The 270,799-nt window shown below is 31.0% G+C and overlaps 26 protein-coding genes and 3 long non-coding RNA genes across 42 annotated transcripts; 21 read left to right on the forward strand and 8 right to left on the reverse strand.

The window, feature by feature from the left end:
• Window positions 1–15,263: 15,263 nt before the first annotated feature.
• LOC123267461 (ecdysone-induced protein 78C) lies at window positions 15,264–62,519 on the reverse strand. Of its 4 annotated transcripts, XM_044732090.1 has the most exons (8): window positions 62,224–62,519; window positions 60,993–61,072; window positions 23,006–23,130; window positions 22,018–22,159; window positions 18,566–18,752; window positions 18,160–18,457; window positions 16,400–16,699; window positions 15,264–15,752 (listed from the first exon to the last, which is right to left on the reverse strand). In XM_044732090.1, exons 1-8 carry the CDS (start codon window positions 62,310–62,312, stop codon window positions 15,360–15,362), a joined length of 1,614 nt encoding a protein of 537 aa, XP_044588025.1. In that variant the 5' UTR covers window positions 62,313–62,519; the 3' UTR covers window positions 15,264–15,359. The 4 variants fall into 4 exon arrangements, with proteins under 4 accessions (XP_044588025.1, XP_044588023.1, XP_044588024.1 ...); XM_044732088.1 differs by lacking the exons at window positions 60,993–61,072; window positions 62,224–62,519 and adding an exon at window positions 55,765–56,751; XM_044732089.1 differs by lacking the exons at window positions 60,993–61,072; window positions 62,224–62,519 and adding an exon at window positions 55,852–56,749.
• LOC123267459 (myb-like protein D) lies at window positions 57,267–69,646 on the forward strand. 2 transcript variants are annotated; one of them, XM_044732083.1, is made up of 4 exons: window positions 66,205–66,471; window positions 66,587–66,703; window positions 67,319–67,438; window positions 67,502–69,646. In XM_044732083.1, the coding sequence occupies exons 1-4, from the start codon at window positions 66,316–66,318 to the stop codon at window positions 69,611–69,613; spliced, it is 2,505 nt and encodes an 834-aa protein (XP_044588018.1). In that variant the 5' UTR covers window positions 66,205–66,315; the 3' UTR covers window positions 69,614–69,646. The 2 variants fall into 2 exon arrangements, with proteins under 2 accessions (XP_044588019.1, XP_044588018.1); XM_044732084.1 differs by lacking the exons at window positions 66,205–66,471; window positions 66,587–66,703; window positions 67,319–67,438 and adding an exon at window positions 57,267–57,437 and having other exon boundaries at window positions 67,533–69,646.
• LOC123267464 (probable deoxyhypusine synthase) lies at window positions 62,640–65,343 on the reverse strand. Its single transcript, XM_044732093.1, has 7 exons — window positions 64,979–65,343; window positions 64,125–64,399; window positions 63,808–64,026; window positions 63,533–63,725; window positions 63,364–63,467; window positions 63,159–63,284; window positions 62,640–63,096 (listed from the first exon to the last, which is right to left on the reverse strand). The coding sequence occupies exons 1-7, from the start codon at window positions 65,076–65,078 to the stop codon at window positions 62,980–62,982; spliced, it is 1,134 nt and encodes a 377-aa protein (XP_044588028.1). The 5' UTR covers window positions 65,079–65,343; the 3' UTR covers window positions 62,640–62,979.
• An 803-nt stretch (window positions 69,647–70,449) lies between the features above and the next one.
• LOC123267460 (glycosylphosphatidylinositol anchor attachment 1 protein) lies at window positions 70,450–73,362 on the forward strand. Its single transcript, XM_044732086.1, has 7 exons — window positions 70,450–70,709; window positions 70,848–71,222; window positions 71,526–71,734; window positions 71,818–72,035; window positions 72,101–72,288; window positions 72,364–72,706; window positions 72,846–73,362. The coding sequence occupies exons 1-7, from the start codon at window positions 70,568–70,570 to the stop codon at window positions 73,282–73,284; spliced, it is 1,914 nt and encodes a 637-aa protein (XP_044588021.1). The 5' UTR covers window positions 70,450–70,567; the 3' UTR covers window positions 73,285–73,362.
• Window positions 73,363–73,623: 261 nt separating this feature from the next.
• Window positions 73,624–81,531, forward strand: LOC123267458 (xanthine dehydrogenase). 2 transcript variants are annotated; one of them, XM_044732081.1, is made up of 8 exons: window positions 73,624–73,749; window positions 74,199–74,368; window positions 74,689–74,857; window positions 75,882–75,939; window positions 76,016–76,112; window positions 76,193–76,428; window positions 77,740–81,290; window positions 81,386–81,531. In XM_044732081.1, exons 3-8 carry the CDS (start codon window positions 74,729–74,731, stop codon window positions 81,428–81,430), a joined length of 4,116 nt encoding a protein of 1,371 aa, XP_044588016.1. In that variant the 5' UTR covers window positions 73,624–73,749; window positions 74,199–74,368; window positions 74,689–74,728; the 3' UTR covers window positions 81,431–81,531. The 2 variants fall into 2 exon arrangements, with proteins under 2 accessions (XP_044588016.1, XP_044588017.1); XM_044732082.1 differs by lacking the exon at window positions 73,624–73,749 and having other exon boundaries at window positions 73,850–74,364.
• LOC123267467 lies at window positions 76,800–77,773 on the reverse strand. The gene is made up of 2 exons (XR_006510043.1): window positions 77,686–77,773; window positions 76,800–77,097 (listed from the first exon to the last, which is right to left on the reverse strand). It is a non-coding gene; the product is annotated as an uncharacterized LOC123267467 (long non-coding RNA).
• On the reverse strand, window positions 81,443–83,316 carry LOC123267466 (trafficking protein particle complex subunit 4). Of its 3 annotated transcripts, none has more exons than XM_044732094.1 (3): window positions 83,204–83,316; window positions 82,863–83,108; window positions 81,443–82,007 (listed from the first exon to the last, which is right to left on the reverse strand). In XM_044732094.1, the coding sequence occupies exons 2-3, from the start codon at window positions 83,035–83,037 to the stop codon at window positions 81,529–81,531; spliced, it is 654 nt and encodes a 217-aa protein (XP_044588029.1). In that variant the 5' UTR covers window positions 83,038–83,108; window positions 83,204–83,316; the 3' UTR covers window positions 81,443–81,528. The 3 variants fall into 3 exon arrangements, with proteins under 3 accessions (XP_044588029.1, XP_044588031.1, XP_044588030.1); XM_044732096.1 differs by having other exon boundaries at window positions 83,226–83,282; XM_044732095.1 differs by having other exon boundaries at window positions 83,178–83,281.
• A 679-nt stretch (window positions 83,317–83,995) lies between these two features.
• LOC123267463 (poly [ADP-ribose] polymerase-like) lies at window positions 83,996–90,437 on the forward strand. Its single transcript, XM_044732092.1, has 2 exons — window positions 83,996–84,187; window positions 89,195–90,437. Exon 2 carries the CDS (start codon window positions 89,206–89,208, stop codon window positions 90,379–90,381), a length of 1,176 nt encoding a protein of 391 aa, XP_044588027.1. The 5' UTR covers window positions 83,996–84,187; window positions 89,195–89,205; the 3' UTR covers window positions 90,382–90,437.
• Window positions 90,438–91,344: 907 nt separating this feature from the next.
• On the forward strand, window positions 91,345–95,914 carry LOC123267874. The gene is made up of 2 exons (XM_044732760.1): window positions 91,345–91,493; window positions 95,361–95,914. Exon 2 carries the CDS (start codon window positions 95,402–95,404, stop codon window positions 95,912–95,914), a length of 513 nt encoding a protein of 170 aa, XP_044588695.1. The 5' UTR covers window positions 91,345–91,493; window positions 95,361–95,401.
• Window positions 95,915–95,925: 11 nt separating this feature from the next.
• LOC123267875 (poly [ADP-ribose] polymerase 1-like) lies at window positions 95,926–96,562 on the forward strand. The gene is made up of 2 exons (XM_044732761.1): window positions 95,926–95,963; window positions 96,037–96,562. The coding sequence occupies exons 1-2, from the start codon at window positions 95,926–95,928 to the stop codon at window positions 96,560–96,562; spliced, it is 564 nt and encodes a 187-aa protein (XP_044588696.1).
• Window positions 96,563–98,604: 2,042 nt separating this feature from the next.
• Window positions 98,605–103,467, forward strand: LOC123267462 (poly [ADP-ribose] polymerase 1-like). Its single transcript, XM_044732091.1, has 4 exons — window positions 98,605–98,684; window positions 98,909–99,055; window positions 102,197–102,313; window positions 102,408–103,467. The coding sequence occupies exons 1-4, from the start codon at window positions 98,622–98,624 to the stop codon at window positions 103,452–103,454; spliced, it is 1,374 nt and encodes a 457-aa protein (XP_044588026.1). The 5' UTR covers window positions 98,605–98,621; the 3' UTR covers window positions 103,455–103,467.
• A 1,333-nt stretch (window positions 103,468–104,800) lies between these two features.
• On the forward strand, window positions 104,801–106,519 carry LOC123267369 (poly [ADP-ribose] polymerase-like). Its single transcript, XM_044731949.1, has 2 exons — window positions 104,801–104,837; window positions 105,209–106,519. The coding sequence occupies exon 2, from the start codon at window positions 105,239–105,241 to the stop codon at window positions 106,484–106,486; it is 1,248 nt and encodes a 415-aa protein (XP_044587884.1). The 5' UTR covers window positions 104,801–104,837; window positions 105,209–105,238; the 3' UTR covers window positions 106,487–106,519.
• Window positions 106,520–107,888: 1,369 nt separating this feature from the next.
• Window positions 107,889–113,678, forward strand: LOC123267230 (poly [ADP-ribose] polymerase-like). The gene is made up of 2 exons (XM_044731783.1): window positions 107,889–108,069; window positions 112,410–113,678. The coding sequence occupies exon 2, from the start codon at window positions 112,410–112,412 to the stop codon at window positions 113,658–113,660; it is 1,251 nt and encodes a 416-aa protein (XP_044587718.1). The 5' UTR covers window positions 107,889–108,069; the 3' UTR covers window positions 113,661–113,678.
• A 1,883-nt stretch (window positions 113,679–115,561) lies between these two features.
• LOC123267525 (poly [ADP-ribose] polymerase-like) lies at window positions 115,562–117,268 on the forward strand. The gene is made up of 2 exons (XM_044732186.1): window positions 115,562–115,628; window positions 115,853–117,268. The coding sequence occupies exon 2, from the start codon at window positions 115,863–115,865 to the stop codon at window positions 117,120–117,122; it is 1,260 nt and encodes a 419-aa protein (XP_044588121.1). The 5' UTR covers window positions 115,562–115,628; window positions 115,853–115,862; the 3' UTR covers window positions 117,123–117,268.
• A 5,075-nt stretch (window positions 117,269–122,343) lies between these two features.
• On the forward strand, window positions 122,344–129,629 carry LOC123267160 (poly [ADP-ribose] polymerase 2-A-like). Its single transcript, XM_044731703.1, has 3 exons — window positions 122,344–123,064; window positions 128,653–128,784; window positions 129,005–129,629. The coding sequence occupies exons 1-3, from the start codon at window positions 122,381–122,383 to the stop codon at window positions 129,575–129,577; spliced, it is 1,389 nt and encodes a 462-aa protein (XP_044587638.1). The 5' UTR covers window positions 122,344–122,380; the 3' UTR covers window positions 129,578–129,629.
• Window positions 129,630–131,766: 2,137 nt separating this feature from the next.
• On the forward strand, window positions 131,767–133,748 carry LOC123267520 (poly [ADP-ribose] polymerase-like). The gene is made up of 2 exons (XM_044732182.1): window positions 131,767–131,895; window positions 132,342–133,748. Exon 2 carries the CDS (start codon window positions 132,417–132,419, stop codon window positions 133,731–133,733), a length of 1,317 nt encoding a protein of 438 aa, XP_044588117.1. The 5' UTR covers window positions 131,767–131,895; window positions 132,342–132,416; the 3' UTR covers window positions 133,734–133,748.
• Window positions 133,749–136,691: 2,943 nt separating this feature from the next.
• On the forward strand, window positions 136,692–150,036 carry LOC123267123 (poly [ADP-ribose] polymerase-like). 5 transcript variants are annotated; one of them, XM_044731649.1, is made up of 4 exons: window positions 136,692–136,918; window positions 146,140–146,393; window positions 148,557–149,328; window positions 149,404–150,036. In XM_044731649.1, exons 2-4 carry the CDS (start codon window positions 146,378–146,380, stop codon window positions 149,927–149,929), a joined length of 1,314 nt encoding a protein of 437 aa, XP_044587584.1. In that variant the 5' UTR covers window positions 136,692–136,918; window positions 146,140–146,377; the 3' UTR covers window positions 149,930–150,036. The 5 variants fall into 5 exon arrangements, with proteins under 5 accessions (XP_044587584.1, XP_044587581.1, XP_044587580.1 ...); XM_044731647.1 differs by having other exon boundaries at window positions 136,719–136,759; window positions 136,852–136,903; window positions 146,176–146,393; window positions 148,557–150,035; XM_044731648.1 differs by having other exon boundaries at window positions 136,720–136,759; window positions 136,836–136,918; window positions 148,557–150,035.
• A 905-nt stretch (window positions 150,037–150,941) lies between these two features.
• Window positions 150,942–153,001, forward strand: LOC123267127 (cytadherence high molecular weight protein 3-like). Of its 2 annotated transcripts, XM_044731654.1 has the most exons (4): window positions 150,948–151,263; window positions 151,347–151,613; window positions 151,644–151,908; window positions 152,891–153,001. In XM_044731654.1, the coding sequence occupies exons 2-3, from the start codon at window positions 151,415–151,417 to the stop codon at window positions 151,898–151,900; spliced, it is 456 nt and encodes a 151-aa protein (XP_044587589.1). In that variant the 5' UTR covers window positions 150,948–151,263; window positions 151,347–151,414; the 3' UTR covers window positions 151,901–151,908; window positions 152,891–153,001. The 2 variants fall into 2 exon arrangements, with proteins under 2 accessions (XP_044587588.1, XP_044587589.1); XM_044731653.1 differs by having other exon boundaries at window positions 150,942–151,263; window positions 151,347–151,908.
• Window positions 153,002–157,420: 4,419 nt separating this feature from the next.
• Window positions 157,421–158,211, forward strand: LOC123267130. Its single transcript, XM_044731656.1, has 2 exons — window positions 157,421–157,568; window positions 157,729–158,211. Exons 1-2 carry the CDS (start codon window positions 157,559–157,561, stop codon window positions 158,034–158,036), a joined length of 318 nt encoding a protein of 105 aa, XP_044587591.1. The 5' UTR covers window positions 157,421–157,558; the 3' UTR covers window positions 158,037–158,211.
• A 2,243-nt stretch (window positions 158,212–160,454) lies between these two features.
• LOC123267125 lies at window positions 160,455–161,649 on the reverse strand. Its single transcript, XM_044731651.1, has 2 exons — window positions 160,776–161,649; window positions 160,455–160,715 (listed from the first exon to the last, which is right to left on the reverse strand). The coding sequence occupies exon 1, from the start codon at window positions 161,482–161,484 to the stop codon at window positions 160,807–160,809; it is 678 nt and encodes a 225-aa protein (XP_044587586.1). The 5' UTR covers window positions 161,485–161,649; the 3' UTR covers window positions 160,455–160,715; window positions 160,776–160,806.
• A 1,145-nt stretch (window positions 161,650–162,794) lies between these two features.
• LOC123267134 lies at window positions 162,795–163,674 on the forward strand. The gene is made up of 2 exons (XR_006509977.1): window positions 162,795–162,881; window positions 163,153–163,674. It is a non-coding gene; the product is annotated as an uncharacterized LOC123267134 (long non-coding RNA).
• A 4,986-nt stretch (window positions 163,675–168,660) lies between these two features.
• Window positions 168,661–184,347, reverse strand: LOC123267876 (sporozoite surface protein 2-like). Its single transcript, XM_044732762.1, has 6 exons — window positions 184,342–184,347; window positions 181,768–181,774; window positions 179,412–180,291; window positions 179,284–179,375; window positions 168,800–168,896; window positions 168,661–168,729 (listed from the first exon to the last, which is right to left on the reverse strand). Exons 3-6 carry the CDS (start codon window positions 180,210–180,212, stop codon window positions 168,661–168,663), a joined length of 1,059 nt encoding a protein of 352 aa, XP_044588697.1. The 5' UTR covers window positions 180,213–180,291; window positions 181,768–181,774; window positions 184,342–184,347.
• Window positions 169,212–169,648, forward strand: LOC123267133. The gene is made up of 2 exons (XR_006509976.1): window positions 169,212–169,312; window positions 169,370–169,648. It is a non-coding gene; the product is annotated as an uncharacterized LOC123267133 (long non-coding RNA).
• LOC123267126 (secreted acidic protein 2-like) lies at window positions 175,771–176,529 on the reverse strand. Its single transcript, XM_044731652.1, has 2 exons — window positions 176,313–176,529; window positions 175,771–176,207 (listed from the first exon to the last, which is right to left on the reverse strand). The coding sequence occupies exons 1-2, from the start codon at window positions 176,512–176,514 to the stop codon at window positions 175,918–175,920; spliced, it is 492 nt and encodes a 163-aa protein (XP_044587587.1). The 5' UTR covers window positions 176,515–176,529; the 3' UTR covers window positions 175,771–175,917.
• Window positions 184,348–185,746: 1,399 nt separating the features above from the next.
• Window positions 185,747–186,818, forward strand: LOC123267129 (protein PFC0760c-like). Its single transcript, XM_044731655.1, has 2 exons — window positions 185,747–185,757; window positions 186,154–186,818. The coding sequence occupies exon 2, from the start codon at window positions 186,180–186,182 to the stop codon at window positions 186,570–186,572; it is 393 nt and encodes a 130-aa protein (XP_044587590.1). The 5' UTR covers window positions 185,747–185,757; window positions 186,154–186,179; the 3' UTR covers window positions 186,573–186,818.
• A 21,231-nt stretch (window positions 186,819–208,049) lies between these two features.
• On the forward strand, window positions 208,050–210,403 carry LOC123267877 (poly [ADP-ribose] polymerase 1-like). Its single transcript, XM_044732764.1, has 2 exons — window positions 208,050–208,192; window positions 209,422–210,403. The coding sequence occupies exon 2, from the start codon at window positions 209,447–209,449 to the stop codon at window positions 210,401–210,403; it is 957 nt and encodes a 318-aa protein (XP_044588699.1). The 5' UTR covers window positions 208,050–208,192; window positions 209,422–209,446.
• A 1,032-nt stretch (window positions 210,404–211,435) lies between these two features.
• LOC123267120 (gastrulation defective protein 1 homolog) lies at window positions 211,436–219,492 on the forward strand. Its single transcript, XM_044731640.1, has 2 exons — window positions 211,436–211,583; window positions 217,474–219,492. The coding sequence occupies exon 2, from the start codon at window positions 217,483–217,485 to the stop codon at window positions 219,367–219,369; it is 1,887 nt and encodes a 628-aa protein (XP_044587575.1). The 5' UTR covers window positions 211,436–211,583; window positions 217,474–217,482; the 3' UTR covers window positions 219,370–219,492.
• A 2,251-nt stretch (window positions 219,493–221,743) lies between these two features.
• LOC123267122 (fizzy-related protein homolog) lies at window positions 221,744–225,059 on the forward strand. 2 transcript variants are annotated; one of them, XM_044731643.1, is made up of 3 exons: window positions 221,744–221,971; window positions 222,227–222,520; window positions 223,682–225,059. In XM_044731643.1, exons 2-3 carry the CDS (start codon window positions 222,322–222,324, stop codon window positions 224,992–224,994), a joined length of 1,512 nt encoding a protein of 503 aa, XP_044587578.1. In that variant the 5' UTR covers window positions 221,744–221,971; window positions 222,227–222,321; the 3' UTR covers window positions 224,995–225,059. The 2 variants fall into 2 exon arrangements, with proteins under 2 accessions (XP_044587578.1, XP_044587577.1); XM_044731642.1 differs by having other exon boundaries at window positions 221,744–221,964.
• A 2,379-nt stretch (window positions 225,060–227,438) lies between these two features.
• LOC123267121 (nucleolar protein 58) lies at window positions 227,439–231,101 on the reverse strand. Its single transcript, XM_044731641.1, has 5 exons — window positions 230,922–231,101; window positions 230,674–230,750; window positions 228,190–229,622; window positions 228,020–228,097; window positions 227,439–227,790 (listed from the first exon to the last, which is right to left on the reverse strand). The coding sequence occupies exons 1-5, from the start codon at window positions 230,964–230,966 to the stop codon at window positions 227,648–227,650; spliced, it is 1,776 nt and encodes a 591-aa protein (XP_044587576.1). The 5' UTR covers window positions 230,967–231,101; the 3' UTR covers window positions 227,439–227,647.
• Between the last annotated feature and the right edge of the window lie 39,698 nt (window positions 231,102–270,799).

Here is a 270,799-nt window from a genome sequence, read left to right on the forward strand (position 1 = left end):
TTTAAATCGCTGGTCGGTCGATAGAAACTTATTTTAGATAAGCAATCTGGCATCAATCTGTTAATGTAACTACACTTACCGTTATCGATAAAAGCAGCTGGTTTGCATACTTGGTGAATTTTTTATAAATATTGAAGGCATTGAAACAAAATTTTAAATCGTGAGTATACGGTGCCCAGTTTAATGTTGTTAAGGACGATGCAGATTTGATTTTTCTTCATATTCAGGACGCGGTTGATATTTTGCGACGATTGTTTTGATTGAAATGTATTTTTCCAATCCACAATGATATTCGTTTACTGCGACCTGAGTATTCATTTTGCCCGCCCTGGTAAAGGGGCAAAACGGATAATGTTGAATTTTTTTTTTTTTAATTTCGAAGAAGAATTTCTTTGTTATTATTTTTATTTTTACTTTAATTATAAACTTCAATTGCCAAAAATTGGCCAGCCCAAAGTTATTAAGTTAAGAATGGATATGATTGTAATATATATTTAATTATTTCATTTTCAAATTAACATATCCGTTTGCCGTCCTTCCCCTATGTCGAACTTTGTCGCAGTGGTTGTGATAATTTCAGTAGGATCAATGCATTACAATGTATTCCTAGACAGTAGGTCCGCGACCTAAGTTCCAACATTGTTACTGTTCGTACCGAAACCAAAGTTCAGGGATCTTCGAGGATTTTTGAAACTTCATCTACTGCAGATTTCACTCTGAAAGAATAAGGAAGAAGAAAATCTTTCTTAGCGGGAGGTTAAAGTCCTTACCTAGCTACAGCATGTCAGGTTTACATAAACTATATTTTACTAGCATAGCTTCTATCAGTTGATTACTATGCTCTAAGTTTGTCTCAAATTGAATTAAGTTTAATTTTACGTGGGCGTTAGACAGTGACAAATGCTGTTTGAACATTTTTCTATTTGCTACATTTTCTATCACAGTCATTTATAGAACAACAAACACTGTTCACTGACGATTCAATAAACCATAATTCTGTCTGTGGCAGTCAGCCAAAAGTACGACTTCGGGAAAGGTTTGAATCCCAGCAACCTGGTGAGCCTTTGGCGCGTAACAAATGATCCGGGTTTCCGAGGTCCCGGTCTGGCGCTATTACGGAGTATTTTTTCGGTTACCAGCGAAGAACCTCCTACAGAGGCCACGGTCCTCTCCTCCACACTTATCCTTTATTTCCCCAGTTCCCAAATTTGTCTTTAATGACAAATTTAGCTATAAGTTATGATCTTACCGTAAGATGGACGGTGAGATTGATTTATTACTCGGTAGGTCTTATTAGGAGACGGAATGAGTAGTTACGGACAATGTCTCGGATGGCTTAGCTGGTGGAAGCGCTTTGGCGCGCCGTAACCAATGATCAGGTTCGAGTCCCGGTCTGGGCTGTCTGAATTATTTTTCGGTTACCGAAAAAATTCCTGTTGATTCCCCACTATCCTTTATTTCCCCAGTTACATTGTCTTTATTGTACGAATTTGGCCTTCTAAGTATGGCTAGAGTTATGCCATATTAAAACCAGAATTTTTTAAGGAGGAGTTGGGAAAGAACGGATGGGGAAAGGGGACCTACTCAGTGAGGATTTTTTCCATAATTGAACATCAGCTCAGGCAACAGACGGAATCGAACCAGATTCTCAGGTTACGCGCCAGAAGTCTACCAGTAATATAAGAACTGACTACTATATTCGGTCACTGTATAGACCCACCGAGGCAACAACAACTTGGTGAAGCCATATCCAAGGTTATATATCTGGTCAGATCTGACATCTCTGATCCAGATATGGGGATGGAGACATAATCGGGTGCTAGTCATATCTGATCCAGGTCCAAGCAGATATAACTATGTCTGAATTGGAAAATTCCTCAGACATGATCCAGATCTAAGTCATATCTGATCAGATTTAAACGAATATAACGCTATATCTGGAATGAAAGAAAACCCATCAGACATAAAAAGATTTTATTATATCTGGCCAGATATAACTATATTTGTGAACTATTAATAAATACTTATAAACTATTTTAATAAATATACTTTTCCTCCCAAATAAATATTTATTAAATGTTAAAAAAATATTTAATAGAATTTAATAAATTGAATAATTCTCTTTAGAATAGAATTAATTTTGTTAATAGTTCAATAAAATCTTTCTATCAGCATGTATTGATAATTAATAATTTGCAAGATTTGCATTAAAAAACTTTTTGTTCATTACGCATCGATCATGGACACGATTCACATTGCCGCGGTTATTACAAACTCTATAACTTCAAGTAGCCTCGTAGGTAAACAGGTAATGAATTAGTCTTTTCAAGCGTCGGGTCCCGGGTTCGATTCCCCACGCTCGCCGTTTTTTTTTTTACGGGAAATGATCTATATATATAGGGAAAGTGGGTTTCGTAGACCGTCAATCACGCAAAAACTACTGAACATATTGACATGGGACTAGGACCATTCGACGCGGAATGAATTGTAGATGGTTATAGGCTACTTATTTTTCGAATTCCATCAATCCTTCACCATTTTATTTCTATTTAACTTAGATAAACATTTTTCCCGCCCATAAAAACAAAAGACGAGCATTTTTCTTTAATTCATTTGTTTTTATCCGGAAGGGTATTACGTTTTTTTTTGAGAATTTAGTTCCATCTACCATCGCGTGGCCGGATGCGTAGGCAGATGCATGGGCGGATGCGTGGGTGGAAAATTTCACTAATTATTTCATTTAGGCATGAAAGGTATTACGGTTTTTTTTTTTTTGAGAATTTAGTTCCATCTACCATCGCGTGGCCGGATGCGTGGGCGGATGCGTGAGTGTAATATATATAAGCGAAATAGGGTTTCTTTGACTAAAGTTGACGTCAAAACTACTGAAGCTATCGGGATGGGACTGCTACCATTCGACGCAGAATTTTCCGTAGATGGTTATGGGTTACTTATTTTTGGATTTCATCAACCATTTGTCATTTTTTACGATTTACTTTTACATACATTTTTTCCCGCTAAGAAAAACAAAAAGACTCTCATTTTTTATTCATTTGTTTTTAATACGATTTTCTTTTGTTTTATTACATAACCTTGATATTTTGATTGATTTAACGTCATTTAAAAAAGTTTAAGAAAAGAAGCTTATTATTTTTGGTGAACTAAGTGTCGAAAATTTATGTTTATATGCTGATCGTATGTTTGGTTATGATAATTATCTGAAAATTAATTGGTTTCATGAAATAAAATAGTTAGATATCTATGAAATCTACTGAAAATGTTGTTGTTTATAAACTAGAACTTTGTGAAACATGAAACTTCAACCATATCTATTGAGATTTAATAACATTTACTAAAAATTTCCTTACAGCAAACGTCTCTTTAGCAGCGGGAAAAAAGTAATTGCTAGGTTTCCAAAACTTAACATTACATGTAGTAATTCGGTCAACGGATTAAGAATTTTATATACATATTATTTTTGCTGATTACATAACTTATAAATTGTTCTTATTGCCGGATCGCGGGAATGTATCTGATTAAAATGAATGCATTTTCCAAACACTGGGTATGTGAAAAATAGATTTGGCTACTTATTTAAATAGAATTAGTAAAAAACATGCTAAATTTATTTTCTATAAAATATTGATGTCACTGAGAAAATTCTAAATAACAAAAAAATTCTTTGCAATTGAAGCTAGACAGATTTCAACTTTACTTATGAGACTTGCAGTGACTTTAACTAAAATTTCAATACTCATTTGGAATCTGTACAAATCAAAACAATACTCTAATTAAATTTCAAGTCTAGATCTAAAAATGCAATTTTATAAAGCGCCCAGCGAAGCGGGCGGGTAACAGCTAGTTAGATATATACACATATATATATAAATTTTTCAACCAATGATATTTTTGGAACCTACTCGACTAATTATAACATATGATAGCAAAATCAGGTAAAAATTTCACCTTAAGGACTAATGCAATAGTTAGATTTCTAAAGAAATCTACCTAAAAATCAATTAGATATATATGGCATATAGTTTTTTTATATCTTTGATTGTATGTTCTCATAAACATTTTTTTCGTGGAAATAGCTAAATTTTAGACTTCTTCATTACATAATTTTTTTTGACGTAAAATCTTCGAATTATATTAAATTTTAGTTTTCCGAGTTCATAAAATGAATTTCCAATTGATCGAAATTTATTTATTGTTTCTATTGATATGTACAAAATATATTTAGATAAATAGCTTTAAGTAAGTAACTTAAAATCAAAGATCTATTATATTTAGTTGCATAGAGTTAATATAGTATTTCATGGATATAATTAGTAAACTAGCGAATCGTCAGTTATTAGCAGTAATTTATTATTTTTAAACTATGTTAAGTTATAACTGATAATTTAATATAAATAGTTTAATTATGAAGGGTCACACCAATCAAAATTATTATACAACACCGTCATTACATGTTTCTATATTATATTATAGTATTCATAGTTAATATAAGACATATTACATAATAAATAAAAAAAATTGACTCGAATATATTCTAAACTATTTAAACTTATAATTATATAAAGTATCAAATGTAAAATTCACTCATTTAAACAATTAGCTATTAAATTATTTTACATCTAAACAAGTACCGACGTATAAAATAAAATATGGTTAATTAACCACAATATATTAAATAAATTTTATCCACAAATTTATTTCTTAAAATTAAGCTTACATACTAAACTGATAATGATAATGATAACATACAGTTTAACAAATCAGTTAAATACAACTCTGCCGTTAGTTTTCTTAAAGTAACATTGATATGCATTATAAACTATCAGTTACAAAATTTTCAGTAATAATTAATAATAGATGATCATCAGTTAGATTGAAATAAAATATTACAATTTTTTTCTTTTTATATTGCTACTAGAATTCAAATGTGCGCGCCTTGACTATAGAGTTTGCATATATTTTCATACATATGATATATTCGACCAATCACATCACGAATAGATTGGTTTCACATACATTTCATCTCAATTTTATTATAGGATATGGGATTTTTAATTTACTACACTGCCGTGCTAAACACAAAGATTATAACTCACGACAAAAAACAAATAAAACATTATCTCCATTTTTATATTAATAAGAAAAGAAAACTAGATTCAAGAGAAATAATCTTTCCAAAGACTTTATTTGGAAGAAAATAGACTATCGCGCTTCGAGAATTTCTTACCTTGAATCTTGTTATGTTGTTTATTAGAAACCAATTTCTTCAATCGGTAACTATTGTCACCTAGAGTCAAGATTTATTATTTTCGATTGATACTATTAAATTTTTTGTCAAAGAACTATTTCCGAAAATTAACAATAATTTTTGTTTCTTTTAGATAAACTTTTTTCTCTTGATTTAAAAACTAGTATCTTTATTTAAAATAGCAAAATAAATCTTTTAAAAATACAAAAAGTCAGTAATGTCTTGAACCAATGTTACCGCATATCTTAATCCTCGAGAAAAAATTAGTAGGTGAAAAATATGTGTACTTTGTTTCAAAATAATGAAATGCTTCATTGAAGTAAACATTTTTTTTTTAATTTTAATTCATTCAAGAATTTTAATTTCTTGAATCTTGAATTAAGTTCTAGAATGAAGAAAAGTGAATATCTTTAAACAAGATTAATATTTTCAAAAAAATATTCTTTTTGAATCAAGTAATTTTTTATAATTATAGAGTATTTCTTCACCAATTTTACTACACAGTAAGCTATCTTAATCATTATCAAGCGTAATTTACATTTTTTAAAATAAAATTTTTGTCCTTAGTTACTACCTTTGTGCTGAGCATGGTAATTCCAATTAGAGTCGATTGAAATATCCCGTTAATTATCAATATTTGAGTTTCAATAGCTATTCGGATAATAGATTTTCCGAAACCGATAAGAATGTATCTAATTTCAAGCAATTTGAAACAATCAATTAAATTCCATTCAAATCTAATTGTGAGCTCCATCGACATTTACTCATACAATTATACAATTAAACTAATTTATTATTTGCTGAAATTATTAGCTCTATTACTTTAAATTTAATAATTATTACAATTGGCACCGAGTTTTTTCAATTTAATAAATTTATATTTATTTTTCCATACTATTTTTCATTCAGTGATGGTATTTCTGAATAGACATTTTCGTCTATACAATAAACCGATCTTCAAAATGAATTGTTCCGCAGTCTTAAATAGTTAAAATATATAACATATGTACCATTAATTACTTTAAATAACATTTTTTTATAAACAACAACCATGAAAAGTAATGTTATTGTTATTTAGGTATATTTATGAAATGTTCTGTTACATACTAGAAATGTATTAGTTTTGACGTTCGATTGTCTGCATAAATAGACACCTACCATAAAAGATTAATTTCAGAAAATCGCACTTCTTTTCCTCTCCCAAATAAAAATTAATTTTTATTTAATTATTCTGTTTGACAAATTATTTATCTTTATTTATTATATAGGAGCATGTGAAGAGCAATGCTTTAAATCTTTGTGCATCATACATAGATCTATCATTTTTTTTCACATTTTTTTATTTAGTTAATGTGATTTCTCATATTCATAAAAAAAAAATAATTATAATAATCGGATAATTAAAGTTTTATTACTGAAAAAAATATATATCACAATATATTGGTAATATACATGGGCATTTATAGGCAAGGAGGCGGGAGAAAGCAAAATGAGATATACTTGTATTCGCTCATAGAAAATAGCACTAGTGCGAAAAGTGACAATTTTTAGAAATTTGCTTCCGATAAATTACGTATATTTTTAACTTCCCGCTAAGAAAATCGAAGATTTTCAAAATTCGGGAAGTTATTGGTTTCACCCCGTTTTGCGAAAATTGAGTTTTCATAGGATCTCGACGTTTTAAGGTCACAGGAAGCTTTCCTAACTATTCTCGCGATGCCGTCCGTGCGGCTGTGTGTGTGTGTGTGTGTATGTATGCATGTAAACTTCTTATAACTTTTGAACGGCTTGACCGATCGGATCGAAATAGGTGGCGATCCAAAGAGTATCATTGCCATTAAATTTCGTGAAAATTTGAATCAATTCGGTTCGCTAGATTTTGAGAAATTTCAAAAGTAAAATTTTCAAAAAATCGTTTTTTTTGAATAATTTCTAAACGGTTGCATCGATCAATTCCAAAAACTATTCCGCTCTTGAGTTTAAAAAACCACGTCGATTGCCACCAGTCCCGTCAAAATCGGTTGATTCGTTCGAGAGTTATCGAAAACGAAAAATTTCAAAAAAAGTGTTTTTTTGGGATTACTTCGAAATTCCTCGTTCGATTGATTGAAACTTAAAAATCTGTTATGAGGTTTCAAAAACTGCGTCGAATGCCACCAACCGTGTAAAAATCGGTTCATTCATTCAAAAGTTATTGCGGTTCGAAAATTCAAAAAATAGTGTTTTATCAAACTTCCATCAGACTTTTGAGCTCGAAGAGCTCAAATGCATAAAGAAGCTATCTCTTCGAGCTCGGAGAACTCAAAATAACACAGATTTTGTACTTTTGAGCTCGAAGAGCTAAAAAACAAAATAAGTGAAATGTTGAGCGTTTAGGTATGGAGTTAGCGGGGAGTTGCAGGGATGGCCTTTAGGGTCAACCGTTTTCCTAATTTTTTTATAACACGTGATTATTGCTTTAAAGAATGAAATTTTATGAGCCACCACAATTGCTAAAAACATTCATGAAAAAATTTAATTGTTGGAGCTGAGCTTGGAGCGAATACTAGTGTTCTAAAATATTATTTAAAACATATTATTTTTCAGATTATATATTTATACACTTTCCAATTATAATTTCTTACGTCAATTATTTATAAATAATTTTGTTTCGGCAATTTCGTAGAAAATGTTTCATTCAGATTTCTTGTTACCTCATTTTGCTTGCAAATAAATTTTTAACTTCCCGCTCAGAAAATGGAAAATTTTCAAAAATCGGGAAGTTATTGGTTTTACCCTGTTTTTCGAAAATCGAGTTTTCATCGGATCTCGACGTTTCGAGGTCCTAGAAAGCTTTCCTGACTATTTTCACGATGATGTCCGTACGCGCGCGCGCGCGTGTGTGTGTGTGTGTGTGTGTGTAAACCTCTCGTAACTTTTGAACGGTTTGACCGATTTCATCGCGGTTGGTGTCATTCGAAAGGGCTTCGCAAAACTTAGATTTCCTGTAAGTTGGAACCGATTCGGACCAGTAGATTTCGAGAAATTGCAAAAAAAGTGAAAAAAAAGTTGTTTTTTTTTCACTTTTTTTAAATATCTCCGAATTGGCTGAACCGATCAACTTCAAAAACTAATCAGCTCTTAACCTTGAAACCCCGCATCGATCGCCACATAGAGCGTCAGAATCGGTTGATGCGTTCGTGAGATATCGTTGTCGAAAAAAATCGAAAAAAGTGTTTTATTGTAATATCTTCGAAATTTTTTATCAGATCAATTTTTTTGTTCTTAATTTTTTATAGAACTTAAAAAACCACATCGACCGCCGCCTACCGTGTGAAAGAGCTCAAAATAACACATAAATTGTATTTTTGATCTCGAAGAGCTCAAAAACGTCATAAGTGCAATTTTAAGCGCCTAGGTATGGAATTAGCGGGAAGTTGCAGGGATGGCCTTCAGGGTCAACCGTTTTTCTAATTTTTTTTTTGTACAAATAACTTAAAATTAATTTCAACTAGACAAATTTTCTAAAAATTTATCGTATTTAGTTTCTCAAAAAATTAATCTACTGCTCAGATATCTCTTCTTGCTTCTTCACCCCTTAAATATACGTAGACTGTATTTAAATTCATTTAGCTTCTAAGCCATTATGCAATTACATAGTCTAGTATTTTTTAAATTGACATAACAGTGTAACCTTTACTATATGCGAAAACCTAAGTTAGGTTTAATTAGTTTCGCTTAAAATGAGTTCGTACATTTGTTTAAATAGATCAATCGATTCTTAAAAGCTTTTAGAGACTAATGAACTATAAAGTTATTTCATTTAATATCAAATTAGTTAAAGCATTTTTATGTAGCTCTACATAAAATTAAATACAATTTTCTGTGCTGAACAATTCCGCGGCTTCTAATACTTCTAGTCAGAAAATCGAAATCACAATTTATAGTTTAAAAATTTTTCAATTGTTTTCTTTTTTTAAGATAGTTCTGTCGCATCTACAATAGCCTTCTTTTTACAATGTACTTTTTCGTAAGTTAGAATTTTCAAGTAGTGCAACGATCAAAAAATAATTGTACAAACAATATTCAATATTAACTTTTAGTAATTTAGAACAATTTTTTCTGGAATTTAAAACTTTTTATTATTGATTATTTTTTAATTTTTTCGTATTAATTCTTTTAAATTTAATTTAACAAGGTTAATTTCATCAAATTTTTATGGTAATTTTAGAACCGTCAGCACTACCTCAAATTTTCAATCTGAAAACTTCGTCCTATGCTCAATTTTCAAATTTTGTCAATTTGAATATGATAGAAATATCAAAAATTTTCAATAAAAAAATTAAAAAATCTCAATAGTTCAATAAAGTTAATCACAATCTGTGTCTAAACTTTTCTAATTATTAATAACGTGAATCGATCAATTACTGCATCACCAAGTTTGAAAGGTGTTTTATTTTGTAGTACATATTACTTTTTAAAAACACTTGCATTCGAATTCTACTATAGATCATCGAAATGAGATCATTTCAATTCTTTTTATTTTCATCGCGCTCATTTATATACAGTCTGAAATTGTTTAATCTAGCTAACTTAAACTAATAACTCGAAGTTTTGAACAAGATGATATGAAGCATAAGATAAATATTAACAACAAATAAACAAATATTAATATAGTATCTAATTTGAACTATTAAATATTTGAAATGAGCTTTATTTCATTGTTTTATTTGTGCTCTCTTTCGATATGTTTCATTAATTAATTGCTATATTTTAATTTTATTTTTTTTAATATACTCTTACATAATTATCTATTGAATATATTTTTCACACGAATATATTTAATCGGGTTAAATATTTTTAAGACCCATTTAATTGATAAAAATGAAAATTTCCAACTGCCTAGAATTTTTAGCTAGATTGTTCATTCAATAAATTTTTTACCTCTATAAGTTCATTATTTATGAAATAATGCTTAGCTTCTTATTTCAATATTTTAAAACTGTACAATTAACAATGTTATTAGTAGTAATTAGTCACTATAGTAACGAAAATAGTTATGAAAATGTAATTTGTTAGAAATATCCTCTTAAATTTTAAAGTTTAAGAATTTTTAACTTTTAATGACGGAAAAGTAAATTTATCACAAGACCTCACATTCATCTCATAATTTTAACCTAATAAAAACATTTTGTTTAACAATATAGATTGACGTTATTAAATCTTTAAGCCAAAACATGACAATACGTTAAATGTGTACTTTTTATACTAATACTCTAATTATAATAGTAATTAATCATAAATAATAGTAATACTTAGTTTTAATTTAAATATATTAGAGTATTAAATAATTATAATTAAATTAATTTATTACTGAATTTTAGTTTCCATATATACACGCGATGTACACTTACTAAAGTATCATATTATCGACGAGAGCACTGTTCGATTGATTGTCATCTTTATAAAACCACAGTCCAAAATATTCAATTAAAAAATATTAAATATTTTTAATCAATTAAGGCAATCATTTGGAAGTGGGTTCTACTCAATTTTTAGTAACTTTTTTTAAAATTATTATATTTCACAGCGCATTTATACATTTTTCAATTGCTAACAAAAATTTTATGTTTTAATTTCTTTATAATGCCTTAAAAATGTTTTTTTCAATCTAAAAACTGAAATTTTTGAAGTTCTGTATGTTAATTATTTTATTTATTCTGAGCTGTGAAAAAAAGTCATTATTCAATAACAATTTTTAATATTTTTATGAGTTGAAATATTGTGAACCCTACTTTCGAATAATTACCTTAATTAATAAGAGGTCAAATAAAAATGTTTATAAAGATATATATACTCGATTGAATACTTTGCAGGAAAACTTTATAAATCAAAAGTTAGTTTATATATTTATAGGCTAATTTTTATCAACATTTTTATTTAATTATCCTCGAAATGCGATAAAATTTCGTTTTTTAATTTTTGCAACATCTTTAAATGTTATTTCTACTGAAATCATAAAAATTATGTTATTGATCAAAACATAGAAATTTGGAAGAATTTATAGAAAAAAGTCAATAATCTATTTTTGATAAAAAAAATAATTTTAATTGAGAACACAATAATTAAAAAGTTTTTCATTCTTGTCAATAAAAATGAAGTTTTAAACTCGAAAAAGTTATAAAATATAGTTAATCTAACAAAATGCATGCATAAAGTTAAGTACAATTATTATATTATAAATAAAGTATTTTTCTTAATTATAAAAAATAATTAAATAAAACATTTGTACTTGCAGTATAGAGCAGTCATTTGTAGCATATATCATCAATATATATGTATATAGATTTTCTTAATGATTCTGCGATTCAAGTGTATTTCCTATCTATTATTATTCACTCCTATTTTTACAAATATAGTTATAAGTCATAATAATATGATTATTTATTTAAATAAACAAATGAAAATAAATTACTTTTCATTTTTTTATATAGAATGTTATTATAAAAATATTAATGCAACATATTTATATTCAAGTATTAGCAGCGCTATGATATGTTACAATATTGTGCCGAGCGTGAAGGCTGTAACTATAAAAGAAATGGTTACTTACTACCTTTGTGTTTAGCTTGTCAGTATAACAAATTATGATACCATAAAGATTAATAAATTAAAAAAAGAAATAGCCACTTTATAAATATAATATTTCATACAAAATGTAAATGCAAAAAAAATTTTGATAGTTTCTATACATGAAGAAATATAAAAAAGGCCAGAGGCGAAAATTTTAAGAACTTCACACCCAATAAATTACATATAATTTTATGTTGCACTTAATTATTTGCCTACTTAGTAACTAAAAACCCTGTTAAAATTGTAAAATTTTATAATTTTTAAAAATGAATTCATCTAACTTTTTAATTTCTTCCAAAAAAAATATTGTAAGACCGATTAAATTTAAACAAAAAGTAAAATCATCAAATACAGCAGCAAGGGTAAGGTATGTGCGAAAAATAGTCATTTTGCTATTGCTAGCTACATAGCTAAGAAATATTTTTTGGATCCCAAAAGTCCAAAATTTGATAATAGGGCTGAAAGGCTTGTGTGAATTTTGATAATTGAAATTTGGCGTGCCACAATTAGATCAACGATTCCTACCTGAAAAGTCCAACGCCAAGAAACATCTTTTATTGCGTATTTTTATGGGTGACCATTGCCTAGGAGATTTACTACTTGGAGAAAAATCTCCTGTTATAAAATTTACATGGAAGAAGAAATCTAAAAAAATTTAGGGTCAATCAAACTCGACATAATTCGCTTATACTTTTTAGCTTTGCAAAAGGCAAATTATAATTTTTAGATGCTTACTATACTTTTGACGGTAAGATTCGCATTCATCTAAACATTTGAGTCTAAATTTCTGATTTGATAATTTATTCGTGTATATATTGATGTAATTTTTTTAAATTAAACAAAAATAATTTATTAAACTTATTATAAAATACAAATTCATATTATTCAACAATTATAAATGAAGTGAAATTCTATAAAACACAAAAAAAATTTCTAAATTTTACTATAAAAAATTTTATGGTGAAATTAAATAACAAAAAATACTATTTTGAAGCCAACATTTTCTTCTCATTCGAATAGAATCATTAAAAATTAAAAATTATAATTGTTGTGGTTCACTTGTACCAAATATCTTTGTCAAGTAGTCGATAACTGTACAATTGTAATTTTCTGAGCAAATTTTATGATTTACATATGGTATTCTACCCTTTAATTCGATCATTAAGTTTAATAAATAAAAAATTATTATTATATTGATAGTTGATAATATTTATTATTTCTTACGTTTTATAGAAATAAAAACTTGAAAGATATGTATTTTCGTTTTATTCTCCCTAACATTCAGAATAATTTATTATTTTATTCTATTTCAAGTAGTAAAAATAGATTGCGTAGAATGTGATACGTAGCGCATGCATCTACAAAGATCCAGTATTAGATTTATACATATTTTATAAGCAAAGTCCTCAGACTGAGCATTGTTAATAATATCTGGGCAATTCCAATACTACCCACTGGCATTGAGCAAAGTTTACAGAAGAAATAAATTTGCAGACTTGGTATAATTTTACATGAGCGAAGTAATACCGTATTAATATAACGAAGAATAGAAAAGGCAACCTTTACGGTGATGTAGATTACCTATTAGAAGAAATTGAGGTGTTAATTTCGTTTAATAATTTATCACACTCGCATAACATACGTCTTGATTCATTAATTTTTATTAATAATAAAAAAAAGAGAACCTTTTGGAAGTAAAGTTGTAGAGTAGATTTATTTTATTTATAAGTTATTAAATAATTACTTTGGAAATTTATAAATATTTTGAAAATTAATTTATTTCTTCCCGGAAGATATAATGTGAATTGCCTAAAACGACTTTATTACCTACAAATGGAAAAAATATTGAAACTGGAAATAGAGTCCAAATATATTATTTATGAGCACACATTTAAGATCATATATGACCATACATGAGGATTAATTATATCCATGGTATATTCACTGATAGAAAAACTAGATTCAAGAGAAATAATCTCTCCGAAAAATTTGTTTAGAAGAAAACTGCTTGTCTTCAAAAATTTCTTCCCTTATAAATTTCTTCATCTTGGCTTAAAAGACCAATATCTTCGATCAGTGACTATTACCACCTGATTTAAGAGTTTATTGTCTTCGATTGATAGTCAAATTCTTCAACCAAAAATAATTCTCAAAAACTAAGAAAATATTTAACCGTTGCCATAGTAACTGTGGCTATGATAACCGTTGCCAAAGTGGTCACCATAGCAACGAAAAGCAACAACAATGAAAACTTCACATCAATTTTTTAATAAAGAATTGATTCAAGGACTAGTTTTTGGATTCAAAATATTAAATTAAATTTTTACTTTAACTTATCCTAGAACGTATTTAAGACTTTTCCGTATCGTTTGAAAACTGTAAAATTTTTTTTAGAAACTTTTCTACTTAACCAAGATTTATAATTTATTGATTGGTGATTTAAGCTCTTAAAAATATTTTTCTTGAATCAATTAGTTTTTTCTCTTCAGAAAATAATCAAACATAGTTTTTTCCCGGAAAATTATTATCATAGCATGTTAAAATCTAATACCATTTACATTATCTCAAATCAGATCAACAGGTCGACTCGATTCGTATGTTAATTTGATTAAACCTTGCAAATTTATTATTTCAGTTAGAAACTAACTTATAGGTGTGATTCAGAAACTTTATCTTGAAAGAAATTGCACTTTTGAAATGTATATACATGTGTGATAAAATAATTGGCTACAGATACTAGTGTAAACATAATAAAGTGTGCAGACTATTATCACCAGTTTGATTTTAGGGTAGCGTATGTAGTATCTCAATTGGTCAATTTCCACTATCCTAGTCGTATAATTACTCATATCATCCGTGACCTTAGTAAATGTATGCATGCATAAATTTCGAATCAACAAATAGTTTTACATATTCACTTTTTAAGATTATATAGATAATTTAACGGTGTACGTTTTGCCCAAGTCGGCGAGCAATATTAAGATTGCCCAGGTATTATTGAAAATTCCTATATCACGAATTTCCTTCGTATATTTATACATTATTTAAATACTCATTCTTTTTAAGAAGTTCTTGCAGTAAAAACTTGTTCATTTGCTATATACTTAGATCACACCTGGAAATGAGTTTCATAATTCATTTTTACTTGTCTTCATTAATTTTTAACATTAATATTATTAATCATTTAGTCTAATCATTAAAAAATTATTATAACAAGTTAAAATGAATTTTGAAATCTCTATTTATTTATCACGTTGAGCAGACGAAACATAAATAAGATAAAACTGTTAAATAAAATTTAAGCGGAAAAAATTATGCTCAAATAATATCAACTGATAATAAGAAATTTTTATAATTATTATACGAGTTTATATCAGTGATGATATTATTTTAGCATTAAAATTTTCTCCTATATAAAATAAAATACTTATGATAAAATAAAAAAAATACAATATTAACAATAACATAGATTCATACTCGTTCACTGTAGATCTTCTTCACATTTGGGAATGTCAAATATTTCAGCAAATAACGGTGGTAATTTGAGCTTTGTCCAGTTTCTTCGAAACCAATCAAGTAAGTTAGCGTGTCGTGAACCAAGTGCTCTTAGTTCCGGTATCCTTTGAGCTATACTAACCCCTGATAAAGAACCACTACCAGGAACAGTATCATTTGTAAGAGAATGATTTCTATCATTTTGAATTCGTAATCCTTCTAATAAGCGATCTTGCAACTTTTGCACCGCTTTAACATCGTTCAGACCTTGTCGTTCACTTAATAACACAGCACCGGAAAATAATCCCAACTCAGCGTCAGATAGCTGGTAAGAATTTAAAGATGTAGTGAACTGCAATAACGACATCACAAAATCTGGCTGAAATTAAAAAAAAAAAATTCAGTGTATTTTTGTGTATAAACGTGAAAAAATAACAACATTATAAATACAGTGAATTCTTGTTAAGTCGAAATCCTCAGTAACTCGAAAAAAATTTGAATTCCCTTCCGCTGAACTCTTAAATACGCGATACCTCGAATTATTTAGACTCTGTAACTCGAACTTAGTATCGTTTGCCTTCCAGTATCGATAAGGGATATTTATACTCTATAACTCGAATTTTAAAAGTAAAACTCTATAAATCAAAGTTAGTAAAATATAAAAACGTTTTTCTCCGAACTGTACAAGCTTATAGCAATCAAATCTGAATTCCTAGACGAATGTTCAATGCTTCTTATATTCTTGTTTGTAATGTATATTTTCTCTCCAAGTTATTTTCTTGCAAATCAAGTGTTTTCTTAATTTTTTTAGTCTACTTGCAAATTTTGAACATCTTGTTAAGTCAAAAACATGTTAACTCGAAGTTTTTATCACTTCCCTTGAAGTTCTAGTTATCGAGAGTCTACTGTATTAAAATTTTATTTTCAATTTAAACGTACTCGCTAAACACGAACAAAGTTCGATCGGAATTATTCGGTTAATTGAACTAGATTGAATTTTAATAGCAAATAAATTTGTTCTCTCACCTCGTACATCAATTCAATTTGTTGCCTTGTAATATATGTCCCATCTTCAAAAGTCATTGAAGTATCAGTAGTCATTTTCGAAATATGACACAGCCATACTTCGAAAAAGCCAACTTTAATGAGTATTAACTGATCGTCTTGAGTCAACTCACAAAAACCTGGCACTCGTTTCGCGAATTCCACAACCCTTTGAACTGAAGGCGTCACCTGGGCCGCGAATTGTTGCCATAACCAAATCCGTTGAGTTTCTACGGTCTCAGCAGTAGAAGATGCAGCTTCAGGATCTTCCGGACTTGTTGGCTGAAAACGAGTGAAAAAACAAAAGATACATGAGAAAAATCGCAAAATTAAAAATACTTGGATTTTTAAACTAAATTAGAGGAATCTCATAAGAATTTTTAAATTGTAAATCAATTTATTAAAAGATTTAACCAATCATCTTTATTTGCACACTATAAAAAAAACTACTTTATTCAAATGGAATATATTTTTAAATTTCAATCTTATTTTAAGATAATTAATTCTTTTTATTCAAAAAATTAACTTGATAATCATGAAATTAAAATTCTTGGATGAGTAACAAATTTACTAGAAGTATTTCACTGTGACTAAAGATTTTCGGACTTCTGCTACTTTTCATGAAAAAATCAAAAAACGATTGTTCCTGCAGGTCATCACTGATGGAATTTCTCGCTATTTCCAAGCTTAAAACGCTCGAACAATAATATATTACAAAGTTCTGAGCTCTTCAAACTTTCAAAAACACAATTGTTATTCATTTTCGAGCTCCTAAATTTAGTACTTGTTTTGGTAGAACACTTTTTTAAAAATTTTGAATCATAAATCTCAAATGAATCAACCGATTTTGATGCAGTTTGCGACATTCAATACAATTTTTCAAGCACAAAATGATAACTTATTTTTTGAGAAATAATTCGACGAGAAATTTCGAAGTAATGTATAAATAAAACTTTTAACATTTTTTTAACAACGAAATCTCTTAGAAGAATATACTGATTTTAAAGCGGGAAGTTAAAAAAGTCTCAAATGTCTTTTAGAGTGGGTTGAAGTAAAATTTCATTTCTTTTTAAAATTTTTTCTCTATTTTGAATAAAAAACTATCTCTTGAACCCAGAATATGAAGCTCTTAGAAGAAAACGAAATTATTCTTAATTTCTCGTGTAAAACAGTTGCGGAATTCTTCCGGTGATTCCGCTGCAAATTCTGAGAAATTCATATTTTGATACAAATACGAATTCCAAAGGAATCTGGATGAAATCATAGAAAATGATTTCATCAGATTAATTTAGTAATAATTGTATATATTTATATATTATATATTTTATATGAATTTACAAAATTATGGTACGTTGATTAATTCATAACGGACTTTTCAAAGTTTCTCAGGGAAATCCGGAAGAATCCCGTAGGAAAATTTGTGGAACTCTGCCAGTCTAGCTTCTAGTTTCAATTCCATAAGGATTCCAAAAGAATTCTGTAGAGTTTTGTCCGGGATTTCGTCAAAATTATAAGAGCTGTTCTTGGACAAAGATTTGAATTGTATCAATCAAATATAATATACTTATGAACCTAAAATACTAGTCTCTTAAGCCAAGATGACGAAATTCAAAGCAAGAAATTTTTGAACTGAGACAACCGGTCTTCAAAACATGCTTCTTGGATCAATTTCTTTTAAACCAAGATAGTTTTGCTATTAATACCCAAATAAATAGTTATTAAACAAAAGATAACTTACGTACCGGTATAACCATTGGTTTTCGTACGAGACTCTTGGTGGATTCATCAGTAAAAACACAGTGAGCATGATGAGCTTGTGAAACTTGAAGAATAACATCGTAAACAGCCAATTGCTTATTATCAGCGTCCGACTGATCAGCTTCAACCACAGTCGCCGCCGGTATCCGTACAATCACATTTTGATTACTATTAATACCATTGCAGTTGTTATGATTGTTTATTGCACTATTGTTATTATTATTTATATTAGTACTATTATTATTATTATTATTATTATTATTATTATTATTATTATTATTACTATTATTGTTATTATTGTTACTACTACTATTATTTAAATTATTATTATTATTACTATTGTTATTATTGGTAATATTGTTGTTGCTGCTGCTGTTGATGTTGTTGGTATTATTATTACTATTATTATTGTTCACACTACTGTTAACTGTGTTTGTCGAACTATTGTTGTTGTTGTTGTTGTTGTTGTTATTATTGACGCTGGAACTAAGTTGTTGATTTGAAATTGTTGTCGTTGAAATAGAGTCGTCGGATCCGCGTTCTCGAGATCGTTTCGGTACTCGACCATATCGGACCGCTGTAAAAAAATTTTATAGTAAAATAAATGAAACTCATCAATTACACTAATGAAAAAATTAAATTGATTCAAGAGAAGAAATCTTCAACTAAGAAAATTATTTCAAAGAATCTCGTAGACTTAAATCAAGCCGAAAAATCTTGAGCCAAGTAAAATTTATTTGAATCAAGAAATTTTTTGCTTGATTCAAGATAAACAAATTTTTAACTTCCCGCTAAGAAAATCGAAGATTTTCAAAAATCGGGAAGTTATTGTTTTCACCCCGTTTTTCGAAAATCGAGTTTTCATCGGATCTCGACGTTTCGAGCTCCTAGGAAGCTTCCCTGACTATTCCCGCGATGGTGTGTGTGTGTGTGTGTGTGTGTGTGTGTGTGTGTGTGTGTGTGTGTGTGTATGGATGTATGTAAACCTCTAATAACTATTGAACGGCTTGACCGATTTAATCGCGGTTGGTGCCATTCGAAAGGGCTTGACTTAACTTAGGTTTTGAATATACTTTGGACTGATTCGGATCAGTAGATTTTGAGAAATCTCAAAAAAACTAAAAAAAAAAATTTTTTCAAATGTGGTATTTTTGGAATAACTTTTAAACGGCTTGACCGATCAATTCTAAAAACTAATCAGCTCTTAACATCAAAAAACCACGTCGATCGCCGCCAGTCCGGTCAAAATCGGTTAATTCGTTCGTGAGTTATCGTTGACGAAAGAAAACCGAAAAAAGTGTTTTTTCGGAATTACTCCGAAATTTCTTGTTCTATCAATTCAACCTTAAAGATTTTCCATGAAGCTTAAAAAATTGCGTCGAATGCCCCCTACCGCGTGAAAATCGGTTCATTCATTCAAAAGTTATTGCGATTTGAAAATTTAAAAAATAGTGTTTTATCATACTTCTATGAGATTTTTGAGCTCGAAGAGCTCAAAAACGTCATAAGTGCAATTTCAAGCGTGTAGGTATAGAATGGGCGGGAAGTTGCAGGAATGGCCTTCAGGGTCAACCGTTTTCCTAATTTTTTAAAATAATTTTTTTAGTTCACGACTTTTTTTTTTTTAATCAAATTAATTTTTTTATTGGAATATTAATATATACTAGCAACCTGTAGTCACTATGCGACTGTTGAGATTTACGGATTATGAATAAGAAAACTTTGGTTTAATGATTTTTTTTAGTAGATTTCATAGAAATGTATTACATTTGTTTCTCATGGCGGAACTTTCGAAAAATTTTACTGTTTTCTGACTCAGTTTGTCGGGCTGATTCAGAAAATACATATGGTTCAAAAGTTTATATATGTATGTATATACGATATAACGCGGCTTGTCCGGACAATAGCGTCTCTAATTCATAGTGGATCTTCTCCAAACTCAACATACTTTTCAGATGAATACCAAGGTCAAGTTCAAAAATGAGCTTAATTGATCAAGTAGTTCAGAAATTACAGGCTTTCAAAACCCGGCTTAAGAATACTGATTGAAAACAATTGAAAAGCGGCCACTCCATGCAAACTGTATATCTATATATACAAATAAAAGAATTGAAATTATTGAAAAGAATTCAAATTTCATCATTTTTAATTTTTTTCAATCAATGTTTTTAAACAGGGAATTTTCAAAATCATAAAAATTCATATTTTGGCAGTTTCTTTAGTGAATAACTTTTTAATGAAATAACTTATCGAATTTTTGTGAATTAAATTTTGAAGCCCATTAAACGAACTTTAATTTTCATGTCTTTTTATTCTCCTAGACTGAAAATAACCTATTGGTCTGAAGATATTTCATGAAATTTTACTATTGCATTCGTTTCAACTTAGGGAGAAGGGATTCCATCAATGTGATTGAAGTATTTGTATTATTAGTGTTGTGATTTTATTTAAGTAGGAAATCTACTTCCATTTCGGCTGCCGAATGGCACTTTTTTTTTTAATATTTCAAATCAGATTATACATAATTTGGGTACGTTTTAAATAAATCTTGAAAATAATAGTACTACCTATGATAGGATCAATCACAAATAGTTTAATAGACAAATTTATAGAACCAGTAAACTATTTAAAACTGCTCCAAAAACTTATCATAAAAGTTGACTATCACTGGAAAATTTATAAAACCGTGAAAAGAAACAAATTCTTGTCAAGACTTGTTTGATGATACCGAATTCAACTATAAAAATTCCTTTTAAAATAATAATATTCTCGTCACAAAATGTTCCTTACTCTCACAATTATTCAAATCATAAATAACTATCGCTGAAAAAAATATCGAACCCAATTTACGATGAAGATATACCCGTTAAAAATTTTTCTTAATTTCTTAATTATATAAATAAATTTTTAACCTGTAACCTCATTCACGTGCACAAAATACAATAAATAGATTTAAAAAAAGCGCCATTTGGCCACACCCGACATGTATAGGTAGATTTCTTGTTTAAATATTGAAAAAAAAAAAGTTATTAAAACGCAATAATGTCCTAAAATTAATTTTTTTTTTATATTTATGCAAATAACGATATGAGACCGACGACAACAAATAGATATTCAAAGACATCTACCTAAAAAATAGGATTTGTAACAGATGAAAGTCATTTGATGATAAAAGCTAAAAATTAATTTATTCTTGATTTTTTTTTTAATTTTCCCAACTACGAAATAAATTGAAAGAAGTATCAAAAGTCGACGAATAATAGCTTAAATTAAAGATAATCATGTGAACTTTGAAAGAAATTTAATAGATTTAAGCTAACTTTTGCGGCTTAAAAATTATTTTAAAAAAAGGGCCGAAATACGATCATTGAAAAATTTTTTCAAATTTTCCAAATCACGGAATTAATTAAAACAAATCATTAAAACTAGACGAATAATAGCTGCAATTGAAAGTAATTAATTGAGGTTTGAGATAAATTTAATAGATTTCATCTATCTTTCGTATCTGGGAAATTATTTCCATAAAATATACGAAATTAAAAATTTTTTTAAATTAAAAAAAAAAAAATTTTCGAACACCTACAACTTCAAAATTAACTGGCCGATTTTGCTCACTTTCTAACTTGATCTCGGTATTGATCTATAGAATAAGCCCACAAAATTTCATAAAGATCCTTCAAATTTCGACCTGAAACCGGCTACAATAGCTAGATTTATAAATAAAACTACCTAAAAACTCTTTTATTCATATAAATACGCCAGAGATGAAAATTTCTTTATTCTTTTAATTATATAGATATGTTATTATAATAACATAGAATTAATAAATGAAATGTACTTACAATCCCGTGACATTCCGACTGCTAGACATTTTTTGAATCTGCAGTACTGACAGCGATTTCTGTTTAATCTTATCACTAAACATTTTCCATCTCGCAAACATCGATACTCGATCTGCTTTTGAATACTCCTTCGGAAGAAACCCTTCAAGAAAAATATAATTTTTATTAGTTGTTATAAAATTAAGGTAACTAAGTATGTCGTAAATTGCTTTGAAACTTAGTATTATATCAACCACTTATTGTACTGATTAAATTATAATCAACCAACCACACAGAAAGAATGGTTCACTTGAACCAAGAATATATTTTTCTTGCTAATTATTTTCTTGGGCGAAAAAAAAATTTTTTTTTGACACAAGAAATTTCACTTATTCCAACAAAATTAATTTTCTTGCTTCAAGAAATACGTATCTTGATCCAAGACAATTTATTTAAATCAAGAAAATTTTCTTGTTTTGAGAAAATTTTTCTCTTGCTCCAAAAAATTAAGTTCTTGACAGAAGTAAATTTTCTTGTCTTGAGAAAATTTTTCTCTTGCTCCAAAAAATTAAATATCTTGACAATAAATTTTCATTAATATTTTTATTGGCGAACACGTCAAATGGGAAGATCAAATAATATTGAACCATTTTCTTTCATTCAATATGTATAATTGCGTGCTAAAATAATCTAAAATAGGTATCAAATATTCAAGTGAAAATTTTTTTCTCAGCTGAAGTAGGTGGCGCTGCTTCCCTAAAGTATCTAAAAATCTTGATCCAATATAAAAATTTATTGTATCAAGTATTTATGATAATTTGAATTAAGAAAAATTACTTCCACCAAGAATAGAATTTCAAGAAAAATTTTTACTTCGGCCAAGACAACTTCGGTCTTCCTCCGGGCACCCAAAAATTTACTTGAGCCAAGAATTTTATTCTCCAGTCAAGAAATCTTTTTTTCTGTGCAGGTATAGTTAAAATTTGACAGAATTAGAAAAAAAAATTACCTTACAACCCTCGCAACTTGTAACACCGTAATGAAATCCACTGGCTTTGTCACCGCAAACCTTACAGGGTACGAAACTTTTGGCAGGAGTTGAACTATTTGAATCTGCTGCTACATAATGCTGCTCTGAAATTAGAAAAAAATTACTTAGCGCAAGTCTATGAATTTACGACTATCACGTATTTGGTAGGATAAAATGATTTTTTATCGTAATTATCGAACTCGGTATACAAAATTACAAATCTTATCAAAAGTATTCGAAAATTGAAAAACAAGTATTCCGAAAATATTTCTTCACAAAATTTTGAGTTGAAATGATATCTTACAGACTATACTGTTACAACTTATAATGTTTATAAATAAATGAATAATTGTACAATGGGAAATATACAAAAGTATAGAAGATTATTTTTATTGTTCATTCACACACATACATTGAATCATTTGTTAAAGTGTCAACAGATGTAATTACATTTTACCAATGGCTTAACGTAACTTTAACAAGCATTATAATATGCCTGCTTTATAGACCCAGGCACATCGATATTACTTTCACCGCCTCTCTTTCATATTATTCTGTTTGTCATCGGTACAAAACAGACAATACATCCTCTTTATTCTGATCAATCATCAATATATCCGTATATTTTTTTTTCGTTGCCAATTACCTAATTGTAACATGTATAAAACCAATTATTCAATGAATATTATTTAAAAAACATTACAAAAAAAATAATGATAATCATATGCATACCAATATTTCATGTAAGCAACCTGGAAAATTACGAATTATTAATAAAATACTTTGATTTAATGGCTCTGTTTAAGTTTACGCTTAGAAGATTTTGTACATAAGAAAATAATTTTGAAGAAATTGAGAAAAAATTCTTAAACTAAAAAATGTCCTCTGTTTGAGTAAATTTTACTTGATTCAAGACAATGAAACTCTTTAATAGTATATTACACACCTAGGGAAGTAAAATAAGAAATGTCTCAGATCACATGTCAACAAACATGTGATCTGAGGCTTTCTTATTTACTTCCCGTGGAGTGTATACTATTTTTTTGCTCGACGAAGGCAGGAAGCGGCAACTTCGCTTAGCGCAGCGGGCCAAAAGTTGACGCTTTCTGCCCGTCGAGCAAAATAGTATATTACACCCCTTGGGAAGGAAAATAAGAAAAGCCTCAGATCACATGTAATTGTTGGCCGAGGCGAAGCCGAGGTCAACAAACATGTGATCTGAGGTTTTCTTTTTTACTTCCCAAGGGCTGTATAATATTTTTTTGTCCGAGGAAGGAGGAAAGCGGCAACTTTGTTTAGCGCAGTGAGACCAAAGTTGCCACTTTCCGCCCAGAGGGCAAAAAAAATTATTTTCTTGGTTCCATAATTTTTCTCATGATCAAAGTTATTATTTTTTTTTTTTTTTTCAGTGTATCAAAAACTGAAAGTGACTATATTCTCTCTGAAGAATATATAATATATAAGAAAATAACGCAAGGTATACTAATCTAGGCTCAGTCCTACTTGATGCTTAGGAAATTTGAACCGGGCCAATGATATTTTGTGATATTTTTAATCCCAATATACATAGATTGGGTACTTTTGAAATAAATTCAAAAACTAACATTGCAATGACAGAATTAATTATTAATAATTTAATGAAAAATGTCCCATAACTAATTTATAGAACCAAAAAACTATTCAAAACTGCTCCAAAAACTTAACATAAAAAATTGACTATAATTGAAAAATATATATATATGGAATCATGAAAAGACACAAATCTAGGTCAGGACCTTCTTGATGGTAAGAAAAACCCGTCACAAAATCATCCTTATTCTCTTAATTATTTAGATGATAAATTGACTTTTGTCGAAAAAAATATCAAATCGTAAAAAAACACGAATTCAGGTTACGACTTTTTTCATGATATCTATTTCAACTATTAATACCCATTTTATAATAAAGATGTTCCCGTAACAAAATTTTGTTTATTCTTTTAATTATATAGATTAATATTTGACATAAAACCACATGCACATATATAAAACATAATAAATAAACAAATAAAAAATGAACAAATTTTAATCCAGAGCTAAATTCTAATCTATTAAGAGCTACTTCGAAAACTCATAATAAATTAACTATAGCTAAAAATCATATGAAGCCTTGAAACTGCATAAATTCAGGTCAAGCTGATTTTGATGAGACTAAATTTAACTAAAAATAAATAATTTTATCATATGAATACGCCAGAGATAAAATTTTCCTTATTCTCTTAATTATTTTGAAAACTAACTAGACATTTAGCGGCAAGTTTCTCTAATTTAATCTATGAATTAGAAAAGTCGCGGACGTATGTTAGTTTCGAACACAGAACCTCTCGGCTATCGATTCAATACGCCGCTAGTTGGTTCAAGTCACGTATATTCTTATGTAATGCTTGTTTGATTCATTTAGATTAAAACAACATTTTTTTTTCTATAAAAATGTTAATTAATTGATTTAAAAGTTTTTTTAATTGATTCAGTAATCATTTCTCTTTCTGAAAATTTTTCATTTCATTTATGTTTATTAAGGTAGTTCATTCATGAATGCAGAATTCCAAGAAGTTTTCGAGATTTGAAATAATCCTAATAAAATACACAACATATGTGCTGTTGAAATTTAAAATCAATTGACCGTATCAAATATGAGATAATTCTAATTAAATTAAAAGAATTTTATGATCATTTCAAAAAACTGATATCTGTAAGAATAATATGCTTAGAATAACTCAAAAAAAAATTTTAAGCTCCTGACCATGTAGTTTTTTTTTCATAAATTATCAATAAACTGGCTAGCTAAACAAAAATAACCATTTTTAAAAGTGAATACGAAAAAGTCTGTCAGAAAAGCAGCACTAACGAGTAAAAAGGAAAAAAATAGTTTAAAACTTTATTTTTAATTTTAAGTTGAGTTTTAATAACACTATTTTCAGATTGCTACAATGATTAACTTGTCAGCAATAATACTCACATGATTGAAATTTATAATCAATGATGTTATACCCATATCAAAAAACTTATGTATCAAGAATTATATTCTTCAGTTCTGCACAACTAGTAATAGACAATAATTTATGATAGCATTTATTCGACCGCTTTCTCAATGCACTTTCTACTGTTGATCTCGATGAGACATAGAGTTTCTATCTTTCGACCTTTTTGAATGTTTTCTAATATACTTTGCAGTATAACTCTGCATTTGATCGTCATATATAACCAATATAGAAGACGTATACACTAAATTCGCAAGTTGCATTGGAAATAATGAGATTATTTAGGATAAAATATGGTGAAATCGAACAAGTAAGCTTTAGGACTTGAAATAAAGATCGAACAGGTGTTATGAAATAAGAACCCGGAAATATGACCAAGCATAAACTTAAGACTTAATTAGTCTGGTCGATTTAGACGCTAATCTCAACTCTCTCGTTTTCTTTATTCCCTTCTCTTTTCTTATTTAATCGCGTAAAGAGTATACAGAAATACACTTATAATATTATGTCACGTATTCGCGGAGACGTTTGCACTTTAAATTCCTACAACTGCTTCAAGCCATCATTCTACGTGTTTTACTTCATTTTCTTCTTACATTCATATCATATTTTTTTTATTATTCATACTCAAAAATTTTTTAACTTCAAATTATTTTAATAGTTATCTAAAATTGCGGCTCTGCCTATTTTTGGTCGTTACAAAAATAAAATCGTGACTATTTGAGGTATATTCCCGAAATTTTCAAACTTTAAAAATTTTACAGATCAACAAATTTTTTGTTTTTGAAATTATTTAATTTTTCGATGCGCAACAGAAAATATCATAAGATTATTGAAAAAGTAATGTATCACTTTAAGTTTATTGATCAAAAATGAAAATTTCAATTTGTGAACTTTTCAAAGCTGAAAGTTGACCAACGTAAAATTTATTCACTTGTAGAAAACGTATATTGATTCAAGAAAAATGTTTTTTTAATTTATTTTAAAGACAACCGGTGGTCTGAAATTGAAAACAAAAACTACGTCTAGTAAGAAATTTTCTTATTACAAGAAAAATATGTTGTTGATATTTATTGAGAATATATTTTATTGTCTAAAAAATTGGTCAGATTGGTTGAAATAGATTTTATTTAATTCAAAAAATTAATTAATTAAAGGACTTAGTTCAATAAATTCTTGAGCCAAAAAATTCTTGTGAGGATACTATTTCTTCTTTTTGCTCGGTGTGCTTCAATAATTTCTTGCCTTGAATCTCGTCATCTTGGCTAAAGAGACTATTATTTTTAATCGATAACTATTGGCACTTGATTCAAGAGTATATCATCTTAAGTTTCTTCATTTACAATAGCAAAAAATCTTATAAAACTAAATTTTTACTTATTAGCATATTCTGAAACTTATTTTATGATATAGAAAGTATTAAAAATTCTAAAATTTTTAGTTTGGATTTTAATCTGGACCCATTTTGACGACCTGTTTTAATCCAAGGTAAAAAAATTTTGGAAAAAGAATATGAGTATATTTCTGAGTAATTTTCTGCTGATCTAAAAATTTTAATTTATGGATTCGCAAATTTATTTTTCAAACTAAGAAAACGGAATATTTTGAAACAATAGGGAAATTTTGAAGTAAAGATTTATTTTCTTCAAGTAGTTTTTTTTCAGCATTGAAGTTAACTTTTATCTAATAATAATACCAATCTGTTGTACAATTAATATACAGTATTTTCACATTACGTAATGGCCGTAATAGGTCGATGGATAAGGAGCGGTGAATGTTTTTTCTCTTGGAAATGGATTAGAAGTCAAAAGGTTGATGCCAGGAATAAATTGCTATGATAAGTTCAATCTGAGTATATACATCGAAGTACAAAAATAAAGCAAAAATAAAAAGAGACGTATATACATGTAAAGTATACACAGAAGAGTTTTACTTATAGCTACTAGCTATTTTTTTATCCAAATAGGCACTTGATCATCTATTGTAAAAGGTTACAGTTTTAGACAAGAGCCTTTCGGAAGAGCTTAATGAGCATTTACATACATCTTTGCCATATAGATTGCATTACATGATGAATTTATTCTTTTCCTTTTTCTTCTTTTTCTATGCAATCACATAGATTCAAGGAGAGAAACGAGAAAAAAATCACAAAAAGTCTGTGTTTTTAGATTGTATACATTATAAATATTAATTAATGGAGGCTTAATTGGTGATGATACTATATAAGCTACTTAAGATACTATCATGAAGAATATATAAGCAGCTAGAAGTAGTATAGAGGAATATTACTATTATATAGCAATAGGGAATGGAAGAAATAAAAGGAATAAGTCATAGAACGGTAGACTGAAGCGTGTTAGTGAACAAGGAGAGAAAAAAGATAAGCGGAAGAGAAATAGAATAAAGGAACAAAGTGGTAAAACATCGTGTTGTTTTTTTTGCTCTGCTGTATATAACTCTTCGCAACGGCCATCGACCTTCTCTTGTTATTCATTATTTTATAACTATTTTTATTATTCACGTACTTTATATTTAAAACGTTATTTATATTGCTTTTACATATTTTTGAGTATTGGTGCCTATGACATTACATTATTAAAATAATATGTATGCTATCTGTATATCCATTCCCCATTCATAAATATCATGTGCTTGGTGCAAATTCAATAAAATAATAATAAAACGAAACCTCCATCAACATTTCTAAAAAAATAAAATATGTGATTTCGACTAATTACCCTATCAAGATATTCAATCTCCGCTTAACTCAAGAAATATTTTTTTGAGCAAAAAATCCTGATAAATAGATGAATAAAACTGTAAATTTTTCTTATAGTTAGGATATAACACGAAGATCCCATGTTCGATTGTCCGGCATAGATAAGCATCCGTAAATAAGTACAACGACCCTGCCAGAGCAATTATTATCGTTAACGGAAAGTGGAAAATAAAGGGAACGAAAAAGTAAATAATGCAACTTTTCAAATCATAATAAAACACGTTAAACGGTGTTGTTTTTTTATTTTTCTATTGTAGTTGTTCCTTTCCTGGTTGTTGTTTCTTTTCCTTTTTTTTTTTTTCGTTTTCCTTGTCTATTTTAAAATTTTTACTTTTTATTTTTTAGTTTTCATTTTTCGTTTTTTAGTTTTCCTTTTCTATTTCATAGTTTCCCTTTTCATTTGTTAGTGCTCCTTTTTATATTATTGTCTCTTTTCCTATTGTTGTTGTCCCTTTTCCTTTTCCTATTTTTCGTTTTGCTTGTTCATTCTTTAACTTTAATTTTTCTTCTTTATGTTTCCCTTTTCATTTGTTAGTGCTCCTTTTTATATTATTGTTCCTTTTCCTATTGTTGATGTTCCTTTCCCTGTTGTTGTTTCTTCCCGAGTCGAAATTTAGAGCCTATATAGAACCCTTTAGTCCGAAATAAATCCGACTGAGAGCCCTGTAGTCCCATAGCTCCGATTTTGAACCCAGAGATCCGAACATTCACCGAGAGGTCCGATTTTGAACCCTCAAGTCCGTCAACATTAGCCTCTTCATAAATTTTTATTAACTACAATTAAATTATTCATGACATAAAAAATTAAAAATTAAAATAATATGAATTAACCCATGTACACAGAAAGAAATATTTCTTGACTGGAGAACAAAATTCTTGGCTCAAGAAAATTTTCGGGTGCCTGAAGGAAAGCCGAAGTTGTGTTGGCCGAAGTAAAAATTTTTCTTGAAATTCTATTCTTGGTGGAAGTCATTTGTTCTTAATTCAAATGATCATAAATACTTGTTACAATAAGTTTTTGTATTTGATCAAGATTTTTAGGTACTTTAGGGAAGCAGCGCCACTTACTTCAGCTGAGAAAAAAATTTTCTCACCTTGAGAAAATTTTTCTCTTGAATATTTGATACCCATTTTATATTATTTTAGCGTGCAATTATACATATTAAATGGAAACAAATGATGAAATATTATTTGATCTTCCCATTTGACATGTTAATCAATAAAAATGTAAATGAAAATTTACTTCTATCTTTATATTTCATTTTTTGGAGTAAGAGAGAAATTTTCTCAAGACTAGAAAATTTACTTCTATCAAGAACTAAATTTTTTGGAGCAAGAGGCCGAATTTTCTTAAAACAACAAGATTTTCTTGACTTAAATAAATTTTCTTGGATCAAGATACGTATTTCTTAAAGCAAGACAATGAATTTTGTTGGAATAAGTGAAATTTCTTGTGTTAAAAAAAAATTTTTTTTTTCGCTTAAGAAAATAATTAAGAAGAAATAGTATATTACACACCTAGGGAAGTAAAATAAGAAATGTCTCAGATCACATGTAAACATGTGATCTGAGGCTTTCTTATTTACTTCCCGTGGAGTGTATACTATTTTTTTGCTCGACGAAGGCAGGAAGCGGCAATTTCGTTTAGCGCAGCGGGCCGAAAGTTGACGCTTTCTGCCCGTCGAGCAAAATACATATTACACACCTAGGGAAGTAAAAGTAAATGTCTCAGATCACATGTAATTGTTGGCCGAGGCGAAGCCGAGGTCAACAAACATGTGATCTGAGGCTTATTTACTTCCCGTGGAGTGTATACTCTTTTTGTCCGACGAAGGCGGAAAGCGGCAACTTAGTTTAGCGCAGCGGGACGAAAGTTGTCACTTTCCGCCCGGAGGGCAAAATATTTTCTGCCCTCCAGGCGGAAAGTGGCAGCTTTCGGCCCGCTGCGCTAAACGAAATTGCCGCTTTCCGCCTCTGTCGGACAGAAAAATAGTATACAAACCTATGGCAGGAAAATAATAAATATCTCAGATCACATATATGTCGACCTCGGCTTCGCCTCGGGCAACATATATGTGTTCTGAGACATTTCTCATTTTCTTGCCACAGGTGTGTAATATACTATTTCTTGGCTCAAGTGAACCTTTTTTTCTGTGTAGGAGTCCCCAGAGTTGAGCGACGGGGCCAAGCTTGCGCCAAGACTGAACAACTCAGTCTCGGCCGTTCCTTTGGTGAACCAGACTTGAACCAAGACTGGCTCATCTAGCTCTGGCTATTTAATGGTGTGCTAGGCTTGGGTCAAGACTGAATAACTTAGTCTTGGCCATTTAATGGAAAATCTAAAGTTAATTTATCATTAAGTAAGCGGGGGAGGGGCCAAACGAACCTATTAAGACAAAAATGTTGAAATCCTTAATGTTTTTTCTCTGATTTTACGTTTTTTTTAGTCCTTTGCCAAGTATTTGACATTAATTTGTTCTGTTTATTGAAAATAAAAAATTGAAAATGTGGGGAAAAATGGGCCACCTTCAGAAAATATTATCATATGAGTTTTTCAACTTGTCTTACTTTTTTTGGCCTTTTACTGAGTTTATGGTATTAATTTTTTTGTGTCTATCGAAATTAAAAAATTGAGAAAAGTGAGAAATCTCAAAAAAATAAAAAAAAAAATTTTTCAAATGTGGTTCTTTTGGAATAACTTTTAAACGGATTTACCGATCGATTCTAAAAACTAATCAGCTCTTAATAAAAAAACCACGTTGATCGCAACCAGCCCGGTCAAAATCAGTTGATTCGTTAGTTAGTTATCGTTGTCGAAAGAAAACCAAAAAAAGTATTTTTTCGGAATTACTTCGAAATTCCTAGTTCGATCAATTTAAACTGAAAGATTCTTTGTGAGGCTTCAAAAACTGCGTCGAATGCCGCCAACCGTGTAGAAATCGGTTCATTCATTCAAAAGTTATTGCAGTTTAAAAATTCAAAACATAGTGTTTTATTAAACTTCTACCAGATTTTTGAGCTGGGAGAACTTAAAATTACACGAAAATTATATTTATTAAAAATTGATTTTTCTATCAATTATTTAATTAAAATTTCCATCAATAATTAAAAAATTCAATTTATTAACTAAAAAAATTTTTCTTCTTGATCTGAAGAGAAAAATTCTTAAACTAAGAAATTTATATTGGTTTAAGTGAATTTTATTTGATTCAAGAATTTTTCGTCTTGATTCAATACAATGAATTTCTTTAAAATTATTGTAAAAATTTATTGTTTAACATTTAAAATTTAATAATTTACAGTTAAATTTTTAATATTGATAATTTTAAATGTTAAAATTTATAATAAAATATTGAAAATTCATAGAATGGTGTACAAATTCTAGAGTAATATAAGGACTTGACTTTTGCATTTTTTTTAATTAATAACCATGTGTAAAAAATAGTTAATTTTCATCAAAACACAATATTAAATAACATAAAGTATATAAATATTAAACCGTCACACTTCATCATTATATAGATTTAGCTTATAAGAATGATGAGATGTGTAGTAGCTCATCGGTCGTATAGTGTAGGGGTTAGGTATCGGTCTAGCAAGCGCGCGGCTCGGGTTCGAATCTCGGATAGGACGGATGCGATTATCACTTTATTTCTATGATTAGCGAAAGTTAGGTTTAAATAAGAGTCAAACAGTCTGAATTTGCGTTAGCCTCTACATTTAAAATCAAATAGACAAAAAAATGATGCTTAAAAAATTAATTTTTTTATTATTTCTTATCAAATAGCATGAGGCAGACTTGAAAATTGACCAGGGCACAGTCCTGGTAACCAGGCATGGGCCAATCGTGGCAACTAAGGGAAATAAAAATTAATTAATAAAAAAATAATAATAAAAGAGGACTCAGGGGTTCAAAATTGGATCTAATTTTTATTTTCATCAAGTCCGATTTTGAGCCCTAAAGTGCCGAAAACGGAAATTTGTAGCGCTTGTGTGACCAAAACCGGACCTACTTAAACATGGAAACAGGCTCTAGTTTGAGCCCCTAAGTCCGAAATAGATCCGATTTTAGAAGGTTCTAAATGGTCTCTAAATTTCGACTCGGGTTCTCCTTTCAGTTTTGTTTTCGTTTCTCTTGTCTGTTTTTCGTTTAATTATTGTTTTTCGTTTTTTAATTTCTCTTTTCCGTTTTTTATTTTCCCGCTTCCTCTTCTTTTTTTTAATTTTCAAAACATTACTTTATTGTCCTTCGATTTTGCGTAAATTTAAACCATTTCAACCGGATTGATTGTAAGAAATCTCGAAAATAAATTTTTCGTTTCTATTCCTTACATTTCATTGTCTTTTTGTTAGCACTTCTTTACCATTTATTCTTAATTGTTGTTGTTCCTATTTCTAGTATTGCTCTTTTAGTAAATTTCTTTGAGCTAAATCGGTAGAATACCTCAAAAATGTCAGCATTTAAAATTTTTTAAAAATTCAAATTACTAAACTTTCGCTAGTTCTTCTTCAAATAAATTCTGAATACCATAATTTATCAAATTACGATAAAATGTATCTGAAAGCCCATTAAATTAGCTTCTATTTCTATATAGTTACGTAGTTTTCTAGACCAAAAATTGCCTATTTAATAAAATTTTATTTTTAACTTCCCGCTAAGAAAATTGAAAATTTTCAAAAATCGGGAAGTTATTGGTATTGATCCATTTTGCGAAAATCGAGTTTTCATCAGATCTCGACATTTTAAGGTCACAGGAAGCTTCCCTGACTATTCTTGCGATGGTGTCCATGCGGCTGTGTGTGTGTGTGTGTGTATGTAAACCTCTTATAATTTTTGAACGGCTCGGCCGATCGGATCGAAATAGGTGGCGATCCAAAGAGTATCATTGCCATTAAATTTCGTGAAAATTTGAATCGATTCAGTTTGCTAGATTTTGAGAAATCTCAAAAATAAAATTTTCAAAAAATCGTTTTTTTGGAATAACTTCTAAACGGCTCTACCAATCAATTCCAAAAAGTAATCTGCTTTTAAGTTTGAAAAACCACGTCGATCGCCATCAATAACGTGAAAATCGGTTGTTTGGTTCGTGAGTTATAGTTGTCGAAGAAATTTGGAAAAAATGAATTTTTCGAATTTCTCCTAGATTTACGGTTCGATCTGTTTGTGTTTAAAATTATATCATAGAATTTAAAAAACTGCGTGGAATACTGCCAACCTCGTAAAAATCGATTCATTCATTCCGAAATTATTGCAGTTTGAAAATTTAAAAAATACTGTTTTATTAAACTTCTATCAAACTTTTGAGCTCGCAGAGCTCAAAAGCTTAGAACAGCTAACTCTATGAGCTGAAACTCTATGAGCTCGGAGGGCTTGAAATAACATAGAAATTATATTTTTGAGGTCGAAGAGCTCAAAAACGTCATAAGTGTAATTTTAAGCGCTCAGATATGGAATTAGCGGGAAGTTGCAGAGATGGTCTTTAGGGTCAACCGTTTTCCAAATTTTTTTATTTGTTTTAACGATTTTGCAAGTTTTTGGTTGCTTTGTGAAATCTACTTCCATGCCAGCTGCCGACAGCCTTTTTTCTGTTTTTATTATGTTCTAATTAATTTATTAAGTTTGAAAAATATTATCAATTATAAAAAATGAATATATTTTGCTTTGAACGAAAAACAGTAATAAGCAAATATCGAATAAACTTTCAAATTGAATATTTATGAATCCATGTATATATTCCGATAAAAAAATTCGTATATAAGTTAGGTGAAGCAAGAAAATAAGCAAAAAGACTTGTTTCTCCCGCGCACTTTCACTAACTAAAAAGAATACTCACGACGAGAGTTCTCAATAATCCCCTTATCTAACTTTAACTTCGACGTAATTTACCGGTTTAATAAACAATTCGAGATAAAAATCTAAACTATCTATCGTAATTGCTTGAGAAACATACATCATTAATTATACATGCATATACTAATTCATTTTTGCGTATTTTCCCAATGTATGGACAAATAAAAATAATACGTGATGTAAAATTAACATTAAACAACATATTGATTTTGAATTATGACGTTTGATAATCTTAGACGTATCTTCCTAAATTCTCATGGATCACGCTTCATAAAAATTTGTCTAACATTATTCTAACGCTTCCGCTCTATGGGGTATAAAATAAAGGACGTAATATTTATAAAATCTCTTTGATCTCTTCTTAATGGTAAGCGTATTTGGGAAATAGAACAACAACAGATTAATAATAAAAACGTATGGCTTCTGAAACTTCAAAAGATTTTCAGTTACTGATATAAATTTTAAATTAATAATTTATTTGTTAACCTAACTCAATGCATGTTTAATTAATTCTGCAATGTTAAAACATTGACAAAATAATAAATAATAAATTAGAGTTAAATACCTAACAGTTTTTTGTGTTGATTTAAGAGAATTAACACAAAAATTAGTAAAACGGTTCACCCTAAAGGCCATCCCTGCAACTTCCCGCTAATTCCATACCTGCCCGAGTCGAAATTTAAATCGTAGATTCAACGTATTGAACGTTTAAATCGTAGGTTGAGCGTATTAGACGATGAAAACGTAAGATCACCGTATTGAACGTTGAAATCGTCATTTGAACGTAACGGACGTTAAAAACGTATATTGAACGTATCCAACGCATTATAAATGTGAAGAGAACCAATAATGGGTGAAAATAGTAATATTAATACTACTCAAATAACTACACATTTTTAATTTTCTTAGCGGGAAGTTGAAAATTTTATTTTTTTTTTTTTTTTGTAAAAATCCAGTGGTACAAAATTTTATAAAATTGGATAAAAAGTTATCATTTTATATACAGATTTATGAGGCCATTTTTGGTATAAAATCGTATGAATGATATTTTATAAAATTTTACATAATATTGGAAACCATTCCGAGGGTAAAAAATTTCGATAAAGCATTTCCATCAAAAAAAAAATGGTAAATTTAAGCTAAGAAATGTAAAATCTCCCTAACAAAACTAAAAAAAATTTTTTTTTGTTTATTTACGTTTCAAACATGTGTAGTTATTTGAGTAGTTTTAATATTACTTATTTTCACTCATTATTGGTTCTCTTCACATTTATAATACGTTGGATACGTTCAACATACGTTTTTAACGTCCATTACGTTCAAATGACGATTTCAACGTTCAATACGTTGATCCTACGTTTTCAACGTCTAATACGCTCAACCTACGATTTGAACGTTCAATACGTTGAATCTACGATTTAAATTTCGACTCGGGTGGGCGCTTAAAATTGTACTTATGACGTTTTTGAGATTTTTTAGCTCAAAATATAATTTATGTGATATTTTGAGCTCGCTGAGCTCAAAGAGATGGTATTTCTATGCATTTGAGCTCTTCGAGCTCAAAAGTCTGATAGAAGTTTCATAGAACACTACTTTTGGAATTTTCAAACCACAATAACTTTTGAATGGATCAACCGATTTTCACGCGGTTGGCGGCATTCGACGAAGTTTTATCAGCCCCATGAAAAATTTTTAGGTTTTAATTGATCGAACCAAAAATTTCGGAGTAATTTCGAAAAAACTCTTTTTTCGATTTTCTTTCGTTCACGATATCTCTCGAACGAATTAACCGATTTCGACCAGCTTGGTGGCGATTGACGTGGTTTTTTATTGTCTGAAGCTGATTAGTTTTTGGAATCGATCGGTAGAGCCGTTTAAAAGTTATCCAAAAAAAACCACATTTGAAAAAATTTTTTTTCTTAGTTTTTTTAAAATTTCTCAAAATCTACTGATCCGAATCGGTCCAAATTATACTCAAAATCTAAGTTTGGCCAAGCCCTTTCAAATGGCACCACCCGAAATAAAATCGGATGAGCTGTTCAAAAGTTATAAGCGGTTCACATACTTTCACACACACACACACACACACACACACACACACACACACACACACACACACACACACACATACACACACTCCCGTCGGAAGAAGCCAAACTCCCACCGGGCGCGTCCCCAGGTGGCGGATAGGGCGGTCCTAACCGGTCGTAAGATCGGTGGATTGGGGCGAAATAAAATAGCCCTCGCGGACTAAATCAGGCATCGGAGCTGAAGAGTAACAGCCACCGCCCGTGTATCCTTGTGGGTCGGAGAAAGCTCGCTGTTCTTCAGAGCAGAGGGTAAGAGCGAAATAAAATAGCTCTCGCGGTAAAAAACGAAAACTCCCCTTTCGGCAGGAAGGGTTGGTCACACCATCTGACCTAGGGTCACGTACGCAAGCGGATACGGTGACGCTGCTCGAAAGAGATGTGCGAAATGATCCTTATAGCGCGGTGTACGTAGTAACTCCCGGCATCTACGTGCCGTACCCACGGGAGCAAGAGGAAGCCGATGAAGGAAGCAGGTGCAGGGTCGAAGCGGTTGAGATTTCCCGCTTCAATGACCGAAAGCTCTTATAGCAATGGAGGTAGCTGTAAGAGTGATCACCCCTCCACTTCCGGAGGCATCGCGTTCGGAGACGACCTTTTGCTTTGGAGTATCACTCAAAATCATGGAAGAAACGAAAAAACAAGAAAAGGACAGGAGTATTAGTGGGCCTCACGCCCAAGAAGCAGCGATTACAGTAAGCGCTGAGATGAAGCGGACGCAAGCGCTGGAACGCCTCGAAAAGCTGACCAGCGAACTGCATGAGTTTGTCCAATCAAAGGTCAATATCCATAAAGAGATAAAGGCCAAGGCAACCGGGGTAGTTAACGCCCTTCGAAGGTTTAAAAAACTGGACGAAGAATGGCAGTCACCTCGACGACTCACTCCTCGTCTTACGCCGGAGAAGAGCAGTCAACTTACTGAGGAGATCGAAGAATCAATGGACACCGGAGGCGATGGTGACGGTGAATCTGATGCTAAAGACGAAGGTCATACTTCCAACAAGTCTAACAAGAGGAAGGACTCCCCAGATGGAATAGATGGGCGATTGACGAAGAGAAAGGACTTGAAACCAAGTCCTCCGAAAAACGTGATGAAGCAGAACGCCGAAAAAAAAGACGCGACTGAATGAAAAGATGTCCACACAAGGAAAGAGAAACGGAGGCTAGCCAAACAACAGCTCCCAAAGGAGCCTCCAAAGAAGCCCAGGCCGGAGCCTAAGCGCAAAAAACCGCTCAAATGGATCAGACCCGACGCACTGATCATCCGCCCGGTCGAGAAAGCAAAGTACGCCGAGATTTTGCGTCGTATAAAGAAGGACGTCCCTAATGAGCAGGTTCGCATAACGGTGGACAAGATCAACAAGACCAGAAGCGGGGACTTGCTGATTACGATTTCGCGGAAGAGCGTGGACAAAGGCCAAGGCCTGCAACAGACCATCGCAATCATTCTTAAGGAGGAGGCCAAAGTGATCTGCAAAGGGCCACAAGAAGACATCGAGATCCGAGACCTAGATGACACCACAACAAAGGAGGATATTCAGGCTGCCCTGCATACGGTAACCAAGGAGCTCTGCGAAATACTACCAGAGACAATCAAGATCCGCAAAGCCTACAGAGGTACCCAAACCGCTGTCGTGATACTACCGGCTGCAGCAGCTCAGAAGATATTAGAAGGAAGCGGTAAAATCCGAATTGGCTGGGTCAACTGCCGAATTAGAGCCACGAGGAAACCTACCCAATGTTACAAATGCTGACATTTCGAGCACCACGGATCCCAGTGCAGAAGCAAGACAGATCGATCCAAGCTATGCATCAGATGCGGCCAAGAAGGACACAAGATTCCGGACTGTAAAAACCCAGTGAAGTGTGTATTATGCGCGGAAAATAAGAGCGCAGAGAACGTTGCCCATCACGCCGGCACATACAGGTGCCCGGTATACAAAGAGGCACTCCAGAGAATGACAAGCAAGCAAACATGAGGATATTAAAAAAAAAAAAAAAAAAAAAAAAAACACACACACACATACATACATACATACATACATACACCGTGACAACCTCGGGGGAGTAGTCAGGGGAGCTTCCGATGACCTTCTCCCATTTCACTCCCATCACTCAGAGTTCCGGAGTGAAGTAATTAATCACTCCGCGTAGAGAGTGAATCCGGACTTTTTATTTGCGGAGTGATTTCAGAGTGATTTCGGAGTGATTTTGAATTTCACTCCGAAAAACATCCGCGTTCGGAGTTTTTAAAATAAATAAAATAAGGATGAATTTTCGTTCTACAAAAAAAAAATCCCAAAATTAATCTTTATATATATATATTTCTTCTGTGCGTGTGTTTGTCACTGAACTCCTCCTAAACGGCTGGACCGATTTTAATGAAATTTTTTGTGTCTTCCGGTGGATTCCAGAATGGTTTAGATTCACAATTCAGTCCACGAAAAAATGTTTATTTAATATTTTTTATTTATAAATTGTTTTTGACCTTGACTACCCACATGCACTTTTCATATATTTTATAAATATCATATATATAAGATATATGAAAAAATTCATGTGGGTACTCAAATGAAAAGTCTCGATGAGTATAAAATCATAATGGACTTATATTTATGAAAATGTTAATAATTAACGAATGATAATGTATTTTGTTAACTAATGATGTTTTTAACGATATAAGCTCATTCCGAAGTTACACTCATCAAGAGCTTTCATTTGAGTACCCACATGCATTTTTGATATATTTTTCATACATACATATATATAATATATATAAATATATAAAATATATGAAAAATTGATAGGGGTACTCAAATGAAAGGTCTTAATGAGTGTAACATCGGGATGAGCTTATATCTTTAAAAATATCATTAGTTGACAAGATACAATGTTATTTCTTAATTATTGAAGTTTTGAAAAATATAAGCTCATCCCGATGTTACACTCATCGAGTTCTTTCATTTGAGTACCCACATAACATTTTTTATATATTTTATATATATGGTATTTGTGAAATATATTAATATATAAAATATATCAAAAATGCATGTGGGTACTCAAATGAAAGCTTATGAGTATAAAATCAGAATGGGCTTATATTTACGAAAATGTTAATTATTGAAGAATGCCCATTGCATATTGTTAACTAATGATGTTTTCAACTATACAAGCTCATTCCTAAAATTTCTAAATTTAAGACGTGTGTGCATGACAACGTCTGTCGGGTCCGCTAGTATATATATATATATATATATATGAGATTCTCACCTATATATTGACTCATCACGATATCTCTGGAACCATAAGGCGTAGCGACTTGAAATTTGGTAGGAATATTCCTTTCGCCGAGTAGAGGTCAGCTAAGAACGGATTTTACGAAATTCCACCCACAAGGGGGGTTACGGGGGCGTTAACAATAGAAAATTCCCATTTTTAACCTATAGCTCCTATCGACTTCAAATTTGGTAGGAATCTCCTATATGTGATGTAGAAATGATCTAAGAGCGGATTTTACGACAATCTACTCCCAATATGGATTGCGGGGGTGGACGTTAGCAATGAAAATTAAAAATTTCCGACTTCTAGCTCCTACAGACTCCTAATTTTGTATGAATTTTGTGTAAGTGATGTAAAAATAATTTATAAACGAATTTTACGATATTCCACTCCACAGAGGAATGCGGGGGTGGGTCTTAACAATGAAAATTTTAAATTTTTTAGCTGTAGCTCCTAAAGGCTCAAAATTTGATAAGTATCTGCTATATGCGAGGTAGAAATGATCTAAGAGTAGATTTTATGACAATCTACTCCCAATATGGATTGCGGGGGTGGACGTTAACAATGAAAATTAAAAATTTTCGACTTTTAGCTCCTACAGACTCCTAATTTTGTATGAATTTAGTGTAAGTGATGTAAAAATAATTTATGAACGAATTTTACGATATCCCACTCCACAGAGGAGTGCGGGGGTAGGTCTTAACAATGAAAATTTTAAATTTCCGAGCTGTAGCTCCTATAGGCTCCAAATTTGGTAAGAATCTGTTCTATGGGATGTAGAAATGATTCAAGAGCGGATTTAATGACAGCCTACCCCCAATATGGATTGCGGGGGTGGGCGTTAACAATGAAAATTTTAAATTTCCGAGCTACAGCTCCGACAGACTCATAATTTTGTATGAATTTTCTGTAAGTAATGTAAAAATAATTTATGAACGAATTTTACGATATCCCTCCCCACAGGGGAGTGCGGGGGTGGGTTTTAACAATTAAAATTTTAAATTTTCGAGCTGTAGCTCCTATAAGCTCCAAATTTGAAAAGAATCTGCTATATGCGATAAACTGAAACTAAGAAAACGACCCAAAGTCGAAGAAAGTATTTACTAGCGTTATAGATTGAAATATAGATTAACTATCAAGTTGGAATACTAAAATAAAACAATAAATTAAAAAATTAGTGTAAGAAAATTAGATTTAAGCGAAAGATGTATCAGAGTTTGTTAGACAAGCTGTACATCTGGTGCCAATAAATCTATATATATATATGAGATTTCCACCTATATATTGACTCATCACGATATCTCTGGAACCATAAGGCGTAGAGATTTGAAATTTTGTAGGAATATTCCTTTCGCCGAGTAGAGGTCAGCTAAGAACGGATTTTACGAAATTCCACCCACAAGGGGGGTTGCGGGGGCGTTAACAATAGAAAATTTCCATTTTTAACCTATAGCTCCTATCTACTCCAAATTTAGTAGGAATCTCCTATATGTGATGTAGAAATTATCTATGAGCGGATTTTATGATAACTCATCCCCAATAAAGATTGCGGGGTAGGGGTTAACAATGAAAATAAAAAATTACTAAACTATAGCTCCTATAGGTTTCAAATTTGGTAGGAATCATTTATATGTGATCCAGAAATGATCTAATAGTGGATTTTATAACAACCTCCTCCAAATATGGATTGCGGGGGTGGGTGCTAACAATGAAAATTTTAAATTTCTAAGCTAAAGCTCCCATAGGCTCTAAATTTGGTAAGAATCTGCTATATTTGAGGTAGAAATGATCTAAGAGCGTATTTAATGATAACCTACTCCAAATATGGATTTCGGGGGTGGGTGTTAACAATTACAATTTTAAATTTCCGAGCTATAGCTCCTACAGACTCCAAATTCGGTGAGAGTCTTCTATGTGTGATGTAGAAGTGATCTAAATTAGGATTTCAATAAATTCTAACTTCAATAGCGATTGCGGGGGTGAGTGTTAGAATTTTCAATTTCAATTTCCAAACTGTAACTTTTATAGACTCTAAATTTGGTAGAAATCTTCCGGTATAATTTTCCTGTCAAGTTCAGCTAAGAATGGATTTTATTAAATTCCTCCCCCAAAGGGGTTTGCGACGGCGTTAACAATGAAAAATTCCCGTTCTTAAACTATAGTTTCTATCGACTCCAAATTTGGTAGGAATCTTCTGTAAGAGATATAGAAATAATCTATAAACGAATTTTACGATATCTCACCCCATAGGGGTTGCGGGGATGGGTATAAACAATGAAAATTTTGAATTTTAAAGTTGTAGCTCTTACAGACTCCAAATTTTGTAGGAACTTTCTGTAAGTGATGGAAAAATAATTTATGAACGAATTCTACGATATTCTACCTCAAAGAGAATTGCGGGGGCGTTAACAATAGAAAATTCCCGTTTGTAAACTACAGCTCCCATATATTCCAAATTGGGTAAGAATTTTTTGTAAGAGATGTAGAAATAATATACGAACGAATTTCACGATGGTTCACCTCACAGGGGTTTGTGGGGGTAGTTGTTAACAAATAAAATTTTTATTTTCCAAGCTATAGCTCCTACAGACCCCAAATTAAGTAAGAGTCTTCTACATATAATATAGAAATTATTTAAGAATGGACTTTACAACGAATTACCTCCAATAAGGATCGCAGGGGTGGGTGTTAACAATAAAAAATCTTAATTTCCAAAATATAGCTTCTAAAAACTCTAAATTTGGTCAAAATCTTTTATTTCTCATGTAGAGATCATCTCACAATGAACTTCAATAAAGACTATTTCCGATAGGAATTGCGGGGATGGGTGCTAAAATCTAAAATTTTAATTTCCAAACTGTAACTTCTACAGACTCTAAATTTGGTGAGAATCTTTGTGTATGATGTCAAGTTCAGCTAAGAATGGATTTTCTCGAATTCTAACCCTACAAGGGATTGCGGGGGTGTTAACAATGAAAATCTCTCATTTCAAAACAAAAGTTTCTATGGACTTGAAGTTTTGTTGAAACCTTTTGTTTATAATGTAGAAATTTTCTCGAATAGGATCTTATGAAATTCCTCTCCCATATAAGAGTGTGGGAGTGATAATTGTCAAAAAATTTATACTTTTCAAATACAGTTCCTACAGATATAGAATTTGATAGAATCTCAAGAGAAACAGGAACTTACGGGAATGGCCTCCAAGGCCAACGGATTTAAATATTTTCCTTTTTTAATAATTATATTTTCTCACAACAATCGTCTCTTTGGCAGCGGCAAAAAAAAGTCATTGTAAGGTTTCCAAAATTTAACTTAAAATGTAGCTATTCTCTCAACGGACTAAGAATTTTACATACATTTTATTTTTACTGATCACATAACCCATGAATTGTTCTTATTACCGGATCGCGGGAACGTAACAGATTGAAATGAATGCATTTTCTAAGCACTTGAGATGTGAAAAAGGAATTTGGCTATTTATTCTAAGAGAATTCGTTAAAAACATGTACAAATAAGTTTCTATGAAAAATTGATGTCACGGAGGAAATTTAAATTAACGGCAAAATTCGTCACGCTTTAAGCTAGCCAAATTTCAATTTCACTTATGAGACGCTCAATTACTTTAACTGAAACTTTCAATGATCATTTCAAATTTTTTTCTTCGTTTCAGTCATTATTCATTTTTGGAAAAAAACCACTGGAATGTCATAGTGATTGCACATTAAAATTTACAATGAATATTAGCTAGAATAATCACAGGGATAAAAGGTACGGGCCAATCTGATGAAATTTGAAATCTGTACAAATTTAAACAATACTCCCATTAAATTTCAAGTCTAGATCTCTAAAAATACAATTCTATGAAGTGTCCAGCGGAGCGGGCGGGTAACAGCTAGTATATATATATATATATATATATATATATATATATATATATATCTACGTATTTTTTTTTGACAATTTTTAATTATAATTAATTTATAAAAAAAAATAAATAAAAACATTATAATAATAATTAAAATAAAATATTATTAAAAATAATAAATTAAATTTTTAATAATTAAATATAAAAAGGGTTTATAAAAATATTTTCTTTACAAAAATTTATTTATTTCTAAATTCATTTATTTTGGGAGTGAATGCGGAGTGAATTTTATTATTAATAAAAATTAACTCCTTCCCGGAGTAAATATCACTCCCGCTGGGAGTGAATCAATTAAAAATCATTCACTCTTCATTCACTCGGCGTTCACTCCGCAAATTTTTTACAGTGTAGCTTATAAAAAATTGAAAACACAATTTTTTAAAATTAAAACTAATAATTATATTATGAATTATTGGTCATGGTATTCTTTGCACCAGGCAGAAACCTAATCTCAAAGTTTTATTTGAATTCCTCCAAGGATGTCTTACTCTACGCAATTCACATTTCTAATTTTGACTTGATAAAAATATAAAAAAAGGTCTGGTTCAAGATATTACGTAATATTACGTATTTAAAAAGCTCAATCTGAAAACTCAACCTGTGATTTCAATCAATGTAAACTAATGTTACCAATAACATCTCTGTATTTTTTCTTGTACGTAGGTTTAAAACCTCTGAGTGCAATGAAAGAAATTGATTATATTTTTAATTATTATCTATTTAAAACTAATTAACAGCTTAACAATAAAATTTATAATAATTCTTTAAGACGTTAACAAAAATTACACTTTGAATAAACCATGAAATATAAATGTTCAATGATTAGGAAATCACATCGAGATACGTCAGTGAATATACGATGCTCATATATTGGGGCTTTTACCTTATTACAATTATGACATGATTGAATCCATGACTCTGAGAACTCTGAGGAAAGTCCATTGCAATACAGACAATGGCAATCATAATTTTTATATTTAAAATGTTTTTTTTATTCACATTTTTTGATTTTTTTTTTTTTTTTTTTTTTTTTTTTAATTGAGGCCTTTTTTTGCTTCATGTTGATTTTTTTTTCTGTGAATTCTCGGCGATACTCAAGACTCGTAAGAATCGTGGTTTTTTCTCGATGATGTTTTCTGGGAGGAGAGTCTCTAGATTTTGATGGTACAGTCGACGCTCTCTGTATTGGACCTCTCTGTATTTGACCGCTCTCTGTATTTGACCACATTCTTCCTCTGTATTTGACGATTTTACACAGCTCTTATGGACAAGGACGAGTCAAATACAGAGAATGGTCCTGTACGGGCGAGTCAAATACAGAGAGCGTTGACTGTAATAGCTTTAGTAAAAAAAAATTTTTTTTTTAATTATTTTTTGGGGAGGGGGCCGTTGTGCCCCAGAAAAAAAAAATTTTTTTTCGATTTTTTTCAAAATTTCGACTGATTCGTTCGAAGTAGATGGAAAATAAATGAATTTGATGGTTAAAAGCCACAAAAAGGAAAAATCGGCTCAAGGGGTCCGTCGTGCCCCAGGCTCCCCTATTCAAAAAAAAATAATCTTACCGAGAAATTTTTTTTGAAGACAACCGGTTGTTTCTTTTCAAGAACGAATTCGGGGAAAGTTAGATTTTTATTACAATTGGGAAATTTTTTTTTGTGTTTACTTATAAGAGCTCTAACTTCGACAAAATTTTTTTTTCACTATTTCTAACAATATGTATTTTCGATATAATTAAGAAACATAAAATTTTTCGCTTTTGTGAAACTATCTAATTTTTACATGTATATTTAATGTAATCAAAGATAAAATAAATGATTAATATAATAATTAAATATAATAATTTAATAATTCAATCAGTTCTATTCATGTGTGTTTTGTATTGTACAGTGAACAATGCCAACAAAACGCAAAGGGGCCAATTTGAGCCGTGATACAAATAAATCTAGAAGCATTCGAAATAGAAGAGCCCAAAGAATGGAAGAACAAGTTCAGGAAGAAAATACTGGAGCGCGTGTGAGAATGGCGCAATTGCGTCAAAAACAATCAGAAGATACACGAGCTGAACGCAATGAAGTCATGAGATTAGAACAACGACAATCACACCGTTTTACTGTCAATAGACGCAGAGCGAATGACCAACAACGCCAACAGGCACATTGAGCATTTGTAGCTACATCATTTCTGCGTCTAGCATTCCAATATGAGCCCGATATTGAATATTATGTTCTTATTGAATATTATGCTATTATTCAAAAGTAGTAATTGGTGCTATGGACAAAGAATGCCCGTATTGTAATGCTTTGAAATTCAAAAATGAACCAGCCGGGATGTGTTGCGCGTCAGGGAAGGTACAACTACCTATAATTGAAACACCACCGGAACCATTGAACGGTTTGCTTATCGGCACAGATCCAGATTCTAACGTGTTCCTGAAGTCCATTCGAACATTTAACTCATGCTTTCAAATGACATCGTTCGGAGCAACAGAAATAGTTCAAAATACTAATGCAAATGGTCAACAATACAATTCTACATTTAAAATCAGAGGCCAAGTTTATCATAAAATAGGCTCATTGCTGCCAATGCCAAACGAACCACATAAATTTTTACAAATCTACTTTATGGGCGGCGAGGACTCCGGAAGCGCACTAGCCAATCGGGTGGATGCACGTTGTGGCTACAATAACCTTGATTCATTCTTTGCTAGACGCATCGTCAGCGAGCTGGATGCACTATTGAATGAGCATAATGAATTGTTGAAAATATTCAAATCCCACATGCACAAATTAGAAAGCGATAATCACGCTATTGTTATTAATCCTGATAAAACACCAGCTGGAGAACACATTCGTAGATTCAATGCACCTGTTGCTGACGACGTTGCTGGAATCATGGTTGGCAATCGTACAGGTGCACGAGAAATTGTGATTCGTAGGAGAAATAATAATCTTCAGTTCATTGCTGATACACACCGTTCATATGACGCTCTCCAATATCCGCTAATCTTCTGGAAGGGACAAAACGGATATAGCATAAATATTAAACAACGAGATCCCGTATCAGGTACTTCATTTATTATGAATTTGATTATTACACATTTAACAAAACAATTAAATTATTAAACGCAATTAACTTAAATTAATATTTATGAATATATTATTACAGGAGCCGAAACAAACAAGAACGTTAGTTCGAAGGATAATTATGCGTATAGATTGATGATTAGACGCGGACTGGATAACGTCATTCTACGATTTCGAGAGCTTTGTCAACAATTCATGGTCGATATGTACGCGAAGATAGAAGGCGAACGACTACGATACTTACGATATAATCAGCTCAAGCTACGTGTGGAAGATTACATTCACTTGCGAGACGCTATTGTCAACAACGCCGACGCCGCCGAAATTAGTAACTCTGTCATTCTACCATCATCGTACATAGGCAGTCCACGTCATATGCAAGAGTATATACAGGATGCTCTGACTTTCGTGCGCGAATATGGGCGACCGTGTTTATTTATCACGTTCACATGTAATCCAAAATGGCCAGAGATTACATCTTTGCTGTTGCCTGGCCAAAATGCAATACATCGTCATGACATTACAGCACGTGTGTTTAGACAAAAGCTGAAGTCGTTAATAAATTTTATTACTAAATCACATGTATTCGGTCCCACACGTTGCTGGCTGTATTCGGTTGAGTGGCAAAAGTGAGGATTACCTCATGCCTACATTTTGGTATGGTTAATCGACAAAATCCGTCCTGAAGAAATAGATAATATAATTTCTGCAGAAATTTCCGATCCGTCTACTGATCAATTGCTGTTTGATATTGTTACAGCAAACATGATTCATGGCCCATGCGGTACTTTTAATCGTTCATCGCCTTGCATGTCAGATGGAAAATGTACAAAAATTTTCCCTAAAGATTTCACTAACGATAAAATCACAAATGTCGACGGATATCCAATATATCGTCGGAGGAATCCAGATAATGGCGGACAATCATTTATTAAAAACATCAGCAACACAGACATTGATATTAACAATCGTTGGGTCGTGTTATATTCGCCCCTGCTGAGCAAAACATACAATGCTCATATTAATGTTGAGTTCTGCAGTTCTGTGAAGAGCATCAAATACATTTGCAAGTATGTCCATAAAGGCAGTGACATGGCGGTGTTTAGAGTGGAAAATACCAATGTGAATGCTCCTCCAGTAAATAAAAACGATGAAATAACGCTCTACCAAATAGGTCGGTACATCAGCTCCAATGAAGCTGTTTGGCGTATCTTTGGTTTTCCAATTCATGAACGGGATCCAGCAGTTGTTCAGTTAGCCGTTCATCTTGAAAATGGTCAGCGTGTATATTTCACGAACGAGACAGCGATTGATCGCGCTATAAATCCACCAAAAACTACACTCACTGAATTTTTTAAATTGTGTAATCGTGCGGATGATTTTGGTGCCTTTGCACGTACTTTACTCTATTCACAAGTACCACGCTATTTCACATGGGCTCAAACAAAACAATGGATACCCCGCAAGCAAGGCTCACCAGTTGATGCATGCCCCAAATTATTCAAATCAAACGCCTTGGGGCGAGTATTTACAGTGAATCTAAGACAGACTGAGTGCTTTTATCTTCGACTATTGTTGGTTAATGTTACTGGCCCATTATCATTTCAAGATATACGTAAAGTGAATGGGCAACAGTATACAATGTATAAAGATGCATGCCTTGCACTCGGCTTGCTAGAAGATGACAATCAGTGGGAATGTATGCTTGCTGAAGCAGCATTGAACTGTACAGCAATACAAATTCGTCTACTATTCGCTATAGTGTTGACTACATGTTTTCCAGCCCGAGCAGAGATATTGTGGGATAATCACAAAGATTCAATGACTGATGATATATTGCATCAACATCGTACACGGTGTAACGATCTAGCGATAACATTCAGCGACGATATGTACAATGAAGCATTGATTGCTATTGAGGATCTTTGCATTATCATTGCCAACTTACCACTCAGTCATTTCGGTATGAATTCGCCAAATCGAGGTGCAACTGATTTAATGAACACTGAAATGAATCGTGAAATGCAGTACAACACTGTAGAAACGGCGGCGATTGTTACTCGCAATGTCTCACTAATGAATGAGGAACAACGGACCATTTACGACCGCATTATGCTCGAAGTTTCAGCAGGACAAGGTGGGTTTTTCTTTTTAGATGCACCAGGTGGAACTGGCAAGACATTCCTTATTTCGCTAATTCTCGCCAAAATACGACCCAATAATGGCATCGCATTGGCCGTTGCATCATCGGGCATTGCGGCAACTTTATTGGATGGAGGCAGAACAGCTCATTCAGTATTTAGCTACCACTAAATATTTAAAATAACCCTGACGCAGTGTGCAACATAAAAAAACAATCGTCCATAGCCACAGTGCTGAAACAGTGTAAAATTATCATCTGGGATGAATGTACCATGGCACACAAACATTCGCTTGAGGCGTTGAACAGGACATTGAAAAATATTAAAAACAACGATAAACTATTTGGTGGCGCTCTGTTAGTCCTTTCAGGTGACTTCAGACAAACACTTCCCGTCATTCCACGTTCAACATACGCTGATGAAATCAACGCCTGCTTAAAATCATCGACATTGTGGCGTAATGTTGAAATAGTACAGCTGAAAGTAAATATGCGCGTTCAAATGCTTCAAGATCCATCCGCTGAAACATTCTCAAAACAACTCTTAGATATCGGCGATGGAAAAGTCACTATAGCTGAAACTGGATACATAAAATTAGTGAATGATTTCTGCACAATCATTAATTCGCAAGATGCTCTCATTGAACAAATATTTCCCGATGTACACACGAATTACATAAATCTCGAGTAGCTTGCAGAAAGAGCAATGTTAGCTGCAAAAAATGTGGACGTTGACATTTTAAATCTGAAGATACAACAGTTATTGCCAGGGGACTTGGTATCATATAAATCTATTGATACAGTTTGCGATTACACTGAAGCTGTAAATTTTCCAACAGAGTTTTTGAACTCACTAGATTTGCCAGGCATGCTACCACATAACTTACAATTGAAGGTTGGATCTTCAATTATTTTGCTTCGTAATTTGAACCCGCCACGGCTATGCAACGGTACGCGATTAGTCATTAAAAAATTAATGAAAAACGTTATCGAAGGCACCATTTTAAATGGCAAGTTTCGAGGTGAAAATATATTGATACCACGAATACCTATTATACCCACAGATGTGCCAATTCAATTTAAGCGTATTCAATTTCCGATGAGATTGGCATTTGCAATGACTATTAATAAATCCCAAGGCCAAACAATGTCTGTTTGTGGCTTAGATTTCAGCACACCATGTTTTTCACACGGACAATTATACGTTGCATGCTCTCGAGTGGGTAAACCATCAAGTTTGTTTGTATTAGCTAAAGACGGGCTAACAAAAAATATTGTTCACGCTGCAGCATTAAGAGATTAATATTATGTAATTAATTAATTATATAAATAATTATTACTTTTAATAACTTAAAACAATTAATGTTTGGTGTTTTGTTATTTTTAAACAACATTCCCTCATCGTTCACAGCGCTTCAGGCTTTTTTCACTCATATTCCACATCCTTATACACTTCCAATAAGTTAGTAATTTTTTTTCTACACTAGAAATTCTCTAGAAATTATTCACATGGCAAAACAACGTTTGCCGGGTCAGCTAGTATATATATATATATATAGGGAAAGTGGGTTTCGTAGACCGTCAATCACGCAAAAACTACTGAACATATTGACATGGGACTAGGACCATTCGACGCGGAATGAATTGTAGATGGTTATAGGCTACTTATTTTTCGAATTCCATCAATCCTTCACCATTTTATTTCTATTTAACTTAGATAAACATTTTTCCCGCCCATAAAAACAAAAGACGAGCATTTTTCTTTAATTCATTTGTTTTTTTATCGGAAGGGTATTACGTTTTTTTTTTTTTTTTTTTTTTTTTTGAGAATTTAGTTCCATCTACCATCGCGTGGCCGGATGCGTGGGCGGATGCGTGAGTGTAATATATATAAGCGAAATAGGGTTTCTTTGACTAAAGTTGACGTCAAAACTACTGAAGCTATCGGGATGGGACTGCTACCATTCGACGCAGAATTTTCCGTAGATGGTTATGGGTTACTTATTTTTTGGATTTCATCAACCATTTGTCATTTTTTTTACGATTTACTTTTACATACATTTTTTCCCGCTAAGAAAAACAAAAGACTCTCATTTTTTATTCATTTGTTTTTAATACGATTTTCTTTTGTTTTTATTACATAACCTTGATATTTGATTGATTTAACGTCATTTAAAAAAAGTTTAAGAAAAAGAAGCTTATTATTTTTGGTGAACTAAGTGTCGAAAATTTATGTTTATATGCTGATCGTATGTTTGGTTATGATAATTATCTGAAAATTAATTGGTTTCATGAAATAAAATAGTTAGATATCTATGAAATCTACTGAAAATGTTGTTGTTTATAAACTAGAACTTTTTGAAACATGAAACTTCAACCATATCTATTGAGATTTAATAACATTTACTAAAAATTTCCTTACAGCAAACGTCTCTTTAGCAGCGGGAAAAAAGTAATTGCTAGGTTTCCAAAACTTAACATTACATGTAGTAATTCGGTCAACGGATTAAGAATTTTATATACATATTATTTTTGCTGATTACATAACTTATAAATTGTTCTTATTGCCGGATCGCGGGAATGTATCTGATTAAAATGAATGCATTTTCCAAACACTGGGTATGTGAAAAATAGATTTGGCTACTTATTTAAATAGAATTAGTAAAAAACATGCTAAATTTATTTTCTATAAAATATTGATGTCACTGAGAAAATTTTAAATAACAAAAAAATTCTTTGCAATTGAAGCTAGACAGATTTCAACTTTACTTATGAGACTTGCAGTGACTTTAACTAAAATTTCAATACTCATTTGGAATCTGTACAAATCAAAACAATACTCTAATTAAATTTCAAGTCTAGATCTAAAAATGCAATTTTATAAAGCGCCCAGCGAAGCGGGCGGGTAACAGCTAGTATATATATATATATATATATATATATTAGGGTGTGCCAAAATGTAACTTTCGTGAAGAACCTTTTAAAATTGGAATTTTGAGTTCTGCTTTTGAAAGCAGCTGTGTTTAGGCATTTCCTAAGATATTTTGGGGTGAGACGATAAATTTGATTTTCATAGAATTTTTTAGCAAGAGATTTAATTGGGCACTTCCGGCCAAATTTTGAATTTTCAGCGGAAGTGCCCAAACTAAGCTCCTGTTAAAAAATTCTACGAAAATCAAATTTATCGTCTCACCCTAAAATATCTTAGAAAATGCCTAAACACAGCTGCTTTTAAAAGCGGAACTCAAAATTCCAATTTTAAAAGGTTCTTCACGGAAGTTACATTTTGACATACCCTAATATATATATAATTAAATTCTGTTTCAACCTAGCTAGACTAAAGTCAGAGTGTGCTAGGTTGAAATAGAATTTAAGATATAGCGATCTACGTTGAAATTCATTTCTGTTTCAACCTAGTAGCGCCTACTTAACTGCATTTTCAGGCGAGTTAAGGTCGAGGAAGGTTATTAATAAAACCCTGTTTCATTCTTTTAGACCCTAGCTGGGCTTGCGCAATCTATAGGATTTTTGTACCTCAGACGAAAAAGTGTCAGGCATGGTTTTATTAAAATCTATTTCAACCTTATATAGCTTAAATTGGTTTATATTCATGGTAAAAAAAAAAAAAAAAAAAAAAAAGATAAAAATTATTAACCAATTGTTAGTTACTTCAAGTTATTATTCGCTTGACGGTCAAGGTAATTATATCTATCAGTAGTGTTTATTTATAATTATACATGAATAATGATATCGAAATGGAGACACAAGAAATAACGATGAAAACACAAATATCCGTTGAAAAAACTCAGCTTTACTGGGATTCGAAACCACGACATCTCGATTACGAAGCTAGACTGGATCCCCCTCTGCTACTCGAAGACTTGTCACTTGGCAAGAAAATTTTTTTCTATTTAAGGTAAAAGCCTTAATATATGATCATATACTGGTACATGATCATATATTGGGGCTTTTACCTTAAGCTACAGCTGACAAAATTAAAATTACCTTATGTGATTAAATATTATTATTATTTTTTTTGTCATGGTAATTGTTTTTGTCATTATTATTATCAATTTTACAACACTTAAGTGCTTAAAAAATTTTGTCGCGAAAATTGCCTAAATTTTTTGATTCTTGAAACTACATGAATACTCACTTTTTAGAATAAGTTGTTGTAAATACGTTCAAATATCTTTTGATCATTTTTGTGTGTTGTTTTATAAAAGCTGAAAGGGTAACTCTAAAATTGTATATCTTTTTAGTTTTGCAAAAATAAAAAGACATGTAAAGAAAATTTGTTTTTAACAATCAGCTTAAAAATATTTACGATAAAAATTTCTATTGATAAGAAAATTATCTCAATTCAAGAAAAGAAAAAATTTAGATCACAAAAAAACTACTTTTAAGTTTACTACATTACATTAATTTTAGCAAGCGCAAATACACAATGATATATTCTAACTATGTATTGGCGTTTGAATGCGAATAAAAACAATTGTTTTTTAAATGATATCGTTTATTAAACAATTGATTTTATCTAATTCTGATGAATCCTAGAAAAAAAATTAGATGATGAGTTAAATTATTTTTCTTTACCTTTGCGTCGTAACTTATGTTGGTATTTTTATACACTTTAGCTCATCAATTTACGAATCTAAGTTAAAAGTGTTTTTTTTGTGTAAAGATTTTTTTTTAAACCAAAAGAACATATATCAAAAACATTAATATATCATAGACTTTAGATTTTACAATTATGTTTATTTTTCAGTCAATCGAAGAAATAGAACTTAAATTGTTATCTCGGCCTTTTCCCTCTTAAACAGAACCATAAGAACTTATATAACTTTTAGCTTTTTTTAACGTACGTACATGGAAAGGTGAAGTATGACGGCCCTCTTCAAGAATTTTGCCAACAAATTTTTAATTAATTTAAACTTCTTCAAGCTAAAAACAATTTCTTAGCTTAAGAATTTTTGTTCATGACTAAAGATAATTTCATTCTTATTAATTATCTTGTTGCTTTAATGCTCGCCAATCAATTTAATTTAATAGTTAATTTTATATTTTGTTGATGGCAAAAGTCTTTAAGAAAAAAAAAAAAAAAAAAAAAAACGAATTAAATCACTGAAATAATTGAATTTTTTCAATTGTATTTGTCTTTTTGCCATTAATATTCATCAATTGATACATTTTCGAAATTATGATAATAATTTTTATTACTATTATTAACTTCGAAAAATTTATAAAGTTTAAGTCTCTGTTTCACCCTAGAAGGCCTACGTGATAAAATTCTCATTAAACCCCAGCTCATTCTTCTACAACCTGATTTTAGACGTATAAGGTTTAAACAGAATCTTAAAATTTAAACTAAACCCCGACTCAATACTCCTCACCCTGATCGCAAGACGAGTTAGGTTGAAAAAGGTACTTAAATCAGAGCGGCATATGTCTACATCAAAGGAATCAGGCTCTACTAGGTTGAACTAGAGTTTTAAAATTTCGACTCGGGGCGAACCAAGTAAAAATGTTATCGGTCGGAGTGATTAGACCTCTCAATCCAAGAAACATGAATTCAAAACAAGAATTTCTTGAAGTAAGACAACTAATTCTCTTCAAAATTATTTTCTTGGATCAAGAATATTTTTCTTGAATGAAGATAGTTCTTTATCAGTGTAGAATTTTATGTTTTATCAATTCAAAATAATCAAGTCAGGATAAACCAGAATGCCAAACTGATGATAGCTATTTGGATGCATACTGACAGCAGATTCTGATGACCGCAGAACTTTTATAGTCAGTTTGCCATCAATCGGCGTCTTACACTGACATCAAACTGCATTAAGAGATTGGCGTTAATCTAACAAGAATATTTGAAAAGTCAAGATTCGTAGTCAACATGACATCCAATTGGCAACAATCATTAGATAGCAACTTTTGCACTGCAATTTTGGTTATTGGGAAGTATAGCAGAAATTATAGTTTTTGGTTCTAATAGTATCATTTTTGAAACGCCGTTAATATCTTGAACCACGTAAACCTCCGGAAAGAAATTGTTTGACAAAGAATATGTGTGTTTTATTTCAAAAGAGTATATTGCTTTGTTTCTGTAAAATTCTTCTGGAGAACTTTTTGCCGAGGATTAATTTCTTGAATTAAGATTGAAAATTTTTTTTCTCGAAAGTAATAGTTTTAAACGTGAAATTAAAGTCTTAAAATTTGATCTTTAATCACATTAAAACTTTATTTTTATAAAAATTCAAAGCTAATTTTTTTTCGTAATTGAGATTATATAAGTATATGTATGTTTTATTTGAAATTTACATCTATAAAGAGCATTATATATTCCATGTATAAGTTTTCAGTGTATAAGCCTGAACAAAGCAGTGGTATAATGTTGCAAAAGCCTAAAGTGAGAGTGAAATGTCAAATCGCAATAGAAACCCGTAGTAAGAAGAGGTAAAAGGCCATCAGAGTGAAAGTACCCCAGTATTGAAAAAATCAAAGGAATATAATAAATAAAAAAAGCTAAAATATATTATCTTACAATTGGTAATAAATAAACAAAATAAGCAAACCTTGTGCAACTGTGATACCTGAAGGTACTTGAACTATGGGTAAAGTTACAGAATTAGTCAAATTAACAGTAATATTAGCTGGTGTACCAGGTGGAGATGATGCACTGGTGCTCCCAACAGATCCAGGATCACTGAAGCCTTGAGCACTGTTATCCTCAGGACCATCGAAGAAACTGAGATTAAACTCGCTTCCGGCATCAAATGACACTTCCGGTGTGAGAGTGTCCGGCGTCGGAGTAGTTCCTAAACCCGCTGTTAATGATTGATCAATTTTAAAAACATCCATCGTACGGACTCTAGTTTTCCAAGTAATTGCAGAAGAAATAAAAATTCCTTGTCTTCATCTATTAAAAATCTCTATTAAAGATTTTTCCCATTGTTTATATTGTTAGTATCATTATCATCATTAATAATAACAAAAAAAGTCCCCGAAATTACCGAGAGAAGAGTGAGAAAAAGTGAATGTCATTGCCGTAATCTTCGGACATTGACTTCACAATGTTGTCTCTTTTATTTCTTCTTTCTGTTTACTTAAATTCCTTTTATTTTTTCTTTTGATTTCAAACTTTACATGCAAACATTTCTTTTTTCTTCTCATATTTTCATACTCCAACACTTTTCCAATTACATAGTCAACGTAACTTTGTTATCAAAGTATGAATATATGTACTTGATCAGATTTCAAAAAAGATCTTCATTAAAAATAGCCTTTTTTGAAATTTCATTAGAAGAAACTAGTCAAAGGTACACTATAAAAACAGAGCATCCTGAGAAGCTGTTTCGCAGTAAGTAAACGGTAATTTGTCTCTCATGCAATGTTTCACCACGGTTCCGCGTTCCATTTATACGTCACTAGTACAGTGCATTCACCTTGGCTACGAGCATTGTCAAAATCCTTTCATAACTCTACGTGCAGTGGATATTTATTAATAAAATGTTATTTATTTATCGCAACAAAACAATATATTTATTTTAAATCAATAAATTTTTTTTTTAATTTTAAACCAGAAGAAAACAAATTTTTTTAGCCAAGTAATGCACTTAGAAGTAATGCATGTGGAAAAGTTTTTTTAAAATAATAATCTTCAAGCAGTTCTTATCTTCATTATTTGTTATTATTAAAACCATCACTTATATTAAATGTCAGTTGATTAATTTTATAACATTTGGAAACTTAAACAATTCACTTGAACCACGTGTTGCACATTGTAATAAATTGTAATAAAAAAAAAAAATAATTTTTTTAATGTTATTATTTCTTCGAAAAGAAATAGTTTAGTTGAATAATTATTGAGTGAAAAATAATATTTATATAAATATTAATAATTAATAACATGCGTATGTAAAAGCCATGTGTTTACGTTTGTCGCGAATGTTAGCGAATTTAAGTTAAGTTTAGTAAGTATTCCTTTCATATATGATACTCGCACGGAAAACGTAAGTTGGTTGAGCTTGGCTTACCTGTGAGGTAAGTAAAACCCGGCAAGTTACGGCATTGCAACTCGCGTGAGCGATTCGAGAGGTAATTCGGGGCGTGGGGATACCACCGGCTCATGTACACGAGGGAGAATGATGACGACAATGACGACGACGAAAACGATAACAACGAGTGTAAGAAGGAATAGTAGATGATGAAGAAGAAGAAGAGTAAGCAGAAGAAGAAGAAGAAAAAGGTAACTATGAGTTTGAGAATTGTGGAGTTGAGAGAAAGAGAAAGAATTATAAAGATGAGGTTGAGAGTTAGGGATGGAATGGAAGGGGAAATAAATGAACGAAGTAAACGAGTGGTAAAGAGGGAGAGGGTTAGTGGGGAACATTCGAGTTAAGATACCAGGCTCCACTGGCTCTTCAAGAGGAAGAGAAGGTATTGAGACGTAAAGAGGGAAAAACGAGTGGACCAACTGGGTTCACCAGCTACGATAGTTCATTGACCGAGAAGTCCCGAGCTAGCCCGAGCGAATGTTTTATCCCGATCTCATGCTAAAACTGAATTGTCGTATCAACTAACTCATCAAGATTGTTGTATATGTTTTCAGAATCTTCGCCATTCGCACCTTTAATATCTTTTAACATCTCGGGATAAATTTTGTATTTTTAGATTTTTAACGTGATATCTAAACAAGTTTTGAAAATTTTAAGATTTTGTGACATTACTGTTGGCTAAAATAATTTTATGTACTATTTATACTATGGAAATCTAAATCAGCGTTCTTGGTAGAAATCTGCCAAACTCTATTTTGGTAAATTTTACAGAACAGACTTAAAATTGGGAAATTAATAGTTGTTTTTTTTTTTACTAGTTGTTTAGAATTTCTCACTCAAAATTGAGAAATCATTATGATTAAGTTTTTCCGATTAAAGTTTATTAAAAAAAAAAATAAGTATTCTTAAAAAAGTTTCGCAATTTTTTTTACAAGTGGAGCCCGACCTATTTTTGGTCATACAACTAACATAGTTAAATTTTTTTTTTCTTAAACTTTATCAAAAATAGAATATTTTTAAAAGAACAATTTTGATAAAATGTTAATTTTTCGACTTTAAAAAATTTTTGTAAAAATCGTAAAAGTTGACATTTTAAAAATTCTTTCTTACAATTTTGTTTTGTCATATAAAACGCAAAAAATAATAAAAATCGCTGTACTTGTTTAGAAAAATTTTATTAAAAATTTTTGGTAAGTTTAGTTTCAAATGCATTTAAAAAATTTATTGTTTTTTATTTTTATGATCCTTATCTCAAATGTGACGTAAAAAAAATAATTAAAAATAAAGAACTACCATAAAGCGATCCCCGCTTCCAAAAGATTGGAAAACAAATTTTTCTTCTATTATAAAAATTTCAAGTCGACATTCTCGAATGGTGCCATTGTAATGTAAAAAAAAAAAAAACTCTGATTGTGAGAAAAAAATTTAATCATAAAAATGTGAAGCAAAAATATCGAAAATATAAAATCTTTAAATTGATAAATTTATAATTTACATCGAGGAATTCTAATCTTGATTAATTAAGTCTACTGACAAGCAAAATATTTTTCAAAAATAAAATTTGTTAGTTAACTTAAAATTTTTTTTTTAAATATAAAATAATTGAGGTGAAAATAAAATATTAATTCAATTTAAATGTGACAACTTCTTCATAAAAGTATAAGAAAAATATGTTTTATTTTAATCTTTAAAGAAATATCAGTTCTTGAGTATTTCTTTATTTATTCTTTCATCAAAAAAGTTTTTCTATAAAAGATTTTAAAACTATTGCTAACAAAAAGTGTAAAAAAATCGTTTTCTAAAAAGTGTGGGTGAAGCAGTTTTCAATTGAAAAAAATACTCAACATTTTTTTTTAATGTAAACTGCGTTTAAACTTTTCAGCTTGCTAAATTCCTAAAAATTTTTAATTGTAATTTCACTCCTAAAATTTTCAAAATAGTTATAAATTATTAACATAATTAATTTTTTAATTTTTCAGTGCACCTAAGATCTTGCTAATAACGAGATTCTGATAAAAATATTTTTTTTTCAAACACTTAGTGTTTTCATACAGCAAGATTCTATTCCCAATAACTCGATTTGATTGAAAATGTTATTTGTTTTTTTTTTTTAACTTTAAAAGGGGATGAAGTTTCACATGTAGCATCATAAACATGAAGATCTTAGTATATACACCTATTCAGGAAAGGAGATGCACCAAGGCAGAGTAATGAACCTGAGAAACCGGTTACATCCTTGCATACTCTTAGTTAACTTTCGCATCTATACTTACGGTACATAAACTATTGATAGTTTAAACCAATGTAAAATTACTTGCACATAATTACAAACTTTTTATATTTATAATCAATTAGACAAATAAATAAACAAAATATCGATAGTAAATCAGAGTCTTCAAACTTCCTGTATATATCATCAGAAAAAAAGTTTTGAATATACTTTAATGACTATGCTGAAGTAAAAATTTTTTAAAGATTTTGTTGGTATTTTGAATGAAGAAGCTTGTTCTTAACCGAAACATATAAAGCTGTTAAAAGAAAACAAAATGATTGTTAGTTGAGAATTTTTTTTGAATGAAGAACTTGATTGTATCGATCGCAGATAATAAACTCTGGAATTAAGAGACAATGGTTCTTGACCGAAGATATTAGTCTCTCAAGTCAAGATTATGAGATTCAAGGTAAGAAATTCTTGAATATACAATTGCTTGTCTTCAGAATGAGTTTCTTGGATCAAGATAATTTTTCTATCAAACTGAGAAAAAAAATTTCTTTCTGTTGTGACAATTTTAATTCAAAATTTATTCAAAGATTTATAATTCAAGATTTATATTATTCATTTATAGACCTATGAATAACTTAGCTATTCATCACTTTTAAACTCAAAACTGAATTTAAATCGTTCGGAGTTTATTTATTTTTTCTAAAACTATTCAAAAATGTTTATATTCTTTTAACTTTTTTAATTATTGCATTAATAATTCCCTTGATAAATTCTAAATAATTTATACGTTTGAATTAATTAAAATTTTATGATATTTTTGATTTTTAATTAACACTCCATTATATATTTAAATATTTATAATTTCATAATTTAAATATTATTATTCGAAAAAAGCTACACTTAGACCTTATTCATTTAAAATTAGTCCTACATTTTTAAACACCGTGATATGTAAGCTCCACTTGCATTATTAATCAGGAAGATAAAATTCAAATGGATATTTTATAAATAAATTAACAATAAACTGTTGTTAAAAATTAATATTTCTAACAGGGATATTATTAATCTCCATAATTGTAAAGAGAGTGAAGTTAATTAAATTAAGAGAAAACTCATTTTCAATACCTTGACACAGATTGTCAGAATTGAATAACAAAAGAAGGGATGACGAAAGTAAAATAAAAAAAATACAGCAAGCGCATTTCCGGTTCTCTTCTTCGTAAACGGTTGCAGGCTCAGAGCAGACACAATAAAGGAGATACCAATACAAGGAAGATAGGAAAAAAATAAAAGCCCCAGAGGCTGTGGATGCTCTCTGGGTAAGAAGAAAACATAATAGGGTGGGGCGCTATGCTGCCGTTTTTGAATCGATCGCGAGAGACTACAGCTGGGAAACTCATTCTACCTCCCGCACACATTAACAGAGGTTCTCACTTATCAATTGCTTGTATCAATGGCAATACGAATAATGTAATTAATCATGTTTTAATCTTGGTACATGTGTTTTGAGAAGAAAACCTACCGCTATTACGGAGAATCGATCCAGGACTGTTTGCTTCCAATGGACTATTTGGTTCTTCTGTACTAGGTTCTCTCTTTATACTAAAAATAAATAAAAAATCATTATTTTTAATTATTCAGTATTAATTAACAATTAAAAAATTGAAATTCAATTGCTTGCAGAATTACTGAGAATAAATTTTTATTTTTTATTAATATCTCCATAAAAACTTAAGCTCAGTAATACCGAAGCTTATTATCAAGCAAAAAATAAAATTGGAGCAATAGTGTGAAAGGTCCTGTGATAAAGAAGAACTGACCTACTTTCCAATTAAACTACCTTTTTTACCTTGGCTACATACGCGACAAGGTTGTACATATAATAGTAATGAAATTGAGAAAAAAAAATAGATCAGTTAAATAAACAAAATGATATACGTCCTTGAGTTTACTTTTAAGAAGAAATTTTAAAATTTTTTGTTAAATAAACTTTTTTAAATAATTTGATTGTTTATAATTAAAATTTTCTTTACATGCTATATTTCAAGCCCTATTATCAACGGCAAATTGTGCAATTACATCAATTTAACATTTCATCTATAGACATATTGAAAATTGATTATTAAAAGTCGTTTTATAGCAGGAACAAAAAAACGGAAATTACTCACGTTATGAATATCTTACACGTGTTGAAATCAAAATTAATAATTTAAATTAACAGAAAATTTAAAGGACTTTTATCGGAAAATTTTTAATCTGTATTTTGTAAGTTTTTTATTTTTAATTAAGTATGAAAAGTAAAATGAGTTAGTTGAAAAATAAAATTATGTAAAGAAATTGTTTTTAAATAAATATTGTATATGTAAGTGGATTTATTGATTTACTGTTAAAAATACAACGAATAATAGCTAGCTTAATTTTATATAAATTTCAATAAAAATTTCTTATCTCTACTAAACAGGTACGTAGAAAAGCTCAATAATAAAAATTAAATATAATTGAAGGGTTTGTTTGGTAAAAAAAATTGAAACTTTAAAACTTTGAATAATTTATTAAGTTACAGCAGTGTAATTTAATCTGCAAAAAAATTTCGTCAACTCAAGGTTACTCAATCGGATCGACTTGTACTCGAGCTTTATAATATTCTATCGAATAACAAATGGTTTTAAAGGGGAATCAGGTGAAAGGAAATCACCCAATTGATTAAGCTTTAAAAGAAACTTGACAGAAGAATTGAAATATGAAATATAAACCTGATAAAAGTTGAATCCACAGCTGGACTAGACGGTCTCGGTGATGAGCTTGCGTTAGAGACAATGTTAGTTTCCTCAACGTCCATCATATTTCATGTCGAAGAAGGTTGAATTTTAAAAGGAAAAAAAAAGTAACAACCACCTATTAGATAATTACACTAATAAACAAAATAAAACTGAGTGTATGAGTGGATAAAAAAAAATAAAAATAATTAATGTAGCCTTCACAAAGGAGCTTAAACCAAGTGGGGGGGTGAACTTCACACGCCCGTCCGCGTGCGCGGGCTCACAAGTAACAACTGACAAACGATATTTCCCCCTCTTGCAATGATAATCAACCCCTTGAACAACCCTGCGCTCTTGCTTGCTAGCAGGTACACCTGCTGATTCAATGTTTTAATGATACGCCGGCGCAATTCAAGACGATATTAATATTTATTTCCAATTTTTTCAATTTCACCTTACACATTTCTGTGAAATTCAATACAGAAGTCGCCTTAAAAATAAGAAAATTTCAAAACATTATCATTCTTTTTTTTTAACAAGAATTATTTATTTTTAATTTTCGACAAATATTTACATTGATTAATTATTATTTCAATTGAAAATTTAACTATAGATTAGATTTTCAAATAAACATTTCGTGGTCTTAGCTCTGAGATAAATTCATGATAATAAAATTGATAAGATTATTGTTAATGTACAATAACTTAGAAAAATATAGCTATTTTATTATTTGTCTAATTGATATCTTAGTTATTTTTTTGTGATTTCTTCAGTGTTAGAAGTTGATGAATTTTTAGCTAAATGGAATTCTCGAGCAAATGTTTCGCCGACTAGTAACGGGAAAATAAGAGAAGCTTCGGCGTATATCTATAAATAAAATAAATCAAATTGAATTGAAGAAAATATAAATATAAATATATGTAAATTACCTTAACAGGAGTTGCAGTTTTACGAATTTTTCCCCATGATACAGCTTCATCTGGTCGTGCACCACTATCACTACCATCAAATTCAGATGCAGTATTTAAAAATACAGCAAAGTCTGCACCGTTTCTCTAAAGAATAATTTTTTTAAATAAAACAATTCAATAGATTTAGTGTGTAATACTTTAGTAAATTTTTTATTAAAATTACCATTAAATTGGCGTTACAGATATGGTGTTTAATAACTCCACCTCCAACTATTATTATTCCGGTATTTATTGCTTTAACGGCAATCGTATTAAGTCGTTTTAAATCTGTAATGATAATTCAATATTTGTAATTCAACCTTAAAATTATTAAGGAAAACAAATAACTATACCAGAAAGAATGTCAACGACAAGTCCTGGGTTTTTAAACGAATGAAAATACATCATATCTCCAAGACTACCATCGGTTAAAGCTGGACTGAAAATAGGGATTTTATTTTTCGCTGCCCAATAACAAATTGATTCTTCGTTATTTATTTCTTCACCAAGCCGTGTTATTATTTTTGACGGACTCCACAACATACCCTAAAATATAATCATAAAATGATCACGATCACAAAATAAAGTCGCAACTAAAAAATTAGAATTAGTGATAAAAAATATTTACCTTTTCCTCTTGATCTTCGAGCATTTTATCTAATTTAGGCATCAACCAGTCTTCAAATAGACAATAATTGCTATTTGGAACAATCATATTTCCTATTCTATTTAATCCTTTATCACGAAGATTTTTACCATCATATTCAAATTTACCCAAGTAAGTCGGTGCTAAACATTTTATCAGATCCTCTTCTACACCACCAGCTGTTGTCACAATACAATCAACCTTTAAAGTGGATTTATTAAACAATAGTACTTGGGATAATTTTAAAAAATTTCGTCTAGTCAAAAATTAATTTGAAAAATGTAAAAAATAATAAATACCATTTTATGCTGTACTAAAAATCGTATAGATTCTCGTACACCACATGATACCATATTTGACGTATATCCTAAAAAAATGGTGCAAGAACTTTTTCTTTTTATAAATTCATCTTGTTCAAAACTATCGATTTGATCTACGTTTAATGGTATCTTCTTACAGTCTATCATTTTTTTTATTTCGTCTACTCCCAATCCAAAATTAGTAGCTTGAAAACCAGACAGTCTGTAGCTTTCAAATAAATTGTGATAGTCGATACCTTTATTCCAGTCATATCCTAAAAATTATTAAAATTTATAGCTTGAGAATTTTAAATCTACTATACCCAAAAGAAATCGTAATACTAAAATTTTTTTATTTTTATAACAAATCAATTAAATGATACTAAAATTAGACGACATTCAACAATTTTTTTTTTTTTTATTAATTAAATTAGAACTAAGAAAATATTTTTAAAAAATTGCACGTATAATTTTCTAAATTTTCTACATGTGAAATTTTTCTTTTTTAATTTTTTTAAAATAATTTGTCAAAAAAACAAATTATAAAAATTTTTAAATGTCGACTAATTTAATTTTCACATCAATTACATTAAAAAAATGCTTTAAAAAAGTTTCAATAATAAATTTTTTTAATTTTCACATGTGGAATTTTTTTATTAAATTTTTTTCAGTGTCATAAATTTGCTAATTAAAAAATTTTTTTCAACAAATAATTATTACAAAAAAATTTTTTTTGAAATTAACTTGCAAAAACATAAAAAAATTATTAATGCAATTTAAAAAAATATTTGCAAATTTTCAAAAAGACTTGTAAAAAAAAATATTTGTAAATTTTAGTTTTACAATTAAATTACCTTGAATTTGTAGGATGTCACTGGGTAAAGGGACACTCGACATCAAAACGGCATTCTTAGAACTAGTTAGAACGTCATCATTAATAACTTGGCTATCCATAATTTTATTGTTGATAAAATTAAGCAAAATTTACTTGAATTTTGATTTCGTTCTTTCTGTTGTGACTTTTTCAGCTAACCTCATACAACATATTTTATATGAGTTTTCATGCATAAATTGTCAAGTGTAAATATACACAATGTCAAATAAATTTTAAAAGAATTAGAACATTAAATCAAAAGTTAAATAGAATCATTAATAATTAATCATGATTGCTTAATAAAAAAAAAAAAAGTAATAAATTTAAAATTTACAATGCACATCCACGTTTTGACGTGAGTTTGTTTATTAATTTACAAAGCAGTCACCACTAGTGTCCACTTGCGGATATGGGCATCAACCCTGATAGCCACCTTACCTATAACTTACTGTCAATCTACGTCCGCAATTTGAAGCAAACTTGACGGAAAGAGTTGGCAAAGCGAGCGATTACCTATTAGTTACCCTGATAGCCAGTTTCAGACCAACCAAGTTGGTGTCAGATAGTTGCCACCAACTTAGCGACAACTTGCGGTCAACTTCCGAATTTGTAACTGTTGGCGTCAAGTTGGCTACAAGTTTCTGGGAAAAACAAGACCAATCTACTGCCGCAATATGTCGCCAAATTTCTTGAGAAACTTGTCGTCAACTTGGTGCGAAAGAGTTTCGAAAGCAATTTTTGCCGACAACTTGGTGAACAACCGAGTTCATTTCCAAGACTTGCTGCCAACTTGGTGACAAGTTGCGGCAGTAAATCGACGGAAAGTTGCGACCGACTTGGCTATCAGGGTACCTATAACTTACTCTGCAAATAGACGTCAAAACTTGCTGTACAAGTATTTCCGTCAAATTGTAGTAAAGTTGAAAGGAAATTTAACTACAAGTTTGATTGTTAACTTGTATTCAAGTTGCGGCCGTAGATTTCCGTCAATTTGCTTACAACTGTTGTTGAGTGAAGAATTACCGCCAACTTGATATATAAATTAACCGTAACTGCTGGAAGTCAACACTTACTGAGAAAACGCTGGCTATCAGGGAATACTTTTTAAACTAACTTACCGTTGGACTAAGACTTACCATAGGCGAATAAAAAATGTATTATCAACTATTTTATTAAGATTTGAGTGCCATCTATAAGCCATTGGGAGCTTAAAGTTGAGTGTCAGCCGTGATAATAACTAGTCGTTAGTAGGCATACATAACATAAAGTTCGTTGGAAAAATTAAATTTATAAATAGTAAACAGAATAAAATATAAAATGACCGGCTGTTCAGTTCGTGGGTGTTATAATTCAACGAAAAATGGATGTGCTATGAAGATATTACCTCGCAAAAACGTGCCTAGAGAAAAATGGATAAAAAGTATTAGCCGTTCCAAGTGGTCACCAGATGAATATACATATTGTGTTTGTGAGGTATAATACCACATTATTTCAATATTGACTAATATTTATTTCTAATAAATCAATTTATTTAATGTTATATAATTGACAGTTTGATATAAGTACTCATGACAATGAATTTTTGCAGGAACATTATTCAGCTTATAAGGCTGTAACGCTTTGTTGTGATGGTAAGCAAGATTTTGACTCATGTGCTGTGTCTACAATAGAACCACAACCGAATTCTCCAACCACGAATAATAAGGTGTATATTTTTACGATTTTTTATCTTTATATATTAATGGTATCTGATCAAAATTTCGTTACTTTTGGTACTCAGCTCAATTTTTAGTCTTAGTTCTAACCTTTAAACGGTAATATATCACACAGCGATCGCTGTTATAACACTTTTTAATTTAAAAAATTTTGATTTGCATTTTTTAGTAGCTCCCTAACTAATAAATTTTAATTAATTTCTTATATTTTATAATTTCTTTTAAATATTGAATAATTTTGTTTTTATGAAATAGTTTAAAATATAGCGGTCTAACAGACCGACGACCACTATAAGCGTAATTTTTTTCTACGCGTATAATGCGCAGTTGATTTAAAATTGTTTAATGTTTATAAAAAAAAAAAAAAAAAAAAAAAAAAACAATTATTAGTTTGAGTTATATAATTTGGAGACGTTAAGGTAATAAAGTAATAAATTATAAACTTTAAAGATTACTATTTATAAGTTGATGCATTCAAATTTCAAATTAAATTTTCATTTTTTTGAAAAATTAGTAGTTTTTTATATGAGTTTATTTATTATTATTATTGTTATTGTTATTATTATTATTTAAACTAATGAAACTATTTTTTTTTTAATTTTAAGATGGAGTCAACCAATTCAAATGCCTCCGATTCTTCGACTCAACTTCAAAATGTTCGAATAAAACATCTAAAAAATAATGAAGCGTCATTATCAGATAGTGAATCAACAGAATTTGAAGTAGTAAGTACAAAGAAAACTTTCGTCCATCTTTAAAATTACTAATGAATTTTTTATTAATTTCAGATTGAAGAAATAGAATACGAAGTTATGGAAGAAGAAGAAGAAGATGATGATTGTGCTCAAAGTTCTGATAAAGACTCGGAAAAAATAATGATAGCCGAAATTAAAGAAGAACTAATCCAAGTGAAAGAAGAAAAACTAGCCGAAGTAGGGGACGAAGATAATAGTAGTGATCAGGAAATAAAAGAAGAATCAATGAATAATTGTGAACTAAATTTTAACAAGGATCAAGAAAAAATAAGGGACGTTTGTAATAGCTTGTCTAAACATTCGAAAAATGTAACTAACAGCACAGAAAAGCTGTTAAAAAATCAAGAAAATTTAACATTAAATACAGATGACTCGTCTCAGAGTGATAGAGATTGCAGTCGATTGCTAGAATATTTTTCTGACAGTTCACAAAATTCAAATTACAATGAAAAAAAACTATTTGAAAGTCAAAGGCTTTTAAATTTTAAGAATGAAAATTCATCGGTTACTTATACAAATTCGAATAAAAATAAGACAAAATTGATTAAGAGTCAAGGAAGTGATAAAAATATTAAACTACATAGTAATAAGATATTATTAATTAAAAAAGAAAGTAAAATTACACAAAAACAAGAAAGTTCAATTAACCCTGATGATGAAGAATCTCTTCAGAGTACAAATAAATTTCATCTGAGTGGAGGCAATTTAATTTATGATTCGAAAGAAAAATTACATCAGGAGCTTGAAAATACAATTAAACAAAACATTAAATCAATACAAAGTCTTAAAAAAGACTTAACATTGTACCAGTCCGAAAAAAAATGTGAAGAAAACGTGAATGAAAAACAAGGAAATTCAATTAAAAATCAAGAATCAACTCGGATTGTTCCAAACTCGGTTGCTAATCTTCAAAATAAGTTGTTTTTAGTAGTTAAGCCAGAAAAGCTACCACAAAATCAAGAAACTCTACCCCAGAATTATGCCAGGTTAAACAAAAATCAACCTAATTGTAATATGAGTAGTGACAAAATACTTAAAAACCAAGTAATTCTAATTAAAAATGAAAATAACACACAGGAAGCACCAGTGATATCAAAGGTAAATGGAACTAACCCGGTAAAAAATCAAGTATTTTTAATTAAAAATCCTCCTAAAGTTCCGGAAGCACAAGAAAATTTGAAACAGACTGGAGTAAATCTCGTAAACAATCAATTATTTTTAATTCTTAAACAAAATGCGCCACTGCAAAATGAGCAAACTTCTGATAAAATTAGACAAGAAAAACCACAAATACAAAATTACACTGTTCAAAGCCAAGATAATCCAGATGGTAACAAACGAAAGTTACGATCAATGACAAAGAAGGAGACTGAAAGTAATAAAAGGGTTTGTACAGATGATGATAAAGAAAAATTACCTACCCGTTCAGAAAAATTAATTGAAAATCGTAGAAAGTTGAGTCAATATTTGCAGTATTTAAATGAAGCTAGTAAAACTGTGGCTGAATATAAAAAAAGTATGATAAAACAAACTGCTTCGGTAGAAACTGTCAAAAATGATAAAAATACTGTGGAAGAAAAAACAAATGAAATTGATGATGATCCATTCAGTACCAACGATCCAGAGCAATTTTCAATGGTTAATACATCAGTGTCAACATCAATGTCCACCTGTAATAATGGCACTATTAATGATAATAATTGCAGTAATAATGATCATAGCAGTAGCAGTAGCAGCAACAACAACAATGATATTAATATTAATAATAATAATAAAAATAGTAATGATAAAGATAAAATAACTTACATGAATCAACTAATAGAAAAGCAACAACAACTTCTTCGAGTGTACAGGAATAAACTTGGTTTTGCAAGGTATAAAATAAAAGATCAAGAAGCTAAGTTGGAGTTGTGGCGAACAATGATGGAAACAATTTTCAATGAAGATCAAATCAGCTATTTGGAAGCAATACAATCTCAAAAAAAGCGCTGTAAATGTTGGTCAGCTGCTACAATTAAAGATGCTATTGATATTAAAAATATTGTAGGTACAGTTGGTTACGAAGAACTTTTAAGGCGAAAATACCCTTTTCCCGCATTAAGAACATTGAGAGAAAAAACACAAAAATCAAAAGAAGATGAATAAATTGTATTTTAATAAAAGCCTCGAATAAAATTATTTTATATTGTGATAGATAATTGCCATTGTTAATTGTGTAATTTTTCATAAGTTTAGTTTCTGTGGGTTTTGTAATTCATATGGAGTAAAAAGTATAAAATATGATACTGAAGTTGACAGGCATTAGAAATATTTTTATAATTTTATAGCAATGAAATTATTATGAAAAAAATTCTACTTGTGAAAATTAAAAAAAAATTTTAGTGGAAAATTTTAAAAGCATTTTTATTACTGTAATTGATTTGTTATAAGAACTTAAAAATTGACGGCTGTCAGTTAACTTTAGTATCATTGTAAAATAGTTTTTAAATAAAATTATTTTGTTTAGGGCCAGTTTTTCAATCCAAGATAAAATTTTATCCAGCATAAAATTATTATTGTCAGTATATTTATATATATGAAATGTATAGATATATTTTATCATTGGATAAAATTTTATCCTGGATCGAAAAACTGGCCCTTAATGATGATATCTTCTTTTAAGTTCTTTTTAAAAATTATAAATAAAAGCGTGTTAAAAATGAATGATATTGAGTTTAGCAAACATCTAACAATTCTTAGAATTTTTATAATCAGTCAATTATTATCAAAAAAAGCATTTTTTATTCGCACTTGGAATTTTTTTTAATTTCTACACGTGGAATTTTTTTGTTGAATTATTTTCATTATAATTTTATTGTTTAATATTTAATTTATTCAGAATCAATTTAAAAAAAAAATTGTCAGCGACATTTATGTCATAATTAAACGTTTCATCGTTTTTTCTCACGGAGCGCTACTGTCAAAATTCTATACACACCTCCTATGTATGTGTGTACAACAATCTAACCGCTGATGTTGTTGATAATGGCAGAATTCTATATAAAACTTAGGTTACATATTATTAGTTGTCAACAAAAATATTAATAAAAAATTCTAAAAATGGGTTTGTTAACAGACCCTCGAGCAGGGAATATGAAAATAATAAAATTTATTTTACAATGGCAAAAACTAATATGTTTTTTAATGTATATTGCGGGTGTAACGTGGATTTCAGTTTTAGCCCTGCCTGTTTTTAATGACAGTAAGTATTTTTCTAATAAAAATTCAAATATTTATAATAAAATTTATTTTTTAATTTTACTTAAAATTAATTTTTAAAAAAATTTTATTGTAAAAAAGTAGACATCAATTAACAAAAATTGTGATTTTAATTTTTCAGATACATATTTTTCTGAGAATGCATTATTACCTGGCTTAGTAACTAAACAAAGTAATTTAGATGCAAGTGCAAAACAATTTCACCAGGAATTACTTCATGAAATGAAAAGATATCCTGATAGGATGCCTTATTCCTGGATTTTAGCTAAGATGAATCAATTACATTTAGATGTCTATACTCACAATTTCACATTGAATTATCCATTCAAAAAACAACAGTTTCTGGGACAAAATGTTTATGGAATTGTTCGAGCACCTAGGGCCGCCAGTACTGAAGCAATTATTGTCAGTGTACCTTACAGGCCGATTAGCAGTGCACATTTAACGACAGCACCTTCAATAGCGCTGTTACTTGCTTTTGCTAAATTTTGTAGGAGTAAGTATTTGCTGAAATAACCGAGATTTAAACAACACTGAAATTAGCAGACCCTTGAAAATTTTTTAATTTTTCTTGATGAATAAACTAGATCTAAAAAGTGTTTTTAAAAAATGGCATTTATAATTTTTTAAAGTTTCTAAAGATGGAATTTTTTAAATAAATTGTTCTTGCTATAATTTATTTATTAAAAAAATTTTTAAAATTATTAGATGTCTCTCAATTTCAGTATCGTGATCTAGAGTATTTAAAATTATATATGTAAATTAAATTAAATGTTAATTTATAGTTTTAATTTGTTAGAGCAAAAATATTGGGCAAAAGACATAGTATTCCTTGTAACGGAACATGAGCAATTGGGTATGCAAGCTTGGTTAGATGCTTACCATGGAGTTGTAAGTGGACAAGAGGATGTGTTAATACCAGGAGATTTATCAGGGCGAGCTGGTTCCATTCAAGCTGCAATAAATCTTGAATTACACGCTATGAAAATTTCATACATTGATGTTAAAGTACACTATTTTTTACATTATTTATAATCACTGAATTTTAATGTATGAAAAATTAAAAAATTGATTTACTTTGTTTTTTACAGGTTGAAGGCTTGAACGGTCAATTACCAAATTTAGATCTATTTAATCTCGCTCAAAATATGATTAAAAAAGAAGAAATACGTCGATCATTTCAACAAAAGTTTGATATTTATCATAGAGATAAATTCAAAAGATGGTGGTATTATTTCAATACTTTATCATCAATGATTTTAACTCAAGCAACTGGAGTACCAACTGGAAATCATGGTTTATTTCATAGGTATGATTTTCTTTTGCAAAAAATTTTTTGATTACAAGTTATATTTTTTTTTCTCTTTTTTCAAGGTATGGTATTGAAGCAATTACTCTTGAGGGTTTTGAAAGAACTCACGAGAGAGGAAATGAGGCAAACTTTAATCAACTAGGAAGAGTGGTTGAAAGTATTATCAGATCGTTGAATAACTTACTGGAGCGTTTTCATCAGTCATTTTTCTTTTATTTATTGCCATCAACTGATCGATACATTTCTATTGGTAAAGATAGCTTACTTAGAAATACATTTTCCCAATTATTCCGCTTTCGTTAACTTAAAAAAAATTATTTTTTAGGACTATATATGCCATCTTTGGTATTAATTGTCGGTAGTTTATTTATAAAAGCATTTTCTATGTGGTTAAAATTACAAGATTTACCAGCAAATTCTGAAAAGGATAAAAGTAGCAAAGCTAAATCCACAAACAATCAAGAAAAACCAGCAGAAGATTTTCAAGTGGGAAATTTAGCATCAGAATTATTATGGTGTCATTTATTTGGTATAGCAGTGATGTCTTCGCCTAAACTAATAACGTCATTAGGACTGCAGTTATTTAATTTAAAAACTGAAGATTCTATTTATTATGGATTTGCTACTATGACACTTGTCATGTTGATGTGGTTCTTTTTTACAAAAAGGTATAGAAACAAAATGGAAATTATTGAATTATAGTTTTTAGTAAATCAACTTGAAAGTATAAAAAAATTTTTTCTATGAATTTTTAAAAGACTATGCCATTATAATATTGATAAATAATAATTTTTTCATTAATTCCAGGTCATCAAGGTACGAAAATACGTCACTTATATGCGTCGTCGTGCTTGTAGAATTGGCAACAACTTTGATGTGTATTGGGATGCATAATTTTTCACTAGCCTTACTCATAAGTATTATTTTCGTACCAATTATTCTTTTTATCAATCCAAGAAAAAAAGAATCAAAATCAAATTTTAGGAAGTTGTTGTATTTTTTTTGGACATTACTCCATCCATTCGTAATTGTATCTTTAATTGTGATGGGTTATACGTTTGTACATTTTTCTGAAGACCCAATTATAGAAATATTGAAGAAAGGAATAGATGCTTCAAAAAAATCATTTGTATTTAGTATTATTGATTCTATGATTTATGGAAATTGGCTGTATAATGTAGCAGCAAGTGTATTATTTCCAATTTGGCTTATATTATCTAATGTAATTGCGTCTAAAACTGATTAATTCTTCCAAAAATTTAATTTTAAGAAACCGATTCTAGTTTTATTTCAGTCATAATAAATTTATTAATACATTATTAAATTATGACTTGTAATTATTAAATTTAGTATCCATATAAAAGAATAAACATTTTTTATTACTCATTAAAAAATAATTTTGTTACCATTAAGTTTATTTTTTATTGTAATATTTATTTGCACGTAAAATATGAGTAATTTAAATTACACAACATTTCTTATCTGATGGATACAAAACAAATTTAATGAACTACTTCACATATTTTTATTTTTTAGTAGCATCACCAAGATAAGTCATTTAGTAATAATAATACAAATAGTAAACAATCTTATGATTGATATTTTTTAACTTGATGTAAGATATCTATATCGTCATCATTTGTGTCATTTGATCATTTTATTCAATACAAAAATATACCAACGGAAAACATTCCAATTTATTTTACTAGTGGTAGTATAAAATTTTAAAATAATTAGTATTAAATTATTAATAGAAAGATAATTTTTAAAACATATTTTAATAGTTTTAGAAAGTTACTAAAAATTATTTGATAGTTTACTTTAATATTCTTATTGAATTATTTCTCAAGTTTCAATATGATTGTAAATAATACGTCATACTGTAGAGTGTATCTGAATATTGATAACCTGAATGATTAATTTACACAATTGTGTAAAATATCTTGGAAAAATCCAATTGAAAATCTAATTACTTTATAAGTGTGCATAGTGTATCATTATGAAATTATTATAAAATAAATTTTTCAGCAATTCAATAAAAAATATCTGATATATTTCTACTATATTATGAATTTTATCATATAGTTCTTATAATAAGTAAATTTTATTAATATAATTTTACCGCAATAAACAAGTTTAACTGAAATTAATCCGTATCAGTTGTCAGATGCATGTATGCACACACAATACGGATTTGAAAGGATTTGAATGTATTACGGTCAAAGACTTTCACCAATAACGTATTGTAATATTAAAATTTATATACTTATACAGTCATTCCAAGCTTGTCAGTCTACCAAAATCTTCAGTAGATATCATTAAAAAAGTATGTAAGTAGTACTTTATTATACTTTCAGTTTATTTTTAAATATTATTACTGATGCAATAAAAAAAATTGTTTCAATATCCAAAAATAATAAAGAATAATTATATGTAAATTGTTTTAACGAAATAATGAATAATCTCATTAATTTTTTTTGTCAACTATTCAAAATTTTTTTCACAAAAGCTTAAAAAATTTTTCGATTTAGCGCAATCTAGTGATTGTACTGTTTATAAGTAAGACGAAAAATATATTTGTTTTTTCTTCCTTTTATATTTTTTCCTATAATTTTTGGGAGGAATAATTTTATAATAATTTTTTTTCCAGTTATCCGCAGAATTTTGAAGAATATATTTTATTACACAAAATGGGTAAACCTGAAGATGATAAAAACAAAGAATCTTCAGCGGTAGATTCTTCTTCGTTTGACCATGACTTAGAAGTTACGAAAAGTAAAATGTCTAGCACATTAATATTTTATGTCAATGGTAAAGAGGTGAGATTTATCAATAACTCAATATTAAAATAAAAATTATATATAATAACCTAAGTGAAATAATTTGGTTTTTAAAAATTTTAATTTTAATAATTTATACAAGCAACGTGTAGTCACTATGCGACTGTCGAGATTTACGAATTATGAATAAGAAAACTTTGGCTTAATGATTTTTTTTTATACTTATAATATTCATACTAACCATAGTTATGGTAAGGTAAAAGCCCCAATAGATGATCACGTACCAGTATATGATCACTCCATGTATTTGTATATCTATATTCACAAATATAGGTATACAAATACATGGAGTGATCATATACTGGTACATGATCATCTATTGGGGCTTTTACCTTACTATGACAGGATCAATTACAAATAATTTAATGGACTAATGTAACGGTACAAATTTTACAGAACCAACAAGTTATTCAAAACTTCTTCAAAAACTTAACATAAAAGATTGACTATCACTGAAAAAATATCAAAACCAATTTACGGTAAAAGATATACCTGTTTCAAAATTTTTCTCAGTCTCTTAATTATATCAATTAATTTCTTACTTAACCACATTCACATGTACAAAACAAAATAAATAAATGAATAATTGAAGTTTATCACGATATTCGTACCTATTTAGAATTACTTCTAAAACTTATTATAATAAACTAACTATTGCTAAAAAGTATGTGAAACATTGAAAAGGCACGAATTCAGGTCTTGACCTTTCCAATGATCCTAAATTTAATTTTTAAAAACTCATTTTGTCATGTAAATACGCCAAAAACAAAATTTTCCTTATTCTCTTAATTATATAAATTTCAAATAATAATTATTATCACCTGATTACATTATTTAAACTTGATTACAGACGGTATTAGATAACTCATATGCAATCTTTTTTTGATAAAGAAGATAAATTTTTATGTAATTAAGATCTATATATTATTTTTATTTACATAGATCATTTAATAATAACTTATATTGTTTTAAATATAAACGTATAAATTTCTTTTTATTTTAGATAAAAGATAGTGATCTAAATCCTGAATGGACCCTTCTGCATTATCTTCGTAACAAATGTATGTCAATTTATTTTCAAAATAACAGCTCTTAACAAAAAGTTTATTAATAATTTTTTTTTTATTTCCTACAAAGTAAAATTAAGCGGAACCAAATTAGGATGTGCAGAAGGTGGTTGTGGCGCTTGTACTGTAATGGTATCAAGAATTGACCGAAAAAAAAGAAAAATAATGTATCCTTTTATTTAAAAATTGTATTTATTCTCTATTAATAATTTCATTATATTAAATTATTTCTTTAATAATAAATCAGTCATTTAGCTGTGAATGCATGTCTTGCTCCAGTGTGTAGCATGCATGGAATGGCCGTAACTACAGTAGAAGGTATTGGAAGTACAAGAACAAAGCTCCATCCAGTTCAAGAACGAATTGCTAAAGCTCATGGATCACAATGCGGTTTTTGCACTCCTGGAATAGTAATGTCAATGTATGCTCTTTTAAGGACAGTACCTAAACTATCAATGCATGATTTAGAGGTCGCGTTTCAAGGTAAAATGTTATAATTCGTAATTTGGATGTCACTAAGAGTGTAATCTAGTTCGTCGACTAAAAAAATAGGCGATTTTTGGCAATTTCTCGTGAATAAAAATTTTTTTATTAATGTCTTCGAGTTATTTTTATAAAAAAATTCGTATTTAAACGGAACGAAATAATTCGGTGGCAGATCAGCTCTTACACGATATCTCGGTAACGGCTCATGTGAAACAAAAAAACCGAAGTGTTAAAACATTTAAAAATTCGGTTTGACAGTGGCTATAAAATAGACTATTGATATTAATTTTTAATAATTATTGTTAATTTTAAGTAATAAAAACCAAAAAAAATTGAGAAAAATTTTGTTTGCTGTTATTTGTTGAAAAAAAAAAAAAAAAAAAAAAAAAAAAAAAATGATAAAAATCAATATTTTAATATGATGGTAGTCTATTTTGTGAGTATTTATGTGTAGAATATGTGGTTGAAATTTCAGAAGGATCGGCCGACAAGTTCCGAAGAAATTGTGTCGCCCATTCTTTAAATAAAAAATCTTACCAAAATTCAATCTACGAGCCTTCGCCCGAAACAGTTAACACATCCCCGAGAATTCTTAGATACATATATATTCGAAAAATGTAAAAAATAAAAAATTGAATTTTCGAAAGTGATCAACTAGACTACACTCTTAAGGTAGTTCCAGCATGAAACCACTTTTCGACAGATTTGGCTGAAATTTTTTTTACGGGTTCAGAAGAGCTTTATTTATAAATTCCTAAAATTCCATAATTTTTTACCGTTTAGATCGCGAGATATTTAAAGTCAAAGTTGGCGATTTTGAGGGTCATGTTCCATTTAAAGTATGTAAAATGTCCGGTCTCTCCAATTATTTTTTATTATATTAAAAAATTCTCTCGACAGAATTGGAAAAAAAATTAGGAGAGTGTTGTAAAATGTTTTTAGAATAAGTTAAAAAAATGAAAGTAGCACCTCACCGTTTCGTTATCGAGATATAATTAAAAAAAATAATTTTCGATCCATTTCTAACTTGCTCATTGAACAATTTATAGTGATCCGGCAACGCCGTGCGCAACGCTCCCTGTAATAGTGTAGCATAAAAAGCAGGAAATTAAAATTTTTCACGGTTTTCCAGAGCAACGCCAGATAACTAGAACTAACAATATGTAATTGTATATGTGGACGTCTGTGTGCAGAGGCTTTTAAATTTTTGTCTATAGTAAATGCTCTGACTATACTATACCACGCTGGAACTACGTTAATAATTTTTAACTACATATATGTATAATGATAATTAAATAAATATTTCAGGTAATCTTTGTCGTTGTACTGGATATCGACCTATCATCGAAGGTTTCCGGACCTTCACAGAAGAATGGGAACAGTCTCAACTGAATAACAAAATAAATAAAACCGAAAATTCGTGTGGACAAGTATGTGCAATGGGAGAAGCTTGTTGTAAAAAAGCCTTCACTTCAGAAGTATCACCAGAAATATTCAGTGCAAGTGAATTTAAACCATATGATGAGACACAAGAAGTAATATTTCCACCAAAATTAAAACTATATGATGATTTAGATAAAGAGTATCTTGTTATTAAAGGTAAAGAAGTAACATGGTATCGGCCAACAAAATTGAAAGAACTTCTTCTTTTGAAACAAAAATATCCGAATGCTAAAATAATAGTAGGAAATACTGAAGTTGGCGTTGAAGTTAAGTTCAAACATTGCATCTATCCAGTTTTGATCCAATCTACACAAATAAAAGAGTTACGAGAGATAACAGTGACTGGAAATTCATTGAAAGTTGGTTCCAGTGTAACTTTGATGGAACTCGAAGAAGCTATGAGAGATCATATATCAATACATCCAGAGTACAAAACTCGAATATTTTCTGAAGCGATTAAAATGTTGCACTGGTTTGCAGGTAAACAAATTCGTAACGTTGCAGCTCTTGGGGGAAACATTATGACCGGAAGCCCAATATCGGACATGGTACCAGTATTAATGGCCGCTGGAACTAAGCTAAATGTTTGCAGCTTAAATGGTTTTCGTCAAATTCTGCTGGACCACACATTCTTCACAGGATACCGTCGAAATGTTATCAAGCCTGAAGAAATTTTAGTATCAGTGGAAATTCCATTTACTGAAAAATCTCAATACTTCATAGCTTATAAGCAAGCTAAACGAAGAGATGATGATATTGCAATTGTAAACATGGCGCTTAATGTCATTTTCAAAACAAATTCCAATGAAATTCTGGAGATTCATTTAGCCTATGGAGGTATGGCGCCTACAACAAAATTAGCTATAAAAACAACCAAAAATATGATAGGAAAAAAATGGAACACTGAATTATTGGAATCAACTTACCAGTCTCTAGTTGATGAATTTCCACTACCTGACGACGTTCCCGGTGGAATGGTAAATTATCGTCGTTCTTTGACATTGAGTTTATTCTTCAAAGGATTTATTCACATTTTAAAACAATTACAAATTGATTTACCACATATCAATCGAATTCCTCTCCCAAAAAAACTACAATCTGCTTCTGATACGTTCGACTACAAGCCACCTAAAAGTTCACAGTATTTCCAAGTTGTCCCTAAAGATCAAAGTGACAAAGATTTAATTGGTCGACCAATTGTTCATGCAAGTGCATTTAAGCAAGTAACTGGAGAAGCTGTTTATTGTGACGATATTCCTCACACCGACGGTGAATTATACTTGGCATTAGTGATGGCAACAAAAGCTCATGCTAAAATAGTTCACGTTGATGCGTCTAAAGCACTAGCTATTGATGGAGTGGTTGCTTTTTTCAGCGCTAAAGACATTCCAGAGCACAATCGCTGGGTTGGACCGGTTTATCATGATGAAGAAGTGTTTGTTTCAGAAAAAGTAACCAGCCAAGGCCAGAGTATCGGAGCTGTTGTTGCTGTAGATCAAATTACTGCTCAAAAAGCTGCACGAGCCGTAATTATTGAGTACGAAGAATTGGAACCGATTCTTGTAAGCATTGAAGATGCTATTGAAGTTAAATCATTCTTACCTACCACACCAAAGAGTATCAAGCAGGGAGATGCTAATCGAGCTTTCAGTGAATCAGACCACATATTGGAAGGTGAAGTAAAAATGGGTGGACAAGAACATTTTTACTTAGAAACGCATGCAACTCTTGCAGTTCCAAAGGACACTGAGGAACTAGAAGTTTATTGCTCAACTCAGCATCCATCAGAAGTTCAAAAACTTATTTCTCATGTTTTAGGTATTTCTATGAGTCATGTTAATGTAAGAGTTAAACGTTTAGGCGGTGGTTTCGGTGGTAAAGAATCACGAGGCATGCTTGTTGCATTACCAGTGGCATTAGCTGCTTACAATCTACGCAAGCCTGTACGCTGTATGTTAGATCGTGATGAAGATATGATGATCAGTGGTCAAAGACATCCGTTTATGTTTCAATATAAAGTTGGTTTCACCAAAGAAGGATTAATAAAAGTCGTTGAAATAAATATTTATAACAATGGCGGATATTCCGCGGATCTTTCGATATCTGTATTGGAAAGATCAATGTTTCATTGTGAAAACGCCTATAAATTTCCGGTAACTCACGTTACTGGTTATGCTTGCAGAACAAATTTGCCATCAAATACTGCTTTTCGTGGATTTGGTGGTCCTCAAGGTATGTTCGTAGCTGAAAATGTCGTATGGGATGTTGCTAATTATCTTGGAATAGAACCAGAAAAAGTGTCAGAAATTAATTTGTACAAAGAAAATGACGTGACTCATTACAATCAACCATTGATACGGTGTCCATTGCAAAAATGTTGGCAGCAATGTATCGAGTCGTCGAATTATCACGAACGTTATGCAACTGTAGAAAAATTCAATCAAGAAAATCGGTATCGGAAGAGAGGAATATCAGTTATACCTACTAAATTTGGTATAGCATTTACAGCATTGTTCTTGAACCAAACAGGTGCTCTGGTTCATATTTACAATGATGGTTCTGTTTTAATAAGCCACGGCGGAACTGAAATGGGTCAGGGGCTTCACACAAAAATGATCCAAGTTGCTAGTCGCTTGCTTAAAATAGATCCAAATAAAATTCACATTTCTGAAACAGCTACTGATAAAGTGCCAAATACATCAGCAACTGCAGCTAGTGCTGGATCCGATTTAAATGGAATGGCTATTATTGATGCCTGTAACAAAATAATATCACGTATTAAACATATTATGGATGCTAATCCATCAGACACTTGGGAACAATGGATATCAAAAGCTTACTTTGAACGAATTAGTCTCTCAGCTACTGGATTCTATCGTACTCCTGACATTGGATTTTCATTTGATACTATGTCGGGAATACCATTCAATTATTTTACTTACGGAGTCGCTTGCAGTGAAGTTGAAATTGATTGTTTGACGGGTGATCATCAAGTTTTACGTACCGACATAGTTATGGATTTGGGTGATAGTTTAAATCCGGCGATAGACATCGGTCAAGTTGAAGGAGGCTTTATTCAAGGGCTCGGTTTGTTTACTCTGGAAGAGCTTATTTATTCTCCAACCGGAACACTGTACAGCAGAGGTCCTGGAGCTTATAAAATCCCTGGATTCACAGACATTCCACAGGAATTTAATGTCTCTCTTTTGAGAGATGCGCCTAACCCAAGAGCTGTATTTTCATCAAAAGCTGTCGGAGAACCTCCATTATTTTTAGCTTCTTCTGTATTTTTTGCTATTAAAAATGCTATACAATCAGCTCGGAAAGAAACAAATAACAGTAGTTTGTTTAGACTGGATTCACCTGCTACAGCTGCGCGTATTCGAGTCGCTTGCGTTGATGACTTAACTGAAAAGGTAAGCATTTCATACTCTTTATACTTAAACAATAAAAATTAATCTAATCCTCGAGGTTGATCAATCAATTGATTTACTTTTATTTTCTGTTGCAGTTTCCTACAGCAGACATTACAAAAGCTTGGAATAAAATTCCATAAATTAAAAAACTATTCAATGTTAATTAATTATATTTGTAATTATAATCAAAGTATATACATTACTTACAAATTATTGAATAAATTTATTATAAATATTTCTACATACTGCTTATCCCAGACTTTTCAACAGTTTCTAATAAATTTATCAAATTTGTTTCAAATAATTCACATCTTATCGGCATATCCAAAGAATAAAATGGATTCTTTAATGCGTAATCTGCATAGAGTTCATAAACACGCTTTGTGAGAATTTCCATACCGGGTTGAGACGGTTCTGCGACCACCATAAATTTAACGCCAGTCAGTGTTTGAAAACAGTAGAGTCTAAATGTGTCAGCTTCTAATATTTCAATACCAGAGCAACGAGGCTCTGGACTCAATTGACTAGCTATTGCAAATAATGGATAAAACATTGATGCTAAGAAAATCTTCTCATTCGTTGTCATTTTTGCTCGACCGAACTTCAATGTTAATGGAAAGTTTTCAGGCTGTTCAAACAAATTAAATACATCTCGGCCGTCTTCGAGTTCTTTTCCTGCCACAGGACTTCCATTTACTGATATCAAGACGTGTCCCACTGAAATAAAAAAAAAAATATATATTAATGACATCGCTGATAGAAGGATTTGTCTATAGTTAAAAATATTTGTTAATAAGTATTTAACAAATCATTTATTAGAGACCACTTTTTAGTCCTTAACAAATATTTCTTAGTATTTAAAAAGATTTATTAATATTTAATAAATGAATATCAGATTTATTAAATACAAACATAATCATTTTAAATACTAAGAAATATTTGTTTAATACTAAAAAGTGGTCTCTAATAAATGATTCGTTTACTAAAATTAACTGACTAGAAAATTTTTTTTAAAAATTGTATTTATAATTTTTAAAGATGGAAATTCGTAAATAAACTTTTCTTTTTATAATTTATTTGTTAAAAAAATTATAAAATTTATCAGATGTCTCTCAATTATAGTACTATAAATTAATATTTTAAATTATAAAAAATTAAAAAAACAAATAAAAAGTATTATACCAAGCGTCACAAAAAAATGACTTTTTGATCAATTTTACTCAACGAGAAATAAAAAATTAATAATCATCAACTCCAATTCAACATAACATCAACAAAAAAAAGTTTGTGCCGCTTGAGATTATATAAAAAAAAATGACACTAAAGTTGACAGATACTAGAAATTTTTTAAGAATTTTATAGCAGTGAAATTATTATGAAAAAAATTTCGTATGTGAAAATTAAAAAAATTATAGGTAGAAATTTTTTAAAGCATTTTTTAACTGTGATTGATTTGTTATAATAATTATAAAAATTGACAGCTGTCAGCTAATTTCAGTATCATAAAAAAAGATATGTAATTATACAAATAAATAAAATGTAAGAGTAAAATAAAAACAAGTAAATTTTTACCATTAATTCCATCTCGTTGACTAAAAGCAACAACAACTTTTTTATTTTCATATGTTAATTTTAAATCTAATGGATAAGAAAAACTTTGTTCGTTTTCAATTTTCGGAACATTGTGGTCATGGTTAAAAATTAAACCACCGGACTTGGAGACGATGTAAACACCATATATAACCATGATTGTTGTTTTCTCATTAAGTTCGAATCATAGAAACGTATGAAACAATTATGTTTAAGCTTAATGATTATCTATAAAAAAAAAATAATGTTTATTTCAAATAAATAAAGTCAATCAAATATTAACCAGAAATAACTGACACAAAACAAAATATTATTTCCCTTACTCAATAACTATTCAATACACACAATAAATATTTGACATCTGGCAGATGCCTATGTCAGTATAGGTAGAAACACTCGTCAACTATAGTGATGTGAAGAGAAATATGCTAAGAGATGGCGTTAGATGGTCAATTGAAAAAAAAATTCTTGTAAGATTGTAATACACAACACCCGAATAACAAATAGAAAAATTAATATAAAACCACAGGAAAACAAGATTGAATACAATAATTGAGACCCGTAGAATTAAAATTTTAGAGTTGACTCGCAGAAATGCACCTAATACTAGAAAAGTTACATCCTGTAACTTAATGATTAATTTTCTCAACAATTAGTATTTATCAGTAGTCTATATATATTAACTTAAAGATCAGATAGATAATAATTAGTCTAATATAAAAATTTAACTAGAATATATATTTTTACAAAAATAACTTAAAACAAAAAGATTTTTACTCTATAAAATATAACAGGAAATAAGTCTACTGAAGAAATATGACCAAAAAATATTCGTATATTAACAGTCGAATGTTATTTATCAATTATTGTGTGTACAGTAAATAATAAAATGTTAAAAAAATCTAATGCCTCATTTTGATTAATTATTTTCTTTGCAAATAACTTTACGCCACAAATTATATCGGAAAATTGGCCTATAAAAAAATTGTTGTCACGCAATTAATACATAAACTGTTGTTTTCTGTGTCAGCCATTTTGTATTCTACAATAGTAGCCTGAACTTGGAATAAAAAAACAAAAAGTCACTAATCACTTACTAAGTATAAAACAATTCTAACAATTCTTTTTTTTACATGAAAATTTACTCATATGGAATGTGAAGCCATTTGTGAACATTACCGTCAACTAACAACAAGACGCCTATGGTGTAATTTGAGTCATAATTTTTACAATTTACAATTAATAAAAATTATAAATTACTAAAAGTAATATTTACTATAACAATACAAATTGAAGAAAGACAAAAGGTAACATTCTATTTTTTAAGTTAACAATGCACAAAAAACAAAAGATTATCTTAAGCTAATTATTTACTCCAAAAAAATTGTTGTGCGAATATAACCAACTTTTATTTTTAGTACAATAATTTATAATTTTTTTTTCTTAAAAATACAGTTGAGCAGTAGGGTAAAAGCTCCAAATATTGTCTAGTCTAAATTAAGTGAACATAAATAGATTATTTGTAAATTTCTTGAAAGAATTTATGAGCTGAAAAGAGTGTTATGCTTTTTTTTAAGCAATGATAGTAAGAAGAACTAGTACATTTTAATTTCAAGTATCCAATAAAGACAAATAGATTTTTTTATTTTTAAATTGAAGCTTGAATAATTCTACCCAAGATAGATATGATTTTGAAATAATTTAATAATGTAAAAATAACATTTTCCTTATGAACAAAGTCTGCAAAATTCCAATGAAATTAAATTTTAGTGGTGGGTACTTTTTACTCAGTTTGCCTTTCAGGGGTTAACTTACAAACTCTGATACTTTTCATTATAAAATACATAATAATAAACAATAAATTGTAATAATCAACAGACTCGATAGAGTCTGGCGCCAAGTTCCGTTCTCAAGCCAGATTACCGAGTGTTTACCGAGTGTGTATATACCGTAAGCAGAACAGTTTTTTGAGGTTACAAATTTTTTTTCAAATTTATTTTGATTTTTTTTTTATATGATATTTTATAATAGTAGTTCATGCTTTTTATTACGCGTATTACTTGATTATTATCAATTATCTTTATAATTTCTATTTAAAATTACTAAAAATAATAAGCACAAACTATAGCGACCCAGATTTTTAGATTTTAACTTTTTTCTTATGTAAAAAGCGGACGGCCAGAGACTAAATAATATAAGAATGCATGCTAATCTTATAATAGATGGGAAACTACAGTAAAAAAAAGATATTTGACAGCTTGCAATTACACACGCCAGGCGGTGCAAGAATAACTTTTACATGAACTATAGCTTAAAGGGGATAGTTTGCCACCGGAAATGTATTAAATTAAAATTGTCAATTTTTATTATAATTACAAAAAATACTGAAATCCGAGCAAAAAACAGTTTCACTGTAAAAAAATCGCGCCAAGTCCACGTTCAAAAGACTATTAAGAAAAAAAAATTTTATTTCTTTACAAAAAGATATAAAATAAAAAATTAAAAAATCCAAGATACCGATATGGTTGTATATGATTTTTGGAAATTAAAAAAAATTTTTTTGTAAATTTAAAAATTAAAAGAAACCAATTTTGGAACGTACTTGGTGTGCATGATTGTGTACTTTAATTTTTTTTTAAATTCCTAGTAGATAGATTTTAGGAATTTCATAAAAAGTGAAATATTTTGTAACCACGCACACTAAATACGTTCCAAAATTGTTTCTTTTAATTTTTAAATTTACAAAAAAATTTTTTTTAATTTCCGAAAATCATATACAACCATATCGGTATCTTGGATTTTTTAATTTTTTATTTTATATCTTTTTGTAAAGAAATAAAATTTTTTTTTCTTAATAGTCTTATGAACGTGGACTTGGCGCGATTTTTTTACAGTGAAACTGTTTTTTGCTCGGATTAACGTTACAGCCGATTGCTTCGAATATTGGCCATTATTTACTACATCAATACTACTAAACTTGTGAATAACTTTATTTTTTTATCTATAATAGTTTCGACATTAGATAATCTATTCAGTACTCATATTGAAATCAATGGCTGAAACCACACTAATATTAGATACATTGGATAATTTACAATATCGGGAATTGTTGACTAGAGTAATATTTCAATTATTAACGTACCCTGTTTAGAAATATTCAATGAAAAAAATTCACTATCATGAGATTTGAATTTTTTTTAATAATTTCAACTGATTTCAATTTTTTAGTATATATCTATAGATATTATTTGCATATAACGAATTTTTTTCAATAAATATTTTTAAACAGAGATAATTTTTCTAACAAAAATCGTTGATAATCTTCAATATTCAATTGTCTTGACAAATACTTATTTATTGATTATGAAGTATTTAATTTTATATAATGTTATGTCTCTGTAAATTTTTATTATTATCTTTTAAAATTGCTGACGGTGATGTTCATACGCCAGCGTCTAGGCAGAGTACACCATATCATCAGTTTATTCTCGTGGCGTAATGATACTTAAAATTGCAATGTATCTTCTTTAATTTAACACCTTTTTAATCAGTTAAAGAATGGTACTCACAGAATACAGGACGGATTGTTATGTACTTATTCTTCGTTACAGAAAACATTTAAGGTAGTACTACCGTTACCACAAGAGTCAAATCCCAAAACCTAACCTTATTTGATTAACGTAGTAGATTTCCCTATACTAAATCACGTTGGAGAAAGAGAGACAGAGATAAATTTTGAATGTTTTTTATTAATAAATATTCTCATATTTTTGGAAACCATACTGATTGTTATTAAATATGTTCTAGATGTTATTTTCCCTCGTTGTCTTGATTTTTATAAGAATCTGAACGTCCAGTTTTGTGAAATAAAATAAAGTCTGTGATTTTCCATAAGGATCAATGGTAAAAGCGAAAATATGTAGATATTAATATCTTTTTTTCAGGACTTGCTAGGTTTCCAAAAATTTTACTGCTTAATTATGATATTATAAAGTACCAATATGCCAAATTTCATTAAATTCTGAACGTCAATTCTAAAACCGGTAGTACTACCTTAAGAATAAATTATAGAATTATAATTAACGATTTTATTTTAATTTTATGTTATAAAATTAACTCCAGAATAAATTCTAATGATTAATTTTCATAACTTTCTGACATATACACAAACTTATTTTCTTTTTTATTATAACAACGGCATATATTTATGTGTATGTGCAAATTTTTATTTCAAATATAATTAAAAATTAATAGTTACGTGCTGAATATAAAATTAAATTACTAGATATTTTAAAATCAAGTTGTCATGCTGTCTAGTCAATATTTGGTTCTTTTACCCCAGTCTAACATCTAATTCCATCATCAATATTAAAAATTTAATTAAATATTGATAGATTTGGACATTAAAAGTTTTTTAAAAATTAATAAACATCAATTTTGTACTTTAAAGGGGAACACCACTGTGACGATCGAAAAAAAGAGGTAATTTTCGGGAATTTTTTTGATAGGGAAAATGAAGGAATTTGGAAATCGGATTTTTTTATTTTATTAAGGGTACATTAAAGATCATTACCCTAAATTTTTATTTAAATATATTTAATTATTACAAAGTGATTAACAATCTCGTAGAGCACTAGAAAAAATTTCCCCCTCCATGGTCGGTTCGACAACTCAAAAACGGATCATCTGAAAATAAAAACCCAAATTGCTTTTTAATCAGTAAGAATTTAGTTATCGTCGCACGTACGGAATTTTGAAAATTTTAATTTTTTAAAAAATGGTGACTGATTGAAAATTTTCTCACTATTCTTATTGTTTTTTTTTGTTTTAACCCGGCTAAAAAAATCTTTAAAATAAAAATTTTTCAAATTCCGTACGTGCGACGATAATTACATCCTTACTGATTAAAAAGCAATTTGGGTTTCTATTTTCAGATGATCTGTTTTTGAGTTATCGAACCGATCGTGGAGGGGGGAGGGGAAATTTTCTCCAGTGCTCGACGAGATTGTTAATAACTTTGGAACAATTAATATTTTTTAATATATTTAAAATATTTAAAATCCGAACAAAAACAGTTTCACTGTAAAAAATCGCGCCAAGTCCACGTTCATAAGACTATTAAGAAATAAAAATTTGTTTTTTTCTTTACAAAAATATATAAAATAAAAAAATTAAAAAATCCAAGTACCGATATGATTGTTTATGATTTTCGGAAATTAAAAAAAATTTTGTTACAAATTTAAAAATAAAAAAAAAAATTTGGAACGTATTTAGTGTGCGCGGTTGCAAAATATTTTACTTTTAATGAAATTCGTAAAATCTATTTACTAGGACTTAAAAAAAATTGAAATACACAATGACGCACACCAAGTACGTTCCAAAATTTTTTTCTTAATTTTTAAATTTATAACACAATTTTTTAATTTCCGAAAATCTTAAACAATCAAATCGGTTACGTGGAGATTTTAATTCTTTTATTTTATATATTTTTGTAAAGAAAAAAACAAATTTTTTTTTCTTAATAGTCTTATGAACGTGGACTTGGCGCGATTTTTTACAGTGAAACTGTTTTTGTTCGGATTTTAGTATTTTTTGTAATTATAATAAAAATTTACAATTGGTACCAACTTAAATCTCGCGTTGGTTGCATTTTTTATAGCAAACTATCCCCTTGAAACTACAGTTTATGTAAAAATAATTCCAGCGCACCCTGGCGGGTATAGATGCAAGCTGTGAAATATCTTTTTTTAACTGTAGTTTCCCATCTAATGAAGGATTACTATGCATTCTCAAATTATTTAGTCTGTGGCAGATCACTTAGCCCATCGAAAAAAAGTCAGGATCGAAATTTTTGCGTTGCTATAGTTTGTGCTGATTAAATTTAATAATTTCAATTAGATTAATTGTTATAAGTGAATATAATTAATTAATAACAGTCAAATAAAGTATGAATTACTGTTATAATATACAATTTAAGAAAAAAAAGTACGGTAGAATTAAATAAAATTTTGCAACCTCAAAATACCGTTCTGCTTACAGTAAACATAGTCGGTAGTCTGGCGCTCCGTTTACAGCAGATTTGAACGGAACTTGGCGCCAGATTCTACCGAATCTGTGGATATTTTTTAATAAAAATTCAGGGTAATAATCTTTAATGTACCCTTAATAAAATAAAAAAAAACCCGATTCCCATATTCCTTTATTTTCCCTGTCAAAAAAGTTCCCGAAAATCGCCTCTTTTTTTCGATCGTCACAGTGATGTTCCCCCTTAAATTTCCAATTAAAATATTTATTTATTTTTTTTTTTTTTATAGAAAATTAAAAAATGGAAATGAATACAGAAAATGCGAACAACCTACGACGTATTTATGAAAATGGAAATCAACACTATTCCATGATAACCTTTACAAAAAGTAACCACGACAGAAATGCTATGCATTACTATCAAGTTGAAATTTGGCACGGTAAACAAAAAAACAAGTACATACTGTATCGTAATTGGGGTACTTATAAATCTCGTATCAACTACGAAAAGAAAAAACACTGGAGTTTAAAGACTTGTTTGGTTAAATTTAAGTTATTTGTGTCGGCAAAAATAAAGAAACTAATTTTTGCAGCTCTTGACGCCAATTATCAGCCATCTCAAGTACAACTACCGATAACATGTCTATTAAAAGATATTTTGGATGTAAATATTATTAAGAAAATTTTAAAGATTTATGATATTGATCAAGAATTGTCAGCCCCAGAAGATATCAAAATTAAATTAGTAATGGACTTCTTGAATGAGGATGTTGAGTTTCAGCTTGTCAACAAGACCGACCAAAATTTATTACGTAATCCAATGAACGTTTATTACAAAAATTTGCATACCACGATTGAAATTTTAGATAAAAAAGGCCCACGGTTTAAAATAATTGAGAAGTATGTCAACAATACACATGCGATCACGCATGACCACTATTCAATTAAGATTGACAATGTTTTTCTCGTTCAATCTCATGACATCAAGAAATACAAAAAAAATTTGCACAACAAAAAATTACTGTGGCATGGTACAATAAAGACAAAAATTTCCTCTATTTTGGCCAACGGCTTGCAATTACCCGACCCATCAGAACGCGACTTAATGTTCGGACCAGGGATCTATTTTAGTAATTGCGTATCAAAGGCTGCTAATTACTGCAACACTGATGCTAAAGTTCCTAATGGAGTGTTGTTGCTCTGTGAAGTAGCTCTTGGAACTATGTTAGAGTTCAGAGCAGAAAATGATCTGATAAAATTGCCTGATGACAAACATTCAGTTTTTGGCAGAGGAGTTCTGACGCCGGAGCCAACTGAAGTGACAACCATCCCTCAGAATGTTCAAGTTCCCTATGGAAAGTTGGTTACAGTAGATCTGGGTCGTTCTGCTAAATTACGTCATGATGAGTTCATTGTTTATGATCCTAATCAAATTAAAATTCGTTACTTACTAACGGTTCATTTTGAGTACGCTTAGAAAATGAATTATTTTTTTTATTTAAACAATATGAGATCTGCTAAATTTTTGTTTCTTTTTTCTATGATTAAATATATATATTATTTTTATTTTGTATTATTAAACATACTCAAAACTTCTAATTTGTGAAGTAAATGATGTTATCCACTAATAGAAGGATTTATTTGTACCAAAAAATATTTGTTAATAGTAAACAAATCATTTATTAGAGACCACTTTTTAGTATTAAACAAATATTTCTTAGTATTTGAAATGATTTGTTTGTATTTAATAAATCTGATATTAAATTATTAAATATTAATAAATCTTTTTAAATACTAAGAAATATTTATTAAGGACTAAAAAGTGGTCTCTGATAAATGATTTGTTAAATATTAACAAATATTTTTAACTATAAACAAATCCTTCTATCAGTGTGAACAGTGAAACAATTTTTTGACGTGTTCATGAATTTTTTAAATTTGTTATCTTAATAAATTAATTAAAAATTGAAGTAAAATTTATGATTCTGAAATCAGCAGACATCTGACAATTTTTTTAATTTTTATAACAAATTAATTATTATAAAAAAAATATTTTTGGAAATTCACATTTACAATATTTTTAAATTTTTATACGTGAAATTTTTTTGATTATTATTTGATTGTTATAAAAATCTAAAAAAATTGCAAGATATCTGTTGATTTCAGTGTCATAAGTAAATTTCTATGGTAAAATAATAATTTGATGATGATCATGTAAATTTTTTTTTTATAATGATTTTTGCAAAAACAATCAATTAAAAAAAAATTAAAGTAAATAATTTGATTTTGTAATAAAAATAAAATAAAATTATTATTTTCAAATTTATATCGGCCATTTTTTATCTGATCAGCGTTCTCTGGCGGGTAACCACAAATAGAAAATAAGAGTCCCATTCTCATTGTATATTTTCAAATATACTTTCTTTTTCGTCTTGGTCTTCGCGATGTCCATTTCGGTCCTATGAACTATTTGAGATGTAATAATAAGTAGTATAAATTATAAATCATAGCCAAACAACGTTAACAGGTAGTTAAACCTCCAGAGTTGTTTATTCATCAATAGTTAGATACACTACAAACAAATATAAGGTAATTGTTATTTGTCATGAAAGTAAGGTTAAGTTTTATGATTCCGAATCGGTACAGACATTTGAATTGAAAAAAAAATTAGTATTATATTAATAAAACATTTAAAACAAATTTTTCATAATTTTTGAAAATTTCAATGAGTAAAATAAAAATTTTTTTCCTTTAAAATTTCACCTGTTAAAAAAAATTACTAAAATTTTTAGATGTGTTAAATTTCATGATGCTGAAGTTAGCTGACAAAGAATGATTCATAGGATTTTTTTCAACAAATGAATTATTATAAAAAAAAATGTTATGAAAAATTCCATTCAAAGATGTTTCAAAAAAGTATTGTTTTAATTTATAAGAAAAATTTTTTTTCTTAGTAATTGATTTATTGTGAAAGTCTAAAAAATGATAAGACTCTGAAGTTCACTGACATGAGAAATTTTTTTATAATTTTATGTCAGTGACATTGTTATGAAGAAAATTCAATTTAAAAATTCCACATATGAAAATTCACAAAAATTATAATCCTCGTTGCACTCATGATTATAAATCACTTGCAAATTTGTTTTTTTTTTTTTTAACAAATGAAAATTTTGAAAAAAAAAAACGCTCTGTTATAAAATATATAATTAAAAAATCTATTACGTAGTAGGACGTTTTTTTCAAAATTATTTTTTGTCTAAGAGAGAAATATAAAGCTGTCGCAGAGACCAGCTATTTTAAGAAAAAAAATTTACGTTTAAGAAACATAATAAAAATGTAACCTGGAAAGAATTAATTTTCAACTGTTCGTTTCGTTAAGGAAGTCCTTTCGCTCCAGTTGAGTCATAACAACTGTAGTAGTAAATTTTCAATAAATTAAAATACAAAACCCATAAAAATTCCTAAAATTAAAAAATAAATAGTATATGAGGCATTAATCGTTGAAATTTTGAAAATTAAAAAAAAAAATAGTTAAATACAAAAATTAATTTGACTGTTGTAAATCAGCTGTTAGTAACCTGTCCGTGATTTCATTTGCTAAACAAGCCTGGACGGGTCATCATCAGTGCCGTCCAGTATGCATAATGATGACGTTTGACGTCAAAAATGCATTTAATTCGGCAAGATGGCCGGATATAATGAGGGCGCTTCGGAAATTAGGTCTATCGGAGTATCTCATTCGCATCGTAAATGATTACTTAAGTGATCGTTACTTGATGTATGAGACTACTGTAGGACAGGTCATGAAGGAGCTGAGTGGAGGAGCAGCGCAGGGTTCAATCCTCGGACCAGAACTCTGGGTTATCCTTTATGATGCACTTCTGCGCCTAGATCTACCGCAGGAGGTAAAGCTGGAGGGTTTTGCTGACGACGTGGCAGCACTAATACTTGCGCGGAACGAAGGCGAAGCGCAGGGATTGGTGAAGCTTGTTGCGGCCTCCATCAACGCATGGCTTAACGATCATGGGTTGATGCTGGCCACCGCGAAGACGGAGGTGGTGGTACTCACAGCTCAGAGGTGGTTTCCGAACCCCTTCCAGACTCAAGTTGTGGATCAACACATCGAGAGTCGGGGGGCTCTGAAATACCTCGGAGTGACAATAGACTCGAAATTGACGTTTCGAGACCAGATTGTCAGTGTGGCCACAAGAGCAGCAACGACGGTGGCAAATCTTTCCCGGCTTATGCCAAATGTCGGGGGACCAAGGAGCAGCCGCAGACGAGCTCTCATGGGTGTCGCTAACTCGATTATGCTCTACGGAGTAGAGATATGGGGAGAGGCACTCAAAGTAGAGAAATATCGGAAGCAACTGGCATCGGTACAACGAAGAGGTGCGCTGAGGATAGCCTGCGCCTATCGAACGGTCTCAGAGGCAGCTGTGTTGGTCATCTCGGGGTAATTCCAATCGACCTACTGGGTCTCGAAAGGAAGCGGATCTGGGATGCCCGGCGGGCTGGCGAAGGACTCATGAAAGACGTGAGAACCCGCGAACGTGAGGAGACCTTTGAGCTCTGGCAAGAGCGCTGGGAAACCGGGGAGACAGGGCGTTGGACGTATAGACTTATTGGGCAGATCCGTGACTGGGTACTGAGGGACTGCGGGGGGGTAGACTACTATTTCACACAGTTCCTTGCTGGTCATGGACAGTTCAATGCCTACCTACATCGTATGGGGATCCGAAACGATCCTTACTGTGTTTACTGTCCGGGAGTTGCTGACACTGCTGAGCACACCTTTTTTGACTGCCAACGTTGGTCTGAAATACGACTGCGTTGGCGGGAAGAGAAGGAAGTGCCTCAAAGGCCCGAAGACGTCGTCCCTTGGATGCTGACGTCGACAGACAACTGGACAGCAATGACGGGATATGTAAGAGAGGTCCTGCTGGAGAAGAGAAAAGAGGAGGAAGAAGAAGAAGAAGAAGAAGCGGAGAAATAAGATGAAACGGAGAAATAAGCTGCAGGAGCAGCGTGGAGGGGGCCTGGTGCTGCGAAGTAATGCTAACGCGGTCCCGCAGTATCAGGTACAAGAGAGGGGAGGGTTTTAGTGAGTAAGAATCTCACACTACCGGCAACCAACATCACCAACATCTAGCCGGTGTCTATGAAGATTTCCCTCCTCTCGCCCAAAAAAAAAAAAAAAAAAAAAAAAAAAACCTGTCCGTGATTTGGCAACGCTTTATTTCGGTTGTTTACATTTTTATTTGCACAATATAACCTTAACCGTGTTTAACTTTTTGCAGTCAGTGTAAATAAATAAATTAATTAAAAATGTTTAGTCACAAAACCATAACATTCTAATGTCTCATGGCAGGAATGCTAGTATTTTTTAATTATTGTTTTATTTTTCAATTATGAATTATGAAAATTTGTTAACAATAAATTAACTAATAAGTATGCATGAAAAACATAAGCGCGTTAAAGTTTAGTTTGAATTTATTGAATGGTCTGAAGCTCGCGCGCTACGCAACGTTGCCAAATCTTTTGACTTCATTTTATTGTAGGTAACTTGAGAATTTTTTGTGATTTTTAAATATTAATTTCTCAATAAATATCTCGGTAACTGATATATTTTATTGCAAAAAAAGAAACCTGAATATTTCGAAAATCTGATTTTTAGTTTTTTTTTACTTCATCTAATCTATGACTGATAGTATAATTCGAGAAATGCTGCAAACGTCTGATTTTCTCGTAAGACTCTGAACAAATACTAACAGTTAAAAATTTTATTTTTTCAAAAATTTGTCCGGTAAAGTATAATTTAAACCTCACTATAAGATAAATAAGGACCTTAACTATTAGAAAAAAATTAAATTTACTCATAATCTAATATTTTTTATTTTACATTGGCGGCGAAAGGACCTCCTTAAAATAAAAAAAAAAAGTTTATTTTGAAAAAATGCTCTTTTAATTTATGAAAAAAATAAACAAAAGCAAAGTGTATTTTTTTATTTATGTATAGTGCTCGCATGCTTGTAGATGGAAATTTAAATTTGGTGGATGTAAAAAAAATTATAAATATTTTGAATTTATAAAATAAATAAAAGAAAAGCATCTTTTTTTCGTTTAGAACATCTTCTGACAAGTTATAGATAACTTGTCAGAAGATTCGTGAAAAGAAAAAAAATGCTCATAAAAATTAAGAAAAAAATGTAATATTACTAGAACTTCATTCATTTTCGTCGATATATGTTTCCAAATGAAATTTTATTTTGAAAATTACAGCTTAGAAAATCACTTGAATAATCATTTTAAAACAATGCTCGTGAAGAAAATTCTAATACGCGCCATTAACACTTTTCAAAACTAAAGTATTTTTTTTTTTATTGTAATTGATTTGTTTCATTAAATTCTACTTAAATAATGACAATGTTATTTTGAACTTTTTTTTTTCAACAGCTGCTTATTCAATCAACGATTAATTTGATCGCGCAAAAAACATGGCCAAATTATCGTTGAAAAATTGTATCGACGAGTCCATAAAATTTTACAACAAATCTTCATACGAAAATGAAACATTTGTGTACGATAGTCGGAAGCGCCGATATTCGATGACTTTTTGGAAGTATGATCCCGACTGCGTGAACAGAATCCGTTACTACAGACAACAGATTCTGGCTTATTACTTTGGATACGGTGGAAACAATCACTACGATGAAGACGAGTACGTCTATGTTCAATATGGCGGAGTGCTGGGAACTTCGAACCATTTCACAGTGTCTGAACGGATGCCGCTCGAGTATTGTCTCGAAAGATTTGACAATTCTGTTGTAGGAAAAAGATATGAAAATTTCAAGTCTCTGGATTCGTTTGAAGGAAAAGAAACTGACGTGGAGATGCCGTACGCTACTCAGTTGTTGATCCAATGTATTTTTCAAATAAAAATTGGTGAAATTTACAACAATGGATGGTACAAACATTTGTTCAATAATTATAACATTTACTACGCATAGACATTGAGGTGATGTGGAAGAACAGCTCGACGTTTGATTTAATTAGGCAGTACATCGAAAACACACATTGAAAATCATTATTTCTTCAAAATAAAAATTAACGATGTCTACATTATTAAAAGACATGGCGAAGAAAATGGATACAAGGGAAATTTACTTCCAAAGAAATTGCTGTGGCACGGAACGAAGACAGAAAATGTTGCGTCCATCTTGTCGAGAGGTCTGGAAGTTGCACCTCCGAGCTCTGAGTCAACTGGTGCTCACTTTGGCCAGGGAATTTACTTTACCAACTCGTCTTCAAAAGCTGCAAGTTACTGCGGTGCTAGACGGAAGCAGAGGACTTATGAAGGAATAATGCTTCTCTGTGAAGTTGCTCTGGGTCATATGGCACAATTTTATACTGCACAAAATATGTGTCCGCTTCCGACGCAGTTTAACTCTGTGTGGGGAGTTGGACACTTTGCACCTGATCAAAATGTAAAGACAATTCTTTGGAACGATGTGGAAGTACCTTACGGACCAATTATTAATCGCGCAAATACCGATACTGATTTGGCTCACGATGAGTTTGTTGTTTATGATTCTAAACAAATTAAGATCAGATATCTCGTTCATGTTAATTTTGAGTACAACGACTATTATGATTAGGGTGGTAATGACGATTGTGATTGTGATAACTGTGATTGTGATGATGATTATGATGATGATTATGATTATGATGATGATGATGATGATGATGAGGATGATGATTATTACAATTAATGTTACTATTAAGTTATCATTTTACTTCACGCAAGATGATATGGCAGTATATTTTTAATATTGCTGAGTATTTTAAAATATTATAGAGTTATTTTTTAAGAATTGTTCTTAAATTTAAAGAATTATAAATGGTTATAAACAGACTTAGTTCTTTAATTTGCTTAAATTGTTAAGATTATTGTACTTGATATCATTTCTAGTTTGATGAATCGCAAAAATTATTTTTCAACTAGATTTTAAAGTTTATTGCGCGCTTGTTTTTGAAACTAATTTTTAACTTATAAATTCTTATAAGGATGTATTATTAAAATATTGAAATTCAATATTTTAAATTCCATCGATAAGTATTATTTAAGCAAAGATTAAACTTGATTTTATTCTAATTTAGGTTCAGTTTTTACCAAAATGTTTTAATTTAAATTACTGTTTTTTATTATTTCTAAGATACTGACGAATCAGACAGAATGTGTGGGTACATTACAGATATGTGATATCAATGTTTATAATTAAGGTGTATAAAATACATATTTGTGTTTTGACAATATAAAAATATATTCATTTTGTTCTTTAATATTTAAGTACATGATATTTTAATAAAAATATTATTGAATTTTTTTACTTTAGCAAATAATTTAACTAAAGTAAAATATTTTTTAAAAATGCATAATATTTAATTTTAATCATTAATTTTTACTTTAAAAATGAATTAAGGGTTAAAAAAAAATATTGACTAATACACGAATACAAATAAATCAAAAGAATTAAAATTTTGTCATGATTTTGTTCAAACTTTTTTTTTAAATTAATAATAATCTTTAAGTGTAAAGCTATAAAAAATTATAATTCTGTCATCCTTTAACTCAAGCACCAGTCTACCTAAGTCTTTCGCAGTAATAAAACTAAGGTCGAGTTACTATCAGAGTATTTATCATTGTCCGCATAAAAAAAAAAATAAAATCTCTGCGCAATATCGAGTAAGCAGTATACAATAAATACAAGCATAAACTTATTAAGAAGGTCCTTTCGCCGCCAATGTAAAATAAAAAATATTAGATTATGAGTAAATTTAATTTTTTTCTAATAGTTAAGGTCCTTATTTATCTTATAGTGAGGTTTAAATTATACTTTACCGGACAAATTTTTGAAAAAATAAAATTTTTAAATGTTAGTATTTGTTCAGAGTCTTACGAGAAAATCAGACGTTTGCAGTATTTCTCGAATTATATTATCAGTCATGGATTAGATGAAGTAAAAAAAAACTAAAAATCAGATTTTCGAAATATTCAGGTTTCTTTTTTTGCAATAAAATATATCAGTTACCGAGATATTTATTGAGAGATTAATATTTAAAAATCACAAAAAATTCTCAAGTTACCTACAATAAAATGAAGTCAAAAGATTTGGCAACGTTGCGTAGCGCGCGAGCTTCAGACCATTCAATAAATTCAAACTAAACTTTAACGCGCTTATGTTTTTCATGCATACTTATTAGTTAATTTATTGTTAACAAATTTTCATAATTCATAATTGAAAAATAAAACAATACTTAAAAAATACTAGCATTCCTGCCATGAGACATTAGAATGTTATGGTTTTGTGACTAAACATTTTTAATTAATTTATTTATTTACACTGACTGCAAAAAGTTAAACACGGTTAAGGTTATATTGTGCAAATAAAAATGTAAACAACCGAAATAAAGCGTTGCCAAATCACGGACAGGTTACTAACAGCTGATTTACAACAGTCAAATTAATTTTTGTATTTAACTATTTTTTTTTTTAATTTTCAAAATTTCAACGATTAATGCCTCATATACTATTTATTTTTTAATTTTAGGAATTTTTATGGGTTTTGTATTTTAATTTATTGAAAATTTACTACTACAGTTGTTACGACTCAACTGGAGCGAAAGGACTTCCTTAAGTTACCATTTCTCATAAATATGATGATCGGTAATGTACTGTGCTTAGTTGGGTTTTACACATTATATCAATTTTTGAAAAAGGTAATCTAATTTTAATTAAATATTTTTTAAAAATTTAAGTAATTGTAAATTTATATAATTCACTTGTAATTTATTGGAGATAAATATGTGTCTTTTATTAAATACAAGCTACAATTATAAGGAGCATATAAATACACTAACTTAATTTTAATCATTTAAATAATAAAAATAATTTGTATTTTAAATGAAAAACTAATGTATATATTTTTTTTTATTTTTAATAGATTTTTGAAGATCAAGAACCTACGGTATCGAATAACAATGATGGATATTCAAGAAGAATACCAAGTGAGCCTGATAAAAAAGCATATTTTACGGCGTCACAGACTACAGTTGATTCATCGACGTCTTATTTTCAAAGCATTTACTCTGTAAGTTTATTAAACTTTTAAAAAATAATTTTATATTTTTCCGTAATCTATAATTAAAAAAATAAGGAGAATTTTATTTCCGGCGTATTTATATAATAAAATGAGTTTTTTTTTAAATTAAATTTAGGATCATTAGAAAGGTCGAAGCCTGAATTTGTGCCTTTTCAATGTTTCATATACTTTTCAACAATAGTTAATTTATTATAATACGTTTTCGAAGTAATTCTAAATAGAAACGAATATCGTGATAAACTTCAATTATTTATTTATTTATTTTGTTTTGTACATGTGAATGTAGTTAAGGAAGTCCTTTCGCTCCAGTTGAGTCGTAACAACTGTAGTAGTAAATTTTCAATAAATTAAAATACAAAACCCATAAAAATTCCTAAAATTAAAAAATAAATAGTATATGAGGCATTAATCGTTGAAATTTTGAAAATTAAAAAAAAAAATAGTTAAATACAAAAATTAATTTGACTGTTGTAAATCAGCTGTTAGTAACCTGTCCGTGATTTGGCAACGCTTTATTTCGGTTGTTTACATTTTTATTTGCACAATATAACCTTAACCGTGTTTAACTTTTTGCAGTCAGTGTAAATAAATAAATTAATTAAAAATGTTTAGTCACAAAACCATAACATTCTAATGTCTCATGGCAGGAATGCTAGTATTTTTTAATTATTGTTTTATTTTTCAATTATGAATTATGAAAATTTGTTAACAATAAATTAACTAATAAGTATGCATGAAAAACATAAGCGCGTTAAAGTTTAGTTTGAATTTATTGAATGGTCTGAAGCTCGCGCGCTACGCAACGTTGCCAAATCTTTTGACTTCATTTTATTGTAGGTAACTTGAGAATTTTTTGTGATTTTTAAATATTAATTTCTCAATAAATATCTCGGTAACTGATATATTTTATTGCAAAAAAAAGAAACCTGAATATTTCGAAAATCTGATTTTTAGTTTTTTTTTACTTCATCTAATCTATGACTGATAGTATAATTCGAGAAATGCTGCAAACGTCTGATTTTCTCGTAAGACTCTGAACAAATACTAACAGTTAAAAATTTTATTTTTTCAAAAATTTGTCCGGTAAAGTATAATTTAAACCTCACTATAAGATAAATAAGGACCTTAACTATTAGAAAAAAATTAAATTTACTCATAATCTAATATTTTTTATTTTACATTGGCGGCGAAAGGACCTCCTTAAGTAAGAAATTAATTTATATAATTAAGAGATTAAGGGCCAGCTTTTAAATCCGAGTTAAGATTTTATCCAGAATAAAATTATTGTTGCCAGTATATCTATATACATGAAGTATATAGATATATCCCGGGAAAAAATGATCAGGCCTGATCAGACATGAACAGACATGAGTCTTCAGGCCTGATCAGACATGAAAAATGACCATGTCTGATCAGGCATAAATTGACCTGATCAGGCCTGATCAGATATGGTCAGGTCTGAAAGCCCGTTGTTACTTTTAATTAATTATTTTGCTTAATTTTATGGATATAATACTTGATAGAGTCATACGAAATTCTTTATAATGAATTAAAATTAAAAAAATAAATGATTACATATAATTGTACGGCCGTAACACCAGCAGTCACCCATACAACTACTAACCACGCTCAATGCTGCTTAACTTTTGTGATATCCGTGCGCCTTGAAGTTCCCGCTTGCTGTACTGCTATATTATGTGGCAACAATTCTATGAAGTACATAACGTATCAAATAAGTTTATCATAAATATAATATAAAAATTGATTTTATAATATATTTTGATAGTCTTAATTTATTTATTTAACCGAATCTCATAACATCACATTTATTTAAATAATAAGATAAGTAATGATTTTAATATTAGGCAGGAGCAGAGCAGAGCAAAACATCCCATAGGAAATGTAACAAATTTTTTATTTCAAAATTATTTAAACGTAATGATAAAAATAATTTTGCACATTTTGTGATGTCCAAAAAAATTTTTTTCATCAAAGAAAAAATTTTTTCACATCTCTGACTATGCAAGTCTGATCAGATCTACTCGGAAAAAAATGATCAGACCTGACCATGCCTGTTTATGTATGATCAGGCCTGAAATTAGACCTGCTCATGCCTGTTCATGTATGATCAGGCCTGAAATTAGACATAGTCATGTCTGAAGTGTGAAATACGCTCAGGCCTGATCATGCCTGTTTATGTCTGTTCATGCCTGAAGTGTTATGCTAAGGACCAAATATGCTAAAAAAAAATTTTTTAATATGTTCAGTGTGTGTACATTAATTTCGATTGATAAATTTGTAAATTATCAATAAACGGTATATTTTATTATTTAATAAATAAAAGTATTTTGGTTATCATTAAAAACCTACCGTAGGGTAAATTCAATTAACTTTTCTAGGCATAGACAGGTATGAACAGGCCTGAGCGTATTTTACACTTCAGACATGAACAGGCATGGACAGGCCTGATCAGACATGAACAGACATAAGCGTATTTAACCCTTCAGACATGAACAAGTATGGACAGGCATGATGATGTCTAATTTCAGGCCTGATCATACATGAACAGGCATGGTCAGGTCTGATAATTTTTTCCCGGGATATTAGCATCGAATAAAATTTTATCTCGGATTGAAAAACTGGCTCTAAGAAAAATTTTGTAACAGGTATGTCTTTTATTGTGAATTGGTTTTGATATTTTTTCAGTGATAATCATTTATGATTTAAATAATTGAGAGAGTATTGAAAATTTTGTGACGAGGATATTATGACTTTAAAAGGAATTTCTATAGTTCAATTCGATTTCATCAAAAAAGTCTTGACAAGAATTTGTTCCTTTTCAGGTTTTATATATTTTTCAGTGATAGTCAATTTTTTAGGTCAATTTTTTAAGTTTTTGGAGGAGTTTTAAATAGTTTATTGGTTCTACAAAATTTGTTCCATCAAATTTGTCCATTAAATTATTTGTAATTGATTCTGTCACAACATTATTATTTTTAAAATTTATTTAAAATTAAGCCAAAGTTTTCTTTTTTCATTATCCGTAAATATCGACAGTGGCATAGTGACTGCTGGTTTCTAGTTTTTTAAATTAAGATATCAATTTATAATATTTTTTTTTGTCGATAGGTTTCAAGAAGAGAACCAACGGAGCCTGAGAGAAAAATATATTCTTCTCAATCACAAAATGGAACTCTAAAAAAAATTAATCCACCGAAGCCTGAAAAAAATCTAAGAATTAACCCGGTAAATTTATAAAAGCTATAAAAAAAAAGTATTTTTCAATCTTTTGTAATTTTTAAATTAAAATATCAATTAACTACATTTTTTTGTTCGATAGGTTTCAAGAAGAAAACAAACAGAGCCGGAAAGAAAAATATATTCTTCCGTACCAGGGAATTCTATCGTATCGAAAATAAATCCACCAATTTATAAAGAAGACGAAGGGCCAAAAGTTAATAATTTTTTAGCGTGGATGATAGACTTGACTACTGTCAAAAATGAATTATCACTTCGTAATATTCATAATAGATCAATGTGTCTATCACAAAAAGATTTTCTTAAAAATATCGATATGATACCAAATTTATCTGTTGACATTAAATACGATATAGTTCGTATATTACTTAAAAGTAGTCGACGTCAATTTAGTAATAAAAAATACAATAGTAATGATAATAACAACAAAGTACAAAAAAAATTTTTGGATATTTTTTATGAACAGTTGAAAGCAAAAATGGTTTTACTCGATAAATATTCTAAAAGATATGAATTAATTAAAATGTACGTTGTAAACACTCATTCTCGATATCATTACCAATATGAAATTCAAGTGAATTATATATTTGACGTATATAGATATGAAGATCGTAAAAAATTCAATAATAACATCGGTAACAAAAAATTGCTTTGGCACGGGACGAAAACTAATAATGTAATTTCTATTTTGCACAACGGGTTACAATTGAATCCTGATATTCCATCAGTTCATAGTACTCTTATGTTTGGTCGTGGGATCTATTTTACGAACAGCGTATCCAAAGCTGCTAATTATTGTGGTACTTGCAGTAGTACTCGAAATAAATATGGAGTTTTATTTCTGTGCGAAGTCGCTTTGGGCAAGATGAAGATATGTAATGAAGCTGAGCCTGATATAAGATTAACACATCATATGAACTCTGTGTATGCCATAGGACAATTAACATCGAATAGTAAATATGTTAAGACAATTTGTCCTGATGTCCAAGTACCCTGCGGCAAAATAATTGAAGAACCATCTAATAGAAACAATTTATTACGACACGATGAGTTTGTTGTTTATAATCAAGAGCAGATCAAAATCCGATATGTTGTATCTGTTAGCTTTAAGTATAATGCAAACCAATGAGTATTTTTTTTTTTCATTTTTTTATTTCTATTTGATTAAATAATCAAGCTTATATATAATAATATTTATTTGACAGTTTGTGATAATTTTAACCGAAAAATATCCTACTTTTGGTGATGGTACACGGAAAAAAGAAAAAGAGAAAATTTACATCACATAATATAACGTGGCGCTTCATATAGAAAAATGGAAAAATTACAGTTTCGGATTGTAATTTTCACAGATTTTGTAAAAATTACATTGTAAAATGTAAATTTTCCATTTAAAGCTGTGAAAATTAACATTCATAGTTGGAACTTATAAAAATGTTATTTCAAACTGCAATTAATTGAAAAATTTTTCTAGTTTCAAATTTGAAGCGACACTCATTACTATTTATAATGTAATTTTTTAATTTTTCTATTTTGTATGTAAAATCAACAGGCGACCGGTTTTGTAATTTCGCTGAAATACTTAATTAATAATAAGAAAAAATTGCGTCTATTAATGTTCATATTTTTTTCTATTCATTATTTCTTCTATTCAATTTCAATTGTAAATTTTTTGATTTTTTTTTTTTTTTTAATAAACTAGCTCTAGAAAATTATTTGTAAAAGATTGCATTTAGAATCTTTTAGAGCTCCTAATTATGAAATTTTTTAAATAAATTTTCCTTACTGTAGTTTATTGGTTAAGAAATTTTAAAAATTTTTAAATTTATCAGATATTTCTCAATTTCAATATCATTCATGTGGAATTTTTTTTATGATTATTTTCTAATAAAATTTTTAAATATCTAACTTGAGTGTAATAATTTTCGCTCAATTCATAATAAGAAGCATTGAAGATTAATACATGTTTTATTAAAAATTCATCAAGTATTGAGTCGTACATTTTTGGATTTTCCATAACACTAAAATTTACAGATATTTATTGATTATTTGGATATTTATAAAAACTAAATATTATGAAAAAACATTTTTAAAAAAATTTGACATTTATAAATTCAAAAGAATTACAAGTGCAATTTTTTTTTCTTGATATTTTTTCTTTAGAACCAATTTGTTATAAAAATATAAAAAATTTGTGAGATGTTTACTGATTTATGAAAATTAATTTAACAGATATTTGATAAACTTTAGAATTTTTTTAACTATTTTTAAAATAATTTGTCAATATTTATATTTTGTAACAGCAAAATTTTTCCCGCGCACATGGAAATAAACCTTAATTCACTAGAAGTTATTCCCATAAAGTCATTAAAAAATTTCATTCTGAACCCAAGCTTCAAGGATGATTAATTTAATAAGTTGCTAATATTATATATTTTCCAACGATTAATTAACTGACTCATTTTCATAAATATAATAATTATTATATTTAATACAGATTAAATCTTGATAAGGTAAATTCATTTATATAATTTTAAATTTTATTTAAAGGTTATGCTCAATAATTGTACCGGCTTATTGTAATCCATTTTTACATTAATAATCATTTATTTTTTCAATTATTTCATTTCTCTGTTATAAATTATTATTAAACATTAATTATTAATTTATTTTAACTTAACAAATTCTATAAGAAAAATTTGATCTCAAAATCAGCCGACACCTAGTCATTTTTTTTTTACTAAAATTAACAAATAACAATTGCATTGTTAATTTAAAAAATTTTTTTGATAATAACTTGTTGAAGAAGTATCAAAAATTATCAGCTGTCAAAATTAAGTATCAACGAAATTACCCACTAACATGATTTTTATTTTCTTCCTCAGATTCCAGTAACTAACGACAACTACAAAAATGAGCCTCGAAGAAAAAATAAACAATTATTTGGACTTTCGGCCCCATCCGGATACCAAAAACTCATATATCTACAGCAAAGATCAGAAAAAATACTCTATGCTTTTTATTCGCGATTCATCTGACGGACTAGTAGTTCATTACTACCGAGTCCAAGTACTCTTTAATGCGCAAACATACGACTTGATGTTGCAACGTGACTCAGGTACATTTGAAGCTCCAAACAATTTCAAGGAATTAAAAAGCCTAGGAGAAAAGTGCATCTCGATGTTCGACATTGAAGTTTCACTAGAGAAAGTTAACTTGAAATTTGCATGCCTGGAGGAGAGGTACTGCAAACACAAGCAACGATTACCAGTCAGATTTCTTCTAAAGATAATCTTCGACTTAGATATTATTGAAAAGGTCCTAGAATTTTATGATGTTGATTCGAGTAATTCTTTACTGCTAGGCGTTCCGCAGGGAGCGATTTTATCAGTAGCGACAAAGAGTAATCTAATTAAAACTTCGCTTCAAAAGAGTGTCTACAACCGGCTTGTAGACAGAAAAACCAACCAGGTCGTGAGCATGATTGAAATTTTTTATCAGCAATTGAAGACTAAAATCGACGTGCTGGATAAAAACACCGAAAGGTTCGAGTTAATCCGCAGTTGCATCCAGAACACTCATTCGGTGTATCACAGCCATTATGAAATCGAAGTCCGGGATGTTTTTGTAGTTAAGAGATTCGCCGACAGAGAAAAATTCAAACGGGACCTTGGGAACAAGAAATTACTCTGGCATGGAACGAGATCGAGCAACATCGCTTCCATTTTAAAGAATGGTTTTGAACTTAATCCACCTGTTGCAGGGAAAAGCGCGACCCCGATGTTCGGAACTGGGATCTATTTTACCAATGTAGTGTCGAAAGCTGCTAATTATTGCGATGCAGGCGATCAAACTCGGGTCCAGCGGGGAGTTCTTCTGCTGTGCGAAGTTGCTCTTGGTAACATGATGGTCTGTAACAGAGGCCAGAATTATTTGAAACTGCCGCAGGGAAAAGATTCAGTGTATGCCAAAGGACAACTGGCACCGCATAAAAATTACAAGCAGAAGATTTTGTATAATGTTGAATTCGCTTATGGGCCGCTTGTTGAAGTCCCACTTCGAAAAAGGACTAGTTTGAAGCATGATGAGTACGTTGTCTTTGATCCAACACAAGTTAAAATTAGATATCTTGTTTTGGTTAATTTTAAGTATAATTATTAATAATCGAGACACTTTTTGCAAGAATATTTTTATGGGCTATACTGAAAAATCAGCAGATATTTTTAGAGTTTTTTCAAGTTTTCAGTGGCAGGATTTATTTATTTATTTTTTTTTTCTTTTTAGAAGTGTCTCTTCACACGTAAAAAAATCCTGATAAATCCACGCTGCGTGAATGTAAAGGCCTTACATTCACGCAGCGTGGACTTAAGGCCCTTATATTCACGCGGAATGGATTTAAGGCCCTTATATTCGCGTGGCGTGGATTTATCAGGACTTTTTTTACGTACGAATAGACATCCTTTTTTTATAAAAAAAATCCTAAATAATTTTTAGATTAATGCTGATTTAATTTTTTTTTATAATTATTTGATAACTAGAAAAGTGATTATGATCAAAGATTTTTTGCTAGAATAATTTCTCAGAGAAATTATCATATGATATATATTGAAGAGATATAAAGTACTAAAGTATTTAGTAGTCAAATTTTTTTATTGAGCTTAATAATAGTTTTTCTTATTCTAGATTACTCTTATTAGAAAGATATGTTTTGTAATCCAGTGAAGAAAGAAATACAATATAATTGTACACTAAATATTTGTTAATAAAAAAACAAATGTATTTTTTTAATGTAAAGAATAATTCTATTTTTTAATAGGAATCTACGACAAACTTTGTACTGAAAATATATCATAATAAAATTATGCATTTCAGAATTTTATTGTTTAATTAATTATTTAATTATATTGTATTTAAATTTTTTGCAGAAAAGTTTTTAAATATCAAACTATATTTGAAAAAAAAAAATGAATATTTTCTAACAAGTATTTTATTAACAAATCCTAGTAGATAAAAAATACTTTAATTTGCTTAATTAAATTTTTTGCATAAATTCAAAATTTAATTAAAAAAAATTTTTTTTTCTCTGATGAATAGGTACATCGAAAATTAAAACATCATTACAATTATGTAAATTAAATTTATTTGATTTATCAATTTAATTAAAGTGAACCAAAGATAATTGTTTAGTTTTATGGCCACTTGGATAAAGAAAACAAAATTAAAATTCTTTAATATTTATTTTTCAAAAATTTAATGACCAACAAAAATTGTTAAAATGTGTCCAGATATCACTCTGGCGATTTTTGTGTTTAACATGTAAAAAAAAAAAAAACACTAGAAAAAAAAATAAATTTCAATTTTTTGATTTTTTAATTATTAAAAAAAAAAAATTTTTTTTCAATTGACATTTTTGAAAATTTTTTTTTCAATTATATTTTCTACATTTATAATTTTTATGGAACTAATTTTTTTTTATCAATTAATATTATTATTTCTTTATTTTACACCATGAAAATACTGTATTACGCAACATAAGAATGACTCCAAAGTAACTAGGTAGTAAAAAAAATCCCAAAAAAAATTATAAAAAAACCAAGAAAAACTTGCAGCTTTATGATTTATAAAGTGAACGAAAATCAATCAAATAAACAATCAAAAATTGACTTTTATTCACAATTGATAAATACATAAATAAATTTATCACATTAAATAAAACAATATTAATCTGAAGAATTCTTTATAAGGTAATTATTCAAGTTCTGTATACTTTGATGTACAGGTTATGGTATATATTACACCGGCACACAAAAAAAAAAAAGTTGTCTGTACTTGGGACGCGCCACATATATTCCCATGTAATTTGACCCGCTGAACCCGAATTTGAGGTCCGTTTGGCCCCTACACCCTAGGATTTTGAGAAAACTGTAAAAAACCGAAAAAAAACGGGAAAATTGGGGGTTTTGGTGATTGAAAAATTTTTTTAGATTCTAACTATGCATGATTTTCATGTATTTCGATCTGCTTTATACTTATCTGAAGTGTACTCAGACCAGCAGCCATTAAAAGTCTAAGTAAATCCCGAAAAACCCATGAAAATTGCGAAAAAACAAAAATTACCAATATTGTGATAAAAAAAAATGTATTGAGCTAAATATATGATGATTTTCATGTAGGTTTATCGACGACATATAAATCTCCAACTTTTATAACTCAGACGTCTCGAAAACATCAAACAAATGTGCAAAAAACCCCGAAAATTAGAAAAAAATCAAATGTAATATAATAAAAATCGAGTTATTATTCAAAATAAATAAAAAAAATCATATCATTCGATCTGTGGTGCATAAAAAAAAGTATTTCGTCCTAAGACTTAAAAATTAATTTTTTCGGAAAATATCATCAAAACCCTTTGGATTTGAATTTTAATTCGTTCTCCGCTTATATCTCACCCTTTATCTTCAAACGTCCTGCATAAAGGGTTTCTCTTTCGTTTCCTCTCTTCTTCGGGTAAATCTCTTCAGAGTCCAACAATGATCTGCCATCATATTTACATCCCACGTTCCTTGATATCGTTTTTCCATCACACTAATGTCTTGATGGAATCTCTCACCTTGCTCTTCACTAAAATCACCAAGATTTTCAGGAAAGTGTGAAAGATGAGAATGTAAATAGTGCAATTTTGTATTCATTAAGCAACCTAAAGTATTATAGTTGTATAACAACTCGTCAACTAAAGTTGCGTAGTTATCACTTTTCGTATTCCCTAAAAATTGCTGTGATACTTCCTTAAAACTTCCCCAAGCTGCTCTCTCAATCTCGTTCATCTCATATTCAAGATTAGCATCCTGGAATAGAGTCCGAATTTGGGGTCCATCAAAAATTCCTTTCTTTAATTTAGTGTCACTTATAGCTGGAAATTTTTCGCCCAAGTACTTAAAACAGTTTCCATCTTTATCCAGAGCTTTGACAAATTGCTTCATAAGGCCAAGCTTGATATGAAGTGGGGCAGCAAGTACTTGGAAGGATCAATTAGAGATTGTCGCGTAACATTGTGAGAACCAGGATTCAAATTTGTTCTTGTTGGCCATGCTGTTTGAATGTAATGATTCTTTCGGTCTCGGCTATCCCACAAACATAAGAAGCAGGGGTACTTTGTGAACCCTGATTGTTGGCCTAGCAATATTGTTGCAATTTTCAGATCACCACAAACCTTCCATTGATGTTCTGAATAGTTTATTTTATCTAATACAACCTGTAAATTGTCATAAGTCTCCTTTAGTTTAGTCGAATGAGCTACTGGAATCGGTGCCAATAAGTTTCCATTATGAAGAAGCACAGCTTTAAGACTTCGCCTAGAGGAGTCAATAAAAAGCCTCCATTCTTCGTCTTTGTAAGTGTTTGGCTTCAACTCATCGATCAGTCCTTTTACATCTGAACAGTACACAAATGAATTTTCGCTGTCTTTTGTAAAATACTTCCGGAACTCTTTTTCCCTATCACGATAAAAATAAGCTGTTGTATTTTTAGCTAATAAATTTTTTTTCCTTAAAGCTGAGGCTAAATGTTCAGCTTTTACCTTAGATAGTCCTAAGTCTCGTACAAGGTCATTCAATTCAAGTTGATCGAAGACTTCAGGGTCTTTACTTCTAGGAACACCACTCGGGATGTATTCTTCATCCTCAGAATGGATCTCTTCGGGTTCAGGATCGATTTCTTCAAAGTTATCTTCAACTTCCATCTCTTCATGTTCATTCACTGGTTCAGGAGCTGCAGGTTCTTCGACATTCAAAACTTTTTCTGCTGGCACAACTGATGTTACGTTGGCATATTGAATTTTATGTTTGGTTGTCGAAGAAAAACCTGAAACTTCCGTCGTGCAAAAATAACAGTTTTTGACTCGTTGGTGCAGACCAAATCACAGGTTTTGAAAATTTCAAGCACTGTTTACTTTTCGTCTGCTCCCAACGAGTAAGCATCGTGTGACACCGATTGCAAAGTGAATGTGGTACCCAAGTTGCTTCCCAGTTCGTAATCTGGATACCGAAGCAGGTTTCGTAGACATTTTTCAATTTGTTTGAAAAAGATCTACGACTTTTCGTTACTTCAAATTCTCCACATATGTAACAGAAGCAATTGGGGTATTTGTTCCCTATGTGAGAGGCTCTTGTCATATTAAACGCTTCAGAAGCCAAGTCACCCACTAATGAAGAGCTGCAGTCACTTGATGACGACGCCTGCGAGCCTGCTTTCTCACTCTGACCAGACGCCGATACTGGGATTCCGGGTCCCTGCATCGTAAAACACTTATTACTTGTGCCTGCCATGACGGCATTCAAGCCGTTAACCCAGGGACTATGCCAGACGGTCCTGTTGCCCGCCGTCACCACGTGGAGGTGCCCTGGTTACAGGCACAAGCATTTAAGCAAGAAATCGATTCTGAGCCCAAAAGTTCCTAGAAGTGAAAACCCTGAAACATCAGCTTAAAGAAAAAAAATTTATTAACTAAAAATACAACAGCTTATTTTTATCGTCATCGCGAAAAAACAATCTGATAACATTTTTAAAACGGCGAAAATTCATTAGTGGACTGTTCAGATGTAAGAAGTTTGATTGATGAGTTAAAGCCGAACACTTTCAGGACGAGGAGTGAAAGTTTTCATTGCTTTGTCTAAGCGAAGTCTCAAAGCACCGACTCCAGTAGCTCATTTGACCAAAAATCATTGAAAAGTTTGTGGTGATCTGAAAATTGCTACACTAGTTAAGCCAACAATCTGGTTCACAATATATCCCTTCTTGTATGTTTGTAGGATAGTCACGATCGGAAAATCTCCTACCCTAGAAAAGAACGGCCAATAAGGAAGAATTTGAATCATGGTTCTCACAACGTTATGCGAGAATCTCTCATTAATCACTTACAAGTACTTGCTGCCACCACTTTATATCAAGCTTGACCTTATGAAGCATTTTGTCAAAGCTCTCGATAAAAATGGCAACTGTGTTAAGTACTTGGACGAAAAATTTCCAGCTATAAGTGACAATAAATTGAAAGAAGGAATTTTTATGTACCCCAAATTCGGACTCAATTCCAGGATGCTAATCTTGAGTATGAGATGAACAAGATTGAGAGAGCAGCTTGGGAAGTTTTAAGGAAGTATCTCGAAATTTTTTAGGGAATGTGAATACAAAATTGCACTATTTACAATCTCATCTTTCACACTTTCCTGAAAATCTTGGTAATTTCAGTGAAGAAAGAGAAGAAACATTCCATCAAAACATGAGTGGATGTCAATATGATGGTAGATCATTGTTGGACTCTGAAGAGAGATTTACCCGAAGAAGAGAGGAAACGAAAGAAACCCTTTATGCAGGACGTTTGAAGATAAAGGGTGAGATATAAGCGGAGAACGAATTAAAATTCAAATCAAAGGGTTTTGATGATATTTTCCGAAAAATTAATTTTTAAGTCTTAAGACGAAATACTTTTTATGCACCACAGATCGAATGATATGATTTTTTTATTTATTTTGAATAATAACTCGATTTTATTATATTACATTTTGATTTTTTCCAATTTTCGGGGTTTTGCACATTTGTTTGATGTTTTCGAGACGTCTGAGTTATAAAAGTTGGAGATTTATATGTCGTCGATAAACCTACATGAAAATCATCATATATTTAGCTCAATACATTTTTTATCACAATATTGGGAATTTTTGTTTTTTCGCAATTTTCATGGGTTTTTCGGGATTTACTTAGACTTTTAATGGCTGCTGGTCTGAGTACACTTCAGATAAGTATAAAGCAGATCGAAATACATGAAAATCATGCATAGTTAGAATCTAAAAAAATTTTTCAATCACCAAAACCCCCAATTTTCCCGTTTTTTTTCGGTTTTTTACAGTTTTCTCAAAATCCTAGGGTGTAGGGGCCAAACGGACCTCAAATTCGGGTTCAGCGGGTCAAATTACATGGGAATATATGTGGCGCGTCCCAAGTACAGACAACTTTTTTTTTTTTGTGTGCCGGTGTTATTTATAATTATCTATTGGACATGTTTAAAAAAAATTATTTCTTTAATTTTTAGATGTGCCTCGAAATAAAAGCAATTAACGACTATCTTGATTGTTATCAAGATGAAAGCTTAAAATTTTCTACTATTTATGTAGATAAAAAAACCGGCAAAAAATATACAAGAACTTTTTTTAAAAATTTATCGGATGGAAAAAAATTTTACTATAGAGTACAATTATTATCAAAAAAAAACAATGAGTTTGTTCTCCAACGAGACTCTGGGACTTTAAATGTTCCCAATAATTTTAAAGAATTGAAGCAAAATTTACCATTTCATACATGTGTAAAAATTTTCAACATCTCAGTTTTTAGAAAAAATGTCGACTTGAAATTTTTTTGCTTGGAAAAAAGAGATGACAGATATAAGAAAAGATTGCCGGTGCGACACTTGCTGCGCAATATTCTGGATATGACAATTGTTAAAAAGGTATTGCAATTGTATAATATTGATAAGATAAAAATGAATTCGCTTCAAGGAATCAATGACAGTTCAGTTGAAGCTAAGTTTCAAATAATCGATTCCTTGCTAAAAAAGAATACCTATTGTCAATTGGTGAGCTGTAAAAATAATCAGGCGATAAGTCTTCTTGATGTGTTTTACAAGAAGTTGAATACCAAAATTGACGTTTTGGATAAAAGTACTGAAAGGTGGAAACTAATTGAAACCTGTGTGAAAAATACTCATTCAAATCATCACAATGATTATTCTATAAAAATTAATGAAATCTTTGTTGTAAAAAGGTGGGAAGACCGGAAAGGATTCTTGGGAAAGTTGGGAAACAAAAAACTTTTGTGGCACGGAACGAGAATAAGCAATGTAGCTTCAATTCTAGAAAAAGGTTTTGAACTTGATCCCAATATTGCTCATAAAGCTTTTAGTCTTATGTTTGGGAAAGGAATTTATTTCACAAACACGGTATCTAAAGCCGCTAATTATTGCGGCACGGGTACGGCAAGTCGAAACAAAATAGGAGTTTTATTTTTGGCTGAAGTAGCCTTAGGCAAAATGAAAGTGACGTTGGAAGCACTTCCTAACTTGACACAGTTGCCTGAAGGGCATCATTCTGTATTTGCAAAAGGTTTGCTGACTCCGCATAGGAATTTTAAGCAGAAAGTATTGTATAATGTTGAACTCGCTTATGGAGAGTTGCTTCAAATACCGAGTCGGAACTCACAATTGAAGCATGACGAGTTTGTGGTATATGATCCTAAACAAATTAAGATAAGGTACATGGTCTTGGTTGATTTTAAGTATAAGAAATGAAAATAATTTTTTTTTCTTGTCAATATTTTTGCACTCCCAAGTATCACAAATCTTTTTTTTTAATTTTTTGTTAAATTTAAGTTAACAATTATTAATTTTACTTTGTTTTTTTTTTGTGACACATTGGAGTTCTAAGAATTACTTTGATTTAAAGTAATTAGTTTTTAGTTATTGTAAAAGTTAGTTTTTAATAAAACTTTTTATAAATGTTATCAGTTCTTTAGTAACTGTTTACTAATAATTGGTTTGAAAAAATTTGAGATTAAGTTTATTGATTATGAATTTTTTAATTCGTTGATATAATTGTAATGTTTTATATTTTTAATGTACATCTTTCAGAGATGAATTAGTTTTTAAGAAATTTGAGATTTTTTTTATTTGAAAGAAAAATTTGTCAGAAGAAATAGAAGTGAAATTTTTTTATTAAACATTTTAATATATTTGAATTAAATTTAAACTATTCTTCTTTTTACATTAATTAAAGATCTTAAAGATTTTTTTTTTTTTTTTTTTTTTTTTATTTGAAACAATTTGTCAGAAAAAATTATTGAGAAAAAATAAAAATGAAATTTTTTGACTAAATGTTTGAATAAATTTGAGTTGAATTTCGAATTGTAAGTAATTATGAAAAAAAAAAAAATACTAGAAATATTTGAATAAAAATTAATTATTCATTTAGATTAAATTTAAAATATTAATATATCTTATGTTAATTAAAATTAATTCACGTTTTTAAATAGTTGAATGAATAAAGCTAGTTTTTAAATTGTAAAAAATCGATTTAATTAAAAAATAATTTTGAAGAAATGAACAATTTTTCAACAAGGAGTATTGATTAATGAAAGAATTTGAAAAAAGTAATAATGTAAAACATAATTAAAAAAAAGTAAACAATATAAGTATCTTAATTTTATGCTAAATAAGAATTAATAATTTTTAAACTAGAGTTAAAAATTAACACTACATAAGTATTAAAATAATTTAAGATTAAAAGAAATAATTTTTCTAATGTTTTTCATTATGTTTCTTAGAAAATATTTGAGTAAGTTAAGATGTATACATTATTTATAAAATATAACATTTGTAAAAGTCATATAATACATACCATTAAATATGTTTTTAATAAATTTATTTTTGAATGTTTGTAAATGTGAATTACACTAGTTATTTTTTATACAAATTTTTAATGTTGCTTGGAAATTATTTTGTAACTATTTATTAATTAGTACAGGTTGTTTTTTTTTTTTAATAATTGAAAAATTTAATTATAGATATAAACGTATTTTATTTTTTAAATAAAAATTTTGGATGGAAAAAAAAAGACTATGAATTTGACATTAAAAAATGATCAAGTTAATAGACTGAGTTTTTAATAGGAACCGTACTAGATATTAATCTAAAAAAAACTATACTTTGATCTTATCTTTTTCCTTTTTTTTATCTGTTTAAAAATCGATATAAACTTATATTCTATAAATTGCATGTAACACACACAGTCTCACTGGTGCTGTAAAAGCAACAGCTCTTTCTATCATCATTAATTAAATAAATAAAAAAATTATAATAATAATATTAAATATTTATAAATAAACATATAATTTTTTTTTTATAATTTTAATTATATTTTTATTTTAATTAAAATTTATTTTACTGATAGTTTTTTGAAAATATTTTGTCATATATCAGATTTGAATTTAGTTTTTTCCTTACGCGCCTTTACTTTTTTTTTTTTTCGTAACATAGAAACGAGTCAAAAAACAATAGTATACAAAAATTTCTAACCACAACAACAAAATAAAAAATGTTAAGAGTTTCAAGATGCGAAGATTATGATAAAATTATTCTTTAAGTCAATAATATTTATATACTTCGCTAAGTCAATAATAAATAATTGACTGAATAATTGTAACTAAAAAATATATTAATTATATTGAATTAATTGAATTAAAGTAAAGGAATATTTAAAAGGTAACTTGTTTATACTTTCATGTATAGGTTATGATACATTATCCCAAGCGACATGAGAATTGTTTGGTGATGTTTTGTTGACTTTAAGTTGACAGTTATTAATTTTTGACTTTTTGTAGAATAAAATCTTTTCTAAAGTCAAAATTTTTTATTTGTGACGCTAGGGATTAATTATTTCATTTCTTTTTGAATACATATTAAAAATAATGTTTTTAAAATTTCAGAACAGTAAAAATGTCAACCGACGTCAGTGACATAGAAAAGTATTTAAGTTCTTATCAAGACAACGATTTAAAATTTGCAACTCTTTATGAAAATCCCAAAACTCAGTGTAAGTACACTCAAACATTTATTAAAAATTCATCAGAACGAAAGAAATTTTACTATAGAGTCCAAATACTCTGTAAGAAAAATACAAATGAATTTTTCCTTGAGAAAGACTTTGGTACGCTGGAAGTCCCGAATAACGTCAAAGAGGTGAATAATTTACCACTAGATGTATGTATGAAAGTGTACAAAGTATATTTATTGAAGAGCAATGTCGACCTGAAATTTTCTTGTCTGGAAGCAAAAGATGAAATGTATAAAAAAAGACTGCCAGTACGACATTTGTTAAGAACGATAATGGATTTGAAGATGATGAAAAAGGTTCTGCGGTCTTACTACATTGACAAGAAAAAATTAAACGGTTTCAGTTTATCGCACATGGGCGATATGATGTCAGTTGATACAAGGTTCCAAATTATTGAATCTTTTTGGAAGCAAAAAATTTCTTGTCAATTGATAGACCGTGAAACTAATCAAGCGATAAGTCTTCTTGATGTTTTTTACAAGCAGTTGCATACTAAAATTGATATTCTGGATAAAAACACTGAAAGGTGGAAGCTAATTGAAACCTGTGTAAAAAATACGCACTCGACACATCACAGCGAGTACACAATTAAAGTAAACGAAATCTTTGTTCTAAAAAGGTGGGAAGACAGTAAAAGATTCAAGGATAATCTAGGAAATAAAAAACTTTTATGGCATGGAACTAGAATGGATTATGTCGCTTCTATTTTGGAAAGAGGTTTTGAGATAGAACCCAATAATGTTTTGCAGACAACGATCCCAATGTTTGGAAAAGGAATTTACTTTACAAACGCGGTGTCAAAAGCTGCCAATTACTGCAGCAAAGGATCCAATACACGATGTGAGCAAGGAGTTTTGTTCTTGTGTGAAGTCGCTTTAGGCAACATGGAGATTACTTTTAATGCACTACCCAAGTTTGTGGATCTACCAGAGGGCGTCCATTCCGTCTTTGGAAAAGGTTTAATGAGCCCGCAAAAAAATATTCAAGAAACTGTCCTGTACAATGTCCAGCTAGCCTATGGGAAGCTGCTTGAGATACCAGGGATTAAATCCCAGTTGATACATGATGAATATGTTGTGTATGATCCGAGACAAGTTAAGATGCGGTATTTGGTTTTTATTGATTTTGAGGATAAGGAGTAAAAAAAAGTAGTATTATTGTTGGGATTATTTATTGTTTTCATGTACTTCTAGGCTAAGAACAACTGAGAGTCTACTGAGTAGATTACTTGTACTTTGGTAAAAGAATTCAATTGATTCAAGAAAAAAATCTTGAATCCGAAAGTTTATTTAAAAGAGTTTGATTATTTGAATCAAATAGAAAAATTATTCAAGAAATTTTTATTGATTTAAGTCAATTTTACTTGATTCAAAAAATTTTCTGCTTGATTCAATACTGAGAAATTCTTTAAATTAATTTTCTTAATTTGAGATTTTTTTTTCTCTAATCAAGTTAATTTTTCATTAGTGTATTTTAAGTAATTGCTTTTAAGCTATTAATAAGTTAGCTCTAATTTGTGTTGTAAGTTTTTAAAAATTATTTAATTATTAGTGAAAAAATAAATTTAAAAATAGTTCATTAATTTAAAAGTTTAATATTATTGCGATATTAAATATTTTTTAACGTATTAAATGAACAATTAGGTTTTTAAATTCGTTTTTATCTTAATGACAGATTTGTGCGAAAATTGTCAGTAGCTGAGAAAAAATTTTTAAAAAATTGAATGAACCAAGCTCGTTTTTATATTATAACAAAATTTTTTAATTAAAAAATAAAGTAGGAAGCGTAAATTATTTCTAACAAAACTTGTATTGATTTATTAATAGAACAATTTTAAGTGAAAATGTACAACAAACGTAAACAAAAGTAAAGATAATATTTTAAGTGTAATTTTATATGAAATAAAAATTAATACCTTTTAAGGTAGTTGTAGCGTGATAGACATTTTAACAGAAAATTATAAAATTTTTTTTATCGAAAGATAAATATATTAATAATTCACTACCAAAATTTCAGATCAATTGACCGCACCGTTTTTAAGTAATTAATTTTCGAAATTGCATCTCTCTATACCTCTACGTGTAAAAGATGCAATTTCGAAAATTAATTACTCAAAAACGGTGCGGTCAATTGATCTGAAATTTTGGTAGTGAATTATTAATATATTTCTTTCAATAAAAAAAATTTCTTAATTTTCTGTTGAAAATAAGATTATTATTATTAAGATAATTTCTTAATTTTCTGTTGAAAAAACCTATCACGCTACAACTACCTTAAAGTAAAGTTAAAAATATAATACTAAGTATAAAAATATAAAAAATAATTTTAATTTCAGGATGTATTTTTTATTAATTCCTTTGAATATTTTCGAGTAACTTAAAATAAATATAATGTTTACATTTTAATTTTGTGTTTGGCACAATAGTAAAAGTTTGAAATAAATTATGATACTGAAAGTTAGAGACAATTAATAATTTATGGTATTTTTTCAACATATTATTTACGATAAAAAAAATCCTATTTGCAAAAATTACTAAAAACTATAAATGCAATTATTTTAAATAATTTTTTAGAGCTAATTTATTTTTTAAACATAAAATCCAAAAATATCCAAGTGTCTTTTATTTTCAGTGTCATAAAAAATTTGCAATTTATGGAAAAATTTTTTTTTTTTATTTTTCATTACATTAATAAAGAATATTTGAGTAATTAAAAAAAAAAACCATAATATTAAAAATTTCAAATTTATGTATATCTGTACAACAATACAAATTTTACGCTATGTACTATAGTAAGATGTTATTTTACTGTAGTCTAAACTACATCTGCAACTAAAGAATGATTCATCACAAATTACAAATTTACCTGAATTTTCTCGACCGGACTAATCATTAATAAACCGACAGCAGTCGGGAAAACTCTAAGGTAATATTTAGTCCCGGTAAGGTGTGAGATAGTACATACACTGTTAAATTGCAATTAATAAATTTAGTTTATTTAAAAAACAAAACACGACTCAGTGACTAATACACGATTTTATGTCAATTAAATATTTATTTATTTCAATTTACTTAAAAATTGTGAAGTATAATTTTCAACAAATTTAAAAAAAATTGACTTGGTAAGTTTTTAATTTTTTTACTAAAATTTTATTGATAATTAGAATATTCTTCTAAAATGTGTATAATAATTTTTAGAGTATAAGCATTGGTTCAATTAGGCACAAGGCACGGGTTTAGGCATGCCATACACTATACCCGTGCTCGTGTGTTTACATATTAAAAAAATTTGTAAAATCCAAAAATTCATAACTCATAATGCTCATTTAATTATAAAATTATAATAAAATGAAGCGAATGTGGAAAAAAATATAAAGCAGCTGAGATAGGACGATAATGCGCAAGCGCTCCTAGTGAAATAATTAAATGTACACAATATATATGTAGGTCCTATTTGGCATGGAATACCCTATATAGTAGATACACAGTCTTTTGGTTTTTTTTTTTTTTTTTTAATTTTATTAATTGCATATAAACGTCTCGGAGTTACCTAGCAATTTGCATTCGGTGACCTACAATTCTTTCAAAGAATTAAAAAAAAAAAAATTTGACTCAATCAATGAATTTTTTCGCAAGCTTAAGTGTTTTCAAAGTTTCATACTTGACGGACAAGAAAATTTTTTTGACTATTTTTTTGTCGAATGTTTTTTTTCGTTTCTGTTGCACTAAATCAATTTTTGAAAAGTATCAAATTAACCTCCATTAAATTATCTTGACAATAGTATGCAAAATATCTTGATTTCGTGAACTATCAAGGCTATAATAATAAAAATAGTTGCCGAAATGAAGCGAAAAAAATTTTTCGATCGTAACGCACTCTCTGACGCTTATTTGCAAGCTTTTTGCATCATGAGTCGTGCAATGTCAGCATGGATATAATGATGCACGTGTAGACATTGAAATTAGCAGACACTTGACAATTTTTCAATTTTTCTTGGAAAAATTTAAGTCTAAAAAATTATTTTTAAAAAATTGCAATTATAATTTTTTATACTTTTTAAAATGTTACTGAAATTAAGAGACATCTGATAATTTAAAAAATTTTCTTAACAAATTAATTATAGCAAGAAAAATTTATTAAAATAATTTCATTTATAGAAGCTCTAAAAAATAATAAATGCAATTTTTTTAAATAATTTTCTTGACCTAGAGTAAATGTTCCAGTAGTTGACCGCTTGCATAAGAAATTCTAAAAATTGTTATCAACTGCATTTTTTATGACCTCAAAATTTATTTTTAACTATTGTTGAACTTTGATCATTACAATGAATAGGTATTGCAAATATTATTTAATTTTTGGAACATCGAAAATAATTCATGAAAATTTCTCACAGCATGATCTGTCTAAAATCGGTCAGTTACTATAGTAGAGTATCCGAGAGATTACATCTCTTTAGTTAACAAAAATCCCCATTAGGTTAATCTTGTCGAATTAAATCCTGAAGTAGTCTTTAATAGTTTCTTAACAAATCTTTTAATACGTTTTTACAAAAATAATCAAATAAATACCAATTTAATCACCGGTTAGACAATAGTACAGTAAAAACACTATTGTACCATCAATAAATGACTTCGGTCATCTCTATTGGAACCCGCTATTTTTCAAAATACCAGTAGTTGACCGCATACACAGTTGTAAGTTTTAACTTATATAAAATAAAAGTATAAATATATTTACGTGATAATTTAATGTTTATATGAATTTTATTATTTCAAATAATTTATAATTATTAAATTAATAATAATAAAGAAGTATTTATATTTAGTGTTTAATGTGTTTCAAATAAGATGACTGCTGAGTCAAGTTTACATTTCTGATAAATTTAAATATGAATTTTTTTGTTGAAATTGGAAATAATAGACATAAATTTACAGTAATTAATGGTTTATTTTAAACAATAGCCATTTTTTATATTAATATTTATTTATTTATTATGAGTTTTACTTGTATACCGTTTTCTGGTTTTTACAAGGTTACCATCCGCTCTATATTATCAACACAATTTTTCAACCCTTTTTTATTATCAACATGTTCTCCACTTTTTATAATCAACATATAATTTTCGGACATATAATTTCATTCCAATGCCCTGATAGCCAAGTTGGCCGCAACTTTCTGTCAATCTACTGCCGCAACTTGTCACCAACTTGGCGGCAACTCTTGGAAAGTAACTCGGTTGGTGTCAACTTGTTCACCAAGTTGTCACCAAGTTGTCGGCAAAAGTTGCTCTGAAACTTTTCACACCAAGTTGACGATAAGTTTCTCAAGAAATTTGGCGACATATTGCGGCAGTAGATTGGTCTCTTTTTTCTCAGAAACTTGTAGCCAACTTGGCGCCAACAGTTACAAATTCGGAAGTTGACCGCAAGTTGTCGCTAAGTTGGTGGCAACTATCTGACACCAACTTGGTTGGTCTGAAACTGTGGCTATCAGGGTGCGGCTGTGGACCGACTTGTGCTTTCTGTACTGCATTTACCCTATTCCTCACTCCTTTCTATCGGTTGTTGGAATAGTGGCGATGGGGAAACCACAGAGAAAACCCATGCCAGTACAGTTCGGCTACCGAGCGACCCCCGACGGTTGGTGTTGAAACTATTCGAACAACCGTCGGGGCTCGAACCCTCTCCTCACGACATGATGCACGAACGAACTATGAGGATAATGACAGTCCGCTCGGCCATCATGCCGCTTCTATTTTTATTAATAATTGCATGCATGCACCTCAACGAAATGTCTGCCTTGTCATTATTGAATCTAAGTTTAATTTACTAATCTGTTACGTTTTTACTATTATTAGTTTTGTTCTAAACTAAAAGAATTTTGTTTACTAATAATACAAATCTAATTTAAATAAATAAGTATAAAGACATTATACATTATACATAAAAAACTAATTAAAGTTTAAAAAATAACCAATATTCTATAATCGGTCAACTACTGGTGTTTTTATTTTACCTGCATTTACATGTGAATTTATATGTAATTTAATTAATAATTTAAATAAATAACATCACATATCAGAAAGTCAAATATTTAAAGCTTAAATAAACTTTGAATTATTTTCTTTTAACTTTTAATAATTAAATTACGATCAATTGAAATGCCAAAAGTCCTTAATCGGCCAATCACTGGTACATTTACCCTAGTTTATTTTTAGAGAAAAATTCAAAAATTATCAAGTGTCTGCTAATTTCAGTGTCATCTTTTAAGGATGGCATTTTTTTCATAAATTTTTTTTTTATATTCTAAAAATTACCACATGTCTCAATTTCAATATCAATTCTCATATTCAATAATTTTTTTAGGTTAAGTATTCTCAGAATTTCTTATTTATGCAAGAATGGACTGCCCAAAAAAAATCACATTAGAAGAATGGGAGAGACAATTACTACCTAGCGAAAAAGTACAGAAGTTGATCGATAATTGCACGGCGTTAAAAATGGAACCGGACCTAGTGCAAACTGGCTGGTCAAAGGCTTACGTGTACACCACAGCTGAACGCAAGTATTCCCAGATCTGGACCAAGGAAGATGTCCATGACAATGAGCCTATCTATTATTACTACAGGATTCAAATCCTTGGACTGAACAAAGACGGATACAATGAAGAAGGTAACTACTTATTTGTCCAAAATTGGGGAGCGTTTGATACAATTAATCACCGCAAGCGCTCTGATTACTTACCTCTCAGACAATGTCTCCAAAAATTCATGATTCAGTCAGGTGAGCGAAGTAGAAATTATATTTTCGCTAAAATAAAAGAAAATGACATCAGTAAAAACGATCTGCCGGAGCTTGTTCAAGAGCTGATTGCAAAATACATTTTTGACGTTGGTTTTCTCAAGAAAATGATCGGCGAGTATACGTTTGATGTAAAAAATACAATATCCGCATTTCTTGAAGTTACCTCAAATGTCCAGGAAGTTGCATCTCAATTGGTTAGTTATCCACCAGGTTTCATGACCCATGTCCCACCCCGAGTAGTATTGTCTTATCAGAAAGTGCGTGAATTATTGAAGAAGCAAATAACTTGTGAGCCAACTGATAAAATTAACGACAGGAGCAGAACATTCAGCCTGATGAATTTTTATTACAAACAATTGCATACGACAATTAACGTTCTTGATAGCAGCTCTGAGCGCTACAAAATAATTCAAAAATACTTTACCAATACCCATTCGACCCAGCATTCTTATGCCATTAACATGACGTTGAAGAATGTGTTTGAAATTGAGAGGCCGTGTGACAATCATAGATACACCAAGGATTTGGGAAACAAGAAGCTGCTTTGGCATGGAACAAATATGGCCAACATCCCGCCGATTTTGTACGAAGGTTTCAGAACTAGCAAAGCTAATAGTCGTGGCATGTTTGGTGCCGGAATTTACTTTGCTAATGCGGTGTCCAAGTCTGTTGGGTACTGCAGAACTTCGAAAGAAGCAGTTCTTTTGCTTTGTGAAGTTGCGCTGGGTGAAATCAAGCAATGTACTAGCGCTTGTCAGCCTCTAGGTGAGAACGGGCTTTTACCTGATGGTAAAAATTCAATACATGGATCAGGACAAATATCGCCAAATGTAGACGACTCGGTTGTAATTGATGGTGATGTCTTGGTGCCTTATGGAAAGCTGAAAAATTCGAATATTAGATGCGGATTACTTCACGATGAATTTATTGTTTATAATCCTGCGCAAATTAAGATGAGGTATCTTATCACCATGAGCTTTGGCTATTAATGAAGAGATTTTTTATATTTATTTAAAATAATTACTGTTCGACTAATGTGAAGTCTTCTTTTTTATAAAGAATGAGTGCTATTTAGTGATTATTTTACTACATGGTTTTTAAATAAAAAATTAATAACTTAAAAATAATGGCAATTTATTTTTTATTTAAATTTAAAAGTTTATTGAGTTGATTTTTAAATTTTTTATTTTGGTCATTTATCAAATAATTTTTTTTTTTCAAAAATTTTTATCATTTCTTTTATTTTATACCAAAATAAGAAGAATAGATTTTTGTAATAATATAATTTTTATGTTATTAATTCTCTTTACTTAGTTTGAAAATAATAATTTTATGTCAATTATTTTTTATTCTTATAAAAATTTGAGCAGAGTGAGTCAATTTTCAAAAATAACTAAAAAAAAAAAAATATTTAAATAAATACTTCAATATCTTTTTAATCATTAATTTGAACCCATTATATTATGTTACTAATTTTCAAATTAGCACAAAAAATTTAGTTGAAAAATTTTTTATTTTATTTTCACAAAATATTTAAGAATAAAAGAATTTGAATAAGATTGTAAATTTATAAATAAATATTGAGAATCATCAAAAAAATGTGATTCTGAAAAATTATGAAATTGAGGAAGGTTTGAATTCTCTTCTAACTCTTATTAATCAAGATCAATCGCCTAGCAGTAAAAATTCAGTACATGGACAAGAACTTTCATCGCCAGATTCTGAACACTTTAAGATCATTGATGATGATGTTTTGGTCCCTTTCAGGCGGCTTCAACTGGAAAATGGTGATTTAACGCGCAGCTTAGACACCCATGAATTTATTGCTTATGATCTGACTCAGATAACAATTTTTAAGATGGATCGTGACGGTGCTCCGTGGATTTGGGAGAGATTTTAACGCGTAATTAAAAGATGTGAATTCAAAATGGTCTTTTCAAATAAAAAAAAAATGATTAATGTCTGACTGGTATAAAGTTACATTTTGTACTACTGAAATACGTAAATGAATAAATAAATTAATTATGAGTCTAAAAATGTTAACTAAAATAAGTATTGTATAAAAAATAAAAAACTAATAATTATAGTTTTTTTTTTTTTTATTAATTTTAATTTCCATATAAAATTTGGACACGTCTATTCATACGTAAAAAAAGTCCTGATAAATCGACGCTGCATGAATGTAAAGACATTTACATTCACGCGGCGTGGATTTATCAGGACTTTTTTGTGTGTGAATAGACACTTCTGTAAAATTTACTGATTTAATTTTCAGATTTTCATTTTGACTTTTACTCCTTCTGGTTCTTCTTGATAAGAATAAATTTTCATTAAAAAAAATTTCATTTGTAAATTCATAAATTTATTAATTAAATATTTTCAGATCTATTATATATATTTTATAGAAATTTTGCAAGTTGGTACAAAAAAAAAAATTTGATTTTTTGCTGTCAGTTTATATACGCCGCCACTATACAATTATTTATATATTAAGTGTAGAGAAACGACGCAAAATGTACATGCTGAGTTCTAAAAAGTGAGGTTAACAAAGTTGTATAAGAAATAGGTGAAGTAAAGATGACAAAATTCTTGCCAGGCTGATTTTTCGCTAAATTAAATTAATTCTTAACATTTTATTGTCATATCCAGATCAAGTACGACTGTTTGCTTAGAATTAGTAGCGCTTTAATGAAAAATAATGTCTAAATATTCCAGTTGTTAAGTTTTAAATAATACTGAAATAAGCTGAGGTTTGTCAATTTTTATTACGAATAAATTTTAATAGAAAACTATCTTTAAGAATTCGCTTTCATAATTTTTTTTTGTAATTTCTACAAGTGAAATTTTTTCATTATAATTTTATTGGTACAAAATTCTAAAAACTTTTTAAGTGTCTACCAATTTCAGTATCACGTTTTTGACATTTTTGCTAATTTTTTTTAATACTGAAATTAACAGACTCCTGACAATTTTTATAATCTTATAACAATTAAATTATTGCACGCCTCATAAGGGAAGCGTTAAGGTAGTGCTCTACTCTCGAAATTTCAAAAAAAGCAGTCCCTAGCGGATCCATATACACCGTGTAAACTTAGTGTAAACTCGATGTATACTTAGTGTCAGTGTAAATTAGGGGTTTATTTGGTGTATACTCAGTGCATATTGAGTATTCACCAAATACACTTCAAGTTTACACTGAATTTACACGGTGTATATGCGCACGATATACACTGAGTTTACACCGAGGATATACTAAAAAATTTTTCTAAGTCCTCAGAACAAAAGTTGTGAAGAAAATTTTTTTTGAAAAAAATTGAAATTAAAAAAAATCAAATTTTGAAAAAAAATTAATATTTTCAAAAAAATTAAATTTTTCAGGAAAATTGAAAAAAAAAACACACATACATACATACATACATACAGATACCATCATAAAAACCGTCGGGGAAGTTTCCTGGGGCCTCAAAACGTCGAGATCAGATTAAAACTCGATTTTCGAAAAACGGATTAAAATCAATAATTTCCCGATTTTCGAATATTTTCAATTTTCTCAGCGAAAAGTTCATGAAAAATAAAATTTTGCAAATAAACTCGAGAAATAATTTTTTTTTTATTCAATAAAAAAAAATTCACTCAGTGGGGACTAAATCAACTGAAAATCATTCACCTCGCATTCACTCCGCAAATTTTTAAGTTTTTCTCCAAATAATATATATTGAAGTGTTTCTGAAGTTCTATTCTTAATTTTTAAAAATTAAGAAATTTTTTCGCATGCTAAAATAGAACATTAGTTAACGACGCGGCACCTCTATTAATTTATGTTAATGAGGTAAAGTACCCAGTACTTGAACGATTTTAAAAATGGCCCTAGTACTTGAACAGTTTGGAAATTCTTATATTATTAAAAAGCTCCGGCCATAAACATTAATATTTAATGTATATTAAGATAACTTGATGTCTTAGTTATATCTAAATATATACTTAGTGTATAGCGATCCGCTAGGGGTTTTCTCAAAACTGAAATTGATTTTTTTTTATTTATATCACACTTACAGGTTTTCTAAGTGAAAATTTATAAAACTATGTACAAACCTTTGCCATTCGGCTAATTGCCTTGGCATATTAAATAAATACATACATACACTTACAGGTTAATATGAGTGTACTAATATCAAGTCAAATAATTTGTCAGGCACATAAAATATGATTCAACAACAATTATTTTATTTAACATAGTAAATAATAACATTAAATAGTATATTACACACCTAGGGAAGTAAAGTAAGAAATGTCTCAGATCACATGTAATTGTTGGCCGAGGCGAAGCCGAGGTCAACAAACATGTGATCTGAGACATTTCTTACTTTACTTCCCTAGGTGTGTAATATACTATTTTCTGGGCGTCCGTGTGCCTGTGTTTATGGATTGGCGTATGTGGCAGGGAAATTGGTCGAAAAAATGATCGTATCGGAATAATTTTTTTTTTATTATCTAAAGTAACACACGACAGACTTTCTCAATTAATATGAGCGTTCAATTCACTGTCGTTAAATTTTTATTTATAAAAAAATAATATGTGACTGTGTATTTTTTTGTATATCTATCTATACATTTTATTATAGTATTTCTTTCCTCACTTTAGAATTATGACGCGACTAAACCATAGCAAAGTTTTCTGTTTTTTATTATTTTGCTTTTTATATTTTATTTTAATCAATTTTATTGTGAAAAATGAGATTATGAGGCATGCACTTTTGGATTTTCCAAACTTTTCTTAGAAAATTATAAGTACAAATTTTTAAAAATAATTTTTTATCACAATTGATTTGTAACGAAAATTAAAAAATTTATCAGATGTTTCCTGATTTTAGTATCATAATTTTTACTAAAAAACTGATAAAAATATTTAACTAATAAGTGATATTTTTTTATAGATTATACGTAAATATTGATTGAAGTGGTTAATCTGTCTTGTATTGGTAATTGAATTACCAAAAAAAAAAACAAAGATGGACGATTGGGAAGAAACATCAATACCCAATAGCAAAATCCAAACGTTGATCAGCAGTTGCTCAGCATTGAAGCCGGAACCAGACTTACTACACAAGGCATCCTTATTCACAGAAGGCGGCAAGTATTCCAGGATCTGGATCAAAGAAGATGTTTACGATGGCGAGCCTATTTACTACTACTATAAAATCAAAATACTTGTAATAGAAAAAGATGAAAACGAGAAGAATAGTATATTACACACCTAGGGAAGTAAAGTAAGAAATGTCTCAGATCACATGTAATTGTTGGCCGAGGCGAAGCCGAGGTCAACAAACATGTGATCTGAGGCTTTCTTATTTACTTCCCGAGGAGTGTATACTATTTTTTTGTCCGACGAAGGCGGAAAGCGGCAACTTAGTTTAGCGCAGCGGGACGAAAGTTGCCACTTTCCGCCCGGAGGGCAAAAAAAATACATTTTTATTTGTCCAAAACTGGGGAGCTTTTGACACAATCAATCATCGCAAGCGCTCTGATAACTTATTTTTCAGGCAATGTCTTCAAAAATTTATGATCCAGTCGTCTGAGCGTAGCAGAAATTTCATTTTCTCTAAAGTTAAAGAAAATAACATTAGTAACAATCCTCTGCCGGAGCCTGTTCCGAGAGCTGATTGCAAAATATATTTTCGACATGAGTTTTCTCAAGAAAATGATTGACGACTACACATTAAATGTAAAGGATACAATATTTACATTTCTTGGAGTTACCTCGGAGGTCCAACGTACTACATCTGAATTGGCTGATTATCGACAAGAATTCGCGACCCAGATCCGATCATCATTGTCTTATGGTACAATACGTGAATTATTGGAGAAGCAAATAACTTGTGAGCCAACTGATAAAATTAACGGCGGGAGCAGGACTTTCAGCCTGATGAATTTTTATTACAAGCAATTGCCCATGACAATTAACTTCCTTGATAGAAACTCTGAACGCTACAAAATAATTGAAATAGTATATTACACCCCTAGGGAAGTAAAGTAAGAAAGGTCTCAGATCACATGCAATCGTTGGCCGAGGCGAAGCCGAGGTCAACAAACATGTGATCTGAGGCTTTCATATTTACTTCCCGAGGAGTGTATACTATTTTTTTCCCCGAGGAAGGCGGAAAGCGGCAACTTCGTTTAGCGTAGCGGGGCTAAAGTTGCCGCTTTACGCCCAGAGGGGAAAAAAATACTTTACTAATTCGCAGTCAATGACTTCTGTTGATTCCTATATTTTAAATGGCAATCCTCTCAAGTTAAAGTATATATTTGAAATTGAAAGGCCATATGACAATGACAGATACACCAAAGATTTCAAGAACAAGCAACTACTTTGGCACGGAACAAAGAGATTTAACATCCCGTCCATTTTGTACGAGGGTTTTAAAATAAGTAAAGCAAAACGAGGTTTGTTTGGCGCCGGTACTTACTTTACTAATGCAGTGACTAAGTCTTGGAGATATTGCGGATCTTACCTTGAAGGAGTTCTTTTTCTTTGTGAGGTTGCCTTGGGCGAAATTTCGACTGGGAATAATGGCTTTGGGAATGGACACCAGGAAAATCCATTACCTGTTGGTAAAAATTCAGTACATGGAGTTGGAAACTATTTTCCGAATATCAATGACTTTGATATTATTGATGATGATGTCTTGGTACCTTATGGAAGACTTGAATTTAAATATAACGGTGGATTGGAATTTGATGAGTTTATTGTTTACAATACCTCTCAAATAAAAAGAAGGTACCTCGTTACCTTTTAGTTGGGAATAATGTTAGTTTCTTGCTTTAGATTTTAATTTTACTTCTATTCATTTACGATTTTGTTTATTGAAAAATTATTTAAAAAAAAAATAAATTATGATAAAAATTTTAGATTTAAATTAAATTTTTTAATTATAATTTAATTAATGAAAAAATTTTTAAATTGTCTTAGACTTAGTTAATTTTATTTTAATGAAAATTCTAAATAAATTTTATTTACAAAAATTATTATGTTAACGCATTAATAATAGAGTTCTCTATTCTTTTTATTGATAGGAATAAGTTATGATTGTAACGACATTTTTACAAGTAATTTTATTTATTCCATTTGTAAACCATCTCATAAATACAGAATTTTTTATTCTGGATGGAAATACTTTTTGTCAGGAAGAAATGAGCAAAGGATTCTTTTTCTTACCATAAATTTTAATCAGATAATATCAAATTATAATTGTAATTTTTCTTACCTGAAATTTTTGGACTGTGATTATCCAAAAGAAGTTTCCAGATAGTAAATTTAAGCTTCCTGTAGGATTTTACAATTATCAGAATATTAAATGTACTTTCATAAATCTTATTTACCTATAATCGTTTTTGAATGAGGAAAAAAAATGTAATTTGTAATTTTTTAATACATTAATTTAAAAATATTCCTTACCATTATAATTAAAAAAAGTTTGGAAAATTCAAAAGTGCACGACTCATAATGCTCATTTAATTATGAAATATAAAAAAAAAAAAAAAAAAAAAAAAAAACTTACGTCGTTTAAAATTAATTGCCGAAAAAACAGCTGTAGTAGGAAGGTACTGCACAAGCGCCCCTGGTAGAATAAAATGTACATAATATCTATAGATATATCACCATCCATGTTAATTTTACATGGATCTATATAGATATACAGTCTGGTAGTTTTCGTTTTTTATTAATTGTAATCAAACGACAGTGAATTAATTAACCATTCGCATTCAGTGACCTACAATCGTCGATTAGAATTTAAAAAAAAAAAATTTAACTCAAATAATTGATTTTTACACAAGTTACAGTGTTTCCGGGGTTTCATACATGACGGACAGGAAAATTTTTTGACCTATTTTGATGTTTTTTTCCGTTTCTATTGCAGTAAATCAATTTTTAGAAAATATGAAATTAATCTCCATTAAATTATCTCGACAATAGTATGCAAAATATCTTGATTCCGTGAACTAACAAGGCTATAATACTAAAAATAGTTGCTAAAATGAGGCGAAAAAAATTTTTCGATCGTAAAGCACTCTCTGATGCTTTGCATCATGAGTCGTGCAAAATCAACCTTCTTTTTATGAATACACTGAATAAATAAAAATTTTTTTCACCCAGATAATTTACTTATTCAAAGCAAAAAATTTCATAGAAATTCACAGTAGTAAATTCGTATCAAATTTGAAATCAGCTGATATCTCAATTTTTTATATGATATTAAAGTTAGCTGTCACTTGACCATTTTTTAATTTTAGTTAACAATAAAATTTGTTCCGAAAAATTATTTTTAAAAAATTGCATTTTTAATTTTAAAAATTTTCTAAATGTCATTTTTTTTTTCTTTTTTTTTTATGCAGCAATTTATTAATTAGAAAAATTCTTAAAATTACTAAATATCTGCTGAATTAGTTTTTATATTTTTTATTCTTTTGCATTATTTTGATAGATTAAAAAATTTTTGAAATTATCATGTTTGTTAATTTCAATATCAAAAAATAATTAATTTCTTATTGTTAAAAATTTATTTTTAAATTAGTACTAAAAAAAATATATTTTTTTTCAATGAAAATGAGTTTATCAGACATTTGAAAATTTTAAGAGTTTTTATAACAAATAAATTTTTGCAAAAAAAATTAAACATGCAATTTTTCAAAAATAATTTTTCGGTACATATCGTTTTGTTAAAAGAAATTATAAAATGGTCAAGTGACTGCTAACTTTAATGTCATTAATTTTCTTAACTTTTCCTTTAAAAATTATCGTTAACTTTTTTTTCAATTATTCTTACCAAAAATTAAAATGTAGAAATTTGAATTTAGCGCCATTCCTTAACTTGCAACCTATCGATCTATCGATACTTTTTTCTTGTCACTGACTTTTCGCTTGCCAATCCTTTTTTTCTGAGTAGAGATGAAACTTTGCTTGCTTTACTCATTTAACAGAATATATAGTAAAAGATTGCAAGAATCAAGACCGAACCAACGGATAGCAGGTAGCTGGTATGACATATAAATTAATACAGGAGCTTCATTGAGTATTTTGAAGATTAATTATTGCAGATTTACAATCATTGACTCGGTAAGTTGCTGCACTTCTCTTATTTTACTTAAATTCTCATAATAATTACATGACTATGCATGATACTGAAATGAGCAGACATCATAGGTACAATTTTTGGAATTTTTATAACCAGTCAATTATTAAAAAAAAAAAATATTTCAAAAAATTCCTTCATTTAATTTTTAAAAATTTTTTCATGTGAATTTTGTTTTGATAATATTTTTTATTATAATTTTTTATAAGGAGTAGTGTCTATTTATACCTGAAAAAGTCCTGATAAATCGACGCCGCGTGAATTTAAGGACCTTTACATTTACGCAGCGTGGATTTAAGGCCTTTGCATTCACGCGGCGTGGATTTATCAGAACTTTTTTACGTGTGAATAGAAATGTCCTTTTTTGTATAAATCTAAAAAATTCTTAGATGTCTGTAAAATCATTTCAATACTTACTATTTTGCAAAAGTGTTTCAGGATACAAAAAATTCTTTGAAGAACCTTTTGATACTTCATCGGTCTGGTTGAAAAATCAAAAACAAAGATGGAGGAATGGGAACTGGCATTTTTACCCGACGAAAGAATGCTAAAGTTAATCGACAATTGTGTAGCATTGAAGATGGAACCTGAGTTGGTGAACAGAGCATTTGTGTACACGACAGAAGAGCGTGAGTACTCCCAGATCTGGACCAAGGAAGATGTCCATGACAACGAGCCTATTTATTACTACTACAGAATCCAAATCCTTAAATTGCGCAAGGATTGCCGCGAGGAAGAAAGTAGTTTTTATTTCGTACAGAATTGGGGAGCTTTCGATACCATAAATCATCGGAAGCGCTCTGAATCCTTACCACTCAAGCAATGTCAACGAAAATTTATGATACAGTCCGTTGAGCGAAGCAGAAATTATGTTTTTGCTAGAATAAAAGAAAATAACATAAGCAAAAAACCTCTGCCGGTGTCTACTCAAAACTTGATAATCAACTACATTTTTGAGATAAATTTTTTGAAAAAAATGATAGATGAGTACACATTTGATATCAAGAACACAATATCCGAGTTTTTGGAAATTAATCAGAATATTAAAAGCGCACAGAACTCGCTGTCAGGGTATTTAGAAAAATCAAAATCCATAGCTGACCTCACTCAAAAACTTGGGATAATTCGTGTTTTGTTGCAGAAACAAATAGCTGTGAACAGCCAGATCTTCTGTCTGATGAATTTCTATTACAAGCAATTACACACGACGATTGAGCCGCTTGACAAAAACATCGAGCGTTACAAAACTATAGAGAAGTATTTTTACAATACCCAATCTTCGGTTCATACTTTTAAAATCAAGATGGTGGACTTGTTTGTGATAGACAGACCTTGTGACAGTCAAAGATACACTCAAGATTTGGAAAACAAGCAGCTGCTTTGGCACGGAACCAGTCCAACCAATGTTCCATATATTTTGTATGAAGGATTTAGAACAACAAAAGCCAATTCCACTGGCATGTTTGGCTCCGGGATTTACTTTGCCAATTCAGTGACCAAGTCTGTTCTGTATTGCAAAACTCGGATCCATGGCGTTCTTTTGCTCTGTGAAGTCGCGCTGGGTAATACCGAGGTGTTGTATAATTCTAAAAATTTTAAAAACGACCTGGATCTCTCTCCTGGTAAAAATTCTGTCCACGGAATAGGAATAAACAGACCGAATCCATCGGAAACGGTGATGATCGATGAAAATGTCTTGGTACCTTTCGGTCAGCTATGTAAAAATCAAGGGTCTACTGCTATATTGCAACACGATGAGTTCATTGTATATAATCCCTCTCAGATTAAAATGCGATACCTCGTTACTTTCAGTTTTGTATAGTAGAAATTTTATGCCTAATCAGCAAAGGATCTAATACACGATGTGAGCAAGGAGTTTTGTTCCTGTGTGAAGTCGCCTAGGGCAACATGGAGATTACTTTTAATGCACTACCCAAGTTCGTGGATCTACCAGAAAGCGTCCATTCCGTCTTTGGAAAATGTTTAATGAGCCAACAAAAAAATATTCAAGAAAATGTCCTGTACAATGTCCAGTTAGCCAATGGGAAGCTGCTTGAGATACCAGGGATTAAACCCCAGTTGATAAATGATGAATATGTTGTATATGATCCGAAACAAGTTAAGATGCGGTATTTGGTTTTTATTGATTTTGAGGATAAGAAGTAAAAATATGTAGTATTATTGTTGGGATTATTTATTGTTTTCATGTACTTCTAGGCTAAGAACAACTGAGAGTCTACTGAGTAGATTACTTGTACTTTGGTAAAAGAATTCAATTGATTCAAGAAAAAAATCTTGAATCCGAAAGTTTATTTAAAAGAGTTTGATTATTTGAATCAAATAGAAAAATTATTCAAGAAATTTCTATTGATTTAAGTCAATTTCACTTGATTCAAAAAATTTTCTGCTTGATTCAATACTGAGAAATTCTTTAAATTAATTTTCTTAATTTGAGATTTTTTTTTCTCTAATCAAGTTAATTTTTCATTAGTGTATTTTAAGTCATTGCTTTTAAGCTATTAATAAGTTAGCTCTAATTTGTGTTGTAAGTTTTTAAAAATTATTTAATTATTAGTGAAAAAATAAATTTAAAAATAGTTCATTAATTTAAAAGTTTAATATTATTGCAATATTCAATATTTTTTAACGTATTAAATGAACAATTAGGTTTTTAAATTCGTTTTTATCTTAATGACAGATTTGTGCGAAAATTGTCAGTAGTTGAAAAAAAAAGATAGATGTACAAAGTTAATTTTTATATTCTTTAATAAAATAAGTTTAAAGGGCAAATTATTTTTAAGAAGACATGTATTGGTTAATAGAATAATTTTCGGTGAAAATGTAAAACGTACGTAAACAAAAATAAAGATAATATTTTAAGTGTAACTTTGTACGAAATAAAAATTAATAACTTATCAAGTAAAGATAAAAATTCAACATTGTAAAAGTATAAAATAATTATAATTTAAAAAGCATTTTTATTATTTTGTTGAAATATATATTTTTAAGTAAATAAAGATGAATATAATATGTTTAAATTTTTACTTTGTGATTGACAAAAATTAACAATTTTTATAGTAAAAGTTTAAAAGAAATTATGATACTGAAATTGAGAAACACTTGATACTTAAATTTATACTATTTTTTTGACAAATTTATTTCCTATAACTAGAGAAAAAAAAATACTGCTGATGTAATGCACCTAGTGCATCCAGCAGGTGACGCTACCTGTTATTAGAGCGCTATCTATTATGAGAGCGCGAATTCAAATGAAATATTCAAATTAATAAATATTAAATGATTAAAATTAGTTAAATTTTATATTCGAAGTAAATATTCAAATCATTTATTTAATGCTTTTACTCTTACCAGTTGTAATGAACATCTTTTAGTTAACTCTGTTTTATTTACAAAAGAAAATAAAATAAAATAAAAAAACATATTTCGGTACAAAAGGACATTGTAACCGAATTCTCAGAACCCATAAAAAGTATTTGAATAATTCAAGGACTATTTCTCGCCACATGGAACTTAAAACCCTATGAGGAAAAGTCGTAAAAGACACGTGTGAAATTCAATAGACTCTTGTTCTAAAGTAACAAAAAATAATACAAAACCATATGTAACTAAACAAAAATAAGATTGTTAAATAACATTTACTGTTAAAATATAACTTTATATAATATTGTAGTTAAGCAAAATTAAGTTAAAATAATTAATAATTATTATCTTGTATTTAATTTATAATTAATAATTATTATTTAATTAATTTACTATTAGTTTATTATTGAATTATTATTTGATTATTATTTAATTTATAATTAAACGATAATGTCTATTCTTTTATACATGATAATGATTAAATTGACTTATAATTTTATTAGAAATTCCGATTGTAAAATGATAGAAATAATATTTAATTCAAGTTATTAATTAGTCAAACTCAAACATTAATCCAACATATTATAAATAATATAATATATATATTTTCATGTTATAGTTTATTATAATTTTATTGTAATTTAATTTCAAGTTAATTATAAGTTAATTTTTATTATAAATAGATTTTAAAAGGGTCTGTTAAATTAATAAAAATAGTTAAATAAACATAATGACTGTACTGCTAAAAGTGTATATTAGTGAAGTCTAACTTTCAGGCCAATAGGCTGAAATAAATATATATAGATATAGAGAAAATACATGTTAGTATATAAGGATCATTTATATGTAGTAGAAAATGTGTGTGCTTATGTATTCCTTAGAGTGGATGTATGTATGGAAGTTATGGTGGGAGAAGAACGGAGTTTGAAGCTCTTCGGAAAAACTATGTAACGACACTTCTCACCGAGAGCTTAGATTGCTAAGATCACGTCATTGTAAACCTCAATTTTATATTTTGAAGCTTTTTAATATTTTGTCAACTTGAATAATAAATTGAAACCAACTAAATAATTTTGATCAAAATTAAATAACGTCTAAATAGAATTCTTTTATTTAAAATGATTCCTTTCCCGCGCTGAAACCGAGTATTTTAATACTCCCGGGCGAAAGAACTACAGTAAGTAAAGTTTTCAATAAATAAAAATAACATCCACTAGATGGAAGCATAACACTGGTAAAAATTACTGCGGTAGATATAGCAGAAATAATCTTACCGACTATTTCAATGCTATAATCAAAACACATCAAGAGCGTGAAAAGCGTGGTCATGTTACATGTGCATAAGGTAAAAGCCCCAATATATGATCATGTATTATATTGTATCATGTATGATCATGTATTATATATTGGGGCTTTTACCTTACATAGAAAGTGTTAAGTGTTCAATGTTTTTGTTTACATTTGCACGTGAGTCTGTGAAAAGTTTAATAATTTTCAACAATTATTATTTATTACACTGATTTTAATTTTGACTTCACCAAAGGATTTTTATACTAAAGAGACCGACGAGAGTTAAAATAATCGATCTCGTTCTAATAAAATAATTTTGACGTACGGGTGAACTTGGTAAGGTTAATTTACTTTTTGTTTCTATTTATTGCAATTTTTATTTCCAAGAATTCAATTTTGAATCATTTAAATCTTTTAAAAAATGAATACTTATCTGTATTAATTTATAACATCGAAATTAACAGACGTCTGAAATTTTTTTTTAATAAACTTAACAAAATTCCATACAGTCGACGCTCTCTGTATTGGACCTCTCTGTATTTGACCGCTCTCTGTATTTGACCACATTCTTCCTCTGTATTTGACGATTTTACACAGCTCTTATGGACAAGGACGAGTCAAATACAGAGAATGGTCCTGTACGGGCGAGTCAAATACAAAGAGCGTTGACTGTATGTTAAAATTTCGATGTCCAAATTGAATTTTATAAAAATTTTTCTTAGTAAGGTAAAAGCCCCAATTATTGACGGGGGTCTAAATATTGACACCCTAAATTATCTTTAAATATATTAAATTAGCTGTAATAAGAATAACGATCAAATAAATTTTTATTAAATTCTAATTAATTAAAAAATTGAAAAAAAAATCACTTTTAGTTCAACATATTAAATATTAATTATTAAAAAAAAGGCTGAGGATAATCGGACACTAGCGTGTATTTAGCGGGTACTTAGCGTGAGTTATAATCTAAGATAATTTGGAGTAGACATTTAGCGTGAATATAATATTATCTGAACTGTGAGCTTTTATCTGATGGACTTTAGCGTGAATGGAAGCTTTTATTTGGATTTCAGCTGGAAATTTTCTTTTAATAATCAATATGATTTGTTTTTTACAATTATTTGCATAAATTTTACTGAGGACGTAATTGTATATGTAATTGTATATAATAATTATAAAATCCACCGTAACATATATTTTTAACCCTTCGTTGGTCGCGCTATGAGCGAATCGCCGCCTAACAACTACTCAACCTATAGAGACTCGCTATAGTGCGAGCGAGAAACTAAAAAAAGCGCGACCAACGAAGGGTTAATTTTCACTACAAATAACCTTATAATAACATTGCATGATTTTTTGTTATGTTACACCAGACGAAAAATATACAACGTCGTTTGCTCGGTGTAAATAATGAAGTGACACAACAGTATGTCACATCAAGCGATCACTCTCGGACGCAACCGCCATCTTTTTCTTTTACCCGGGAAAATTCAAATTCAAAATTAATATTAAAAGTAAAGAGGATTGAAATTAAGATAGATCAAATTTTTAAACAATACAGTGGAAAGCTAAATTTTTAATGTGTTATTAATATCAAATGACATTAATTATACCCAAGCGTAACAAAAAAAATGTTAACTTTCTAATAGATTTTACTCAACAAAAAATTAGAAATAAATAATCCTCAACTTAAATTATCAAAACATGCATAAAAAAAAAATTTGTGCCGCTTGGGCATGTGAAAAAAAATCGAAAAAAAAATTTTGAGCAATTAATTATTGAAAACCGGACTTTGAATCTTTTTTTTTTTATCTTAAAATAATCTGTGAGAAATGATTTATACAGATGAAAGTTTTTCGTTTCCTTATATTTCGTGTGTTCGATGAGATTATAAAAAATAAATATATTCGGCTAATATTAACTATTTATTACACGTTGAGAGTCTTATTTTTTAAAAGTAATTTTTCAAAACCTTTGTCAAAAAAAAAATTTTATGATTGTTATTTCATACAGAATTAATTTCGATTAATAACACACTAAAAATTCAGCTCGTTGTGTCTAAATTGTTTCTATATTCTATATTTCTTAATGTGAATTCTCCTTATTTTTATTAACAGGAATATTTTTATTTGAATTTTTCAGGATAATAAGTTATTATTGGTTTATATTTTCAAGTGTTAAGAAATTTTGTTAAATGGTTTATTTTACGGTAGGTATATTTAAAAATTTAGTTTTTAACTTGAAGCAAAGTTAATTAGTAAAAACTAAAAACTATATATGAATCAGAATAAAAGTTGTTTCATATTTTTTGAATGAAAAATTAAATATTGGCTCTAAGAACTTTTTCAAGTTATTTATATTCTTTTAGTTTTTATTCTGTTAAATAATGGTCAATGATTTTTTATTTAAACGAATCATAATTTTTTTCTGATGACATATTTGACGAACACCTTTAATTTAAATAAAAAATTTTCAATGGTAATGTAGAACGCAATACCATTAGAGCACAAATTAAGTTTCTAGTAAGAAGTAAATTTTCCATAGTAACTTTTTATTTATTCTGTTATATATGTTTTCTGGTATATGCTTGATATATTCCTACATCAAATGTAAAAATTTTACAACTATTGCAAAAAAAAAAAATACAATTTTATCATTAATTAAATTAATTGATGCCTCAGTCCCTGGATGATTATGTGCAAGATTTAAAGTGCTAATCCGAAGTACCTGCGCATTCAGAGGTTTATTAATTTGAATAAAAAATGGACAGTTACGCTTGAAAGAGCTAAAAAAACAAACAGTTATTAATTTGGTCTTATAAATCATCGTGAAAAACGGATAACTGTTTATAAATATTGATTGAAAAGGATTAAAAATCATAAAATTTGAATTGTTTTCACACAAGTGTGTTCAACTCGTCATAACTATTAAATATTTGTTTTTTAAAAAAATACTCACTCATGGAACTTGCCATTGTTGATAAATGGTATTCAATTTAATTATTTATTCGCTTGCTGCTGTAAATACTTCATTCACGCTGGAGTTGTGTGGCTCACGCTAGAGCTAAATAGATTCACGCGGTTCACGCCAGAGCCCCGCCGATTCACGCGGCTAACGCTAGAGCTACGCAGATTCACGCGGCTAACGCTAGAGCCACGCAGATTCACGCGGCTAACGCTAGAACTACGGAGATTTACGCGGTTCACGCCAGAGCCCCGGATGTTCAACCAGACTTAGATAATAATAATGATGATGATAATAATAATAACAAATAAAATTGTTAAATGAAAATTATATTTATCACTTTGGACGTTAATAATTAAGATAAAAATATCATGAATATCCATCAGTCCTACGCGTAGTAGGCAAATCATTAGTTATTATAGTTACTTTGAAGCTAATATCAATGATGCTGAAGTTAGTTAACAATTTTTGCAATTTTTATAACAAATAAATTACACTAAAAAAATACTTCTAAAAATTTTCACTAATAATTTTTTGTTAATTTTTACATGTGAAATTTTTTTATTAAATTTTTTTCATAATAATTTTATTGGTATAAATTTGTTAAAAAATTTCTAATAATTGTTAATTTTAGTTTCATTAATATTAAGATTCGATTAATCTACACGTGAATCGCAACTTGAATAAATTTAATTTAATGTTGAATAATATATCGACATTAAATTATCAATTTATCTATTGGTGTAGTGCTACATGAGTGAAACTATAAGAATGTTGTCTTTTATATCACTACCATAACATCAGTTATTACTTCCATAACAAATTTTTTCTAAAACAAATTTTTCTCACATAAATAGATAACTGTTAAAAATGTATACCACAGTAAAATTTTATCGCGTTAAAAATTTCATAAGGGAGTATAAAAATTATATATCCTTATGACACCCGGGAACCATAAGGGCATATAATAAAAAAAAATCTGTTTTTTTCTCTAGCTCCAAAAAAAATTTGTTGTTCGGAGAAAATTTTTTTTTTGCAATTCTGCACGTTATATTCAAAAATATGTTGATTTCTGAAAAAAAAAAATTTTTTTTTATACGCCCTTATGGTTCCCAGGACCCACTTCGGATGCCATAAGGGCGTATGAAAAAATTTTTTTTTGGTAACCAACGTATTTTTTTATGCAATGTGCAAAAATACAAAAAAAATTTTTTTTCTAAACTAAAAATTTTTTTTGGACTTAAAGAAAAAAACAGAATTTTTATTATACGCCCATATGGCTTTTCACTGGTACCTTTTGCCGGTATATACCTTTATGGCATCTGAAACGCGTTATATTACTATTATAATATTATTATTGAAGTAGTTATTAATGTGACAATGTTTATTTTTAAAAAAAATTTATCAAATTATAAATAACTCATGTTATTGATGATATAGACAATTCAACATTAATATAGCTTCATATGTGGTGAATTTTTATTATACACCTTTTAATATCAGCATTTTTATTTTAAATAATTACTAATTATTGTATTTTGTAAGTTTTAGGTCCTATACAATGCTATAAAAATAATCTGGATATATTTTCACTACATAAATCGATGGTCGAATTATAAATAAAAATTATCACTATATGACTTATGACACCCAACATCAGAGAGCATTTCATATTAAAAAACCTAGCTTACGGAATACGCACAGATAGAAGGATTTGTTTATAGTTAAAAATATTTGTTAATATTTAACAAATCATTTATTAGAGACCACTTTTTACTCCTTAACAAATATTTGTTAGTATTTAAAAAGATTTATTAATACTTAATAAATGAATATTATAGATTTATTAAACACAAAATAATCAGTTTAAATAGTAAGAAATATTTGTTTAATACTAAAAAGTGCTCTATAATAAATGATTTGTTAACTATTAACAAATATTTTTTAATACAAATAAATCCTTCTATCAGTGCGGGTGGCTAAGAAAATTCATAATAAAAGTAAACAAAAAGTTATTTTACAAAATTTAAGGTATTATTATTATTTTGAGAAAGCAAAAAAATTATTCCATGTTTTTGCTGATTTCATAATTTTCGTAATTTGAATTTTTACTGTAAAAAAGTGGGCAAACGGGTTCAGTCCTTTACAATTAATAACGCATTAAAAATTCAGATTTGAATCTTCAAATCGGCAGTAACACAGCTGTCCTCCAGATTACTCAACTCTGTGACATCCTGTACTCCACCAAAATAATTTAATAACTTAAAAAAAAAAAACTTTACAAACTTCTTTCACTACTCGATACTAACTTTATTCAACGTTAAGTTCACTTAGTATCAAGTGTACTCGATGATATCTCGACTCAATAATATATTAGAAGTGATAGCGGGCTTTTAAGAATCTCTATTCAATATTTTTTTAATTAATAATATGTTTATTTTGAACTCAGGTACTTAAATTAGAAAAAAAACTTTAAATCAATAATTTCATTTTTAAAGAATAAAACTATATTGTTTTACAAACATTATTCGATGTCACTTTACTCAATTAAATATAATTTGTAAATAATAAATAATAAATAAAAATTTTTTTTTAATTTATTAAATTATTTTATTGGAGTACAGATGGCACACAGCCGAGAAATTTTAAGTACAGGTTTTGTTTTTGCCGAATAAAATATTAAATAAAAAAATATTGAATAGAGATTTTTAAAAGCGCACCATCACTTCTAATTAAATATATCATTGAGTCGAGATATCATCGAGTACACTTGGTACTGAGTGAACAACGTTGATTAAAGTGATTAAAGTTTTTTTTTAAGTTAAATTATTTTAGTAGAGTACAGGAAGTCGCAGAGTAATCTGGAGGACAGCTGTGTTACTACCTTCAAATCAATTTTATTTATGCTCTAATGTTTGACCCATCTTAATATGAATTCTAATATTTATTAAAATGAACTTTCTATTTGAATTTTCCCGGATGAAAAAAATGGCGGTACATTCTGGGGGAAAAAGTGATTTGAAATTTAAACACACTATAGGTGGATATTAAATGTCATGTAGGTCATGCAACAACAATCAACATAACCTAGGATGAATTGACTGTTTCTTTTTTTAATTAAAAAGTTTGATATTTATCTATGGTTAAAGACATATTCTATGTTTAAAATAATGTAAAAGCTTCTGTTCACGCTAAAAGCTCAGATAATTTAATACTAACGCTAATCCTTCAGATAATTTATCTCAAGTGCCAGTCACGCTAAATTACCGCTGTAGTCACGATAGTGTCCGAATAGCCTTACCGAATAAAAATATAACCAAATGATTCGACGCATGCGCAGTAGGGGCGTCAATAATTGGGGTTACGGTACGTCAATATTTAGATCAATCAGTTTTTCAACCCGTCAATAATTGGTGTGTCCAGATTATCTATTTAATTATTTAAAATTAATTAGTAAATATCACTGATTATCATTTTAAAAAAAGAAATTGATTAGTTAAAACATTACTTAAGACATTACCACAAACAAAATTCAACGATATTTATATTTGATTGCTTAAAAAAAATCAAATCATAACTTTGTCTCTTATAGCGTCAATAATTGGGGCTTTTACCTTATATACATATATAATCTTCATTTGTTAAATTATATCAAAAACTTTCAGGTATCAGCCGATAACCGTGTCATCATATTTTACATTTTTACTATATTGCAAATTTAAATTAAATATTAAATTATAATTTTATTACTTTTAACGACAAACGATTAAAAATTGAATATTTTAATAAAAATTATTTAACTACTTAAATTTAATTCCAAAAAATAAGACATTTTCTATTGCAGGAAAAGCTCAAACCGTCAAGCATTTTTTTACCACCAGCACACTTATTTCACATACTTACTAAGCCTGTTTAGCTCGTCAAGATCAGGAGCCGTTCACTTAATGCTTTTAGCAGGAGCCGTTCACTCAATGCTTTTAGATAGGACCGAATTTCGGCAGGCAGCAGGACTGTTCATTACTAACATAATTCCGGAGAATTGATAGTTTCTAGATTTCATTGGTTATTTTTTATTATTATAGTGAAAATGTCAGCATTGTAAGATGATTGGAGCGTTCTCTATTGAGCATTGCGATTGGAGGAAATAAAAGCGAGGAAATTTGAAAGTAATAAAAATTAAAATTAATTAAAAAACAATAACAATGATAATTATCAAAGCAACTATTTGAACGAATTTCGGAAAAAATTATATTTTAAAAAAGGTAATAAAAAAATTTAACAAATCTTGAAGCAAACTTTTAAGCAAAGTTTAAAATTTACCTCATACTTAGACTTCGGAGTGCTGACAGTAGCCGAACAGGCTACGACGCGGTTTTCAACGTAACGATACCGAGTTTGAGTCCTGTGCTAGGATGGGATTATTATTTTTTTTTTTTTTTCAACGACAATCGCGCAATTTTAGAACAGAATTTTGTTATTTTTCAAATAAAAATGAAAATAATGATTAGCGAGTTTTAATAAACGATAATGGAAATACAATTATCCAGGTAATGGAAAAGTGAATGCAGTTAAATGGATTTAAAAATTTTATTGAAAATTGAAAAAAGTAAATAAATTAATTACAGTCCATAAATAATTCAAATTATATAAGTCTTTTTCACCTAGGAACAAACTGCTATAGGAAGTAACTAACAGTAAAAGCTTAAGATACAAATTGAGACAACATTGACAATAAATTAATATCGATACTTAAATTCTACAATACAAAAATAAAATAGATATACATTCATAGATACATTTATATTTATAGATAGATAGATATTTATTATTTATGCTAAAGGCGATAATGGCCAGATGGCAAATACAAAAATTTAAACTATTTATTTTAATATTAATTGATTCAATTTCAATTTGTTATTTTTTAATATAGATTATGATTTTGATTTAATTGAAAAGATAACTTGATTTAAATTTTGTAAATAAGCTAAGACGTTATTTCAAGTTATCTGTTCAGTTAAATCAAAATCATAATCTATATTAAAAAATAACAAATTGAAATTGAATCAATTAATATTAAAATAAATAGTTTAAATTTTTGTATTTGCCATCTGGCCATTATCGCCTTTAGCATAAATAATAAATATCTATCTATCTATAAATATAAATGTATCTATGAATGTATATCTATTTTATTTTTGTATTGTAGAATTTAAGTATCGATATTAATTTATTGTCAATGTTGTCTATTTGTATCTAAATAAAGCTTTTACTGTTAGTTACTTCCCTATAGCAGTTTGTTCCTAAGGTGAAAAAAGTTTATATAATTTGATTTTATTATTTATGGACTGTAATTAATTTATTTACTTTTTCAATTTTCAATAAAATTTTTTTAAATCCATTTAACTGCATTCAATTTCCTTCCATTACCTGATAATTGTATTTCCACATCGTTTATTAAAACTCGCTAATCATTATTTTCATTTTTATTTGAAAAATAACAAAATTCTGTTCTAAAATTGCGCGATTGTCGTTGAAAAAAAAAAAAAAAATAATAATCCCATCCTAGCACAGGACTCAAACTCGGTATCGTTACGTTGAAAACCGCGTCGTAGCCTGTTCGACTACTGTCAGCACTCCGAAGTCTAAGTATGAGGTAAATTTTAAACTTTGCTTAAAAGTTTGCTTCAAGATTTGTTAAATTTTTTTATTACCTTTTTTAAAATATAATTTTTTCCGAAATTCGTTCAAATAGTTGCTTTGATAATTATCATTGTTATTGTTTTTTAATTAATTTTAATTTTTATTACTTTCAAATTTCCTCGCTTTTATTTCCTCCAATCGCAATGCTCAATAGAGAACGCTCCTAATCATCTTACAATGCTGACATTTTCACTATAATAATAAAAAATAACCAATGAAATCTAGAAACTATCAATTCTCCGGAATTATGTTAGTAATGAACAGTCCTGCTGCCTGCCGAAATTCGGTCCTATCTAAAAGCATTGAGTGAACGGCTCCTGCAATTATTTAGCAAAAATAAAAAAGCAAAAGATAATCACCGACTTATTCTGAAAAGAAATGAAAGCTATTCGAGAGAATAATAAGAACAAAATTGACGAAAAAAAAAAAAAAAGGAAATATGAGATGATAACGAATTTGAATATAATATTTAATATTAATTAATAAATTATAAACAGAAATATCGAAATTTGAATTTAAGGTTATAAAATTGGAAAAGAAAAAAAATGTTTAAAAAATCTCGAGAATATTATAAAAAATTCGAGATAACCAAATTTATCACATGTATTCGCAGTAAACGTGGTTACAAGAATGGCGGAATATTTTTTTTTCATTATTATTATTATTTTCAGTACTACCACTGTATCGGCTTGAAACTTTCGAGACTTTCATTTTATAAGGTTGTCGTCCATTAGTCCTGCAGCTTGGACAAAATTGGGTATGGTGGGGGTAACGAGTGAACGGCCCCTGAGCGAAACTATTCATTTACGTGAATGATGTCATAAATTTTTTTCACAAATCAGCACGTACAGAGATTACTTATTCAGTCTTGTCGGTGCATTTAAATATTTCAGTTCTTGATATCTTCGATTTTGCTTTATTTCTAATAGTCAATTTGAAGTGAATCGATTTCTTCACTTAATTTTTATATATTAATAATGGATGAGTTTATATTTATTAAATATTTTATGGCTAAGTAAAAACATTAAGCAACAATGAGCCATGTGAAGTTTAAAAAGTGTGTTTGGTTTATTAGATGACTGATGAAAGGAATAAATTTTATGGAATTCTTAATAGGTAGAAACAAGAAACATGTCTTCTCTAAAAGGTTTTTATTTATTGTTTTTTACAATTCTTAAGGGGGTATTCTGGTCTAGAAAATTGAAAAAATCAATTTTTTTTGGCATATTTTCAAAGCTTAGACTTTCAAAAATATGCACTTGAAAGGATTTTTCAAAATTCGAATTATTTTGAGAGATACAGTGGATTTTGTGACGCGGCACTTAAACCGGCCGAGCGGAGTGATCACACAATGAATGGCAGATGTTTTCCAGGAATTCTTTTGTATCCGACTTGAGCTCGTTATATACCCTTTTTTAAGTTTTTACACGCTTTATATTAGCTTCACTTGTATGTCAGTTTGTCAGTATGTCAGTATGTAACTCTCCGTGGGTAATCTGCGCGCCTGCGGCCTTCCTTGGTTCTGGTAGCCGTTTCTCAGGCTCGCTCTCCGAAATCGAACTCTGATTCCCCGTATTTATAATATTTATAAATAATTATTTTTTATTAGCTTCACTTGTATGTCAGTATGTCAGTATGTCAGTATGTAACTCTCCGTGGGTAATTTGCGCGCCTGAATATTTTTGATAATCAACAAATAATAGTTTAAAAAATCTAAAAAATCACGCTTTTATAAATAAACCAAACTAAAAAGTAAAAAATAAATAATAGTTTAAAAACTAAAAACACGCTTTTTATAGAAAACCAAACTAAAAATATAAAATAAATTTAAATTAAGAATACTGCTCATAATTTCAATTAATATAAATTAATAATAGTTTAAATACAAAATTGTGTTTTATTTTAAAAAAGCGTGGGGTGCTTTTTAAGATATTATCAAAATGATAATCACTCTACTCATATCTGTCAATAAAATATTTATAACTATTGACACCATGCACCTCACGCTTTTTTTAAAATAAAATACATTTTTTTTATTTACACTATTATTAATTTATATTTATTGAAATTTTTAACACTATTCTTAATTTAAATTTATTTTCTATTTTTTAGTTTGGTTTTCTATAAAAAGCGTGTTTTTAGTTTTTTTAATTTATATATACCTGACTACCAGTACGTATCCAATATACCTGGAACTGTCCACACAAAATATACCTGGCAGTGTCTATCTCTATAGTATAATTTACAAATTATTACTTATATAATCAAATTCTCAGATTATCAAATTATAAGCAAATCATTAAGCCGTTGCTATTTTTAATGAAGGCTTTTTAAAGATTTTAAATATAATGGCACTTATGGGCATCATCGTTGGTACTGAAGCTCACACATTTGCTGTTAGACGTAACGAGCTGAGGATTGATCGCTCTGAACTACGAGCTTCTGCTGCTTCAAAAGCAGGCAGAACAGCTCGTTTAGAAGAAAGAAGTTCACAAAATCTCGATTTTGATTTCTCAACTTTCGAAGAAGGTCCAATGTATGGATATGGAATCGCCGATTAATCCAAAGTGGGTATTAAACATAATTATCTGAGTTATTTAACTGGAAATCTTTCTCAAACTTCAAACGCGTTTTTCTCAAAACTCCTTTTGTTGAGGTGGTTGACACGATATCTCAAGTTCTATCTGACCGATTCCTTTGAAATTTTGTGAGAATCTTCTTCATACATCTCTTTATCACTGGAGCTAAGGATTTTGAAAAATTTTAATTTGAAGTATTTTTAAAAAATTTGTAAAGGTCGAAAAACAGGGGTAAAAAAAAATTTTTTTTTTCAAGTAGACGCCATTTTGTGAATTTTTTTTTTTTTTTTCGGCCAAAGTTCAAGATGTAGCGACATCTTTTCTAATTAAGATTTTTTTTTGTTTGTTCGATTTAGATCACTACAAGGGTTAGAATCATGTCAACCAGGGAGCACTGTTTGACTAGCAACCCCCACTTCACCGACCTGTCACTGGATGAATTTTTGACTTTTTTTTTTTTTTAATTTTTTTTATATACTTTAAAAATCAATAAATATTATATCAAAAAATGGATGGTAAAAATGTTTTTAATTTTTTTTTTTTATCCTAGTTTGAAAAATACCCAAAAAGTAGGGCTCTAGACCAGAATACCCCCTTAAAGATAAACACGTATAAAATATAATCGAAAATTTTAAATATTTCTGTTAAATTAGTCTAGTTGAAATGAATTATTTTCTTCAGATTTAAAATTTTAAAAATATTTTATACTAATTTTTCATTTACTTTTCTAGTGAACAATGAAAATATCTGGCAATTATCTGACAACATAGATCAACAGCACTTGAGACTTTTAATCGCCAATTGTGCAGTTTTTCAGGAACAAAAATTTATATACACAGATCACAGAAGAAATTTTTCCGTAACATTTATAAAGTCCAGCGTTCAGTGCAAAAAGCTATTTTATCATTATTACAGAGTGCAAATACTAGAGCCTGGTTTCAGAGGAAGAGAAGTTAAAAAATATGACGTGGAAGAAAGTTGGGGAACTTTTGAATCTTCAGATCACAGAAGACATTCGGAAAAGTATGATCGCGACACTGCTGTTAGTGTATTTCAGCTTTACACCTCAGAATTTTACGTAAATGATAAATTTTCCATGATTATCAGTGTGGTTGAAAAAAAAATTTTGCTTGATTTCGCGTTGAAAAATTTGTTAAAAGATATAATTAATTACAACTTTATAATAAAAGTAATTAAAGAGCATGAGTTGGTTATGAAGAACATCAAAGAAGCTTTCTTGAGGATTCGTGCTAGAACTCACAAAGGCAGTCAACCAGTGGTGCTGGCTGATGAGAAGCTAGCCAAGATAATGACTGATGAAGACCCTGCATTAGTGACCAAGATAATTAAAACAATATTAGATGGAATAGATGAGTTCTATTCGACTACAAACTCTGAGATTATAAATGAAGCTGCCAATTTCTGGAATGCTTTTTATAAAAAATTGGGAGCCAAAATAGAAGTTCTTGACCTAAGTACTGATTTCATAAAAATAGTTCAAAAGTATGTTAAAAACACTCACTCTCCACGCCACGGGAATTATGTTCTGCATGTGTTGAATGTTTTCAACATCCACAGATCCGACGACATAGGACTGTTCATGGATCAAATTGGCAACAAAAAATTACTTTGGCATGGAACGAAGACAGAAAACATCGCATCTATATTATCTGAAGGTTTCAAAGTTCCGCATAAACCTAGTCATGGTAGAATGTTCGGCCACGGAATTTACTTCAGCAATTCAGTGTCAAAAGCAGCCAATTATTGTGGCTGCAACAGGGAAAATTCTGAAGGTTATTTGCTGCTGTGTGAAGTCGCTCTGGGTAACACGATGGAATTGTATGAAGCTGAGACAGATACGTGGATGCTACCTTTGGGAATACATTCGATTGTTGGCAAAGGACTCTTTTCACCCTACTCAAACGATAAGGCCATTGTTTATCAAGATGTTGAAGTTCCTTATGGGGAAATAGTTAAGAATGTCTTTTCTCCTAACACTACTCTGCTTCACGATGAATTTATTGTTTTTAATACCTCGCAAATTCGCATTCGACATCTTGTAGCTGTGAAATTTTATTTTAAAAAATTGAAGAAAGCTGATTGATGTACAAAGCTTATTATTGAGTGACGAAAGTTTTAAGATTGAAATAATTTAAGTATTTTTTTAAATTACCAACTTTTATTAAATATCGTTCAACTAGTTTTAATTATTTATTCATTTTTTACACAAAAGAACAATTTAAATTAAGATTTTACTTTTGCAAATTTTTCTGCTTATACGTTCTACAAAAGCATGAAATTTTAATATGTTTTATTAAATTAATTACAAATTTATCTTTGTAGGAGATAATTTTATTGAAGTTCTATGAAATTTGTTTTTTAAGATTGAATTATTGAGACATACTTCTATTTAAAAGTTATACAAATAATAAGTCTTACAAATATATTTGAATAAAAAAAAATAAAATTAGTTATAAAAAATTAAAAAATATATGTTTTATATTGTTCAAGAATAAATATATAATGTTTAACAAAATTTGTTGTTTTATTATGTATGTTATTTATTTGAAGCAGTAAAATTTTAATAAAAAAATGTCTAACATGTAAATTACAATTAAATTTAAAATTGAAAAATTTTGTCAAACTATGAAAGTTTTAATGACACTGAAGTTGACAGACATCTGCCAATTTTTTTGATTTTTAGAACAACTAAATTTATATGAAAAAATTTTAATAAAAAAGAATTCCACATTTAGAAATTAAAAAAAATTGTAAGTGTAAACTTTAAAAAAATTTTTTTTTTTATGATTGATTTTTTATAAAAATAAAAAAATTTTCAAATAGTTGATTTCAATGTTAGGTATAAGTTTTAGTAATAATTAATAACCTGTGAAAATTTCAAATGCTATTTTTGGAGTTTTCTAAAAAACATCGAATGTTGTCCATTTAATTCTATATATAACCTGGCTTTTTTTTTCTTTTCAAAATTAAAATTCAACCGTAGTAATTCGATAAACACTTTAGCTTTTTTTGTCTATCATGTTTGGAATTATTTAAATTTTTATATTTTTATAACGTTTTTTTTTTTTTTTTTTTTTTTTTAATTAAATTAAAAAATTAAAAATAACTTTACTATAGCATCTTATTAAATAATTTTCCGTAGTGTGGTAGCGCTGGGAGGAGAGAAGCTTAGTTTATTCTAGAGACAACTTCACGAATATACCTTACTTCGTACTTCTATAATTCTAACCCAGCAAAAAGTTGCTATAATTTAAAATATAAATTTAAATAAAAAATTATCCTATATTTTATAGAACTATTTTGTAAAGTTAAAAAATTGAAATTCAATTTTCATTATTTTAAATCAATCACATCTTACATGTTTATATCACTAAGTAATATATCAGTACTTCACATCACAATTTATGAAATCATTTTGTAAGTTACATTTTTTCTAAAATTTAATATTTAATAATCAATATTTATTAATTATTCATTAATTTTATAATTTTACTCCGTAGGTTTTCGAAAATATTAAATATTTACGCTAAAAAGTTATTTTGCAATTTCTATTAAGTACACTCACAAGATGGGCGACTTTGGCTATAATCCTGCTCACATATATTATTACAATCATCACGGTTTTTTGGTTGAATTTTACGATAATGATTCTGAAGAAGATTATTATGACTCAGAAGAAGAAGTCTATTTCGATCAGCTGGATGATGCTGCTGAGCCAAATGGAATAATAATTGAAGATATTTTTGATCAACCAGATTACGATGAAGATGTTTATGATCAACCATATTACGTTGAAGATGTTTACGATCAACTTCCTGTTGAAGAAAATGGTGGAAGTGATTATGAAGATAGTTATGATACCCAAGATGATGTGGAGAATGTCGATCTTCCAAACGATTATGTTGAAGACTTAAGTTACCATGATGCTAATGATGTTCCGGAATATTATGATGATTATATTTCTGATAATGAAGCTGATTATTGGGAGAATTACCAAAATGATTACGAAAGCTCAAGTTATTATGTCGATTCTGATGATTACTTCAGTGATTAGGACCAAAGGTTTGTTTTCCATAAATCATTTATTTTCTACACAATTAAGACAAGAAGAGAATTTTTTTTCCGACTTATTTATATGATAAAATTAGTTTTTTAAATTAAATTTAGTGTCATTGAAAAGGTCTTGACCTGAATTTGTACCTTTTCAATTTTTCATATTACTTAATTAATTAATTGGTTTTGTATATGTGAACCTGGTTATATGTCAAAAATTAATTTATGTGATTAAGGGCCAGTTTTTCAATCCAGGATAAAATTTTATTCAATGATAAAATATATCTACATATTTCATATATATAAATATACTGGCAATAATAATTTTATCCTGGATAAAATTTTATCTTGGATTGAAAAACTGGCCCTAAGAGACTAAGAAAAATTTTGTAACGTGTATATCTTTATCGTAAATTTGTTTTGATAAGAATCAGAGCCTTTTTACGGTTTTATACATATGATTTTCAGTCATAGTCAATTATTTGTGTTAAGTTTTTGGAGGAGTTTTGAATAGTTTGTTGGTTCTATAAAATTTGTTCCGTTATATTCCTCCATTGAATCATTTATAATTGATCCTGTGATAGCACTATTATTTTCAAAATTACCTAAACTATGTAAGGTAAAAGACCCCACTAGTGGCACCTTTAACCCCTGTTAGTGGCACTTTTTCTTTCAATGAAAAAATGTTCTACTTGGAATAAAAATTAAAAATTTTTTTGATCTAAAGGTTTTAAAGATTAGAAATAATATATTCATTATTGAAATTAATGATTTCATTAATTGAATAAGTACCAAAATCAAAGAAAGTGTCAGTAATGAGGTGTTTTACCCCATAGTATGATTATAAATATCAATAAATCATTAACTCAAAGTTTTGTTATTCATAATCCGTAAATCTCGGTAGTCGCACAATGACTGCAGGTTGCTAGTTACTATTAATTTAACATGACATCGAAGTAAAACTTTTTAATATATCTTTTCTTCTTTCCAGATGCGCCCTGGATGTTTGGTTTTTTCTGAAGTTCGTTTTTCTTCGTTCAAATGTATATACCTAATGTTAAGTATCATTTTTTTGAATATCCCGTTATATTTAATTAATATTGTATTAAAAAAAAAATTTTATAAGAGTTTAAATTATGTTAATTTGTTTTGATGTAATTCCAGTTAATAAACTAAAATTATCTTGAAGAATATAAAATCCAGTGTTTCTTCATTTGATAAACCAAATCGTTCAAATATCATAAAAATACTTATAAAGAAGAAACTTGAGAATCATTTCAAGTTTGCGTTTCAATTAATTGACAATAATTAAATTCATTAAAAAAAAAATGTACAGATTGCTTTTATAAAATATAACATAATTAATGAATCGAATTATTGATATGAAATTTTACAGTTAAGTATCAATTATTTCTTTAAATTTGCTTTTATTTTTATCAAATAACCGGATGTTATCAAAAACAATAAAAATATATATAGACATATTTTTCGAAAACGAAGCAATTATAACGTACTTTTATTGTAATAAATTTTTTAATCTGTAGTGAAATTGAAAAATTATTTAAACAGTTTAAACTTTTCATTTATTTAACTAACAAGTGGAATATCAACTATTTACAATGTCACTTAAATTGATAATTGTGTTTTCTTTAACTCTCTCATACAGTTTTGTAGAAACGTGTTTTTCATCATGCACCTCACACTACCGTACACACAAAACTTATATGGAACGTATTAAATATTTATCAAGACTACCGAATTCTAAAAAATTGAATGATTTTGCGCTTATTGGCACGCTCAAATCATTATCCTACATTGCTAACATGGATCGTTTACGTACGCAAGATTTTGATATTGTCCGTCAACTTAAATATGGAATTCGTGTTTTGCACGTTGAAGTTCACCAAAAGTCAAATTGGTTTGACATTACCTTATTTGATTTCAAGATCAAGATTAAATTTTCGGATTTGTTGAAGATAATCGACAATTTTCTGAGTGAAAATCCTTGGGAATTTGTAATTATGTTCCTGGAAATAAAATTGGAGTTAAAATCTGATATACTTAAAAGGTACTCATATTATTGATCATTACATTAAAACTGCTAAAGGTGGAAGACGTCTAGTCAAGAATTGGCATCCCAATGATACCATTGGAGAGCATCGAGGTAAAATTCTTCTAGCAAGTAATGACAAATCACTAGCTAGATGTATTTTCGACATTACTCTTCATTGTCAAATTGAAAAAGTAAATTTGATTTCGTTTGGTAATATATTCTCATATGCAGTACCTGGTGTTACTCGAGCTCTTTTCAGACTTAGCTGATCCTTCGAGTGTTTTATTGATGATATTTCTTATGATGATGGGATAGTCGTGTTATCGCAAGAGATGGAGGAGTCTATCGTGGTTCTAAGTGTATGCCGCCGATTAATCAGTTGATGATAGATGTATTCGAAAAGCCATATAAATCTTTGTCTGTCACAATTGCTGATTTTGTGACTCAAGAATTGATGGATAAAATTAATGATTGTAATTTCGATAATTCATCCTGGCGATCTGGATAGGATTGATGGTTTATTTTTTTTTAATTATTAAGTTATCATTTTATGATACTATTATAACCTGCAATTAGTAAATTCGAAATAAAAAGTGACAAAACTTGATGTGTTATTTTTATTTTATGTAGAGATAGACAACTAATGTAAAAAAAATTATATAACTTAATAAAAAAAAATGATGGTACTAAATTTAACAGGCATTAAAAAATTTTGTAGATTTTTAGAACAATTAAGTTATAATGAAAAATATTTAACAAAAAAATTCACTTATTGAAATTAAAAAAAATAAAAAATGCGAATTTTTTAAAATATTTTTATTCTATAATAATTAATTGGTTATAAGAATTCCAAAAACTATCAGATGTTTGCTAATTTAAGTATCATAAAAAATGTTCTATTGATATATATTTATTTTTTGTACAATACTTGTGACCAATATAATAAATATTAGAAGCCGTAATTTTAGCGGTAGATATTTTAGGTGGTACAAAATTCAGCACCTCTTTTAAACGATCTAATTTAATTATTTCTTGAAAAATATTCTAGAAATCATTATATTAGCTAACTTCGGCATCACTGAAAAAAATTCTACACATAAAAATTAAAAAAATAAGTGCGAATTTTCGATATATTTTTCTATCATAATTGATTTGTTATAAAAATTAAAAAACTGCCAAATGTTTGTTGATTTCAGAGTTATTTTTAACAATATTTGAAAAAATTACTTTGACAGCTGGTACTAGTATTAGCTAGTTATTCATGATACTGAAATCAGCAGACGTATAAAAATTTTTTTAATTTTTAACATTAATTATATTGTAACTAAAAAAATATTTTAAGAAAATTACACTTTTAGTTTTTTAAATTTTCTGCATCTGAAATTTTTTTTTTTTTGTAATAATTTTTTTAATAAAAAAATCCTAAAAATTTTTATTTTCATCCCGGGAAAAAATGAGCAGACCTGACCATGCCTGTTCATGTATGATCAGGCCTGAAATTAGACATGATCATGCCTGTCCATTATTTTTATGATTACGTTTAAATAATTTTGAAATAAAAAATTTGTTATTTTTCCTATGGGATGTTTTGGTCTGCTCTACTTCTGCCTAATATTAAAATCATTACTTATTTTATTATTTAAATAAATGTGATGTTATGAGATTCGGTTAAATAAATAAATTAGGACTATCAAAATATATTATAAAATCAATTTTTATATTATATTTATGATAAACTTATTCGATACGTTATCTACTTCATAGAATTGTTGTCACGTAAGATAGCAGCACAGCAGACGGGAACTTCAAGGCGCACGGATATCACTAAACTTAAACAGCATTGAGCGTGTTTAGTAGTTGGATGGGTGACTGCTGGTGTTACAGCCGTGTACAATTATATGTAATCATTTTTTTTTTTATTTTAATTCATTATAAAGAATTGCGTATGTCTCTATCAAGTATTATATCCATAAAATTAAGCAAAATAATTAATTAAAAAAAACAAAGGGCTTTCTGACCTGACCATGTCTGATCAGGCCTGATCAGGTCAATTCATGCCTGATCAGACATGGTCATTTTTCATGTCTGATCAGGCATGAAGACTCATGCCTGTTCATGTCTGATCAGGTCTGATCATTTTTTCCCGGGATAGTTATTCACGTAAGACGAGAAAAATTTCGACAAAATATTCGAAAACATAATTTTTTTGAAACTTTTCATCTAAGATTTTCCGAAAAAAATCGCATTAAAATTAAAAAATTTGTAATGAAAAATGTAAATTTTAACTAAAATTTTTAATTAACCTTATTAAAGCATATTTATTAGTATTTTATTTTCTACAGAATTTTTTTAAAGTACGTTTAAGTTATAATCCGAACAAAAACAGTTTCACTGTAAAAAAGTCGCGCCAAGTCCACGTTCATAAGACTATTAGGAAAAAAAAATTTTTTTTTTTCTTTACAAAAAGATACAAAATAAAAAAATTAAAAAATCTAAGTAACCGATATGATTGTTTATGATTTTCGGAAATTAAAAAAAATTTTATTGTAAATTTAAAAATAAAAAAAAAATTTTAGAACGTATTTAGTGTGCGTGGTTGCAAAATATTTTACTTTTAATGAAATTCGTAAAATCTATTTACTAGGACTTTAAAAAAATTGAAATACACAATGACGCACACCAAGTACGTTCTAAAAATTTTTTTTTAATTTTTAAATTTACAATAAAATTTTTTTTAATTTCCGAAAATCATAAACAATCATATCGGTTACTTAGATTTTTTTATTTTTTTATTTTGTATCTTTTTGTAAAGAAAAAAAAAAATTTTTTTTTCCTAATAGTCTTATGAACGTGGACTTGGCGTGACTTTTTTACAGTGAAACTGTTTTTGTTCGGATTTTAGTATTTTTTGTAATTATAATGAAAATTTACAATTGATAACAACTTAAATCTCGTGTTGACTGCATTTTTTACTGCAAACTATCCCCTTGAAGCTACAGTTTATGTAGATGTAATTCCAGTGCACCCTGGCGGCCATAGATGCAAGCTACGAATCACTTTTTTTTACTGTAGTTGCGTGTCTATAGGAAGGATTACTACACATATTCATTTTATCTAGTCTGTGGCGCTGATATTCCCCATCGAAAAAAAGTCAGGATCGAAATTTCTGGGCTTACTATAGTTTGTGCTGATAAAATTTAATAATTTTAAGTGAATTAAGTGTTATAATTGATTATAATTAATTAATATCAGTAAAATAAAGTATAAATTACTTTTATAATATATCATTTTGGAAAAAGGAGAACCATATAATTAAATAAAATTTTGCAACCTCGAAATACCGTTCTGCTTACAGTAAACACAGTCGGTAGTCTGGCGCTCCGTTTACAACGGGATTTTTGAACGGAACTTGGCGCCAGATTCTACCGAATCTGTGGAACTATGGCAACGCCCTCTTCTCATAAAAATTATCTGGCAAAGTTCATCCAATATGGCTGTCACATTTAGCTGTCATTGATAGTGACGTATTTACTGCTATCATTGTTATAAACAATCAAACATTATTGATAAAAATCAATTATTCAATTTAAAGTGTTAAATATCAAAATGTCTACAGGTAATTAAATAAAAACTAAATGACAATCCACGAAATAATTTATATAAATTTTTTAACCTCACCTGTTTGATTGAAAATTTTTTATTACTTTATTTTTATTATTATTATTATTATTGTGTTCGATTAAACTTAATTAATAAAAGCGAAAAAATAATTTTAGTTGGTCGTTCCCAGTCTCTGCTAACTAAAGCAAAAGAACCCGCTGTAGAAGAATCTCATCAAAATGGAGGTGCTGACGGTGAACAACTGAAACGGCATCAATCTCTTCCTTCAATGGCGCTAGAAGCTTCACCTGATTCAACGACTCCCAGCCAGGCGAGTAGCCCTGACATGTTTGATGATTCTGATCAGGAGCCATCTGTGCAAGTATTGACTTCACAGTCAAGTTTTGCATCCAGCAGCCAGGAATCTGAGTCTGGTAACAGCAGCGAGGACGGAATTGTCATCGACATCGCGTACCTCCGATAAAATTTATTATAAATTTGAGTAATGATTCCTGCGACAAGTCTAGTTATTGGAATAATTTGTTTTTTAATTCATATTAATTTTAATATTAATCAATACTTATGATAAATAAGTAGTAATATGAGTATTATTGAACGTACTTTAAATTAAAAAAATTTTAGTAACGATTAAACAAATAAATAGCAATATTAATATCTCACTTTAGTTATTTATGTTTATTATCAATGTTTGTAATTGATAAACACGTTCTATTAATTAAAACAATTTTATGGAGATAAATTTTGTCTAGCACTCTTAATTAATCAAAAAATTTAAATACTATTAATAGCTAACTTAATAAAATTTGATTAAACTTGAATTTCTTCTTTAAAATGTTGACACAATGTTAAGAATTATTTATATCCAATTAAAACTATTTTATTTTATTACTAACAATTAAAATTAATAATAAGTACTTTAACCTCAAAAATATTTTTAGACAAATTTTGTTGATGATTCTGAATTTATTATCAAATTAAAAAAATTAATAGTTATAATACAAATTAAATAATACAATTTGACATTACAATTTAATTACATTAACATTTCTTCTTTAAAATATAGACAATTTCTGGAATTATAAACTTCTAAAAAATTAATTAATTACATTCATTATCAAAAATAATTAATTAATAAACACATAACATAGACTAAAAAATATTCTTAGATAAATTTTGTCTACAATTATGAATTTATTAACAAATTTTACAAACTATTGCCAGCAATAAAATTAGTCAATACAATTTGATTTCTTCTTTAAAATTACACATAAAATTCTTAATATTTAACCAAAACTACTTAAAAAATGTCTTCACATAAAAGAAACAGTACAATTATTCGGATAAAAAAAAATCATAAATTCAGTAATCAAGTTCCAGTTAATCCAGATTGTCGAGATAACCAGTGGTATCGAAGAAATGCCATTCTTCCTCGCGAAGCTTCTTAAGAATATTCAAGGGCAAGTCATTTGTATTTAACCGCCGAAAGAGATCATTCAACCACATAGAGAAAATATTCTCAGCCTTCTTCATCAGATTCTGCATTTCTTCTATAGCTTGCTGATAATAAGTGCGAGAAAAGTATTTAATCTTAGGTCCTTTCTTGGTGGCAGATTTTTCGGGCTCAGGCTTGGCGACGGACACAGTGAATTTTTTAGAAATATTCTTGTTCATCGTTCCCATTTTCACTTTAATAGCGACTCTTGTCAGGTTGTCCCCTTCCAGTCTGTATCTATCTATCATGTCATGGTATTCTCTATTCAGATCTTCCAACTTTTTATGGTAATAAGATCTGCTTCGTCGTCGTGATGTCATTACTTTACAAACTTTTTATCAATAAACTGAACACAAAATATTAACTTGCAAGTTATTATTATTTTAGTCAAAATTTATCAAATAAAATTCAATGAAGTTTGTTTTAGGACTCGTCTAAGCGATCGTACAAGCGATCTTGCTCTGGGAAGATATTTGTCAGCTATGACTCATGGTATGTAATTATAATTATAATTATAATTAGTATATATACTATAAATACAATATTATTATTTGATTTGGGTAGTACACTACAAATTAAAATTTAGTATATTCAGTATAAATATTGAATGTACTGAAATAAAATTTTACATTGCATTTATTTCCATTCAAGTAAAGTATGAATTCCTGGAAATATTTTTGACTAAGCATTCGGATTATAAGTTTTAAGTTTTCTATAGAAATATTCAAAATCTTACTCAAAATTTTATGATTAGAAAAATTTCTATTATTAATTATTTCTTCTCTTATTATATAATAATTTTTATTTTGAACTACTTTGACAAAAAAAGTTTTCAAATTACTGGTAGATAATTCAATTTAGATCTAATTTTTACATAAAAAGTCAATTAATCGTCTTTTGCATCTTAATAATTGTACATAAAATTATCATAACACTGTTATCATTTTTATTTCTTCTTGTAATTACCAATACCACTAAAGATCAACAAATGAATATAAAAATGTTCGCATCTATACAATTTAATCCAAATAAATATTCCTAATTACAACAATACAATTAAAAATCATAATTTACAGTATTAAAATTCATTAATTCAGAAAACCGTTCATTATCAATATAAAAAAATTAACCCAGTTAATCAGTTATAAAAACATTCTATTCACGCAGGCGTTACCTATCGTACTCAACTAATATGAATTTTATAGTATTATGTAAGATTCCAATTATTAAAATTTTTTCAACAGTAGCTATAATACGTTTAATAAATAAGTAGTAATAATGTTGAGTGACTTTTGAGAGATAAGTTTTTGTGTTAAAATTTTAAATATACTGAGCCAAATTATAATTGAGCAAATTAATAGACTTATATAATATTATTATTATTAGCGTTAAATAAATAAATACATTATAATTATATTTTACGATTACAGTCAATTATTTTATCTTCAAAATCCCGGAATGCAAGACAAACAAAAATATACCTGATCAGCTTAATAACATCGTCTAATTGAAAAATCATGTCCAAACAATGTAAACGTAGAACTGATCCGCATCTTCTAGCTGCCTCAAATCAATAAAATATGAATAAATAATTTGTATCCTCTCACAGAATTCAAACTGCATGCTGGCTAGTATGTTGTTTAAAATTTCCTGCAATTAGCAATTAAATATTAATAAAAACAACTAAACTTGATAATTATAAATTCTTACCTTGATAAATATTCTAATTTGCAGTAATATGTTAAGAAGAAGAAGATGAAGGGCCTGGTGAATTGTATCTAAATTGATCATCAACTTGAGGAAAAATATCAGGAGTTACCGGTCGACTTTCAACCCCTAAAATTTCGCTATAACCTTCTCTATTATAATCCAGTGAGTTCAAATTTTTCTCAATTATAGAGTCTAAATCTGTTTGATTATTTTGATTTTCTGAACCAGATTCGATATTAAGACGTTTTAACCAGGGTTCAATTAGATCACACTTATCAAACATTGCATTATCCTCAGTAGCTTCTTCATCATCTAAAATGTCTTTTTGATCGACACTGATAGTTTTTTGAATGTAATTAATCATGAATTTTTGTCTATAAGTATCTTTGGGTGAACCATCACCATCATCATCAGCTGCTTCTCTATCACTTCTTTTATCTCTTTGAGAATTATCAGTGTTTTCTTCGCGAAATGCCTTATTTTGATATTGATAAGCAGCTTCATCATCACCACCGTCTGGTGAGTCACGAGTAGCTTCTGTACCTTCTGGAGAATCACGAGTATCTTCTTCACCTTCTGGAGGATCACGAGTATCTTTTTCACTTTCTGGAGATTCACGACTAGCTTCTTCATTATTATTACTACCTTCTGGTGATTCACGAGTAGCTTCCTCGTCGCTACCATCTTCTAACAAATAACGCGATATCATTTTGTCAATTAAAACTGTAGTATATTTCTTCTTTAAAAAATTTATAAATATAAATATGTAAAAGACACTAGGAATTAATTAGCTCGTGGCGCAAGACCCTGCAATTTCGATTTGTACTTATAGATCCAATGTTTGACTGTCAACTAGTAATGATCTCGCATGACTTATCATCAAAATATGAGAATTGTAGTTGTAATTTATTTCTATTCTAATTACAATTTCTATGAATTTGGATCTGAGCTTTCTATAGCTTAAAGACTATAATTATTAAGTATTCATTTATTTTATTAGTTATTTTATCATATTAAAACCAGCAAATATCTGACAATTTTTTCAATTTTTATAACAAATCAATTGTGATAAAAAAAATTTTTTGTAAATTCGCATTTATAATTTTTTTTAATTTATACATGTGGAATTTTTACTAAATTTCTTTCATAACAATTTAACTGAGCATTATAATTCATTATTCTATCATCTGTACATAATCAATTAAACATAACTAGCATATTTAAGTCATGATACTTAAATTAACAATCATCTAAAAATTGTTTAGATTTTTATAATAAAATTATATAATGAAAAAAATGTAGTAAAAAAATTTCACATTCCAGTCTGCTGAATTCAGTATTATTTTGATTATTATTAAAAATTTATACATTATTTAAATTCATTATCATCCATAGATTTTAAAGATTTTTGTTGTTTGAAATAATATTATAACAATATTTGTTTAAAAAAAAAAAATATCATTGTTTTAGTTTTAAAATTTGCGCTCAACTATTGATTTATGATAGCAGTTGAATTAAGATCAATTTTAAGAATTACATTATTATTATTATCATATAAATATAAATATAAACAATTTTAAATTATGAAAACAGGTAGTGTGATGGAATAAAATGCACGAAAATAAAGATAAAAGTAAAATTAGTAGACATTAGATAATTTCTTAGGTTTTTCTAATTAAAAGCATGATTACAACAAAATAAAAAATTTCACAAGTAAAAATTTTCGAAAAACTATGAGAGCAATTTTTAGAAAAATTTTTTTTTCAGTTCTACTTAGTCTACTCCATAAAAAAAATTAAAAAGTTGTTGACTATTGGCTGGTTTCAGTATCATAAATATAGTTATTAATAATAAACATTTTGAGTGGGTAGAATTATGTGAATTTTCTGCATGACATTAAATTTTTTCATAAATAAATTATCTGCTAGAAGAAATTGAATAATTAATGTATATCAATTATTCCTAAAAAGTTTTTTTACAAATATTGCTTTTAAAAAATCAAAAATTGAATTTTTTCAGAAGCTTGAAGAAAAAAAAGTAACAATAGGATATAATCAACTACAAACAATTTCACGCTTTTAGAAAGATATTAGTTATCTTACTTGAGTAAGTAATAGTAAAGTATATTTTACATTACAAATTAAAGCTTAGAACTATTCTTGAATAAATCTTGAATATAATTTTCGAGACCTCATTTACACTCAGGTAAAATAAAAATTTCTGAAAATGTGTTAGGCTAATCCTAATCCTTATAAGTATCTACAGTCTAAATTTTAAGTTTTCTTTAAAATTATTCGAAATCATACTTAAATTTTTATTCAATAAATAAAAATTCTTTTATTAATTATTTCGTCCATTGTTACATGATTATTTTTAGGTCTATCAAGTTAGCTTGGACTCGTCCATCAGGCATTGACTTATTATTCAAGCAACAAAATAAAAAAAAATTCTTTTATTAATTATTTTGTCTATTATTATATGATTATTTTTAACTAATAATTTATCAGTCAATTTAACTTCTTTTAAATTTCAAAAATTGTACATAAAGTTTACCAAACTACTAAATTCCAAAACATGCATACAAAAATGATCGCTTTTGTACAATTTAATCCAATTTAATATTCCTAATTACAATTATATTTAAAAATTCTAATTTAAAGTATTACAGTACAATTCATTAATTCAAAAAATCATTCATCATAAATATAAAAAAATTAACTTAGTGTTAAAATAAAATCGTTCTTGAAATTGGATCTACAATCAGCAATAAAGTCATTCACTCATTCACACATGCATTATCTATCATATCTAACTAATAAATTCAATAGTATTATAATTTAAGATTAAAATTGTAATTCACGATTATAGACAATTAATTTAGCTTTAAAATTTCAAAATGGAAAGGAAGAAAAACAAAAATATACCTAATCAGTTTAGTAACTTTGTCTAATTAAAAAATCAACTAGTTGCCTCAAACCATTTAGTTGAAATGATGAATGAATTGTTTGTTTCTCCTTCTAGACTTCAAACTGCACATTACCGGTATCTTCTGTAAAATTTTTTGTAATTATTAATTAAATATTAATAAAAATAACTAAATTTAATGACTATTATTTCTTACCGTGATAATTATTTTATTTCGGAGCAATATGTTAAGAAGAAGAAGAAGATCAAGAATGAGTTGAATCGTCTTTTAAACTAAAACATCAGATTGAAGATCCTCAGAAGTTCTTGGTCGCTCACTATCATCAATATCACGTTTTGTCATAATAGCTCTTTCATCCATATTTTCTTGACCGACATCAATCATCTCATCACTACTTTCTTCAAAATTAATATTATCACGATCACTGGGATCAGAGGGACCAGGAACTTTGCCAGGTGTAAAATATAATCTATATATATATATATATATATATATATGCATATATATATATAGCATAGCAACTATATATATATATATATATCTATATATATATATATATATATATATATATATATATATATATATATATATATATATAGGAGATCAAGTTTTTGAACTCACTGATCACGATATCTCTGAAGCTATAAGGCCGATTGACTTGAAATTTGGTAGGAATATTCCTTTCGCCGAGTAGAGGTCAGCTAAGAACGGATTTTACGAAATTCCACCCACAAGGGGGGTTGCGGGGGCGTTAACAATAGAAAATTCCCATTTTTAACCTATATCTCCTATCGACTTCAAATTTGGTAGGAATCTCCTATATGTGATGTAGAAATGATCTAAGAGCGGATTTTACGACAATCTACTACCAATATGGATTGCGGGGGTGGACGTTAACAATGAAAATTAAAAATTTCCGACTTCTAGCTCCTACAGACTCCTAATTTTGTATGAATTTTGTGTAAGTGATGTAAAAATAATTTATGAACGAATTTTACGATATCCCACTCCACAGAGGAATGCGGGGGTGGGTCTTAACAATGAAAATTTTAAATTTCCAAGCTATAGGGCCTACAATCTCTAAATTTGATAAGTATCTGCTATATGCGAGGTAGAAATGATTCAAGAGTGGATTTAATGACAGTCTACTCCCAATATGGATTGCGGGGGTGGACGTTAACAATGAAAATTAAAAATTTTCGACTTTTAGCTCCCACAGACTCCTAATTTTGTATGAATTTTTTGTAAGTGATGTAAAAATAATTTATGAACGAATTTTACGATATCCTACTTCACAGAGGAGTGCGGGGGTGGGTCTTAACAATGAAAATTTTAAATTTCCGAGCTGTAGCTCCTATAGGCTCCAAATTTGGTAAGAATCTGCTCTATGTGATGTAGAAATGATTCAAGAGTGGATTTAATGACAGCCTACTACCAATACGGATTGCGGGGGTGGGTATTAACGATGAAAATTTTTAATTTTCAAGCTATAGCTCCTACAGACTCCAATTAGGTAGGAATTTTCTCTAAGAGATGTAGAAATAATATACGAACGAATTTTAAGATACCTTACAGGAGTTTGCGGGGGTGGATGTTAACAATTAAAATTTTTAATTTCCAAGCTATAGCTCTTATAGACTCCAAATTTGGTAAGAATCTTCTATGTGATGTAGAAATAATCTAAGAGCGGATTTTACGACGAATCACCCCCAATAAGGATTGCGGGGGTGGGTGTTGACAAAAAAAAATCTTAATTTCCAAAATATAGCTTCTAAAAGGCGTAAATTTGGTAGGAATCTTTTATTTGTCATGTAGAGATCATCTCAAAACGGATTTCAATAAATTCTACTTCCGACAGGGATTGCGGGGGTGGGTGTTAGAATTTCAAATTTCCATTTCCAAACTGTAACTTCTACAAACTTGAAATTAGGTAGGAATCTTTAATTTGTCATGAGATTATCTCAAAACGGATTCCAAAAAATTCTACTTCCGATAGGGATTGCGGGGGTGGGTGTTAAAATCTAAAATTTTAATTTCCAAACTGTAACTCCTGCAGATTCTAAATTTGGTAGGAATCTTCGTGTACGATGTCAAGTTCAGCTGAGAATGGATTTTCTCGAATTCTTACCCTTAAAGGGATGGTGGGGGCGTTAACAATGAAAATTTCTCATTTCCAATCGATAGTTTTTATAGACTCGAAGTTTTTTTGAAATCTTTTATTTATAATGTAGAAATTATCTCGAATAGGTTCTTACGAAATTCCTCCCCCACATAGAAGTGCGGGAGTAATAATTGTCAAAAAATTCATATTCTTTAAATACAGTTCCTACAAATATAAAATTTGATAGAATCTGAAGAGAAACAGGCAAATACCGGGATGGCCTCCAAGGTCAACGGATTTAAATATTTTTCTTTCTTAATAGTGATATTTTCTTACAACAATCGTCTCTTTGGCAGCGTCAAAAAAGTCATTGTAACGTTTCCAAAATTTAACATTACATGTAGCTATTCAGTCAACGGACTAAGAATTTTACATACATTTTTTTTTTTTGCTGATCACATAACCGATGAACTGTTCTTATTACGGGATCGCGAAAATGTAACAGATTAAAAGCATTGCATTTTCTAAACACATGAGATATAGAAAAAAAATTTGGCTACTCATTTTAAGAAAATTCGTAAAAAAAAAGTACAAATAATTTTCTACGTATAATTGATGTTACGGAAGAAATTTTAATTAACAGCGAAATTCGTCACAATTTAAGCTAGGCAGATTTCAACTTCACTTATGAGACCTGCAATTACTTTAACTAAAACTATCGATGCTCATTTAAAATTTTTTTTCTTCGTGTCAATTAATATTCATTTTTGGAAGAAAGCCACGGGAATGTTATAGTGATTGTACATTGAAAGTTACAATGAATTTTAGCTAGAATAATCATGTGGACAAAATATACAGACCAATTTGATGGAATTTGGAATCTGTGCAAGTAAAAACAATCTTCCAATTAAATTTCAAATCTAGATCTAAAAATACAATTCTATAAAGCGCCCAGCGGAGCGGGCGGGTAACAGCTATCTATATATATATGATTTCCACGTATATAGTCACTCATCACGATATCTCTTGAACCATAAGACCTAGAGACTTGAAATTTGGTAGGAATATTTTTTTTATCGAGTAGAAGTCAGCTAAGAACGAATTTAACGAAATTCCACCCACTATAAACTATAGCTCCCCGGGAAAAAATGATCAGACCTGATCAGGCATGAGTCTTCAGGCCTGATCAGACATGAAAAATGACCATGCCTGACCATGCCTGATCAGGCCTGGACAGGCATGGTCAGGTCTGGGCAGGCATGGTCATTTTTCATGCATGATCAGATCTGAAAGCCCATGCCTGTTCATGCATGATCAGGTCTGAAGGCTCATGTTCAAACGGATTGGATTTAATTATTCTATCTGGATCTAAAACAATAGATGCTTCTTATTTTCACCTATATTTAAAGTTGTGAATGTAAAAATTAGTATATTTAAATGAAAATTAATGATTATACAAATTTAAATCAGAATCTTATATAAAATTTTAGTTAACCTTTGGTTTATTTATTTACGAACTTGAAATTTATTAATAGTTATCTTATTATCCAATTACAAATATATTGATGTCTATCAACTGTTATTAGTATCACTAATCTTTTATTAAAAAATATTAAATATTATCTGTAACATTTGGTTAACCTTTGGTTCATTGATTTTAGAACTACAAACTTTTCAATATTTATTTAATCACGCATATATTAATGTTTATGAATTATTATTAATATCAATTAATTATTATTAAACGTTATTCACTATCAACTAATCCGGTTAACCTTTGGTTCATTTTTCTAAATTAACTTAAGAACTCACGTAAATATATAAAATTAAATAAACGTAATAAATATTGTTAATGTTTATCATCATTATTGTTGTGTCGGATTTTTTTTATTGTGATCACGTTTGTACTCGGTTAATTTTTGACTCATTTCCTTGAATATAGTACCACGGTTTTGACTTGGCCAGTTTTTTTCAGTAGCTATACGCATTGAAAAGTCTGAAAAAAAAAAAAAAAAAAAAAAAAAGTAAATCAACTATAAAGATGTAATTAATGAAATTAATAAATAAAAAAGAACACTCACCAACAATTGCATCCTTCGCACGCTGATCTAATGGCTTAACTATTAATTTTTTACTTGTACCTCGTGGGGCCTGCCCTGTTAAAGTACAACCCATCAAGGCTTCGTACTTAAACACACCTTCTAGCAACCTTCTTGCCAAGTGCGTTGCCTTGTGCGAAGCTCCCAACGCTGAACTATAGATTACTTCTCTGCAGTAAACATCATTTCCAAGATGTTTCATCTATAAGATGAAATTATTTTTAAATTAATGGTTATTATTTATCATAAGTAAGCTTATTTTTTAATATTCATTTTAATAGATCATTGATTATGAATTTAGAAGATATAAGTTAAGTTTTATAAATAAAATGACAACGAATTAAGTATAAAAAAGGATCCTATCGACTCCAAATTTAGTAAGAATCTTTTGTAAGAGATCTAGAAATAATCTATGAACGAACTTTACGATATTACACCCCACAGAGGGTTGCGGGGGTGGGTATTAACAATGAAAATTTTTAATTTTCAAGCTATAGCTCCTACAGATTCCAAATTTTAGAGGAAATTTCTGTACGTGATGTAAAAATAATTTATGAACGAATTGTTCTTATTACGGGATTGCGGGAATGTAACAGATCAAAATGAAAACATTTTCTAAACACTTGAGATGTGGAAAAGAAATTTGGCTATTCATTTTAAGAGATTTCGTAAAATCAAAAATTAAAATCGTAAATCCAAAAATGATTATTCATTTTTGGAGAAAGCCACGGGAATGTTATAGTGATTGCACATTGAAAGTTACAATGGATATTCGCTAGAATTATGACATGGATAAACGGTACAGGCCAATCCAATAGAATTTTGAATCTGTGCAAGTCAGAACAATACTCCAATTGAATTTCAAGTCTAGATCTCAAAATACAATTCTATAAAGTGCCCAGCGGAGCGGGCGGATAACAGCTAGTCCACTATAATCAAGTGTTCTACGTTTACGAGGTGATAATGGATAAGGACTGTCAGAGCTCTCAGAAGTTGTAAGAACCTTTAGATCTTTTAGATAAGAGCCTTTAGAAATCTTAGAAGGTCCTGGTCGATCTCCATCATCATCTTTTTGAGCGACATTAGTCATCTCATTACTGCTTTCTTGAGTATCAATATTATCACTATCACTGTAATTAAAGGGAACAGAAATTTTATCAGATCTAGAGCGTAATTTACGTTTTACGAGGTGATAATACTTGATAAGGACCTTCAGAGCTCTCAGAATTTTCTAGTTGATCACTATCATCAACACGTTCTTTTTTTGTAACCTTTTCATCCGAATGCTCTTGACTGAAACTATCATCTTCAGTATTAGAAGTTTTTGGAGTCCCTGGAATTACTAAAGACTCGGGAGTCTCTGGGGGCTCAGAAATTACTGAAGTTTCTGAAGTCTCAGGAGCCTCTGAGGGTTCAGAAGTTACTGAAGCTTCTGAATAAATCTTAGGAGTCTCTGGGAGCTCAGGAGTTATTGAAGTCTCAGAAGTTCCTGGAACCTCAAGATTTGGCTATCATTATCCCGTTTTCTTGTAGCAACTGTTTCATCCCAACTTTTTTGACTGGTATCGTCATCTTGAGCGACATTAATCGTCTCTCTATTGCTCAGTTGAAAATCAATAAAATCACTATCATTCTGAATGGAGAAACCAGAAACGTTGTAATTAGAGCTAGTAGAGGGTCCAATACATGAAGTCGGAGCGTGCTCAGGAGTTATCGGATTACTAATATCATAGTCGTCAGATTTTCTAAAAAGATCGCTGACAAAATCTCTGACTCGATCTCCATTATTATAACGTTTTCTTGAAGTACCTCTTTCATCCCAACTTCCTTGAACGGAATTATCATCTTCAGTGGTGTGGAGTATATCATTTTTTCTTTCTTGAAAATTAGTATTATTATGATCAATGGGATCAGAAGAATCAGAAACTATATCAAGATTTATTGGAGTCTCTGGAGTTACTGGAGATTTGGGAGTCTCTAGGGGCTCAGGAGTCTTTTTCCTTCCATTCACAATATCTATTATCAGTTTCTCTGCATGCCTAAGATCTTTGGATAATAAGACATCTCGATTACCACGTTGCATAAGTAGTTTTCCAAGCTAAAAATAAAATATTTTTATTCGTTATAATTACATTTTAATACAGCTTAGCAGATAGCTGCCAATATTAATAATTTTTAAATTAATATATACCGTAATTTCTTCATTAAGTTGATTAGCAACATATTCAGTAAGTTTTTCGATAACTCCATCCGTTGTCCTTTTGATTCCGGTATTCCCCTGATAGCAACCTTACCTATAACTTACTGTCAATCTACGTCCGCAATTTGAAGCAAACTTGACGGAAAGAGTTGGCAAAGCGAGCGATTACCTATTAGTTACCTATAACTTACTCTGCAAATAGACGTCAAAACTTGCTGTACAAGTATTTCCGTCAAATTGTAGTAAAGTTGAAAGGAAATTTAACTACAAGTTTGATTGTTAACTTGTATTCAAGTTGCGGCCGTACATTTCCGTCAATTTGCTTACAACTGTTGTTGAGTGAAGAATTACCGCCAACTTGATGTATAAATTAACCGTAACTGCTGGAAGTCAATACTTACTGAGAAAGCGCTGGCTATCAGGGTCCTTATCATAATCTTGATTGATTTTTCAAGTAATTTTCTCTCAACAGAAAGATTAGAACTCCCTGTTGGTAAATCTTCAGTATCACTGCGATTGGAGGGTCCCGCAACGTTCTCAGGCCTATTAGAACGTAATTCACGATGATTCAAAATTCTAGCACTCTGAGATAGATGTTCAGGATGAGGTTCTGAAACAATATTTACATGACCGTTAGTCTTTTCTTCTAGAATATCATAAATTGCGCGCTTACCTTCGCTAGAAGTCACTTCTCCTGAGTTCTGAATTTCTTCTTCATTACTTTTATTATCATTTTGAGAAAGATGAGATTTTTCTTCACGAGATTTAGTATCTTCATTAAATTCAAGAGTAGCTTCTTCAGTACTACAACCTTCTGGAAATTCACGAGTAGCTTCTTCATTAATACTACCTTCTTGAGATTCACGAGTAGCTTCTTCATCGCTACTACCTTCTAACAAATAACGTGAAACCATTTTGTCAATTAAAGCTGTAGAATATTTCTTCTTTAAAAAATTTATGAATAAAAATATATAGAAGGTACTAGCAAATTAATAACACAAATTCCCAAGAATTGTTACTCAGAAAATTGTCGATTATTTTAAACAAATCCAAAAATGTAATCTGGATCTTGAAACCAATTTGACTTTTGATGAACTTTAACGTGCAAAACACGAATTCCATATTTAAGTTGACGGACAATGTCAAAATCTTGCGTACGTAAACGATCCATGTTAGCAATGTAGGATAATGATTTTTGCGTGCAAATGAGCGCAAGATCATTCAATTTTCTAGAATTCGGTAGTATTGATAAATATTTAATATGTTCCATATAAGTTTTGTGTGTACGGTAGTGTGAGGTGCATGATGAAAAACACGTTTCTACAAAACTGTATGAGATAGTAAAAGAAAACATAATTATCAATCGAAGTGACATTGTAAATAATTGACATTCCATTTATTGATTAAATAAATGAAAAACTTGAACTGTTTAAATAATTTTTCAATTTCACTATACAGATTAAATAATTTTTTACAACAAAATTTAAGTACGTTATAATTGCTTCGTTTTCGAAAAATATGTCTCTATATTTTTTTTTATTGTTTTTGATAATATCCGGTGAATTGATAAAAATATAAGAAAATTTAAAGAAATAATTGATACTTAACTGTAAAATTCCATATCAATAATTCGATTCATTAATTATGTTATCTATACTTCTATACTAATATTATAAAGAGGAAAGATTTGAGATTTGATTGTTTGAGATCCTAGATAGCTACGACGTTTCGAGAACTATTCCCGCGATGGTGTGTGTGTGTGTGTGTGTGTGTGTGTGTGTGTGTGTGTGTGTGTGTGTGTGTGTGTGTGTGTGTGTGTGTGTGTGTGTGTGTGAACGTATGTAAACCTCATAACTTTTGAACGGCTTGACCGATTTGATCGTGGTTGGTGCCATTCGAAAGGGCTTGACCAAACTTAGATTTTAAATATACTTTGGAACGTTTCAGACCGGTAGATTTTGGGAAATCGTAAAAAAACTACAAAAAAAAATTTTTTCAAATGAGGTTTTTTAAGAATAACTTTTAAACGGCTGTACGGATCAATTCCAAAAACTAATCAGCTCTTATCATAAAAAAACCACGTCGATCGCCGCCAGTCCGGTCAAAATTGGTTGATTCGTTCTTGAGTTATCGTTGACAAAAAAAAAAAAACGGAAGAAAGTGTTTTTTCGGAATTACTCCGAAATTTTTGGTTCTATCAATTTAAACTTGAAGATTCTTCATGAAGCTTGAAAAACTGCGTCGAATGCCACCAATCGCGTGAAAATCGGTTCATTCATTCAAAAGTTATTGCGATTTGAAAATTCAAAAAATAGTGTTTTATCAAACTTCTATCAAACTTTTTGAGCTCGAAGAGCTTAAAAACGTCATGAGTACAATTTCAAGCGTTTAGGTATTAAAATATTTCACACTATTATTAATTTAAGTTTATTAAAATTTATTTTCTATTTTTTAGTTTTTTTTAACTATTATATATTCTCTGTATGGTGATTATGTCTTTGTCACTTTCTAGAAACATCTGCTCTTGATTTCAAAGAATCTGGTCCCTAGATTTTATACCTGGCAACGTGCAAAAAGAAAAGTGCAAAAACAAATCCAGTAATAACGAAAAAATATAAAAATTGTATATTTATCGATGTAAAAATGTTATAATTCGATAAAATAAATAAATTTGAAATTATATCTTGATTATTTTTAGCTTTTAGAAAAATTGGATTAATAAATCGAAAAAAATTTTCTTTTATTTTACATTTATTCATAATTCCTAAGATTATAAAGTTACAGCCTCAGCTAGGAGCTCAATTTGTTTATTAACTATAGCAGAATGAAAAAGATATGAGTAACTTTTATCGTATCTGTTATAGTTAATGAGATATTTCGATTTTAAAAGTAAAAAAAAATTTTTCTTCTTTAATTTTTATAAAGAATTGCAAAAAAATTATACAGAGTGTCCCAGAAGTAACGGACGCCATTGTAGCATCTGATAAACAAAATAATCCTGAGACGAAAAGTCCTTAGCCATTTTTTAATCAGACGCATAGATAATTAATTATTAATTAAAATAACGTCTTTTTATGCGTTATTATATAACAATGATTAAAAAAAAAATGATTCCTTAAGGATTCATTAATTTTCATAACAAGTGGTAAAAAAAATTGTTAATTCACAAATGCGTTTTAAGCAATAAAGAAAATTTTTTTAAGAAACTGTTTTTTTTTTTTTTTTTTTAAGCAATAATTTTCATCAAAGATTATACCCATATAGCAATCTTTTTCAAGGCTTGAGCAAGTCTGGTCTCAATTACGATAGTTGTTAGTGTCTTTTTCCACCTATGGGTCTTCCTCCAGATACTTGTATATAGCAAATTCAATTGACAAGTCTTGAACAAGCCTTGTACAAGAACTTTGGGCCAGATTATAGCTCAAGAATTGTGTAAGAAAATTAAGAAAATCTGAAGATGCTTATCGATAAATTAATTTTATCAATTCTTGAGAAAGACTGACAGCAGAAACATGCTGAATATACTTGTGCAAGACTTGTTCAAGATCAAATGTTTTCGAATGACCGTTCGCATCATTCTATCCCTCCTATATTTACTATAGGATCAGTGGATCTTTTTCAGCTTAACCTTTTAGAGTACAGACCTACTGTTTTATCGATCAAGACAAAATTATTTTGAAATGAGCCTTTGCTGTTAGTTTTTAGTTCGCAAATGCTTTAGAAATGAAAAAATTACTGATAATGACGGATCTTGAGCAAGTCATGGTTAATTGTCTGTTGTGAGTTTCTGATTCAAAAAATGCGTCAGAAAGTTTTTCAATGTACCTTGCATTAGACTTGTCACATATTTCTTGCACAAGATGTCTTGAGCTAGTTATATATAAATCTTGAACCAGTTCTTTTTACATGAACTTGAGCAAGACCCATATGTAGAAAAAGACATTAACAACTATAGCGTTTTTACTCAAGACACTGGCAGGTAAATCTTGCTCAAGTACATGTTACCTGGGATTAGCATTTCCACAGGTAAACAAAATACTGCCCCTGCAGAAAAGTTTGCTAAGCACAAATCAGATGAACATTCTGCTCTCATTTGTGATCTTCTAGGAAGTAGTAACAAGAATTCTCATGAAGAAATGAAACAAGAAGATGATGATGTTAAACCAAGTTCTGTTGGAGATAAAGTTGTTACTTTTAAAGAGAAAAATGGTAGTGTAGAAGAAGGATTAAACAACGACGACAAAAACCAAAAGGAAGAATGTAGATGAAAATCCTCCAACTTTTTATGGTAATAAGATCTGCTTCGTCGTCGTGATTTCATTACTTCACAAACTTTTTATCAATAAACTGAACCCAAAATATTCACTTGCAAGTTATTATTATTTTAGTCAAAATTTATCAAATAAAATTCAATGGGGTTTGTTTTAGGTCTCGTCCAAGCGATCTTGCTCTGAGAAGATATTTGTCGGCTATGACTTATGGTATGTAATTATGCTATAGATACAACATTATTATTTTATTTACTAGTACACATATTTCAGTATAAATATTGAATGTACTGAAATAAAATTTTACATTGAATTTATTTCCATTCAAGTAAAGTATAAATTCCTGGAAATATTTTTGACTATAAGTATTCGGATTATAAGTTTTAAGTTTTCTATAGAAATATTCAAAATCTTACTCAAAATTTTATGATTAGAAAAATTTCTTTTATTAATTATTTCTTCTCTTATTATATAATAATTTTTAACAATTTTTATTCCTAACTAATTTGACAAAAAAAGTTTTCAAATTACTGGTAGATAATTCAATTTAGATCTAATTTTTACATAAAAAGTCAATTTATCGTCTTTTACATCTTAATAATTGTACATAAAATTATCACAACACTGTTATTATTTTTATTTCTTCTTATAATTACCAATACCACTAAAGATAAAAAAATGAATATAAAAATGTTCGCATCTATACAATTTAATCCAAATAAATATTCCTAATTACAACAATACAATTAAAAATCATAATTTACAGTATTAAAATTCATTAATTCAGAAAACCGTTCATTATCAATATAAAAAAATTAACCCAGTTAATCAGTTATAAAAACATTCTATTCACGCAGGCGTTACCTATCGTACTCAACTAATATGAATTTTATAGTATTATGTAAGATTCCAATTATTAAAATTTTTTCAACAGTAGCTATAATACGTTTAATAAAGAAGTAGTAATAATGTTGAGTGACTTTTAAGAGATAAGTTTTTGTGTTAAAATTTTAAATATACTGAGCCAAATTATAATTGAGCAAATTAATAGACTTATATAATATTATTATTATTAGCGTTAAATAAATGAATACATTATAATTATATTTTACGATTACAGTCAATTATTTTATCTTCAAAATCCCGGAATGCAAGATAAACAAAAATATACCTGATCAGCTTAATAACATCGTCTAATTGAAAAATCATGTCCAAACAATGTATACGTAGAACTGATCCGCATCTTCTAGCTGCCTCAAATCAATAAAATATGAATAAATAATTTGTATCCCCAGAATTTAAACTGCATACTGGCTAGTATATTGTTTAAAATTTCCTGCAATTAACAATTAAATATTAATAAAAACAACTAAACTTGATGATTATGAATTCTTACCTTGATAAATATTCTAATTTGCAGTAATATGTTAAGAAGAAGAAGATGAAGGGCCTGGTGAATTGTATCTAAATTGACCATTAATTTGAGGAACAATATCAGGAGTTACCGGTCGACTTTCAACCCCTAAAATTTCGCTATAACCTTCTCTATTATAATCCAGAGTCCAAATTTTTCTCAATTATAGAGTCTAAATCCGTTTGATTATTTTGATTTTCTGAACCAGATTCGATATTAAGACGTTTTAACCAGGGTTCAATCAAATCAGACTCATCAAACATTTTATTATCATCAGTAGCTTCTTCATCATCTACAATGTCTTTTTGACCGATCCTGATAGTTTTTTGTTCTTCTTGGCTATAAGTATCTTCGGGTGAACCATCACCATCATCATCAGTTGCTTCTTCATCACTTCTTTTATCACTTTGAGAATTATCAGTATTTTCGTCACGAAATGCATTATTTTGATATTGATAAGCAGCTTCATCATCACCACCGTCTGGTGAGTCACGAGTAGCTTCTATACCTTCTGGAGAATCACGAGTATCATCTTCACCTTCTGGGGGATCACGAGTATCTTCTTCTCCTTCTGGAGGATCACGAGTATAATCTTCACCATCTGGAGGATCGCGAGTATCTTCTGCACCTTCTGGAGATTCACGACTAGCTTCTTCATTATTACTACCTTCTGGTGATTCACGAGTAGCTTCCTCGTCACTACCACTTTTTAACCAAAAAAGCGTTATCATTTTGTCAATTAAAACTGTAGTATATTTCTTCTTTAAAAAATTTATAAATATGTGGAAGACACTAGCAATTAATTAGCTCGTGGCAAGACCTTGCAATTTCGATTTGTACTTATAGATCCAATGTTTGACTGTCAACTAGTCAATGATTTCGTATGACTTATCATCAAAATATGAGAATTGTACTTGTAATTTATGACTATTCTAACTACAATTTCTGTGGATTTGAATCTAAGCTTTCTATAGCTTAAGGACTATAAGTACCTATTTATTTTATTATTTATTTTATCATACTAAAATCAGCAAATATCTGACAATTTTTTCAAATTTTATAACAAATTAATTGTGATAAAAAAATTTTTTTGGAAATTCGCATTTATTTTTTTTTTTTAATTTATACTCGAGGAATTTTTACTAAATTTTTTTATAATAATTTAACTGTTATAAAAATCTAAAAAAAATAAATTTTTTTCACTTCTTAGGAATTTGTTTCAGTCTTTGGTTGATTAAATTTAAAAATTTGAGCATTATAATTCGTTATTCTATTATCTATACATAATAAATTGAACATAACTAGCATATTTAAGTCATGATACTTAAATTAACAATCATCTAACAATTGTTTAGATTTTTATAATAAAATTATATAATGAAAAAATTTCACATTCCAGTCTGCTGAATTCAGTATTATTTTGATTATTATTAAAAATGTATGCATTATTTAAATTCATTATCATCCATAGATTTTAAAGATTTTTGGTGTTTGAAATAATATTATAACAATATTTGTTTAAAAAAAAAAAACAAAACAAAAAAATATCATTGTTTTAGTTTTAAAATTTGCGCTCAACTAGTGATTTATGATAGCAGTTGAATCAAGATCAATTTTAAGAATTACATTACTATTATCATATAAATATAAATATCAACAATTTTAAATTATAAAAATAGGTAGTGCTATGAAATAAAATCCAATGAAAATAAAGATAAAAGTAAAAATAGTCGACATCTCATAATTTCTTAGGTTTTTCTAATTAAAAACATGATGACAAAAAAATAAAAAATTTCATTTAAAATAAACATTTTGAGTTGATAGAATTATGTGAATTTTCTGCATGGCATTAAGTTTTCTTTATAAATAAATTATCAGCTAGAAAAAATTGAATAGTTAATGTACAGTACCGACGGAAAATTTCCGGACAACCTTCTTGTTTACTTTTTAATTTAAATATGATATATAAACAAATTAACTTGATCTATAAAGAAAATGCTATTTAACTTTACAAAGTGTGTACGATCATGTCATTGACTTTCTTCTTGATTTATTTTATTTTTAATGATCGTTTATCGTTTAATAAATTTTCATCTTGTCCGGAAACTTTCTGTCGGTAGTGTATATCAATTACTCCTAAAAAATTTTTTTACAAATATTGCTTTAAAATAATTGAAAATTGAATTTTTTCAGAAGCTTGAAGAAAAAAAAGTAACATTAACAGATAATCAACTACAAATAATTTCAAGGTTTTAGGAAGATATTCGTTATTCTACTTGAGTAAGTAATAGTAAAGGATATTTTACATTACAAATTAAAGCTTAACTATCCTTGAATAAATCTTGAATATAATTTTCGAGAACTCGTTTACACTCAGGTAAAATAAAAATTTCTGAAAATGTGTTAGGCTAATCCTAATCCTTATAAGTATCTACAGTCTAAATTTTAAGTTTTCTTTAAAATTATTCGAAATCATATTCAAATTTTTATTCAATAAATAAAAATTCTTTTATTAATTATTTCGTCCATTGTTACATGATTATTTTTAGGTCTATCAAGTTAGCTTGGACTCGTCCATCAGGCATTGACTTATTATTCAAGCAACAAAATTTATTTTTGGTGCTAAATTTGTTGCTTTTTTGTTGCTCTATTTAGAATATTGTTGCTTGTTTAGATTCCAAGAAATCAATAATAATGACCGTCCAAGATGGGCTCTGCCACTGCTAGCTTGATATGCCTATTATTTTTAACTAATAATTTATCAGTCAATTTAACTTCTTTTAAATTTCAAAAATTGTACATAAAGTTTACCAAACTACTAAATTTCAAAACATGCATACAAAAATGATCGCTTTTGTACAATTTAATCCAATTTAATATTCCTAATTACAATTATATTTAAAAATTCTAATTTAAAGTATTACATTACAATTCATTAATTCAAAAAATCATTCATCATAAATATAAAAAAATTAACTTAGTGTTAAAATAAAATCGTTCTTGAAATTTGACCTACAATCAGTAATAAAGTCATTCACTCATTCACCGCAGATATACAGTAAATATGCGGTACATTTACGGTTTAAATGCTGTTAATATACCGTAATTTTTCTATTGTTTTGCCGTAAATATTCTGAATTTATTTCGTAATTTTTTCGTAATAATTCGACAAAAAAACTGGCTAAAATAACTGAAGTATTACGGTAAAAATACAGCACTCATATCGTATAAATACCGAATCTTTACGGCATTTTCAAAACCGCGAGGGATAAATTGTTTGTTTCTTCTTCTAGACTTCAGACTGCACATGACCGGTATCTTCTATAAAATTTTTTGTAATTATTAATTAAATATCAATAAAAATAACTAAATTTAATGATTATTATTTCTTACCTTGATAATTATTTTATTTCGCAGCAATATGTTAAGAAGAAGATGAAGATGAAGATTGAGTTGAATCGTCTTGAACTTAAACATCAGATTGAAGATCCTCAGTCGAAGTTCCTGGTCGATCACTATCATCAGTATCACGTTTTGTCATAATAGCTCTTTCATCAATATTTTCTTGACCGACATCAATCATCTCATCACTACTTTCTTGAAAATTAATATTATCATGATCACTGGGATCAGAGGGACCAGGAACGTTGCCAGGTGTAAAATGTAATCCACTATTATCAAGTGTTCTACGTTTACGAGGTGATAATGGATAAGGACTGTCAGAGCTCTCAGAAGTTGTTAGTCGATCACTATCAACAGTATCACTTTCTCTTATAGTAGATCTGTCATCAATATTTTCTTCACCGACATTATCATCTTCTTGAGCGAAATTAAACATTGCATTAATAATTTCTTGAAAATTAATATTTCCATATTCACTGTGACCAGAGGGACCAGGAACGTTTTCAGGTTCAGAACGTAATCCAGAATTATCACCTATTTTACGTTTACGAATAAGTGATAATTGCGCACGTGTGAATAAAGATTCATCGTATTTAAAATTTTTTTGTCGATGATCACTATTATCGTTATCACGTTCCCTTGTCGTAGCTGTTTCATTCCAATTTTTTTCACTGGTACTATCGTCTTGAGCGACATTAATCATCTTACTATTGCTCTCTTGAAAATCAATAAAATCACTATTACTGAAATCAGAGGGACCAGAAACTATATTAGGATTTATTGGAGTGTTAGGAGTTTTTGGAGTCTCCAAAGTTGCTGGAGAATCGGGAGTCTCTGGGGGCTCAGGAATTACTGAAGTTTCTGAAGTCTCAGGCGTCTCTGGGAACCCAGGAGTTACAGAAGTCTCAGGAGTGTCTGGAACCTCAGGATTTGCTGGTCGATCACTATCAGTATCACGTTCTCTTGTAGCAGCTATTTCATTCCAACTTTCTTGACTGGTACTATCATCTTGAGCGACATTAATCATCTCACTATTGCTCTCTTGATTATCAATAAAATCACTATGATTCTGATCGGAGGGATCAGAAACGTTGTCATGAGAGCTACTATGGTGTTCAATATTATCAAACGTTTCAATTTTAGAAGTCGGAGCGTGCTCAGGATTTACCAAAATACGAATAGTATCATAGTCGTTAGATTTTCCGACATGTCTTGCAAGATTAACAAAATTTCTGAGATTGGGAGCGTAATTATTAGGGAATGATTCAATTTTTGTTGCAGGGTATGGATCGTATTTTATTAGAAAAGGAGCTTCAATGACCTGAAGAGTTTCTGGTCGATCTCCATTATCATGTTCTCTTGAAGAAGCTCTTTCATCCCAACTTCCTTGAACGGCATTATCATCTTCAGCGGCGTTGATTATATCATTTCTTCTCTCAGTATGAGGTCGTTGTTCAAAAAGAGATTCTTGATCACTTTTTTCTAGACCGTCATTACTAGTTGCTTGAGAGAATAAACTAATGGATTCATCAAAAAACAAGTCTTGAGATGAGTCTCGATTATCATTCCTATTGGAAGGACCAGCATGTGAGTCCCGACGATTTTCATAAGTACTAGTAGATTTAAGGTCTTCAAGCCTAGAGTGTAATTGAAAACCAAGTGAATCTTCAAAGTCATCAGAATTACCATTAGTATGTGCGTGCCCATTGATTACGCTTTCTGGAGTGTCAGGAACCATGATTTCTTCTTGATCAAAACTCCCTGTTGCTGAATCCATAGTATCTCTGCGATTGGAGGGTCCAGCAACATTCTCAGGCCTAGAGCGTGATTCACGAGGGTTGGAAATTCTGGCACTTTGAGGTGGATGTTCAGGATGAGATTCTGAAACAATATTTACATGATCGTTAGTCTTTTCTTTTAGAATATCACAAATTGCGTGCTTACCTTCACTAGAAGTCACTTCTCCTGAGTTCTGAATTTCTTCTTCATTACTTGTATCATCATTTTGAGAAAAATGAGGTTTTTCAAGAGTAGCTTCTTCAGTACTACAACCTTCTGGAGATTCACGAGTAGCTTCTTCATTAATACTACCTTCTGGAGATTCACGAGTAGCTTCTTCATCGCTACTACCTTCTAACAAATAACGCGAAACCATTTTGTCAATTAAAGCTGTACAATATTTCTATTTTAAAAAATTTATGAATAAAAATATATAGAAGGTACTAGCAAATTAATAAACACGTGGCAAATGCTTGAAATTCCGAATAGTACGTAAAAATGCAACGTATGATGCTCAACTAGTTGATGATCTCATATGACTCATCTACTAAATATGAGAAATAGTATCTATTTTTCGTTAAGCTACGTTTTCCAAGAATTTGGGTCTCAATTTTAGAGAGTTTGCGCACTACGAGTTTATTTATATTTTTGTTTTTAATATAGAAAAATGATTGATAAAAGTTATTAAATTAAAAATGCAATTTTTTTAATTTTTTAGAGAATTTCTTGGTCTTTCGTTGATTAAATTTAATATATTTAAGCAATTATTCATTATTATATTACATTGACGCCATCTTGTTGACGCAAGAGCTTATGAACAAGATGGTGAGAGACTTAAAACATTAAAAACCTATTTTTTTTTTTTTTTTTTTTTTTTATGATTATTGTATAAAAAAATTTTAGAAAATTTTTTATGGTTGAAATGAAATAAATAAAATTGCATAAATATTTATTGAAAAATAAAATAAAAATAATTTTTCTTTTTATTTTAAAAACTAATGCTCAAACTATAGATTATTTTGCAAATCTTTGTAGTTGCATATTGTAACAGGGTAAATTACCCTTAATCGATAAGTCGCCAGAGATCGATAACTTTTCGACTAGCATTTGAGCGCATCGATCTTCGGGCCTAGAGAGAGAGCAGGAGGGGGTATTTTTGGGGTCGTTATATAGACGAGCCATGCGTGGTGTCCGGAGAAGTAGTAAAGTGTTGGAACGAGTAACATCAAGAAGTCCAAAGAAGGAAGCGAGTATCAACCATAGAGTTTCTTCAACCAAATTTACACCAGGTATTGGACTTTGGTAATGATGAGCCTTGGGGCCATATACCCGGCTCATCAAATACACTACTTCTCATTTTATTTATTCAAGTTTGGATAATTCAATTGTTTAATAATTTTGCTCAATAATAATTAATTATTTAATTGAATTGATTCGTTAATTGCTGGGAGCGTTCCTCCTGGGGGTTTATACCCGAGGAATGTTCTAGACCTCTTGGGTTTGCAAGTCGTGAATAATTAATTTTATTAATACAGTTGGTTAATAATTATTAACATCTTGAGATTGGTTTAAATAAATCTATTTTATATTAATTAAATTCTGAACACCGAGAAGGTTCCAATCGACACGACATAGTATTCGGTACCCGAGGTCAAAACGTGCTACGCGGTAACGAACGCCGGTATCCATTTTGAGCGCGCAAATTCCTTGTGAATTTTATTACGCAATAAATCGTAAAATTAACAACTGGATTATTATTACTATTTACAACAATTGAATTATCTTTTATTAAGACTATTTATTGTCTTGAATTAAATATTGATATCGTATTAATTTTGGAAACTATTTTATTATTTGGAAAATTAAGTATTGAGAATCGGCTACTGAGTTTCGACGCAATTGAGATCGAATTAACCGTGGATAATTTTTCGTGAATTTATTTTATATTGAGACAAATTGCTTTATTAATTATTTATAAATCGAAAAATTCCACGTGGTCATTTATATATTGAACTATGGAAGACTAAAATTATTATTGGAATTATTTATAAAAACTATTTATCAGTGTGGATTACGTCCGAGAAAATTTAGTTAGAATTTTACAAAGAATTATTCTTAAGAATTTATTCAAAATTTAAGAAATAAAATTACGAGTTGAAATTGGAGTAAAATTTTACGTCAATATTGTTCCTAAAATTTTATTTAATGTACTGAGTATTAAACTCGTGGATAATTTGGAATAAATTCAAGCGTCGGTTTTTAGTGTAGATTTTTTTGAGAATTAAATTATTAGTTGTGAAAATTGTTTATGATTTTAATCTCGAGCTAATGACTGAATAATTTTAGTAAGAATTGAACGTTGACTTTTTTGGAGTAATTTTGTAATCCAGGAAATAAAAGTAAAGTAGAGTCAGTGTGTGTGTGAGACGCGTGGGTTATGTGTGTGTGAATGCTACCAGCGTTCCTTTGCAAGCGAGCAGTCCGTTTGCGAGGTGTTTCGCTGGTATAGAGCGTGAGGGTCCGGTGGACAGCGCGACTTAGTTAGAAACTGCGGTATAGACGCTCCATAAGAGGGTACCGTCAGGATTAAGAATTTTGATAGAGCGTGAGGGTCCGGTGGACAGCGCGACGTAAGGATACAGTCGACGCTCTCTGTATTGGACCTCTCTGTATTTGACCGCTCTCTGTATTTGACCACATTCTTCCTCTGTACTTGACGATTTTACATAGCTCTTATGGACAAGGACGAGTCAAATACAGAGAATGGTCCTGTACGGGCGAGTCAAATACAGAGAGCGTTGACTGTAGTGTGGAGTGTGTGCGTGAGCTGCAGAGGCTTCTTGGCTTACGTTGCAGTCACTAGGCTGTTGCTTCTGTAGCCAGGCGTTGTTGATAAGCCCTCGTACACTGATGTCTCTGTACGAGGTGTCTTGTTGATAAGTCGGAGTCGCCGGTTTTAGCCCGAAATCCTCCGTTAGATATAAGTTGTAGTAGCGACTTTCCGGGGGAAAGCGTGAAGTAAGTTTAGTTGTAAGTAAATTAGTCGTAAGTGAGCGGTGTACGTGCAAGGGCACGAGTTGTTATCATATTTTGTTGTTAAATAAATACCGGTCATTTTTGTTAAATAAAAATTTATTTCTTTCAGACCACCTTCCTCCACTCTCTCTCCCTATAGATTATAAGCTCAGCTCTGGTTTCCGGTTCCAGGAACCGAGATACAAAATCCTGGTGGCGCCCTTGTTAATTTAGAATCATTTTTGCTAGGTATTGTTTTATTTCTATTAAATTAATTAAGGGGCCAATGAGCGGAAAACCACCCGTTACAATATATTATACTAATTTTTAAGTTACATGAAAACAATAACTGAAATAATAACATTTAATATATTACTGTTATATATAACCTAAATTTCGAGAGTTATATTGTTGAACTATAAATAAATTTATAAACAACCCGAGAAAAAATGTTTCTATATAATCATATATAATCATATATGACTATATATGATTATATATGGAATCACATATATAATTATATACAATTATATATAATCATATATAATTATATATAATCATACATGATTATATATGGAATTGTATATAAGATTATATATAATTATATGACTATATATGGAGCAATATACAGCCATGCAGGATTATATATAGTTCCATATACAATTATATATAAGTATATATAATTATATATAATCATACATGATTATATACCGAATTGTATATGAGGTTATATATAATCATATATAATTATGTATGACTATATATGGAGCAATATAAAACCAAGCAAGATTATATAGTTCCATATACAATTCCATATATAACCATACATGATTATATATGAAATTGTATATGAGGTCATATATAATCATATATAATTATAAATGACTATATATGGAGCAATATACAGCCATCCAAGATTATATATAATCCTATATATAATTATATATAATTATATATGCTTATATATAATTAACATATATAAAAATTTTTTCTTTGAAAAAAAATTTTTTTTTGGTAATCACGAAAAGTGTAAAATGATGTTTATAATTACGTTTAAATAATTCTGAAATACAAAATTTGTTACATTTCCTATGAGATGTTTTGGTCTGCTCTGCTACTACCTAATAGCAAAATCATTATTTATTTTATTATTTAAATAAGTGTTATATTATAATGAGATTCGGTCAAATAAATAAATTATGAATTATGACTATCCAAATATATTATAAAATTAATTTTTATATTATATTTATGATAAACTCATATGATACATTATGTAGATCATAGAATCATTGTCATCTAAGACAGTAGCACAGCAGACAGAAACTTCAAGACGCACGGAGATCACTAAAGTTAAGCAGCGTTGAGCAGGGTTAATAGTTGGATGGGTGACCGCTGGTGTTATAGCCGTAAAATTATAGCTAGATATTTTATTTTGCATTATAATTGGTTACAGAGAATCGCGTAGGACCATATTAAATACTATATCCATAAAATTAACCCAATAATTAATTAGATGTAATAAATATATAATTAAATATTGTTATATATAATTATATATGATTAGATATGATTATATTTGGCCATTTTTCATATATAATCATATATAACCAATTTATATATAAATATATATAATTATATATGAATATTTTTTCTCGGGAATAACATCATTAATAACAGAAACAAGTAATGTGATGTTATAAAAAAACATCAGCAATGTAAAAGAATAAAGTTATAAATAAATTTATAAACAATAACATCATTAATAACAGAAACAGGTAATGTGATGTTACAAAAAAAATATCAACAAAATGTAAAATAATAAAGTTAACAAATATAAAAGTACGTAAATTATATGACACTTAAATTAGCAGATACTTTTTAAAATTTTTAATTATTCATTTTAATTAAAAAATGCCGTTTATAATTTTTTATATCTTTTAAAGATGGACTTTTTAAAATAAATTATTTTTGTTATAATTTATTTTTTATAAAAATTCTAAAAATCATTAAAAGTCTGTTAATTTCAGTATCATTAAATTTTTTCTATTATATTAAAAAAAATAATTTATTTATTAGAAAAAATCAAAAAATTTTTATGTATTAATTATTTATAAAAATATTATCTACAAATATTGTTGTCTGCAAATTTTTACTAATTGGTTTGTTTTCAGATACGAAAATAAAAAAAGTAACGGTAATGGATCAAGCTTCAGAAAAAAATACTAGCATCAGCATTTCTACCGGTGAACAAAATACTGTCCCTGCAGAAAAGTTTGCTAAGCACAAATCAGATGAACATTCTGCGGTCAGTTGTGATCTTCGAGGAAGTAGTAATAAGGATTCTCGTGAAGAAATGAAACAAGAAGATGATGATGTTAAACCAAGTTCTGCTAGAGATGAAGTTGATACTTCTAAACAAAAAAATGATAGTGTAGAAAAAGAAGGATCAAACAACGACGACAAAAACCAAGAGGAAAAATATGATGTAGATGAAGAACACGGAGTAGGACTATATTGTGATGAAGAGGATAATCCCTTTGAAGATGTTTACGAAGAGTTAGACTCAGATAGAGATGATGATTATTATTAAGGCTGCGTAACAAAATACCCGCAAAGATAAAATATCCGAACGTCCATATCTCAGTAACTAATTATCACACAGAAAAAGAAAGAGTAGTTTCAATAATTACAAAAAATGGTTTTTTGAACAAAAAAAATTCTTTTTCTTCTGTTAAGATAAACACGGGTATTTTATCTCCGGCTTTTTTGTCGTGTTACCATTACACATATAGAAAGGTTTGTTTGAATCGAAAGAAAAAAATTTTATAATAAGGAAAAACAATAAATTTCTCAAGTCAAGAGAAAAAATTCTTGTGTTAAAATAAAACTCTTGGATTAAAAAAAAATTTTTTGACTCAAGAATTTTTTCTCTCGTCCCAAAAAATTTATTGTTTTCCTTATGTTGATCTTGATTCAAGAATTTTTGTCTTGAGTTCATTTAACCTTTCTACCAATGTATTAAACATCGATCTTATATGAATTCATCTTTGGATTTAACGTCAATCCAAATAGAGTTCTCCCACTTTAACCGTCTCACACTATCGCCCTCTTGCGCCTAGACCAGCGTATTATTGCACATTAAATATTAAAAAAATTAATTAAAAATTGAGTTTAAGTTAAACAAATTAACATTTATATTTAAAAAATTCTAAAAAAATCAGTGAATTTTTTGATTACAAATTTATTACTGCGTTAATGATAAAAAAATCATAATAAGCTTACCAAAAATAAACAAAGCCGCCATGTTTATTTCCATATTTATTTTTCAATAATTAATATAAAATTAACAAAAGGTTTAAAAAAGAAACCACATAGTAAACACCAAGTAGTTCTAAATTAAATATTTATAAAAACTTTTCTTTTCTTGATAATCACTAAAATAGATTTTTAATTTGGAGAAAACTATTCACTCTAATTAGTCGTACACCAGCACCGTATAAATATTCGACAGTCTTACGGGTGCAACTGGGGCACTCGTGACGTCACAAAAATTCTTACTCAGGACGCGGCAAAATTTGAATGAGTAAAATATATTCAGGCGCTTAATTTATAATTATAATTAACATAATATAACATTAAATAATTTATTATTTATCAACTACAAAGCACATGCATTTCTCTATCATTTATAGGATAAATTTTATTATTATTAGGGTCATTCCACGTCAAATCGACCAATAGTTGGACTCGACCCCTTTCGATTTGGATAAATTTTGGTCAGAAGTTTTCTTTTATCCTATAACGAAGTTCTGCCAAAGGAAAAAAATTAAAAAAATTTTTTTCAAAAGTTATGCAAAATCCAAAATTTCACTATTTTCCATATTTTTTAAATTTATGTTTCAAAAATCTCGAAAACTATTGCAATTAAAAAAATCGCTTATGGTAAACTTCAAAGGGGACACTTGGGGCTATTAAAAAAAAAAAATTTCCAAAAAAAAATTTTGAAAAATCTCCAATTTGTGAAATTTTGAATTTTTGAAAATTGTCAAAATTGACCGTCGACAATAAATTTTTGGCTCAAATTTTTTTGTGTACTACCTTGTACCAATCTTAAAAGATCCTGAAATTTTTGGAACTGTGTTTTTTGTTTTTTCAAAAATATGAATTTTTGAAATTTGTTAAAAAAAAATTTTTTCTTAATTTTTTTTTTTTTTTTTTAATCAGTTTGGCAAATCGCGTAATTTTGATATTTTGAACAGTTGAAATTTCATTTAGTGGCATAATGATGAGAAAAAAAACATTAATGATATTTGTTTATTATTGGTTATTAATTTATTTAATAGGGCTTTTTACGTGTAAGTTTACTTGACATTCTGTTACGAAAATTTTTTTTTCTTCAATTCTTCAGTTACTGTTGTTGCTCCTTTTCTTTTTCTTAACCTGAAAAATGTTAATATGACTTAAATCTTTAAACCCAAACTTAAAATAGATAAAGTACTAACACAGAAATTTCAGATTTTTACCTGCTTTTAATATCTGGTTCTTCAACGAACTCGTAGATATCTGTATTTTTTAACCGGAAATCCTTTCCTTCCTCAGATGAGGATGAGGTTTTTACTCTCATCACATCACTTGAAATGGGAATAGCGGCATGACAATTTCGGATTCCTTGTACTGGCAGAGCATTTTTAAATCTCTGGTTAAGTTTTTTTTGAGTACGCTGAATCTGCTCATTTGAAACAAAGTCACAATTGATTCCGTGAACATTTTCTTTTGCCCATTGGAATAGCTCATCAGGTGTTTGAATTTGGTCGTCAGCTTTAGATTGGAGGTTGGCTCTGTCAACCTTCCGTTTTAATGTTCCGCCTAAACCATCACTTGGACCTTTTCCATGTGAAGTTGCAAAATAATGCCATTCCGCTGGTATTTGAAAATCTTCCTCATGATGCAGCAAGTTCAACAAATTGTACCGATTTTTATATTGAGATGCTGCACCATCCGAAAAATAAATTATTTTAGAAATGTCTGGGATTTTATTTTTCAGAAACGATGTCAGTACTTCCTGGAAACTATAAACTGCTGTTGTATTATGCGTCAAGTTGTCTGAAATGATTATCAAATTTAGAGGTACTATATTGTCGACATTTTCATCAATGGATCTATAATAGCAAGCAAATGGATGGATTGTCGCTTGACTATTATTCCAATAAGCTCCTTGGACACTGTTTTGAATTAAAACGAGTAATTTTCTGAGAAGTCAGCAACAACAAGTACTTGTCCAACTTCGAGATTCTTTTTCGTAGTTTGAAAAAATTCAGCCTGTTGACGAGCAATAAAATCATGCTGAAGGAATTTTGGAATAGATTCTACCAAATTATCAACGAAATCATCAGTTGATTTCACAATCGTTTCCAAAGAACATCGATCTACTTGAGTCCATTGTTTATACGTTATTTCATCTACAAAGTTATCATTGAAAATATTTTCGATCGTTCTTCTTAATTTTGTCGAGCCAGGACAGTTACTACAGGTTCCCAAATAGCAGTCACTCGTAGGCCGAGGACAAATAACCATTTTCAAGCAATCTCGATATGAAGAAAACGGTTGACTTTCATCGCTACATTTTAATTTGTCAAGTTTTGCACCATGAAATGACAGTTTAAAATTTTCGTGAATGAGACAGACACAAACTACGTGAGTGCCAGATGAACCTGCTAGAACACATTCAGGGGCTCTCAGACTAGCAAATTTTGAAAAACTGACTTTTTCAAATGGGTATTTCTGCTTGAACAATTGATAAATTTCATTTAAATTACCCAAAATCAGCCGTTTTTGTTTTGGAACCCGTTGACCATTCTCATGAACAGATTTAAATTCTTTTTTACCTGGTAACTCTCTACTTACATCTTGATTTCGATAAAATTGTTGAATTTTCTCTTCAGTAGTTTTAATAATGAATGACCTTTTGTTTCTTTGTGGAGTGAATAGAATGCCATCTTCACTGACTTTTTGTTTTACTTTTTTCACCATGTATGTAGATGCTTCAAAAACATCAACAATTTTTTCTGTTGACCAACTTAAAGGCAAAACAGATAAAATCTGTAATTTTTCACTCACTTTGCTGCAGTTATTAAATTTTTCTTTTAGCTGATTTATTATTTCTTTTCCGGTTAATTCAGGAGTATCTTCAATGTTCAATTGTTTATTTTTAATTGTGTCAGAATCATTTTCCATAAGATGTTCAAAGCATGATTGCAGTTTCGATGTCATCTCATGATATTTCCGTTGAGCGTATGTTTTTGATCGATCTAAATCTTTTTTTTTTACAGGAGATAAATTAAAAATTTTGGCAATAGAATTAAGGCGATCTAGATGTATTTCAGTAGGTGTAAAAGTTTCACCGGTTGAGCTGCACATTTCAGATGTTGAAGTTGTCACATTTGACAACTGCAAGTTCTCAGATAAATTAGAGGACATTTTTTCGTCCACCAGGCTTTGAATTAATATTGGAGTTCCTACTTGGTCAGGTGTTTCGGATGGTTTTGATGATTTGGAAACGGAATCTTCAGAGACACTCTCAACTAGTTGACTTTCTTCGACATTCACAGTTTTTTCAAATATTTCAACTTCATTTTGATGTTCTGGTAATTCACTATAGACTCTTTTAGTACACGAAATGCATAGTTTACTTCCCGGTATAATGGAAGGTAACCTAATCTTACACTGTTCGAACAATTTTAAACTGACTGGTCTCAAAGATTTACGAACTATACTGTCATGAAGTTTAAAGGGATCAGCACAAGATTTTTGATTTGAAGTATATTTGATACGATACTGTTTGTCATGTTGAGAGCAAATAAAACTAACATCTGTACCACTTCTAGAATTCAGAGTAATCTGATCTTCGTCAGAAAAATCTTTGCAGTTAATAAATTTTTCTTCAGAGCATATTTCATTCTTAAATAATCCAATCGAACACTTTTTATTTTCCATCACTAATCTCTTATTTTTTCTGCACTCAAAATTTTAACTAGATAATGTCCTCAAATTAAACATTTGATAAGATAATTGTTATAAGTTATTTAGAATTTGAAGAAAGAGTTATTTCTAGACACTTACTTAGAATGATGACTGTCTTCGAAATAAAAATCAGAAAGGTTAACTTTATCTTACACGTAAAGATTCAAACGTCACGCCACAGATGTCACCACTTCTTCTACTTTAACATCAAATGATAATACAGGTGTCAGTATCATTTTTTTTACGAGTTTTATTTTGAAAATGATCCCAAAAAATGTCATTAATGTTTTTTTTCTCATCATTATGCCACTAAATGAAATTTCAACTGTTCAAAATATCAAAATTACGCGATTTGCCAAACTGAATAAAAAAAAAAAAAAATTTAAGAAAAAATTTTTTTTTAACAAATTTCAAAAATTCATATTTTTGAAAAAACAAAAAACACAATTCCAAAAATTTCAGGATCTTTTAAGATTGGTACAAGGTAGTACACAAAAAAATTTGAGCCAAAAATTTATTGTCGACGGTCAATTTTGACAATTTTCAAAAATTCAAAATTTCACAAATTGGAGATTTTTCAAAATTTTTTTTTTTTAATAGCCCCAAGTGTCCCCTTTGAAGTTTACCATAAGCGATTTTTTTAATTGCAATAGTTTTCGAGATTTTTGAAACATAAATTTAAAAAATATGGAAAATAGTGAAATTTTGGATTTTGCATAACTTTTGAAAAAAATTTTTTTAATTTTTTTCCTTTGGCAGAACTTCGTTATAGGATAAAAGAAAACTTCTGACCAAAATTTATCCAAATCGAAAGGGGTCGAGTCCAACTATTGGTCGATTTGACGTGGAATGACCCATTAATATTATAAATATTTCTTGAAATTTTTAGTTTTTTTATCATAATAAATGCGACGATTATCATCCAAGATTAAATATTAAAGTTAAAAATTTTTTCCATTATTAGTATTACTTACATAAGCAATGTATGAGGCATTCCATACCAAATTGTACAACTCAAAAAAAGTTTTTTTTTCATTTCGTAATTTGTGGATATTATTTAGTATCCATCAAAAAAATTTTTCCGATAAATTTTGGGATTTTTTTTTATCACCAGTTCTAAAGATATCGAATTTTGACGAATAAAAAACCTTATTCTCTTTTGGTTTTTCGCTCATAACTTCTACAAAAATGGTTCAAATCCGAACTTTTTTTTTTCAAAATTCTTATTGTTCTTTACATAATTTAATATCTCTTAAATTGGTGATAAAAAATCTCAAAATTCATCTAAAGAAATTATTTGATGGACACTAAAAAATATTCTAAAATTACGAAAATCAAAAATAAATTTTTTAAACTGTACAATGTGGCATGGAATGTCCCATACATTTTTTTTTTTTTTAAATTAAATATTTGTCTTATAAACAATAATCGGTGTATTTATCATGTTCAAAAATCTGGAAAAACGGTTAACCCTAAAGGCCATCCCTGGAACTTCCCGCTATGCACTAGTTCAAAACAATCGAAAAATGATCTATTCCAAAGTTTTAAGCTTTCGAGCTCAAAAACACAACTCTTATAATTATTATAGCTCGTAAAAAGATATGAAAAAATAATTTATGAACAAATTTTACGATAGCTCACCCCAAAGGAGGTTACGGGGGTGTTAACAATGAAAATATTCAATTTTCAAACTATAGTTCCTACAGACTCCCAATCTAATTAGAATCTAGCGTTAACAATGAAAAATTCTTGCTTCCAAACAATAGTTTCTATGGACTCAGCGTTTTGTAGGAATCTTTTTAACTTCCCGCTAAGAAAATTGAAAATTTTCAAAAGTTGGGAAATTATTGGTTTTACCTAATAGTTTTCCGAAAATCGAGTTTTCAACGGATGTTGACGTTTTAAGATACCAGGAAGCTTCCCCGAATGTTTCCGCGATGATTTCTGTACGTCTGTATGTATGTGTGTGTGTGTGTGTGTTTTTTTTTTTTTTTCCCTAAGGGGGGGAATTCTTTTTACGGATTCTAGGCATAGTTGTTTGGCCTGGATATGTGGCGACTCGACGCAGCGTCATACTAAAACTCGACACTAACGCCCCTACTCACTAAACCCTAAACCCCTTTTCCTTCCTTCCTCTAATCCCTCATGGAAACCGCCGTCAGGCATTACTTCGTGAAGGGAGGATCTAGCTACTGCTCTTCCTTCTGGTGGCTAAGGTGTTAACTACCTTCCTTCTATCTTCTGCTATTTGCTCTTCTTCTTTCGGTGGAACGCAAGTCTTTAAGGACTTCTGTTGCAAACGTGTTGGTAGCGTTCTAGGCAGCTTCTGATGACAACATTGCTTCCACTAGTGAATCTGGTTGCATTCTCTGGTTCAGGATCCTCTCCAGTTCTTCACGCTGTGGATCGAAACGAGGACATACAAAGAAGACGTGCTCCGCGTCTTCAGCAGCTCCTGGGCAGGACGGGCACTCCGAAGAGTCATCGTGCTTAAAGCGGTGTAGATACTCTCGAAAACACCCATGTCCCGACAACATCTGCGTAAGATAGTAATTGACCTTACCGTGATTCCGGTTAAGCCAAATGTCGATCCGAAATATGAGACGGTGCGTCCACCTACCCTTCTCCGCAGCATCCCATTGTAGTTGCCATCGGCCTATGCTCTTCTGCCGTTCTTCAATTCTAAGTTCTTCAGGGATCAGTGCAGTTGACCTTTTTCGTTGGTAAAGGGCCCGTCTTTCCTCTGCTAGAACTCTAAGAGGTAGGGTTCCAGCAATGACGCACACTGCTTCTTCTGATATAGTGCGGAAGGCACTAGCTACTCGTAGGGCACTCAGTCGATATACTGGTCCAGCCTTTCTCCATGATTCTTGTGTCTTTAATGCGTCGGCCCAAATGGATATTCCGTAAGTGAGCACCGATATGACTACTGATGACAATAATAGCCTCCTGCTCTGTTTTGGGCCTCCGACGTTCGGCATCAGTCGTGCGAGACTAGCCCTCACTACTGACGCTTTGGCACTGACATGTTCCACTTGCTGCTTGAAGTTGAGTCGGGCATCAAGCATCACTCCCAAATATCGGATATAAGGTTGTGATGTGATTTCTTGTTCGCCGACTTTCAGCTTAATGGTCTCTATCACTTTTCTGCTGGTAATAAGTACTGCCTCAGTCTTGTATTGCACCAGTTGCAGGTTCACTGCGTCCATCCACCGGTTAACGTGCTCAAAAGTGAGATCGAACATATGATTTATCTCGTCAAGGTGTTTGGCAACGATCACTACGGCTACGTCATCTGCATATGCTACGAGTTTGACGTTTCTTGGCAGAGTTAGTCTTAATAGACCGTCATACATAATGTTCCACAGGAGCGGGCCTAGAACTGAACCTTGTGGTACCCCTCCAGTAATATCATACTCCCTCGGACCGTTCTTCGTGTCATACTTCAGGACCCTGTTTTCAAAGTAGCTTGCTACGATCTTAAGCAGGTATTCTGGTACATTCTTCTCTTGGAGGGCCTGCATGATGCATTTCCAATTGGCGGAGTTGAAGGCGTTTCTGATGTCTAGTGTCGCCACCAGGCAATACTTCTTCGTTCCACCTTTCCATCTGGTTCCTGCGATTGCTTCCTTGGCCGTATCAACAACCTGTTTGATTGCGTCCAGGGTTGATCGTCCTTTCCGGAATCCATACTGATTGTCTGCCAGGAGTGGGTCGACTACTGCTTCAATTCTCTGGTGAATTATGCGCTCAAATATCTTACCCGCCGTATCTAACATGCAAAGTGGTCGGTAAGATGACGGTTCTTCTGGTGGTTTCTTCCCTTTGGGTAACAGTACCAATCGTTGCTGTTTCCACTTACGAGGAAAAGTCCCCTCCTTGAGGCATGCATTATAAGCGTCGAGGAATAATGTTGGAGCTGCCTTTATGATGGTTTTCAAGGCTTTATTAGGGATTCCGTCCAATCCCGGCGCTTTATTATTCCCTACACGGTTACAGGCCTCCAATAGTTCTTCTTCAGTGACAGGTGGAATGTCGTCCAGTTCGCCTAGCGCCAACTGGTAATCGAAGTTGCGTTGCTGTGGGAACAGTGCAGTGACGATTTTCTGAAGAAGTTGAGGACACGTAGGTGATGGCATTTGTTGTTTTTTCAGGTGGGTCATAACCACCTTATAAGGCCTACCCCACACGTCTTTATCCACCTCGTATATAAGCTCTTTCCAGCATCTTCTTTTGCTCTCTTTGATGGCTTTATTCAGTTCACGACGCGCCTTTTTGTACTCTGCGATCAGCTCCACTGAGTTGAGCCGTTGATAGCCGCGCTGGGAGATTCTTCTCTTTCTATGACACTCTTTACGGAGGACGCTGATGTGGTCGTTCCACCAATGCACCGAAGGTCTCGAATTTATGCCACGTTTACGAGGCATACTGGCATCACAAGCATGTGTTACTCTTCTCATCAGGTCCTTAGTATGTTGTTCTGCACATCCAGTGTTGATCGGATCACCATCGAGGGCTGTTAGCAATGCTTCTGGGTCAAAAGATTTCACCTTCCAACCAACGATGTTAGACTGCTTGATTGGTCTCTTGAGGTTCTGGTCGTTTGATATTTCCCAGAATATCGCATGATGGTCGCTGGAAGTGTAGATGTCCAACACTTTCCAGTTGTAGTCACCTCTAGCAAGGCTATTACTGACAAAAGTGAGGTCTACAATTGAGCTTGCGTCACCTTCGGTGTAGGTCGGCGTATCACCACTGTTGAGCGAAACTACATCTAGTGTAGTAAAGGCCTCTAGTAGTGCTTTCCCTCGTGCGTTGGTATGTTTGCCCCCCCCCAGTCAACTGCCCAGGAGTTGAAATCCCCGGCTATCGCTACTGGATGGTATTGCTTCGCATCTTCAGTTAGTCGATCCAAGAAATCAGTGAAGTCAACAATGGAGAGGCTAGGTGGTGCGTAGCAGCTATAGAAGCGGATGCCCTCTACTGATACTGCTACAAAGCCGGCATTGCTGTTGTCGACTGCATTTTGGAAAGGGAGCTTGCCACATGACCAGATGACAGCTTTGGATGTGCTATCAGCTTCCCAGGGTTGGGTACTCAGGTGTTTATATGGCTCTGCTATTAGTACCAAGTCAAGCTCTAATTCTCGCACGGTCTGCATGAGCAGGTCATGCGCGGCCTCACAGTGATTGAGGTTAAGCTGTAATATCCTCATGTTTGCTTGCTTGTCAATCTTTGGAGTGCCTCTTTGTATACCGGGCACCTGTATGTGCCAGCGTGATAGGCAGCGTTCTCTGCGCTCTTATTTTCCGCGCATAATACACACTTCGCTGGGTTTTTACAGTCCGCAATCTTGTGTCCTTCTTGGCCGCATCTAATGCATAGCTTGGATCGATCTGTCTTGCTTCTGCACTGGGATCTGTGGTGCCCGAAATGCCAGCATTTGTAACATTGGGTAGGTTTCCTCGTGGCTCTAATTCGGCAGTTGACCCAGCCAATTCGGATTTTACCGCTTCCTTCTAATATCTTCTGAGCTGCTGCAGACGGTAGTGTCACGACAGCGGTTTGGGTACCTCTGTAGGCTTTGCGGATCTTGATTGTCTCTGGTTGTATTTCGCAGAGCTCCTTGGTTACCGTATGCAGGGCAGCCTGAATATCCTCCTTTGTTGTGGTGTCATCTAGGTCTCGGATCTCGATGTCTTCTTGTGACCCTTTGCAGATCACTTTGGCCTCCTCCTTAAGAATGTTTGCGATGGTCTGTTGCAGGCCTTGGCCTTTGTCCACGCTCTTCCGCGAAATCGTAATCAGCAAGTCCCCGCTTCTGGTCTTGTTGATCTTGTCCACTGTTGTGCGAACTTGCTCATCAGGGACGTCCTTCTTTATGCGACGCAAAATCTCGGCGTACTTTGCTTTCTCGGCCGGGCGGATGATCAGTGCGTCGGGTCTGATCTATTTGAGCGGTTTTTTGCGCTTAGGCTCCGGCCTGGGCTTCTTTGGAGGCTCCTTTGGGAGCTGTTCTTTGGCTAGCCTCCGTTTCTCTTTCCTTGTGTGGACATCTTTCCAATCAGTCGCGTCTTTTTTTTCGGCGTTCTGCTTCATCACGTTTTTCGGAGGACTTGGTTTCAAGTCTTTTCTCTTCGTCAATCGCCCATCTATTCCATCTGGGGAGTTTCGGTCCTTCCTCTTGTTAGACTTGTTGGAAGTATGACCTTCGTCTTTAGCATCAGATTCACCGTCAGCATCGCCTCCGGTGTCCATTGATTCTTCGATCTCCACAGTAAGTTGACTGCTCTTCTCCGGCGTAAAACGAGGAGTGAGTCGTCGAGGTGACTGCCATTCTTCGTACAGTTTTTTAAACCTTCGAAGGGCGTTAACTACCCCGGTTGCCTTGGTCTTTATCTCTTTATGGATATTGACCTTTGATTGGACAAACTCATGCAGTTCGCTGGTCAGCTTTTCGAGGCGTTCCAGCGCTTGCGTCCGCTTCATCTCAGCGCTTACGGTAATCGCTGCTTCTTGGGCGTGAGGCCCACTAATACTCCTGTCCTTTTCTTGATTTTTCGTTTCTTCCATGGTTTTGAGTGATACTCCAAAGCAAAAGGTCGTCTCCGAACGCGATGCCTCCGGAAGTGGAGGGGTGATCACTCTTACAGCTACCTCCATTGCTATGAGAGCTTTCGGTCATTGAAGCGGGAAATCTCAACCGCTTCGACCCTGCACCTGCTTCCTTCATCGGCTTCCTCTTGCTCCCGTGGGTGCGGCACGTAGATGCCGGGAGTTACCACGTACACCGCGCTATAAGGATCATTTCGCACATCTCTTTCGAGCAGCGTCACCTTATCCGCTTGCGTACGTGACCCTAGGTCAGATGGTGTGACCAACCCTTCCTGCCGAAAGGGGAGTTTTCGTTTTTTACCGCGAGAACTATTTTATTTCGCTCTTACCCTCTGCTCCGAAGAACAGCGAGCTTTCTCCGACCCACAAGGATACACGGGCGGTGGCTGTTACTCTTCAGCTCCGATGACTGATTTGGTCCGCGAGGGCTATTTTATTTCGCCCCAATCCGCCGATCTTACGACCGGTTAGGACCCCCCTATCCGCCACCTGGGGACGCGCCCGGTGGGAGTTTGGCTTCTTCCGACGGGTGTGTGTATGTGTGTGTGTGTGTGTGTGTGTGTGTGTGTGTGTGTGTGTGTGTGTGTGTGTGTGTGTGTGTGTGTGTGTGTACGGCCGTATGTAAACCTCTCATAAATTTTGAACAGCTTGACCGATTTCATCACGGTTGGCATCATTCGAAAGGGCTACACTAAACTTAGATTTTGACTATAATTTGGACCGATTCAAACCAGTAGATTTTGAGAAATCTCAAAAAAACTGCAAAAAAAAATTTTTTCAAGTTTTTTTGGAATAACTTTTAACGGGTTTACCGATCGATTCCAAAAACTAATCAGCTCTTAACATAAAAAAAACACGTCGATTGCCGTCAGCCTGGTCGAAATCGGTTAATTCGTTCGTGAGTTCCCATACAGGAAGCCCCAGAGTTGAACGACGGAGCCTAACTTGGGCCAAGTTTGTGTAACCTAACCTCGCCTGTTGAATAGTAACCCTAACATGGGCCTCGACTGAATAACCCAGTTTTGGCCAAACCTAGAGACACCTTAACTTGGGTTTTGAAGTCTTTATATTCACGTAACATTGTGATATGGCGACTCAGACTTGGGCCAGGACTGGGAAACCTATCTTTGGCCGACGTAATGATCACCCGAGCGTTAGCCAAGACTGGGAAGCCTAGCCTTGGCTTTCGAATGGAAACCCAGACTTGATCCAGAATTTAGCAACCTAACTTTGGTCATTTAATAGAAAATCCAAACTTAATTAATCATTAAGTAACAGAATTTGGAACAGTAAATATTTATTGCTTAACGAATATTTGATAGCAAATGCTGAAATTTAAAATTTATTTTTTAAACAAAACAATTGTGTATCGTCCAAATTGATGTAGTCTTAAAAAAAATTAAAATATAATAATTTACAGTTGAATTTTTAATATTAATAATTTTAAACATTAAAATTTATAATATGATATTAAAAATATACAGAATGATTTACAAAGTCTACAGTAATATAAGAACTTGACTTTTGCTTTTTTTTAATTACTAAACATTTGTAAAAAATATATAATTTTCATTAAAACACAATGTTAAATAACATAAATTATATAAATAATAAACCGTCACATTCCGTCACCATATAGATTTAGTTCATATGAATGATGAGATGTATATCAACTCATCGGTCGTACGGCATAGGGGTTAGTTATCGGTCTGGCAAGCGCGCGGCTCGGGTTCGAATCTCGGTTAGGACAAATGCGAATTTCACTTTATTTCTCTAATTAGCGAAAGTTAGGTCTAAATTAAGAGTTAAGTCGTCTAAACTTGCGTTAGCTCTACATCAAAATTGAAATAAATCAATGACAATTAAAAATTTCCTTTTTTATCATTTCAACTAAAAACTACTCATTTTATACAAAATAATTTAACCGTTTCGTAGAATTTTACTATTTTATTTCAGAAAATTTAATTTATTCGAAATTGGGTTCTTAATACTAATTTGGTTTAACATTAAACAATTAAATTCTAAATATATTTTATAATCTACTTCTTTTAGTAAATTCTATAGTGGTAAATAAGCCTGGGCTTGCTTTGGCTTAAAAACTTGGGCCAGTCTTGGTTAACAAACTTGGGCCAGTCTTGGTTAACAAACTTGGGCCAGTCTTGGTTAACAATCTTGGGCCAGTCTTGGTTATCATGCTTGAGCCAGTCTTGGCAACCAAGCTTGGCACCCTGTTATCACTCTAGACTTCTACCAAGGCTGGGCCAAAGCGGGTTTACAAGCATGGGCCAGAGATAGACAGCATTGCGCCAAGCGTGGCCCATATCTGGCCCCGTCGTATTTTCCTGTATGGGTTATCGTTAACGAAAAAAATTGAAAAAATCGTTTTTTGGGAATTCCCATAGAGGAAAGTACCACGGGGCCTAGCTTGGCCCAGCCTTGGCTCAACTATGTAAAACTCTGGGCCAAGCTTGTAAGCCAGGCTTGGCCCAGTCCTGGTTGAAGTCTGGGATGATAACGATGGGCCAAGCCTGGTTACCAGGGCTGAGCCATAGTTAATTTTCAATTCTGGCCCATGCCATTTGATAAAAAATGATAAAAAAGAATTATTGGAATGTTATTTTTTTATTTTATTTTGTAAGTAAAGTAAATTCAAACCTAACTGATGCTAATTATAAGAAATAAAGTGTGAAAATCGTATCCGTTCTTCTAATCGAGATTCGAACCCGAGCCGCGCGCTTGCCAGACCGATAACTAATCCCTACACCGTACGACCGATAAGTTGATGCACATCTTATTATTCTGATAAGCTAAATCTATATAGTGACGAAGTGTGACGGTTTATTATTTATATAATTTATGTTATTTAATATTGTGTTTCGATGAAAATTAACTATTTTTTACAAATGTTTATTATAGTTAAAAAAAATGAAAGAGTCAAGTTGTTATATTACTTTAAATTTTGTACATCGTTCTGTATATTTTTAATATCTTATGATAAATTTTCATGTTTAAAATTATCAATATTAAAAATTCAACTGTAAATTATTATATTTTAATTTTTTTAAGACTACATCAATTTTGACGATATGCAATTGTCTTGGTTAAATAATAAATTTTAAATTTTAGAATTTGTTAGCAAATATTCGTTAAACAATAAATGTTTACTGTTTAAAATTCTATTACTTAATGATTTATTAAGTTTGAATTTCCCATTGAATGGCTAAGGCTCGGTTACCCAATTCTGGCTCAAGTCTTGGTTGCCATTGAACGCCCATGGCTACAAAGAAAAAAAAATTTACTTAAATCAAGTAAATAATTTTTAAGAATTTCATCTTCTTGATTTGAGTAGAAAAATTCTTAAACTAAGAAATTTTTCTCGATTTAAGTAAATTTTATTTAATTTGTAACGGGTGGTTTAATTCCCGCTCATTTGGCCCTTAGTAAAATTTAACAACAACAATATATTCAACAATTGACTCTAAGATTTACCAGGGCGCCACCAGGATTATTTTCTCGGTTCCTGGAACCGGATACCAGAGCTGATTCTATTAATCTACAGGGAGAGAGAGTGGAGGAAGGTTGTTCTGAAAATGAATAAATTTTTATTTAACAGCGGTACCAAAATTTATTAACAAAGAATTTAACAACTCGTGCGCTTGCACGTACACACACTTACTTACAACTAACTCACTTAATGCTACAACTTATTACTACTCTCCTCAACTCCACGCTACCGCTTTGTCACCCCGCAAAGAGACTAATCGTATGCAAAGGCTCGTTAACTCGGCTCACGAAAGTAGTCGACCCAGTGACTAAACGTAGACCGATGTCCTTCCGCGAGCTTACAAAAATTGCTTAATCCCACAGTACCCTCTTATGGAGCGACTATACTGTGGTTTCTACCTTACTACCGCTGTACCCCACTTGGCGTCTATACAACGGCTTCTAATTCGGCTCACGAAAGTAGTCGACCCAGTGACTAAACGTAGACCGATGTCCTCCCGCGAGCTTACAAAAAAATTTACTTAATCCCACAGTACCCTCTTATGGAGCGACTATACTGTGGTTTCTACCTTACTACCGCTGTACCCCCACTTGGCGTCTATACAACGGTTTTCTAATTCGGCTCACGAAAGTAGTCGACCCAGTGACTAAACGTAGACCGATGTCCTTCCGCGAGCTTACAAAATTGCTTAATCCCACAGTACCCCTCTTATGGAGCGACTATACTGTGGTTTCTACCTTACTACCGCTGTACCCCCACTTGGCGTCTATACAACGGCTTCTAATTCGGCTCACGAAAGTAGTCGACCCAGTGACTAAACGTAGACCGATGTCCTCCCGCGAGCTTACAAAAAAATTTACTTAATCCCACAGTACCCTCTTATGGAGCGACTATACTGTGGTTTCTACCTTACTACCGCTGTACCCCACTTGGCGTCTATACAACGGCTTCTAATTCGGCTCACGAAAGTAGTCGACCCAGTGACTAAACGTAGACCGATGTCCTCCCGCGAGCTTACAAAAAAATTTACTTAATCCCACAGTACCCTCTTATGGAGCGACTATACCGTGGTTTCCACCTTACTACCGCTGTACTCCACTTGGCGTCTATACAACGGCTTCTACGCCAGCGAAACACCTCGCAAAGAGACTAATCGTATGCGAAGGAACGCTGGTAGCACTCACCCACTCACAACCCACTCTTCTCCACACACACTGACTCTACTTTACTTTTGACTAATTAAAATTTTACAAAATTAACTCCAAAATTTACAACGTTAATTTTCACTAAAATTGTTCAGTCATTAGCTTACAATAAAACCATAAATTATTCATCACGAATTAACAAAATTTACTTCTTAAAATTCCGGCTTAAAACCGACGCTTCTTTTATTCCAAATTTAACACTAGCTTAACTCTGCGCATTAACTTAAATTCTTTCGAAGAACATTCTTTATAAAATTAACTAAATTTTTACTCGGACGTAATCCACACAATAAATAGTTTTATAACAATTTCTACCGGAATAATGGTATTAAATTTTACTTATTATAATTTTCACAGGCTTCAATTTCAATATAAGATTCAACCGCCTGAAATTTCCGACTAGACAATTATTATCATTGTTATTGTCGACTGGATAATTAATTAACAACAATTTTATATCGATGTAAAAATAAATTCCGAAAATCATCCGCGGTTATTTCAATTTCTAATTTCGTCGCAATTTTCTCAATACTTAATTTTCCAATAATAATTTTAGTCTTCCATAGTTCAATATATAAATAACCACGTGGAATTTTTCGATTTATAAATAATTAATAAAACAATTTGTCTCAATATAAAATAAATTCACGAAAAATTATCCACGGTTAATTCGATCTCAATTGCGTCGAAACTCAGTAGCCGATTCTCAATAAATTATTTTAAATAAATAATATTTTTTTTGTAACGAATAATATTAGTAAATGATAATTCAATTGTTATAATTTATAATAATAGTCCAGTTGTTAATATTGTAAATTTACTGCGTCACAAAATTCTCAAGGAATTTGCGCGCTCAAAATGGACTCCGTTGTTCGTTACAGCGTACTAAGCTCGACCTCGGGTACCGAAGCTTGACCAGTCGTGAGTTGCTGATTGGAATAATTCTCGATGTTCAGAAATTAATTAAATTTGATTAATCAAAAGATGAATTTAATTTAGCCAATCTTAAGATGTTAATAATTATTAACCAGCTGAATTAACAATTTAGATACTCACGACCTAAACCCAGGAGGTCTAGAACATTCCTCGGGTGTAAAATCCCCAGGAGGAATTGTTCACAAGCTAACAAATTAAATTGATTAAAATAATTAATTATTATTAAGCAAAATTATTAAACAATTGAATTATCCAAACTTGAATAAATAAAATGAGAAGTAGTGTGTTTGATGAGCCGGGTATATGGCCCCAAGGCTCATCATTACCAAAGTCCAATACCTGGTGTAAATTTGGTTGAAGAAACTCTATGGTTGATACTCGCTTCCTTCTTTGGACTTCTTGATGTTACTCGTTCCAACACTTTACTACTTCTCCGGACACCACGCATGGCTCGTCTATATAACGACCCCAAAAATACCCCCTCCTGCTCTCTCTCTAGGCCCGAAGATCGATGCGCTCAAATGCTAGTCGAAAAGTTATCGATCTCTGGTGACTTATCGATTAAGGGTAATTTACCCTGTTACAAATTAAAGAATTTTTCGTTTTGATTGAAGACAATTAAACTCTTCAAAGTTATTTTCTTGGTTCAAGAATTTTTCTCTTGAATTAAGTTAATTTTTTTTTTCAGTGTAGGTTTTCCAATCTTGGCTAACCCTTGGGTAATCATTGTGGCCGTGACTGGGTGACCCAGTTCTGGCCCAGGCTCGGGTAATAATTGGGCCGACCAAGGCGTGGTTGCCCAGTCTTGGCCCAAGCTTGGGTCACCGATGAATCGCCAAGGCTAGGTTAGCCAGTCTTGGCACAAGCTTGGATAATTATTGGCATGGCCGAGGCTGGGTTAACCAGTGTTGGCCCACGCTTGGGTCGCCAATGAATGGCCAAGGCTGAGTTAGCCAGTCTTGGCCCAAGGTTGGGTAATCATTGGCATGGCCGAGGCTGGGTTAAACAGCCTGGCCCACGCATGGGCCAATACAGGTACGCCGAAGCTAGGTTTCCCAGTACTGGCCCAAGCCTGGCCCCTTTGTCAACTCTGGGGGTTTCCTGCATGGGTATACTGCAATGGACCAAGGCGTAGCTTAAGATAATAACAGACACTTTGAAAGGACTTATCGCCTGTCGATATCAACTGATATATTTTGGTATTTTTATGCTATCAAACTCAAACTTTTACTAAATAATCTTATTTTTCGCGTATTCAATGGAACACAGTAAAAAATTTTATGTCATTGCGTCAAAATTCATCGTTAAAAATCATCGTTTTAGCATGGAAAATTAAAAAGTTCATGCTTATATAAGCCGAAATTTTTGATAAAAGTTGTACATTTAAAATTTATAAGGGGATGGAAACTGATACGTCATACGGAACAAATTATTTTTAAAAATAGAACTGCAGTCTATAGCTCGATAAAATTTTTCTTCCAGACTTAAAATATCATTTAAGAGGGCAAATCATGCATGAATAGTTCTTGTCAGCTGATTTATGGAGTTTTAATCCTTATCTATTTTAGGCTAGATCAGACATGATCAGACATGAACAGGTCTGATCAGGTCTGAGCATATTTAATGCTTCAGACATGAACAGACTTGATCAGGTCTGATCAGGTCTGAGCGTATTTAACACTTCAGACATGAACAGTCTTGGACAGGTCTGATCAGGTCTGAGCGTATTTAACGGTTCAGACATGAACAGGCATGGACAGGCTTGATCAGATCTGATCAGGTCTGAGCGTATTTAATGCTTCAGACATGAACAGGCATGAGCAGGCATGAACAGGCTTGATCAGGTCTGAGCGTATTTAACACTTCAGACATGAACAGGCATGGACAGGTCTGATCAGGTCTGAGCGTATTTAACGGTTCAGACATGAACAGGTCTGATCAGGCCTGATCAGGTCGGATTTCAGGCCTGATCAGATATGAACAGGTCTGATCAGTCCTGATCATTTTTCCCCGGGCGATCAATTTAAACTTGAAGTTTTCTTATGAGGCTTTAAAAACTGCGTTGAATGACACCAACCACGTAAAAATCGGTTCATTTATTCAAAAGTTATTGCAGTTTAAAATTTCTAAATATAGTGTTATATTCAACTCCTAGCAGATTTTTGAGCTCGGAGAGCTCGAAATGATACGAAAATTATATTTTTGAGCTCAAAGAGCTCAAAAATGTAATAAATACAGTTTTGTACGCTTAAGTATGAAATGAGCGGGAAGTTGCAGGGATGGCCTTTAGGGTCAACCGTTTTCCTAATTTTTTTTATGATGTAGAAATCATCTTGAATAGAATCTTACGAAATTCTTCCCCTACATAGGAGTGCGGGGTTGTGGATTGCGGGTGTTAATTGTCAGAAAATTCATATTTTTGAAATACCATTTCCACTTATATAAAATTTGATAGAATCTCAAAAGAAACAGGAAATTACAAGGATGGCCTCCAAGGTCAACCGATTTTAATATTTTATTTTTTTAATAAATAGATGTCAACTAAAAACAAATTTCGCAATAATTGACTTCGTATGGAGGTTTTATCAGAGTGATGAGTAAAATAAAAAAATTTTGTTGTTTATAAACTAGGAATTTTTAAGACATAAAATTTAGAACGTTTATTAAGCTTCAATAACTTTTATTAAAAATTTCCTTATAACAATCGTCTCTTTGGCAGCGGGGAAAAAGTCATTGTAAAGTTTTCAAAACTTAATATTTCATGTGGTCATTTAATCAACGGACTAAGAATTTTACATACATTTTATTTTTGCTGATCATAGAACCGATGAATTGTTCTTATTGCGCGATTGCGGGAATATAACAGATTAAAATGAATGCATTTTCAAATTTTTTTTTCGAGTCGATTTGTTCAGGAGATATCGCTGTCGAAAAATTTGGAAAAAAATTTTTTTACATAGCTCCGGAATTTTTGTTTGAATCGTTTTTGATGTAATGAAATTACAATGATCATTCATCATTCATCACTCATGAGTGCTTGAAAAAATATTTCATTTTAAAAAATTCAAAAACGTATTTTATTGACATTACTTTAAACCATTACATCGACATGATTCGCAGGTGAAAATAATTTTATGTGCTTAACACTCTGCGTCGAATGTTGCAAACCCCGTCAAAAACGATTGTTTCGATCGGAAGATATCGCAATTCAAAATTTTCAAAAAAGTACGTTCTTAACAATTACCACACTGATAGAAGAATTTATTAACTATTAATAATTTCATTTATTTGATGAAGACAATTATTTAATTTATTAAATTTTAATAAATTTTTTTAACATTTAATAAATATTTATTTGGGAGGAAAGTACATTTATTAATAGTTAATAACTATTTAGTAATAGTAATTAACAAATATTTATTAACAGTTAATAAATATTTTGTTGAGTAAATTTGTTTCGCTTGCGGAGTCATGTGATATGAAGATTACTTATAAACAAAAATCACCTTTATAAATTATTTGCATTAATTATATCACATTATAATAACGTTTATTGTAAAATACCAAATTTTATCACAATTCATAATTATCTTTTATATTTTTGAATATTAAAAATGTTAATATATTTAGTGAATTGAATTATTATTATCATATACTCCAACTATAGAGTTATCAAAAGTGTTACAAAAAAATTGCGATTTTTGCTTTTTATTTTGAATAAATATTTGTTAACAGTTAACAAATATTCATTAACCATTAATAAATAATTATTAACAATTAATAAATTGTACTTATTAACTGTTAATAAATATTTGTTAACTGTTAACAAATATTTACTAACATTTAATAAATATTTGTTAACTGTTAACAGATATTTACTAACATTTAATAAATAGTAAATAATTTATTAACTGTTAATAAATATTTATTAAATCCTATGATGTTAAAAAATCATTTATTATAGCAGTTAATAAAGCTTATTTTTTTTTTTTTTTTTTTATAACCCCGCTTTTTCAGACTCCTGTCTCGATGGGGGTCCGGCCGAGACCGGAGGGTGACTCTAGGCTGATTGGTACATTAAGTTTGGCAGAATAAGTTTGGCGGTATTACATACTTTTTCAGCCTGGAGAGTAATGCGGCGATGGGCCGACTTTGGGGAAACTGCACGCATTCGCCTGTGCCCCACCGGTAGCACAGGGCTTGGGGAAACCATCGAAAAACCCGTTGGTTGCCAAGTCAGGAATCGAACCTGGATCTCCCTGATTCCTGGCTTGGCAACCAACCCCATTTATTTTTTCAAAGTTTGTCTTTACTCTCATTTAATTTCTTTAATTTCTTTCATTTAATAAGCATCTTTATAACTCGAACAGATACCACAAAAGCTTTCAGCTTCACTAGTATTCAAGTTCGGTGGATCTCCATCGAAATTATGTAAAAAGAGAGAATATGTCTCTAGACCAATATTGAAGATGGAATGTCCATCCATTGGCTTGAATTTAGATCTACTAGTCATTTGACCGCTAGGCGCTAAAACTTTAATTTATATATATAATTCGGTCGCAAAAATAATAATTAAATTTATTTTATATTTTACAAGCTAATAATAGCATATGGTAAAAAATAAAAAAAAAATGATCATATGTTAAAAAACTTCGAATTTGACTAAAAATTCAAGTTTTAGAAACTTTGATTATTTCATTCTTATCAATTTTTTTTTGTACTATCAAAACAAAAAATCTGTAATGAACGTAATGGGTATTTACTTCTTCCATTAAGAATATAATTCAATATAGCTTACAGTTTAGCTTTTAATTTTTGCCCTGCGGCGGAATTTGCTATCAATGTTTCTCATTGACGTTTTTTCCACATGTCTAAATGTTATTTTAAATTCAGTTGTCTTAAATCTTAACGTGGCATATGTGTTATAAGGTGAGTGTAATATTTATATTTCTTTAAGCGAATTATTTTGATCACTGTAAAAAGAAGAATGTTATAATATTAGTATGCAAATTAAAAACAAAATATTTTGTAATTAATAATTAATTAATTTTTTTATACTTTACTTATATGAAGAATTTGAAGAATATTAAATCGATTGAAGACATGAGAGCTCAATTGAAAATTGCGTTCAAATTATTTAGATATAAAATCAATTTATTTTTCTGAAAACTTTTAAAACTGGATTTCTTCACATATTATTATCAATTATAAATTACTACTTAATTTTAATAATCAATTTTAAAAAATATAAACTTTGATGAGTGGATATTTTCAACTTCCCGCTAAGAAAATTGAAAATTTTCAAAAATCGGGAAGTTATTGGTTATACCCCGTTTTTCGAAAATCGAGTTCTCATCAGATCTTGACGTTTTGAGGCCCTAGGAAGCTTCCCTGAATGTTTTCGCGATGATGTCCGTATGTCTGTATGGATGTGTGTGTGTGTGTGTGTGTGTGTGTGTGTGTGTTTGTGTGTGTATGTATGTGTGTGACCCTCTTATAACTTTTGAACGGCTTGACCGATTTCATCGCGGTTGACGCCATTCGAAAGGGCTTGACCAAACTTAGATTTTGAATACTGTTTGGACCGATTCAAACCGCTAGATTTTTAGAAATCTCAAAAGAACTACAAAAAAAATTTTTTCGAAATGTGATTTTTTTGGAATTACTTTTAAATAGCTTTACTGATCAATTCCAAAATCTAATCAGCTCTTAAGGTAAAAAAACCACGTTGATCACCGCAAGCTCGGTCTCAATCGGTTGATTCGTTCGTGAGTTATCATTGTCGAAAGAAAACCGAAAAGTGTTTTTTCGGAATTACTTCAAAATTCCTGGCTCGATCGATTTGAACATGAAAATTCTTTATGAAGCTTAAAAAACTACGTCGAATGCCGCCAACCGCGTGAAAATCGGTTCATTCATTCAAAAGTTATTGCCGTTTGAAAATTCAAAAAGTTGTGTTATTATACTGCTATTAAAATTTTGAGCTCAAAATGACACAAAAATCATATTTTTGAGCTCGAAAATGTAATGTGTAATTTTGAGCGCTTGAGTACAAAATGAGCGGGAAATTGCAGGGATGGCCTGTAGGGTCAACCGTCATCCTAATTTTTTTTTAAGTTTTAAATTCAATAAACGATTAATATTTTGTTTATTTTAAGGTCATCATTGTACTGAAAAATAAAAATGGTGCAGCCTACTCTTTCTTCATCGATTCAAAATCTCATGAAGAGGATATTCAACATAAACATGCTGAAAGAAGTGATAAAACATTATGAACTAGATGAAAAAAGCAAGAAACTTTTTGACAAAAAACTGCAAAAATATCGGCACCATAAGCACTTCTATGCATTTGAAGACAAGCAACGTTCAACATCGCATTTAAACAATGAAGAAATATTTCAAGTGATGTTCGAGATGCTACTTGAATTGATAGACAGTCAACTTGACAACTGTAACTTCAATCACAGAATGTACAGCCTAAGTGAAAACTTGTTAGACATTTGCTACAATCAATTGCAATTTTCAATTGACGTCCTTAGCATTGATACCGATGATTTCAAGGTTATTCTAAAGTACATTCAAAACACTCATTCACGTTTTCACGATCATTACACAAGTAAAGTTGAAAATATCTTCACTGTAAAAGAAAATGATGACACAAAGTTTATGAAAAATTTAGACAACATAAAATTACTTTGGTATGGAACTGAAGTTCATAAAGTAGCCGATATTTTATTCCAAGGTTTCAATGGCACACGACTAAATAACCGTTCTTTTGATGAAGAAATATGCTTTACAAATATTGCGTCCAAAGCTGCGAATCATTGCGGTACCTACGGAAGGAATAAAAATGGCGTTTTATTGCTTTGTGAAGTTGCGTTGGGAGATGTTGTTGAGAGCTACAAAACTGATGACGGGCAGCAGTTACCTTTTGGCAAACATTCGATCTTTGGAAGGGGATTTTTATCACCGGATCAAACACTTGCAGAGAAATTTTCTGGAGTTGAAGTTCCTTGTGGACCACTTGTTGAATTCTTCCGTAGGACGGACTTGCGCCATGATAAGTTTATTGTGTATAATGAAAATCAAGTCAGAATTCGTTACATTGTGACCGTTAAATTTGACTATACTTCTCGGTAAATTTTTTATGTTAATTATTTGTTTATTACTGTAAAAAATTATAGAATAATTGAGAATTATTTATAATTAAAAAAAAATTAACTATTTATCCTTACTTTTTAATAATATTTAAGTTCGCAGATAATTGTCAATTTTTTTTTAATTTTTATAGCAAATTAATTACAATAAAAAAAGCACCATTTGGCCGTCCAGCATGGATAAGTAGCCCTGATTAAGAGACCGGTTAATTGTAACAATAGCTGGATTTATTAGGTATACAAAAAAGTTCTACCCGTTTTTTGACAAAAAAAAATATATTTAAAAATTTTAAATAAAATACAAATTTTAATCAAAATAACCACATCAGCATCTACTACCCTTTGCCAACGCTCAGGCAACTGATGAATCCCATGGCGATAAAAGGCTTGATCTTTTGACGAAATGAAATCATCTATTGTTTTTTGCATTTCGTTTTCATTTTGTAAGTGTTTGTCAGTCAAGTAATTTTGCAATGACCGGAATAGGTGAAAATCACACGGTACAAAGTCTGGTGAATACGCCGGGTGTGGTAAAACTTCCCACTGTAAATCATTTATAGTTTGGTGGACGATTGAGCTTCTATGAGTCCTGGCGTTATCATGCTGCAGTATCACTGGTCGAGGTTTTTGTCCCGAAAATCGTCTTTTACTGTTGATTTCATCTGCTAATTTTTTTAATTGGCAACTGTAGTGTTCTCCAGTAACGGTTTTTCCTGGTTTGAGTAACTCATAATATAGCAAAAAATTTATGATTTCAGTTAACTTCAGTGTTTTCCTTACTTTTAATATAAAAAATAATTTTTTAATATTCAGCATCAAAATGACGTCATTTGTGTTTCAACTTTAATATTTTGAAAATGCTGACAATGCTGACATCTACTGTTTTGAAATCAAAAATTTTTCACATGGTATTTCCTCTGTCAGTAACTTACCGTTTATCAACCAAATTGACACCTTTATGTTCTTCAGTTACATACCATATTATAAATTATATCCTATAACCTATATGAAACACGTTAATCAAACGTATGTAAACATAATATAAACATTGAATGATAGAAACTATCAACACGTGTGTGTATGTGTAAGATAAATATTGAGAATATTATTTATTTATTAATGATTAAATATCATTTTTTAAATTAATTTATACAAAAACAAACGTAAGTAAAATTAAAGGCTTTTTTTTCTTGGATATTTCATGAATTTGATATTACATTTTTATTTATAAAAGAAATATATAATTTTAATTAATTGTAACCTAAATTTGATAACAATTGTTTGCACTGAAATGATTATTTAATTGAAAAAATAAAAATTTGACTACTTTTTCTTTATGAAGTGAAATTTTAAATAACGTGAAAATTGATATCAAATTTTTAAATTAAAAAATTTATGACTGACGTAAATAGACATCTTACAATTTTTTAGATTTTTGTCTTTACAATTAAGAGAATAAGGAAAATTTTTTCTCCGGCATATTTATATGATAACATGAGTTTTTTAAATTAAATTCAGTATCATTGAGAAGGTCTTGACCTGAATTTGTGACTTCTCAATGTTTTACATGCTTTTCAACAATAGTTTATTTATTATGATAAGTTTTTGAAGTAGCTATAAATAGATTTGAATTCCGCGATAAAGGTCAATTGTTTATTTATTTATTTTGTTTGTTTGTTATATGCAAATGCGATTATGTCAAAAATTAATGTATAATTAAAAGACTAAGAAAAATTTTGTAACGGGTATACCTCTATTGTAAATTAGGTTCGACATTTTTTCAGCGATAGTCATTTATTATGATTTAAATAATTGATAGAGTAAAGAAAACTTTGTGACCAGCATATATGTTATTATTTTTAAAGGAATTTTTACCGTTCAATTTAGTATCATCAAAAAAGTCACATAGTGACTGCAGCTTGATAGTAATAATTAAAATATTATGAAAAAAAAATTAGGAAAACGGTTGACCCTAAAGGCCATCCCTGCAACTTCCCGCTACCTCCATACCTAAGTGCTCAACAATTCACTTATTTTTCAAGCTCTTCGAGCACAAAAATATAATTTTTGGGTAATTTTGAGCTCTCCGAGCTCAAATAAATCGCTGTTCTGTGCTTTTGAGCTCTTCGAGCTCAAAAGACTGATGGCAGTTTTATAGAACACTATTTTTTGAATTTTCAAACCGCAATAAATTTTGAATGAATTAACTGATTTTCTCGCGGTTTACGGCATTGAACGCAGTTTTTTGAGTTCTTTGAAAAATCTTCAAGCGTAAACTGGCCAGACTAAAAATTTCATAGAAATTCTAAAAAAAACATTTTTTCCAATTTTTTTCGACAACGATATCTCACGAACAAATCAACCGATTTTGACCGGGCTGGTGGCAATCAACGTGGTTTTTTGAGGTTAAGAGCTGATCAGTTTTTGGAATTGATCGGTTCAGCCGTTTAAAAGATATTTCAAAAAAACGAATTTTTGGAAATTTTATTTTATTTATCAAAATTGATCGACTCAAATTCTGTAAATTAGTATCAGAATTCTAGGAGCAAAGGAACTCTTCAGAACGCCGCTTATTTCGATCGAATCGGATGATCCGTTCAAAAGTTATGAGAGATTTACATACACACACACACACACACACACACACACACACACACACACACACACCAGATGGAAGGGGGGAACGAAGAAATATTGCCTGGTGGCAACTTTAGATATTAAAAATGCCTTCAACTCCGCCAACTGGGATTGCATCATGCAAGCCCTTCAAGAGATGAACGTACCAGGATACCTACGAAGGATAGTCGCTAGCTACTTCACAGATAGAGTCCTGAGATATGACACGAAGAATGGTCCAAAGGAGTATGATGTTACTGGAGGTGTACCGCAGGGTTCTGTTCTCGGTCCACTTCTCTGGAATGTCATGTACAACGGATTGCTAAGACTGAAACTACCAAGAAATGTCAAACTGGTAGCGTACGCGGACGACGTAGCCGTAGTAATCGTCGCCAAGCATCTTGATGAGATAAAACATATGTTCGCTATCACCTTTGAGCGAATTAACCAGTGGATGGATACAGTAAATCTACAACTGGCTAAACAGAAGACCGAGGCTGTACTTATCACTAGCAGAAAAGTGGTGGAAACGATCAATCTAAACGTCGGAGACCAAGAAATCACATCCCAACCATTCATTCGATATCTGGGAGTGATGCTCGATGCCCGACTTAACTTCAAACAACAAGTTGAACACGTGACCGCCAAAGCATCAGCAGTAGTAGCTAACCTAGTACGATTGATGCCCAACATCGGTGGCCCGAAGCAGACAAGAATCCCGAATATTGCATTAAAAACAGCTATTAAAGCAGCGCCAAATCTATTCTTAGATACCTACGATTCGTGCCTCAAAGAAGGGATTTTTCCTAGAAGATGGAAACAGCAAAGACTTGTACTTCTCCCTAAAGGGAAGAAGCCACCGGACGAGCCATCATCCTACCGACCACTCTGCATGCTGGATACAGCGGGTAAGATATTAGAGCGTATAATGCACCAACGAATAGTAGCAGCCGTCGATCCACTCCTAGCAGAAGGCCAGTATGGTTTCCGGAAAGGACGATCAACGCTGGATGCGATCAACCTGGTGGTCGATACAGCTAAGGAGGCAATCGCTGGAAAGAGATGGGAACGTGGCAGAAAGAAGTATTGTTTAGTGGCTGCCTTGGACATAAAAAATGCCTTCAATTCCGCTAACTGGGACTGCATCATGCGAGCGCTCGAAGATAAAGAAGTGCCAGGATACCTGCGCAGAATGGTAGCAAACTACTTTACAGACAGAGTCCTCAAATATGACACGAAAAACGGTCCAAGGGAGTACGAAATAACCGGAGGAGTGCCACAGGGCTCGGATTTGGGTCCTTTGCTGTGGAACATCATGTATGATGGCCTCCTGAGAGTTGCATTATCATCAGAGGTGAAACTTGTTGCATATGCCGAAGAGATCAATCTGGCTTTCGATATCACATTTAGCCGGATTAACCTATGGATGGAGATGATGAAGTTGGAGTTAGCCAAGCACAAAACTGAAGTTGTGCTCATCACCAGCAGAAAGATCGTAGAAAACATCAAGCTGAATGTCGGCGAGTAGGAGATCGCATGGCAACTATTTATCCGATATCTGGGGGTGACGCTGGATGCCCGACTGAACTTTAAGCAACAGGTCGAACACGTAAGTGCTACAGCATCAGCGGTGGTAACTAGTCTATCAAGACTGATGCCGAATGTTGGAGGCCCGAAGCAGAGCAGGAGACTATTGCTGTCGTCAGTAGTCACATCAGTGCTCGCATATGGAATATCCGTTTGGGCAGACGCGCTGGAGACCCAAGAATCATGGAGGAAAGCTGGACCGGACTACCGATTAAATGCACTGAGAGTTGCAGGCGCCTTCCGCACAATATCCGAGGAGACGGTGGGCGTCATTTCTGGAACTCTGCCTCTTAGAGTCCTAGCTGAGGAAAGACGGAACCTATACCACTGAAAGAGGTCATCTACACTGAGCGCTGAAGAACTGAGAACTGAAGAGCGACAACATAGTATAGCAAGATGGCAACAACTATGGGATGCTGCGGAGAAGGGAAGATGGACTCATCGACTTATACCAAGGATTGACGTTTGGCTTAACCGGAATCACGGCGAGGCCAACTACTATCTGACCTAGATGTTGTCAGGACACGGCTGTTTCCGGGAGTACCTTCATCGTTTTAAGAACGATAATTCCCCAGATTATCCGTCTTGCCCAAGAGTTGCTGAAAATGCGGAGCACGTTTTCTTTGAGTGCCCTCGTTTTAACCCACAACGTGATGAGTTAGAGAAGATCCTGAACAAGAAAATCACACGTGTTCAACTTGTTGTTTGAAGTTAAGTCGGGCATCGAGCATCACTCCCAGATATCGAATGAATGGTTGGGATGTGATTTCTTGGTCTCCGACGTTTAGATTGATCGTTTCCACCACTTTTCTGCTAGTGATAAGTACAGCCTCGGTCTTCTGTTTAGCCAGTTGTAGATTTACTGTATCCATCCACCGGTTAATTCGCTTAAAGGTGATAGCGAACATATGTTTTATCTCATCAAGATGCTTGGCGACGATTACAACGGCTACGTCGTCCGCGTACGCTACCAGTTTGACATTTCTTGGTAGTTTCAGTCTTAGCAATCCGTTATACATGACATTCCAGAGAAGTGGACCGAAAACAGAACCCTGCGGTACACCTCCAGTAACATCATACTCCTTTGGACCATTCTTCGTGTCATATCTCAGGACTCTATCTGTGAAGTAGCTAGCGACTATCCTTCGTAGGTATCCTGGTACGTTCATCTCTTGAAGGGCTTGCATGATGCAATCCCAGTTGGCGGAGTTGAAGGCATTTTTAATGTCTAAAGTTGCCACCAGGCAATATTTCTTCGTTTCCCCCTTCCATCTGGTGTGTGTGTGTGTGTGTGTGTGTGTGTGTGTGTGTGTGTGTGTGGTTTTTTAGGGGGGGGAATCCTTTTTACGGATTCTAGGCATAGCTGTTTGGCCTGAATATGTGGCGACTCGACGCAGCGTCATACTAAAACTCGACACTAACGCCCCTACCCACTAAACCCTAAACCCCTTTTCCTTCTTTCCTCTAATTTCTCATGGAAACCGCCGTCAGGCATTACTTCGTGAAGGGAGGATCTAGCTACTGCTCTTCCTTCTGGTGGCTAAGGTGTTAACTACCTTCCTTCTATCTTCTGCTATTTGCTCTTTTTCTTTCGGTGGAACGCAAGTCTTTAAGGACTTCTGTTGCAAACGTGTTGGTAGCGTTCCAGGCAGCTTCTGATGACAACATTGCTTCTACTAGTGAATCTGGTTGCATTCTCTGGTTCAGGATCCTCTCCAGTTCTTCACGCTGTGGATCGAAACGAGGACATACAAAGAAGACGTGCTCCGCGTCTTCAGCAGCTCCTGGGCAGGACGGGCACTCCGAAGAGTCATCGTGCTTAAAGCGGTGTAGATACTCTCGAAAACACCCATGTCCCGACAACATCTGCGTAAGATAGTAATTGACCTCACCGTGATTCCGGTTAAGCCAAATGTCGATCCGAGGTATGAGACGGTGCGTCCACCTACCCTTCTCTGCAGCATCCCATTGTAGTTGCCATCGGCCTATGCTCTTCTGCCGTTCTTCAATTCTAAGTTCTTCAGGGCTCAGTGTGTGTGTGTGTGTGTGTGTGTGAGTATGTATGTGTGTGTGTGTGTGTGTGTGTGTGTGTGTGTGTGTGTGTGTGTGTGTGTGTGTGTGAGTATGTATGTAAATCTCTCATAACTTTTGAACGGATCATCCGATTCGATCGAAATAAGCGGCGTTCTGAAGAGTTCCTTTGCTCCTAGAATTTTGATACTAATTTACAGAATTTGAGTCGATCAATTTTGATAAATAAAATAAAATTTCCAAAAATTCGTTTTTTTGAAATATCTTTTAAACGGCTGAACCGATCAATTCCAAAAACTAATCAGCTCTTAACCTCAAAAAACCACGTTGATTGCCACCAGCCCGGTCAAAATCGGTTGATTTGTTCGTGAGATATCGTTGTCGAAAAAAATGTTTTTTTTAGAATTTCTATGAAATTTTTAGTCTGGCCAGTTTACGCTTGAAGATTTTTCAAAGAACTCAAAAAACTGCGTTCAATGCCGTAAACCGCGAGAAAATCAGTTAATTCATTCAAAATTTATTGCGGTATTAAAAACGGGGTGAAAACAATAACTTCCCGATTTTTGAAAATTTTCAATTTTCTTAGCGGGAAGTTAAAAATATTTTTCTTTATCATAATTGATTTGTCATAAAAATTTCAAAAATTGTCAAATCTCCGTTGATCTCAGTATCATAAAAATTTTATATTTTTGATATTGAAGTTTCAAGTGTTGTAAATTTTTTTTAATTTTAATTTAAATAAAAATTTAATCCTAATTTTCATCCACTCAAAATTTTTCACTATAATATCAAATATTAATTTTTTTTTTAATATTTCAGATAAAAAAAATGAAGAAAATAACTTTCGGAAAGATAACTCTCGCCAAAAGCTCCGTAGCTGAGGATCCTCCAGAACTATCATCATCATCAGGTTTCGGAAGCTTCGGCAAACATGAATCTAAAATAACAGAAATGAAAGAAATCCGCCCGGAAGACGATGCAGAAAATGAAGAGCTGCAGAAAGTAATGGGCATGAGCGGGTTTGGAAAGAAAGCTAAAACCTTCGACGTCCAAGAAATGATGGAGAACATAACCAAGACACTATCAAAGGCTCCTAAACCCGTTGAAAAGCCTTTAGAATTTTCAGACGACGAGGAAGTAATCGGACCTTTGCCCCCTCCAGAGCCTGCTAAGCCGTCCAGATCTACCAAAAATTCTTCAGCCAAGGATTCTTCAGACTCTGAAGACTACAGCTCAGACTCAGAGGACGAGGGATCACTCGCTGACAAAATCCCTTGCAGCCACGAAGTTTCCATGACCCACGGAGTAAAAGCTATCACCGCAATAGCAGCAGATCCATCTGGAGCCCGGCTGGCGTCCGGGTCAGTGGACTACGACGTAAGTTTCTGGGACTTCTCGGGCATGGACTCGTCACTTCGGAGCTTCCGAACCCTCCAGCCTTTTGAGAATCACCCAATCAAGTGTCTTCAGTACTCGATGACCGGAGATGTAATCCTAGTTGTCTCTGGAGCCGCTCAAGCGAAGGTTCTTGACCGCGACGGGTTTGAAAAATGCGAAACTGTGAAGGGGGACCAGTATATAACAGACATGGCGCGAACTAAAGGTCATACAGCAGGTCTAAATTGCGGAGCTTGGCACCCGACCACGAAAGAAGAATACCTGACCTGTTCCGAGGATGGAACTTGTAGAATCTGGATCCTCTATCGTTCCCGCGACCACAAAGATTTGATAAAATGTCGAGCCTCCAATGGGGTAAAAACAATTCCCACAACTTGTAGTTATAGTCGAGATGGCAGCGTCGTCGCTAGCGGGTGCATTGATGGTTCCATCCAGATGTGGGACTGCAGAAAAACTTTCATCAAACCATCGCTACTTTTGCGCAATGCTCATCAAAGTGGCTCAGAAATATCCAGTCTGAGTTTCTCTTACATCGGAAATCACCTTGCAACGCGCTCTTGCGATGATTCGCTTAAGCTGTGGGACCTGAGGGCGTTCAAGGAACCGATCTTCCAAGCAAAGAACTTGTTCTCAAGGTACGACACCACGGACTGCATGTTCAGCCCCGACGACTCGATGGTCATCACTGGGGAGTCTCTAGCTAAAGGCCAGACTCACGGTAGGGTCTTGTTTTACGATGCCAAGACCTTTGATTTGGTTAATGAGATCAAGGTCACTGATTCTCATGTGATTAAGACACTCTGGCACCCCAAGTTGAACCAAATCTTCGTTGGCTGCGGGAACGGGATCGTTAAGACTTACTACGACGCCAAGAAGAGCATGAGGGGTGCGAAGCTATGTGTGGTAAAGACTAAGCACAAGAAGAACCACATTGAGATGATGTCCACCCAGCAGATCATTACTCCTCATGCTCTCCCGCTTTTCAGGCAAGATAGGCCCAAGTCTGTGAGGAAGCAGATGGAGAAAGACAGGATGGACCCTGTCAAGTCCAGGAGACCTGATCTGCCGATCACTTCTGGGCAAGGTGGAAGGGTTGCTTCTTCCGGAGCTACTTTGAGCTCTCATGTTATAAGGAGCATTGGGCTGAGGAAGAAGGTTGAAGATGATCAAGATCCCCGGGAAGCTATTTTGAAGTATGCGAAGGAAGCTGAGGAAAATCCGTATTGGATTGCGCCAGCTTATAAAAAGACTCAGCCGGTCACTATATTTGCTGAGACAGATACAGATGAACCTCCGTCAAAGAAAAATAAAACTTAAGGGAAGGTGTAGCAAGTTTTTTAATTAATATAGAAATTCTAGCAATATGATTGTGGTTTTTGGAAGTAAAATTAATAAGTTTGTTTTTTAAAAAATTTTAATATAATTTTATGACACTGAAATTAGCACACTTGAAATTTTTTTTTTTTTATAGATAAATAAACTTGAAAATTATTTTTGAAAAATTTCATTTGTAATTTCTTAGAGCTACTAAAGATGACATTTTTTAAATAAAGTTTTGCTAGTATAATTTATCTGTTAAAAAAGTTATAGGAATTATTAGATGTTTATTAATTTCAGTATCATCTGATTTTATTGAATATTAATTTATTATAATTGTAATTTTTTAGTTTCACAGTTAATGATAGTTCAATCCATAAAAATATTGAGGATTTTTTTCTTAACAACTATATTTCTATTTTTTCTTAAGTTCATCAAAAATAGAATAATTTTTAATTATGACTCCACAATAAAATAGAAAAATTTAATAGAAAAAAATGTTTCGTTTTTTTATGCAAAAAATGGTGACCGTGAAAATGAAAAATGATCTAACGGAACTTATGAAACATTTGGCTGGTACATAATTCTTATCAGATTCGTACGAGAGTTTCATACTTATTCTTTAGAAAATGTTTGTGGTCAAGTTTGAAAAAAAGCAAAATCCATCGATTAGTTTAGAAATTACAATAATTGAGAAATTGAAAAAATGCTAAAAAATTACATTTTCGTAAGTTATTTTTCAAATAACTTTTGATTCTAATAATTTATTGAATTTCATGACAATGAAATTGAAAGACACTTGAAGATTTTTTTTGTGTGGCTTCTAAATTTTGAAAAATTTTTAGAAATTTCTCTAAATTATCAGATGTTTCTCAACTTCAGTATCAATGAGTTTCTTTAAATTTGACCTGAAAGTTCATTGAGTAGGCTTCAATTTTCATGTAATTTCATTCTAGACCGAAAATTGCCTACTCATCTATGAGTATTTGATTGAAATTTCTATTTTAATTATTTATTTTTGATTTCAATAATTTTTTTTAAAGATAAAAAAAATTAAGTTTTCTATTTCTTCAATTGATTATATTGCTAAAATTTTAGAATTAATTAACAAACAATTTTCTAATATTTCCTGTTATAATACAACTTAAGAAAATTGTTATTATTCTAAGTTCTATACTTAATAATTAGAACAATAAATGTACATAAAATTAAATTTATTAAGTCTAGCTTATCAATTAATTTAAATACTTAGATGATAAAAAAATTAATTTTTCATTTTTAATAAGATTGCCAATATTGCAACAGATTTTAGTTGTCAATCCATTAAGGTTCTGAAAAGTCATTGACTAGAGAATTTATGAAAATGTGGGTAAAACATGTTTTAGGAAAATAATTTCTGTTTTAAGTGAAAAATGAGTTGTCTAAACAGTTTGAATAATTATCGAGTTAGCTGTTAGGTATACTCAAAATAAATCGAATATCTGGTGGCTAAAAATAAAGATATTTAAATATAAAAGGGTTGTAAGGGCTAAAAATACTGAATGGGAAAAACATATGGCGCTTAGTTATTTTTACTTTTCACGCATTTAATTTTTTTTGTAATTTTATTTATATTTACAAAAGTGTTTAATTTTTTATAATAAATATAAACTAAAAAAAAAATCAGTTATAAAAGTGATATGTTAATAATTGCGATGATTTTTTGTAAAAATAAAAAATTCAATAATTTATAATTAAAATTGATGTAAAATACTCATAAAATTTTTTTTCATAAATAAGTTGTATAAAAAGAAGAAATCTTAAAAACTGCTCATGTAAAAAATTATAATAAATTTTTTAGTAAGTTATTTACTAAAAATTAGTTTTTTTTTTAAAGACAAATTTTTTAATAACTACAGTTTATTTATTAAAATTATTTTTAATGTATAAAATAATTTTTTCATTAGTTTTAATTTTATAATTTTGTTAAAAACTTAAAAAAATTATTGTAATTTTTGTGATAGGTTTTAGAGACAACATTTTCAATAATTATAATTTATTTTTCAAAATTATTTATTTTTGAAAAATTAATTAGACCTAGAAAGATATTTAAAAAAAATTGCATTTATAACTTTTTAGAGCTTCTAAAGATAGAATTTAAATAAATTTTTCTAGTCAATTTGTTTGTTAAAAAAATTCTAAAAATTATCAGATGTCTCGCAAAAATTATTTTTTATTTGAAAATAAATAATTTTTTAATTAATTAAAGTTTTATAAATCTATAAAAGAAGAAATTTAAATCTTCCTGGTAAAAAAGGAAAAAATATTGATTTTTAAAAAAGCAGCTGCGCTCCCGCCCTCTACAAATGAAATCGCCCCCTACAACGTACCTTCTCACTTGCCTAAAAAAAGAAACAAGCTGACAAGCACTATTAACGACAGCGACACACACGAATAAGTCGGGGGAGGTAGTATCTGTACTACTAACTGTTATTTGTGTGTTACACATTAGAGAAAAAAACATAAAACTACCTCCTAGTCAACAAAAAGATAAAACCCTCCAGCACAATATCCTCGACGGCTTCCAGATTAAACTTTTAAAGCTGGTGTGTGAAGGTAAAAGGTGCAGTGTTTACTCCAGTGACTCAATCCATTATCAAGAAAGAATTTCTAATGTTATCTGGTCATTAGCCGTCATTAAAAAATCGTTTCATACATTAACAAAAAAAAACGCAACGCAGCATTTAAATGTCCATTTAAAAAAAAACTCCTCACCTGACACATCTACTAAATTTTAAAATAAAAATCTAAATAAATTTTTTAATATTTAAATTTCATTTGTAAGTGATTTTACAACTTAATAAAATTATTTTTTCAGATAATAAATATACTGTTGCGACAAAACGTTTGATTTGACGTTAATAAAAAAGTGTAATGACTTTGAGGTTAAGTTTTTAAAAAGTTTTAACAATAATGTATCACCACGAGTACGAGAAGCGTTTGTTGAAGCCAACGGATATCAGCAATCACCAGAACACCAACGTGATCAACAACGCTCAGAAGAAGCCCTCGATCATCACCTTCAACAGCATTAACATGTCCCCGTCCTCGACTTATATTTCGCCGTCAAAGTCCACCACCAGCTATGATCGTTTCATTCCAATGCGTTCAGGTAATTAGAGTTTCTTAATAAATTTATAAATTTTATTTCTTTCAAAAGTTGCAGAAATAATATATTATTTTTGTATAAAAAAATTTTCAATAACAATAAAAAAATATATAAAAATTTTCATAGAAATTTTTAATTTTATGCATCAAATTTTAAATAATTTATTCGTTTAAATAAAAAAATTATCAGATATTAACTGTTTTACATTTTTATTCATCAATGTACAATGGAGTAATGTAAATGTAACTTTTTAAGTAAATAATGATACTGAAATTAGCATCAGGTAATTTTTAGGACTTTTTAGCAGACAAATTATAATTTAAAAAAATAATTCGTAATGTGGAAATTTAAAAAAGTTTATGATCAAAATTTTTTTTATATTTTCTGAGTACTAATTAGTTTTTTAAATAAAATAAAAAAGCTGTCGGATGCCTGCTGACTAAAATTTTATTCTGCCCCTATTTCAGGCATGTGTATTAAATCGATTTTTGAAAAATAAATAATCATGCTGACTTGTCACAGTTTTTTTAATTATTTCACTAAAACGAAACATTAATATTTTATTAAGGTAATTAGGTCGTCGGTTATTTAGTAATAAGTTACTGTGTCGCAATACTATTATTTTTAATTTTTTGTCATGTTACGCTGATTGAAATTTTCGTCGGGTTGAAAACGGTAGTTGTTTAGTTTCATGGTAGCATATTTTTTTTTTCATAAAAAAAAAAAAATCACAAAATTAATATCTAATAAATAAAAATTAAAAAAATATGTAATTTTTCAATAAAAAATTTAATTATCATTTTTAGACTCTAAAATATTTTAGACCGTGAATCTATACAATAACCTCGAAAAAGAATTGTAATTATAAAAGTTATTTTTTTTTATCATTAAAAATTGAAATATTTAAAATTATAATTCAAAACTTTATGAAAAAATGTAATTATGAAAATTAATTTCTTATCTTTAAAAATTGAAAAACATTTAAAATAATTATTCAAAACTTGATAAAAAAGATTTAAATATAAAAATTATTTTTTTACTAAAAAAAATTAAAACTTATACAATAATAATTCAAAACAACAAAAATATTTCATACTAAAGTAAAAAAAAAATATAAATTACTATCTAAAAACTACATTACTAATTAAATCTCCCATCTCGCAGGTAACAACTGGCACACGACCTTCTCAATGATATCCGAGTCCTCCCGAAACAGCTTGATCAACAAGAAAAGTACGCGAGAAAACGGGGAAGGAAACCGTGATGGCATAGCGTACTCATCTCTTTTAAAAAACGAGCTCCTTGGAGCGAGTATCGAAGACGTCAAAAACCAAACAGAGGATCGAGGAAACTACTCCTCCTCAATCCTCCAGGGCAAGAACCTCTTCAAGTACTCAACGCCTACAAAAGAACGTACCCTGGACAGCAGTTCACCGTACTCACTCTCCCCCTTGAGCGCAAAGAGCCAAAAATTGCTTCGGTCCCCCCGTAAGACCACCAGAAAAATCTCCCGAATCCCGTTCAAGGTTCTCGACGCCCCGGAGTTACAGGACGACTTCTACCTGAACCTGGTCGACTGGTCCTCGCAAAACGTGCTAAGTGTCGGTCTAGGAAGTTGCGTTTACCTCTGGTCAGCCTGCACCAGCCAAGTGACCCGGCTCTGCGACCTGTCTGGAGATGGCAACAGCGTCACCTCAGTCGCCTGGAACGAAAGAGGAAACTTAGTGGCAGTAGGGACCAACAGCGGGTACATCCAGGTCTGGGACGTCGCTGTCAACAAGCAGGTAGCCAAACTCCAAGGGCACAGCGCTCGGGTAGGAGCTCTGGCCTGGAATGGTGAAATTCTCTCTTCTGGAAGTCGCGATAGATTAATTTTGCAGCGAGACGTCAGGACTCCTTGTGTCGTAAGCGAGCGAAGACTGGGAGCTCATCGCCAGGAGGTCTGTGGCCTGAAGTGGTCCCCAGACAACCAGTACTTGGCCTCCGGGGGCAACGACAACAGACTCTACGTCTGGAATCTTCATTCTCTGACTCCGGTTCAGACTTACACGGAACACCTGGCCGCGGTGAAGGCCATCGCCTGGTCTCCGCACCATCACGGGCTCCTGGCCTCCGGGGGAGGAACTGCTGACAGATGCATCAGGTTTTGGAACACATTGACTGGCCAGCCGATGCAGTGTGTAGACACTGGCAGCCAGGTCTGCAATCTAGCCTGGAGTAAACACAGCTCCGAGCTGGTCAGCACTCACGGGTACTCCCAGAATCAGATACTCGTGTGGAAGTACCCCAGCTTGACTCAGGTCGCCAAACTCACTGGACACTCCTACCGCGTGCTTTACTTGGCGATGAGTCCCGATGGAGAAGCTATTGTTACTGGGGCTGGAGACGAGACTCTCAGATTCTGGAATGTCTTCAGCAAAGCTAGAAGTCAGAAGGAAAATAAATCCGGGCTTAATTTGTTTACTAGTATCCGATAGATATTTTTGTATTTTTTTTTCTTTTTTCGTTTGTATATATTTATTAATATATAATATTTTATTGTTAAGGGGTTGTTTTTTCTTTGGTGTAAGCGCGAGATTTTTATTTTACACTGCAATCTTTTTTTTTTTTTTTATTGTGAGTGCTGCTGAGCCTGCAATCTGAGTGTTTGTGCAATAAGTAAGTTTTTTAAGCTTTTGCTGATTAGTTTGGGCGAGAATTCGTGACTAGGTTTTTTTGGTGGAAATATTTCATGGAATAATATCCTGTTTACTTTTTTTTTTTTTTTTTTTTTTTAAACAGGTATTATTTTATTTGAAATTCTTGTATGAAAAAAATTGCTGGAAAATTACTTATTAATTTAATAATTAATACTGAAATTCTTTTTTTTTTTTTTTGAAAGAAGATATATAAATTGTAATTTTTTCTATTTGATTTATTTAATCAAATTATACTAAAAGTATGTAATTTTTTACTTAATTTATGGGTAAAATCTGGGAGTTGATTAAAACTTTTCATTAAAATGATTATTATTTTATTGAATATTTTTGTATTAAAAAAAGAAGTTGAAAAATTACAATTTGAAAAAATTAGTACTGAAATTATTTTTCATTTCTTCTTAAAAGAAAAAAGTTACAATTGTAATTTTTTTGTAAGTAAATTGGATTAAGTTAATGTAATTTTTCAACTATTTTCGGGGAGTTGATTAAAATTTTTTTGCTTAATATCGCATTACATGTACTATAAAAGCTTAATTTAACAAAAATTAAATTCAAGTAATTATTAAATCAATTGTTCAAACTATGGTTTGGAAAATATCTAAAAAAGAAAATTTGAATTGAATTATATTGATGTTTATTTAAAAATTTGAGTTTTTAGAAATATTTGAAAAATTAAATAATTAAAGTGAAATTATAATCTTACTGATTTTTCAGTTTTGATAATTATTTTCTGGGCAGATACAATGCATTATAATCAATTTAAAAAATTGAAAGCTAAATAAAAGTGTAAAAAAATTATCTTTTAAAAGCGTACTAAATTTTATCGTGTTAAAACGAATCTCGAAAAAAATTTCCAGGTCATTCCAAGTGTGTAAATTGATTACCTGAATTTTTTACATGGGCCCAGAAATGATTTTTCATTAAAAATTCTTGAATGAATTCTATTAAATAAAAAATAAAATTTTTTAAAGTTTGCTTTCCAGAAGGTAATTTATATAATTTATAAAATAACTTTCATATAATGTAAATAGTTTTAAAAAAGAGCCTAATTTAAAAGTCAGATGTAAGGATAAAATTTTCTACACTGATAGAGAGACGCTTTACCTGGATATCCAGTAGAGTTTCTTATCTCGGCACCAGATTTCTGTTAAATGTTTTTGGTCCTTACAATTTAAAAGAAAATCGTCACCAATCTTTTGACCGATCGTAAATTAAAAAAATACGTATGATAATTTTTTTGTCGAAAACTTGGCAGGCTACTCAGTGATTAATATTGATTATAGTGTATTGTCAAATAATAATAATAATAATTTATAAAAAAATTCAACAGAATTATCAATCAGAAAAAAATGTAAACTTGAAGAAAATTAATTTATTTAAAATTTTCTTCAGTTGAATTAATTTTAAGTAAATAAAAAAAAATATATATAAGTAGTCACTATTGTTTGAAATTCGATTTTTATGCAGGCAAGTCAATGACTTAAGAAAAAAATGAATTGAAATAATTATAAAAAAATATATTATATATAAATATACAAATAAGATAAATGAATTATAAAAGAAGAAAAAAAATATTAACTAATATAAAGGCTGTTTATATTGCTACAAAGTCAAAAATTTTTTTTAATCATAAGGTAGCATTGTAATTTAATATTTTTAGATATTTTATTAATTATCAAACATGTGTTTGATTGATTAATAGATATTATAGTAATTATCAATTATCGAATTCGAAGTAACTTTACTTTAAGTTAAATATAAAGATAACTACTAAACGTCATTTTTGTACAAATATTAAAATTATTAATATAGACAAATATGGGTTTAGGGTTTGAGAAATATAAATATTTTAAAATAAAAAAGCCGGTAAAAATATATACCTAATTTTTTTTTCAATAAAATTGAAATAAAATCATTTTTTTTTTTACTTTAAAAATTATTTTCTATTTTTTTTTTGTTAATTGTTTTAAAAAAATATTTTTTATTTATTTAGTGTGAAACGTTAGATTACTAAATAGGAAAAATAATTCAATTGATCATGTCTATAATTTTTTGTTCGATTAATTATATAAATATAATTATCAATTAATTAATTTAATTATAAGAATGTTTGATAGAAATAAAATAAATGAAAAATTAATAATTCGTTTCTCTTAACCCATTGTTAAACCTTTAGGTTCTTATATTTATCAATTTCAGGGTGAATTTTAAGATTCCACAAAAAGTTTGTATTGAAAAATTTATTCACTCATTGTAACTAAAATTACATTACAAAAAGTATTGACCGTAAGACAAAAGAATTTCGGTGTATTTACAATGTGAAAGAATTCTAGAGTTCTTATGAAAAAAAAAAGAATAATTTTTATCCTTAATAATAAAAAAAAATATATAATATAGTTAATTATAATCAATATATTTATCAAAAATAAAATTATGAATCTTCAGATTGTGATTTTTTCTTCTTTTTCTTTTTCTTTTCACTCGTTGGCGCTGGAACTTCTTCTTCGACTTCTTGTTTCACTTCAGGCACTTCTTCGCTCGGTTCAGATTTCTTCTTCTTTTTTTTTTTCTTTTCTGTAATTATAAATATTTAAAAAATTAGTCATTCTAATAATAATAATAAAAATAATAATACTGTTCCACTTGTAATTTTTTTAATTAAAATCTTGCCATACAAAATAACTAGACCGGAAAACCCCAAAGGAACTTTATGCTGATTCATGAACTTTAAAATTTTAACCGAAAAAAAATTTTTTAAATAATTTGACGGTTTTTAAAAATAATTTCAGACCAAAAAAATTACCTTTAGATTCCTCAGCAGGTTCTTCAGCAACTTCCATGCTTTCTTCTTCTATCTTATTTTTCTTCTTTTTCTTCATTTCTAAAAAAAAAAAAAGAAAAAAAAAAAAAATAAAATAAGTAAAAAAAAACTTCTCAACTGCAAGCAAAATTAAAATCTTCCATAAAAATTACCTTTAGTTTCTTCTTCTTCTTCCTCCACCTTAACCTGAACTTCCTCCTTATTTTTCTTCTTCTTCTTCTTTTTCTTCTCTGAGCCATCAGAAGGTCCAGCCTCTGCTTCAGGCTCAACCTGAGCTTGAGTTTCTTCCTCTAATTTCTTCTCCTTCTTCTTCTTCTTCTTAGGCACTTCTTCCTCGGGCTCAGTCTTAATTTCTTCAATCAAAACCGAGCTTTCATCATGGGTCCGTTTTTTACCGACAACAACATCAGCAGCAGCTGGATATTGCATCACCTCGCTCTTGCTGTGATATTTTTCAAACTTGGCCTTAGCTTTGGCGGTACCACTGATTCTCTTGATGCTTCCTTCCTCAAGCATCCTCAACCTTAACTCCAGCGTGGCTCTGTGCTCCATTCCCAGCTTGAATCCAGCATCATCTTCGCCCAAAGCATCCAGACGGGTGGCCAAGGAGGCCTTGTTCGCCAGCATACGGGACATCTTACCCTTCAGTTTGGTCGAGGACTGTCCAATAAGCTGAGCGTGGTAAATCAGACCATACTTGGGGGTGTCTTTTTTGGTCTTGAGCGCTCGGAAGAGCGCTTTTTCAGCACCACGGATCTGCAATGTAGAAGACGGGTCCTTTGCCAAATTTATCAAGGAACCTGCGGAAGCAATTAATCTGGCACCAACCAGCTCTCCAACCAAGACAGTTAGGTTCGGAGCCATCGCCATCATTCGCGCCTGCAAGTACTCATACAAAGTAGCGCGGTACTGCGAAATTTCAATCACCTGGTCACACAGATGCTGGATGTTCAAGATATCATCATCGGAAATTTCAGTTCCCATGGAAATCTCAGCGGCTTCTTTGACCTTCTCCTCGATGTCTTCCGACAGGATTTCTGACAAGTCTGAGCCGGATGTGTTGTCACGCGTACCCACGCATTTTACTGTTTTAACAAACGCCAGGTTGTCGGTGATGATTTTACCCAGCTCAGGAAAGTGCCAGCCGTACCACTCTCGGACTCGCATTATGTAGTTGTTCAGCTCTTTGTCGAGCTCGTCAAGCAAACCCACGGCTTGGACGATCATGGTGTCGATTTTGTCAGGCGAGAACTTCAGCTTGTAACGCGAGAGACTGTGAGCGAGACCCAGGGCCATAGCTGTCATTTCGCGCTTTGGCAGACCTGCGAGCAGAGCGTCCGTTTGGCTCCTGATGCATCGCATCAGCTCCTGAATTGATGTATTGCTCACACATGATAGGTTTAGTTTTTCTTTTATGGCGCTTCCGAGCTTAGCGTCAGCTACGGCTAGAGAATCTTGCACGTCTCCGAAATGCTTTTTTAGAGTTTTTTTAAGGGTTTTGCTAAGCTTTCCTTCTACTGCTGCGGTTGTCGCTTCCAGAGCTTCTGTTGTGTCCGCAAATTTTTGGAAATGCTTTAATTTCAAGCTGGAAAATTCGTTTTAGTTAGTTATTGATGTTAATGATTTTTTGTGAAGAATCATTTTTTTTTTCTAAGTTAAAAAGAGTGATGGTAAAATTTTAATTTAGTGTAATTGAAGATATAAAATAAAACTAAAACTAATTATTGTTATTTTTATTAATAAATATTTGTAGTGTAAAATTTTTAATTATTTATCACCGAAGTGAAAAAAAAAGAGAAAGATAAATGTAACATGGTACACAGACATAATATAATTAATTAATTATAGAAAACTACAAATGCGAAGTAGAAATAGTGAATGCCAAAAATTATTGTTGCGATAGGCATTAGAGTATGAGTGAATAACAGAGAGATATTATTATTATTATTATAATAATTATTATTGTTATAAAGAAAAATCTTTGTATAAAACTTTGTAAAACACATTTATGTTATACAAATAGAACTTATTTATTATTATTATTATTGTTAATAATTTATCTTTTAGTACAAAATTCAACAATTAAAAAAAAAATTGGGGAATTGAGAAATATTATTGATAAATTATGAAAATTTGTATTCAAAGAATTAAAAAAATTCTTTAGTGATTATAATTTTGTTATTATTATTTTTCTTTTACGAAAATTAAATTAGCCGAAATCTAAAAATTTTCAGAAATTTTTTTATTGCAAAAATGATATAAAATTATAGAAAAAAAATCACATGTAAAGAATTGAAAAAAATACAGGTGCAATATTTTTTATTAATTTTCTTTTGGTTATTATTTAATTAATTAAAAATTGCTAAATGTTCGCTAATTTCGGTATCATATTTTACTTATAATTAAAATAAAAAATCTAGTAATAAGCAAATTTCAATGGTAACAAACATCTTTTTTTATCATTTTTTACCAGTTACTTTTTAAATAAATTTACGAATAAACTAAGAGTTTTCTAATGAAAATTTGTAATGAAAATTTTTTTTTCGTTCAATTTAAAAATTTATGGGAGTAAAATGTAGAAAAATAAAATTTGTTGAATTTATAATTTTAAATTTATCAAGCAAAGAAAAACTTACATTTTAGTCGCAGCTTCTGGAGTTTCAAAATCTCGATACAAATTATCTGTTTTCTCCAATTTTTTTTCGTCGAGTAGCTAAACAAAAAAATTAAAACTTAGCAAGAGAATAAACAAAAAAAAATTAATTTTATAAGTAGTATTTATAATTGTTAAAAAAAAACTGGATGCTTCTGAAAATTCTAAACACGTGTCTGTTTATAGGTTAGTGTAGGTAAAAAAATAAATAATAATAAAGAAAGCAAGTACCTTGAAAATAGCGTATCCCGCCGGAGTTTCGAATAAAACCAACATTGTAAAATACTTTTATTGTCAATTTCGCCAGTAATTAATTGTAATATTCGTATAAAACCTTATTTATAAAAAAGCAATTGCCTGACCACGCGATATTGATGCGTGTTCGCTGCGAATGCTTTGTGCCGGTAAGTCTTTTTAAATAAAGATGGCGTTCTTACTACGTAGATCAGTACACGAGGTATTTTTCAGAAAATAATTTATCAAAGAAAAGAATAATTTCAGAAAAATAAATTAAATTTTGTAATTTAATTTTAATAATTTAAATCAGTTGTATTATTTGCAATATTTTTTTATAAAGTGACATTATTATTGTGCGCTGAATACCGAGCGGGAAAAATGAAGATTTTTGAATTTATTTTATAATTAATTTTTTAATGTATAGTTAAATGTAATTATAATTATAAGTCATTGTGGATAATAATATTCATTATATAAAATTCCATAGAATTTGATTTCTCTAGAAAAAAAAAAAAATTTTTTTTTAGAAAAATTCAAATTAAAAAGAATTAATTGCTGCATATTATGTCAGAAAATTGTCAGATATTTAAAAATTTAAAAATCGTTAATAAATTGTATTGTTCATAAAACATAATCTCAAAAAACTTCATTTTTATATGAAAAAATGCTTCAAATTAAGTTCAAACTTTGATAGTGCTCTGTACTCATAATTACTGCAAATTTTCTATATAAATTTACAGAATTTGAAAATTAATATTTTTAAAACTACTCTTGCCAAATAAAACTTTTTTGTATCTTATTTAACGTAATAAATAAATTACTTAACAAATATTGTAAACTGCAATATACATAAGATGATGAAGAAATTTATTTATTTATTTGTTGAAATGCTTCTCGGCAATTTTATATGAGAATAATATACCAATAATATATATAAAGTATGACAAGATAATAATATTTATTATTATGCTATACTTGTACACCTCTCGGTTTTTACAAGGCTGATTCCTCTTTTTCTCCTAGCTCTACGCTTTTTCTATTTCTCATATTGGACCTCAGCAAGTCCCACCTGACACTTCATTTTTACTTTTTTAATTTTTGCGGCTGTGGACCGACTTGTGCTTTCTATACCGTATTCACCCTGAACCTCACCTCTCAGGCTGTTGGAACAGAACCATGGGGAAACCACAGAGAAAACCCATGATAGTAAAGTCGTCCCGTCCAGTAAGTCGCCGTCGGGTACTTTCGGGTTTTTTCCCCCACTTCCTCAATTTTGCCCCTTCTTAGTAAACCAAGCGGGATTTTGTAAGCGATGTCTGTAGTCACGGCTGATCTGTTGATAAAGAGCAAGGACAGCTATTCTTTACGGTAGCAGTCGGTAATTTGTGAATCTTAAAAAAGTAATAGTTATTCCCACGTATAGATGTCAGCACCAGGGACTTATTCCGATAATTATTCAAATAAGAGGCTGGAGATCATTTTATTAAATTTATATATTAGTTTATTCAATATTTGTATTTACTAGCTCCTGATAAATATTATTGTGATAAATAAATAATTTTATTGAATTATTTTGGCCACTTGTGACTCCGACGTCCCCTTTCGAATTTGCTGGAAGTTTTTTTATTCTTGTTTACCTTATATAAGACTTTATTTTAATTTTTTTTCTTAAATCAAAGAAAAATTTTAATTTTTTAATAACTATAGCTTTTTTAATACTCGACTCAATGGGAGTTTAAAAAAAATTATAATCATCAGATATTTACTAATTTCATCATAAAATTTTAAATTTCATAATTAGAAAATTAATATAAAAACAATCAAGAGCTGAAATTTTCAATTTGAATAAATAAAAATTTAAAAATAAAGTAGACATTAAAAAAACCATAAAATGAAAGTGACGTCATCCCCCTTCCACCACATTGGAGGTCCACCCTCTAGTCTCAAGGACCGATAGTGAGGGATACACTTCGGTTATCGTCATTCTATTGTCCCGTATATTATTGTACCCTTGAGTCATATCCATTTGTATAATCTCAATATTGTTAATAAACGTCTTGTAAATGAATAACGCGTTTCTTACAGCTTCAGAAGTGGGATAAAGAACGGTCATTATTCGCGAGTATTGATAAATATTATTGTGAATAGTGATTGTGTAGTGCGATTAACACAGTGTTAAATTAGTGGATAACTATTGAGTGAAATAGATTAATCAGTGTTAATAATGGCTCGTTCACGTGATAGAAGAGTGCGTTCACGTTCTCGCAGTCGATCGCGAGATACGTCACCGCGAGTGGAGCATCGAAGTAGATCATCGCGAAGTTCGCGAAGACAGCACAGACACTCGCGGAGTGACCGAAGATCGCCAGAGTGGCAACGGGCGCTTCACCAATTGATCGAAACGGTGAAAATTGTGGTGGATCGACCAGCACCACGAGCATCGAAAAATACTGAGGGGAAGACACTTATCCCGAAGTTCGATCCCCAGGAGAAAAATCAAACAATCGATGTTTGGATTCACCGAGTCGAGGAATTGCAAAAAATCCATGGCTGGGACGACACGACCGTCGCAACTCTTGCCATGGACAACCTAAAGGGCGTCGCGAGGACTTGGTATGAAGGTCTACCAAGTATTACGTTCACCTGGACCGAATGGAAAGAACAGCTGAAGTCAGCGTTCACGGACCACACTGAATTACCCGAGCGATTGACTACGATGCTAGCTAGAATAAAAGGCAAAGATGAACCGATGATGCAGTATTACTTTGCAAAACTGGCACTGGTCACATCGTGCAATATCCAGGGTAAAGAAGCAGCAGCATGTATAGCACACGGAATAACGAATTATTCCTTGAGGATGACCATCAAAAGAAATGATTTCCAGACACCAGAAGAGTTGAGAGTCTTCTTGAGCAAAGCAGAGGAATTGTCGGATAACCGTGGTGATAAGAACCATAGCAAAGACCACCACGAGCGGCGACATTCCGCCGGACAACAGCGGAATTCCTCTCGTTTCCATCAATCGGCAGAGAAATCACGTCAGGTTTCAATCAAGCAGGAGAAACGAGAATCGACCCAAAGGTCAGCGGCACCGGCAACAAAATCAGCGGATTCAGTTGAATGTTACCGATGCCATAAAACTGGACACATCGCCAGGCATTGTCCAGAAAATAAAACGGTAAATAAGGAGAAAAAGGTTCTGAGCATAGGAACAACTCAGCCACGGACGGAAGACGGGAGATTCCAGGAGGCGGTTGTCAACGGCACCTCACTCAAGGCGTACGTGGACGCCGGGAGTCAGTGTGTCACCCTAAGGAAGGAAGAGGCTGACACCATGCAGCTGGAGTTGCAGCCGACGGAAGTAGTGCTGCGAGGTTACGGAGGAGGTATTGTCCGGCCGTATGGAGTTGCCGAAGCCAAATTGAAAATTGATTTGGCCGAAGGAATCATCGAGATCCATGTCGTACCCAACGACCTCCAAAATGTACCACTTATTGTGGGCCAACCATTTTAGATCTACCAGGAGTCACCATGGTCCAGAAGGATGGGCGCTTGCGGCTGTTTGACAAAACAGTGGCTCATCTACCAGAAATGGAGAAACTTCCCCCGCAGAAAATAGCGCTGTGGGCTAAAGAGACGACGGTCATACCACCGAAGCATGCAGCTAACATCGAGGTTAAGGTGAGAAGTAAAATTATTGGTGATTTATATGTAGAGCTAAGCGTACGTGGTAAAGAAGGTCGGGAACATTGTATCCCAAGAAGCATGTTAAATACAGAAACTGGGATGCTCCCAGTCGTTAATTTGTCTGATAGACCGTTAATTATTTATCAAGATAAAATAATCGCCAGGGCTGAGCGTGCTCGGGAGGAGTCCTTAGAAGAGAGTAACATTAGAATAAAGATGCGTACAGTAGAAACAGAACCTCAAAACGATTTACCGCGTGATCAAATCTTAACCGGTCCGGAAGTATCTCCATCTGAAAAAGATGCGTTGTATGATTTGTTAGACAAATATCGCGATTGCTTTGCATCTAATGTGTCCGAACTAGGTCACACTCGGGCAGCGGAGATAAATATTGAATTGAACAGTAATTCTGTAGTAACTTATAGGCCCTACCGATTATCATACGCGGAACGTGAGAAAGTACGCGGCATAGTCGACGAGCTAAAAGAAAATAACATCATTCAAGAGTCGAATTCTCCGTTTGCCAGTCCCATTCTCTTAGTCCGGAAAAAGAACGGTGAGGTTAGAATGTGCGTTGATTATCGAGCCTTAAATGCTATAACAAAGAAAGACAGGCATCCGCTGCCGTTAATTGACGATCAACTCGATAGGCTACAGGGAAACTCTTTCTTTACAATATTAGACTTGTTTTCGGGATATTACCAAATACCCGTCGCGGAAAGTTCCATCGAGAAAACAGCGTTTGTCACGCCCGATGGGCAATACGAGTTCCTTCGAATGCCGTTTGGGTTAGCCAATGCACCCGCTGTGTTCCAGAGGATGATAAATCAGGTCATAAATCCCTTACGCGGAACTATTTGCGTCTTAGCATATATGGACGACATCTTGATTCCATCAAAGAACGTTGAGTCTGGGTTACATGCGTTGAAGCTTGTGTTACAAGCGCTGCGGGAAGCGAACTTAACTCTCAAGTTGAGTAAATGCATGTTTTTACAGTCGAAGGTCGATTACTTGGGTTACGAAGTAACGAGTCAGGGAATTAGGCCGGGTGGCCATAAAATCGAGGCTGTTTCCAAAATTCAAGTACCTCACGATGTTCACAGTGTGAGAAGATTTATTGGCCTAGCCAGTTATTTTAGGAAATTTATCGAAAACTTTGCCATAATAGCTAGACCACTTACACTGTTGACAAAGAAATCTGAGGCTTGGCGTTGGGAAAATGAACAACAGGAGGCCTTCGACACTTTAAAAAACAAATTAGTTTCGAGGCCTGTACTAGCGTTGTACAAGCCTGGCGCGGAAACAGAATTACATACAGATGCTAGTAAACTTGGGTTAAGCGGAATATTGTTACAACACCAAGGCGATGGTGCCATAAAACCTATTGCTTATTTTAGTAGACAAACAAACAAAGACGAACAAAAATACCATTCTTACGAACTAGAAACTCTTGCAGTCATAAGCAGTCTACAGAGGTATCGGGTTTATCTATATGGTTTCCGGTTCAAAATTGTTAGTGACTGTAGCGCACTGCGGGCCACCTTCTTAAAAAGAGACTTATTGCCGCGTGTCGCCAGATGGTGGATTCAATTGTTAGAATATGACTGTTACATTGAATACCGAGCCGGAGTAAAAATGCCTCATGCTGATGCACTTAGCCGTAGCCCGTACGAACCGGGTGAGATGTCCGCTAACATCGAAGACATTGGGTTATTGCACATCGAATTAGGTGATTGGCTATTATGCGCGCAGTTACAAGACCCGGAATTGAAACGTATTCACGAGGCACTAAGTCACAACAACTCTGATGACGCGTGCCGACAGATTCATAATGATTATGTATTAAAAGAAAATCGCGTATTCCGAAAGGAAGCGGGTGGACTTAGGTGGGCCGTACCGCGAGCGGCAAGACAACGTATTGTCAAAATTTGTCACGACGATATAGGTCACCCAGGGGTTGAGAAAACTTTGAATAAATTGCGGGCAGATTATTGGTTTCCGTATAGCAAACGTTACGTTAAAGAGTACATTTCTTCGTGTTTAGAGTGTCTGTATAATAAGGGTCCCAGCGGGAAGCAGCCAGGTCATTTGTACCCGATAGAAAAGGTCGCCAAGGCAATGGACACTGTACACATCGACCATTTGGGTCCCTTTGTGTTAAGTACAAATAAAAATACACAGATTCTTGTAGTAGTAGATTCCTTCACTAAGTTTACATTTGCCAAGGCCGTTAAGAATACGCAGGTTGGGCCCGTAATACGAATGCTGGAGAGCATTAAAGAGTTTTTCGGGTTCCCACGGCGAATTATTAGCGACCGAGGTACAGCATTTATGAGTCACAAATTTAAAGATTTCTGTCGGGAAAATGGTATAGTACATGTGGCTACTGCCGTGGCAACTCCAAGAGCAAATGGTCAGGTAGAACGTTATAATAGGACAATTTTAAGCATGTTGTCAGCGAGCGCTAGGGATGACCGACGGTGGGATCAGGAATTGCCGAACGTTGTTTGGGGAATAAATAATACTATCAATAAAACCACGGGTAAATATCCCTCTGAATTACTATTAGGGTTTCGACCGCGGAACGCTGCTGAGTCGCGCATTCTTAATGCGATAGGGAACGATTCTGACGATCCTGTTGATCGCGAGCAGTCTCGAGAAGAGGCAGCTGAGGCGATCCGATGCTCACAGCAAGAGCAGCAGGAGCGTTATAATCTCAAAAGGGCCCCTCCTCGGTTGTTTAATTGTGGCGATTTAGTACTAGTTAGACGAATAATTAGTAGTAATGACGGGTCAAGTAAAAAGTTACTACCTAAGTACGCTGGGCCATATAAAATTACCAAAGTTCTGGACAACGATCGTTACGTTGTCGAGGACGTGCCAGGTGCCCCTAGGTCACAGAAACCATACACCGGCGTGCATCCGGGCGAGAAGCTGAAACTGTATGTCACTGGGGTCAACAACGCCGACTCCGAGCACAGCAGTGGCGAAGACACTCCATCTGCTAGTCCACCGGGTATGCACCAACCTATTATCAATAAGGATCAGGTTGTGGATGGAGCAAATGAGAAACTGAGGCTGGCTAAGGACGGCCGAGTGGTAGCTGAGATGAGTCGTGTGATCGTTGAACGATCGGGCGGTCATGTAATGACCGGACGACGACTCCAACGTCCTGGTAGTTGCGTCCAGAAACTGCGAAGATTGCTAGTCGATCAAGCGCCAGTGGCGGTGGTTTCTGCGCACTACTAGTGGTTAGTGACGGATGTCACGTGCATGTGGTCGTCAGTAAGCACTGACGATGTCATTGGGCCCAGCTTATTGCATGTAATGAAGACGAATGAGCATGAATACGACCTGTTTATTTGCATGACCACAGTTGTATTATTGTCGAAATTAACACCCATTATTATTGTGCACAGGTAAAAGACGAGTAACAAGGAGCATGGCGGCGGCTGGCACAAGCATGAAGGTAGACACCCCTTCACGAGGACGTGAATAACGTCAGGCTGGCCGACTGAAAGTGACGTCATCCCCCTTCCACCACATTGGAGGTCCACCCTCTAGTCTCAAGGACCGATAGTGAGGGATGAGAGTACAGGCGGGCCTTGTACTTACCCCCACCCTTGGGGTAACTCTAGGACCCCAGCAATGAGGGAGGATGGTGGCACTTCCGAGAGGATCCCCAATTCGTACACTTCGGTTATCGTCATTCTATTGTCCCGTATATTATTGTACCCTTGAGTCATATCCATTTGTATAATCTCAATATTGTTAATAAACGTCTTGTAAATGAATAACGCGTTTCTTACAAAAATGTTTTTTAATATTTCCACAGTTTTTAGACAGTGAGACCTGCGTTTATCGATCTTTTAAACATTACCTGTAATTTATATTAATTACAGTTAAAATTACAAATTAATAATTACTAATCGGTAATTAATCTAACATACAATTAAGCATTCTTGGTCTCGCTACAAGTCAATATAAATTTATTTATAAATTTTGTTTATTTATCAATACATGTTTTTATTTGTATAAGAAAAAACATCCACCGTGATCAATACAAAGAAAAATAAAACAATGTTAATGATCAAACTTTCGCAAAATAAACATGTCCCGAGTGTGACGTTCTAAAACAAAAAGTAACCAACTGATTAACGACCACAAATTAATTAATTTATTAATCAATAAGTATGAAACCAACGTTTGTTATTTCATATTCAATTCATAGTTTATAAATAAGTCACACTCTTTTATTGTCTATTTTATAATCGTGTCAAAACAATTAAACTAAATTTTTGATTTCAATGTCCTAAGCACAAAACTTTTTACATTAAAAAAAATATGTACATACTTCCGTAGTATAAATAATATATTTTGTCTGTAATCAACAACCAGTTAAATAAAATGCAATGTGAAAATGTGAAACGCCAAGAGTTGTGTGACTCATTTTTATTTACTGCCAGAGATTTTTTTATTTCAAACAATAAAAATTTACCAGATGTAATCTAAAAATCTAAAATCTATCATATAGACAAAAAGGAAAAAGAAAAATTATTATAAGTGAGAAGTATTAATTATATTTAATAACATAAATTATCATTATCGTTGACATTATTGAAATATTAGCGGATAGTTCATCGAAACTTGCCCGTTGACAAGTAATCTCTCGATGGCGGGACATTAATGTCTCCAAAAGTCGCTATCAAAGCTTGGATACTGGCTTCTTCGTTGACGAATGCCATCGCCGTAAGTTGTTCTAGTTGCGCAAGGTAGCGTTCCCTAGGTGGTGAGGCCTTGCCTGTCAACGTTCTCCTGGTGGAGCGTCATCGAAGAGACGTGTGCTAGCAGATTTGAAAAGGCGTGCTGAGGGCTTGCGAAAGGTTCCTGAGTTCCTGGGTATTGATCCGGTTCCTGTTCAACTTTCTGGAGCAGACATCCCTGTTCCAGTTGTGCCAGTCTGACCCGTTGTAGCTCCAGTGGTAGTTCCTGCAAGGTAAATATTTTTTTCAATTATTTATTGTGACAAATGAGGTAAAAGCTACAATTTTTTTAAATATTGTGTTGATTTTTATTACGAATTAATGATGAAAAAAAAATATTTTTATAAAAATTTGCACTTGTAATTTTTTTCTAATTTTACAAGGAAATGAAAATTTTTTAATTAAAAATTCTAAAAACATTTTTTATTTCAGCTAATTTTTTTATAACGACATTAGCTGACAATTATTTTATTATTATTACAAATTATTTATAAAAAAAAATACTTTTTTTGAAATTGTATTTGTAATTATAACACTGAAGTTGACGGACATTAAAATTACTTTAGAATTTTATATTAATTAAATTATTATAAAAAAATTTAATTAAAAATTCCACTTTAGAAAACTTATAAAAATTACAAGTGAAAATTTTTAAAAGCATTTTTATAGTAATTTTTAGAATTAACAGCTGACTGCTAACTTCAATATTATCTTCTAATTTTGACAAGAACATTTTTTTAAAAAATATTTTCATAATTTAGTTATAGAAATTTAAAAAATTGACAATTTCTTTAATTTCAGTTTTTCAAATTTTTTTTATCAATTTAAGCAAAATATTTTATTAAAATTTCACCAACAATTACTTGTAATTTTTGTGTATTTTTTTTTATAAAAATTTGGTGGCAAAAAAAAAAATTTTTAAAAACTTTCAGGTGTTTTATCTTTACTATGATTTTTGAGTCTTACGTGTCTTTATCAACGCCGTTGAAAATTTATCTTTACTAATTGCCATGCTGTCGGCGACCAAGCAGCGTTTTTCAATAACAGGTTTGCTAACGCAGTAGCATCGCTGCATATAAATAGTCGTGCTCGACTATTTTGCGAATCATGTGGGCTATTATTATTGTCTTCATCAACGCTGTGGGAGTTGAACAGCATCAGCAAGTTGATCCCATCTCCGTTCATTACTCTGAAGGATAATGTCTTCCCTTCGCCAATAAATAAAAACCCACATGATGACTCGTTCATAGCTATGCACTTGCCGATTCCATCCCTCAGCAGTCCAGTTGTGTCTTCATCATTAAAAAATCCGGCTGCTACATCATCGATTTGAAAATTGACAAGCTTGGTTTCAAAGGGTATGGGTAACAGCTCGTCAACATTCAAATGTGTTGACGGAGGATGTGGCCCTAGAGCTTCAAAACACCGCTGGTAATACTCGTCACCTTTGATAAGTATTTCATCAAGCAACTCAAAATCAATGTCGTATTTCCTCGTTAGTGTCAAAGTCATGATTGCATAAGTTGCAATGGCAGTACACTGGGAGTTAATGTTGTTATGAGGAAATACATTTAGAGTTGCCTGATGAAAACTCGCTGATGCAGCAACAAAAAATTCTTTATGATTAGGATCTCCTGAAACAGTGGCTCTTGGGACGGTGGTCGGTAGTACAGATTCGGCTTCAGCAACAGAAACAGCAGAAGACATGATAGCGTCAACAATTTTTTGTCGACAGCTTTTCATGTCTTTCTGGGTAAAGTCAAAAGTTTCTTTTCCTTGGCACACAGTCTCAGCGTACATGCACGCAAAAACACCACAATCGTAGTTATTGTACTGCTGAGGAATGTTCTGTAACAGTAAAAAATTTGATTTCAGGATTAATTAATTTCTTAAGATTCTTCGAGACTAAAATGAACTATACCAAAAAAATAATTTTGGAGAATCTGATTATCTTAAATCAAACAAAAAGTTATTGAAATAAGAAATTATTTTTAATTCTAATTTCTTTTTAAGTTCAATAAATTTTTTCTGATTCAACAATTTACCTTCTTCATTTAAGAAGTTAAAACTTTTCAGTGATTTGTTTGGTACAAGAGTTTTTTTTATTAATTTCAGACAATTCTATCTTTTTAATTTCCCGCTAAGAAAATTGAAAATTTTCGAAATTCGGGAAGTTATTGGTTTTACCCTGTTTTGCAAAAATCGAGTTTTCATCAGATCTCGACGTTTTGAGGTTACAGGAAGCTTCCCTGAATACCCCTGTGAGGTTGTCACTATGTCTGTATGTGTGTGTGTGTGTGTGTGAAAGTATGTGAACCGCTTATAAATTTTGAACGGCTTGACCGATTTCATCGCGGTTGGTGCCATTCGAAAGGGATTGACCAAACTTAGATTTTGAATACAATTTGGATCGATTCGGGTTGGTAGATTTTGAGAAATCTCAAAAAAACTAAGAAAAAAAAAGTTTTTTTAAGGTGTTTTTTTCGAATAACTTTTAAAGGGCTTAGTTGATCAACTCCAAAAACTAATCAGCTCTTAAGCTTGATAAACCACGTCAATCGCCACCAAGAACGTAAAAATCGGTTGATTGGTTCGAGAGATATCGTCGACGAAATATTTGGAAACAGGTGTTTTTTTAACATAACTCCGACATTATTTGGAATAATTTTCAAACGGTTTTACCGATCGATTTGAAAAACGAATCAGCAATTAACATAAAAAAATTACGTTGATTGTCGTCAAGCCAGTCAAAATCGGTCAATTCGTTCAAGAGATATCGTGAAAGAAAGAACACTAAAAAAAGTGTTTTTTCGGAACTACACCGAATTTCCTAGTTTTATCAATTCAAACTTAGAGATTCTTCATGAGGCTGAGAAAACTGCGTCGAATACCGCCAGCCACGTGGAAATCGGTCGATTCACTTAAAAGTTATTGCGGTTTGAAAATTTAAAAAATATTGTTTTAAGGGGGGAAATACGTGTAGATGGCCGTTTTCGAGCAGATTTTAATCAATTATTTAAAGGTATAAAAAATTAATATTATTTATTCAAACTTTTGGGTTATTTTATACATATATTGAAGAGTAAAAATTTACATTTACAAGAATAAAACTTAAAAAGTAGTAAAGATATCAGCTGATACATCTCGTAGGTTGTCGTCCGACTTCGCAACTGGTGTACATCATGGAGGCCATAATTTTTATCTGAAATCAATGCATCAAAATTATAACTTTTTTTAGACATGTATCTTCTATATGAACCTCATTTTAAAGAAAAAAAAAAAAAATTTTCATTTTTTTGATGGCTGTGAAAGTAAGTCATGTTTTTTTACCTTTTTTTTGTTTATTGTTTAGTATAAAAAAATTAGTTAAAATGAAAAAATTGCTTCTGATTGAGGTTCATATTCAGCACAATTATGTAAAGAAATAATATACTAAATTTGAAGATGATTGGTTAAAAACTTTTTAAGCTAGAGTGTACACTAGTTCGAAAAAACTAGTTTCGAGAAAAACGCGTTTAAAAAATAAGTGATGAAAAAGTTAAGGTGACCGTCTCTTTTTCTCATGCAATACTTCTCGCGACATAAATTATCAGCAATAATTTCTTGTTCGATGTTTTCACAAAGGCAATATTTCTCATTGTCAAAATTTATTTGGTATTATTAATTATTATTAAAATTAATATTTATTTAATTATGAATTTTAATGATAAAGTGAAAATAAAATATTTGAGAAACTTTTAAATGATAATTTTTTGCTCTGTGAGAATTTTTTTAATCAAGAAATTTTTGAGTGAGAATTTTTTGCATGTGAGAAATTTTTGTATGATAAATTTTTTATGAAAAATTTTTGTTTCGATAAATTGTTACTGGTAAATAAAGCCACGGTGCCAAAGGTTAATATAAAGTTGTATTAAACGAATTGAAACAACTTACCAATTAATCAGCTATTCCAGCACCATATTGTAAGCCTTCTTCAGCTTCATATGCTTCATTTTGAGCTTGTAGCTTTTCTTTTCGTGCTTTTCGGGCTTCTTTACTGTCCAAGGAGCTGCGTCGATTCTGACGGGTTACGCGCTGACTGTCGGATTGTTGTGCGTGATTGAAGCTATTGTTCCCAACGATGAGACCTAACTCGTTCATGACTAATAAAATACTTGAACTGCCTTCATTGAATAAGCAAGCAGCCAAGTATGCAGCAATTTCAATAGTTTTTAAACCACTATGCAAATGTTTAGGGGCCATACGCCAAATAGTTGAATTAAAACTTTCATTAGCATTTTGAGTATGGCCTCCTAAACATCTCTCCAATAAATCTACCCGGGATAAATCCTGATAAATTGGAAAAATCGCTTTTTGAACGTCAGGATGCAAAGGTGTCGGATGTTTTGGAGGTTCTGTCCCCAGAGCTTTAGCTTCGTTCCACTTACACCAGCTATCTACACCCTTTGGACATTTGTCATGTTGTAGATTATCATCTGTTGATATCATATGGAAATAAGTTGCCAATATCTCATTTTTCATGTCTTCAACGCTATTTACATTTCTCCTAATTGCTAGTCCATAGTAAGTGCTTAATTTTTTTATTAAAACTTCTGTCAACTTTCCTCTTCCGCCCAAATGTTTTTCTTTTTTTACGCTCCGGAGTCGCGTTCCCATTCTTTTTTGCACATGACCTATACATTCGCTTTTAGTTACTGTCAGTTCATCACCATACGGGTTCAATTTTATCACTGCTGAGAATGTTTTGGAATCTCCATCGCCTATATAATTACCGTACTTTACTCCGTGTAATTCTTCTGACCTTGTAAACATCGTTTTGATAGCTTCAACTTCCATACTTCCCGCAGATCCTTCATGTGTTTGTGTGCAGCTTTCTTCATCATGGTTTTCTTCCCAAGCTATATATTCCGGTGAAGTTTTCGGTTTGTTCTTCCATATTGCACACGCATGACAATAACTACTCCGAACAACTAAATCTACAACCTTTCCAGTATAATAGCCTATTAGAGTTGTAACGCCAAATAATGATTTGAATCCTCGTTTCCTCCAAGTTCCATCACCAGATACTTTAAAATTAAGAAGAGGTCTTTCGTGCTTCTCATTTTCTTTTTTTTCTTCATCTACAGCTTTCTTACAACAAAATTCAAATATTTTTTTAGCAGCACTGTGAATATGATCATATATCGAATTGTAAGTATTTTCACAGATACCTGGAAGTATATGAATGACTACCTACTCGACCCTAACCGACCGCTCCGTTCAGGTAATTATGTTCTCGGGCGCTGTACCGAGCGCACTTACTAAATCGCTTGTAACTTTTGAACGAATAATAATTTTGACCTGAAATTTTAACTGTATATTTTTCAATAGTTTTACAAGCGATTTATGAAAAAAAAAATTTTGAATTTTTTCAAGCCTCTACACGTATTTCCCCCCTTAAGAGACTTCTATCAGACTTTTGAGCCCTAAGAGCTCAAAAGCATGGAAAAACTATTTATTTGAGCTCGAAGAGCTCAAAATAACACATAAATTACATTTTCGGGCTCGAAGAGTGCGAAAGTGCAATTTTAAGCGCTCAGGTATGGAATTAGCGGGAAGTTGCAGGGATGGCCTTCAGAGTCAACCGTTTTTCTAATTTTTTTTATTTAAAAAAATTTTATTACCTTAGGATTAGAAATTGTCCACAAAATTTTCTGTTTTTGCCGCACACAAGCTTCTTCTTCCATGTAATTCCGTATGCACTGAAAAAAAATATATCAATTAAAGTTAACTTACATCACAATAAATATTTATTTTTTTTTCTTCAATTCCGTTGTAAAAATATTAATCGAAAAATAAAAGCTGGTAAATTTTATATTTGAGTGACTCTAACAGCGAAAATAAAAAATAGCAATATTTTTATGGCTATCTGGCTACTAAAGCGCGAAATTTTAAAAGTTTCAATTATTGTTTTTCATTATACAATTTTTCATTATACGTCCTTCCGGCTTTAATAAAAATTCTCCTAAAGCCACAAGAGCGGATAACTTTGAGACACGCCTTTTTGGTGTTAATTCAAAAATTTTTTTTACTGATCATGACGGTTTGGACGATTTTGGGCAAATAAAAATTGTTTTAATATTTCACTTTCGGCATTTGTTACACCATATGTTGATATTGAATATCTTAAATTTTTTTCTTAATAAAACAATGATAATTTTGAGTGGTACAAAAAATTATTTACCTAAAATTTACATATTTTCAAAAATCTATACTTACGAATAAATATTCTGCAGTCTTTGTATATATGCTGTTGTAATGGGTGATTCGATTAATTCGGCAGTCTACGACACACAAAGCCCAGTGGTTCGACAGATGAGTGGGTATGATGATTATGTCCTTTTCGAAGATATTAATCTGAAATATACAATTTTGTTATTATATTTTATTTCAAGGATAATGTGCTTATAAGTTTACGACCTTGACTCATAAATTTTTAACTTCCCGTTAAGAAAATTGAAAATTTTCAAAAATCGGGAAGTTATTGGTTTTACTCCGTTTTTTAAAAATCGAGTTCTCATCAGATCTCGACGTTTTGAGGTCCTAGGAAGCTTCCCTGAATGTTTTCACGATGATGTCCGTATGTCTGTATGTATGTGTGTGTGTGTGTGTGTGTGTGTGTGTGTGTGTGTGTGTGTGTGTGTGTGTGTGTGTGTGTGTGTGTGTGTATGTATGTATGTATGTATGTATGTAACCCTTTTATAACTTTTGAACGGCTTGACCGATTTCATCGCGGTTGGTGCCATTCGAAAGGGCTTGACCGAACTTAGATTTTGAATATACTTTGGACCGGTTCGGATCTGTAGATTTTGAGAAATCTCAAAAAAACTACAAAAAAAATTTTTTTCAAATGTGGTTTTTTTGGAATAACTTTCAAACGGCTTAACCGATCAATTCCAAAAACTAATCAGCTCTAAACCTCAAAAAACCACGTTGATCGCCGTCAACCTGGTCAAAATCGGTTGATTCGTTCGTGAGTTATCGTTGTCGAAAGAAAACAAAAAAAAGGTTTTTTCGGAATTACTTCGAAATTCCTTGTTCGATCAATTTGAACTTAGAAATTTATCATGAAGCTTAAAAAACTGCGTCGAATGCCTTTAACCGCGTGAAAATCGGTTCATTTATTCAAGTCATTGCGGTTGGAAAATTAAAAAAATTGTGTTTTATTAAACTTCTATTAAACTTTTGAGCTCGTTCGAGCTCAAAAGCATAGAAAATCTCTCTCTGAGCTCGGAGAGTTTAAAATAAAACACAAATTGTATTTTTGAGCTCCAAGAGCTCAAAAACGGCATGAGTACAATTTTAAACGCCTAAGTAGAGAATAAGCGGGAAGTTGCAGGGATGGTCAACCGTTTTTCCTATTTTTTTTTGAAATTATAATAATGATTATTATTATAATTATTACAATTATAATTATAATCTAAATTATAATTATAAATAACAGAAAAGTTATACCTTTTTGGTCCAATTAGCTACACCTTTATGGGACTCAATGCTCAGCTTGGTGAAAAATTGTGTGTCGTAGACGTGTACCGATAGATTTGATTCTTTCGCGAGCAATCGAAGATATATGTTTATCACCTTGAAGAATAAAATTCAAAAATATTTTGTAATTTACTTAAGGAAGTACGAACACCATAGCAACTTCTCACAAAAGGCTTGATTTTTTTTCAATATGAAGTTTAAGTAGGTCTTATATTGATACATTGATACATTTCTGTATTTTTCTCGTAAAACTGTCGGTAAATATTTTTAAAAAACTTATGGAAGAAAGTAAATATATTGGTGATAAATTTAATTCAAAAAAATTTACACTTGCCCGACTAATTAAAGTGTATTAATTAAAAGAATAGTATATTACACACCTAGAGAAGTAAAGTAAGAAATGTCTCAGATCACATGTAATTGTCAGCTGAGGCGAAGTCGAGGTTGACAAAAATGTGATCTGAGGCTTTCTTATTCACTTCCCGTGGAGTGTATGCTATTTTTTTGCTCGACGAAGGCAGAAAGTGATAACTTCGTTTAGCGCAGCGGGCCGAAAGTTGACGCTTTCTGCCCGTCGAGCGAAAAAATGTATGTCTATATATTGAGAAAAGTCATATGGTTACTGCTCTCCCCTTACTGCGCTAGGGTCGATACCTATCTCCCAACCCGCCTAGCGCTCGTACTTCCTTAATAACTTTTTTTTAACTGCATGTAGTGAACATCGATAATTAAAAAAATCTAGAAATTATTTTTTTGCCCTCCGGGCGGAAAGTGGCAACTTTCGTCCCGCTGCGCTAAACAAAGTTGCCGCTTTCCGCCTTCGTCGGACAAAAAAATAGTATACACTCCACGGGAAGTAAATAAGAAAGCCTCAGATCACATGTTTGTTGACCTCGGCTTCGCCTCGGACAACAATTACATGTGATCTGAGACATTTCTTACTTTACTTCCCTAGGTGTGTAATATACTATTTCTCCCCTCCGGGCGGAAAGCGTCAATTTTCCTCCCACTGCGCTAAATGAAAATGCCGCTTTCCGCCTCCGTAGAGGAGAAAAATAGCATACACTCCTCGGGAAGTAAATAAGAAACCCTCAGATCACAACAATTACATGTGATCTGAGACATTTCTTATTTTACTTCCCTAGGTGTGTAATATACTATTTTTTACTCGCATTTTCGACAATCTTGCAGTCGTGTTTGTGTTTGTGTGTTTTTGTGAAATTATTACAACAAGTGAAGGATATGATCGATTAAACCCCGATTTGTCGTATTTCGAAGGGGCTTATGTGACTCTTAAATATCATATAGATTTAAATTAGTTTTGCCCTGTAGATTTTGATGAATTTCAAAAATTATTTTTTTTTAATTACTTGTAAATAGCTCTACTGATCAAAGTATAATCTGCTTTTCTACTGATGACGTCGATTACTGTAAGCTACGTTGTAACATCAATTTTTCCTAATAATTCGTTCGTGACGTTTCGTTACCGAGAAATTAAAAAAAAATTTTTTCCTTAAATGAACTTCTGATTGTTTGTTGGATTATTATTGTTGTAATGAGTTATTTCGTAGCATTGAAAATGCAAATCATAGATTGAAATCGGTTCGTTTTTTCAAGAGATATCGAAATTCATAGTTTTCAAAAAATGCTTTTCAATTTCGACCTCTTGTTTGGGATCTGGAAAATGAATACAAGTTTTCCTCGGGGCTGGAAGAGCTCGAGACTTTGTAATATAGTCTTTTCGAACCTTTTGACAAACCGTTATATACATTTTTTATTTAATATGTATTGTTATCTATACCTGGTCGTTAAGCCACTTGTTTTCGAATAAACAATATAGATCGCTCACGATGAAATCGATGTTCACCTGACTTCGGGATTTCCTGTTTTGTGGGCCTAAGCTTTCCTGAAAGTTAATAACATCAATCTTATAACCGGAAATAGTACTATTTTCCTTACTATATTTTTACTTGAAAATCTTCCAAAAATGAACATGGTCATTAGAGTGTTTCAAAATTAAACTTCCGTGATGGACCTCTTGAAATTGGAATTTTGAGTTTCGCTTTTAACAGGAGCTGTGTTTAGGTAATACCTAAGATATTTTGAGGTGAAACGATTCATTTTATTTTCCTAGAATTTATAACAGGAGTTTTCTTTGGGTACTTTCGGCCGAATTTTGAAATTTCAGCGGAAATGCCTAAACTAAACTCTTGTTAAAAAATTCTAGGAAAATCAAATGAATCGTTTCACCCCAAAATATCTTAGGTAATACCCAAACATAGCTCCTGTTGAAAGCGGAACTCAAAATTCCAATTTTAAGAGGTCCATCATGGAAGTTTAATTTTGAAACACCCTAATGGTTATGCATAATTATGGGTGAAACAATTCTTAACAATACACATGATCATTCCTTCCATGATAAATCGGACATGAACCAACACATCAGTCCCGACCAGAGCTAGGGGTTTTCAGGCCATTTATGATCAGGCCTGAAGTATTAAATGCCTCCGATATGATCACGCATGAAGAGATATGGTCTTGTTCAATTTCAGACCTGAACATACATAAACAGGCATGATCATGTCTGAAAATTTTACCGAGGTTATAACTATGTGAGATGTACTTTCAAAGTAACGTTTAATTGTTGTTATTAATCTTAGTGAGAGCGGCAGAAGCAGCCACGCGACACGCGTCTGACTTTGGCGATCACCCAGGTTAAGCAGCATTGACTGTGGTTAGTACTTGAATGGGCGACCGCCTAGTCAGCGCTGACTAGCGCGTATGTCTTCATGCGCTAGGAGAGGGGACCAATGTTCCGGTAATCGATAAAGAAGAGTATTCTTTTCGATTATCGTGAGCTTATGTCGCTATTTCAAGAGCCTACGAAGAGGTGAGGAATAGGGCAAATGCAGTACAAAAAGCACAAGTCGGTTCACAGACGCAAAAAACCAGTAGGAGAAGCAGAGGATCACTAAAGTGGGGCCGAACAGAATAAAAAATAATAGGAAGGGACGTAGTCCCCCGCTTCCCGGCCAATAGGCTGAAGCGTGAAGACCTAATAAAAATATTTACCTTAGTGTAGTGGGTAATTTTTTCATCTATCTCCATTATAGATGACATTTCCGTTTCGACGATGCTGTCAAGTGAAGTTATCTCTTCTTCCCCATGCTTTGTTTCTATGTCTTCGATCAATGACATAACTGCAGCAGCTTGTTCTTCATGACTGATACATGTTGGATTGCCACAAAACTAAACATTCAAATCGTTATTTTTTATACATGTGCAAAGATAATTAACTAAAATCAATAAAATAAGTTTCAAGAAATTTATCGTTTTCATTTCAGGACAAAAATTCTGAAACTAATAAATTTTCATGGTTTAATTTTATTTTTATAATTCAATTATTTATCGTCATGATTGAAGACAATGAAACTCTTCATAATTATTTTCTTGGTTCAAGTTAATTTTATTTAACACACTGATAGAAGGATTTATTTGTATTAAAAAATATTTGTTAATAATCAGCAAATCATGTATTAGAGATCATTTTTTAGTATTGAACAAATATTCCTTAGTATTTAAAATGATTTGTTTGTATTTAATAAATTTAATATTCATTTATTAAATATCGACAAATCTTTTATTTTTAAATATTGAAAAATATTTATTTAATACTAAAAAGTGGTCTCTAATAAATGATTTGTTAAATATTAACAAATCCTTGTATCAGTGCAGTGTATGATTTCAATAAATATATATGAAGACAAACTACCTCACAAGCGTCAGATTCTTGTTTTACGAGGACAGGTTTTGGAGAACAGGTTGAAATTTCTTTCTGAAAAATTCAAAATACCACTGAGTCTGTCAAGCTTAAATCATGTATCCATTATAATATAATAAAGTTCAGAGCCAAAAAAATACTGAGAACATTTTTCAGTAAAAAAAATTCAAGTTACGTCAGCACGTTAAGAATTTAATATTTTGATAAAGACCACCCCTGGCGGTTTTGTGGTCACGGTGAAAATACTATGGAAAGTCGGTAGTTCCCTCTATGGTCAACAGTGAGAACTTAGTATTACAGTAGTAATTTCACGGTGAAACATTGGTGACTTTGTTTCATTTCACTACTGTTAAAATATGGTATATATCAGATTATTAGACCTTGGTAAAATGGTTCAAATGACATTTTTATATGGCAACTATGGAGTGAAACCATAGTAAAAAGTTTATAAATGTATAGTTATTTGACAGTCAAAGCACTGTTGTTACACAGTAAAATAGGAGTGAATCCAAAGTCGTTTCACCGTCGTTTCACCGTCGTTTCACGTTCCTTCCTTTGTCGAATAACGCTCCTTTGACCGCCTTTGTATAACCTACTCATAAAAAATCCCATTTGAAAATGCTAAAATTCTCCAAAATGAAAAATTTAGTATTTTTAGGACAATAATAATTTTAAGTAGTATTTACGGATTTTTTTTTAACTTATTAATTACTAACTCATTGATACACTACTAAGCCTGTACAACCCGGCGTGAGTTATGAGCACTGATGTTCACTGAAAATTAAATTTCAGCTCACACCGGGACTCGTACCCACGCCTCACCAGTCTCAAGCAAGCATGACGAGCGTTGTACCGCTTAGCCATGGGACTGTCTACTAAATGGTAGTGAGTTTGAATGAATATTTTTAGACAGGGGCAGGCAGTTTTTAATTAAAAGTTGATGAAATTTTCTTTTATATTTATACCATTATAATTAAGGACGTTTTTCATGGTATCTTGAAATATCCTGATTCTGTAAAAAAACATATAATTAAAATTTTTTATTTCATAAGCTTTCCTTCATTTGTGTTTATCATATAAATATTGATGTGATTATTAAATTTATTAACTGTCGAATAGTGTCAAAAAATAAATATTTTTTTCATCACTCTGTAAGTTATTATGTTTTTTCAGCTTTTAACGCTGACATTTTTTAAATATATTTCTGAACAGTTATTTGAAATAAACTGTGGCCTTGCATTGATGATATACATGGATTCTTTTGAATTTATTATCACCGTGATAAGTGACGAGTTATTTTTTTAAAATATTAAAAATATTAAAAATATTAATTTGTAAATGAAATTTTTTAAAGCGTTTATTTAAAAAATTTTTTTATTCTGAAAATTAACTACAAATAACTAAATTTAATGTGAAATATCAATAGAGTTCAGCACTCTACACTGTTTATAAAATAATAATTGAACAGCATTTACATCATTTGTCCGGAAGAAAACGAACGAGTATATACCGTGAAAAGAAGTTTATTTTACCGTGAGTTGACGGTCGAACGATCATCGAACTATAGTAGGTCCACAGTGATATCACTATGAGTTTATGAGGTGTTCACTTTGAAAAAATCATTTTTCCGCAGTAGAAGCACGCCATACTGACAACAGAAATGCTAAAGTTCCACGAATTAGAAACGGTCTTTTCACCATAGAACTGCTGATAAGTCAACATTTATCTACTATCCGTAGTTAGTGACGCAATAAAACGAATATACTGTTTTTCGACAGTGATTTCACCGTACTACAACCCTAACTAGATAGTGAAATAGCCGTCACGTGAAACGACCGTGAATCGACCATCTTTTCACTATGGAGTCACCGCGGATTTACCGTAAGCATGAAACCGCCAGGGACCCATGTAGGAACTGCCAGAGTTGATGACGGGGCCTTCTCTGGCCCAGTACTGGGCAACCAAGCTTGATGCACCCACATTGATCCATGCCTGGGCCAACACTGGGTAATCAGCCTTGGCCAACCCAATGATTACCCGAGCCTGGTCCAAAATTGGTTTGCCATAGAATGGCCAAGGCAAGAAAACCCAGCGTTGGTCCAAGACTGGATCGCCATAGAATGGCCGAGGCAAGAAAAGGCTTTGAGCCAAGACTGGACAGCTATGCCTTGGTCGGCCTAATGATTATCCGAGCCTGGACAAAAGCTGGGAAGTCTAGCCATGGTCGTTGAATGGCAACTCATACTTGAGCCAGAATTGAGTAACCTAGCCTTGGCCATTCAATGGGAAATTCAAAATTAATTAATCATTAAATAATTAATTAATCACTAATAAGTTTTAAACATTAAATATTTATTATTCAACGAATATTTGTTAGCAAATGCTAAAATTGCAATTTTGTTATTCAATCAAAACAATTGCATGTCGTCAAATTTGATATGGTCTTATAAAATTAAAATATAATAATTTAAAGTTGACTTTTTAATATTGATAATTTGAAATATTAATATTTATAATAACCCTTTAACACTGAATTGGCCCTGAGTGACCTTCGTGGCACTGGAGTAGGGAGCGTGTAAAGTAAATGTAGAAGGGGGCGTTCCGTCAAGAGTGGGGGAAACGCCCAGAAGCCTTAAAGGGTTAAGATATAAAAAATCCGAACAAAAACAGTTTCACTGTAAAAAATTGCGCCAAGTCCACGTTCATAAAACTCATCTCAATAACATTCGCACTTTACAAAAAAAAATAATACTCGTTTCAATAATTTGTATTCTTTACAAAAAGATATGAAATACAAAAAAAAATACCAAGAAACCGTCATAATGTTGAAAAAATTGAAAAAAAATTTGTTGAAAATTTACAAATTAAAGAATAGTATATTACACACTTAGGGAAGTAAAGTAAGAAATGTCTCAGATCACATGTAATTGTCAGCCGAGGTTGACAAACATGTGATCTGAGGCTTTTTTATTTACTTCCCGTGGAGTGTATACTATTTTTTTGTCCGACGAAGGCGGAAAGCGGCAACTTTGTTTAGTGCAGCGGGACGAAAGTTGCCACTTTCCGCCCGGAGGGCAAATAGTATATTACACACCTGTGGCAAGAAAATGAGAAATGTCTCAGAACACATATATGTTGCCCGAGGCGAAGCCGAGGTCGACATATATGTGATCTGAGATATTTATTATTTTCCTGCCATAGGTTTGTATACTATTTTTCTGTCCGACAGAGGCGGAAAGCGGCAATTTCGTTTAGCGCAGCGGGCCGAAAGTTGCCACTTTCCGCCTGGAGGGCAGAAAAAAAAATTTTTATCGTACTTGGCGCGCGTCATTGAGTAACCCAAATTTTTTCGGACGAATTACAACTCGAGAAAAAACAATTTTGTCTGAATACTAGATGGGCACAGAATTGTATTTAGAATTGAATAGAATTGTATTTTTAAATCTAAACTTGAAATTTAATTGGAGTATTGTTTTGACTTGCACAAATTCTAAATTCCATCGGATTGGCCTGTATCTTCTATCCATGTGATTATTCTAGCTAATATTCATTGATGTATCTTTCAATGTGCAATCACTATAACATTCCCGTAACTATCTTTCAAAAATGACTAATAATTGACATGAAGAAATAAATATTTAAATCGGTTGACCTTGAAGGCCATCCCTGTAATTTCCTGTTTCTCTTAAGATTCCATCAAATTTTATATTTGTTGGAACTGTATTTGATGAATATGAATTTTTTGACAATTATCACTCCCGCACTCCTATGTTGAGGAGAAAATTCGTCAGATCATATTTGACATGATTTCTAAATTATAAATAAAAGGTTTCAACAAAATTTCGAGTCCATAAAAACTATTGTTTGTAAATGAAAGATTTTCATTGTCAACGCCCCCGCAATTCTTTTTAGGGTTGGAATTCGAGAATAGTATATTACACACCTGTGGCAAGAAAATGAGAAATGTCTCAGAACACATATATGTTGCCCGAGGCGAAGCCGAGGTCGACATATATGTGATCTGAGATATTTATTATTTTCCTGCCATAGGTTTGTATACTATTTTTCTGTCCGACAGAGGCGGAAAGCGGTAATTTCGTTTAGCGCAGCGGGCCGAAAGTTGCCACTTTCCGCCTGGAGGGCAGAAAAATTCATTCTTAACTGAGCTTGACATTTTCACGAAGACTCGTACTAAATATGGAGTCTGTAGAAGTTACAGTTTGGAAATTAAAATTTTAGATTTCAACACCTACACCCGCAGTCCCTATCGGAAGTAGAATTTTTTGAAATCCGTTTAGAGATGATCTCATGACAAATAAAAGATTCCTACCAAATTTACAGCTTTTAGAAGCTATATTTTGGAAATTAAGATTTTTTATTGTTAACCCATTCCCGCAATCCTTGTTATGGGTGGTTCGTCGTAAAATCCGCTCTTAGATTATATCTACATCACATATAGAAGATTCCTACCAAATTTTTCATTGTTAACGCCCCTGCCATCCTTTTTGGAGTTAGAATTTGAAAAAATCCAATTTTAGCTGAACTTGACATTATACACGGAGATTTCTACCAAATTTGGAGTCTATAGAAAATACAGTTTGGAAATTAAAATTTTGGATTTTACCACCCACCCCCACAATTCCTATCGGGAGTAGACTTTATTGAAATCCATTTTGAGATGATCTGTCCATGAGAAATAAAATATTCCTACCAAATTTAGAGTTTTTAGAAGCTATATTTCGAATTTAAGATTTTTTTTTGTAAACACTCACCCCCGTGATCCTTATTGATCATTTCTATATCACATGTGGAAAATTCCTACCGAATTTGGCGACTATAAGAGATATAGCTTAGGAATTCATAATTTTAATAGTTAACTCCCAACCCCGCGAACCCCTGTGAGGTGAGCTATCGTAAAGTTCGTTCGTATGTTATTTCTACATCTCTTACAGAAAATTCCTACCGAATTTGAAGTCTATAGAGCTATAGTTTGAAATCGGAATTTTTCATTTTTACCTCCTCATTTTTACGCAATTTTTTTTGGAATCGGATATCGTAAAATTCGTTGATGAATTATTTCTACATCACATATAGAAGATTCCTACCAAATATGGAACATGTAGGATCTATATCTTGGAAATTAAAATTTTCATTGTTAACACCTAACTCCGCAATCCATATTGGGAGTAAGTTGTCATGAAATCCGCTCTTAGATCATTTCTACATCACATATAGCAGATTCTTACCAAATTTGGAACCTATAGGAGCTACAGTTCGGAAATCCAAAATTTTCATTTGTTAACACCCACCTCCGCAATCCATATTGGGAGTAAGTTGTCATGAAATCCGCTCTTAGATCATTTCTACATCACATATAGGAGATTCTTACTAAATTTGGAGCCTATAGGAGCTACAGCTCGGAAATTCAAAACTTTCATTGTTAACACCCACCCCTACATATTCCTTATTGGTGATGAGTTATTATAAAATCCGGTAATTGATTATTTCTACATGACATATAGAAGATTCCTACCAAATTTGCAGTCTCTAGGAGCTATAAATTCAAAAACAGGAATTTTCCATTGTTAACGCCCCCGCATCCCCCCTTGTGGGTGGAATTTCGTAAAATCCGTTCTTAGCTGACCTCTACTCGGCGAAAGGAATATTCCTACCAAATTTCAAGTTTCTAGGTCTGATGGTTCCCTAGATATCGTGATGAGTGACTATATAGATAGGAATCTCTTATATATATATATATATATATATATATATATATATATATATATATATATATATATATATATATATATATATATATATATATATATGAGTAATATGCACATGTTATAATTATTCAATGATACAGTAATTGATTTTTATAAGTTTTTTAATAATAAATCAAAAAATTTTATTTTTAACTTCCCGCTAAGAAGATCGAAGATTTTCAAAAATCGGGAAGTTATTGTTTTCACCCGTTTTGCAAAAATCGAGTTTTTGCTCGACGGGCAGAAAGCGTCAACTTTCCGCCCACTACGCTAAAAGAAGTTGCCACTTTCTGCCTTCGTCGAGCAAAAAATAACATACACTCCACGGGAAGCAAATAAGAAAGCCTCAGATCACATGTTTGTTGACCTCGGCTTCGCCTCGGCTGACAATTACATGTGATCTGAGACATTTCTTACTTTACTTCCCTAGTTGTGTAATATACTATTGTTGACATTACAAAAAATTTTGTTCGATACAAATTCGCAATAGGTATTTTGATAATAAACTTGAAGTCATGACACTCGTCTGAGGTTATGGATACATTCTCTACGAAATCTCGTACGTAATATCTGGTCTCGCTTCGCTTGACCGATAACAACCTACTCGATTTTGTTGAGAGTGCGCCTATAATCTCAGCCTCGTGACGTCACTTCAAGAGTACCAAAATACCTATCTTTGTGCATACGTATCGAAAATGACTATTTTCGCAGATGAAAAGCATGTATGTTGTTGTCAGATCGTTATTAATGTATACCATCCACTACTCAAATATGAAAAATTTTTCATTATTTATATATTAACTATTTAATTATATTCAAGCATAATTGTTTTGTATACATTATTTATACACTAATCGTGTAATTACAAGGGGATGATACTAACATTGAAAAATTGATTATCAGTTGTTAATGTTGTGTTCATTTTTAATAAAAATCTTAAGAAAAGTTTTAAAGTTACTATTATATTTGTGAGTTTATGAAAAAATATTCATACATCTGTTTCCGGTACTTCGGTTTCAGTCTCAGGCACTCCAAATTTGTGAGCATCCCATTGGTTCATCCAGCTTATATAAGCTGCTTCATCCTCTGACACATCTAGCCATTCGCTCTGTTCAGTCTGTATTGAGGCATTCTGTTACGGATAAAATAATATTTTACGGGTTAGATTATTATATTAAGTTGACTTAATGAACGGGAGCACAAGATTGTTAAAATTATAAAGGTCAAGAAGTTATACAAGAATCGTTATATTTTCATTAATGAAGATAAGTAAAAGTTTAATAATATACACTACAATTGTATAAAACATAATCTGTGCGGGGGGCGAATGGGCATCGCAAGCGAACAGGAGCCAACACTACGCGATGCACAAATATTATGTTTAATATTATAATTACTCTGAGAATTTTGATGAATTGTCACGACGATTGTTGTAAATAATAATTATTATTATATTATTTTAATTTTTATCATTCTTTCTATGTTTATTATAATTATTATTATTATTATTATTATTATTATTATTATTAATAATAATATTATTATCATCATTATAAGACTTTTCGGATTACTATGACGATTAGAATTATTACATCATGACGATTGTTTACTGAAATATACAAGAAATTATTGGTGTGAAGTACGTGAGGAAATTTGCTAATTTCGAACAACTTTAGTTTCTAACGGAAAATAATTTTGAAAGAATGAAAATAAATGACAAATATTTTGAATTTTGTCGGCCGACCTGTGCAGTTACGGCAGCCGAACAGTCGGTTGTTGAGCTTGTGCAAGCCTCGATAGAGGGCCACGAAGAGAAAACTTCACGAGTCGATGCGGGTTCGAATGATTGTTAGGTTTCGCCTTACAAACGTCGTCATTCAATTGGGAAACTGGTCAAGAGAAAAAAAATATAGCTTCGCGAGTTGCTACATCGGCGGAAAAACGGGTATTACTGCTGACGATAAAATTAGTATACGTCGCGTCTTCTTAAGTTATCGTTGTCTTGTAAAATTTACGGAATGCTTATGTTTTATACAATTACGAGATTCAATTATAATATGATTTAAATTAAACTCCACGTATAGTTTATTTTATTAGCAATAGAACCCTAGACTCCAGCAAGAGCTTTATTTCATGCCAAAGGTAAAAATTAACTATTACACAATTATAATTATGATTATGACAAATGTATTGTAAAAAAAGCTATGAAAAAAACTTACGTCACCATCCGAGATGGAATCCGGGAATGAAGAATGAAGATTGCGCAGCACTTGACTGTGTATTTTTAACTTCTTTCAAATAATCAGTTAAAATGAGCGCTTCGGTTTTTAAAACGCAATCTTCCCACATTTTTGGTGTGATTTCGGAAAGTACTTCGGCCCAAGTTTCCTTTGAAACTTTCTCCGAAAATTGATTGCCCTTACCGATTCTATTGTCGTATTTGGGTTTTGCAATACCCCAAATAAGTTCGATCGCATTGTACTGGAAGTGATATGGAGGAGTTCGCAAAATGCGATGTTGTGGTGCTATTTCCTTCAATATCTCTTCCAGTACGTAGACCTTTTCTTCCTTTGCGCTATGGCACAAGTCTAGTAAACTTTGTTTATTAGAATTTGCAGCGTAAGGGATGTTGCGCTCCTCCAACCACTTCTGGATGTCTGCTTTTTTCCAGTTATTGGTAGGCTGTCGATTTTTCTATAACAAACGTAATGTAAGTTAAACTAATGTATTCATAAGAAGCAAGCTTGTCCGAATGCTTCTATTTATTATATTCCTTGTATTTTTACATTGAAAGTAAGAAATTTCGACTTGCTCAAGAAGATAATAAAAAAAAAATTAAAATTTCTTGAATGGAGTAAAAAGTTCACCGAAAAATAAGAAACCTGACTAGAATTGTAGTGAGGCATGCCGAGGAATCAGCTCGGGGCAAACTCGGATTTCTGAACTTAAGTTGTCTAAGTTCGATATGCTAGGATTGTTTCATTAGTACGAAAAAACGATAAACAAAGGTTTACCGAAGTTTTGAAGTCTAGATATTCGTGGTAGTATATGCTGATACAGTCGAAACCGAATAAAACGACATCGTTTATAACGATAGATCAGTTATAACAACCGGATTGCAAGGTCCCAGCCGAATCTCTATATCAACTAATAATTACGCATACCGCCTATGAAGTTCAGTATTTTTACACTACTCATTATATTGATTGACAAGCCATCGGCTTCAAAATCAACCCATATTCAAAAATATTTATTTAAACAATCCATCGAATCGGGAAAATAAAATAAAACAAAATATATTTTAACTCTCAGGTAAGTAAACCCAGAGCAGATACGTGCAGTTATCAGTTAGCTGAAAATTTATAAAACTCATTACGGTTTGACCATCGAAACTACACGGAAAAAACGAGATCTAACTGGTTTCCATCTTGGACAGAACCTAGTTCCATCTGTAGTGAAAAAAATTTACAAATGGTTACAACTTCAATGTAGATTGTAGTGGGTACAATTTTCATTGAACTCAGTTCAATCCGAGATGAGACTCAGTGCCATCCGAGATTTATTTGTCTCAGATGATTGTCAGTACTACGCGCTCATCAGTTCCATCTAACATAGAAGTGACTTACATTTGGAATTTAACTAGAATCTATGTACAGATAATAACTATTTCTACATTATCATTTTCAAGCGCATTGCAATCAAATATATATGAATAATATGAATGAATAATACAATACATTATAATGCATAATACAGATTATAATTTTCTATATTCAAAATAAAATTGGTATTCATCAACATTTTATTTAAAAAGTTTGGAAAATCCAAAAGTGCACGCCTCATAACGCTCAATCATTTTTTAAGAAAAAAATTAATTGTGTAATTGATTAAAAAAAAAAAATTATAATTAAGTAATTTCTTACAGAGTATTTTTTATTTTTTTTTTTAAATATCGGCGCCCTTTTTTCTTGTCATATGCGCACGCAGTCTAAAAAAATCTAGCTTGATCAAGTGGCGCCATAGTTTTCACGTGACAAATAAGAAAAGTTCGTTTGGCTTTGTACGGTTGTATCCGTGAATTTTAATAAAAATTCAATTTAAAAAAAAATACATAAGCTAGGCCACTGATATGAAATACGGACCCAGTTTATCGAATTCTTAAACTAATAAAAAAGGTCCGGTCTTGAAATATCAATTTGTTCGGGAGTAATCGTTGGTACATCCAAAATGGGGTGACATCCGGACGTCCACGTAAAATTTTTTTCAAAACGTTTTTTTTTTTCAAAATAGCAACATGAAATGATTTTAGAAAGTAAAACATGGTTTAATTTAAGTGTTTTTCGGTGTACATCGACTTATATTATTGAATTAGTGTAATATGGTTGGGATAGAGGCATTTAAAGATCACAAAATTGCTTGATCTTGACGAGTCGAGTATAAAGCACAACCTCACGCGCTTCGCGCTATGAGGCGTGCAAAAATTTTTAGAATTTTAAAAATAATTTTTAAAATTTATTGTTTTAAAAATTTTTTTAATTAAAAGAAAAAGATGTTGATGAATATCAATCTTATTTTGAATATAGTACCGTACTGAAATTTAAATTAATTTTGTTTTAAGGATTAATTTTTGGATTGAACTGAGTTCAACAAAAATTGTACCGTTTGTAAACGTTGTACCGTTTGTAAAAATTGTAAACGTTTGTAAATTTTTTTCACTATAGATGGAACTAGGTGCTGTCCAAGATGGAAACCAGTTAGATCTCGTTTTTTTCCGTGAAGAAGGTCACCCAGAAAGAAATTTATCAAAGTAAACATTTCCGAAAATAAAACACTTATGTTACGTGAGCATAAGTCATGGTATTGCATGTAGCTCGGCTCACGAAAAACTTTTGACTAAATAAACAATAAGGAATTTAACGCGCAAGAGGGAATATTTAGAGCCACGTATACTGTCGCTAAAACAATTGAGGTTTCATACAAATAGAAGCGACCCACTATTGAAATAAAACGGCCACCCAAAATAAAAATTTGTTCTTGGAGATAAGAACACCCAAAATAAAACAATTGTACTACGGAAAATAAGTCGTGGCATCGTATAGTCAGATATTATCAGTACAAAAAGTTATTAGAAATTCGAAATAGAAGGAGTAACCTGCGAGCATATGAAACCAAACCGCGGTCCTCATAGTCATCATTTCACCCGATTAACTGTGATTGCAGTTGGTAGCTCCTATTATCATTTTTTATCATAGGCATAAATTATCTTTGAAATTATTTATATTTTTATTATTTTAATGATATCATTTTTTACATTTCGCTAAATTTACAAACGGCTAAATTTACAGTTTTCAAAGTTTAGAGTTTAGAAACGGCTAAATTTAGAAGTGGTGAAAAAACTGTAAACATAGAAACCTACCCGAATTAATGCACGTGATTGTATTCGAATCACTTATAACTTTTGAACGACTAAACCGATCGGTACCTACCAAACGGCGTTCTAAGGAGTTCCCGTGGACTTAGATTACCTATGAATTTGATCCGATTTGGACCGATAGATTTTGAAAAATTTTGAGAAATCTAAAAAAAAATCAGAAACAATTTTTTTTGAAGGTGGTTTTTTTGGAATAACTTTCAAACGGCTCTATGGATGAACTCTAAAATCTAATCAGCTCTTAACCTTGAAAAACCACGTCGATTGTCGCAAGTCCGGTCAAAATCGATTAATTCGTTCGAGAGATATCGTGAATAAAAGAAAGCCGAAAAAAGTGTTTTTTTCGGAATCACTCTGAATTTCCTAGTTCATCAATTAAAACTTAAAAATTCTTCATGAGGCTGATAAAACGGCGTCGAATGCCGCCAATCACGTGGAATGAAACTTCTATCAGACTTTTGAGCCCGAAGAGCTCAAAAGCACAGAAAAGCTATTTCTTTGAGCTCGGAGAACTCAAAATAACACATAAATTACATTTTTGAACTGGAGGAGCTGAAAAACATTATGTGCAATTTTAAGCGCCTATAAGTATGGAAGCGGGAAGCTGCAGGGATGGCCTTCAGGGTGAACCGCGATGAAATCAGTAAAGCCGTTCAGAAATTATGTGAAGTTTACACAAACGTTATGTGAAGTTTACATACATACACACGTACACACATACATGCGTACATACACTATTGCGGGAATAGTCAGGGGAGCTTCCTAGGACTTCAAAAAGTCGAGATCTCATGAGAACTAGATTTTCGAAAAACGGGGTAAACCCAAAAACTTCCTGATTTTCGAATATTTTCAATTTCTTAACGGGAAGTTAAAAATATTTTTTTTTAGAAAATTACCTATTTTTTTTTTAATCTTTTCCCGGCTCGGAGTTTCGGTGAGTCTAGATGTGAGTCAAGTAGGGATTGAGTCTATTTAATTCCATTGTACGGCTGTATGAGTGAAAATTTTGTTATGGTAGTGTAGTCAAGCGCCCCCTTCTACCATTTTTCCGGCCTCCTTGCTAGAAAGCAGACTATAGCTCTCTCTTTTTAAGAAATAGACGTACGATTCATATTAAGAGTAGGGATTCAAGGTCGACCGGAAAAGGGTTAATTATCCTACGAATGAGCATTGAGTCGTGCACTTTTCGATTTGCTAAACTTTTTGACTGCTACCCCTGAAGTTTTGCAGCGTTCTAAGTAAATTTCTTTTCCCTTCCCTACATTTCTCATCCCACCAGCTAGAGGTCCCTTCCATTATTTATTTCCTTTTCTCCGATTCTTTCATAGCTCTTTTTAGTTTCCTTTTAAGTTCTCTCCGAACCTCTGTCAGTATTCTCTTCTATTTTCAGCCCTTTTACCATGTCTACTTCTTTCATCAATCCAAACTAGATCGATCACTGACCTCCCTCTCTCCCCGATGAATACTCACTCTTCCACCCCATCCCCATCCTCATATCCGTTCAAAATTGCCCAGCCTCTCTCATTTACAAACTTGCATAGGTCTTTGCTTTTCTTGTTAGTAACCGTATCCCAGTATTTTCTCAGCCTTATTTCTACCTGGTCATCTACACTTTTTAACCTCCCTTCAGCCCCCATCCTTACGTTCAAGTTACTACCATTTATTATTTGTTTATTCCATACATTTTCCATCTATCTCCTCTTGAGTTCTTTCTTTCTATCCATCTATTTATTAATATATACCCCTATCACCCACCACCAATCTTCTCCCAGTTTAACCTTCCTTAACACCCATCCCATTTGCCTCTTTCCCACCTCAATTTCTTCTTTAACCCCCATTAATATACCTTCTTTCGCTCCACCCCTTCTTTTGGGTACCATTGCTTCCCGAATTTCCCAACGGAATCCTTTTTTCCACGACTTCCTTATCTGTAATCGCTTCGTATTATTACCCCAATTCTCCAATAAGATCACAACATCCCAGCTCTTTAGTCCTACCCAGAAGTTCTCATCTTTATTTTTGAGCCCTGCGACATTCCACAATCCTATACGGTATGTAACTTCCTCCATCTCCTTGTTTCTCCCTCTAATTTTACCCCCCCCCCTCCTCCGACCTCTGTAACCAGCCTCCACCCTTATTCGTTTCCTTTTGCTTTACCCCATAATTTCATGCTTCTATCCACCCACATTTTCATGTACCTCACTTTTGCCGTCTTACCAAGCGCTCTTTTTTTCATAGCCTTCTTTATGATGATATTTTTGACCCTTCTTCGAAGGTCAAGTCATCCTCAATCTTTACTGTCTCTCCTTTTAGTCTTTGCCAGCATAACCTCCTTCTTTTTGTTAAGTCCTTTCACTACGACTAATACCAGGTCCTCTCCATTCTTGCCCAACCCTCCAACCGTTCACATATTTTTTCTTCCCACACCGATTTTCATTTTAACCCACACTTAGTCCACCACACATTGCCACTCAACCCCTGCTTTCATATCTTTCCCCTTAACAATCACATTCATTCTCCTTGCTTCTCTTACCCTCCTTTCCACTTCCAATTCAAGCTTTTTTAACCTTCTCTCCGCCTCCGCATCAGCCAACCTGCCAATAATCTCAACATCCCCATTTGCCCCACTGCCACCCCTCCGATCATCCTGTTCAAGTTTTTCCAGCCTACCCTTTAAACTCTAGATTTTTCTATCCATCTCCTCCTTTCCATCCTCCCACTTCTTGTTAACTTCCTCCCTTTCTTTTTACCTTTCTCTTTCAGTTGTCTAACTTTATCGCTAACCTTTTTGCACTCCTGCTTAATCCTCTCATCCAGATCCTATAACTTTTTCATCAGCGCCTCCATTTCCTCTGACTTCAGTTTCTCCCTCTTAAAGTGCAATCTAATCTGCAGTCTACTTTTGCTGAGTTTCCCTTTCCCCTTTATCGTTAGCTAGTTGAAACTCACCCTCAGCTTCCCTATTTCTTTTGCTTGCAGAAAAGGTTTCCTCCGAATCCCCCGTACTCGCAGTTCTCTCAGGTTTAAAACCTGTTCGGTACCAATTTAAATCCGGCATATCCCCTATCTAAAATTCCTACCTTATCCGTCGACCCTCTTGGGTTCATTGATACCCCTATAGCTCCTAATTTTCACCACCGGGCCAGGTACGCTCTTCTGACTACATCCCTTTGCCCTCCTGCTTACTATACCCTGACGAAACTTAACCTCTCCCCAGGCACCTCCCTAATTAAAATTAGATTTCGGCACTACCACTATCACTCTTCAGACTTTTAACCCTTTATCCAATGCGCTTTTTCAACTTCAGTTTACTTTGTTGAACACCCAACAAAATTCCAAAAAGTCAATCAGAAATTTGATTTATAGCACAACAGAGTATTGTATGCAACAGAGGTGGGACAAGATCATGATTTCAGAAAGTAATAGGGAGTATAAATTTGTTAAAGAAAGAGGTATTCCAGGATACCTGAAGAAGGGCTGGGGCGAAGATAGATGGAGTAGGATGGCAGGATTTAGGTTAGGTGATTTCCTTAAAGGGCGGAGATACTGGGAGGAAAGAGTGGACGGGATGAGGAGACATGGGAACATGTATGGGAAGTATGCTCGAGGATGGGGCTAGAAAAGGGTTGGCAGGAGATGATGATGATGGTCCTGGGAGAAGGAGAAGGGGAGGACTGGTTAAAGGATAGAAATGCTATGGGGTCGCGCAAAGATGGACTAGGGTGATTAAACGTAAAACGAGGATATTTAAAATGAGAAGGATACAGCGGAAACGGAGGTCCGGAGGTTGTGTGTGGACGGATGAGAGGTGTGAGGAATGGCGGTTTTTTTTCTTGACTTCGGCCTTCTTTTTTCCCGCTGGTAAGGGGGCGAAATGTGCATCCCTAGGTATTATTTGAGACAGCTTTTTTGTAACTATAGGCTAAGGTTTTATGTATAAAGTAAAAGATAAGTTAGTTGTAAGAAGTGATATTTGTAAACGGAACAGGGTCCGCTATTGTACCCCTAAACTAGGCAATAAATAAATAAATGTATTAAATGTATGTATTATACGCAACCAAACCCTGCAGCACCGGAAACGGAAGCCATTATTGTGGTAAAATAAATCACGTACTAATAGAAATATTACATAGTAATAACGTGTTAATAGTAATTTTGATTAAAACGGTCCAAGCTGTGACAGCTCATTCAAATAAGCTTAAAATTTTTTAATTTAAGACGTGTGTACAGGACAACAGGACAACCTCTTTTGAGTCCGCTAGTTTATACATATATGTATAAGGAAAATAGGGTTCCTTTGAGGCTCCATCACGTCAAAACTACTAAATCTATCGGAATGGAACTGCGACTATTAGACACGGAATTTTCGGTAGATGGTTATAGGCTACTTATTTATTGGATTTAGTCAACTCTTTCTTATTTTTTTACGGTTTACTTTTATAAACATTTTTCTCGTTAATAAAGCAAAAGACAGGCATTTTCTTTCAATCCCTTTGTTTTTAACTTCCCGCGAAAAATCGGGAAGTTATTGGTTTTACCCCGTTTTTTGAAAATCGAGTTTTCATCAGATCTCGACGTGTTGAGATCATAGGAAACTTCCTTGAATGTTTTCGTGATGATGTCCGTATGTATGTATGTATGTATGTATGTATGTATGTATGTATGTATGTATGTTTGTGTGTGTTCTTTCGGAATAACTTTTAAACGACTTTATCAATCGATCCCAAAAACTAATCAACTCTTATCATCAAAAAACTACGTCATTCGCCACCAGTCCGGTCAAAATCGGTTAATTCGTTAGTGAGTTATCGTTGTCGAAAGAAAACCGAAGTGTTTTTCCGGAATTACTTCGACATTCCTGGTTCGATCGATTCAATCTTAAAGATTCTTTATGAGGCTAAAAAAACTGCGCTAAATATCACCAACCACGTAAAAATCGGTTTATTCATTCAAACGTTATTGCGGTTTGAAAATTCAATAAGTCGTGTTTTATCAATCTGCTATCAGACTTTTGAGCTCGGTGCTCTACGAGCTCAAAAACGTAGTAAGTGCAATTTTGAGCCTCAAACGTGTGCCTTCATTTCAAGTCTGTCAAGGTTCCTACCTTAGAAAATAAAGAATCGAACAAAATTTTTTGTCATGTCAACGGCGGAAGTTGGATTGAAGAGAGAAACAGTGAAAAATGTTATACAACTGTTTATTTAATTTCATAGCACAAGACATATCAAAACATACAGGACTAATGGTATAATATTAAATAATAGTTTTTGATTATTTCGTTGATAGCATATTTCTTTTAATTTCATGTAATTTTATACTATAGTTTCAACAATAAACCCTTCATTGCTCACATCTTTTTTAGTTTTTCGCTCGCCCTATAGCGAGTCTCTATAGGTTGAGTACCAACAAAAAGTTAAAAGATAAATCGACTCATCTAGACGGAAAGAACAAAATGACACTGGATATCCCTCTATATTATGCTGACTGATATCTGTAGCGAAAAGTAAATTTCAGATAACAGCAAATATAATCGAGATTATACTGAATTATTCTTGGATTATACTCAGTATAATCTCCGATTTTACCCAATAATTTTTCTAGTTATACCGCGTAAGATTAAACTGGATATGATCCGAAAAAATATCCCATATAATTTGAACTATAAATGGTGGAGAATGTAGAGACATAGTAACAGATTAAATTGAATGCATTTTCCAAACAATTGATTTGAGGAAAATGAATTCAGCTCACCTATAAATAGAATTCGTAAAAAACATGTAAAATAATTTTTTATTACATATTGATGTCACAGAAAAAATTTTAATAAAAGGAAAAATTCGTGGCACTTGGAGCTAAGCAGATTTATACACATACCTGCACTGAATGATATGGAGCATTATCAAGAATGATCAGCGATGGTTTCTTTAGATTCGGTACAAAGTCGTTTCGGAACCAGTTTTCAAAATTTTCCGCGTTCATGTCACCGTGGTCATCATCCCCTGGTTTCGGTTTCTTTTCCGAACGGAAAAATAAAGATGCTCCTTCTACGAAGCCGTCTTTACCACCAGCATGACCGATAATGTACCGAGCCCCACATGATCCTTTTCTCAACGAACAACTACGTGGATCCTCATTCTGCCAATCTTTGGTTTTACCTGTACCGTTTTGGAAGGTCCAAGTTTCATCAAGAAATATTGGATCCAGACGTTCATCTTCAGGCTTCATATAGTTTTCCATATAACCTTGTAAGTATGTACGCTTTTTCAATTGAATGTCAGGCTGTTCTTTTAAATATCGGCGACCATCTCTCTTTCTCCAATTATAACCCGAGTCGTGGAGTATCTTTCTTAAGGTTTCTTCTCCACCTTCGAAATTTACTTCAGGATCACTATGCAAACGTAAGAAATTAAAGATAAGAAAACAGTAACATTTTTAACCCTTAAATAAGTTTAAAAAAGTTTTAACTTTATCAAGTGTATATAGTCTAAGAGCCAGTGAACCGCAGATTTGACATATTTTAGGAAAGCTTAAAATTTACCCAGAGAGTCTGTTATACCTACCAACCATGCGGTGGGGGCTAGCTAAGTGCGGTCGCGGTGGCCCTGGCCACACTCAGGTGCGACAGGTGTCATAATTTCATGAACTAAAAGAGTATTTTAGGAAAGCTGCCGTTTGGATATGTTAAAATATATTATTATAGCTATTTAAAAACAAAACGGCAGACGATTATCACGGTTCTAGAGTGGTGGCAGACATTTTGAAAATTTCAAAAAAAAATTTTTTTCCAAAGTATTTTAGGAAACTTGAAATTTATATATGTTATTCTTTAATGTTTCAAAAGCTTATACTTCTGAAGGCAGACCTTTACGTCGGTTCTTTTGACCTGGTAGACAGTAAAATCTTTCTCCCCCGCGAATATTGGTCCCTCGGCTGAAGAGGATAGCCCGTATGCACTTTTAGGTCCCCGGGTTCTGATAACTGAAATTTACGTATTTTTTACCGAGGATTAAGAGAAACTAGGTTTTTTCGCTCACTGATGGTAAATTTAATTAATAATAACAATTTAATTGTTTAAACCGCTATAACTCAAGAACGGCTCATTTAACGAGAAAATTATTACAAAAAAAAATTTTAACAATTCCATTTTAAAAAAACTTGAAATAATTGAAGTGCAATTTTTAAAAAATATATTTTTAGACCAATTTAATAAAAAAAGGAAAATAAAAAACTAGGAACGTCGACTTACTTTAGTATTATCAAATAATTACGAATAGAAAAAAAAAGTAATTACAAAAAAATAGTATAAAACACGGACCTTGGAGACTTGTAAAATATCCTCTTTTCCAATTTTTATTATTTCCCATGAACAAGATCTCGTTACACTACATACTGATAAAAATGCAAAATGTTTGTACTTACCAAATTATCCGCTTTCAATGCTTATAGCCACAGAAACCTATATTTTAAAATTCACAATTCACAAAAATTTTGTATAAAAAGAAAGGATTTACACCAAAAAGTTCAAGTACCACTAGCACATGTACAACAACAAGAAAAAGGGAATCAAATAACTATTAATATATACTATAAAAATAAACACAAATTTAACGACCAAAACATACACAACAATAAGTTGTGGTTAGCAACAAAACAATTAAATGAATTGATTAAATCAATAATAAGCTGATGTGACGCTCTTGAAGGATAATGCTCAACTAACAATGTTAACACTAGTCGAGGGTTACACAGCCGAGTGACAATGCGTAACAAAGAAACACCAGACTGAAGTATTGAGAGATTCGGGTATTAGTGGTGAGGACAATAGCAATCGGTTGGTAGAACCGTAGACTCTCATTGGCTTAAAGAAAGTGATCCGTTGTTTACGATTGGCGCATTAACTTCTCGCAATGGTGGATTTACGGAGAAACGAATGTCTTTCTTTTCTTTTCTTTTTTTATAGTAAACCGACTCAGATAAATACAAAAGTTATTAAGTATAACCGACGCAATCTCTCTCTCTCTCTCTCTCTCTCTCTTCGTTCTTGTTTTTCTTTCTTTCTTTCTTTCTTTATATAAATTATTATTTTAAATCTTAATTCTGAAGACCTAGTACAGTCGAGTCGCGTTATGAACCCGGCTTTTGGATTTTGGATTTTTTTTTTTTTACATACTTAGAAAAATATTCTGAACTTTGGTGTGTATGTGGGAAGTGTTGCTTTTTTTTTGTTTAAAAAATAGCGTTTTAGCGTTGAGCTTTAAATTAAAATATCTCAGAAACTACGCAAAAGTAGTCGAGACATGCTGCGTATGAAATTTAGAGAATTAAATAAGGCACAAAATGAGCCAAACCCGAAGTCTCTACGACCAATAGTTTACGAGATATTAATTTTTTAATAAAAAAAAAACGCAGTTCCGCTCAAGCGCTTATAAACAAATAAGTTTAAAAAAATATGAGCTTTACGGGAATTCGATGTCCGGATCCGAGGAAGTGCGCGTACGCCATTCCCCTTAAACCGTTGTCGGAGAGAAATGGGGGAATAATAATAATATGAGGCGAATAATAACAATAGCAAGCGGCCGCTCAGATATTTGGAGTAATTTCTTTTTTGTAATTTTTTCTTTTTTTTTTCTAAGTTTTAATTAACTTATAAAAAATCGATTCCACAATATAGGTATCAAACGATTCAGAATTTCATGAATTGTAAAGATATCCTATCGTGTGTAGAACATTTTTTAAAAAATTTTTTTCATTTGTTTATAAAAATTGTCAATTAACTTTTAAAAAATCGATTCCACAATATTGGTATCAAACGATTCAGAATTTCATGAATCGTAAAGATATCCTATCGTGTGGAGAACATTTTTTAAAAATATTTTTACTATTTGTTTAAACAAATTGTTAGTTAACAACAAAACATTTGT

Source organism: Cotesia glomerata, linkage group LG6 (genome assembly GCF_020080835.1).
Source record: "Cotesia glomerata isolate CgM1 linkage group LG6, MPM_Cglom_v2.3, whole genome shotgun sequence".
Lineage (NCBI taxonomy): Eukaryota > Metazoa > Arthropoda > Insecta > Hymenoptera > Braconidae > Cotesia > Cotesia glomerata.

Excerpts from the sequence above, each read along its gene's own strand:
- LOC123267463 (XM_044732092.1), top strand. The coding sequence starts at position 89,206 with ATGGAAATGAATACAGAAAATGCGAACAACCTACGACGTATTTATGAA.
- LOC123267525 (XM_044732186.1), top strand. The coding sequence starts at position 115,863 with ATGTCAACCGACGTCAGTGACATAGAAAAGTATTTAAGTTCTTATCAA.
- LOC123267464 (XM_044732093.1), bottom strand. The coding sequence starts at position 65,078 with ATGGATAGCCAAGTTATTAATGATGACGTTCTAACTAGTTCTAAGAAT. Across the intron at positions 64,027-64,124 it reads TTTTAGTACAGCATAAAATG|GTTGATTGTATTGTGACAAC; the intron begins GTATTTATTATT and ends TCCACTTTAAAG. Across the intron at positions 63,726-63,807 it reads TCGAAGATCAAGAGGAAAAG|GGTATGTTGTGGAGTCCGTC; the intron begins GTAAATATTTTT and ends ATTATATTTTAG.
- LOC123267462 (XM_044732091.1), top strand. The coding sequence starts at position 98,622 with ATGATGATCGGTAATGTACTGTGCTTAGTTGGGTTTTACACATTATAT. Across the intron at positions 98,685-98,908 it reads TATATCAATTTTTGAAAAAG|ATTTTTGAAGATCAAGAACC; the intron begins GTAATCTAATTT and ends TATTTTTAATAG. Across the intron at positions 99,056-102,196 it reads ATTTTCAAAGCATTTACTCT|GTTTCAAGAAGAGAACCAAC; the intron begins GTAAGTTTATTA and ends TTTTGTCGATAG.
- LOC123267126 (XM_044731652.1), bottom strand. The coding sequence starts at position 176,514 with ATGATAACGCTTTTTTGGTTAAAAAGTGGTAGTGACGAGGAAGCTACT. Across the intron at positions 176,208-176,312 it reads TCCCCCAGAAGGTGAAGATG|ATACTGATAATTCTCAAAGT; the intron begins ATACTCGTGATT and ends TTCGTGACGAAA.
- LOC123267520 (XM_044732182.1), top strand. The coding sequence starts at position 132,417 with ATGGAGGAATGGGAACTGGCATTTTTACCCGACGAAAGAATGCTAAAG.
- LOC123267129 (XM_044731655.1), top strand. The coding sequence starts at position 186,180 with ATGGATCAAGCTTCAGAAAAAAATACTAGCATCAGCATTTCTACCGGT.
- LOC123267120 (XM_044731640.1), top strand. The coding sequence starts at position 217,483 with ATGAAGAAAATAACTTTCGGAAAGATAACTCTCGCCAAAAGCTCCGTA.
- LOC123267127 (XM_044731653.1), top strand. The coding sequence starts at position 151,415 with ATGGGCGACTTTGGCTATAATCCTGCTCACATATATTATTACAATCAT.
- LOC123267369 (XM_044731949.1), top strand. The coding sequence starts at position 105,239 with ATGAGCCTCGAAGAAAAAATAAACAATTATTTGGACTTTCGGCCCCAT.
- LOC123267230 (XM_044731783.1), top strand. The coding sequence starts at position 112,410 with ATGTGCCTCGAAATAAAAGCAATTAACGACTATCTTGATTGTTATCAA.
- LOC123267160 (XM_044731703.1), top strand. The coding sequence starts at position 122,381 with ATGGACTGCCCAAAAAAAATCACATTAGAAGAATGGGAGAGACAATTA. Across the intron at positions 123,065-128,652 it reads GTGAATTATTGAAGAAGCAA|ATAACTTGTGAGCCAACTGA; the intron begins ATAACTTGTGAG and ends TTGGAGAAGCAA. Across the intron at positions 128,785-129,004 it reads AACGCTACAAAATAATTGAA|AAATACTTTACTAATTCGCA; the intron begins ATAGTATATTAC and ends CAGAGGGGAAAA.
- LOC123267461 (XM_044732087.1), bottom strand. The coding sequence starts at position 56,050 with ATGGATGTTTTTAAAATTGATCAATCATTAACAGCGGGTTTAGGAACT. Across the intron at positions 23,131-55,764 it reads AGGTATCACAGTTGCACAAG|AGCAGCATTATGTAGCAGCA; the intron begins GTTTGCTTATTT and ends TTCTAATTTCAG. Across the intron at positions 22,160-23,005 it reads CAAGTTGCGAGGGTTGTAAG|GGTTTCTTCCGAAGGAGTAT; the intron begins GTAATTTTTTTT and ends TTTTTCTTGAAG.
- LOC123267466 (XM_044732094.1), bottom strand. The coding sequence starts at position 83,037 with ATGGTTATATATGGTGTTTACATCGTCTCCAAGTCCGGTGGTTTAATT. Across the intron at positions 82,008-82,862 it reads TCAACGAGATGGAATTAATG|TGGGACACGTCTTGATATCA; the intron begins GTAAAAATTTAC and ends TTTTTATTTCAG.
- LOC123267877 (XM_044732764.1), top strand. The coding sequence starts at position 209,447 with ATGGTGCAGCCTACTCTTTCTTCATCGATTCAAAATCTCATGAAGAGG.
- LOC123267122 (XM_044731643.1), top strand. The coding sequence starts at position 222,322 with ATGTATCACCACGAGTACGAGAAGCGTTTGTTGAAGCCAACGGATATC. Across the intron at positions 222,521-223,681 it reads TTTCATTCCAATGCGTTCAG|GTAACAACTGGCACACGACC; the intron begins GTAATTAGAGTT and ends CCCATCTCGCAG.
- LOC123267460 (XM_044732086.1), top strand. The coding sequence starts at position 70,568 with ATGGGTTTGTTAACAGACCCTCGAGCAGGGAATATGAAAATAATAAAA. Across the intron at positions 72,036-72,100 it reads AATCATGGTTTATTTCATAG|GTATGGTATTGAAGCAATTA; the intron begins GTATGATTTTCT and ends TCTTTTTTCAAG. Across the intron at positions 72,707-72,845 it reads TGGTTCTTTTTTACAAAAAG|GTCATCAAGGTACGAAAATA; the intron begins GTATAGAAACAA and ends CATTAATTCCAG.
- LOC123267875 (XM_044732761.1), top strand. The coding sequence starts at position 95,926 with ATGTGGAAGAACAGCTCGACGTTTGATTTAATTAGGCA. Across the intron at positions 95,964-96,036 it reads ACGTTTGATTTAATTAGGCA|ACATGGCGAAGAAAATGGAT; the intron begins GTACATCGAAAA and ends CATTATTAAAAG.
- LOC123267874 (XM_044732760.1), top strand. The coding sequence starts at position 95,402 with ATGGCCAAATTATCGTTGAAAAATTGTATCGACGAGTCCATAAAATTT.
- LOC123267121 (XM_044731641.1), bottom strand. The coding sequence starts at position 230,966 with ATGTTGGTTTTATTCGAAACTCCGGCGGGATACGCTATTTTCAAG. Across the intron at positions 229,623-230,673 it reads CCAGAAGCTGCGACTAAAAT|CTTGAAATTAAAGCATTTCC; the intron begins GTAAGTTTTTCT and ends CGAATTTTCCAG. Across the intron at positions 228,098-228,189 it reads AGAAGAAGAAGAAACTAAAG|AAATGAAGAAAAAGAAGAAA; the intron begins GTAATTTTTATG and ends TTTTTTTTTTAG.
- LOC123267876 (XM_044732762.1), bottom strand. The coding sequence starts at position 180,212 with ATGATTAATGTCGCTCAAGATGATAGTACCAGTCAAGAAAGTTGGAAT. Across the intron at positions 168,897-179,283 it reads GATAGTGATCGACCAGGAAC|AACTTCTGAGAGCTCTGACA; the intron begins TTCGACTGAGGA and ends AAAGGTTCTTAC. Across the intron at positions 168,730-168,799 it reads TTATCCGCCCGCTCCGCTGG|ATTCAAAATTCTATTGGATT; the intron begins GCACTTTATAGA and ends TGACTTGCACAG.
- LOC123267125 (XM_044731651.1), bottom strand. The coding sequence starts at position 161,484 with ATGATATCGCGTTATTTGTTAGAAGATGGTAGCGACGAGGAAGCTACT.
- LOC123267458 (XM_044732081.1), top strand. The coding sequence starts at position 74,729 with ATGGGTAAACCTGAAGATGATAAAAACAAAGAATCTTCAGCGGTAGAT. Across the intron at positions 75,940-76,015 it reads GCATTATCTTCGTAACAAAT|TAAAATTAAGCGGAACCAAA; the intron begins GTATGTCAATTT and ends TTTCCTACAAAG. Across the intron at positions 81,291-81,385 it reads TTGATGACTTAACTGAAAAG|TTTCCTACAGCAGACATTAC; the intron begins GTAAGCATTTCA and ends TTTCTGTTGCAG.
- LOC123267459 (XM_044732083.1), top strand. The coding sequence starts at position 66,316 with ATGACCGGCTGTTCAGTTCGTGGGTGTTATAATTCAACGAAAAATGGA. Across the intron at positions 66,704-67,318 it reads CTCCAACCACGAATAATAAG|ATGGAGTCAACCAATTCAAA; the intron begins GTGTATATTTTT and ends TTTAATTTTAAG. Across the intron at positions 67,439-67,501 it reads AATCAACAGAATTTGAAGTA|ATTGAAGAAATAGAATACGA; the intron begins GTAAGTACAAAG and ends TATTAATTTCAG.